The sequence below is a fragment of the Schistocerca cancellata genome, chromosome 3, assembly GCF_023864275.1.
Source record: "Schistocerca cancellata isolate TAMUIC-IGC-003103 chromosome 3, iqSchCanc2.1, whole genome shotgun sequence".
Lineage (NCBI taxonomy): Eukaryota > Metazoa > Arthropoda > Insecta > Orthoptera > Acrididae > Schistocerca > Schistocerca cancellata.
In genome coordinates this window covers 544,535,306-544,779,098 of record NC_064628.1, presented here as the reverse complement: position 1 = coordinate 544,779,098, position 243,793 = coordinate 544,535,306, and the positions used below count along the sequence as shown (strand labels likewise).

At 42.7% G+C, this 243,793-nt stretch overlaps 1 protein-coding gene across 1 annotated transcript; it reads left to right on the top strand.

The window, feature by feature from the left end:
- The first annotated feature begins 4,610 nt into the window (after positions 1 to 4,610).
- LOC126175379 (uncharacterized) lies at positions 4,611 to 199,613 on the top strand. The gene is made up of 8 exons (XM_049922150.1): positions 4,611 to 4,997; positions 75,899 to 75,966; positions 94,540 to 94,763; positions 133,808 to 133,890; positions 154,497 to 154,631; positions 164,121 to 164,273; positions 187,442 to 187,647; positions 196,018 to 199,613. The coding sequence occupies exons 1-8, from the start codon at positions 4,829 to 4,831 to the stop codon at positions 197,650 to 197,652; spliced, it is 2,673 nt and encodes an 890-aa protein (XP_049778107.1). The 5' UTR covers positions 4,611 to 4,828; the 3' UTR covers positions 197,653 to 199,613.
- Positions 199,614 to 243,793: the final 44,180 nt, after the last annotated feature.

The following is a 243,793-nucleotide window of genomic DNA, read 5'->3' as shown; positions in this document are numbered from 1 at the left end:
CCGTGCTGTTCTAGGCGCTTGAGTCTGGAACCGCGTGACCACTACGGTCGCAGGTTCGAATCCTGTCCCGGGCATGGGTGTGTGTGATGTCCTTAGGTTAGTTAGGTTTAAGTAGTTCTAAGTTCTAGGCGACTGATGACCTCATATGTTAAGTCCCATAGTGCTCAGAGCCAGTGGCACCACAATGCATCTCCGATTCCTCATCGATTACACTACTGATTTGTCGACAAATGCACTTGCGCCTTTACTTCTCAGTTACTGTGTGCTGTCGCCAAGTAGAACATGCGTAAACACCAGAACTACGGAGCAGAGCAAAAGTGTACCTATGAGTAATTATTTTCAGATCGCGCATAGCTAAGTGGGTAGAACGTGAGGTCGTCCTACCGAATATCCCGCCTGCGAACCCCACTTACGAATTTTTTTTAACTGTTTACACGTGAAACTCCTATATGGGGGAACATTTTCCTCACATGTAAAAGGACTTCTAGGAGTTTGTAACAATGTCCTTTTGGCAGTCCTCTTTCGCTTCGATAGTTTAAAGCAGTAAACCTATAGAGTATATTTGTGTAGACAGGCGTTATGTTCTGCCGGACATGTGCTACTTTCAACTGACGAAGCAAAAGCAGACTGCCAAAAGAATATTGTTACAAACTCCGAGAAGTCCTTTTACATGTGAGGAAAATGTTCTCGCATACAGCAGTTTCACGCGTAAACAGTTAAAAAAAATTGTCGTCAGTAATGTTGAAAGCGGGACCTTTGGTCCCACGACCACATTTTCTACCAACCCACCAATCACTAACAAATGCGCTTTTCGATCAGCTCCGTAGTTCTAGTGTTACTTTTCATTACCGTTTACGCATATTCTACAGGACGACAGCACACAGTACGAACTAAATCAGTGTTTTCGTTGATATTCTATCGAGATACAACGTTTGGTACCGATCTAAGTGCCTGACATCTGGAGGTTTGGGTTTCAGTAGCAACAGATATGTCAAGTAATGGTGATCAGTCTCTGTTGAAATGCTAAATTTAGTCGTTATCTTTACAGCCCTGATGCCACAAATATATTCCTTCTTCTTCCTTTCATCAAGTGTTAGAAATTTTCTATTACGTCCTCTTGTTTAGTTTCTCTGTTGTCTGTCGTTAGTTGCTGTTTGACCTCTCCACCTCTTTCTTGGTCTAGCTATTAATATTTTCCATATCGGTAGATAATTCATTACTATTTTAGGCAGTCTGTTTTTATTTTCTTGTGACATGATCTTTCAATTAATTTTTATACTCCCTGATCTGTTCATTTCTGCTTTTAAGTCTTATTGTTGTACTCCGTATCATATCCGATAGTCTACAGCCGGTTGCACATCGCAAAAGCCTCATTTCCGCAGCTTATGTTCTTCGTTCCTTTCCAGCTGTCCTTGTCTAAGTCTCACTGCCATAAAGTATAAATGGTATTACAACTGTTTTGTAGAACTTTATTATGTTTTCTTTCCTCAGTTTGTATTCACTGTTCTGTATATGTCCCATTAACATAACTGAATCTTCCAATTTTTTTCGGCATGTGATGGATGTGGTATCTCCCTAAGAAGCTGAAATCATTCACCCCATTTTACGGTCGTTTATTGCTATTTCTTGGCACCTGGTGTTGACATTTAAAAACTATGATTTTGTTTTTTTCGGTCAAGTTTGTTAAATTATAGGTTTCGCAGTAATTTATAATAAATAAAGGGCTTTTTGAAGGGTGTCATCGGTGTCAGCCATATAAAAATGGTCATTAACGAAGAGTGTTGTCATTGTATAATTTCGTTGACTGACGTTATCAATGTAAAATATATCATCAAGATAGTACTGGATGCCGGTCGTTTGTGATGTGACGAAACTTCCATAAGCTCACAGGAATTAATTGAACTGTGCGTAACTGATTAATTTATTTAACAAAAATGATACAAGACAGTAATATATTTAATTAGTGCCAAGGAGACTGTTTACCAAATGAATCAAGATTACAGATCAAATCAGTTTATTACAGATGGGGTTTAGAACACATGGACATGAATTTAACCAAGCAATATGACTGAAGTCCAAAAAACGCAGGTACACGGGTTAACTGATTAGTGAACAAGAGTACGTGCCGTGTAATTCTCTCCCCATTCGATCTTCATGACTTCTGTCCCTCAAAAAAGTCGTTGGAAGGTCGATGATACCTGCCAGCCTCTCCAGTCAGCTGGACACCGTGTTTCACCAAAAGGGTACCTTTAACCTGATGTGTCGGTGGAATGATTGCCTCAATGCTCACGGCGATTTTGTCTGTGTGGCTTACCGATTCTGCCCTGCATGGACTTCTCTATGAAATTGTACATGCCTTTCAATTATCTGTATGCTGGCAAATGTGAAGCCTCAACCCAGTTGGCTCCTCCAACAAGGTGTTAATACATTGAGGTGGCAAACGTCATGGGATAGGGATATGCACATAAGCAGATGGCGGTAGTATCGCGTACACGAGGTATAAAAGATCAGTGTATTCTGGTGATACATGTGAAAAGATATACGTCTTGATTATGGCCGCATGACGGGAATTAACAGGTTTTTAACGCGGTATGGTAGTTGGAGCTAGGCGCATGGAGCACTCAGTTTCGGAAATCATAGAGAATTCAATATTCCGAGATCCAAAGTGTCAAGAGTGTGCCGAGAATACCAGATTTCAGGCATTACCTCTCACCACTGACAACGCAGTGGCCGACGACCTTTACTTTACGACCGAGCGCAGTGGCAACTGCATTGAGTTTTTAGTACTAAGATGAGCAAGAGTGCGTGAAATAACCGCAGAAATCAATGTGGGACATACGACGAACGCGTCCGTTAGGACAGTGTAGGGAAATTTGGAGTTAATGGGCTATGGCAGCAGACGACCGACGCGAGTGCCTTTGCTAAGAGCTCGACATTGCCTGCAGCTCTCCTGGGCTCGTGACCGTATCGTTCGGACCCTAAGCGCCTGAAAATCCGTCGCCTGGTCAACTGAGGCCCGATTACAGTTGCTAACAGTAGGGTTAGAATGTGGAGCAGACCCCACGAAGCTATGGACCCAAGTTGTCAACAAGACGCTATGGAAGCTGGTAGTCACCATAATGATATAAGCAACATGGAATGAACTGGGTTCTCTGGTTGAATGAACAGATCATTGACTGGAAATGGTTAAGGGGCTCCGGAACGCCCTATACTTGCAATGTTAAAATAACGCTTATAAATTACATCTTTCCTCACAAAGTATTTGAGGTAGGAAGTTGAACTTTTAACAGATTATTTATTGGAATATGGGCTACAACATAACACAGGGATTTTACAAAATTTTGGTTCAGTTATTAAAGATGATTTTTTTTCAATTGTAATGAAAATTCACAAATTTTTTTTGCAATTTTTTATTTATATATTCAAAAATATACAGTTTTTTGAAAAAAGGCTGTGTTAAATTATGCAGAAGGTACTGTGTAACATTTACTGAAAGTTTGAAACAAATATGTTTGGAAGATCCTTAGAAAACATGTAATTAGTATGAGAAAATAAAAGTTTTGGGAATCGAGCGACAAAGATTGGATTAACTTTTTAGTGCATTCCAGGTCCATAGGATGGATTATCTTCATCCTCTGCAAACTCCTCCTCCAGCTTACTCTTGTTCCTCCTCCTGTTTACTCTTGCTTGTATTTCTAGACTCTTTACAGCCCTGTCTGCAGCCCGAAGGCGTTCCTTGTCTAAAGCAAGCATCGCTCGTACCATGTTAGAATGTTACTATTTACAGTAATAACACATACCTTTGGCTTTCCAACATTTCTCCTTTTCTTAAAAGCCTTCAGAGGATTTCTAATAACTTTACTTTTACTCATTATTATACTTCAACAAAACAGAGACTCAAGAAACAGAATTAATTACGAATATTTTCGAGATAACGACAGAGTAAATAAACATGAAACAATCGACATTCACACCAGCGATATATATTGAACCATCACAGGTTAGCCACAACACATACTTCATCTCACATCACTAAAATGTACCTGATGAACACGGACGTTAATAATAACACCATTTGACAGCAGTTTAACAGCGCCACAGTGGGTCACGCCCATGTAGAACACATTTCAAAAAAAATTTAAAAATAGTTGTAGTCTTCGGAATTGAATAAATTATATATCTATTAAAAGGTAATAGTCTGCAGATTCAGAAAACGCAAAAAAGTAAAAATTGAACTTTTCATGATTTTGAGCCTTTCCGGAGCCCCTTAATTTTGGCTACTTGGAGCCCATTTCCAACCTTTCATGATGTTCCTAAACTGCGGATAGGTGATACTTTCGTAGCTCGTAGCTCAGCGGCCCAGGCGGAAGGCGGCAGCTCGTGAATGGATCCGCATCTGGCGGGACGCGCACCTGTTGTGGTCAGCGTGCGTTGGGGGGAGGGCCGAGGCCCGGATCGCTGGCAGCCTCCGCGCCTCTTACGCGCGCCTTCTTGTTCTTCCTGCTGCCGCGCCCTGCACTGCCTATAAATACGTGCCGGCGGTGTATTTATACAGGCGGGCGCCCACCGCAGAGATTTGGGGATGTTCGCTGCAGCTGCCCGCCGGCCGCTCTTATTTCGGCGCCAGTGTGCCTGGGCGGGCAGTCGCCGGCCGGCCCAGTCATCGCACGTGGCCCACTGAGTACCTATCACACGGCTGCCCTGGCTACAAACTCCGGTCGCGACAGTTCCTCACCTGTTCGGCTCTCCCCACGTACCCGGCCACGTTATGAACTGAATCCAGCAGGCTTCGCGAGGCGTTGGTGGTGTGTTGGAACAGCCGGTCACAATGGAGCGGTTCTGCCTCGTAATTGTCACTTTGTGCCTGTTGGCGGCTCCAGACGCTTCGGCGTCTGTGCTGAAGGACTACCGCTCTCTCTCGAAGAATTTCACGTCGTTGCTGGACACGTTGTTGGACAAGAGCAAGTACGACAGAAGGATTCGCCCTGATTACGGAGGTACGTACTGCGTCACTTATTACAAGTCTATAAACGTCTTCTTTCTTCTTATTAGTTAAAGGCTAGCGAAGGAGCACTTTAGAGCAGCTAAGTCACCAACACATCATCATCTATTCATACGATTCCTTCCTTCCTTGGAATCGTTGTTCTCTATTACCTTGAAAATATCTTTGTTAATTTTGTGGCTATGTTTTTAATGCCTCTACTCCCACGCTTATTTATATTCATTTTATCCAAGCCCTTTCCAAAGCCTGTAACAGTCAACTTTCAGTTTCTCGAACTATTACATAGTTTTCTTTTCGCCTTCGTAGACTTTACTATGAACGTAACTTCGTCTGTGTGTTGAGTGATCATTGTGAAGGACATGTTCATAAATAACAGAACACCTCGAACGACTAGAGATAGGACGTTCGTATTCACAGTACGTGTACATTAGTATGTTCTGCTGAAATGATTAGCATTTGAACCATGTCGGCCACCGGGTTCAAGGTAGACATCGCTATCGCGGCGCAACACTACCTACCGGTAAACTGCGCTTGCGGCTCTTTTTGTCGCTGCAAACCGAAGGTAATGGATCAGTGTGACTTGAGCAGTCATGCAGGATGCCTCCCAGACGTATGCGCGAACTGTACCATCAAATCAGTGAGTCTGAAAGAGATCGCATTATTGGCATGAGAGAATGTGACGCAACCATCCGGTAAATTGCTGCACGTGTGAGAAGAAATCTTTCGACAGTGCAAAGGGTGTGTGCAGAATGGTTCACGAAAGGCGGTAGAACATGACGAGATGGGTCACGTCGCACCACTCACACCACCCGCAGACAAGACCGCTATATCATCCGAATGGCATTGCAGGAGAGATCTGCTTCCTCCTCGGCTGTGAAACAGTGCAACACATGGAACGCTACCAGGGGTGATAGTTCGTAGCCGTCTATTACGGCGTCTGTTACGTGCGCATCGTCCACCTCTCAACCTACCTCTGACGAATGTACAGAAACACGCTAGACGGTAATAGCGTATGGAACGACATCACTGGTGACATGAATGGCATCAGACAGTGTTTTCGGAGGAATCCAGGTTCCGTTTGTTCGAAAATAATGGGTGCATTTTAATTCGCCACAGACAGGGGGAGCAGTATCACAGCGACTGCATTTGCTCAAGACATACAGCGCCATCTAAAGGCCTTACGGCGCAGGTGCTAGTGTGTACAACCACAAATCACAGTTTGTTCATGTCCAGGACACTGCGGCTAATGTGGCCTACGTGAACGACATCCTGGGACCTCTAGCCTTACCCTTTTTGCACAACATCCCAGACGCCCTCTTTCAGCAAGACAATGGACGACCACATGTTGCTGCACGAGCACGTGCCTTCTCGGTGCCACAGGATATCAGCGTTTTGCTCTGGCCCGCCAGGTCACCAGACTTGTCACCAATCGAAAACCTGTGGGATATGGTGAAACGATGGACGCAGCGCTGCGAGCCAATGCCAACCACCACAGATGAACTTTGGAACGATGTGAATGCAGAGCGGATAGCTATACCACAGGACGCCATTCGCGCCTTATAAGCGTCGATGGCATCACGCGTGGAACTAGTTATCAGGGCCCATGATGGACCCTGTGCCTACTAGGCAACAGGACACTTGCTGAACTGAGGTGACTGAAATGTTAATCATTTCTGCAGAACATACTAATGTACATGTCCTGTGAGTATGGACATACTGTCTTTAGTCGTTCAAGGTGTTCTGTTTTTTTTTTCTGAACATGAGTGTATATTCATCGTGGAAAGTATTATAACTGTCTCTTTTTACTCTTGTTCCTTTTATATGCTTTTAATTTTCTTTAGAAAACTTTTTTCATTTCTCCTGTAACATTGTGGAATTTTGGAGTATATTGTGAGCAGCCCCCTAGTACCTTCCCCATGATCTTTCTTTCGCGTTGGCTAACATCTTCATTTCCCTTTATAGGTTCAAAAAATGTTTCTGAAATATCATCTATTCCAATCAAATTTATCTATTGTGTGTTGTTGTTATTGTTTGTATATTGTTAGTTTTATTTATCCATTCACAGACTGGGTTTTGTACGCATGTTTCTTCAATTTAAATAGAGTTTCTTCAAATGTCTGGGTGGGTCGTAATATTGTTATTTTTTCATCGTGGCCTCTTCTGCAAGTAATTCTCATCTGGATGTTGTACACTGCCTGGAAAAAAAAAGATTGAAGCACCCAGAAGTCACAGTTGGATGTCAATGTAACTTTGTAGATATCATCGGAGAGTATGTAACTGACTAGTAATTATCTATGACAGGTTAAACGGTCACTAGAGTGCAGTAGTGATCTTCATGTTTAGCGTAGTTACCGGCTCTGGTACGGTATATAAGGTGCGTAAACAGTATCAGATGAATGGTCACTGTGGAGGTCACTCATATGAGTCCGCATTATGGACACCTACCAGAGTTTGAAATGGCCTCACAGTGGATCTTGCACTATTAAGATTAAGAGGGCACTCGGAAGTGACAGTGCCCAATGTAGGACTGCATCGGAACATCAGGCAGCATAGTCGTCCAGCTTCCGGACGATCTCCTCTCACCATCTCAACGGAGCATCGTCGTATTGTGCATCAGCCACGACATAGCCCTTTCATACCTGCGTCTGGAATTTGAGAATATATACTGGACCTTCCTGAAACACTCTGCAACGACCTAGGGAATTACCATCCAATGCGCAGACTGCGTTAACACCACAAAAGAAACTGCTGGATGGGGAGTGGTGACGTGTTCAGAGAACGTCGACTGCTGATAACTGGAATCCTATTGTATCCATCGATGCATGTCTGTTCTGGATTACCGCTGATAACCATATTCTGCAGGTATGACGGCGATCTTGGGAGAGGTCCCATTCTTACGATGTTTCGGAAAAACTCAGCTGTTTCACTCCTGGCATCATGGTGTGGGAAGCTATCCGGTATGACTACAGTTCGCGACACGTCCTCATGTGTTATCTCTTATGTGACACAGTCGTGGTGCCATTTTTCCACAGGAAGATTGTCATCCACACGTAGCTTGTGTCCCCATGAACTGTCTGCATGATGTTGAGTACTTCAGTGGCCAGCTAGATCCTCAGGTCTGTGCCCATAGAATGTGTGTGCGACCAGCTCGAACGTTAGCTCCGTTCCAATGCCAGTACACCGGGTATCGAGGACCAGCTACAACAGCTGTGAGCCAGCTTAGGAGAGCCAGCCCACCCGAATCATTGCATGTATCCAGGCCAGTGGAGGTGCGACATTATAAAGATAAGTGGCTTATACTACCAAGTTGTTCGTAAATTTGATATGATTTTGAACCGGTGAAATAACACCTTATACCCTCTCAACTCGTGAAGTTTCATTTCGTTTCCTCATTCCTTTATGGGTACTTCAATTTTTTTTAATTTTTTTTATATTTTTTTCTCAGGCAGTGTATTTACCGCCCTGACGGAGGTCACTTGCAACTTTGGCAGGTACATTGGTCTGTGCAACAACGCGATGACGAAATTAATATTCAGAAAAAGTTTTAATAAGAATGACATGGCTTCGTAATCCGACATGTGCAATTATTTTTTTTTTGTTCTGTTGTTTGTCATATGAATCTATAATTCTTATCACTTTGTTTCCCTCGTTTAGACTGGAAGATTTATTAGAGATTCTTAAATTTATCCATTTTCTCATTTTTCCAGTTCCAGTCTTTAATTGTTATTACTCATAACGTCTGTATTTGCGAGCGAGATTTATCGTCCTGTCTTTCTGTGGTTTGTTTAATTACTACTTGGAAATGTTTTTGAACAATATTTAGTCTGTCAGCACTACTAGATTACTTGCAAATGCTAAAAAATCAATTGTAATGTAACATTTTCTCAAAATTATTTGTATTCTATTTTGATATTAGGTTAGGAAGGTAGCCTGATAGCGATAATAAGCCACTTCAAGATATACGTTTCACACTACTATTATTATCGAGACTTTTAGCACTTTCATACAATCTTAAAGAGACATAGTTGTTGCAAATACGCTTCTCGGGTTTGCCACCGGATCGTATTGTGTAAATCGTAATATTTCTTCGATGCAACTGCTCGACATCATCAGGTGGTGGTAGCTGCTGCTGTCACTGCTGCAAGGCGCGACTGATGATAATCGCGCGGCGGCGTCGGAATTTATCATGACGGGAGCAGGCAATACGCGTGCGCGAGAAGACGCTCATAGTTGGAGAAAGCGGCGCTCCTGGTGCCCCCTACTGGGAGCTGCAGAAAGGCCATCCACGTGTGCGCTTTGGGCAATAACTGTGCTGCCGGACGCTCCTGCGGATAAAGTTTGAACTAAATCTCAGCTACGCGTTGCGTCACTTGAGGAAACGGAAGTTCTTATTTTCCCTGTTTCTTACACAAGCGATGAAATTATATCCTGAACCGCACTATTTGAAACAGTGACAATGTTGCACACAACATCTTTTACTACCAAGCTAGAGTTATCAACAAACAGAAATATTTTAGATTGACGTGTAATACTAGAGGGCATATCATTTATATAAATAAAGAAAAGTAGTGTCCCCAGCAGTGATCCGAGGCACCCCCCATTGAACCATGCACCACTCAGACCCTACACCAAAGCCATTGTCAATACTGTGGAGAATGATCTTTTGCTGTCTGTTCCAAAAGTAACAGGTGAACCACTTATGAGCTACTCTCCATATGCCATAATGATCCAACTTCTGGAGCACTAATTTGGTTATGAACACAATCAAACGCCTTAGTTAAATCAAAAAAGATGCCTAGCGTTCGAAACCTTTCTATTAAATCCATTTTCAGTTGTCAAACCACTTCTAAAATCAAACTGCACATTTAACGGTTCCCATTCCCCAGTGCCCACCACCCTCTTCATCTTAACTAGTTCCTCTTTTGTGTTTTGTAACTGCACTTGAAGGACACAGATCTTACGCTCCTGCTACTCTATTAACTTATTTCTGCTACAACTTCGGCATTTTCATGAGAAGATCTCTCTAGAATGCGCACTGGTTTCCCCACTTTGAACAAATCTCACACCTTAACCCACTACTCACAAACCTACAATAAAGCCCACACTTCTCATTTATCGTATATTATCAACAATTACTGAAAAAGCTATACGCCTATTTTAACCAAGCTCAGTTACTACAGTAGAGCGATTTAAAGAACTAACAACACTGGTCTTGAATTTCGCTCTCTTCTAAGGAAGCAGCTACTTCTGTTAATACTACTAAACCAGACTAATACCAATACTAAAAACAAAACTTCATACAACTTCTTGTCGAAAACAAAAAATTCAAGCGTCCTTTAGAACACTCAATGAAACTAAACACAGAGAGCAAAAGTATTTACGGAAATATTTCACTAGAAACAGCAAAGAACACCGGCTGAAAACTACTGCACTAAATTTAATAAATGACGACAACCCACAATTAACGTTGAGAGGTGGCATGCCACTCTCTGACTTTAAGAACGCTGCCAGTCGGATTAATATTAATATTTTAGGTACTACATTTGGTATGTGTAGTTTATGACTTTTTTACATGAGGAAATTGTGGGCAGAATGATCGTATAAATTCATGTGTAGCCTGTGGAGAACTTACACCCAAGGGTCCATAGTGAAGGCGCCAGAGAACAGGGAGAGATATGGATTGCGAGCCATAAATGCTGAGTCCAGTCACCTAACTGTCCGAGTAATTCTGGGCAGCAGCGCTCTGTGGATCGTTCTTTCAGAGGGAGTTCAAGCCATGGCACTCCCCTCTTTCCACCTAGGGTCAGAACAGGAGGGCGTTGGTTCGCAAAACATTTTACCTGGGCCAGATGACAGTCTGCCGCGAAGGTGGCCATTTAGTGGGAAGTCGGTGGAGGAAGCCATTTAAGAGAGAATAATGTAATCTTTTGTGAAAATGTTGCGAAGGTCATAAAACTCCGAGCATTCTCATTTTAGAAGCTGGGACGATATGGACAGAACAGTTAGTGCACGTGTTTATTGGAGGCAAAACTGTAACTCCCCTGAGGCCAAGAAGTCGCCAGGTTCTTTTAACGAGCGGCAGAAACATGTATTTCACTGGAACGAGTGTCTGGGACGCTTAACAGCCTTCTTTCAGAAATTGGAAATGGTCGGTCTGGAAAGATTAAATCTCTCCATAAATGATGGACTGTGGTCCCATATAGGTAGACGTTTTTTGCCGAAATGTGGCCATGCTTACCATGAGAACGACGTCTCTCTAATCTAAAATCTTCTTTCTTCAGACTAAAGAGATTTTGAGTCGCTGATTGGCTCCTCTCAGGATATGCAAAGCAGAGGCTTGCTCTCCCAGTGTGGGAACCCCAGTGCTGTGCCTGGATTGGCTACGAGACCAGCAGAACAGTCAAGAGGGGAGATTCAATGTGCAGACTGTAATTCGGTTATTTTGTACAATGTGGAGGCGGTTTCGGTTTTTCCTAATTCGGCTTCCGTACCGAAGCTTGGTGGAAAGTGGTTGTGATTCTTTGGCTTCTTCGTCTTCTGGTCCTCCCCTGGTGGAGAGCTTCCAGTCTGTCCTTAGTGCGTGAGGCTTCTGGTCTGTTACTTGTGGTGGACTGAAAGCCAGTGGCAGTTTCCAACTGTACCCACAGTGGAACTGCACATCATCTCACACATATCGTATGTTTCGACGGTGTACTTATTCGTCCTGAGTGGGCCACCTGACGTTTACAATTCCAACACACACCGTCGTGCATGTGAGTCAATTTGGTTCGGCGAGGCCAGTGAACGGGTGCACATCACTCTCAGATCTGCTGGGATTTCAGGGCTCTGACAGGCAAGTTCCCCGCTTTCTAATAATCCGGACACCATTTCGCGTAGTTTCCAAATTTTCGTGTATGCGTCAGAACATTACAGCCGCCGCAGCGCGCCGCTCCTCTCTCACAGCGCGCCGTTTTCTGTTGCCGCCTGAATCGAGGTGAAAGGGAAAAGTATAGTTTCACCGGCGCACGGTTGTTAAGGATACAGGGTACTTAAAAGTGGTGGAAAAAATCGAAATTTTTTTATGAACTTATCAAATTCTATAGTCTTTTCTGATTACATTGATATATATATATATATATATATATATATATATATATATATTATAGTGTTTCAAATGAAAAATGACCTACATACACCAAATTTTAAAATTACGGTCATGTATGCCACCACGCCCCATTTATTTCTGTTACAGAAACCAGTATTATTTCGAAAAGAACTGTGAACTTTCAGTTTTCAGCGATTATACGTATGATACATTGTATATGTTAGTAACAGTGCAGGTTTCTACTGTCTGTAAATGATTATCTTTGCTAGTATTTACTTTTGTTTCGCTGGAGAAGTTTGTTCACGTGTTACTGAATGTTTGTTTCCCAAGTGCTACATATATTCGTGCAAGTACATAACCCTTAGTGTGCAATAAACACGAAGTATGCCACGCATCAAGAAAATCAATAAAAGGAAATTCCTTGGTAACCAGTTCACAAACAAAGCGAACCACACTGTTGATAGTAATCTATGTATCAGTTGCTCAGGGAAGAAACACCCACATGAGACGCCTCCTGGTGATTCAAATTTTTGTGTTGACAATGACGCTGTTTGTAGTGGTTTGTTGTTCTTGATGTGGACATCTCATTTTCTTTGATAAAGGAAGTGGCGAAATGTAAACAATGAGATGGTGTAGGCTGTCTGGAAACAACTGAACAGCAAACTAGCAGGAAGGGTTTAGCGTCAAAATTAGTTGTTCTGTGAAGATCCTGCACTAAATCTACCTCTAAAATGACTTAGAACATTGCGCATTATTCATATGATGTGAATTTGAAGTTAGTGTATGCATTGCGTGCAATAGGAAAAGGAAAAAAGGCTGCTCAAACATTTAGTCCTCCTCCCAGTAGATTTAGCAACGACATAAAAATACTTTTAGGTGTCTTGACGGCTGTGTCTAAAGCATCTGTGCAGTAGAAGAAACTGTAAATAATAGTGGAACCAGGGACATAGCTGTTGCGCTTGATGGGACATGGCAACGTCGAGGACATCGTTCCTTGCATGGTGTAAGTGCTACTTCTCTGGAGAATGGAAAAGCTGTTGATGCTCAGTGTTTATCTAAGTACTACCACACATGCCATGGTAACACTGAAGACATATTGAACATCAGTGTTCTAAGAATTATTATGGTTGTAATGGAGGTATGGAGTGTGAAGGAGTTCTAAAAATATTTCAGAGGTTGGTGCCCGTTTATAACGTTAGATATACGAAGTACTTAGGCGATGGGGACTCTAAATCTTTCAATAAAATTAATGAGTTCAATGTTTATGGTGATAGCTTGGTAACAAAACTGGACTGCTGTGGACATGCGCAAAAGAGGATGAGTGCTAAATTGGGGAAACTACGAAGAGAAATGAATGCAAAGTGGCTATCTGATGGAAAATCTTTATCTGGCCGAGGCAGATTGACAGAAACTGAAATAGAGCTTCTTCAGAGTTATTATGGACTGGCCATTAGACGAACTGCACCTCTGAATGATGTTACAGCAATGAGAAAAGCTGTAAGGGTCACCTATTTTTATAAGTTGTCCACAGATGACCACTCTGTTCACGGAATTTGTCCTAAAGGAGCAGATTCTTGGTGTAGCTACCAAAAAGCAAAAGAGAGTGGTCAAATACACCATCATAAGCATTCTCTTACTGAGCCTGTTATGAATGAAATAAAACCAATTTTTAGAGACCTGAGTCATCCTGTTTTGCTTAGTAAATGTTTTCATGGGGGCACTCAGAATACAAATGAAAGTTTCAACCATTGCATATAGGAAAGATTACCCAAGAATGTTTTTGTAGGACTAAATACATACAAGTTGGTATACTAGATGCAGTGATATGTTTCAATGATGGAGTGATAGGAAGGTTGGAAGTCCTGAGAAATTTTGGCATAAAAGGTGGCTCTAATATGGAAGATCAATTGCTTGCATGTGACAGACAACGGCTGCATGAAGCTGAAAGATTTGCTCTTCAAGTTACCAAAGAAGCAAATTTGAGGAAGCATTCTGGAAAAAAAGTTGCATCAATTTCTTCGTAATTTTTTTTTAATAAATCTAAGCAGGTTCAAAAATGTTCAAAATACTTCTAATTTGTTTAGAAAGTGTACTGCATTACCTGATATCAACAAAAAATTTGTAAAACATATACATTATAAACGGTGCTTGAAAGAAGTAGGTGTTGATTTTTACATAATATTGACCCGGAAAAGTACATAGTTTGTGGTTTACTTGGTCGTAGTTGATGTCATTTGAGTAGAATAACGCCTCACATTGGATTCATGTAAACAAATGCAGATTGCGCTGTAAAAGGGGTTAATTCAGGGAAGAAATTATATAGCTTCTACCCCAATGAATGTTTTGCCAATCAGTCACCATGGCTTTACTCATTTGTGTTTGTCATTTTTTGTAAGATTTATCAGCTCATTATAGTAATAAAAGGATGAATAAAAACTCGTCATTATTTTTGTAAAATTAAATACGTCACTGTTCTGATTCATATCCCCTCAACTATTCAGTGTTTGTATTTTATTGTACTGATACATGGGTTCACCAGCAATTCAAGTTTCAATCTTATTAAATTAGTTAACTTGATTATTAATTTGAGATCTGAAAGTGACCGCAGACATTGGCAGCAGAAGTGCCATGAGTAAATTACTAATTTCATGTATAAAAATTAAGGGTGTAGCTCACGGTTTGAAGGTTATTGAGAAGATAATACAACACTTGGACATACATTTATGATTAAAGCAAGCGACGGCTTGCAACGTTATAAAACTCAGTGAGCGAAATTTTCCGAAAGTTTATTCAACAGTACGAGACTACGTTGAAAAATACTACTAAATTTAATAACAAAACACTGTGCCCAAAGACGTTTGTCAGTACTTAGCTTTAGAACCATTTCCATGAACGATTGAAAACTACTAAATTTAATAACCGAATACAGAACACAAATGACTTGTCAGTACTTGAGACTCGCTACAACTGCAACTGCTTGCATGCCATTAAATGTAAACACACTGCTGAGATTTTGATGAACGACGTAAGCATACTCACGAAAACAGACCATTCGACTTAATAACACGACAAGAAAGAGAGATGAACGAAAACACACTGATAAATTCCTTTTACAGCAAAGATTATGACGAGTAATCGTTAAAATAAGTTTCTTAAAGCCAAAACTTAGTAAAATATTGGCTAGCGTCCAAGCATCTGCTTACCAGCTGAACGTAGATTCTAGATTTCCGTTTGCCGAGAAAATTGCCGACAGATGTAAAAAATGAAATCAAGGTTTTTATTTCAGCCTCATACATATAATTTACGAAATCATGATCCTTAATGTGTTGCCTTATTTATGGACCGTCAAATATTCCAGCTTTTAGATTTTTCGTAGTCAGCTGAGGCATATTTTGCTATGTATGCAAAGCGTGATGTAATCTTATCAAGAGCCTTTACAAAATGCTTCATAAGGCCCAGCTCTGAAGGACGAATGGTTTCCTCACGTTCAACTAAGGTGAAGAGCAAGTTATGAACACTTTGTTTCGCTGTATTTATTTAAAGTTGTGCAGACGTACGACAATTAACCTTCAATGATTGTCATTTATACAAGAGAGAAAAAGAGAAGCATGAAGTGTAGCATAATACACTCTGAAAACCTAAAGCGCTTCAAAGTGGAAACACATAGCGTACACCACTTTTGCAAACAACTTCATATTAACAGAATTACTACCCTACCGTCAAGTACGCAATAATAATAATTTGTAGACAACTAATGACAACGTACTACAGAAAAGATCCATTACATTAGCTATAACCACATAAGATACGCCACCCTTTTCACTTGAACAAATTAATTTTTGAGATTATAGTCCATGCCTAAAAATTCCAATAAAGATTTTACCTATTTGAGGTTTCGAATAAACCTGCGATTTCTAACTAAGGGGATCTTAATGACATTTACCCAGCGTCCATCAGTTTCTCATGTACTTTACTTTTCTTAATGATGTTTATGAATTTTATTCTGTCGTTTATTGTGTCTGGTGTAATACATATAAATAGGGGTAGGGAGTAAATGGACATTAAAAGCGGAAAGGAGGCGGTGAACAGAAAGAGGGGGCAGGAGAAGAGAGGGGGGGAGGAAAATACGGACACAGAAATGGGGAGGAGGTGATGGACAGAGGGAAGGAAAGATAGAGAGGGAGCAAGAGGTAATGAAGAGAGAGGCAGGAGAAGAAGATCCACAGAGAAGAAATGGATGAGGTGATGAACAGTGAGAGGGGGAAGAGAGGAGATAGAGGGGGAGGGGAAGAGAGGATGGACAGACAGAGAGGGAAGGATGAGGAGACGGACAAAGAAAGGGGGAGGAGGAGATGGGCAGTGGGTGGAGGAAGGAGGAGGACAGAGAGAGAGAGAGAGAGAGAGAGAGAGGGACGAAGAGACGAACAGAGACAACAGGGAGAAGGAGACTAGGATATACGACCAATCGCCATACATACTGGAAACGTGTGCTTTCTCTTTCGTGTCTTTCCTATTTAAACACACTGAGCCACAGCAACGCGTGGCAGGGAACAACTAGTTGTTCAGTTTAACACGACGGTCGGAAACTGTGCTGTACTAACAGTCTCGCAACTCAGTTGTAGAAAATCTTCTCTCATATTAAAAAAAAAAATTAAAAAAGATAACAGCATTAAAAGTTCATCAGCGTAGTCGTATTTCGTAAAAAAGAACGGCGGCACTGTCACACCTTCCAGAGCCGTCATGTGACATTACAGACAGCTGGCTCGACCGTAGTTTGAAATTGACAGCACGGCTGTGGGTCCGGCGAGACGCGTTGTTGTGGTGGACACCTGTCAGCTGGGATGTGGACAGGCGGGCCGAGCTATAGGGAGCGGCGGTCATCGGAGTTTTCCCGGCTAGAAAAAAGGAACGTGTGAAGTCCGGCGGCGCGGTCGCGGGACGAGCTAGACTGGAGGAGCCCTGTAACCTGAAGTAACATCACTAAACGAAATATGGAAAATGTGTAAAATCCCTTACAGGTTGCTAGGACAAAAACGAATAACAGCCTTGGAACCGAGGCAATAGTACTGTTATTTTAGAACGAAGTCTTTCGCGACGGCACTGTTGTATAAAACATTCTCGGACTTCCTGCCGCGTAATGCGAGGTAAAACCTCGAGCTTTCGACTATTACCACCATCGTCTTCATCAGTAGAAACTTACTATCAGAACTGGTGCTGTGGTGACCTTATTTAGCGCAAAGACGGCTTCTGATTGGTCGGTAATTACGTCGTGCTGTGACAGATGGTGTCAACGTCTGCGCTGGACTGTGATCTTTTGGCTGATCACGTCCATCCCGTAGTACAATGTTTGTTGTTCAGTGATGTTGCTGTGTTCCAAGACGAGAGGGCCCCTGTTCACTCCGCTCGCATCGCCCAGTACTGGCTTTAGGAGCACGAGGATAAGTTGTCGCATCTCCCCTGGACACGACAGTCACCAGGTCTTAACGATATTGAGCCTTTGTGATTTACTTTGGAGAGGGGAGCACTTGATCGCTATCCACCTCCATCATCGTTGACTAAATTTGCAACTATTTCTCAGGAAAAAAATAGTATGAGATTCCCTTGAAAACTATACAGGACCTGTACTTATCTTTTCCGAAACGGCTGGAACCCAGTTTCAAGGCCAACGTTTTCCTACAACGTTTAAAGCATGCTAATGTTATGTTTTCGGTGCTCTCATGCTATTGCCCAACTCCTGTACATTACAACTACAGACGATACGCCACGTTTATCTGCAGTGTCATCTTCCGCAGCAGCTGTTAAAATCAGTTGTTACTGGTTTTTTCTGTCTTGAGCTAGCTGCAATGGAATTAAAGAGAATTTTGTACTAGACGCGTTTCGCTTTTACTTATAAAGCATCTTCCGGGGTAATTCTGCAAATTGGATGCATGTGTTTGTACATTTTTCTTACTTTTAGAATGGAAACAGCGTTTTCTTTATAAAATTGGGTTGTAAGCTACTTACGGTGTTTCTTTACGTATTCTCCAAATTACTGCTTGTTCCCTCCTAGCTAGCAACGGCTGATATCGACAGACTTCGATTTACATATACAATTGGCAGTTTTTGCCATTTTGCAGAATTCCTTGCGCTGCATTTGGGCTATTTACACTTCACCTTCGTAAAATGAACTGAAGTTATGCGTGTTTTCTCACTCTGCACATTATTACCGTTTTTATGTCTGTACGTTTGTTTTCGTGCAGATTGTGAGCACGGACGCGTTTGTGTGTGTGTACGTGTGTCTAACAGGGAGATGGGGAGGGAAAGGAGACAGAGAGAGAGAGAGAGAGAGAGAGAGAGAGAGAGAATAGAAAGTGAGGGAGGTTAGACGGTGAAAATATGTGTGTGTGTGTGTGTGTGTGTGTGTGTGTGTGTGTGTGTGTGTGTGAGTGTGAGTGAGAGAGAGAGAGAGTTAGTGTAACTTTTTTAATGTAATTTTTTTAATTGTTTGGGTGGGGGGATGGAGTGAATGGTAATTATAGGACATAATCAGGGAGGAGATGGTAGTGGTAAATGGAGCCTTTGGTTATATGTGTATATTTAATGTTATATTAAGTGGCCAACCAGTTTAAAGGGTGTGTGTTTTTCCAGATTGCTCTGATCATTTACGACTTGTTTCTTTTCTGTTGTAGTGTTCTTGTAAGGTGAGGAGGTGTTTTTTGTTGTTGTTAATGCTTATCATTTCCATGTCTGTGCCTCTCAGTGGTAATTTTGTGTTGGTGTTGGTGTAAGTGTTCTCCAAAAATTGAGTGATTTGTCCTATACTTCCATGCTCTTACATGTTCTTTGTATCCAGTGTCAAATGTCCTCCTGGTTTGACCTATGTATCTTCCGTCACATATACTGCATCTCAGTTGGTATATTCCCGATTTCTGATATAGGTCAGTTTTTCCTATTGTTTTGCGAATTATTTTTGAATCGAATTGCTGGTTTGGTGGGATGTGTATTTTTGGTTGTATCTCATTGAGTACCAACTTTTGTTTTCTGTCCCTTTCTCAATTTGTGTTGTTCTAGTTCTCGTAATTTGTGTGTTTGTTTGCGTGCGATTCTGTTCTTGTGTTGGTGAGAGCTGGGTGTTTGTTCTTTTCATTTCTTGATTTTATTGTTCATCTAATTTTCCTTTATATCCATTGTTTGTGGCTATTTGTGTTATGGTATTCATTTCTTTTTCGCAATTTTCTATCTAATGGTACTGTGTTTAGTTGGTGGAGCGTGTATCTAAGCGCCGCCCGCTCTTGGGAACTATGATGTTGTGATGTCTCGTGTATAATTGTGTCTGTTGTTGTCTGTTTCCGGTACATGTCAAACGTGTGATCTTTGTTTTGAATATTTATGGTGATATCCAAGAAGTTTAACTACTGATTTGCTCTGTTGTAAAATGTACAGGGTGTTTCAAAAATGACCGGTATATTTGAAACGGCAATAAAAACTAAACGAGCAGCGATAGAAATACACCGTTTGTTGCAATATGCTTGGGACAACAGTACATTTTCAGGCGGACAAACTTTAGAAATTATAGTAGTTACAATTTTCAACAACAGATGGCGCTGCAAGTGATGTGAACGATATAGAAGACAACGCAGTCTGTGGGTGCGCCATTCTGTACGTCGTCTTTCTGCTGTAAGCGTGTGCTGTTCACAACGTGCAAGTGTGCTGTGGACAACATGGTTTATTCCTTAGAACAGAGGATTTTTCTGGTGTTGGAATTCCACCGCCTAGAACACAGTGTTGTTGCAACAAGACGAAGTTTTCAACGGAGGTTTAATGTAACCAAAGGACCGAAAAGCGATACAATAAAGGATCTGTTTGAAAAATTTCAACGGACTGGGAACGTGACGGATGAACGTGCTGGAAAGGTAGGGCGACCACGTACGGCAACCACAGAGGGCAACGCTCAGCTAGTGCAGCAGGTGATCCAACAGCGGCCTCGGGTTTCCGTTCGCCGTGTTGCAGCTGCGGTCCAAATGACGCCAACGTCCACGTATCGTCTCATGCGCCAGAGTTTACACCTCTATCCATACAAAATTCAAACGCGGCAACCCCTCAGCGCCGCTACCATTGCTGCACGAGAGACATTCGCTAACGATATAGTGCACAGGATTGATGACGGCGATATGCATGTGGGCAGCATTTGGTTTACTGACGAAGCTTATTTTTACCTGGACGGCTTCGTCAGTAAACAGAACTGGCGCATATGGGCAACCGAAAAGCCCCATGTTGCAGTCCCATCGTCCCTGCATCCTCAAAACGTACTGGTCTGGGCCGCCATTTCTTCCAAAGGAATCATTGGCCCATTTTTCAGATCCGAAACGATTACTGCATCACGCTATCTGGACATTCTTCGTGAATTTGTGGCGGTACAAACTGCCTTAGACGACACTGCGAACACCTCGTGGTTTATGCAAGATGGTGCCCGGCCACATCGCGGGGCCGACGTCTTTAATTTCCTGAATGAATATTTCGATGATCGTGTGATTGCTTTGGGCTATCCGAAACATACAGGAGGCGGCGTGGATTGGCCTCCCTATTCGCCAGACATGAACCCCTATGACTTCTTTCTGTGGGGACACTTGAAAGACCAGGTGTACCGCCAGAATCCAGAAACAATTGAACAGCCGAAGCAGTACATCTCATCTGCATGTGAAGCCATTCCGCCAGACACGTTGTCGAAGGTTTCGGGTAATTTCATTCAGAGACTACGCCATATTATTGCTACGCATGGTGGATATGTGGAAAATATCGTACTATAGAGTTTCCCAGACCGCAGCGCCATCTGTTGTTGACAATTGTAACTACTGTAATTTCGAAAGTTTGTCTGCCTGAAAATGTACTGTTGTCCCAAGCATATTGCAACAAACGGTGTATTTCTATCGCTGCTCGTTTAGTTTTTATTACCGTTTCAAATATACCGGTCATTTTTGAAACACCCTGTATATTGTTACGAACAGAATTCATGTCTGAGTAACTAATCAACTTTATTGCTTGGTTCATGTATCAACCAGGAGATGTCACCCACATATCTAATCCAGTATAGTATGTTGTACCTATCTGGCACTATTTTGCTAAATATAATCTGGTTAATAAATATGTTTGCTATCGTTTCTGACACTGTAGATCCCATTGGCAGTCCTGAACTTTGTAAACCGAATTCATTATCAAACTGGAAATAGTTTTGTTATTAGTCCTAGCAGCGTGACTTTTTCTTTGATGATGTGGAAGTGTACTATGCGTCTTAAGATTTTGTTCTATAACGTTTATCATTTTAGCTATTGGTATATTGGAATCCATATTCTCTATATCAAATGACAGGAGGTTGGCCGTGTCTGGAACCTGCATGTCTTTTGTGTAATGAATCAGTTGTGTGGTGTTTCTTATAGTTCTTTCCTCTTGTAATTTGTATCTCTCTGATAAGATTTTCAACATGTATCTTGCAACCAGGTAAGTGGGAGCGTTTTTATAATTCACAGTGGCTCTGACAGGAAGGTCTTTCTTGTGTAGTTCTGTTGACATCGGAGGGGAGGTGCACTGGGATTTGCTTGTAGCAGTTTTTTTCATTGTTTTCTACTGTATGTTAAATCTACTTCAGACTGTTTGTCAAATTCGTTTGGAATCTGTTAGTTGGATCTGATTTTAGTTTTGCAGTTTAATTCTTCGTGATGCACTCTTTTTTCTTATTGATGTATTGCTCTTTATCTATGAGAAACACTGTTTCCTTTATCTGCCGTTGTGATGATGGTGTTTTGTTCCTGTAGATTCTTGCTAAGTTTTGTCAGTGTTGTGGTTTCTGTATTGTTTTCGTTTCTTGTGTTTTCTCTCATCTGTGTTATTATATTTTTTTCATTTCATTACTGACTAGCTCTCTCGTCAGACCGATGTTTACATCACTTGTTTTGTTTCTGTTTTCCTGAGTGAGAATGCTTCCTGATTCAACTATGAACTTTTCTATGTATATTGCGTTTATTTGTGTGTTGACGCTGTGTTTCAGACGTTTTTTGAACAGTTCTGCTTCTTTTTTATGCAAAACCGTGTCAGTGAGGTTGACCAGTCTTGGATGGAAGTGATATTTTTTATTAGACTGGGTGTAATTCGTGACTGTGTTTGGCGTTTGATTAGCTTTTAAATTTCCAATCTTTCTTTTGTAAGCTTTTTCATTTTTTTTTCTCCCACTGCATATATACGATTTTCAAACTTGCTAATAAGTTAGGAGAAAACAGCGGCATTATTCAGAATCCTCGTAAGATTAAGATGTGCTTTATATAGCTCCCCAAGTAGGGTTCGCTTTTTGGCATAAAGAGACTTGATTTCGTTGTTTGGCGAAACTTTTTGAGGTATTTGTTCCGTTTTCTGTGCACTGGCAAAACTAGTCTCAACCTGTACATAAATATATTTAGGCATAATATTATTCAATCTGCAAATGTTATTAAACTTTATATGTTGGACAGTTTTATGCAGGTTGAGCCGTATCCTTCTAAACTTCACCCAGAAGCCACTTGGAAATGCCTGACAAGGCGTCCATAATACGTTTTTTTCGATAATCATCATCCGCAGCAGCTGTTAAAATGAGTTGTTATGGGTTTTTATGTCTTGAGCTTATTGCAATTTACTTAAATAGAAGTTTACAACAGACGCGTTTCGCCTTTATTTATAAAGCGTCTTCGGTTATTCTGCAAACTGGATATATATGTTTTCGCATTTTTGGTTGTTTTAGATTGAAAACAGCGTTTTGTTTAAAAAGTTGGAGTGTACGCTACTTACGGTGTTTCTTTACATAATCTCCAAACCACTGCTTCATCCCCTCTTGCTAGCAGCGGCTGATCTCGAAATACTTCGTTTCACATATACACTTGGCAATTTTTGCCATTCTGCGCTGCATTTGGGTTACTTACACTTCAGCTTCGTAAACTGAACTGAAGTTACGTGTGTTTTCTCACTTTGCACCGTATTACAGTGCTTATGTCTCATCATGTGTTGACGTGCAGATTGTGGGCGTTGCTAACCTGTGCAACAACTTTTTTTAAATTTGTGTGTGTGTGTGTGTGTGTGTGTGTAAGAGGGGGATGGAGAGGAAAAGGATAGAGAGAGAGATATTAGAAAGTGGGGGAGGTTAGAGGGTGAATGTGTGTGTGTGTGTGTGTGTGTGTGTGTGTGTGTGTGTGTGTGTGTGTGAGAGAGTTTATGTAATTCTTTTTTTGTATATAACTTTCGTGCGGTGAGTTGGATGGTGATAACACTCCCATCGAATTAGGGAAGGTAGGGGAAGGAACTCGGATGTGCCCTTTGAAAGGAACCACCTCGTCATTTGCCTGAAGTGATTTAGGGAAATCACAAAAAACCTCAATCAGGATTCCCGGACGCGGGTTTGAATCGTTGTCCTGCAGAATCCGAGCCCAGTGTGGTAACCACTGCACCACCACGCTCGGTGATCGTGATTACCAAGTGGTCAATCAGTTTAAGCGTGTATGGTTTGCCATGTTGGTCTGATCATTTATGAGCTGTTCATTTTCTGTTATGGCTTTTTAAATGTGCTAGTTTTGTTGTAAGATGAGATATTATTTGTTGTTGTTTATGCTTATGATTTGCATATCTCTATCTATAGTGGTAATGTTGTGTTGCTGTTAGTGTGTTCTGCAAAAGTTGAACGATTTTTTCTGTACTTCCATACTCTTACATATTCTTTGTATTGTACTGTATTGTAAGTTCAATGTTTTTCACAGTGTTTGTCAACTTCGTTTGGAATCTGTTTGCTGAACCTGATTTTGGTTTTGCCATTTTATTCTTTGTGATGAGCTCTTGTGCATTATTGATGTACCGCTTTTTCTCCATGAGAACCACTGAGATTCCCATAATATCTGGTTTTAACAGCTGCTGCGGAAGATCGCCATGCAAACGAAAGTATTAGGGACGTCTTTCAGTCATTTCCAAGTGGCCTCTACATGAGGTTTAGAAGGATACGTCTCAACCTGCGTAAAGTTGTCCAGCGTATAAAGTTTTGGTGTGTGTAGTTTGCTAAGTTGGTCTGATCATTTAAGAGTTGTTTCTTTTCTGTTATGGTTTTTTGAGTGTGGTAGTTTTCTTGTGAGACAAATGCAATGATGGTTCCTTTGAAAGTGCACGGCTTGCTTCCTTCCCTAATCTGATGGGAGTATAATCACCGTCCAGCCCACTGCGCAAAAATTATATTACACTAACTCACAAACACACACACACACACACACACACACACTCACACACACACATATTCACCCTCTAATCTTCCCCACCTTCTAATCTCTCTCTCTCTCTCTCTCTGTCTTTTCGCTCCCCATCCTCCTCTTGCACACACAAATACACAAGCACGCACGCACACACACACACAACACACACACACACACACACACAAATTAAAAAAAGTAGTTGCACAAGTTCGCAACGCTCACAACATGCACGAAACAAACGAACAGAGCAAACATTGTAATACTGTGAAAAATGAGAAAGCACATACCTTCAATTCAGTTTACGACGGTTAAGTGTAAATAACCCAAATGCAGTGCAAGAAATACTGCACAATGGCAAAAACTGCCAAATATGTATGTGAAACGAAGTCTTTCAACATCAGCCGCTGCTAGCAAGGCGGGAAAAAGCAGTGGTTTGGAGACTACGTAAAGAAACACCGTAAGTAACTTGCACTCCAATTTTTGCAATCTAAAACAACCAAAAATGTACAAACATATGTATCCAAGTTGCAGAGTGACCGAAGATACGTTATAAATAAAGGGGAAACGCGCCTGGTGTTAACTTCTATTTAATTAAATTGCAATAAGTTCAAGGCATAAAAACCCATAGTAACTGATTTTAACAGCTGCTGCGGAAGATGGCCATGTCAACAAACATATTATGGACGTCTTGTCAGTCATTTCCAAGCGTCCTCTACATGACGTTTAGAAGGATACATCTCAACGTGCATAAAGCTATCCATCATATGAAGTTTAACAACATTTGCAGAGCCAATAATATTTTGCCAAAATATATTAATTTATAGGTTAAAAACAGTTTTGATAACTGCACAGAAAACGAAACAAATAGCTCAAAAGATTTCTATGAACAACGAAATGAAGTCTCTTTATGCCAAGAAGTAAATCCTGCTTGGGGATCAATATAAGGCATATCTTAATCTCGAGAGAGAAAAACCAATAATAACAGACCGTATGGGATTATGCTTGTGGTTACTTCTTAAGCGAACGAGCTGAAGAATAAAGTGTTGATGTTAAAGACAAATATTACAGAAAAAATTTCATATTAATTGGAAATTTTGTACTGACTATTAGTTACGAAATTATCACAACTATCGAAAACTGCCCAAAGCCACGTTTTTTGCGTAGAAAAAGAATGGCGTAATCAGTTATATAACACTCCAAATGAAGAAAATAATACCTCTGTTTAATGTATCAAGTGACATTAGATGACAAACCAACTGCATCCATAATTCGTGCTTCTGAAAATTATACTGTGATCAGGTCTAGTGCGAAAATCCTCAAATAAATCAATAAAACTTATTTTATAATCGTCACTCGTTAAGTGTTGGTTTATTGGTGTAACTAACATATTAGTGTTTTCTTATTTCTCTGAAGCTTTTTGTGCAAACAAATGCAACTAGCTACTGTTATCACAAAAAGCTTTTTTAAAAACACCTAAAAGTAATACTATTACGGTGACATTAGGAAAGTTTCACGCAGTTTCTGACATTAACAGAGTGAAAATTGTGACAGATCAGGAAAGCTGTGATATACTGTACAGAGCACCTTGTTATACGCTTTTCCGGTGGGTAGATATCCCAGAGGTAGATTACTGGTAGGTCTTCAAGAAGCCCGTCTTTTAGTTTACTGGACATCATAATCCATAAATCCTGCGGAGAGCGAATTCTGGGTTGTGAAAAGAAATCAGACACATGAACTTAAAAAAAAAAAAAGATCAATTTTTGTTTCAGACACCGTGTGTATACAGCATTAAGGTCACTGTTGCCATAACTTACCACGTCGCGGTATGTAGGTAAACTTTCCGTGCGTAGCAAAAGACGGACGAAATTGCTCCTGTGCTGTGTTTTATGATCAACGGAATGCTGTGCGTTGTTGTCATTACACCTTGCGCATTGAAGCTCTTTATGAATGTTAGCAATTTCAAAACGGTTCAAATGGCTCTGAGCACTATGGGACTTAACATCTATGGTCATCAGTCCCCTAGAACTTAGAACTACTTAAACCTAACTAACCTAAGGACATCACACACATCCACGCCCGAGGCAGGATTCGAACCTGCGACCGTAGCAGTCGCGCGGCTCCGGACTGACCGCTAGACCACCGCGGCTGGCTTAGCAATTTCACCAGGAGTCCTGTGTCAACAAATGATTTTAAGTGATGGGCACAAATACTTAGATATGTGACATAACTGTGTACCGTGAAATGGGTTTAGTTTGAAGACAATAATAAGAAAAGAAACCGGCTCATGATGGAATAAATATGTTTTTGCAGAATATTGGGAAACTTAATATCGGTGCCGTACTCCCAGCTCGCAGGGAACTAGAACACGAAATGCAGATATAACGAAGCAGATACAACGAAGTTCGTGTACTCATGTATGTTCCGGCAACGAGTTATTATCACCGTATAATGTGATTCTCGCGCGTACTCCACAGTATCGACACCATACAGCCGCTCGTCATTTTGTTTGTAACGTGCTGCAGCGCGCCTTCTCGTTGTGAGACTTAGCAATAAAGCGACCGCGCTGCTTAGCGACGGTGCGTCCACAAAGGCTTGTGCTAAAAGCCAAGGAACAGCCCGGCGCCTGCGACCAAAGGGGAGACGCAAGTGGTTTTGCAGCGCGCGGTTACCTGAGTGCACGCACTTGGGAGGCGAGCGCGCGGGCGCGGGCGCGGGCACGCCGAGTGGTGGCGCTAAACGGCCGTGTAAACACGCCGCCACGCCCCGCAATTTGTGAGGTGCCGAAAACAATAGAAGCCGCGGCGGTCACGGAAACAGGCGGGCAGGCGCGTGTTGGCGGAGCGCCCGGCTCGCGACAGACGCCGCGTGTTTCAGGCTACTGACTGCCGCAGCTGGCGAGTCTGAAACCATCTACCGGACACACGGAACTTCATGTCGAGGACGCAGTCACAGCGGGGAAAGTGAGCAGCTGACATGACTTCCATCCAGACAGCTTTACCACATGCCAAGTTTTGTTTTGCGGATGTTACAAACACGGCAATAAATAACAAAATAAGTACAATTTCAGAGACCACCTTGAGAGATGACCGTTGTCTTTGGCAATGGCAACTCTCACTTATATTTCGCAGAATGTAACAATATTTAATGCAATTGATCATGTTCTTCTGAGAACACGAGTTTTATCGTAATAATATTATCGTAATAATATCATTTAATTTACTTAGCACAGACTTACTGTCGGTGTCTGCAAAACCAATACCAAGTTATAAAAGAATGACCAGAAGAATCGAACTGTTTTTATTGATTGAATAAGTTAAAACTGCCCACTGTTTCCTACATTTTCTTATCCTATTGAGTTCATAGCAGGAGAGAGAAGAAATGAATGTATGAAAATAATTGCAGGAAGGATGTTTGGGGAGAGAATAAGGATCGAAAGATATTTAGCGATTGTGGGTGTACGATGGGGAACAACTGGTCGATAGACAGCGATTATAGAAGCTCTGAATTTCAGCCTTTGGCTGTAGCGAGGTGTAGGAAGGTTGGATAGTCTGCAAAACTTACGTTTCAGTCTTTGGGAGAAAAAGCACGGGTTCTTTCTCATTGTGTAGAAGCGAGGTTTGACCGGGAACTTTAAACTGGGGAAATTCTGAGCTGATGATTGGTTGGGAGCCGTCCCCACCATGAGCGATCAGGCGGGCTGAACGGTAGCGTGGGTCTGAGTCGTGGACTGCTGCTGAAGACTTGGACGAGAGACGACGCTTTTCTTAAATGTGGGAAATGTGCTATATTTATGACTGATGGTTTCACATTTGGTGAACAAACTATTTTTTGGAGCTAGACGTAAAGTAATATTAATATTTTGAGGGAACGAAATTTACTTAGGTAGATAATGTGCAGTAGTAGGTGGTGTAAAATTGTTGCTTTTCTTTGGGATAGTAATTTAGAACTTTGGGATTTTATAACAATTTCGCGGTGAATAATTTAATCTAATTTGTTTGAGCAAGCAAGTTCATTAGGAAAAATTAAATATTTAAGTGCGTGTGGCAATTTATTTAGTTTAACACTTGGCACTCACCACGTGGGGCTGAACATGAATTTTATAACTAGTGGATGCACGAGTGCTAGGGAACTATACCATGCAAGGAGGAAGTGCGCTATTACATGATATATGCGTGTAAAATTAAGTACTGTTATAAATTTTCAATTTTCTTACATATCTGCAATCTTGAAAGATTTAGTAACGTGGATCCTTTGTTAAGGACACGTGGTATCTCGTGTGAAAGCGTGTGTCGAATTGTAGCAAACCAAGTGAAGGTTGTTGCGGATTGATATTTGTAATTGTAGACACTCTGGGAACATTGATTATCCTTGAATTAATGTTTTATATTCCATGATGTACGTTCCTTGGAGAGAAATAAATTAATGTTGTACTGGAATCACGGTGTTGTGTGTCCGTAATATTTTGGTGCCGAAACCCGGGAAGAAATTGCGATTTCCTGCGTGATTTCAACAATTAACGGCTTACTTCACGCTGTAGAAAACAAGAGACGACGTCGGACCGCATCACAAGCTAAGTCCATTCCAATATAACATGATCGCATGAACTGGTTGCTTCAAAACAATTTTTGCGGCTTAGTATTGCAAGCCTGAAACTTGCACTCAGAGTAGCTAGTTTTGTTAAAAGGTTTTCGTTCACTTAACGTTTGTGCATACGCTGCTTGTTAAACGTTTAAGCTATTCACAAGCGCACTCGGTAAAGAATCTTACAACGGTCGTCTTTAGTAAGACATAATGCAGGACGAATCAGAGATAACAGTTAGCAAACTTCAAAAGAAAGCGAACTAGGAAGAAGACTAATGCTACGCGGTTTTGTGCGGCTGTTGATGCTCTTACCACAGAAAGCCCGTTTGATGATTTTGAACATTACAGGGAACGTCTTCAAGAAACTCTAGAGAAGCTCATTTCATTAGACGACGCTATTCATAATTTTCTCTCTGAAGATGAACACAATGCAGACGTGCTGAGCTGTGAGGAATATATAGACAAAGTCAAACGCGCTATACAGAAGGCTACAAAAGCAATTGATTACAAGCTTTCAGCCACAACGTCGCAGACGAATATCACGTCACCACCAGTGCTCACACAACCAACTGTATTCCACTCTGTCAAGCTACCAGCAATTAAGCTTGAGTCATTTTGTGGAGATGTCGAAATGTGGTCCCGCTTTTGGGAACAATTTGAATCGACCATTGATAAAGACCCATCCCTTTTTACAGTCAACAAACATGTGTTCCTACGAGGGTATCTGTCAGGCGAACCGAAGTTGCTAGTAGATGGCTCTGAGCACTATGGGACTTAACATCTGTGGTCATCAGTCCCCTAGAACTTAGAACTACTTAAACCTAACTAACCTAAGGACATCACACACATCCATGCCCGAGGCAGGATTCGAACCTGCGACCGTAGCAGTCGCGCGATTCCGGACTGAGCGCCTTAACCGCGAGACCACCGCGGCCGGCGAAGTTGCTAGTAGATGGAATACCTATAACGGCTTACACGTATGAAGAAACTAAGAAAATTTTATTGAATAGATACGGAGATAGCAATCGCATTATACAGGCGCACCTCGATTATTTGGATGCGCTAAAGCCTGTACAGTCAGTGACACCTGAAACGCTGAACAGTACATTCCTGGAATGTAACCGTCGTATTCAAGCACTGCGTGCCTTAGGAGAAGACGTCGTGGCATACGGTAAAATTCTCACTCCGAAAATTCTTTGTACATTTCGCGCTGAAATGTGCCAGAAATGGGTCATTCATGCTAGAAGAACCTAAGTAGTGGAAGGAGATGTACTGAAACTACTTAACGTTTTGGAAGAAGAAGTTCGTGGTGCTCTCACTGCACAAAAGATCCGTACAGAATATCAGTCATCTCGTAGCTTCACGAACACTGCAGCAGCTCTTCACATAAATTCAAAGCAAGCGAAAAATCCGCGTAAGCCTAAACGAGAAGTACCGGTACAACCATATTGCGTATTTTGCGAAGCTCGCATTGGGCCCAAGACTGCGACATAGTAACTGACAGCCAACAACGTATCGATAAATTAAAGCAAGATAATCACTGTTTTATATGTCTAAACCGAGGACATAATGCTAGAAACTGCAGTAAGAAGGGTAAGGTCTCGCGTTCTAAGTGCAAGAAAAGCATCACAAAGCTATCTGTACTTACATTACTGCCTCTTCTTCATCTTCTCAGCAAATTAGCTCTAAATCTGTAGGAAGAATCGACGTAAGTTTAGCAGGTTTTACTTATCTTCAGACAGCTCGAGTTTGGGTCAGTGGACCCGCAGGATTAAGTAAACTTACTCGCTGCGTTCTGGATAGCGCTAGTCAGTTTGTAAGTAGGCTGTTTATGTTTTCTTGTTGGCAACGTTACGTAGCGCTCTATATGAAAATCACTGGCTGTGCTGTGTGCAGTCTGTGGCTAGTTTGCATTGTTGTCTGCCATTGTAGTGTTGGGCAGCGGCAGCTGGATGTGAACAGCGCGTAGCGTTGCGCAGTTGGAGGTGAGCCGCCAGCAGTGGTGGATGTGGGGAGAGAGATGGCGGAGTTTTGTAATTTGTCATGAACTGCTATATATATTATGACTATTAAGGTAAATACATTGTTTGTTCTCTATTAATATCTTTCATTTGCTAACTATCCCTATCAGTAGTTAGTGCCTTCCGTAGTTTGAATGTTTTATTTAGCTGGCAGTAGTGGCGCTCGCTGTATTGCAGTAGTTCCAGTAACGAAGATTTTTGTGAGGTAAGTGATTTGTGAAAGGTATAGGTTAAAGTTAGTCAGGACCATTGTTTTGTAGGGATTATTGAAAGTCAGATTGCGTTGCGCTAAATAATATTGTGTGTCAGGTTAAGCACAGTCGTGTATAAATTGTTCTAAGGGGACGTTTCATATGTCGACCCTTAGCCTAGGATACCTCACTGGAATCTTCTGATTTTTTCTTGTAGTTTGTATAATTAGCGTAGATTTTGTTTATTGCTAGCGCGTAATTGTAGAGAGAATCTCCTTTGTAGTTGCAGTCTTTCATTGTTGTACAGTAAAACAGTTGTGGCATGCAGGTAGATTTGCACCAAGTATTTCGCAGCTACGCTTGCAATTAACTAGATATTATTTTCAGTGCTATGTTAATGTGTTCTCCTATTTTTGCTATTCAAATTGTGTTTTTCTGTGTTGTCGTGTGAAATATTGTGGCAATAATGGCGTGTGAAAAACGTAACACTCGGCTCCAAAGTAAACTGAGAAATAATAGTGACGACGAACGTAGCTTATCAGCACCACTGGATAGTGAATTAACAGACATTCGAAGTAGTAATTTGGTAATTGTGCATAGGGAAATGGAGCGGGCGGCAAATAATGGTGTAGACAGTCAAACAGGTAGTGAACAGGGAAGCATTATCGATCGATCGGTCGGCAACAGCTCGCCTCAGGAATCCGAAATGACAGAACACAATATTGCAAATACTGTAGACTTGGGTTTTGGGTCCTCACCGTTTTCTCAAATAAGTCAAGACACATTTTCTGCTTGTCAAAATGTGAATGTTGCTGGTGCAAATGCACTGCCGAAAAGCGTAGAGGAACAGATTCCAGACATTAATGCATTGTTATTACAATTAATGCAACAAATGGGACAAAATCTTCAAAAGTTAGACACAATGGAACAAAATCAGAGACAAACACAGCAAAAGCTTCAAAAGTTAGACACAATGGAACAAAATCTTCAAAAGTTAGACACAATGGAACAAAATCAGAGACAAACACAGCAAAAGCTTCAAAAGTTAGACACAATGGAACAAAATCTTCAAAAGTTAGACACCACACTTGAACAAACACGTGAAGATTTAACCACTGAGTTACATAACATCGAATCGAAATGTCAAAAGGTCTGTAATGACGTAAAAACACAAATTTGTGAGCATTTCCAACCTATTTTTTCGCGTCATGAAAATGCATTACAGAATCACGAAGCAGCCATAAAAGATCTGCAAACTATTGTTCATGAAAATCATGAGACCTTGCAAGCTAAAATTGACTCAGTTACATCTACCGATTCGGTTACGCAACTTGCAAAAACTCAGGAAAATTTCAAGGACACAGTAGTTACCCTGAAAATTGGTTCAGAAAGACACATGCAGGAAATAAGTACACTATCGGAGAAAGTAGCCGAACTTTCGGATCAGGTCACTAACTTATCTACAAAGGTAGATGATGATCTGAATGACACAAGACCCATAGCCTTCACTGACACAGAAGAGTATGAACAAATAAGAAAATTGATACAAAATCAAAATCAAATCAATACACAACACCAAAGAGAAATCCGGGAAGTACAAGATCAGCTGACACAGGTAATACAAGAATTATGTATTTCAGAGGACACACGCGCTCCAATACGGGAAGAGGGACATAGAAATACGGAACAGCCAAAAAATAATAACACAGGGCATTTCGGAAGTTATGAAAGAAATTGGCAATGTGCACCGAATTTTGAGATCGAGCCGCCGACACGACGTAACAATGACCGACATGCTACTCGCCGACACGATGATTTTGACTATAAGCTGTTCATTACTACACGTAAATTCAAAACGTTTAAGAATTCTGCCAACGACATTCATCCACAAGCGTGGCTCCATCAATTCTCTCATTGTTTCCCTCCCAACTGGTCATTGGAGCACAGGTTAGAATTTATGTGTGGCTACTTGGAGAATGATCCAGCTGTAAGAATGCGATCGGTCATTCACGATAGTCACAGTGAAGGAGAATTTTACCATGCCTTCCTCTCAGCATATTGGTCTCAAGCCACACAAGACCGAGTAAAACATGGCATCATAATGATGAAACATTTCGAACAATCTGAATTTTCCAGTCTTGTGAAATATTTTGAAGACATGTTGCACAAGAATCAGTACCTGTCAAACCCATACAGCCCCTCAGAACTCATCCGCATTTGCTTAATCAAATTACCTGAACATTTACGGCATATTATTTTAGCAGGACATTGCAAAGACGACATTGTAGCTTTTCAGGGACTCTTACAAGAATTAGAAATTGACACAGACAGTCGCGGGATGCGAAAACGGGAAAACAATCACTACACGGCACATCCATCACAATTCCGTGACGACAGAAATAATAACTGGACACGACAAGGCTATTCTCACAACACAAATCGTGACCAAAACAGACATCACCCGTATGACAACCGTTGGCAGAGTAGTAATAATTACAGGGAAAGATCACCTCTCCGCGGTAATGACTATACAGAGACAATCAGAGAAACAGACAATATGGGAACCAAAACAATTATTATCAAGGGAGACAGAATAACTTTAGACGCAACGGTCCAGCGCGCAGTTACGACTCAGGGAGAAATTCTCCACCAAGTGACCGACAAGAAAGAAACTATGGAATCTACCGACATGACGACAGACGATATGATCGTAACGACAGACCTGAACTGCATCAGAACTGGCGGGACTCTCGTCACGGTGAATTTGTAGAAGTTAGGTCTCCAAATCCCAATAACGACGCGCGCCAACAAAGAGACAATAGGCAATGACTCACACCGCTGGCAGCCACAAGACGTACTTATGAAAATGACGACACAGCTGCCGTAGTTAGTAATTATGTAAAAATGGAAGACATTAGGGAGATCTTACTCCAGGAACACGACGTAAAACATAACAACATTGCATATCCTGTGATTCACATTATTGTAAATGACGTAAAATTTACGGCAGTACTTGCCTCTGGCAGTCCCATTTCAGTAATTAGTGAAACAGCTTTTAGCAAATGCAACAAATCGAACGATTGCCCCACACTTCCGTTACGTAAGATTAAATTACAAGGTGCAATCTTTGGAAAAAGTGTAGATGTACGCCAACAAACCAATTTAGAATTCTTTTGCCAAAGCCACAGCTTCTCTATGAACTTTCTTATTGTTCCATTATTGTCGACGGAAATTATACTGGGAGTAGACTTTTTGAATGAATACAAAGCAATCTTAAGCTTTCACGATGCTGAAATAAGTTTAGAGAAAGAAGGTAAGTCAATAGCTTTGAAATTTGAAGACTGGCTCTCAAACCATGATGAGGAAATTAATCGGCTTTACGTTCTGTTAGACAACAGTTCGGAATTTTCTACGGAACTAGACACTAACAATCACTCTGCAAGTACTGACAGGGATGATATCGATGGCATATTTGAAATTAATGAGTTAATTCAGAATAAAATTCAAACAATTGAGAATTGTAATGACACTGATAGGCAGGACCATTTTGAGATTTTACAAGCACATTCCACAGTTTTTACTCACAAAACAGGAACAATAAAGGGATGTCAATACCAATTTCGTGTTCGTGAGCATACTAAATTTTGTGTTAGACCATACGTAATTCCAGCACATTATAGGGCCGTGTTAGAACAGAAATACAATCTATGCTTGACGAGGGCATTATTGAGCCTGCAGTAAGCTCATACAACAATCCGTTACATGTTGTTGAGAAGAAAAATGGATCGATCAGGCTTGTCTTAGATTCGAGACAAATCAATACTATCATTATTCCTGAAACAGACAGGCCGCAGACGATGGAAGAACTTCTTCAAAATTTTAATGGTGTAAAAGTGTTGTCTTCCATTGATCTCAGATACAGCTTTTATCAGATCGAACTTCATCCAGAATGTAGAAAATACACAGCTTTCCTTTGCTTCGGCGTTTGTTATCAGTTTCGGAAACTTCCTTTTGGTTTTAACATTTCTTCAGCAGCATTCATTCGGGGGCTAAATTCCATATTACCTGAGTTCTTAAAACGTCACATCACCTTATATGTGGACGATATTCTAATAGCAGAAGCTTCATGGGAACAACATAACCGCATCCTCAACAGTTTGTTATGTATTTTTGCAGAATCTGGAATTACAGTTAACTTGGAAAAGTCTGAATTCGGTAGGTCAAAGGTGAGGTTTTTGGGACATATTATTTCTTCTGAAGGCATTCAGCCGGATCCTGAAAAGTTAGAAGCAATCAGAGCCATTCCAGTTCCATCCACAAAAAGACAAGTCCGCAGTTTTCTAGGTCTCGTAAATTTTTACCGTCGTTTTCTGAATATGCAAATTCTAGTTACACCAAAACTTTGTTCTCTCACTGGAAAAAATACTATTTGGAACTGGGAGGAACAAGCACAGTTGGAATTCAATTCTTTGAAAGAAGCGTTACTTCACGCGCCAATACTAGCTCATCCAGATCTGTCACAAGATTTCTGCCTTAGCACGGATTCTTCTAAAGTCGGTCTTGGTGCCCACTTATTTCAAGAAGCCATAGAAAATGACACTACTGTTCAGAAAACCATTGCTTTTGCTAGCCGAGTGCTAACAAAATCTGAAAAAAATTATTCCGTTACTGAATTAGAAGCGTTAGCGATCGTTTGGGCATTTAACAAATTCCGTTTCTTTCTTTCTGGTAAGCACGTAAAAGTATACAGTGATCATCGTGCATTACAATTTCTTATGTCTTCAAAATTAAATCATGACAGGTTAAAACGTTGGGCATTGTTTATGCAAGAATTCCGCTTCCCAATAGTCTACATTCCCGGCAAGGAGAACATTGTTGCGGACGCGCTGTCACACGCACCGGCTGGGCTTGAGAAAAGTAACACAGAAGGGAACCTTGAGAAAAATTTCAGTATTCTTTACATTCAGAAAGTCGCCTTTGAAAACTTCATCACCACATCTTTAAAGGACATTGCTCATGAACAAGATAAAGATCCGATTTGGAAAGACATCAAAAGTAAATGGCATGAAAAGACACACACTCAGATTCGGCATTATTACCTGGTTAGAAACAACATACTGTTCAAACGCTGCACTGTTGATGACAAGCTATGGGTACTTTGCATTCCAGACGATTTTGTTAATAAGCTCATTTGGTACATTCATTTCAGCTTCGCACATTTTGGTCCACGAAAATGTTATCATATTCTTCGAACGACTTGTTATTTTAATAATATGGAAAAGAGAATTCGAAGAGTCTTGTCTATTTGTAAACTTTGTCAAAAGGCGAAACCATCTACTATCTCACATCGTGCTCCGTTGTTTCCTATTATTCCTTCTAAATTAAAAGAATTTGCTGCTGTTGATCTCTTGGGACCCCTTGTCAGAACATCGAATGGATTTTCGTACGTTCTAGTCGCTGTTGAACTTACTTCAAAATTTGTTTCTTTCACTCCGTTACGTAAAGCCACTGGACGGTCTGTATCCAACGCCTTTGTTAAAAATTTCTTACGTGAAGTTGGCCACATTGCTAAAGTCATTTCAGATAACGGACCGCAATTCAGATCTGCTGTTTGGTCACACATGCTTCGGAATCATAAAATCAAACCTGTTTTTATTTCATTGTATTCACCACATTGTAACCCCTCCGAACGGATTATGAAAGAAATCAATAAGCTTTGCAGACTTTATTGTCACAGAAAGCATCAGCATTGGGACAGATATTTACACTTATTTCAAAACGTGCTGAATGAAATGCCTCATGACTCCACTGCTTTACCACCTACTCTTGTACTGAAGAATGAAGAACCACCAAACAGAATCAGAGAGCTTGTACCTTTCCCGAATACACGTAAACTTCGACACAAAGACATAATTGATTTGGCTCTTAAAAATATAAAATCTGCAGCAGACAAAAGGAGAAAACTACACGGTAAAGCAAATGCAAAGAAATTATGTATTGGTCAGAAAGTTCTCATTAAAGCTCATTCATTGTCACATAAGAAGAAACACTTGAGTCACAAATTCTTTCTAGTTTACAATGGACCTTACAGAATCCGACGTATACCACATGATAATTGCGTTGAAGTTGAAACTCTGTGTACTAGGAAGAGTAAAGGTTTACACCACATTTCACATGTAAAACCATTTATTGACAGATAATCTGCTTTTTAACTTAGTCTTTGCAATTTTCACTTCACGCTACTTGTACAATTTGTCACACTGAGAAACTGTTAACATGCAACAATGTTTTGAAGTCCAATATCCACTCAAGAACCAAGAGAACTTATTTAAACAGAAATTACGACTGCATTGTTATTGCGAACAGACGACACAGTGTTAGTGTGTGTGTGTACATTCTTGCTTGTTAGTTGCACGATTACGTAACGACTATAAGGCTCACATACTTAGAACATATCTGGTACTGCTAATGAGATTTTAATGCAACATTTTGGTTTACTTGAAAAGACATTCTTTATTTGAAGTACTTTCTGTGAGATTAAAGATGACTTAGTATTTGGTTTCTTTGACAGCTACACGATTATACCACGATGCTACTAATGAGTGACACAATTTATATTATTGCTTTTGCGGTGTTTCTGTTTCATATCTGCACAGTTTTTCTGAATTCTTCTGGAAAGTAAAACATATTTAATAGTAACTTTTGTGGTATAGCTACAATGAGACAGCCTTTTCCGTAGCACAACAATACGTTACAGCACAGTAATTTCTTCATCACAACAATAAGCGTAATAACTAAGAAATCTATACCCAAAGCATTTCACTTTTGTTTATCATGAGGTAAGTACATTGACTTCTGCAGAAGTTAGCTTTCGGAGGACAATAACTACGAGACTTCCACAGAGATGATCTTACAGCAAGACGCACATTTAGCGCTACAGGACACGTATTTGAGTGATTAATTTTGTACTTAAAACATTTATTTTTAAAGATTTTTGAATTACAAAGAAAGTTTTCCGTGATACATTTCATTCCATTGCTGTAATCTGTAACACCTAAGTATAATTACAATAATCCTCAGGGGGGTACACGCCTACTTTGTGTACCATGTGTTTGGCAAGCACAAGGAGCCCTAGCTAATATGGTATTTGCTTATACAACTTTACACATCGGTACCATATTTCTCTAACACAAATTACACAGCTATCTGATCGTTTAACTGAGAGATAAACATGTTTTTTACTACGTCAGTGACACATGTTTACGTAATTACACCGTTGGGTAACTTCACACTTACGAAATTGTATTTTGTCTGTACTGTGTGAACTCTTCATATTTTTTCGGAACCATTGTGATACTATGAGAGCTTTGAATGATGTATTTGGTATGGGATCATGATTTTCAAAGTACGTTTGAGGTAGATGACACTATTGACATGAGCAGAGAATTTTCTTTAGGTTTTGAAATTATTGCAGAAAGCTACGACGATTTTGAGATTTGACTGAGGTGTTATGATGTTATTTTTACGACGACGATGTGTATTATGCTGTTGAGGTATGTTTATGTCAATAAGATGATGCTACCATATATGAGGAATGTGATTACGTGTTTATATGTATATGAATAATGAACAGAAGTTAGGGACTCTTGACTTGTGAAAAAGGATGTTGGAAACCAAGAATCGTACTTTAAGAGTTATGAAGTGTGTGTAAATGCGTGAATGTATCACAATTAAGGCGAAAATTTTTTGGACAATGTTATATTCATAGGATTTTGTTTCTACACATTTGCAACGCAAATTCTTGACCTGTGAAATATTTTTATATGAGACTGTCACTGTAGCGGAAACTGCTGTCGTAAATATTTCCGTAAGAAAGTTAAGTGACCACCTGCACATAATGCGTCGTGGGCACCCAGGTGTGTCAGACGCTTGGAGAACAAGCCATTAGTGTGAGTGCCTCGTCAGAAGCACAGGTAGAAAAAAAAGAAAGGGGAGGCCATTGTCCGCGCTACTGACATTTCCTTGTTGAAAGCATACTGTGAAGCTCGTAATTTATGATATTTACTGAAATGCCTAATGAAACGATGAGAAACATTTCACAGCTATTGTCTTGCTAGTTGAGAAAAATGCCATATGGCTTGCTTTATGTATTTATTTACACATTTTGTTTAATATCAAGTTTCTAGCTGCACTGCAGCATTGGTTAAAATAAAATTTAATATATGTACTAATATAGTTATTTTATGCCTACAGATCCACTCAATAAGAAATTTATGATCTACTTCCAAGAAAACGAGGGCACATAAATAGACATTTCCCTTCACAGGAATTGCATAAATAATTTCTTTACGATTTGGTAACTTATCTGCTAGTGTAAGTTCTCGTGATGCATCACTCTAGTGTTAAGATGTGACATAGGTATTAGACATGGCCATTTTAGTGTAATATTTTTTCTGCTTGAGCTTTGTCATGTTTAGATATAAGTTGCTGCTGCTGTTTGCCAGGCATAGTGCTACTGAATTTTAAATTGTGTTACTCTGTTAAGCTATTTTTACTACTGACTTATTTTTCTTGTTGCTGCATATTGGCTCATATTAGTTGTAATGTTGCATTGCTTGGTAATTTAGATTTACTGTCGCTTGCTTTGCAATTTTCCATTTTTTTTGCATTGCTGTTTGTGTTAATTTGTTATATGCTGCTGCATTGCCTCGTCCCTTAGTTTAGCATCTGAGCTCAGTAGATTTAAGTTAGCTTAAGAGGGGTAGACTATATAAGAAACTAACTATGATGACTTGGAAGAAATGTATTGAGAAGCTATATGAAAATGGTTTGGGCAAAAAAAAAAAAAAAGGATACTTTACAGTGGAGAAAAACTATTTTTGACAGAGGATGTGAACAGAATACAGAAAGCAGGCTTAGATAGGACTTTTTGGGAATAATGATGAACGAAGGGAGATCTCCATGCAAAATACTGCAGTAAAACAAACCCTGTCCTTTCCTTTTGTGTCATCCCTCTATATGTTTGTGTACCCTTGTGTATTTGTGTTTTTCCTGTCTTTATGTGTTTAGCTGATGAGAGCTATGTTGTAGAATTTTTCTATGTTATTTACTTTGTAAAAATGTTGAGACATTATTTATTCTGTTTTGTTTTAATGCTCATGTGTGAAGTTGATGTTTCGCAAGTTATTCTGATCTTTTATGTATGTACTTATGTCATAATTCCTGTAACACTGATGTATATGTTAGTTCAATTCTTTTGTAAAGCCCATATTACCACAAATGTTATCTGTATTATTATGTTTTTAATGGTGTATTTTGTATCTTTGTAATTGTATTCTTATGTTATAATATTGTAATTGACACCAGTTCATCTAATTAAGTAACTTGTAAGTTCCATTTCACTGCACACGTTTCTGTTGGTCATAGTATATGGACAATATGTGAGAAGTAGGGACTGTTAGTGTTTGCACGTGTGTTAATAATTCAGCAAGGGACTGGATAACAGCATTGCTGGTTCTACGGACATTTCAAACAAATTTTTTTGTGAGTGGACAAGTGGTGGTTTATGGACTTGCTATATTCTCCGCAAGACTCTTCGATGGTGAATGTGCACCTGCACAGTCGCAACAGATGGCTGCTGGCCGTCTCCACAAGGACTACAGTGGGTCTGCATCTTTGATGGCCCACCAATACCATTAGTTCTACAAGGACTACAGTGGGTCTACACCTTTGCTGACTCACCAATACCATTATTTCTACAAGGACTACAGTGGGTCTACACCTTTGCTGACTCACCAATACCATTATTTCTACAAGGACTGCAGTGGGTCTGCACCTCTGGTGGCCCACCAATACCATACTCTCTACCTGGACTATAGTGGGTCTACTCTGTGATGACCTACCTACCAATCTTCTTCAAAACGTCGAATGACTCTGCTGTGGGTTTGCTCTGTCGTGGCCCATTACCTGTCTGCATGTCAAGAGTCAGCACAGTCTTTCCGTTGGAAGGACAACACTACTTCTTCACGACTGCATGGAAATCCACTACTTCCGTGTGCATTGTCTTTTACTGCTCAGACTTTGATAAAAGAAATGGCAGTTTTACTGTGATGAATGATCAGGCCTGTCTTTATGGACCGTGAGAAAATTTTAGCTTTTGACCAACATTGTATAAATAAGTGTGTGCATTTGATATCTTTGTTATTGTAATTATGAAAAATTTTTTCAAATCATTATTGGCCACTGCCCAAAAATATTTTGTAAAATTTTTGTGGGGAGCATGGGGGCTATGTAAGTAGGCTGTTTATGTTTTCTTATTGGCAACGTTACGTAGCGCTCTATATGAAAATCACTGGCTGTGCTGTGTGCAGTCTGTGGCTAGTTTGCATTGTTGTCTGCCATTGTAGTGTTGGGCAGTGGCAGCTGGATGTGAACAGCGCGTAGCGTTGCGCAGTTGGAGGTGAGCCGCCAGCAGTGGTGGATGTGGGGAGAGAGATGGCGGAGTTTTGTAATTTGTCATGAACTGCTATATATATTATGACTATTAAGGTAAATACATTGTTTGTTCTCTATTAATATCTTTCATTTGCTAACTATCCCTATCAGTAGTTAGTGCCTTCCGTTGTTTGAATCTTTTATTTAGCTGGCAGTAGTGGCGCTCGCTGTATTGCAGTAGTTCCAGTAACGAAGATTTTTGTGAGGTAAGTGATTTGTGAAAGGTATAGGTTAAAGTTAGTCAGGGCCATTGTTTTGTAGGGATTATTGAAAGTCAGATTGCGTTGCGCTAAAAATATTGTGTGTCACTTTAGTGAATGTTTGAGTACGTTCAGTTTTGCTCAGCTGTTTGAAAAGAAAATAGTGTAAGAGGTTTATCAGCACAGTCGTGTATAATTGCTCTAAGGGGACGTTTCAAGTTCAGCTTCATTTCCAAGTTCCTGATTGATGAGCTAGGTTTAAGAACTATAGAACATCGTGATCTATCTGTCAACGCCTTTGAAATGCCATCCGCAGCTTCAACGCATCGCAGAGTCGTAGAATTCACACTACAGGGTACATGGACTAATTCCAATACGTCTATGATTGCGTTTGAAAGCACATACTCATTTTCCGCGCACCCAAAAGGGCCTTCCGATTTAAGAAAACTTTTCTCAGGTAGCGTTTGACAGATCCCACCATCCGTTCCCAGACTGACGCCCGCACATTTCCTTGTAGGTGATCGACTCACAACACTACCTACTGGTCCAGAAACACCAATTAGAAAGGACTTGTCCAAGAAATTTCAACGGCTAGTGAAGATGGAACAGATGGAAGAAAGAATATCTGATCCTGCTCAAAACCTTCCATGAAACTCATCAACCAAGGCCAGGTTCAGGAAGACTCCAGCTGGGTGATGTCGTTCTTCTACAAGAAGATGTTCGTCCACGACACATGTGGAGGAAGGCGCGGATAGAAGATCTTCATGAAGGAAGAGATGGGAAAATACGAACTGTAACCGTAAGAACTTCAGAAGGATCCATAATCTCACGTCCAATTCAACTGGTCATTCCTCTAGAAGTTGACCAGGGTGGGGAGAGTGTTGCGGGTTGATATTTGTAATTATAGACACTCTGGAAATATTGATTGTCCTTGAATTAATGTTTTATATTCCATGATGTACGTTCCTAAGAGAGCAATAAATTAATGTTGTATTGGAATCACGGTGTTGTGTGTCCGTAATAAAGGTAATGCTTGCTTATTCATGTTTATTGGAATGTAGAGTCGCGTGGAGACATTTTCTGAATAATTAAAATTGCATAGCGGGGAAGGAGATTATTAAACTGATAACGTACCCATGAATTTGGGCTGCAACAAAGTAAGCATTTCATCTGGAGTGTGTGTATTTTGTATGTATAATTTTGGAAGGGTTTTCATATTTCACTGGGTGAATTTGTGTCGGGATTAGGCAGCAGTACAATAGTGGCTATTAAAGTGAATGATCAAGTAGGCGCGGAAGTTATAAGTAATAATTTTGGTTTTCGGTAGAATAATTTTGACTAGAGATAGTTACGGTATGGTGAATATCGGAACTGCTAACGGCTCGATCCTTACGTTTCTCCTGTGCATATGTTGGTGCAGTAATTGTGGGTGTATGTTGATTAATGGATACAGTTGTGGAATATCCTTTTCTTCCGATCCAAAAGTGGGAACTTGGGATAGTAAAAGATAGCAATCCGTAGGAGGCCATAGTTTTAGGAAAAAGTCAGATGCGTTAACGATAAATAAAGATACAAAGTCAGATGCGTTAAATTTTACATTGTCAGTAGGAAAGTCAGATCCGCGTAAATTACATTGTGGAATCTGATGCAAATTTCAAGCTGTGTAAAGATCAGCCACCTTAATATTTGTTTAAAGAAGTTAGTTTTTTTGTTCTTATAATAATCTGAAATGCTTAATGAATAAATCAATTTGTTCTAAAAAAATTCAAATTTGAGTCGGAACATCCTTTCTATAAGAATAGAAAAACTTTTCATTATTTTGTTTTATTATTAGTAAAAAAGAAATTTTTATTTAGTAATTTTACTAAATGTATGAATGTCAATCATTGGACCAAGCAGAATTGACATAGCTTTCAAGATAGGGCATTAATGCAAAGGTCCTGCAAATAAATCCGTTGCGCATAGTGGAAAACTGAAGCAGTAGTGGGTACCTCGCAAGCTGATGACATTTTCAGTCACATTAATAAATTTTCCTAGGCAATTCTTCACAACTAAAATTAGAAACGACGCAGTATTTATGGTATCCTAAAATGTTGCCACAAACTTAGAGGGACAAATCGAGGATAAGAACCTGCGTCCTGAATGGTCATCCAACGACGCTACAGAACCTCGAAATTATGGGCGCCGGCGCCTGCCACTAGACCACCCATTCGGCATCTAACTTGGCTTTCTATGCTGACGTACCGTGGCCGGAACGTCTCGCAGTGTTGTTTGTCATTCAGTGATCACCACGGTCGCCAGTGGAGAAAAATGGTTCAAATGGCTCTGAGCACTATGGGACTTGACTTCTGAGGTCATCAGTCCCCTAGAACTTAGAACTACTTAAACCTAACTAAGGACATCACACACATCCATGCCCGAGGCACGATTCGAACTTGCGAACGTAGCGGTCACGCGGTTGCAGACTGTAGCGCCTCGAACCGCTCGGCCACTCCGGCCGGCGCCAGTGGAGAAGATGGAGCTAGTTACTGCATAGAAAGGTCCCATCTAAAAAGAAAGTGACGCTCTGTTGCCTCAGTGTAATGGCTTCAGACACAGGTTTCCATCCGCAATTTAATTTTCTCCTGGAACCTTCTAAAACCTTCAGTGTTCTTCAGTATACAGGCGAAAAAAAGACTGCAGATGGAAACCTGTGTCCAAAAACGTCATTCACCAAGGCAACAGAACATCGCATTCACAGAAGACCAGGCTTGTCTAGGCAGCAGCTAGCACCATCTTCTCCACTGAGGATCGTAGCAATCATTCGGGATCACCGAATAACAAACGACATTGCGAGACGTATGTCCTATTGTCTGTCAGCATACAAAGTCACACTTGTTGTAGAAGGGGTAGGCTGGTGGCAGGTGCCGGCGCCTGTAAATTCGAGGCTCTGCAGCGTTGTTGGATGACGTTTTCTGACACGAGTTTCCATCCTCAATTTGCTCCTCAAGACACCCTCCACTACGCCTGGAAGTTTGCTGCAAATATTTCTTTAACTTCTTGTACGCAGTTCAGAAATTTTAAGAGATTTTCTCTAGTATGTAATTAACATTTAACAATGCAACAAACGGCACTGATTACGTATTTTTTTATATGTTCAGATGTGCTAACAAAACTAATAGGGTTCCATTTAAAAAAACGTAGGTTTGTGTTAAAAAACATACCTCCGTGCATTTTTTTATGGTTTGTATTAACCAATTACACTAGCCGCTCTCCTCACGTTCGGTCTGTGGAATCGATTCGTCAGTATTTGATGTGGTTTACGAAATATATCCAGCGGTAATATTAGGTGACTCACCCTGTATATATATATATATATATATATATATATATATATATAGCCATGGCTGTCAGACAGGTCATATCAGTATCATGTAAACATTGATGTAAATCCTCAAGAACTTCTCGATATTTTTGGTAACTACGTTTCCCTTTCTATGTTACATATATATTTATGTATTATATATATTAAAAGACATATAGCCTGTGTCCGTCCGAATGTTTACTAAAGTGCCCTGTAGAAATTTGGAGTAAATCAGTGAAGAACTTTTCGAGATTTTTGCTAACAACTTTTCTCCTTTATATAGTATATACGTATCTGTAAACCGCATATGTTAAAAGATGTGTTACCTACGTTCTTCAGAACGTTTATTGAAGTGTCATGTCACAATTTTAAAGTACAGCGCTCATCAACGTTTCGATATTTTTGATAACAACGTTAAACAACGACTGCACTGGAGTGTAGAATTTGGAATTGATAATAAATACAGGGATTATATGCACCAGTTATAGGAATGTAAGAAGAATACATTAAATTTTATTTTTAAAACGAATCTGTTCTGGACCACAGCTAGTAAAGTTTAGTTACTTTTGACAAAATACAACTGCCAAGCAATTGATATCTTTCCGTCACTGTGATTAAAATAGGAAAACAGTTATATGCCCCTCCGTGAATGAAAATATCCAAGGCGTTTTCCTGGGTTTTGGTTACTCTGATACAAACAGATATGGTTGTCTGGATGGGATGAAGAAATTGGTGGGCTGTAAGAAAAGTTGTGTAATATATCCAGCAATTTGAACGTAACATGGCACCTCTTGTTCCCTTAAGAATGGGGTGTGGATGTGAATGTTTTGACATGTAAAAAGAACTAAATTAGCATGCAGTGCATAGTTTTTCCAGGCGCTGAGCCTTTTAATGACAATCCAAATGTCATTTAACCCTTAAGGGCCGCGGGGGGGGGGGGGGGGCGGAGGCGGGAGATGGTAAGAAGAGGTGACTCATACTGAAACTCCGGGATGCTAGGAGCAGTTTCAACCAAACGTGATGGGCAATTTGAAAAGTTCACGGAATCACCATCAGATATCACGCTAGCGCAAACAAATTCCTGCATAATAACAGGTCATCCTTTATGAACAACCATGTGACGCGTCAGTGCTCCGGATGAAAACCAGTGGTGCGGACGTCTCTTTGTTGTTGTTCCCGTGTAGTGTGATTTGTGAAGATGGGAAAAATCGAATTTCGAACAGTAGTTAAGTGCTCCATAAAGCAAGATATGAAAAGCAAATTATATTACGCTGCTTTTTCAGAACATACCGGGGGACTCTGCTCCTTTACATTCAACTGCTACGAAGTGGACAAACGAGTTTAAATTTGGTCATGACGGCTTAGATGATTGTCCACGTATTGGTCAGCCAAGATGTCACTACCTCAAAAATTATCGTAAAAGTGGATAAAATAGTGATGGACGATCGCCGACTGAAAGTGATAGAAATTGTGAAGCCGAAGAGATGTTATCTGATGGGCCATATCACATTTTAACGTTGGAAGTGTGTATGACAAAATTATCTGCTATAGTCGAGGCGGCGTAAGAAGATCCCTGACAGTTCGCAGCTCTGTTGCCAGTTTCAATTGCGAACCACTAACGGCTGCAGGCTAAAACAGTAGTCTTCTACAGACATGAGACAATCGCGTTACGTTATTGGTTGGGGTAGGCCCGCGAAGCTGCCGCGCCCAGCCCACTGCAATGTCAGGATCAACTTACGTCGACTCAGCTACAGACGGGTGTCGCGACTGTGAACGCTGGTTCAGAAATGCGTCACACTGGAAATGTCCGAACAATGTTTCACCGATTTAGTGCAACCAACAAGTTTGTGACCACAGATGAAACTTGTTTCCTCTGCTACACGTCAGAGATAAAACAACACTCAAAGCAATGGAAACACAGTGATCTACCATCACCAAAGAAAAGCAAAGGCCGGAATGTCCATGGTGTCAGTCTTATGAAAGCGAAACGGATTCTGCAGACAGCTTATATTCTCACTGATCAAACAATTACAGGAAAATACTACGACCCACCTGGAACAACTACAGCAGAAGATAAACGAAAAAGACCAGGTTTGGCAAGAAAGAAAATCATCTTTCATCAACACGATGTGCGCCTACACACAAGTGTCTTTGTCATGGCTTGATGTGGCTCCGGCAGACTTCCGTCTCTTCCACCAGCTCAAAATGTTCTTCGGCACAGGAAGGTTCGCTTTAAATGGAGAACTGAAAGCCGAAGTTGATGGATATTTTTGCAGGCCTGCAGGTATCTAATTTTAGCGACGGAATCAAGGCACTGGAACCTCGATTGCCCAAGTGCATTAGTGTACAGGGAGACTACACTGAAAAATTTCTGTTCTATTCCGAGAGCTTTTCAAACTACCCCTATACTCTAAAACTCCCAGTATTAATATCGATTCCATTGTTTTCGGTTTCGAATGACTAATCGATGACAGCTCTCATGACAGTTGTTGGGGGTAGCGTCGAGGATGGGTGTGATGGGAAGTGACATCAAAATAGTCAAAAACAAGGAGTATTAATGTCGAATCCATCGACAGTTTGTTCGACTCATTGGTAACAACCTTGATGACGATTAATCCAAAGGAGAAGGCGTGGGGCTGAAATGGGCGCTCTCACGCCAGGGAGTAGTGCAGAGCAGGGCGTGTCCCAGCCGCTAATCACGCGGCGCTCGACGGGTCACTTGGGCAGAGTCCCACCTCTGCTGTCTGTAAATTACTAGCCGCTGACTAGCATCGTTTGTGTCTGCCAGAAACTGCTGGTCTCATCCTTCCTAAGGTGGATCTCTACTACGACGATCCATGCATGAATAAGGTACTGTTTGTAGGGTTACTTTACTGTGGACTTGATGTCGAATGGATTAATTTCATCAGGAACGTGTTTGCTGTGACTGACCTCTGTATAGTAACAGCTGCACACTACCCTTTGCATATTCCTTTTTCTGGGGAGGGGGGAGGAGGGGGCGGGGTGGGGGTCTTGTGGTTGGTTTGGTGCAGCCCACCATGAATTCCGTCCTGTGCCAATTTCTTCATCTCAGAATAGCACTTTTATCCAAAATCGTCAGTTATTTGTGGGATGTATTCCAATCACTTACCCTCGAGCGCCATGGACGTTATTCTTTAATGTCTTAAGTCGTACAGTCATCTTGTCCTTTCTCCTTGTGAATGTTTCCCACATGTTGTTCTACTCGCCGATTCTGCGAACAAGCTTATCATTTCTTGTAAGTCCAGCTTATTTTCAGCATACTGCTGTAACACGACACCTCAGATACTTCGATTATCTTCTATTCCGCTTTTCCCACAGTTCATGACACACTTTCATACAGAGCTGTGCACCAAATGTAAATCTCACAAATAAATTCCTCAAATTAACGCCAGTGTTCGATGCAAGTAGACTTCTTTTGGACATTGTTTGCCTGTATTTGTTTTGTACACCATGCATTATTTTGCTCCCAGGGTAGAAGAATTCATTCAGCTTATCTACTTCGTGGTCCCCAATTTTGATGTTAAGTTTACCGCTAAATTCGTTTGTACTTCTCATTACATCGCCTTTCTTCAGCTTGCTTTCTCTCCATGGTGTGTACTCATTAGACTATTCATTCCATTTAATAGGTTCTACAATCCTGTCTTACTTTCACCGAGGATAGAAATGTCGTCAGCGATTTCCGTCATTTCTTGGTCCTTGTATAGACTGAAGAGTGAGGGGGCTTGGGGTGTGTGTGTGTGTGGGAGGAGTGGGGGCAACAGATTACATCCCTGTTAAAGTAGGGATAGCAGCTGTCGGTAAGTGTGGCGTTTATATGAACTGAAGAGCCGAAGATACTGGTACGCCTGCCTAATATCGTGTATGGCCACAGTGAGCACGCAGAAGTGCGGCAACACGAAGTAGCATGGACTCGACTACTGTCTGAAGTAGTGCTGGAGGGAACTGACACTATGAATCCTGCAGGACCCTCCATGAATCCGTAAGAATACGAGGCGGTGGAGATCTCCTCTGAACAACACGTTGTAAAGCATCCGAGATATGCTCAATAATGTTCATGTCTGGGGAGTCTGGTGGGCAGCGGAAAAGTTTAAACTTTGAAGAGTGTTTCTGGAGCCAGTCTGTAGCAGTTCAGGATGTGTGGAGTGTCGCATTGTCCTGCTGTAATTGCCCAAGTCCGTCGGAATAAACAATGGACATGAATGGATGCAGGTGATTAGGTAGGATGCTTACGCATGTGTTACCTGTCAGAGTCGTACCTACACGTATCAGGAATCCCATATTACTCCAACTGCACACGCCTGCCAGCCGCTGTGGCCGAGCGGTTCTAGGCTCTTCAGTCCGCAACCGCGCTGTTGCTACGGTCGCAGGTTCGAATCCTGCCTCGAGCATGGATGTGTGTGATGTCCTTAGGTTAGTTAGGTTTAAGTAGTTCTATGTCTGGCGGACTGATGACTTCAGATGTTAAGTGCCATTGTGCTTAGAGCCATTTGACCCATTTTGCACACGCCCCACACCATTAGAGAGCCTCCACCATCTTGAACAGTCCCCTACTGACAAGCAGGGTCCACGAATTTATGAGGTTGTCTCCATACTCGTACACGTCCATCCGCTCGGTACAGTTTGAAACGAGACTCGTCCCACCAGGCAAGACGTTTACATTCATCAAGAGTCCAATATCGGTGTAGACGGGCCCAGGCGAGGCGTAAAGCTCTGTGTCGTGCAGTCATTAAGAGAACACAAGTGACCTTCGCCTCCGAAAGCCCATATCTTTGAATGGTTTGCACGCTGGTATGGGAAAACCCCCACTTCATCGCTACCTCGGAGATATTGTGTCCTATCGCTCGTGGGCCGACTATAACTCCACGTTCAAATTCACTTAACTCTTGATAATCTGCCGTTGTAGCAGCAGTAGCCGAACTGCGCCAGACACTTGTTGTCTTATGTAGGCGTCGCCGTCCGCAAAGTCGTATTCTATCTGTTTACATATCTCTGTATTTGAATATGCACGCCTGCACCAGTGTCTTTTGCGCCTCAACGTATATTTTAACCAAACTTGGTACACACGTCGCTTGCTGGCTTGAAAACACAGGAGGTAAAACATACCTAACGCCCCTATTCGTCTGGGTAGGGACTGCTAACGTTAGTGTAAGACAAAGGCCTTCAGAGTGGTTGACTAATTGATCCTAGTTTCGATGGTGCTTACTAGTGCGATTGAAGGAATGGGGGGGGGGGGGGGGGTAATATAAAAAATATGTAAACCTAGTAATAGGCTAGTATTTCAGAAATGGCTCAGAATATCAAAATAAGTTTGGTACAAAGTGTGCCAGTTGGCACGTCTTTGCTTATCAAACAGGGTGTAGCGGTCGATAGACTGCGTGTCACGCATCGCTGGGAGGACTGCGACGGCAGCTGGGACATCTTTTACACGGGGGACCGCTGAACGATAACAAGCAAGTGCGGGCTTTATGTGGAGCAGGACGTAACGGAACGTGTGTATTGATATGAAAATGTGCAGTGATTGCTATGGTTAAGTCCGTGCAGATTTTGAGTCACTGCTTCCAGAGAGGTACGAGGCCTGTATAGCATGGACATGATGGTATGCTGATTTTGATGGAGCGTGGAGGGTGGGCGCAGCTACCTGTTCTGTAGTACGCATGGGCAAAGCCAGGGGAGTGTTATGTGGTAGGCCTTTTGAGTAACCCCGTATGGAAGGGAATTTGCTACTCTAAACTCACGTCACTGTGTTTTGCCACAAACTCGTGGACGGTATAGTTGATTATTATTACCTTATGGCCTCCTTAGCATTACAGAATTCACATAACAGAACAGACGTTACTGGTGATTGCATATCGGACTAGTGCGTATACTGTGTTCGGAGTACAAAGTCCACAGTTCGGTGATGAAGGGACTGTCTTATGGTATATTTTTCATATCAAATCATTTTCATCTAACTATGGAGTGTTAACTATGTTGTTTTACCTCACGTGGATTTTTCTGTATCTCGCTGGACGGCAGGAGCTGTATCGCATAGTATGGCTGTTTCAGATGAACGTTAGGTATGGGAACGACCAGTTATCCGTGTGGACAGTAAACAAGTAACGGCGATTAGACGGGTTAAAATGTACCACGCTGTTGATAAAAGATGCAGCTGGATAAGCCACTTCGCTGATGTTGGCAAGTTACGTAAATGTTCGTTTTTTATCTCTGTACCCTAAATAAAAGTGCTTTTAAATTTATTAATGAATGAAAGAGATTGTAGTTTTGGATTTTAGTGATGCTATTGTTGGTTTCATATTTTAATAATGCTGCTACTGACATTAAGCGAAAACTTCCAAATAAGAGTGAAGGAGGACATAGAACGACTCGAAGTACATGAAAGATTCACACTAAAAACTGTGTTTGAGTAATTCTGGGGTGCGCTCGTTTTGGAACCATATATGTCCTGTTAGTATTACGACGTTGTTATTCCTACTGTGAAATGTGGGACAACTTATAGTTCTGGATTTGGTTGTTATGTTACGCGTGTGCTGTTGCTTTCGACTTCATTGGAATTGAAGCATCATGAACTATAATGTCTTTCTGTAACGGCTTGTTCCTGTTCCAAAACCTAATTGTATTATGTTTTCTGTGAAGGTTTTGTTGTGAGAGGTTTAGTAACATACTAGGAAAATGTAATATTAATGTTTTAAGAAATGTCATTCTGTATTCATTTCCCAAGTTTAATCTGAGCAGACGAGGTTCCACGGCACAAAAGGCATATTATGTCAACACATATATAGCCAGCTATTTTGCTGTACACCTAATACTCTTCAAGCTTTTTTTTATACCGAAGAGGGAATATTACTGTTAGCTTAGCATCTTACAACGGGTGGTACGAGGATGCAACTGGGAAACGTCTAAGGTTCATAATGTGTACCTAGCCTTCATCTCAAATGATGTGAAGAAACTACAGATAACAGTAGCAGTAGTAACAATAACAGTAGTAGTGTTTTCATTCCTCCGTGAGCCAACTTGACTCGCAATCGGGAGGACGACGGTTCAAACCCAGGTCCGGCTATCCTGACATAGGTTTCCCGTGATTTCCCTAAATTGCTTAAGGCAAATTCCAGGGTGGTGCATCTGAAAGGGCAGGGCCGGTTTGACTCCCCATCCTTCCCTAATCCGATGGGACCGATGAACTCGCTGTGCCTGCGGGAGTGGCCAAGCGGTTCTAGGCGCTACAGTCTGGAACCGCTTGACGGCTACGGTCGGAGGCTCGAATCCTGCCTCGGGCATGGATGTGTGTGATGTCCTTAGGTTAGTTAGGTTCAAGTAGTTCTAAGTTCTAGGGGACTGATGACCTCAGAAGTCAAGTCCCATGGTGCTCAGAGCCATTTGAACCATTTGAACCTCGCTGTTTGGTCCCCTCCACCAAACCAACCAAGCAACCAAGTGTACTCGACATGTCATGGTTTACAGTTTTAGGAAACTAAACTACTAAAAACTTAACTCCATCCCGACAGCTCTTAACTTCAGTGATCTGATGGGAACCGGTGTTACCAGTGCTGCTGCCACAGTTTCAGGAAAAAACCCATAATTCCTATATGCCGGCATTTACATGCTTACAGGTTTAGTTTGACAAAGGGTTGCATAGGTAATTCGTTGGCGGTATCAATCTGGTATACGGCTGGTTTAAATTAGAAAAATGACCAGTCGCTGGCAGAGATATTCTACGCGAAAAAAAAGCAAACTTAAGATTTAAGGAAACACGTTAAAATTTTCAGAGAGCATACGAAAAAAAAACATATTACAGAAAAAGTTCTCAACTTCTGAAATTAAGTCTCATACAGAATTGAGTGTGCCACAAGGAAAACTTTCATCTTGGATTTGAAGACTTGAATTTATCAATTTGTTTTTCAGTACAGCTGAACGCTTACGGAAAGTGAAACCTCTGAATTATGTGCGGACTTTCTGTAGATTACTTAAGGAAGTGTTACACACCTGCAAATCAATTTTCCGTCTAGTGTTCTCCGAATAGTTATAGCAGTTTCCTCTGTATGAGCCAGTATCGTCGACAAGAAATCACACGGAGTGTACATAAAGGAATGCCACAGTTAGCATTCTGGGACACTTGAACAACAACCTAAACAATGTTCGCGAACTGAAACCGCACATATGCAACACCTCGTCGTTGCACCTAGAGTTTATGCTGATGTATGAAGAGAGAAGCTCATAGAAAATATTTATGTTTCTGAGAATCCCCTGGGCTTGTAAATAGCTTTTCGCGAAATATGAACTTAGATGGAATTGGGTGAACTTAATGAGACATTAGCATTTAGCATTTCCCAGGCGTAAGTACGCCTTTCAAGCACACACTTGGATCAAGGTTGATAACAGATGTTACTAATTAACACTGACGCATAAGCGTCGAGATAGAAATTAACAGAGTCAGGAGCTGTGGAAATTTTAAAAACAGCAGATGCTTGGCAGGTCGTGGCTCCTCTGAGGAAACTTCGTTGATTTGTTCCCACTAACTTGGTTTCCAGTCCACGGCCTAAATCGACGAATGCTTTTTGCCCTCCCTTCGATTTCCCAGTTAAATTTGACGTCTTCGTCGGTTCAGACAACCACTAATTTGTTTCCTTTCGCGCTTTACCTTTTTTCCGACGACTGCGACGGCGCGATTGATCGTCGGGCAGCTGGCGACGGCCCAGCAATTAAATGAGTTGCGGACTTGTTAGGCGCGTGCCCTGCCCGCCGCTCGAGGACACTCCTCTTCATTCCGCTGTTAATTATGGAACTCCTTTCCGGCTGCTTTTATTCCTCTCTCTGCTGGCCCGTCCTCCTCTTCACCCTCGCGACCCGGCTGTCTCACCAACTCTGAATTATTCGCCCTAGCGTTGTCAAGCTGACGCGTACGATTAAAATTTCGTTAACTTCCAAGTTGTGCTGCGAACTGGTTCAATATTTCGAAGCTATGGACAGAAAGGTTACGATTCCACTTTTTTCTGAAAGATATTTTATAGCAAGTCAGTTATCAAAGGTGGCATTTAACAGGTGTCACTCATTTATTTAAATCGTCACACAAGCGTCAAAACTTTAGATGTCGAAATAAGTGACTGCCATAGGAAAACAACTGAGATAGCTTAACAGAGGAAACGCGAGTGGACCTATACGATTCTGCGCAAAATGTGCGAAAGGACTTGCACTTATTCTACCAGCTGATTACTGGCTTTGTCTATGTGTGGTCTGTGGTCGGTGTACTTGTCGAGATGCCTTGACAAGAATATTTTGCACAACAAAAATATATAGTTTAAGCGACACATCGCAATAAAATCTCGTCTTAACGTCTTCCTCCTTCGTTCCGTCCTAAAATCGTGCTTCACCAGTTTGTTTGTCTAGTTGGTTAAGTTATATGTATGTTTTGTTACCTCCTGTATTTTTATTAGATTTTATTAGATTAGATTATTTAGTATTTGATTATGGGAAATGCATTTATAGAGAGCCTTGGCACAATAGTTCCAGCTGGTAAATATTGTAGCCTTATAGAAAGCTGGGGAATACAGCAAGGTCCGATTCTACCCAACTGTGTTGAGCCGTAATGTGATGTTTTGCGCAAAGAGCGTAGTTTACACGAGCTACTAGGACAACCATCGAGATGGCGACCACAAGATTGACCATTACGGAACAAGAAACACGAAATACACTCCTGGAAATTGAAATAAGAACACCGTGAATTCATTGTCCCAGGAAGGGGAAACTTTATTGACACATTCCTGGGTTCAGATACATCACATGATCACACTGACAGAACCACAGGCACATAGACACAGGCAACAGAGCATGCACAATGTCGGCACTAGTACAGTGTATATCCACCTTTCGCAGCAATGCAGGCTGCTACTCTCCCATGGAGACGATCGTAGAGATGCTGGATGTAGTCCTGTGGAACGGCTTGCCATGCCATTTCCACCTGGCGCCTCAGTTGGACCAGCGTTCGTGCTGGACGTGCAGACCGCGTGAGACGACGCTTCATCCAGTCCCAAACATGCTCAATGGGGGACAGATCCGGAGATCTTGCTGGCCAGGGTAGTTGACTTACACCTTCTAGAGCACGTTGGGTGGCACGGGATACATGCGGACGTGCATTGTCCTGTTGGAACAGCAAGTTCCCTTGCCAGTCTAGGAATGGTAGAACGATGGGTTCGATGACGGTTTGGATGTACCGTGCACTATTCAGTGTCCCCTCGACGATCACCAGTGGTGTACGGCCAGTGTAGGAGATCGCTCCCCACACCATGATGCCGGGTGTTGGCCCTGTGTGCCTCGGTCGTATGCAGTCCTTATTGTGGCGCTCACCTGCACGGCGCCAAACACGCATACGACCATCATTGGCACCAAGGCAGAAGCGAATCTCATCGCTGAAGACGACACGTCTCCATTCGTCCCTCCATTCACGCCTGTCGCGACACCACTGGAGGCGGGCTGCACGATGTTGGGGCGTGAGCGGAAGATGGCCTAACGGTGTGCGGGACCGTAGCCCAGCTTCATGGAGACGGTTGCGAATGGTCCTCGCCGATACCCCAGGAGCAACAGTGTCCCTAATTTGCTGGGAAGTGGCGGTGCGGTCCCCTACGGCACTGCGTAGGATCCTACGGTCTTGGCGTGCATCCGTGCGTCGCTGCGGTCCGGTCCCAGGTCGACGGGCACGTGCACCTTCCGCCGACCACTGGCGACAACATCGATGTACTGTGGAGACCTCACGCCCCACGTGTTGAGCAATTCGGCGGTACGTCCACCCGGCCTCCCACATGCCCACTATACGCCCTCGCTCAAAGTCCGTCAACTGCACATACGGTTCACGTCCACGCTGTCGCGGCATGCTACCAGTGTTAAAGACTGCGATGGAGCTCCGTATGCCACGGCAAACTGGCTGACACTGACGGCGGCGGTGCACAAATGCTGCGCAGCTAGCGCCATTCGACGGCCAACACCGCGGTTCCTGGTGTGTCCGCTGTGCCGTGCGTGTGATCATTGCTTGTACAGCCCTCTCGCAGTGTCCGGAGCAAGTATGGTGGGTCTGACACACCGGTGTCAATGTGTTCTTTTTTCCATTTCCAGGAGTGTATTTCAGTCAGCTAATAAACGGGACAACAGTGGGGCTTAGGGCGTTTTGCGGGAAAAACTAAAAAATAGGTAATAAAGTTAAAATCACTCCAAAACAACCAAAAAATCAAAAACTCACGCACACGAATTCCTGTAGCATAAACCGAAGGAAAAATACAGAAAACACAAACCTGGACTCGAATAATTGGGTTGACCTGTCACCTGATACGAGACATGCTCCACCACCGCCACGACCCAAAAAAACAACATAATGAAGAAATTGCACACACGAATCCCTCTAAAATAAACCGAACAAAAAAGAAACACACACAGTGTTGGGATCGAATATTCGCTTGACCTATACAACTCTAAGACCGGGACACCAGACATACCCCACAAAAATAATACACACAATTTCTCCTGAATAAAGGAAACGAAAATACAGGGTGATTCAAAAAGAATACCACAACTTTAAAAATGTGTATTTAATGAAAGAAACATAATATAACCTTCTGTTATACATCATTACAAAGAGTATTTAAAAAGGTTTTTTTTTCACTCAAAAACAAGTTCAGAGATGTTCAATATGGCCCCCTCCAGACACTCGAGCAATATCAACCCGATACTCCAACTCGTTCCACACTCTCTGTAGCATATCAGGCGTAACAGTTTGGATAGCTGCTGTTATTTCTCGTTTCAAATCATCAATGGTGGCTGGGAGAGGTGGCCGAAACACCATATCCTTAACATACCCCCATAAGAAAAAATCGCAGGGGGTAAGACCAGGGCTTCTTGGAGGCCAGTGATGAAGTGCTCTGTCACAGGCTGCCTGGCGGCCGATCCATCGCCTCGGGTAGTTGACGTTCAGACGGACAGATAAGTGCCAATGTGGTGGCGCTCCATCCTGCTGAAATATGAATTGTTGTGCTTCTTGTTCGAGCTGAGGGAACAGCCAATTCTCTAACATCTCCAGATACTGTAGTCCAGTTACAGTAGCACCTTCGAAGAAAAAGGGACCAAAAACTTTATTGGCTGAAATGGCACAGAAAACATTCACTTTAGGCGAGTCACGTTCATACTGACAAGGGAATGGTCAGACTTGTCATGTCGAAACCTGTGTTGCTTTTTTTACCACTGTGAGTTAACATTGCAAGAAGTCTGTATGCAGAATTTTAGCTGCTGACATGACCTGGAAGTCTGTAAACAATTTTATGAAGTAATACATTATTGTCGCATGGTTTCCGCGGTTATAACTGCCTCTTGTACAACTCTGACCTCTCGCTACGTTATACCAGCGCCATCTATGGACAAGGTGGCGTTAGCTACGTGCCGCTCTCTTGCCACAGCAGTGAGAGAGCTGATTCCCCCAGTGAAAGCGATCGTATGATAATTAAACATTCGTTGACAAATATGGCTGATATGTTATCTACAACATTCATTCCAAATAGCTATGAAATAGACACAAATAAATATACGGTTTAGAACATGTCCAAATTTTATTTCTTGTAATCACCGCAAAAATGCGAAATATGGATACAATGTTCAAAACATAGTTTTTTTTTGCACCAAGAACATACAAGCGAAGACGACATATGGCAGCCCTGCGAATCACAGACGTTGTTAGATGTCCGTAGACAAAACTGGGCTCGTGTTAGGAATGAATCGGGCCTAGTATCAGTATATTTCGAGGAGTGCCACGCATATTTAATCAAATTCTGAAACCGTGGGGAGGAAAATTGTTAATGTACTACTGATTGCAGCTTGAGAATATTGTCACGGTGATAGACAGGAAATTGCAGTGATCTGTACACAATAATTTTCTCTGTTGGGTTTCTGTAAAAGGCCTTCCACTGACGGAAAAATTCTCTGTCTAAAGGTTGAATTATGTTCGTCGTGCCGAGTAGAATCTGAAATACCTCTACTTCTTTGTCAGGGTGGGCTCGAAATACAGCTTTTAATGATTCAGACCTTTTATGACCACGAATCTAGAAGGAGAAGAGATTTGTTCCCGCAGAACGGAAGAAAAGCATGACGCATGAGAAGTGTAACGTTTTAATTTCCCATTTTTCAAGACTTCGATGCGTCTACCACAAGATTGTTTGCGTAGAATATTGTTCTTTTGACACGTGGTCCAAAACGTCCAGTTGGTTCTTGAAGACACACATATAGTTTAGACAGCAATGAACCATCCAGACTAATTATGGGCATTGTAGTGTATGAATGGGTGAGTGCAGTCGTGGACTGCGCAATCGCCTCAATATGTTTTTCCCCTTTGAATGACAGTGTTCTTCTCGCACGCATTTCTTTTTGAAAACCTGACTGATCTGCATTGTACACGTACGATTCACTAAAACTAGCGATCTTATTTTTTGCATTCGTAAGAAAAGCTTCTATCATTTCGATTTGTGTTACTTCATTTTCCGACCTGTTTCTCGATACAAATTTTGTTATTTTTCTTGCCACAATTTTATGTGATCTTTTGAAGCGACTAATCCAACTTTAAGAAGCTGCAAATTCTTTAGCGCCTATCGTGTTGGCAATCTCTAACGCCCAATCACGCAAAGTTGTATCGCTGACACTAAATGACTGTTGTCTGGCATCGGTAAATAGCTCAAAAAGTCGCGCATCTATCTCTGTAGCAATTTCCAGTCGACTCTTACGTCGTCCAGCGACTTCCTTTTCCCATCTATACAATTCACGTTCAGAACGGACAAAGCGATACTTATTTTGAACAGTACTGACACGTAGGCGTTTCTTACTACTTTTGTTCAACCAATACGTCACCGCTTTTTCTTTGTCTGATAAGGTAATTGTAGTTGCTGGTGTTACTTTCGGAGATAATTGATGATGGTACGTGGCACTATCACTCGAAGAGTCTTCATGAGCGCAATATTCGTCGGTGTCTTTGCCTTCTGTAGATTCACAGTCTGCAATATCGAGTGTTTCAGTTGTTTCTAACCACATGTCTGCGCCATTTACATGCCCGTCTAGAAGTTTAACAACCATGTAGCACAACACATAGTCTTCCGCGTGTTTTCTGTTGATTGCTTCATTTGGTGTCTATGGTATATCTCCATGGCAAGCAACAAAACATTTACAGGGTTCGCCATCACCTGTGAGGGGAGATTGAATGTTCACCGTAAAGTGGCTTGCGGAGTATAGATGAACATGTACAGAACATCTTTCACATCTCTAACCAGTTTCCGGACGGTATGTTTCGAATTACCTACCAGAAATTAAAAGGACGTGCATGCCACAGAAACGAATATTCGTTTCCCCTTTCCACCAAAACCGTGCAGCGATATTCCTCTTTAGCGAACGCCGCGATAAGACGGCCGCACTTCCCGACCATGCGCACAACGCTCGCGACTCGCCATTTCCAGGGGTGGCCAGCCGTCACTGCAAGCGCCAAGCAGAAAAAACAGCCATGTTCGTGATTTTTTTTAGGTGACTTCCAGTTCATGTCAGCAGCTACAATTTTGCACACGGACCTTTTGCACAGTTAAATAACAGTGCTAAAAAAGCAATACATGTTTCGGCATGACAAGTCTGACCATTCCCTTGTGAGTTGTGTCCCGCGGATTCTCAGTGCCCCAACTGTCGTCGATTCACTTCTGCCGTACTCAATAACACAGAAAGCTTTCTGTTGAGCGGTCGCCATCTTAGCATCAACTGACGCTGACGCCTAGTCAACAGCGTCTCAAGCGAACAAATGTACAACTAAATGAAACTTTATAGCTCCCTTGATTCGCCGACAGATAGTGCTTAGCTCTGCCTTTTGTCGTTGCAGAGTTTTAAATTCCTAAAGTTTTGGTATTCTTTTTTAATCACCCTGTATATTAAAAAAAAAACACAAGTGTAATCGCAGTGAATGCTTCACCTACATGACTAAAAGGAAGACAGGAATACCAGACACGCCCTCACAAAACGATTTGATCGAAAAATAACACAGGCAGACTATTCCAGAATACCGAAAGGGAATATAAAAATCTGATTGGAATCGTACTAAAAATGGTAAGTAAGAGTTCTAAACTCGAAAACAAATAAATAACCAATAAATACCAAAGATCTGATCTCATTCAGCTGAACCATTACTGCGCCGGCCGCGGTGGTCTAGCGGTTCTGGCGCTGCAGTCCGGAACCGCGGGACTGCTACGGTCGCAGGTTCGAATCCTGCCTCGGGCATGGGTGTTTGTGATGTCCTTAGGTTAGTTAGGTTTAAGTAGTTCTAAGTTCTAGGGGACTTATGACCTAAGATGTTGAGTCCCATCGTGCTCAGAACCATTTGAACCATTTGAACCATTACTACAAACTACGTCACAAAAACAAACATCCACCACAAGAGTCAGCCACCTCTAACAACAGCACTACTCATATAAGAACAACCCATTTCATACACGCAGCGTCTCCACGACAACACATTCGAACGAGACAGCCAAGTATATGTGAAACAAAAATTAGAAATAACATCACTACTCGTTTCACTCAAGATCATTTGATCTATCACTCACCATCAGCAAACGCACTATGTTACAAACACTGAAAAATTATTATAAAAACAATATTATAATTGTAATTACGAAACATCTGACTTGTAACATTTTAAGCTGTGCTCTTAAATTTGTGCCTAGCCTTACCCTCGGAAATCGTGCCAAATCCAGGAAGAAATAGACAAATATTTGAGAGAAAAAATAAAAATATAATCGCTGTTATTTTTGTATCGACATTTTAATCAGTGCTCTCAGGCTCCACACTTGTACATCACAACATATCTTCGATAAATAACGTTGTTTACAAACAACATACATTACACCACTTACTAAGACAATCACAAAGAACGTTCAATAAAAGGCCGTTTACTTTCTTCGCAACATAAACTCATGACGTCACGCAGGACGCAACGGGTTAAAACACACGGGTGGAAGTGGACCGTGCGCTTGACCCAAAAGCTGTTATTATAAATAACCTCAACAAGGCCTTATTATTTGTAACAAAAAGTTATAACGCTTAATCAGTGTCAATGAATATATTTGAATATATTATTCTAGATTACGACGTGATACATTATCCTCTTCTCTCTGGCTCTTCCTAAGATAAATATTACTGAAAAAATTGCAAAAACGTCAGGTGATGACAGTACTGTGTATGAACCACCAGCAACAAATCATCAGAGTGAAACGTCAGCACCCTTTATGTATATTCGATGTGGGGACACCATTGTAACATTTGAAAAACGTCACATAACAATTTAAACGCGGAAGCTCCATTTCGCCTTGCAATAAATGTAGACCTGAAAATCAGACTCACTTACATTCTTACAACATATATTTTCTGCAGTTACAAGGTAGGTCAGATTAGTGTTGCTGCATGGCCTCACTCAGTTTAGCAAAAAAATTGGTTCAAATGGCTCTGAGCACTATGGGACTTAACATCTTAGGTCATCAGTCCCCTAGAACTCAGAACTATTTAAACCTAACTAACCTAAGGACATCACACACATCCATGCCCGAGGGAGACTGAAGCGCCTAGAACCGCTCGGCCACACTGGCCGGCTCAGTTTAGCATGTTATTTTTTTAGCCACATGTGCTTAGATTTGGAAATAGCATTGAGGCACTTACTTCAAGAGTTTGCAATCATTTTTAGGCATGCGTTTAACGGTCTCGCGTCCGTCGGCCGTCGTAATTTAATATATTATTATTGTTATTATTATTATTTGATTGTTGCCGACTTACGTGGTGGGCCTTAATAAAAATGATATTCCATTTAATTTTGATTTTACAATTAAATGCTTTCCTGAAGTTCTCCTTTTTAACAATATTAATCTCAAATTATTTGTTACGTTAATGAATGTTAGACTTGTGGCATCTTAAAACATGAGCATACAAGCTGAACAATGTAATAAACTTTTCATATTAATTTCCTCGGCTAGTCAATTCACTTTAAAGCAAAAGATCTTTAGTTATTAATTAAAATTGCGGCCCACACACGCGCGAGAGTATTTTCTGCAACGTCGGGCGGCTGTGGAGAAAAATTAATATTATATTAATAGCGGGCGAGTTTTCCGCTTCCGCAAATTTTTCATAAGTTAATATCGCCACGTAATGGCGTCGTTGGCTGCATCAGCCGCTGCGATTGTTGAGCTGTAAATTACTTGAATGCAGGTTAATTCAAGGAAAGCGGACATGAAATCGGGATCACCTCTTACAAATTAAAAGTGCACAATAATATTAAATCATTATATTATATGCTTAACTCATACAAATATGCTTACATTTGCCAGCACTCGAAAGATGTCCATCGATACACAATAAAGACAAGAGAAGAAGTGAAGATGACTAAAAAATTAACAAAGGAGCGTATCTTGTCGTCTCTTTAGATCACTTTGTTATATTTCTTTGCATTGCATTTCTTTGCATTTCTCGACAGAGAAATTATTGTTTTACGGCTACATGAAAAAAAAAATATTATTCAATTTATGAATGTCTCTTCTTTATAAATATTGTTTTTAAGTCTTTTCGTAATATGGCACTGGGGACGCTATAACGGATATGTGTATGTGTCGAAAATAACGCCTGATGTTAACATCCCATTTTTTCTATTGCTGCTTATTTTATCAAACATTTGGACATGGGAAAACGTTGTGACACTTGAAAAGCGTAACAGAACAATTAAGATGTGGAAAATAATTAATCTGACGAACCGATGTGCCTTATGCCATATATGGTGCAACAAGCGAACTATAAACTCTACCATCTCTTGGCGGTGACAAGTAACAAAATCTTACAACTGACAATTTATTTCGCATTTTGAAGTTATGCAAAAACTCATCTTTGGCAACTACGTATTTCTACATCATTAATTATATTGCATAAGTGCAATTTGTTAGCTGTTTATGGAGAGATTTCATACACGTTCTCATATTTTATGTTGAATGCTCTACAGTTGCCAGTGGAATTTACAGACGTTGTAAGATGGGCATGTCATTTTGATTTTTGTAAGTTATCGATATGCGCGTCAGACAGAGAGAGAGAGCATGTTATGTTACTGTTAAATAATCTTTGGTCTTGCTGTGGAACAGGCTTTGCCTCTGTGCAGCCTGATACGTTTTTAGTTGAAGTGTGGTAGATGATGGACGTATTCAGTAATGCAGTGTTGACATGTGATTGTATCTGTTACATAAAGAAAGATTTATTGTAAAGGACAGCGAGGATGAATATGGTGAATGTATTGGAAGCCGCAAAAAATATAAATTTTTAACAGTGTAGTTACTGTAGAAGAGAAGAAGTTTGAGGTAAGACTGCAGCACAGTTCAAATTAGGCTTTATTTAAGCAAGGATCAGCATACAAGTTTAAGATGGATAACTGTTTGTGGGTACGTAGTTTTGATAATACATAGACTTTTTATAGAGTGGGAGGTAAAGTTGGACTAAATTTCATAACGAAATACATGTGGTGGGGAGGTTACAATGTGAAATGGAAAGTTTACTCATGAGACAGTAAAGTATTGATGCAAGCATCTTTTTGCTGTGAAGAATGAAAAAGTAATTGGAAATATTCTTTACAACATATTGCCATTTTACATAATTCATGAGGAAGTTACATCTGTCCATTAAGTGTGTGTGTGTGCTTGTAATCAGATGTCTTTTAGATATGGAAATATGAATATACCGCAAGTCACACACTTTACATAATTTTTGGGATGTATGCTTTTAAGTGTCGCCCAAATAATTCAGATTATTCAGGCTTAGGGGCTACATTGCGATTGGTTGTATCAGTTCAAGGGGCTTATCGTTATTATTGTTTTAGTGAACATGGCAGTAGCACATGAGAACTAGTAAACAAATTATGTAAACCAAAGAAAACAGAGAAACCTAAACAACTGGGATGTTCTACAGTACACGTATTACTTTACTTAGTTAGCTGTTGTTTGTTTTGTAAGGCCGTCGTCAGACCATAACTGACTGTTGTCATAAAAGATTAAATGTTGAACAATATCTAAAATGATATTAAACATGAAGAGCCAGGTGGAAAGACGGGTAAATGGGATTTTTGATACTGCAGTTGTAATGGTATTGAAATTTTAAAGCTAAATAACTAATAAATGTCATGGAAATATACCAGTGAACGATAAATCTTAGCACTGAAAAATATTCTGTGTGTATGTGTGTGTGTGTGTGTGTGACAGAGAAAGAGAGAGAGAGAGAGAGAGGATGAGGCCGAACAGTATGAGAAACAGAAATCGTACTACATATAAATATGCCACTATGTAGTACTTAAAGCAGTTACAAATTTATATTTATAAGTATAAAGAATTGCACTTAACAAAGAAAGTACATCTGATAGAATAACCCAGTATCACTAGTAGCAATAGAAATTAAATTGTCAATCAAGTTAAGATACAAAAGTAAGAGTGCTGAAGGATAACTTTAACTAATAAATATGGAATGTTATGTAGAAACAACATAAGAGATATTAAGTCAGTATTGTTACACAGTTAGAAATAAAAACATGAGGTAAACTGTAAATCAGTTATATGGCTAATTACAGTTTACTGCAGCGGATAAGTGTATATGATACACAGCTAAATATATAATAATTTGGTACACATTGACAATCATAATAAAACAGTCTAGTACAAAGCAAAATGAATAAATGAAATGGAATGGAATGTGGGAAGAGCTCGATGCATAGTGCTTAGATACAACCACGGTGAGGACATCCTCAATACATTTTTATTTCCAACTATGTAACAATATTAACAGTAATACGTCTTATTGTGTTTCTACATAATATTCAATATTTATTAGTTAAAGCTATCCTTCAAGATTCTTATTTTTGTATCTTAACTTGATTGTCAATTTGATTTCTATTGTTATTAGTGATATTGGGTTACTCTACCATATGTACTTTATTTGTTGAGTGCAATTCTTTATGCTTATAACAGCTTATATACAACAGTTGCAAATACTCCATACATACATGGTGAGGAGATCGTCAAGACGCAGAATACACTCCTGGAAATTGAAATAAGAACACCGTGAATTCATTGTCCCAGGAAGGGGAAACTTTATTGACACATTCCTGGGGTCAGATACATCACATGATCACACTGACAGAACCACAGGCACATAGACACAGGCAACAGAGCATGCACAATGTCGGCACTAGTACAGTGTATATCCACCTTTCGCAGCAATGCAGGCTGCTATTCTCCCATGGAGACGATCGTAGAGATGCTGGATGTAGTCCTGTGGAACGGCTTGCCATGCCATTTCCACCTGGCGCCTCAGTTGGACCAGCGTTCGTGCTGGACATGCAGACCGCGTGAGACGACGCTTCATCCAGTCCCAAACATGCTCAATGGGGGACAGATCCGGAGATCTTGCTGGCCAGGGTAGTTGACTTACACCTTCTAGAGCACGTTGGGTGGCACGGGATACATGCGGACGTGCATTGTCCTGTTGGAACAGCAAGTTCCCTTGCCGGTCTAGGAATGGTAGAACGATGGGTTCGATGACGGTTTGGATGTACCGTGCACTATTCAGTGTCCCCTCGACGATCACCAGTGGTGTACGGCCAGTGTAGGAGATCGCTCCCCACACCATGATGCCGGGTGTTGGCCCTGTGTGCCTCGGTCGTATGCAGTCCTGATTGTGGCGCTCACCTGCACGGCGCCAAACACGCATACGACCATCATTGGCACCAAGGCAGAAGCGACTCTCATCGTTGAAGACGACACGTCTCCATTCGTCCCTCCATTCACGCCTGTCGCGACACCACTGGAGGCGGGCTGCACGATGTTGGGGCGTGAGCGGAAGACGGCCTAACGGTGTGCGGGACCGTAGCCCAGCTTCATGGAGACGGTTGCGAATGGTCCTCGCCGATACCCCAGGAGCAACAGTGTCCCTAATTTGCTGGGAAGTGGCGGTGCGGTCCCCTACGGCACTGCGTAGGATCCTACGGTCTTGGCGTGCATCCGTGCGTCGCTGCGGTCCGGTCCCAGGTCGACGGTCACGTGCACCTTCCGCCGACCACTGGCGACAACATCGATGTACTGTGGAGACCTCACGCCCCACGTGTTGAGCAATTCGGCGGTACGTCCACCCGGCATCCCGCATGCCCACTATACGCCCTCGCTCAAAGTCCGTCAACTGCACATACGGTTCACGTCCACGCTGTCGCGGCATGCTACCAGTGTTAAAGACTGCGATGGAGCTCCGTATGCCACGGCAAACTGGCTGACACTGACGGCGGCGGTGCACAAATGCTGCGCAGCTAGCACCATTCGACGGCCAACACCGCGGTTCCTGGTGTGTCCGCTGTGCCGTGCGTGTGATCATTGCTTGTACAGCCCTCTCGCAGTGTCCGGAGCAAGTATGGTGGGTCTGACACACCGGTGTCAATGTGTTCTTTTTTCCATTTCCAGGAGTGTATGTCTCAAAACAAGGGTACATAACATATATTTACAAAGGAAACGAGATTTACTAATGTGCCTTCTGCAGATACCAACAAAAATGGTCCTGATGGTCGTGGAATAATTCAGAACACTTTAAACTTTTTTTTCATTTAGAAAGTACAGTCGACTCTCGATAAACGGACACTCGATAATTTGAAACTTTCTATAATTTGAAATTTTTCCCTTTACCTTGAAAAACTCGATAAATTAAAAAAAATGTGTTTTGATCCCCCGGTAATCCGAAGTTGTAGTGGTGAGGGTACTTCGCCAACACTCTGTGAGCTGAAGTCACTCTCTATTATTTGAAGTCCTCTACTTCTGTGATTCTGACTGAAGTCCCCCTGCTTCTGTGATTCCCAGTACAGGCTCAGACTACCTGTAGTTTGTTCCTCGACCTCATGCCCATTCAGTTTGCAGTTTGTTTTCGTACTGTGTTGCAGTCAATCCGTGTTACTTGAAACTGAGAAACGCCATGAGTTTTAGATGACAACAGTATCTTTCAGTTAATAAATAAAAGCTTGTTATTGAAACTGTGAAGAGTGGAATGTCGAAACTAGACGTCGCGAAACAGTTCGCTATTTTACCATCTACGTTGGTGACAATTGCAAAAACTAAAGTCCGTGTCACCGAAACTGTCTCAGAAACAGGAAGAAAAAGGTCACGTCATGGCGAAATTCCCCATCTGCAGGAGTTGTTGCTCTAGTGGATAAATCAGTGTAAAGGACAAAACATTCCCTTGGTTGATTTCGTGCTGAAGGGATGAGCGAAGTCTTTTGCTCAGTCTCTCGGGATTGAAGCATTTGTGGCAAGTGAGCGGTGGCTCTCAATTTTAAAAAGAGCCACTTCTTCACGTTAAAAAAGTATGCGAAGAAAGTACGAGCATGGACAGTTCCCTTTGTATTGATTATACTGATGAATTAAAACAGCTTTCGAATGGCTACGGACCGCGCAACATATTCAACATAGATAAAACCAGGATTTTTTTCCTATAAATGTCTGGTTCTTAGCACGCTAACATTGGAGGACGACTGAACAAGGACAGAGTAACTATCCTTCTAGCCTGTAACATGGACAGATCTAAGAAGTTGAAACCACTCATGGAAATTTGTAACACAACGCTGTTTCAATGGATTAAATCGCTTCCCACAACTTACCGCTCAAATAAGATGGATGACGACTGAGTTGTTTAACGAATGCCCGGCCTCAATTAATAGAGATATGAAATACAAGAAACACAAAATTTTACGGTTTTTGACAGTTGCACTGTACATAACAAGCCGCCACCACCACTCGATCACGAAAAATGGATTTTTTCTCTCACCCAGGACGAGATCAAGATTGTAATCATTGAACCAGGGAATTATACGAAATTTTAAAACACTCTACCGCAGAGGAATTGTTTCACTAGTGCTGGATAGCACTGAAAAAGGTGAGGAAACGAATATAACAGTTTTGAATGCTGCAACCATGACTGATAAGGCCTGGAAATATGCCAGCACTACCCCTCATTACAACTGCTTCAGAAATGGGGGGTTTATAATGAAAAAGGAAAACGCGGAACAGCCATCGGTCATGAGAATAAATGAACTCAATCCCACCGGTCTGAAGCGGGGAAGTTCTACCCTGCTGTGGTGAGTTAACCGTTGGCGATTTCGTTCATGTTGACGATGCCTTCGGTGCCCATGGTCTTCGAACCGATGCTGAACTGCTGGCCTGTTAGGATGAGGAAGAGGAAGATAACGAAGAACAACCGCTAAATCCAGTCACATTGAACGAAGCAAGGTCCTGGCTTCATACCCTACACTCATATACCCCAGAACAGAAGTGATTATTTCTTCTCAACTCTCATCACTATCGAAAATTCGCTAGACGTCTGGACAATGTCAGATGGATGTCATTTTCTCAAAAGAAAATCACCGACCACTTTTCAATATGACGTGTAACATTTTCATTAGTAACGTGTTGACCAGGGCCCAAAAGTGCGAAGAGATGAATGGTGGTCACTTTCAACATTTGCTGTAGGCAGGTTAGTACTGTATTTCCTTGCCCTGGATCTTTGCTCTTTGGGCCACTTTTACTTGCCCTACCCTGCGTATGTAATATGTATGTAATTCGAACTATCGGTAAATTGAACTTTTTCTCTGTCTCCTAAAATTTCAAATTATTGAGAGTCGACTGTAATAACAAACATGTAACAAAACATGTAAATGAACAATTCACTGACGAGCATACGATAATATTTAGCCTGTTGTAGTCACGCATCATAAAAAGGAAAACTCAGTTAACAGCACTTATTTATACTGATCACATTATTGTGCTGAAAATTTACGGAAGTCAGAGTTAAAGCAATACATTTCTTGCTGCCGCTGATAATGTATAGAAATCAGGCAGTTCTACCAAAAAATTCTTCAGTGGAGTCGAAATAAATGGCTTCCAAAAAACCTTTTTGGCTCTTGTTAAACTGAAACGTAAAACAGTTTTTATGACTGCTGGCGAGTTATTAAAAATGTGTGTTCCTGAATAATGGACGCTATTCTGTAGCAAAGTAATTGATTTTAAATTCTTGTGCAAATTGTACTCATTTCTGTTATTGATTTTGTGAAATGAACTATTGCTTTGTAAAAGAGACATTATATGCTAAACTTCATTAACGAGGAAATATGTTGGCAAGCATTAGTTAATGTTCCCAGTTCGATGAACAGCCATCTCCACAAAGTTCTTGAGTTCGACCCACAAACAATTCATATAGCACTTTCTGGACAATAAAAACTTTTGTTGGCCTCGTGATGAGTTACCCTTAAACTTTATCCCGTATGATAAAATGGAATGAATGTAAACGAAGTATTTTTATTTTTATATCACCTTCCTGGCAACAGCTCATTTCAAATGAAGATTTGTTTAGCCACTTCACCAGTTCCGTGATATGCTCCCCCAAGCTGAATTTACTATCGTGTAGTAATCCGTAGCATTTAACACTGCCGCTGCTGGTCATATTTTAGGCACATAGTAGGGGAACACGTCCTACAAGTTCTGAATTGCATATAGTGTGTTTTCTTCAAAATTTAATGACTTAAAGTTGCCTACAACCACTTTTTAATAATCGTGGAAAAATTTCGAAAACTATACTTGATTTGCTATATATTGCAATATTGTGTCATTTTCAAACGAAAAAAAAACTTGGCGTCTAGTGTTGTTGCAGATGAAAGGTTATTTATATACACAAGAAGAGGTAAGGACACTAAGATTTTACCTTTTGAGACAACACATGTGATTATTTCCCAGCTAGATGTTGTTTGATAGCTTTTCTATTGACACACTTTTGTTTCCTGCTACTTCGAAATACTATAATTTGCTTAACAAGATGTTGTGATTTACACTTTCAAGTGTCTTTGACAGATTATTAAATATACCATTAGCCTGTAATTTATTGAGTGTTGAATTAAGAACTTGCTCGCTCTATGTCTAAATAGCTTTCTGAACACTGGAACCCTTTAGAAATCCGAGACATTACTTTGACAATATATTATTCGTAGCCCAACGGTTAAGCTGCTGGTTATATATTACCTTTTCTAAAATTTTCGAAACTGCTGACAAAAGTATAATTGGACTGAAATTTAACGCTATTTCGTTCTCTCCTTTCTTATACAAAGGCTTAACTTCAGAATATCTGGACCATTTGGGAAATACTTCATTGATGAATGACTGGTTACACAGGAGTATTAGAATGGTACTTAACTCAGAACAACATTATTAACTAAACTTTGTTTCTATTTTATCATAACCATAGGATTTATTCATTTTAACATTTTATGATGGTGTAGTGAAGATCATATTCATATTACTCAAGTTATTAGTAGCAGGTATTCTACAGCAGCATACACTGGACATGAAAACCCCATCTTTTCAGTAACAATTATGAAATGCCTACGAAAAAATTTTGAACTCTGCATACATCAGTTACCAATGTGTAATGTACTTTTTATATTATCTGCTCCTCTTCACTTCTGGCTCTACCATTCCCCTTGACTATGTCCCATAGTGTCATTATTTTGTCACCTGATGTGACTATATTTTTCTCATAATGCAATTTTTCGATGCCTATGTTGCTTTCGTCACTGTTTTGCAGTACATCTTGTAATGGGCCATAGTATTAACATCAGAAGACTGGCACTTAGTTTTATTTTTTATTTATTTTTTTATAAAATACATTTATTCCTTGAGTAATCTGCGGCTTCCTTCTAGACTTCGCTCTAATCTGCACTAGTTTTGTGGGGAAAAACCTTCCAAATAAGATAAGGACTTTATTAATAAAAGCGTTGTTCTTTTCAGTGAAGCTGTTAGCTCTCTATTATCACTCCAATTTATGTCTTTGAGCAGCTACCTTAAATAATCAATTCCTGGCTTACTGACTACCCCATTTAACTCAAATTTAATAGATTTTGTATTCTGATCACTGTTGACATTTAACAAAAAGAACTGCATGATCCGAGACTATATTGACTATTGTTCCTGTAATGTAATTTTGTTCATTAGACTTTTCTCAAAATATATTATCAGTGGCTATTTTTTGAACAATTCACTATCCTATTTGGGATATTTATGGTAAGAATTAAATTGAATGATAATGTTACTAACTGCAATAAATTCATACTAGAATAGATTTTAAGGAAATTTACATCGGAGTAAGCAGAAACCACAATTTATTTTCCTTTTACTCTTAAATAGATCAATAGTGCTTCTAAGTGATTTACGAATAGATTAAAATTACCTGAAAGTACCTGATGTTCACTATTATAAAGGTTTTATTATGACATTCTGTCACATATGCTTCCACAGCTGCTCTAAGCAAATTTGATGGATATCTTTGTTCCTAAGTTTATGGCAATTAGTGTTGAATATGTAACTCCTCCTTTTCCCATTTCTGTTCTACAGAAATAAGATGCTGAATTGTGCCCAGTTAAGATTTAACACATCTGTGCCAGTCGTCACTTATGTTCAGAGAGGTAGATTATGTCAAATGTGTCTGTTGAGTGTAATTCACGAATGCAGAAGCCACAAGCTAGAATCATGTTGTCGAATTTCTTTATGAAACTGAAAGTTTTGTCAATCCTAGTCTCTGTTAAAACTTTGTTTCTTCCTGTCGTCTCTATTTTAGAATATGTGCTACTCTGACAGCGGTATTTTATCACTCATGACAGTGCCTCTTCCACGCTCCCCCCTCCCCCCGCTCACTCTCGCCCAAGTTTTCTGCCAACAGCTAACCTTCCTTTTCCTGTTGAAGTGAAGGGCATGTCTAGTATAATTCCATCTACTGACGCAAGAGTTAAAATGAAATCAATCACGACGTCTCAGAACAGATACAAAGTCAACATTGGTATGTCTTGATGTCGATGCAGTCTTTACCAGGTCACACTCTATTTTGTACCCAGGATCTGTCAATACTACTGCCTGGTCACACACTATAACCATCGAGTCTTCTTTCACGAAATCCTTACATGGTTATGCTAAATCATCTGTCACCTGATACACGCCAGCATCGTATTTAAAAAGAAAATAGTAACCTGGTGCTCTGAAGCTACTTCAGATGCAAAAGCTGGTCTGTACCTCTAGCTTCCTTCTGTTACCTGTCACACTTTCCCCGTCTCTCTACCTATCTTCCTCCTTAACACGTCCAAATCTTTCCTAATCATATCTGCATACACTACAAAAATCACTGAAGAGTCTCATTGACTTCTCCAGTTCCCAAACCACTACACTCACCTCAGTGGAAGAAACTGCAGCAACCATCACACAATAGTCCAGAACTAACAATTCAATAGCACGTCGGGCACTTTCGACTCATGGTTGAATAATAATTTAGTGAGAATAGGTCCAGTAAATTATCGATAAACAAGAAAACACATTTACAAAACTTTAACCTATGTGCAACTGTATGTAAACAAACTACGTGTGCAAAGCTGCTGATCCAAATAATTTAAAATTTATACTGCTTTCTGCAAATATAAATGAAATAATGAAGAGATACGAGCTACTTAAATTGCGGGATAGAAAATAAAAATTAAAGGAGCTTCTCTACATTTTCTGTTCCTAAAGGTAAACAAAAATACAACAACCCGACTTTACGATGTTTCCGCTTTTTTTTTTTTTGGAGTATTGTGTATAGAGAATGAGATATTTAATACTATGCTTTAAACAGATACTACTACACGTATTAACACAGTAGCCTGTAACATGTAATAAAATAGCGAACGTTAAATAAGGGCAATTTGATAATTTAATACTAGATTAATACTGTCTGCCTGATGTTTTTTAATGGTCTCCTGGGCTTCCAACGGATTCAGTTATTGCCTTTTGTTTTCCAAATGGAAGTAGCTGTGAAATACTTAAAGAAATCTTTAGACGCATATATAATTTTGTTACAGTAGTCAGAAACTGTGGCATATGCGATCCAAATTGATGAAATTGTCTAGGGATTATCTTAGTTTTTTCATATTTTTTGCAATCATTTCTCTTGTCACATTGTCGTTGTAACTTCTCACATTCTACGTATGGCTAATTGCTGTTGGATGAATAGCTTTAGCTTATGTAAGCTACAATATGTCATTTCCCTGGTGCCAATAGCCTACACCATAGAACTAAGGTTTTTATTTTTTTAACTAGTACCTTGTGAGCAGTTCGTCTCTTCTGGTAATTTTCTCTTCACCATGCACGGACAATCTTGAACTTACTTGTACATCGTCAGAGAGATCTCGTAGGTTCCTTAGTCGCCGCATAAGTGGTGATAATCAGTGACACAAGTGAGGCCCTCCCTCTAATAAAATTACTGTTATTATGCACATAAGAGCTAAAGAAATTGCTGTAAGCATGCGTACTCGAACACAGAGATATGTGAACAGGCAGAATACTGCGGCGCGGTCGGCAACGCCTATATAAGACAACAGGTGTCTGGCGCAGTTGTTAGATCGGTTACTGCTGCTACAATGGCGGGTTATCACGATTTAAGTGCGTTTGAACGTGGGGCTGTAGTCGGAACACGAGCGACGGAACTCAGCATCTCCGAGGTAGCGATGAAGTGGGAATTTTCCCGTACGACTATTTCACGAGTGTAAAGTGAATATCAGGAATTCGGTAAAACATCAAATCTCCGACATCTCTGCGGCCGGAAAAAGATCCTGTAAGAACGGGACCAACAACGACTGAAGAGAATCGTTCAACGTGACGGAAGTGCAACCCTTCCGCAAATTGCTGCAGATTTCAATGTCGGGCCATCAACAAGTGTGAGCGTGCGAACCATTCAACGAAACATCATCGATATGGGCTTTCGAAGCATCCTGTCTGATCACCTGCGACGATTCATGTCTATTGTGCATTCCGATGGACTTTGGGAATTCCAGCGGGACAAAACGGCACCCAAAAGTCCAGAATTTCTGCAGAGCAGCTCCGGAAACACTCTCCTGAGTTAAAACACTTTCGCTGGCCACCAAACTCCCCAGACATTCTTGAGCATATCTGGGATGTCTTGCAGCGTCCTGTTCAGGAGAGATCTCCAGCCCCTCGCATTCCTACGGATCTATGGTGTCAATTCCCTCCAGCACAACTTCAGACATGAGTAGAGTCCATGCCACGTCCTGTTGCGGCACGTCTGCGTGCTCGCGTGGCCCCTGCAAGATATTAGGCAGGCGTACCAGTTTCTTTTGCTCTTCAGTGTAATGTTGTTCTTATTATGAAACAACTTGTAAATTACAAAGAAATGTTTGCATAACACCACTAATTATTGTTTCTACGGCTTTCAGAAGCGACGAACGAGGTGACGCAGTGGTTAGCACATTGGATTCACATTATGGAGGGCGACGTTTCGAAACGCCGTCCGGCCATACAGATTTAGGTCTTCCGTGACTTCCCTTAATCCGCCCACGCAACTTCCGGAATGGTTCCTTTGAGAGGACAATGCCTATTTCCTTCACCATCCTTCTTTGTGCTCCGTCTCTGATGACCTCGTTGTCGATGGGACGTTAAACTCTGTCTTCTTTCCTTCCAGAAGTGTAAGATCAAAATAGAAACCTCTGTTTTTGATCAAAAACGATATGTTTTTTTAGAACAGAAAATCGTATTCTGTAATTGAACTTGCGACCCTTTTTACACCAAGTCACTCCTCCACTCCCTTTCCTTTCAGGGTGTATTCAACGGCAGAAACATTTTTGGACCATAGTGAAATCCAGAATGTTTTGCATGATATTCATGTAATATAACCTCTTTCAGATATCTCCGATGTAATCTGCAAAATGGTGTTGTTGCATTTTATTCTCGCCTATACTGCACAGGACTCACCCTCTGGATGTAGCTTCCACCGAACCAATTGTTGTATTCAAGCCATCACTTACTCTTCCACCGAACCAATTGTTGTATTCAGGCCGTCACTTACGGGATTGAACCCAGTAATTGTACGGGTTACCATTCCTCTCTTGTGTGCCTCGTTCTAGTGAAACACTTTACTATTAAACTACAAATTAATGATAGTGATTTCGGGCGTGGAGCCGGATGTTTTCCAGCACAGAATTATACATTACTGCGTTATCATTCGCAACTGTACAAATGTGGTAGCGGTGCATAACATCACACAGTTTACTTTGTGTTTACAAAATCAAGATCAGTTAGGCATAAATTTCTTGGTTGTGCTGTTTGGAACAAAGCAACTTTAGGGCTGTTTCATCGCACCACGTAGCTCTCGCTCTTCGTCGGTGTTCTTAAAACTTACGAGAACGTCACGTAAAAGCAATAATCGTTGACCTCTTTTTAAAATCACTTCACGACGACAGTGCTCTCGATTACTTGTTTCCTCAGTTAGTAGTATCATTCCAGCGGTGAATGTCCCTGAATAGTCTTTCGGCAGCTACTGCAACATTTTTATTAGTTTTGTTACTAGTCTGCGTAAAAACATAATATAGGTGCAGTTACAACACCCTGTGGCATCATAAAATCCGAACACAGCCCGTTACTTTCGCTATGTGCGCGCCTCTCGCTACATCGTAAATTTAATTTTCGCTTATTCTTTGTTGTGCAGCGAAAAGAGACCACCGAGAATGTAGTTTATTTGGATGTGACTCAATGCATAATTTTAAGCAAGTATACGTAAGCGGGAACTCCTTTGTTGGTGTTAGTTTTTAAAACTGTTTATTATCTTTCTTTCAGGCGCTCCTCTGATCGTCACTGTGAATATGGTCATAAAAAGCATGGGAGAAGTGTCTGAGGCAGGAGAGGTAAGAATCGTTCCAACTCTTTGTAACTGACTGTTAGTTTGGGCGACCATTATTTTTTCTCTTGAAGTTTCACATAAATTTATGCAGTAGATAAATGACAGCATATTCTTTAAAAATTCTTTCTTTTCAACGCAGCTATCTCTCCATGCCATATACTGCCTCATCAATGTCTTACTAATATGCAGAATCACTAAACTGGGTGTGTACATCTACATCTCTATTCCGCAAGCTACCTTGTGTGTCACGTACAGTGGTACGACCCTTCTGGTCGTGAGAGGCGTAATGAATTTACGCTAAATGAAATGTCATGCGTCACGTCGTTTCGCAATCGAAACTGCTACTATACAGAGCATCACACTTCACAGTAATCCGAAGAGTTTACATGTATGTTGTGTGATGTTCTTAGGTTAGTTAGGTTTAAGTAGTTCTAAGTTCTAGGGGACTGATGACCATAGATGTTAAGTCCCGTAGTGCTCAGAGCCATTTGAACCATTTTTTTGAAGTTTACATGTATGTTAGCAGATTCTCTTATCTCTCTTGCGATTGAATAACGGGCACAAGAAACCTTGTCTCCTTTTTTCGTTAATGAAGTTCAAAATTACGCAATACAATTTTGCTTGTAAATAGCGCAGTTGATTCTGTTAATTCCTGACTCGCAAGGTGCAATAATCTCTGAGACGCAAAATAGGCATTTTGGATTGAATGAAAATTGCTATTTCATCTTAATGCTCACTAAGATCTCTTTCGGAATTATTAATTAGCGTGCTTTTGACTGACAGAAGATTTACTACTTCTCTCCTTTCATTTTTTATTTATTTATTCGTGTGGATCAAATACAGTTTAAAAATACAGGTATGATATAAAATCGTCATAACTTCTGAAAGGTTTGCATTGGGACATTCAAACTGCACGGTTGGCCACGGGGTATGATGGGAATTAGTATGCACTGTATGGTTTGGTTTAGCGACGAAGGCCACTCTCGTTCGGATGGGCTCGTCAATAATCAACACTGGGGCATTTGGGGGACTGAGAATCTGCATTTAGCGATCGAGAAGTCTCTTCATCTTCAACGGGTGTCCAGTCACGGAATAATCGGTGCGATATTCCTTGATGGCATGGTACCTACCGAACGGTACATGAAGGTTTTGGAAGATTATTTCATCCCCATTATCCAAAGTGACCCTGATTTCGACAAGATGTGGTTCGTGCAAAACGTAGCTCGATCCAATCGAAGCAGGAGAGTGTTTGATGTCCTGGAGGAGCGCTTTGGGGACCGAATTCTGGTTCTGGGGTACCCAGATGCCACTAGCATGGGCCTTGATTGGTCGCCATATTCTCCGGATCTGAATACAAGAGACTCCTATTTGTAGGGCTATATTAAAGAAAAGGTGTACAGCAATAACCCTAAAATCATTGCTGAGGTAATCGACAGCATCTATATTGCGACGCTTCAGCGGATCATGTAGAATTTCGCTATTCGTCTGCACAACACCATCGCCAATGATGGCAGGCATATCGAACATTTCATAACCTAAACCCGAATATCTGTAGTGACGTTTACATATTGAATAAAGTGTGTGCACGCCGTAGTTTGTAACTAATTTACGTTTTTTTCATATAGTTCAATAATTGTCACCCTGTATATAACATTAGTATATTTATATAACAAAAATACAGAAAGACAAAACTACATATAAAATTAACTAGATGTGAGTATCTGATCCATGTAAGAGCTGTATCATTAACTTTCATGAGGTCGGTGCAACTCCCCTAACAGGAATGCTAGGGGCATTCATCTAACGTGCTTGATTATCTGGTTCGGAGCCCCATGGTTACAAACGTGAGAGTCTGTAGCACTCCATTTGTAAGGAGAGTCTGCGCATTGTCCATGCTCAGGGCGAGCTCTGTTCAGTTTGACCCATAGTCTCCTGTCAAGTTCTGAGCCAGCAGTATCACAATTATACTTTCGGAATCACTCATGTTCTTCAGAATTTTCAAGAAGTTGACAGTTCCGATCCCATAGGTCTCTCACCCCGATATTACTAACATCTAGCTGTTCTTCTTGCCGTAATACTGGATTTCTTGAACGGAGCGTACTTCGTCGTAGACTTGGTATGTGTTCATCTACGGGTAACTCCAGATTCTCCTGTAGCTCGCAATATTCCCTAAGCAAAGCCTGTTTTTACGGGTTGCGAGTGGATAGATGTTGCTCAGCTAGGGAAACCAATAATACTACACATGCTCCAAGGGTAATGCTGCATGAGCTAGAACGAATCGGCAGCCAGACCAGATACTGGATTTCCTGGCTACAAACATGCACACAAATCAAAATCAAAAAGGCTTAATAATGGACCTTTTCAGGACCAAGTAATTAAAAGACTTGGCCTTTTTGGCCGAGCGGTTCTAGACGCTTCAGTCTGGAACCACGCGACCGCTACAGTCGCAGATTCAAATGCTTCCTCGGTCATGGATATGTGTGATGCCCTTAGATTAGTTAGGTTTAAGTAGTTCTAAGTTCTAGGAGACTGATGACCTCAGATGTTAAGTCCCATAGTGCTAAGAGCCATTTTCAAACGAGCTATTGCGAATACCAATCTTTCCTTTAAGAAAATATCAAATAATTTGTCGTAATTTCAGTTTGTCTTAGTATTTCAATATCAAAGATACAGCTGTAACAATATTTTGCTGCTGCGCTATAGCTTTAACTTCAATGAGTTAAGGTTTATCATTAATTAAATATTACTCCTTCAGGAAAAAGATATTCAAATATAAGTCCATTTATAAGCACTGAATAAAACTGAAGACTTCAGAAATATTTATTTTGTGTCAGTAATACAAGTAAGTGCCACGTAAATGAATCGTTGCGTTAACCAACACAAGAGTATAACCAAGCGTAACTAAAAATGTACGTGAGTGGTCTCAAGAAAAACTGATACATTTCTTTCACAGAATAATATACATTGAAACCTTTTTATTATAGAATTAAACGACGGCGTCTTGAGATAATTAGTAGCATCTTATCCCGTTGTATGACTGTCGGCTCGGCCACAAGCTGTTCCGGGATGTTCTCGTCAGCGAAATACTGCCAGAAGAGCCCTCCGCTGCCGTCAAGGTTCCGTGTAGTACACGAAACAAACATAAAACATACATATTACGAAGCGTTTGCACAATATACTTAATTCAATAAAATAGTTAATCCATTACTAAATAAAATAGAACAAAATACTGTACCATGTACTGCGGGACTGGAAATTCTTAGATAATCAGCTCAAGCTGGATTACCACATACGGAGTGTACTTCTGGTACCTTCCTCCCGTTTCCTGTTCCATTTAGAAATGGCGCGAGAGAAGAAAATGTCGGGAAAAGCTCCGGTAAGAAATATGATTTCTCTCATTTTCTCATCTTGATGATTTCGCGGGCCGTCGTCCTACTCTTCTGGGTGCCCACGCTCTCGAAATTTCAGCCTCTCTTGCAGCATCTGCCACTGCAGTTAAAAGAGCATTTCTGCAACGCTCTCGCGCCGACTAAACGATCCCTTAACGAAACCCGTCGCTCTTGGCGGTTCTCCGTCTCTTCTGTTGGTAAGAGTCTCAGAATGAACAGAAATATTCAAGATTCGGTCGAACGAGTGTTTTGAAAGCCGCTGCTTTCGTGAATGAATTATATTTCCTTAACTTTCCCCAAATGAATCTCCCAGTGACAACTATTTTTCAAAAAACTTGTTTTTAACACTGTCTGAAGAGACACATTGGTAACGATCTCGCAGCGGTACTAAGTTTACTCGCAGCTGCATAATTTTTCTGACATTAGCTGAATTAGGATTGAAGATATTACCTACTGGTGACACGTGAAAATTTGTGCCAGACCGGAACTCCCATTCTGATTTCCCACACGTCCCGAGCAATCGCCTTAGCTACTTCGTCTATCCGAGCACGCATCCAGGATCGACCCAAACTTCCAAGTTCATTGTATCTACGATCCCATCACATATCACACGTACTTGAATTCCCGCTATGGGGACGTTTTCAGCGTTAGTATTACGACCGATACTTTGCCGGTCGAGCGTTGTAATATTTATTTTTAACGATGTCTGAAGTGACAGACATTGGTGACGGTCTTGCAGCTGTACAAATTCTCGTGTCACCTATAGGTAATACCTTCATACCTAATGCAGCTAATGTCAGAAACGTTTCGCAGCTGCGTATATATTTCATAAATTTAGTACGGCTGCAAGATCGTCACCAATTCCTGTGTCCTCAGACATTGTTTTATGATCATACACCACTGTCTTTCCTGGCTTCAGGCGCCGAGCGCGACGTTCTCTGCGTGCGCCCTTGCATTTTTTGCGTCCACCCATCATCCCGAAAACACCTGCAGTGAGTCTGGCGGGCCGAGTGGGCTCGTTTCCTACTCCAGGGGGCGCTCTTACTCTCAGAGCGGACGTCTTCCGCACTGAAAGAGCCACCACTCGGTCGCAGCAGTCAGCTCTAGATTGCAGCGTTTCTTGCTTTATTCAAACTTCCAGATGACTGCAGACATTTTCCTTTCCTTCAGAAATTGCGATAAAATGACGACCCAAATATTCTTCGGGTGATTCTCAAACGTGCCGTGTTCGAGAAGTACGGTCTTCACAAGTACTGAACTGTAACAGTAATAAAACTAGTTTATGAGATGTCCAAGTGGCTGTCATTTTGTGAGTGACATAACACGCCCGTACGAGTACACAGGGTATGCGGAAGCAGCCTGAAAAGCATGTAAGGGCGTTGCAGGGAACGTAGTGTTGAGAAACAAGTGTTGAAAAAAAATTTCGATACGTTGCGCCGTTTCCGATTTAGTTAGCATTGAAGTTGGCCAATCACGTCGTTGTGTGCGCAAATTCAGGCGGCCTGTGAGAGACAGTGTCGCCAGACCTTCTCCGTTTGGTTTCCTTAAACCGACCAAATGTAGATTTTGTGTGCCTAGCTTCAATTTATCACTTCTGAGGCACATTGTAACTGGTTCAAGTGGCCCTAAGGGCTATGGGACTTAACATCTGAGGTCATCAGTTCCCTAGACTTGGAACGACTTAAACCTAATTGAACTGAAGCGCCTAGAACCACTTGGCCACAGCGACCAGCTTGTAACTGGTAGGACAAGTGGTAAATCAAGGACCTACAGACGTCTGTGCATTACCGCATTTTAGCGCTTGCAAGAGCTCCAATTTGTGAGCACAACGACCTGATGTCTAATATAGATGCAATTTAAATCGGGAACGGCCCAATGCATAGAATTTTTTTCTTAGCCGTTACTCCTCAGCACAATCTACATTGAAACAACCTTACAACCTATTCAGGATGTTTCTAACCATCCTGTGTATACACTGCAGGAAAAAAATCGCAGCACCAGGAAGGAGATGCGCGACATAAGTTCGCAGACGTGTTCCTGCATCTGATGGACGATGTCTATTCAAATTTCACGCCACCAAGAAGATGCAAGTCGGGTTTGCTTTAAACACACGCTGCAATGATTGTGAGCGTTAGCTATATTTGAGACTGGACGTGGTGAAGCCAAGAATACCTTTAAGGCGACAAAGAAGCCATTATAAACACCTCACTGAGTTTGAGTGATGTCGTGGTAATAGGACTACAAGAAGCTAGACGTTCCTTCAGCAATACTACAGAAAGACTTGGCAGTAATGTAGCCAGTGTACATGATTGCTGGCAGAGGTGGCCACGAGAACGTACGGTCGCAAGAATACCGGACACCGGCCGGCCATGTGGCACTACCGTGAGGACAGACCATCGTGATAGGCTTATAGATCTGGAGCATCGTGGTGCATCTTCAGCAGCAATTTGAGCAGCAATTGGCACCACATGACGCTACGAACTGTTACAAATCTGCTACTTCATTGACAGCTCCGATCCAGACGCCCTGTAGCGTGCGTTCCTCTGACCCAAAACCCCGCCATTTGTGGCTTCGGTGTTATCAAGTGAGAGCTCATTGGAAGGTAGGGTGGATGTCTATTGGGTTTTCTGATGAAAGCTGGTTCTTCCTCGGTGCCAGTGATGCCTGTGCCTTGGTTAGAAGGAGGCCAGATGAAGGCCCGCAGCCACACTGTCTGCATGCTGCGCACACTGGACCTACCCTTGAGTTATGGCCTGAGGTGCGATTTCGTATGAGAGCAGGAACACTCTCGCGGTTAGACCTGAGTTTCTCCTGGCGTATACAACTTTCAAATAACTTCCGGGAATTCAGCCAGGTAACACTTTCAGCGACCGCCGATATTTCGGCGGGAGAACACCCCGCCATTTTCAAGGCAAACTGCAACGGACAGGCGGGGTACATGCAAATTTAAATCCTCGGTTCTCGGACTGAAGCAGGAAAGATAACACATACACTGAACACTAGTGCCACCAAAGATGACCAAAGTCAGAGCTATCGATAGTGAGACTATGAATTCGCAGGTCCCTCTGTTTTTGACAAGTAAGAGAGCCGGATTCCAAACAGATTTTAAACAGAAACCTCCATCCCTGAGGTTGCTCGCTAATTTAATCTCAGCTGCCTCCCTAATAACACTGTACCAATAGCTGGACGTGCATGCCAATATCTCGGAGTTATTATATAACATGGGGTGACCAGTATCCAAGCAATGTTCGGCAACAGCAGATCTATTTGGCTGCTGTAATCGTGTGTGCCGTTGACGACGCAACCTTATCCGTGCTAGGGAAGGGTTTAAATTTAGCACCCACTCCGAAGAGTTTGCCGGTAGTTGATTTTATTAGTTCAATTGAACAGGCAGTTTGCAAACTACCTCCTGACGCTGCAGAGGAGGTTAGGAGGGAGGCATGCCGTGTTTTGACTAGGGCTCGTCCACCCAAGAGTAATTTAACAGCAGCAGAGAGGGCTGCTTTACGCTCTCTCAAAGTTGATCCTAATATTGTTATTTTACCTGCGGACAAGGGCAATGCCACCGTTGTTTTAAATAAACACGATTATGTACAAAAGATGCAACGTTTACTATCTAATTCAGCGTATCGCAGAATCGTTGCTGACCCCATAAAAAGTGTTGAGAGAAAGACCAACAGCCTCCTGAAGAAAAGTGGTTTGTCGCAGGACACTATCAAGAGTCTTAACACCTATAGTGCTGTTCCCCCTAGGTTATATGGCCTTCCGAAGGTTCACAAGGAAGGGGTTCCTTTCCGTCCTATAGTGAGTAACATCGGTGCTCCGAGATATCGTGTAGCCAAGCATCTTGCTTCTCTGTTGAGTCTACAAGTAGGTAGGCGTGAACATCATATCAGGAACTCAGCTGATTTTTTACGTCGTTTGGAGGGACTGAGGTTGAATGACTCTGGTGCTGAATTAACTAATCTCTTTCGGCATGTGTTGACATCCACATACATTTTATTTAATGACCAGTATTACGAGCAGACAGATGGAGTTGCGATGGGTAGTCCGTTGTCTCTTGTGATCGCAAATTTGTTTATGGAAGACTTCGAGGTACGTGCATTGGAGTCGGAGCCTTTGAAACCCGCCTGCTTCTTTAGATACGTTGACGATACCTTCGTTGTTTGGCCTCATGGTAGGGAGAATTGGAATGTGTTTCTAGAACATCTGAACTCGATCCACCCGAACATTCGTTTTACGATGGAGGTGGAAGAGGATGGTTGCCTTCCCTTTCTTGACGTGTTGGTTAGGAGGAAGGATGATGGATCATTGGGACATGCCGTCTACAGGAAACGTACTCACACCGACTTGTACTTACAGGCTAATAGTTGTCACCATCCGTCTAAGCGTGAAGGGGTACTTCGTACCTTGGTACACAGGGTACATGTCGTTTCTGACGCTGAGACTTTACCAGCTCAGCTGTCCCATCTTGAAGTTACATTTCGTCAAAATGGTTATAGTGATAGACAGATTGAATGTGCGTTGCGCTATCGACCAACTGTACATCGGGTGATTGATGATAATTCTGAGTCAACACCTAAGTCTACTGCCTTTTTGCCTTACGTAGGAAACACATCCAACAAGATCGGTCGTAATTTACAGAAATACTATGTGAAATGTGTTTTCCGACCTCCATCTAAAATTAGAGCACTTTTGAGTTCCGTTAAGGATGATCTTGGACTGCGTGAGGCGGGTGTATATCGTATTCCTTGTAGCTGCGGCATGGTATATATTGGTCAAACTATCAGGACCGTGGAGGACCGATGTACTGAGCATAAACGGCACACACGATTACAGCAGCCAAATAGATCTGTTATTGCCGAACATTGCTTAGATACTCGTCACCCCATGTTATATAATAACACTGAGATATTGGCATGCACGTCCAGCTATTGGGACAGTGTTATTAGGGAGGCAGTTGAGATTAAATTAGCGAGCAACCTCGTTAACAGGGATGGAGGTTTCCGTTTAAAATCTGTTTGGAATACGGCTCTCTCCCTTGTCAAAAAACAGAGGGACAGAGTCAATGCTACCTCACCTGCGAATTCACAGTCTCACTATCGATAACTCTGACTTTGGTCATCTTTGGTGGCACTAGTGTTCAGTGTGTGTGTTATCTTTCCTGCTTCAGTCAGAGAACCGAGGATTTAAATTTGCATGTACGCCGCCTGTCCGTTGCAGTTTGCCTTGAAAATGGCGGGGTGTTCTCCCGCCGAAATATCGGCGGTCGCTGAAAGTGTTACCTGGCTGAATTCCCGGAAGTTATTTGAAACTCTCGCGGTTATCCCACGTACCCTAACTGCAAATTTATATGTCAGTCTGGTGATTCGACCTGTTGTGCTGCCATTCATGAAGAGTGCTCCAGGGGGTGTTTTCCAATAGGATAACGCTCGCCCACATACCGCTGTCGTAACCCAACATCCTCTACAGAGTGTCGACGTATTGCCTTGCCTGCTCGATCACCAGCTCTGTCTCCAATCTAGCATGTATGGGACATCATCGGACGACAACTCTAGCGTCATCCACAAAAGGCATTAACCGTCTCTTTATCGACCGACCAAGTGCAGCAAGCATGGAAATCCAATCCACAAAATCACATCCGGCACCTGTACAACAATATGCATGCGCATTTGCATGCTTGCATTCAGCATTCTGCCGGTTACACCAGTTATTAATGTACCAGCATTTGACGCTTTCAATGGCTTATTTCGCGGTTACATTAACCTGTAACCTAGCCATGTTAATCACTTAAAAATGTCACGTAGACAAATGTATTCCCGAAATTTCGTTACTCTACATCAATTATTTTTTCATGTTGCGATTTTTTTCGTCAATGTACTATGTAACCACAAGGCTCCGGATGTTCATAGGAGCCCGTCCTGAAGTTACTAGCCATGTAACTAACATTGTGTAGGACCACCTGTTACTGTGCTTAATCATCGAAGAGGGTTTAGGCTAAAGTTGCTGTGCAGTGAAGGATAATGCTGTTTTCATTTTTCATTAACGCTGTGGTACACATGTACACTGCACAGAACGTTTGTTTATGGTCGCTTCTTCGGCGTTTTCAGTCATTACTGAGACTGCAAATGCACGCAGGGCACAACGCCAGTAGGGAGTGTCCACTGGAGTGCAATGCGTGCATTTTCAGCCTCAGAACTGATTAAAAACGCCAAAGAAGGGACATCCACAGCTGTCGATTACAGTCCACATGTGCACCACAGGGTTAAATACAGTGAATAGTTCCTGTTGGATAAACAGATGAGACACTCTGCCAATTCGCATGTTCGCTCCAATGGTTTTGTTTGAGATGAGGTCGGAGTTATTCCAGTCGGTTTCTAGAATTCTTGAATCTGGAGACTACCATCACTTTCGGAAAAATAGGATCTTGGTTCAAATGGCTATATGCACTGTGGGACTTAACATCTGAGGTCATCAATCCCCTAGACTTAGAACTACTTAAACCTAACTAACCTAAGGACATCACACACATCCATGCCCGAGGCAGGATTCGAACCTGCGACCGTAGCAGCAGCGCGGTTCCGGACTGAAACGCCTAGTACCGCTCGGACACAGCGGCCGACCAATAGGACATTCACCATCTCGAAGACTGCACGGGTTGGTAAGTGGGGGAACTATTCCAGCTCATACAACCAAGATGTTAACAAGAATAATGTACCGAGGAGTGGAAACAAAAACTGATTGTTTGTTAGATAACGACCAGTTTGGCTTTAAGAAAGGTAAGAAGGTCAGAGTGGTAATTCTGCCGTACTAGTTAATAATTGAAGCAAGACTTAAGAAAAATCAAGACAGGTTTATAGGATTGTGGCCCTAGAAAATGTAAAATGGTGTAAAATGTTCGAAATTTTGAGAAAAATTGGTGTAAGCTGTAGTGAAAGACAAAATTCATGGTGGAAGGATGTCGGGATAATATTCGTTAAAGACATGGCTATCCTAATTGCAGGACATACTGAATGGAACGAACCATCTACTGGGTAGAAAATATGGACTGAGAACAAACTGAATGCAGACGAAACTTATGAGGGATGGAGGAAATGAGATTAGCGAGAAACCTTCAATAAAATTGGGGACCAGGGAACAGACGAAATTAAGGAATTTTTCTACTTAACTCATGAGGGACGAAGTAAGGACGTAAAAAGCAGACCAGCACACGCGAATACGGCATTCATGAGGAAAATAACCCTCCTTGTACGAAATATAGGACCAGAAATTTATGAGAATATATGAACATTACATTATATGAAAGTGACTCGCAGACTGTGGGGAAATCGGAAAATAAGAAAATCGAAGCGTTTGAGACGTGGAAATTGGAAATCAGGTGTGCCAATAAAATAATAAGTGAGGTTGGCCACAGGGTCGTCGAGGAAGGAAATAAGTGGGAAGCACTCACAAAAAAAATGAAAAAAGAAAAAGAAAGGGACTGGATGATAGAACATGTGTTAAGACATCACGGAATAACTTCAATGTTCTGCGTTAGCACCATTAAAACGCACATTTCCTCTGTTGTCCATAAGCTAGTGATGCTGTCTGTAGATAAATAAACAAAAACTTCAGTATGAACAAGTTATAAGGAAAAAAGAAATGTGCTGTGTCCAGTCAGTAAGGACATCGGATTTTAAAAGTTCCATTACAAATAATGCGATATAAATTTACTGTATTATTCAACATAAGAGAGAAATTATTTCATCACTCGCATTTCATAGTAAAACGCTAAGGTCATTCTTATTTGAACACTGTTCCTATTCAGTACCATGATCATCAGGACATTTTAAATACAAGACTTAGAACAAGGAAGTGCAAAAAATCTTACAGCAAGTAGTGCAAGCTGTCACGCAGATTAATCCAATCGAATAACTCCAGTCCTCAGAGAGAGCGCTCTTTACATAACATTGAATGTTATAGAATATACTTCTATTAAACTAATAAGACAGTATTATAGCTTTCTGGAAAACGCGGAGGTGAAGTAAAAAGAATTTAGACCTAGTAAGACATGAACCAGCAACGTATCACCCACTGCGTCTTTCCTCCCTGCATCTAAACCGAGCATGAATGACACACCACCTACTCTGAATCTTACCGTCTCCTGAAAGCTTTAATCGTAGATTGTTATTAACTAACATTTAATTATAACAAATTGTACCAAGAACAATGCGTTTTTGACGGATACAAACAGTGCCGTAGCCTTTCGTAACACGAAGGCTGCAATAGTTCTTCGACCACCAACAAAACATTACTCGTCATTTTATTACAACGAATCGTACAATTAACGACGGGTTTTGGAGAGATCCTCAGTTTGATGGTGCTTAGAAAAGGCATATACACACGTACAGGGTGTCCCACATAAAATTGGTACGCCTAACGCCCGAGATTGAAGTAACAATGACCTAACCAAAAAAGTGCAAATAACAGTAACGTTAAAACATGTAGTTATCCGTTTATAAGATATGTTGGAAGTGGTGGCCTTGCGCATCCATGCCACTTCACAAACAATTCGAGTAGAGGATTAACCGGTGCCTGAGGTGTACCGTTTTGATGTGGGTTGCTCTGTATGAAGCCCAACAAGTACGGGCCTCGACTGTAAGCCAATAAGGCGTTTCCCAACTCTGTACTGTAGAGAGATGGCGCCATGTGCCGTAGGCGGTGTTCAAAATGGTTCAAATGGCTCTGAGCACTATGCGACTCAACTGCTGTGGTCATAAGTCCCCTAGAACTTAGAACTACTTAAACCTAACTAACCTAAGGACATCACACACATCCATGCCCGAGACAGGATTCGAACCTGCGACCGTAGCGGTCGTGCGGTTCCAGACTGTAGCGCCTTTAACCGCTCGGCCACTCCGGCCGGCGTAGGCGGTGTTCTTTCATCTCAATGGTCTACATTAAAACGCACGTTCAGAATATCTGACATACTGCACTTTCGGAAGAACCCCCCGACGTGCTTTTTCCACGCTATGACGTCAGAAACTAGGCACGCTGAACGCTGACGCTCGAATGCACGGTCCGCGTGCTGACGGCTGAAGCCCCACACGCGTGAGTCCCGCACGACTGTGCGAGCCGCGCAAGCGGCTGTGCCAGTGGGCTGCGTTCACAGTGACGCCGGCAGCGGTCGTCAGACACCGTCGTCAGAGGTCGCTCGGTAACATCGGCCGATAAGCCCGGTCCGCACGCAACGATCTGTCTGCGCAGACATCGGCGCAGATGTCTGTACATGCAAAAGATCGCTGCAAATGTGGTGTGTTCACACGACACAAACCTCAATCTACTACTCGCCCGCCATCTGCCGGTGTAGAAAAGAAATATCAGTGGCAAGCGACTTGATCTATTCCTACACCAGATCTTCTAGATTTCTGTACTTTGGATAACTCTTTTCGGTAAACAGTTCGCAAGGATTTTCTTTTATTACTGCTTCTCTGTTTGCCGAGGCGTCAACTGCACGCAATTTTTTCAATTAGAGCATTGTGTGCTGCTGTCTTTTTGTCTCGGTCACCGGTCACTATATTCTTTACTTTTAATCTTCCACAAACATGGGTGGTTTCTACATATTTCAATGAATTCACTTACAAACTCTCGAGAACACTGACGAGTATCAGCCATTTTAATGCCCTGTGCGCACAAATACAAACACTAGACTGAGCAAATAGCTGTTTCGCGCCAGATTTGTGGCGATCTCCTGTCCACACGCTCCAACTTGTCTGCGCAGATGTGGTTTGAACCCACAGATTTGAGAGGTTTCGCTCAAACCTCCAACTCCAACTTCCAGGTTTGCACACACCTCAGTTGGTGCAAATCTTCTGTCCACACGCAACGATGTGTCTGCGCAGATGTGATGTGCGCAGACATTTGCGCAGACAGATCGTTGCGTGTGGACGGGCCTATAGCGTGGTCATAGTGCGTCCGATCTCCTTCGTCAGTTATTGGCGGGGTCAAGGAGGTTACGTTAGGTTAGAATCTATTCTATATATGAAGTAGGTTAGATTGAAACCTTTTAGGATGCGGTGGATACCACGATGCCTCTGTGCTTCGATACGAGTGCTCTATAGCGGCTTCTGCTATTAAAGAGACGCCGAATGCTTGTGAATGAGCTTTCATGTCGCGTAAATAACGTGCCCAGTACTATACACGCTGTCCTCACTTATCGGATTAACCAGACAAATTTTACAAATATATGAGATGACAGGAGAAACATTCTGCTAAATACTCGAGATAATTTGGTGACCTTGAAGAGCAGGTTATGAGCACTTTGTTTCGCTGTATTTATTTAAAGTTGTGCAGACGTACGTCAATTAACCTTCAATGATTGTCATTTAGTACACGAGTGAAAGATAAGCATGAAGTGTTGCATAAGATACTCCGAAAACCTAAAGCACTTAAAAGTGGAAACACATCGTACACCACTTTTGCAAACATCTTCATATTAACAGAATCACTACCCTACCGGCAAGTACGCAGTAATAATAATTTGTAGACAACTAATCACAACGTACCATAAAAAAGATCCATTACAGTAGCTATAAGCACATAAGATACGCCACCATTTTCACTTGAACAAATTAATTTTTGAGGTTATAATCTATGCCTAAAATTTCCAATAAAGATTTTATCTATTTGAGGTTTCGAATAAACCTGTGATTTTGAACTACATTCCGATTATGATATTTTCGTCCACAAATGTGTAATGTGCTGCGAATACATAGAAAGAAAAGCCGGCCGCGGTGTCCGAGCGCTTCTAGGCGCTTCAGTCCGGAACCGCGCGACTGTTACGGTCGCAGGTTCGAATCCTGCCTTGGGCATGGATGTGTGTGATGTCCTTAGGTTGGTTAGGTTTAAATAGTTCTAAGTTCTAGGGGACTGATGACCTAAGATGTTAAGTCCCATAGTGCTCAGAGCCATAGAAAGAAAGATTCTTTATCAAACGGCTCTGAGCACCATGGGACTTGACTTCTGAGGTCATCAGTCGCCTAGAACGTAGAACTACTTAAACCTAACTAACCTAAGGACATCACACACATCCATGCCCGAGGCAGGATTCGAACCTGCGACCGTAGCAGTCACGCGGTTCCGGACTGAAGTGCCTAGAACCGCTCGGGCACATCGGCCGGCAAGAATCCTAAGGATATGCAATCCGAAAACAAAGGAAGTAGGTTACAGTACACTTGTCGCCCATTGCTTGAACATTGCTCACCAGTGTGGGATCCGTACCAGATAGGGTTGACAGAAGAAATAGAGAAGCTCCAACGGAGAGCAGCACCCTTCGTTACAGGATCATTTAGTAATCGCGAAAGCGTTAAGAAGATGATAGATAAACTCCAGTGGAAGAATCTGCAGGAGAGACGCTCAGTAGCTCGGTACGGGCTTTTGTTGAAGTTTCGAGGACATACTTTCACCGAGGACTCAAGCAGTATATTGCTCCCTCCTACGTATATCTCGCGAAGAGACCATGAAAATAAAATCAGAGAGATTAAAGCCCACACAGAGGCATACCGACAATCTTTCTTTCCACGAACAATACAAGACTGGAATAGAAGGGAGAACCGATAGAGGTACTCAAAGTACCCTCCACCAGGTGGCTTGCAGAGTATGGATGTGGATGTAGATTTAGAAACTCACTCTTTCTTGAAGTAAACTTATCAGTTTTTCACGCTCCATATTTCGTGTGCTAGAACGTCGGTCGATTTGACCGAAGAAAACAAACTGGTTTGAACTTCACTGATTGTCGTCCGAAGTCTGTACGTGTGTGTGTGTGTGTGTGTGTGTGTGTGTGTGTGTGTGTGTGTGAAATCTTATGGGACTTAACTGCTAAGGTCATCAGGCCCTAAGCTTACACACTACTTAACCTAAATTATCCTAAGGACAAACATACACACCCATGCCCGAGGGAGGACTCGAACCTCCGCTGGGACCAGCCGCACAGTCCATGACTGCAGCGCCTTTGACCGCTCGACTAATCCCGCGCGGCGAAGTCTGTACGTTCGGGGATAAGATCGGCTATAGTGTGACCGCGCACGTAGTGGTGAATTGATTTGAAAAGATCGGTCGTCACCGACCGACGTCGGTCGTCGGCGGAATCCACCGATATCAGAGCCACTGTCACCGTAGCCTTAGGCGCGATAGTGTCGGTCAACCAAGGCAACTTCTGCCAAGCTGCGTGAAGTTTATTCTCCCTGTCTCTCGCACATCGCAACAGAGGGAACATCCCGCTACCTGGCACGCGTCTGCAGTACTCCTTTGACCGTGACCGGCAAGTAGGCTCCAGCAGCTGCGGAGAGGGCTCAGCCGACAGACGAGTCCCGTGCCGTGCAGGCGAGGGCAGGCTTTGAGCGATGTTTACGGGGCGCTCGTCTGCTGTAAACACGGCCGCTAATCGCCGCCAGCTGTGCGCTGTGGCGACGCGCGTCGCGGCGCGCCAGCCGGCCCGCTGCCAGCAGGGCTCAGGGCTCGCTTCTCTTGTTTCTGTTGGCACTCAGCGGGCCCAGAGGCGCCGCGCGACTCGCATTGTTGTTGCTCGGTGTAGCTGACACCTGCGGCTCGGCCCGCCAGCGATGTCCGACTAGCGCCACCCGGGAAGAAACGACCAATTGGGCTTTAATAAATTATAAGAAATTCGATGGCGATCAGTTTGGTTCAAATGGCTCTGAGCACTATGGGACTCAACTGCTGTGGTCATAAGTCCCCTAGAACTTAAAACTACTTAAACCTAACTAACCTAAGGACATCACACACATCCATGCCCAAGGCAGGATTCGAATCTGCGACCGTAGCGGTCGTGCGGTTCCAGACTGTAGCGCCTTTAACCGCTCGGCCACTCCGGCCGGCGGCGATCAGTTTGTCTTCAGGAAGGGTAAAGGCACCAGAGACACAGTTCTGACGTTGAAGCTGATAAGGGAAGAAAGACAAAAGAAAAATCGAGACATGTTCGTAGGATTTTTCCACCCGGAAAAAGCGTTCGACAGTGTGAAATCGTGCAAGCTGTTCGAAATTCTGATAAAAATAGGGGCAAGCTATAGGGAAAGACGGGTAATATACAATATGTACAAGAACCAAGAAGGAACCGTAAGAGTGGAAGACCAAGGACGAAGTGCTTGGATTAAAAAGGGTGTAAGACAGGAATGTAGTCTTTCGCCCCTAATGTTCAATCTGCACATCGAAGAAGCAGTGACGGAAATAAAAGGAAGCTTCAAAAGTGGGATAAAATTCAAAGCCAAATGATATCAATGATAGATTCACTGATGACAATACTATCCTATGTGAAACTGAAGAAGAATTGTAGCATTTGTTGCATGCAATGAACAGTCTAATGAGTACAGAATGAGGAGTGAGAGTAGATCGAAGAAAAACGAAAGTAATGAGAAGTAGCAGAAATGAGAACAGCGAGAAACTTAACACCATGACTGGTGATCACTAAGTAGATGAAGTTAAGGAATTCTGCGATTTAGGTAGAAATGGATACAGCGAGAAACTTAACATCAGGATCGGTGATCACAAACTAGATGGAGTAAGGAATTCTGCGACCTACGCAGCAAATTAACCCATGACGGACGGAGACGGAGAAAAGAGGACATAAAAAGCAGACTAGCACTGGAATAAAGGGCATTCCTGGCCAGGCGAAGTCTATCAAACATAGGCCTTAATTTGAAGAAGAAATTTCAGAAAATTCATGTTTGGAGCGTACCACTGTGTGCTAATGAAAGACGGACTGTGGGAAAACCGGAAAAGAAGAGAATCGAAGAGTCTGAATTGCGGTGCTACAGAAGAATGTTGAAAATTAGGTGGACCGCTAAGGTAAGGAATGACGAGGTTCTCCGGAGAATCAATGAGGAAAGGAATATGTGGAAAATACTGACAAGGAGAAGTAAAAGGATGGTAGGACTTCTATTAAGACATAAGTGAATAATTTCTATGGTACTAAAAGTAGCTATAGAGGCTAAAATCTATGGAGGAAGACAGAGGCTGGAATACACCCAGCAAATAATTGAGGACGTAGGTTGGAATTGCTGCTCCGAGATGAAGAGGTCGGCACAAGAGAGGCCGCATCAAACCAGGCAGAAAATAATTATTAAAGAGAGAGAGAGAAATACGTTCTTACTAAGAAAAAACACATCGCTAAACTGAATCATGCCTCTTTAGTTAAATACCTACATTATTTAAACATACCTCATTTCTCTCCACAAGACTTCAGAGTACAGGGTGGTTATGATTAAACTTCAGCTACATGAGAGTGTTCGCATGGAACTTTGTGGAAATATTTGTAAGGACACACGGAGGAGAAAAAAACGAATGAACTATTGAGAGGAACACACTTTAATTTCCATATGAGGGGGTTCAATTCTGCTGATCTTGGTGGGTATGTAGTTTGGAACGATAGGCCTATGACTCGGTCTTCTCCCCCTATGTTACAGAATAACCGAGTGACCTCACGACAAGTGTGAGGTGGATCTCCATTGTGCATCAAAACATCTGAGCCCAGAACACCTTTCTTCTTCAGAGCACGAATCACAGACTGGAAGCAGATAGTAGTAACGTGTGCCACTCACGCTGTATGTCCTTTCTCCTTGGGGTCCTAGTTCTCCAAACAAAACTGGACCAATCATGAACTGAGCCGAGGAGCCACATCACAAAGCAACACGTTCACTGTGAAGGGAACCACCACGGAAATTCCTTGGCGCTGACTATCCCGAAATGCGACAGTTGTGAGTGTAACCTCCCGCAGTGAACGTAAAGTGTGCTTCATCACTCCACAAAATATTCCAAGACAACATGTTATCAACTTCAGCTGTTCCAAGGAACGTCAGAGCAATGTCTACTCGAATGTCTGCGTCGCGTGGCAAAAGTTGGTGTTTAATGTGAAGTTTGTAGGGATATCATTTTACAGTTGTTCACATCATGTTCGATCTGTGAACCATAGTATGTTCAGCTGTCGTTACACTTCGTGTACTGACTGAAGATCGCACATTGTGTCCAGCATTCTGAGCAATAGCAACAGTAACTTATTTAACAATTTGTGGTGTAATTTTCCGTCGGCCTTGTCAGTGTTTGCAGAGAAGAGTTCTAGAACAGAGCTCGTGTAATATTGTCTCGATGATAGCTTCCACAGTGGCGGCGGCAGCTGAGAGATGGACGTGATGTTGCAGCACTACACGATGGACTGCTACTTCCGCCAGGTGTGGCGCGACCGCCGGCTCACGTTCACTCTACCCGGCCTGGAGGAGTTCTCGCTGCCCTGGCTGTTCCTGGACCGCGTCTGGAAGCCCGACACCTTCTTCATGAACGGCAAGCGCTCGCACCTGCACCGAATCACCGTCCCCAACAAGTTCTTGCGCCTGCGCGAGGACGGCGTCCTCACCTATTCTATGAGGTTCGTACAGCACAGGGCTTCAAATAGTATTTGCAGAGCATTTTGATGACATACACTGGAGGCATATAGTATTAAAGTAACATCTACGCTACTGGCAATTAACATTTCCACACCATACAACAAACGTCAAATAACCCTGCTTGGACATGTAAGTGGTTAACATTGCGGAGGCACTGTGCAAAACAGGTAGCAGTAATGGCCTCTACATTCTGTATGTAAAGAAATATTACGTAGCGGATTCCTCATTCAGAAACAGCAGGTGAATGTTGGTTGTTTCAGAGAAAATAGTTCTATATGTCAAAGAAAGATCACCTGCAAGTGTTGGAATTTGTCGCTAGCAGTTCAACAGAAGCTTCTCGAGACCGCTGCTTACCATTCCGCGATTTTTTAGTTCGGGCTTATCGGGACTCCATGGCTGTCATACGAATATACACAAATAAAAAAAAGGAGTTCTGCATCACTCCGGTTCCCAGAACTCCTGAAGATAGACGTTGACTGTGGATATTGTATTACAGACACAGTCCCTTTGACTGTTCAGAGATGTCACTAAACCAGCCCAAAGATGTAAACAACCGTGCATGAACTGCGCCTATTAGACGGAGGGGGTCCAACAGCCGATCAGTTCCAGTCATTCCTCCACGAAGGAGGTACACGGCTCGTGTTGCCTGTACTTCAGTCGTGCCTAGATGATCAATATCGCGGTTCCATCGCGTCCGCATTGTTACTTTGTGCCAGGAAGGGCTCTCAACAAGGGAAGTGTCCAGGCGTCTCACAGTGAACCAAAGTGATGTTGTTCAGACATGGAGGAGATATAGAGAGGTAGGAACTGTCGATGACGCCTCGCTCAAGCCGCCCAAGGGCTACTACTACAGTGGATGACCGCTACCTACAGATTATGGCTCGGAGAAAACCTGGCAGCAGCAACGCCACCATCTTGAATAATGCTTTTCGTGCACCCACAGGACGTCGTGTTAAGATTCAAACTGTGCGCAACAGGCTGCGTGATGCGCAGCTTCACTCTCGACGTCCATGGCGAGATCCATTTTTGCAACCACGACACTATGCAACGCGGTACAGATGGGCCCAACAACATGCCGAATGGACCACTCAGGATTGGCGTCACGTTCTCTTCACCGATGAGTGTCGCATATGCCAGACAATCGTCGGAGACGTGTTTGGAGGCAACCCGGTCAGTCTCAACGCCTTGGACACACTGTCCAGCGAGTGCAACAAGGTGGAAGTTCCCTGCTGTTTTGGGGTGGCATTATGTGGGGCCGACGTGCGCCGCTGGTGGCCATGGAAGGTGCCGTAACGGCAGTGCGATACGTGAATGCCATCCTCCGACCGAAAGTGCAACCATATCAGCAGCATATTGGCGAGGCATTCGTCTTCATGGGCCCCATGGTGCCCATCTTGTGAATCACTTCCTTCAGGACAACGACATCGCTCGACAAGAGTGGTCAGCATGTTCTCCAGACATGAATCCTATCGAACATGCATGGGATGGATTTAAAAAGGGCTGTTTATGGACGACGTGACCCACCTAGCACACTGAGGGGTCTACGTTAAACAGCCGTTGAGGAGTGGAGCAGTCTGGACCAATAGTGCCTTGATGAACTTGTGGATAGTATGCCACGACGAATACAGGCATGCATCAATGCAAGAGGACGTGCTACTGGGTATTAGAGGTACCGGTGTGTACAGCAATCTGGACCACCACCTCTGAAGGTGGTACAACATACAATGTGTGGTTTTCATGAACAATAAAAATGGCTGAAATGATGTTTATGTTGATCGCTTTTCCAATTTTCTGTACAGGTTCCGGAACTCTCGGAACTGAGGTGATGCAAAACTTTTGTTAATGTGTGTAGTATCGATGGGTTCAGGAGGTCCGTGTTCAACGCCCTCAAAGACTACAGCGGCCTCTGACAACTAGCCCTCGAGCCCGCCTGTCTGACCGCCAGTACAAGGTCGAGCAGCCACGTAACGTATCATGTCTTGGGTTGATAAATGTGCTTATTTGCAACAGGACAAGTATCCAGTCAAATAGTACTAATATAGCCGAAGCAATGCTGTTGTCAACACGACGAACATGTTGCATCTCCGGTTTTTTTTTTTATTATTGGCTTTCGGAATGTGCCCATACAGCTATCTCAACCCAGTAAGTGCTATATTGCAATTGGTTTTGACAATTTATGGTACATTTATTTTAAATCGTACTCTGGTGCTATGTAACATATAATTAACAGAATACTGATTCGATATAAAACAAAATTTACACTCAGAGTACACGAAAACGAGTATGTCAGACGAAAATGGAACACAGGATACACAGTGGTACTACACTACAAAAATCCTACTAGTAATACAATAAGAAATTATAAGTCACCATTGGTACATATCTGGGATATTCCCAATTCAGTACGCATGAATGACTTTATATCTAAATTAACAAAAAATGGTTTTTATATATCCTATGACAATTGTTTCAGAAGCTACGGAAGGAATTGAATATTTGTGCAGGACTGTAAGTACCATCTAGACAGAACAGGAGAACGATTTAAAGAACCAGACTTCTACAGACTCACAGGTATTCAGAGACACACACATGGTAGGCACGTAGTGACATACATTTAGAGGCTAAATATTCCATATTCTGCAGAGTAGCACGTGCAGATATGGTCTGTTAATTGAGGTTTGATCTTCCCCTGGCATTCGAAGTACAAGTAGCATTAGATTAGCAGCGCCACGAACTACACTCCTGGAAATTGAAATAAGAACACCGTGAATTCATTGTCCCAGGAAGGGGAAACTTTATTGACACATTCCTGGGGTCAGATACATCACATGATCACACTGACAGAACCACAGGCACATAGACACAGGCAACAGAGCATGCACAATGTCGGCACTAGTACAGTGTATATCCACCTTTCGCAGCAATGCAGGCTGCTATTCTCCCATGGAGACGATCGTAGAGATGCTGGATGTAGTCCTGTGGAACGGCTTGCCATGCCATTTCCACCTGGCGCCTCAGTTGGACCAGCGTTCGTGCTGGACGTGCAGACCGCGTGAGACGACGCTTCATCCAGTCCCAAACATGCTCAATGGGGGACAGATCCGGAGATCTTGCTGGCCAGGGTAGTTGACTTACACCTTCTAGAGCACGTTGGGTGGCACGGGATACATGGGGACGTGCATTGTCCTGTTGGAACAGCAAGTTCCCTTGCCGGTCTAGGAATGGTAGAACGATGGGTTCGATGACGGTTTGGATGTACCGTGCACTATTCAGTGTCCCCTCGACGATCACCAGTGGTGTACGCCCAGTGTAGGAGATCGCTCCCCACACCATGATGCCGGGTGTTGGCCCTGTGTGCCTCGGTCGTATGCAGTCCTGATTGTGGCGCTCACCTGCACGGCGCCAAACACGCATACGACCATCATTGGCACCAAGGCAGAAGCGACTCTCATCGCTGAAGACGACACGTCTCCATTCGTCCCTCCATTAACGCCTGTCGCGACACCACTGGAGGCGGGCTGCACGATGTTGGGGCGTGAGCGGAAGACGGCCGAACGGTGTGCGGGACCGTAGCCCAGCTTCATGGAGACGGTTGCGAATGGTCCTCGCCGATACCCCAGGAGCAACAGTGTCCCTAATTTGCTGGGAAGTGGCGGTGCGGTCCCCTACGGCACTGCGTAGGATCCTACAGTCTTGGCGTGCATCCGTGCGTCGCTGCGGTCCGGTCCCAGGTCGACGGGCACGTGCACCTTCCGCCGACCACTGGCGACAACATCGATGTACTGTGGAGACCTCACGCCCCACGAGTTGAGCAATTCGGCGGTACGTCCACCCGGCCTCCCGCATGCCCACTATACGCCCTCGCTCAAAGTCCGTCAACTGCACATACGGTTCACGTCCACGCTGTCGCGGCATGCTACAAGTGTTAAAGACTGCGATGGAGCTCCGTATGCCACGGCAAACTGGCTGACACTGACGGCGGCGGTGCACAAATGCTGAGCAGCTAGCGCCATTCGACGGCCAACACCGCGGCTCCTGGTGTGTCCGCTGTGCCGTGCGTGTGATCATTGCTTGTACAGCCCTCTCGCAGTGTCCGGAGCAAGTATGGTGGGTCTGACACAACGGTGTCAATGTGTTCTTTTTTCCATTTCCAGGAGTGTATATCTTGATTTTGGTAGTTTCGGCAAACTCATACAATAGCTTGTACGTTGTTATATCGTTGGAAGCTAACAAGGTTTGGAGGCTACTTGGGAACTGAGGACCAAGAGATCGAAGATTACTTGCAAGAATGTTTATGTGATATGAGTTCCGTGGACCTTACACAGATACAGTATATTGTTCGGATCTTCTTCCTCGCCGCAAACACATAGAGAGATGGTGCTTAGGTTGAGCCGATAGAGGTGTTTGTTGGACTTCAAGTGATTAAATTTCAGCCGTTCTATAATTGTCGTGAAGCTCCTTGGTGTTTGTGCCTTATTATACAAAGATACTCTTGAAATTGTGGGATGAACTAGTGCCTTTGAGTTAAGATGTCCGTGATCATTCCTCTACCCGGTCCGAGGACAACCGCTTTCTGATCATGGGTGTCATATCGGTGAGAGTGAGTTTATCGTACTTAATAAATCCGTGCGGAGGTACTTGTTTTGATAGGACACCTGCTTGTCCATTGTCAGGTATCTCAGAGGGGCTTTTCATCCATACCATCGTGTAAATTCTGTGGAACATAGAGGACCCCACCAAAGAGTGATCACCCAGGGCCAATTATACCAACCAAAACTCTGCCTTCGTCTTGCTCCAATGGGTCCCAACCCCTATCCACCACATTTCACAGACTCAAAGAGCGATGCTGAGAATTACCACGTTTAACAATATTTCAAGTATAGTTATGACAATAGGGAATGATATATCATATCAGCAGGCTGCTAATAGGCCAATTCCGCTGTTACAAGCAGATACGATCCGGATGTCAATCCAAAATACGTTGACATCTCTCTTACACTCCAAAACGGCCTATAAAATCTTCCAATGGAACGCAGGATACCTCAAGGCAAACAAAGAGAGCCTTCGATATTTTCTGCACGGAAATAAAGTAGACGTTTGTGTCATCACCGAAAAATGGTCGAAACCGTACAAAATATTCGCACTCCTGGGATAATCTGTTATTAGACAAGATAAGAGATGGTGGCTGCGGCGGTGAAGCGTTGTTGGTAAAAGTAGGTACCCACTTTTCCCGTTGTCAATAATGGCCCTAGCATGACCCATTGCAAAGGTGCGTATCCGGCTGTGGATCAAGGATTTCCATCTGAATTTGATCTCAGCCTACAAAGCACCTAACGAAAGACTTTCCAAACAACAGTTAATAACAATCATTGCTTCTCTCGTCCTCCCCCAGTAGCTGAGTGGTCAGCGCAACAGACTGTCAATCTTAAGAACCCGGGTTCGATTCCCGGCTGGGTGGGAGATTTTCTCCGCTCAGGGACTGGGTGTTGTGTTGTCCTAATCATCGTCATTTCATCCCCATCGACGCGCAAGTCGCCGAAGTGGCGTCAAATCGAAAGACTTGCACCAGGCGAGCGGTCCACCCAACGGGAGGCCCTAGCCACAAGCCATTATTATATTGCTTTCCTCGAAAATCCCTTCTGCTACAGGTGGCTTTAACGACCACCAAACATTGTGAGGTTACAGAAGTGCCAACGCAATGTGAAAAATACTATAGCATGCACTAGATTCGGGAAACATTATAGTACTAAATTATAGCTCACCCACACGAATAGTTCGATCAAATGAAGCCGAGACGGCAGTGGACTTGAGTATGCGAGGTGCATTCAAGTTCTAAGGCCTCCGATTTTTTTTCTAATTAACTACTCACCCGTAATCGATGAAACTGGCGTTACTTCTCGACGTAATCGCCCTGCAGACGTACACATTTTTCACAACGCTGACGCCATGATTCGATGGCAGCGGCGAAGGATTCTTTAGGAGCCTGTTTTGACCACTGGAAAATCGCTGAGGCAATAGCAGCACGGCTGGTGAATGTGCGGCCACTGAGAGTGTCTTTCATTGTTGGAAAAAGCCAAAAGTCACTAGGAGCCAGGTCAGGTGAGTAGGGAGCATGAGGAAGCACTTCAAAGTTGTTATCGCGAAGAAACTGTTGCGTAACGTTAGCTCGATGTGCGGGTGCGTTGTCTTGGTGAAACAGCACACGCGCAGCCCTTCCCGGACGTTTTTGTTGCAGTGCAGGAAGGAATTTGTTCTTCAAAACATTTTCGTAGGATGCACCTGTTACCGTAGTGCCCTTTGGAACGCAATGGGTAAGGATTACGCCCTCGCTGTCCCAGAACATGGACACCATCATTTTTTCAGCACTGGCGGTTACCCGAAATTTTTTTGGTGGCGGTGAATCTGCGTGCTTCCATTGAGCTGACTGGCGCTTTGTTTCTGGATTGAAAAATGGCATCCACGTCTCATCCATTGTCACAACCGACGAAAAGAAAGTCCCATTCATGCTGTCGTTGCGCGTCATCATTGCTTGGCAACATGCCACACGGGCAGCCATGTGGTCGTCCGTCAGCATTCGTGGCACCCACCTGGATGACACTTTTCGCATTTTCAGGTCGTCATGCAGGATTGTGTGCACAGAACCCACAGAAATGCCAACTCTGGAGGCGATCTGCTCAACAGTCATTCGGCGATCCCCCCAAAAAATTCTCTCCACTTTCTCGATCATGTCGTCAGACTGGCTTGTGCGAGCCCGAAGTTGTTTCGGTTTGTTGTCACACGATGTTCTGCCTTCATTAAACTGTCGCACCCACGAACGCACTTTCGACACATCCATAACTCCATCTCCACATGTCTCCTTCAACTGTCAATGAATTTCAATTGGTTTCACACCACGCAAATTCAGAAAACGAATGATTGCACGCTGTTCAAGTGAGGAAAACGTTGCCATTTTAAGTATTTAAAACAGCTCTCATTCTCGCCGCTGGCGGTAAAATTCCATTTGCCGTACGGTGCTGCCATCTCTGGGACGTATTGACAATGAACGCGGCCTCATTTTTAAAACAATGCGCATGTTTCTATCTCTTTCCAGTCCGGAGAAAAAAAATCAGAGGCCTTAGAACTTGAATGCACCTCGTAGTATCCCCTGCGCTGTCTACCGGAACAACTGGGAAAGTGAAAGTGATATTGGATACTTTAAGTTCGGATCACTTACCAATTCAGATCATAATAAACGTACAGACTAGGGAGACTGTGAAACACGCACTCAACCGGAAAGTGAACCCAAACAAAGCCAACTGGAGTCTTTACGAAACACCACTATAAGACACACTGGAATCGAATACCGATACTGGGAATTCCGAAAGAGATTCTGAGGTCTTGGTGTCGCTTATCAATGAAGCAACGGAAGTCTCAATACCTCAAAAAGGACATAAGTGGACCAATCACCGTCCATCACACTGTTGGTGGGTATCAGGATGTGACGCAGTCCTCAAGGGACGAAGGGAGGCATTAAGAAAGTACAAAAATCTTTTTAATGATACATACTTCGTTGTCGTTCAGAAAGTACAAGTTGCAGGCGAGAAAATATTGAAACACAAAAAAAGAAAATCGTGGCATAATTTCTGCACTGCAGTCTGTAAATAAACTCCATTAACCAGGATCTGGAATGTAATACAGAACATTTCTAACTATATATGATTATTTCTTGTGGGGGTTTATAAAAGGCTCTGTTTATGTGCCTCCGTTACCAGCAACAATGAATGAACTGAGACATCGCATAACAGCAGCTGTGGAAACTGTGACTCATGGGATAGCGATATGAACATGTACAGCGCTTACACAAGGCTATGTACGCATTGGCGGAGCTGTCACTTGTACTAAGGTGATTCATTCATGAAAGTGGCGAGTTTGGACTGAGCAAAGGTTGGGAATTTGTACGGACGCTGATAACTGCGTAGTTGAGCGCCCCACAAACCAAACATCATCATCATCAAATTACGATGTTCTTCAGAGATGCATGCATGTCATTTATTTCGTTCTCTGCTTCAGTTCTCACTCTTTTAACGTTCCAGATACCAGGCCACAATGTCCTTTACCTGAGTAGTAACTGTCACAAGTTTTTCTTATTTGCGTTTCGAGGCTTCGCTTCGCAGTGTGGAGCTAAGAACTTGTGGCAAATAAAGGGATGCTGATCCTTTGATCCAGCTCCCAACCTGGAACGACAGAATTTGTCATGTTTACTCTCGTAGACTTCTCCGGACTGCACCATGCCTTAATATCCTCCACTTTTCCTTCCTCTGAAGATGGAATATCAGTTCTGGAGGGATGGAGAGCCTTGTTAATTACACTGAGGCGACAAGTCATGGGATAGCGATATGAACATGTACAGCGCTTACACAAGGCTATGTACGCATTGGCGGAGCTGTCACTTGTACTCAGGTGATTCATGTGAAAAGGTTTCAGATGTGATTATGGCAGGACGGCGGCAGTTAACAGACTTTGAACGTGGAATAGTAGTTGGAGCTAGACACATCGGACACTCCATTTGCGAAATCGTCGGGGAACTCAATATTCCGAGATTCACAATGTTAAGAGAGTGCCGAGAATACCAGATATCACAACGGACGGCACAGGGGCCGACGGCCTTCACTTAACGACCGAGAGCAGCGGTGTTTGCGTAGAGTCGTCAGTGCTGACAGACAAGTAACACTGCGTGAAACAACCGCGGAAATCTATGAGGGAACGTTCGATGGACGTATCCGTTAGGACAGTGCCGCGAAATTTGGCACCGACGCGAGTGACTTTGCTAACAGCACGACATCGCCTCCAACGCTTCCTGGGCTCGTGACCATATCGGTTGGACCCTAGACGACTGGGAAACCGTGGCCTTGTCAGATGAGTTCCGACTTAAGTGAGAGCTGTTGGTAGGGTTCGAGTCTGACGCAGGCCGTAGACCATGGACCCAGCTCGTAAAAAAGACACTGTACAAGCTAGTGTTGGCTCCGTAATGGTGTGGGCTGTGTTTACATGGAACAGACTGGGTCCTCTGGTCAAAATTAATCAATCATTGATTGGAAATGCTTACGGTCGGCTACTTGAAGACCTCTTACAGCCAGTCATGGACTTCATGTTCCCAAACAACGATGACATTTTTATGGACGACAATGCGCCACGTCGCCGGGCCTCAGTTCTTTGCGATTAGTTTGAAGAACATTCTGGACAATTCGAGCGAATTATGTGGCCATCCAGGTCGTCCGACATGAATCCCACGGAACATTTGTAGGGCATAATCGAGAGGTCATTACGTACACAAAATCCTGACCCGCCAACACTTTCGCAGTTATGGACGGTTATAGAGGCAGCATGGCTCATTGTTTCTCCAGGGTACTTCCAGCGACTTCTGAGTCCATGCCACGTTGAGCTGCTACACTACGCCTGGCAAAACGAGGTCCGACACCATACTGGGAGGTGTCACGCGACTTCTGTCACCTGAGTTTGTAACTATGAACAATTGTTTTAATTAATTTTAATAAACTTTCGTCGCAGCACGAGGTGAAAATAATAATGCGATAGTAACGTCAAAATGGAAACCAGAATTAAGTCAAACGAAACTAAATGTCTGGTTGTGAACTGCGACACTAGGTCCGAACCATACTTCAGTAATGACATAGTGATGAGGAAAGTATAGAAGTTTAAGCACTTGTAATCTTATATTGATATAAACTGCACCGTGAAGTACGGAAATAAAATAGATAATACAACAAACGTGAAGATTATTAGAGCATCTGCATTAGTTTTTGTGGGATGATAACGTTTAATATAAAAATAACAAAAGATCCTGTTGGCTGATGGCTGAATCTGTCCTCTGTTATGGATAGAACTATGAATTTTGAACGCTGATCTCGTAAGAATGCTGTGGAAATTGATTACTTACGAAGGAAGGATAATTAGAGATTAGCGTCCTTTCGACAACGCGGACATTAGAGACGAAGTTCCAGCTCGGATTACGAAAGGATGGTAAATGAAATTGACCGTTTCAGACGAACCACCGCAGCATTTTCCTTGAGCGATGTGAGGAAATTATGGAAAACGTAAATCTGGACGGCCGGACGGTAATTTGAACCGCCGTCCTCTCGAATGCGAGTCCAGTGCACTAACAATTGCGTCACCTTGCCCGCTGCTTGCGAAGCAGCACGGGAATATCAAGAATCGAGTGAAAAGCAAACTAGCGATTTTAAACAAAAATTGTGAGATGGTTAAGCTAGTATGGTCTCTTATTGTGTATGCGAGATCAACGTTAGCGATGAAGACATTTAAATGGAGGCCAGATGTAACATGAAATCGAGAATGATTTACGCCATTCTTAGAAGGATAGGATCACAACGAAGTTTCGCACCGCACCCGACTTTTCCGTCTCATTGCTTTTATGCAACCCACCACTGGTGACAACATGTCCAGCACTTTCACATCTAACATCTATTGAACTTAGCTCTGGTTTGTCAAGCTGTTTGCACTTTCCCCGTTCATGCAAGTCTTGGTCCGACCGTATCACCGTGTAACTGCACCAAGGGAGATACGACGTGCTGAGATGCCAGACTCGCATTCGAGATGTCTGTTATTCAAACCCCTGAGCAGCAATCTAAATTTAGTTTTCGTGCGTTTTTACTTAGTCACATGTAGCAAATACCGGTATAGTTTCATAGAAATACAAATGTTCAATTACCTTTCCCTTGTCCGATTTTCATCTTTGTCTTTAATGACCTCGTCGTCGACGGAACGTTAAAACCCAGTATTCAGTCTTTGCTGCCTTCGTGCAACTGCCACTCGAGAACAGGATTTAGCTCACGCACTTTCCAGGAGCAACACGAAAGGCTGAGAGGTTTTCTGTAATCGGTCGGCATTTACACAGTTGCAGGGTCGTGCGCTAGCCTTATTCTACTTTCATTGAAACAATGACTACTGCTTTAGCCACATCACTATGACACCCAGTATTAGAAAATTCATTTCCACATACCGCTGCGTTTCCTCAATTACGATCGCTTCTCAGTAACTCAGTATCATCTTCTGTAATCATCAGAAGCGAAACCTTGTTACTCTTTTTTTCTCCAGAACAGATATCTTCTACACACACAGAATGTGTAACGTCACAGATATTACCTTACACCCTACGAATACCTCCAGCAAGGTTATAGAAAGTGCTGCTGCTTCCTTTGCGAACGGCACACCCATATTACTGCTTCCTTTCTAAGTGGAATGCCCAGGCTATATCAGCATTGTGGAACAAAGCAGTGGTCTTCGAGAGAACGCTTGTTGCCAAGCGTAAACACTTTTCATATCAACTGTTGACGCTGCCAACTAAAATATTCCTCACGTCGACAGATATTCTTAGAGGTAACTAAAAAAATTAAAAACACGCTCAGTCAGAACGTGTGATACTATAATACAAGTGTGCTACCCAATTGTTTTCCCCTTTTTGTTTAGTTTAAGTGTGATGTACTTGTTTTACTCTGTAATTCCATAGGTACTAAGTGTTAATGAGAAATAAGATATATACCGCAGCCTGTGTAAATTATTTTGTATTATGATGTATTTACTCTGGGTTAACGCCGTTAGGGAAAGTTAGGAAAAACAATATCGTTGACTGAAAGTGAAAACAGGTGTAGGAGCGCTGTCTCTGGACGCTAGTGTGACGCCAGCGCACAGCGCGCAAGAGACTGACTTGGCTGTGAGACGTGAGAGAGAACGCAAGCAAGTGGCCTCCACCGTCGGGCCTAAGAGAGGCGCGATTGTTACCAGCGACTAACCAAGAGCTGGATCAGTGTGGGCAGATGTAAAAGGCTCCAGTAACATCGAGGTCTTGCCCAATAATTGGTCGTTGTGAATCAAGGTGTGCACGCAATGTTACATGGAGCAATGGGAGCATTGTAGATGACGGCTTAACAGCTGGAACGAGCAGTAAGGCTGTTTTAGTTTACGTTAGAAATTTTGTGACGCATCACCTAGTGACGCTCTGAGTGAACTTCGTTGCACTAACAAGTGTTGTAGGTAAAAACTGCAGGCACCTGATCTTGTCATTATACTCAGTCGTTGTCACCTACTTATGGTCGCATTCTCTTCCAGTTATGGAATAACCGAGTGTCGTTGTTTAAAGAACTAAAAGAAAAATATTAAAATCATTGCCAGTTTTATTTGCTTGCAAAAATGATAATTGAAAGTAATTAATAATGAAGTCTCAATATGTTATCAGTGTTTTTCAATAATTTTAGAGGCAAAGTGGTTCTTGGTAACTGAGTAAAGTAAAGTAAAGTAACTAAAACAAAGGTAACCCTGGCAAGCTCAAATTAAAGAAGAGAATAAATTAAGTTTACATGTTTCATATCTGTGTGCATTGTAATAACGCTGGCGTGTGCTAGCTTGATTCGTATTTCGGCGTTGTCAATCTGTAGAAAGTCAAGAGTTGCTTATTTGATCCAACAGAATTTCCATAGTAATTACAATCTGTTCGAAGTATGTAGCTTGCCATGTCCATGAATCTAGTGCACGTAAGTAAACGTTACTCTGAGATTAGGCAAATTACTGCCGTAACAAAAGAGCTACCTGCAGTCAGTCATTTACTTTTAAATAACGAGTTTAAATATCTTTTTCCAAATTAACATAGTTGAGTATTAACAATATCACATCATCGCTTTCTTTACCCATTATTATTTCGTAACGTATTGTCAGAAATGTGTATTAACTTCCTGATGCCATATGTGCATCCAAACTGTTAGATATTCATTGCTGTCCGCATTATTGATCAGTTATTGGACAGACAGTGCCCTAATGGACTGGCAAACGCGCTAATATATTACTGTATCTTTTCAACTAATTTTTTTCTAGACTCTTTTACTCATTGGTATCCCTTTTCGTTTCGTATCTTACGTTAGTGATGGCGCTGTTTTAAGTATTAAACAAAAACTATGGAACTATAAAGTGCGGGAATAGAACAGCTTGTTCTTTAGAACGACTTGTTATACACTTTGCCGGCCGGTGTGGCCGTGCGGGTCTAGGCGCTTCAGTCTGGAACCGCGTGACCGCTACGGTCGCAGGTTCGAATCCTGCCTCGGGCATGGATGTGTGCCATGTCCTTAGGTTAGTTAGGTTTAAGTAGTTCTAAGTTCTAGAGGACTGATGACCAAAGATGTTAAGTCCCATTGTGCTCAGAGCCATTTTGTTATACACTTTTCTCCACTAACCGGTCAAATTTTCTTCGAAGACGATAGTGTCATCCGAAATCAAGTTCATAAGGCATACGCGATCACGGTCATATCATCACATTAACCGATCAATAAGGGGGAAGGTTACAAACGCACAGGCATTGACACACCTTTTCCATAATTTCCTTGACTTGATGAGAAAAAAGTCAAAGAGGCCATATTTTATGGTCCTGACATATAAAATTTCATCAAATACGAAAGAAACCCTTTTTGGTGATGTGGAAGGAGAGGGGGAGTGAAAAGAAGCTTGGGCTTCTTTCCTGTAAGTATCGGAAAACTGGTTTGCCAATAACAAAAATGGTTCAAATGGCTCTGAGCACTACGCGACTTAACATCTGAGGTCATCAATCCCCTAGAACTTAGAACTACTTAAATCTAACTAACCAAAGGACATCACACACATCCATGCCCGAGGCAGGATTCGAACCTGTGACCGTAGCGGTCTCGCGGTTCCAGACTGAAGCGCCTAGAACCGCTCGACCACTCCGGCCGGCTTGCCAATAACAACCCCAAGTGCAAAATGAGTCTATAATGCCGAAGGCTTATAAATAACGAAATGTAAAAGTTTCTAACAATAACTTTCCTCCAGACACAGTTACACTCTTACCCGGAAAATATTGATGAAATAAGTGAATAACTTGGAGAAAGTTTTCATCAGCAGTTTCTAAGCCCCCAGAAGCGTTACGAAGAAATCTGGTATCAATCTTTTGTTATAGATTTTTCATGGTCGATCGTGTGAGGGACAGTTCATTCGAAATAAACTCCTCTCTTAGGATAAAAGTATTCTTTGCAACAAAAAAGAAAGTAATTAGAATAATGTGTGAGGTACACACATGTACATCTTGCAGATATCTCTTAAAGCAACTGGGAATACACAGGGATCCAGAAAAATGTAGACACTCTTCCATAGTCAATGTTAATGGAACAAAACGACATACCATTACAGTTCTCGCACAGAGGGAAGATTAATTTGTGTGTTCACAGTGACCTCCATTAGCAGCCAAACAACATCGATGTCGCTGAACGGTTGACCGAACTGCGGCTGTCAGTGTTGCCGGTGTGATAGCCGCACAGAACGCCTCCATGTTTTCTCGTATCTCGATCAATGTAGCTCGATCAGTGCACCTGTTGATACATTTCATTTTTCAAGGTTCCCCCATACGTAAAAGTCAAGATGTGCAAGGCCTGGAGACCGTGGTGTATAGTAAACAGCTCCTCTTCGACCTATCCATCATCGAGGTAGATTTTCGTTCAAGTAGGCTCTGACGTTTCTGGGGTTGTGAGGCGGAGCGCCATCTTGTTGTAGTAGAAATCCTTTGTTTCAAAATACCTCACGGATGGCAGGTACAATCGCTGTTTGCAGCATTTGAAGATACATCGCACCTGCTACGGTACCTTCAACGAATAATGGGCCACTCAAACTGCGCCATGACGAACCACGCCACACATTAACATCCGGTAGATTAACATGTTTATCCATGTGAATCTTAGGATTTTGAGGAGCCCAAAACACGTATTTGTGTTGGCTTACAGTACGGCTTAGTTTAAACTGCACCTCGTCACACCTTATAACCATCCATGCAAACCGTTGATCATAATGAAGCATGCCTTCAGACCACTCCCAACATTCCATCGATCGACCCGGGTCTTCCTCGCACATAGCGTGCAGCGATCCTGGAATGCACAGTTTCCACTTTGCAGCCTTCAGAATTGGTCGTATGTTTGATAGGGTAACCCCGTTTTCATGTGCAACCTGCTTCACAGATTTTTGAGGTGACCTAGTAAAATGTTGCAACTAAGCATCGCTGGAAACTAGACTTGCTGATGTCTTTGGTCGGCAAGATCTTTCCTTATACACATCCTGAATAGTATCGTCGGCTTCAAATTTATCTCGAATACGATAAATTGTTGTACATGTTGGTGGCTGAGTTCCGTCCAAGCATCACATCGGAGCACAGCTTTTCGTTTGTGAGTTATACGAGTTTCTAATTAGATGTGACATTTACTGAGTGCATTTTAGTTTAAATTCTTAAAATTCTTGCATGTTTGTTATCTTGTAGCAACACTTCCGCGCATTAATAACTCTCTAATGTAAAATTCAGCGATCTTAACTATGCATAAGGACTGTGACTGCCGTGTTCAGATGTGATCATAGTTGGTGATCCTTCACTCACAGGTGCAGGTGGTTATGGCTTTGATCACACGGCTTAAGGCTGTTGCCAATGGGCATTATTATAGGGGGGGGGGGGGATGGGGATTCAGGCAACGTCCAGAATGATCCTCGTATCCCCCGATCGGTCCACTACTGTGACCACCCCAGCTACTGTCCACACTATGGATGACCCGTGGTTAAGTCTGTAGTTGTTTCGAGATGTGAAAGGCAGCGAAAGACCTACCGAGGGGCCGATCTAAAGGCCTCTTTGGTTCGTCTGACAAACATGTTTCAGGCGCTGTCTGTGGATCCTGAATCAGACGCAGTCGATTGTCCTGTTTCAGAGGAAGAGGCGTGGCCCACAAGATCTGTTCTCTGCAAATAAAACGCAGTCTTTGGTTCGTTTTTTCCACAGCATTTTCTGTGTGTTCTCTCCAATTAAAGTTGTTCGTAATTGTAATTCGTAGGTATTTATTTGAATTTATGGCCTTTATATTTGATTTATTTATATTGCCACCGAAGTTTAACAGATTCCTTTTAGCACTCACGTGGATGAGCTCATACTTTTAATTATCTATGATCGATTGCTAATATTTGCACCTTACAGATATCGTTTTGCAGTTTCTTATGATCTTCTGACGACTTTACTAGACGATCTGTAAGTAACCTAAGACGGCTGCTCAGGTTGTCTCCTAAATCGTTTATGTAGATAAGGAACAGCAGAGGGCCAATAACACTACCTTGGGGACCGCCTTTTAGAATGAAACTAATAAAAACTACTGGTAGCGTAAAAGCCAGTGACTGTACTGTAGTTCAGTAGCACAAATAATGAAAGTATTTACCATAAACTACTGAAACTGACCTATAGTTGAGAAAAAAAAAAAACTGTCTTGTGAAGCCCAACAGAAAGCATAAAAACTGATGACTACACAGTTGTAATTCATGCTAACCTTTTGCATGAAAACTCAAGGTAATACGATTATGTAAAAGAAAAACTTCAAACAAGGTGTCTAGTAAAATCTGACTCGACAGAGCATTAACCTTTAATTACACGGCAATGCATGAAACACAATCAATGCTCATTGTTACAGAGTACAGCCAAGTGGCTTCTTGAACAGGCTCAAATTAGCTCGCGAAACCTGTGTCCAACTTCAACGGCCAGCATGCTGCAGATTGTAACTGGTGTCAGATCGTTGCACATAGCGCCGGGTACAACTTGGACGACCGAACTTGATTCGCTCCAGTAGACCACAATGGTATCTCGTAAGTCATCAAATGATGTGGGAGTCACGCATCTATTCTGCAGTCAGAAGAAACCATTGGGAGAAGATGATCGCCACATCTGACAGACTTAGTGCAACTCCAATCAAAGTCACTACACAACTTGTAGACGTACGATGCCATTACGGCACCACTGAACACACGTCGACCCACAGAATACCAGTGCCCAAGACTCAAAGAGAACCCTCCCGCCGCTAACATGAAATAGTAACATCTTCGTAGCGCCAGCGCTACGCTCGCCTAGTGAACGCTGCGACACCTGCTGGCCGGCGATAGCATGCATAAACGCTCACAATCGATCGAAAGCACAAGCGAAGGTACCAAAACTGGCTCAGTAGTATAGGCGGAAATTGAGAGATTTGTACCAAGTTAATCAATAAAATTTGGAACTGATCCTCCATTGTACACAAAACAGTTCAGAACACTGTAGATCAAGCAAGGAAAAACAGCATGGCAAATAGAAAAGAACTCAAAATCTCTAAGATTGGCAATGCTTTACTGAAGCTCGAAACTTAGCGCAGACTTCAATACAAAACACATTCGAGGGTTGGATCCCCTTACTTCTTCATCGAGGACTAGCACTGCCTGGGCTACTCTCAGGGTGTATCTTCGACGAGGAAGAGCCCCACCATTTCCTTGCCGTGTCGTCTGCTCGCCGTCACTTCTCCTCGCCGCCGCCGCCGCCGCCGCCGCCGCCGCCGCCGCTCGGTCGCCGCCTGCCGGTGCTCGCCGCCGCCGCCGCCGCCGCCGTTCGGTCGCTGCCTGCTGCCGCCGCCCGTCGCCGCCTGCCGCCGCCGCCGCCGCTCGGTCGCCTCCTGCCGGTGCTCGCCGCCTCCGCCCTTCTCGCGCGCCGCCACCATGTCCCAACCCACCACCACTATCATTTTCACCTCTCCCTCCGCTGCTCCAACCACCATCACATGGAGCTCATCCTCCACCCCCCTTCCCGTCCTTCCTTCTCTCCCTGTTTACCCCACCCCTGCGCCACTTTCGGCTGTAACCACCCCCACCTCCCCCTCCCCTATCACTGTCGCCCCATCGACAGCTACTGACTTTCCGCCGCTCCCTGCACCGCCTCCGACAGGCTCCAAGCGAGCACGGATTTCGGCTCGCCGTTCCACAGTCTCTGTTACACACACGCCCCCTCCCTCTGCGTCATCCGATGCTCAGGGTGGTACTGCCCCCCGCCATCTCCCCTTGCAACCCGTCCCCCAGCCTCCTCTACACCCGATTGTGACCACGAAACCTTCAAAGCGCGCGAATGTTGACCCTTCCCCCGAAATCTCCTCCAAGAAAACCTCCGATCCCCGTGACCCATCCACCCCCATGGACGCGATCCCGACCCCCGCTCCCGCCACGCCTGCCGCCACACCTTTGTCCTCTCCAATCCTGACCCTCAATTCCTTGATGCCCGCTCCCTCACCCTCGCCATCCGGAAATACTACCCCAATGCCCCCATCTCCCTTCTGAGGTCCTCATTAAATCCCCCAATGCTTCCTTCCACACTGATCTCCTCTCCCGCATCCCCTGTATGCAATTTGGCCGACGTGCAACCCTCACCCCCTACCACAACCCGTCCTCTCCCCATCAGCCTCAACCTCTTTGACATCCGCCGACCTTCACTGCTGTGATCACGAAGCTTAGCCCCGTGATCACGGAGTCCGAGGTGTTGGCGGAACTCAACTCCCGGCCCGATATTGAAATCCGCTTGGCCCGTCGCATCTTCAATGATGCCGGACCGACTTTTCTCATGTGGATCTGCACCAAATCCTCCTCCTCCATTAACCACCTCTTCACCTAGGGAGCCCTCATCTACAATCGCCATCATAAGGTGGACCCCTCCCGTTCCCCAGTCCAATCCTACTGCTGCCAACGCTGTCTCACATACAACAACCACGTTACCTCTGCCTGCAAGAACCCCCCTACTTGTCCCCACTGCAAAGCTTCACACTTCCTCAAGAATTGCCCTAACCTCACCTCTCCCCCCTCCTGCAACACTTGTAATGAACCACATCCTACCTACTCCTCGAAGTGTAAAGCAAAACCTCCTCCGGTCACCCCTGAGCTCACTGTCCCTGTCCGTCCTGTTGTTGACACCATCCACCCCAACTATTCGCTCCACCCTCCACCTACTGCAGAGGACATCATCCATTTCATCACCATTGTGCTCCAAAACATCCACCCCTTCCAGCGCTCCCACATCCTTTCCCAAATCGCCCTCGCTGCCCGTTCCATCTTCCATCTTACCACCTATGCCACATACTCCCACAACCAGGCCCACTTCACCTTCACCCCCCTCACCACCCTCGTCTAACTCTCCCCTCCCATGGTACAACAACCCTACTGTATCCTGTACCACAACATTCGCTCCCTGCCTACCCACAAACTCCTCTTCCTCCATACCCTCCGTCAGCACCGCGTGGATGCCTTCGTCCTCAATAAAACCTTCCTTCAACCCCATATCTCCATCTCCATGGCTCCTTACACCCTTCACCGCACCGATAACCCGTACCCTCTGGCGCGTGGCGGAGTTGCTATAGGCCACCTCAAGCACCTCCCTGTCCAGCCCCAACCTCTCCTTAACAATCCTGCCAAGCATCTCACCCTCAGCCTCTTCTTCTCCACCCTTACCATCACCTGTGCCACCATTTATCTCCGCCCTCGCACCCCCATCCTGTACGATTTCCTGGCCCACATTGATCGCACCTTCTCCACCTACGTGATTGCCGCCGACCTCAATATCCACAGCGACCTGCCGACCTCCAGCGGTGGCATCAGTTTCTCACCACCCTCCAGGGAGACCTGGTTCTCTTGCCTCAGCACACCTGACCTGAATCCAACACCACTCCCAATGTGGTCCTTGCCTCTCCCAACCTCCTTGGGCGCATCACCGCAGATGTCCTTGACCTCATTGGCAGTGACCATGCTCCTGTTCTCCTCACTATCTCTAATGGTCGCCATCCCCGCAACGCTCCTCACCCCGCCGTCCCTCCTAAACTTGTCCATGATTACTCCCGTGCCAACTGGGATGCCTACCGGGACTCCATTCACACCCAGGTTGACGGCCACGACCTTACCCTCCAATCTCCTGATGACATCTCTCGCACTGCTGCCTTCCAGCACCAGACCTTGTCTGACGCCGTCGCCACCCATATCCCCACCAAAGCCATCCACCCTCACTGCCCGGCCCTGCCTCCACAGGCCGTCCTTCTCCTTCGAAAGTCCCGCCGCCTCTACCGCTCTTTCCTCCGCACTCGTGACCGGGATACACTTACCCGCCACCGGCAATTACAACAACACATCCACAACTTGCTTACTGTGAAGAAACCCCATGCCTGGCGCCAGACATGTACACAACTCAACGCCATGCTCCCCATAAACTCTTCCGCTTTCCACCGCCTTACTGGGAACCGCCCCACCCCCCAGTACCCTCTCCTCCTTAATGACCGTCCCTTTCCTAACAACCTCAGTAAGGCCAACCACTTTGCCTCTCACCTCTCCGATGTTTTCTCCATCCCAGATGATCCCCACTTTGATTATTCACTCTTCCCTGACGTCATGGACTGTACGAATACGTTCCTCCCCTTGCTCCTAGCTTCCAGTACTTGGGCCACACGCCACCATCTGCCCTTAACACTCCCATCACTACACAGGACATCACCCTCACACTCCGCACTAAACGCAACACTGCTCCTGGCCACGACTGCATTACCTACCGCCACCTCAAACACTGCCCTCCCTCCTTCCTTTCAGTCCTTGCCACCCTCTACAATGTCATCCTTGCCACTGGCTTCTATCCTGACCCGCGGAAAATCTCCCGTATCCTGATGTTCTCCAAACCCAACAAGCCTCCATCTGATGCCTCTTCCTATCGTCCTATCTGTCTCACATCGGTGTTCAGCAAGCTCTTGGAATCCATCCTTTCCCGGCGCATCCATCACCACCTCTGCCAAAACCACCTCCTCCCCAACACCCAATGTGGCTTTCGACCTTCCTTCTCTGCTGATGACCGACTCCTCCACCTCACTCATCTCCTCTCCCTCCAGCTTAAGTCCCATCGCTCCGCCATTTTTGTCTCCCTTGACCTCTCAAAGGCCTACGACCGTGTCTGGCATCCCAGTCTCCTGTTTAAGCTCCAAACCTACGCCCTTCCTATCAACTACATCTGTCTGATGGCCTCCTTCCTCTCTCACCGCCCCTCCTATGTTGCCATCCATAATGCCAATTCCCACACCTTCTACCCCTCTGCAGGTGTGCCCCAGGGCTCTGTCCTCTCCCCTCTCCTCTACCTCCTGTACACGGCAGATATGCCCCAACCCCCCCCCCCTCCAGTACACCTCTTGCAATATGGTGATGACACCGCATTCCTCGCCCTCCCTCCTACCCTCCAATGGTCCCAATGCCTTTTCCAGAATCACCTTGACCTTTTTGCTGTATGGTGTAACCAGTGGCTCCTGAAAATCGATCCTTCCAAGACCCAGGCAATCATCGTAGGTCGTAACACTCGCTCCTTCCGGCTCCTGGATTTCTCCCTTACTGTCTGCGCCCGTCCTGTCCGCCTCACCCCCACCCTCACCTACCTTGGCCTCACCATTGACCGTCACCTCACCTGGATCCCTCATTCCGCTCCATCCAATCCAAAGCCCTCAACCACCTCCGACTCCTCAAACTCCACTCTGGCCGGACATGGGGGTTGAACCCCTCTACCATCCTCCACACCTACAAATCCTTAATCCGTCCCATCCTCTGTTATGCCAGTCCTGCCTGGATATCTGCCCCCCCCCCAAATTCTATAAGTCCCTCCAGATCCTTGAGCGTCATGCACTCCGCCTCGCCTTTCATATACGCCTCCCGTCCCCCATGCGGATCCTCTATGATCTCATTCCTTTCCCCCATCTGCTCCTATTCCTCAAACATATCTGCATCCTCTACACCTCCCGCCGCCTTGATCCCTCTCACCCCCTGGTTGCTCCTCTCCTTTCCCATCCCCGACCCCTGCCACGTCTTCACTATTGTGTCCCCCCTACCCTCCATCTCTACACCCTTCATCTCCTTTCCCAAGGTGGCTTCCATCAACTCCCCCTCCCAGATGAGGCCCTCTCTCCCTCCATTTATCCTTCCTATCAACTCTGATCCTCACTCCCCCTCCTTTCCTCTGTCCTTTTCCCGGGCTCCCTCTTCCCCCCTTCCCTCCTCTTTTTTCCCCACCCCCCACTCTCTGCCCCCTTCTCTCCTCTCTCCCCCGAGTGCTTTTGCATTTCCCTCCTCTGCCTCTTCCCATTCCCTCTCGCGTCTGCCCTGCCCCTCCCCCCCCTTTATGAGTCCTCTCCCTCCTTGGTTCCCCCCCCTTTTTCGTTTTTTCCTCTCCTCCCTCCTTGTTTTTCCCCCTCTCCCAGGCCCCCCCCCCATCTGCCTTTGGCTCGGGAGTGCCATATTTGTGCCGCCATTTTCGTGCAGTGTTTTACAGTGTGTGTTTTTCCAGTGAGTGTTCCATGTTGTGTCTTTTGGGAAGTGTAGCGAACAGCTATTATACTGTCGCTGGGTGTGATTTTTTTATCTCTTGCGAACAGAAACCAGACTGTCACCATGTTTTTTAATTGTGTGTCTACTATGTTACTTGTCTGATTCCTGTGTATTCTATCAACTTTGCCAACCCCTTTTGCTTTCTGTTTTATGTTTCCGCATTTTTACGCCATTTTACACTTTAAGTCACCATTTTATCGCCTGTTTTTCCTTGTTTCTTTCTTCTTCCTTTTTTTAAAAATAGTCTGTAGGCTGTAGAGCAGCGTACTAAGCTGCTGCCAGCCCGCCCCCTCTGGGGAGAATTGAAAATCAATAAATAAAAAAAAATCAATACAAAATGCTTTTAACAGTTTCTACAAAGAAACTCAAAGTGTGGCAGAAAATCCAAAGTAATTCTAGTCATATGTAAAGTACGTCAGTGGCAAGATACAATCATTGCCTCCTCTGCGCGATGCCGAAGTTAACGTTGTCACGAACGTAGAGTTACAAAGCAGTTTTCCAAAATTCCTTTACAAAAGAAGACGAAATAAATATTCCATAATTCTAATCAAGAACAGCTGTGAACGTGAGTAACTTAGAAGCAGATATCTTCCGTGTAGTGAAGCAACTAAAAACACTTAACAAAGACGAGTCTCCTGGTCCAAATTGTACACTAATTAGGTTCCTTTCAGAGTAGGCTGGTACAGTAGCTCCGTACTTCTCAATCGTATACAACCACTCGCTCGACGAAAGATCCGTATTTACAGACTGGAACGGTGGATAGGTCACTCCAGTACTTAAGAAAGGAAGTAGGAATAATCAGATGAATACAGACCCAAATGATTTACGCCGATTTGTAGCAATATTTTGAACAGATATTGTGTTGGAAAAATATAAACTAACCCGATGAAAATGGTCTATTGACAAACTGCAGATTCAAAAAATATCGTTCTTGTGAAACACAATCAGCTCTTTATTCGAACGAAGTAATGAGTGCTATCGACAGGGAATCTCAAATTGATTCCGTATTTCTAGTTTTCCAGAACATTTTTTACACCGTTCCTCGCAAGAGACTACTAATCAAATTGCATGCCTAAGGAGTATCGTCTGTTGTGCTAATGGATTCATGATTCCCCTCAGAAGGGTCACAGTTCGTAGTAATCGCCGGAAAGTCATCCAGTAAAAGAGAAGAGACGTCTGGCGGTCCGCAAGGAAGTGTTATAGGCCCTGTGCTGTTCGTAATCTATATAAAACATTTAGGAGAAAATCTCTTAAATTTTATGCAGATGATGCTTTCGTTTACCGTCTAGTAAAATCATCCATCTGTTACAAAATGACGTCTACAACAATTATATGGTGCGAAAAGTGGCAATTGAGTATAAGTAGGGAAAAGTATGATGTCACTCAAGTGAGTGGTAAAAGGAATATGTTAAATTTTGTTTAAGTAAAATTACACAAATCTAAAGGCTGTCAATTCAACTAAATACCTAGGTATTACTATTACGAGCAACTTAAACTAGAAGCATCACATAGATAATGTAAGGGGGAAGGCGGACCAAAGACTTCATTTTATTCGCAGAACACCGAGAACATGTAACAGGACTACTAAAGAGACTGCTTACAGCCGCCTGTTTTCAGTGCGGAACCGCGCTGCTGCTACGGTCGCAAGTTCGAATGCTGCCTCTGGCATGGACGTGTGTGGTGTCCTTACGTCAATTAGGTTTAAGTAGTTCTAACACTAGGGAACTGATGACCTCAGATGTTAAGTCCCATAGTGCTCAGAGCCATTTGAACCATTTGAACACCCGCCTGTAGTCCTCTGCTGGAGCACTGCTGTGCAGTGTGGGATCCTCCCCAGGTTGAGATGACGGAAGACATCGTAGAAATTCAGAGAAGAGCAGCTCGTTCTGTACTATCGTGAAATAGGGGAGAGAGTGCCATGAATATGAATCGCGATTTGGGGTGACAATCATTGAGACAGTCATTTTTCGTTACGACGAGATCTTTTCACGAAATTTCAGTCATCAACTTTCTTCTCCAAATGCGGAAATATTTTATTGACACCAACCTAATAAGGGGCAAATGTTCGTCGTAATAAGTAACAGAAATCAGAGTTCGTAAGGGAAGTTTTAAGTGTTCATTTTTGGATGTTGGAGAGCGGAACGGTTGATACGTAGTCTGAAAGTGGTTCGAAGAACCCTCTGCCAGGCACGTAAGTGTGAATTTCGAAGCAGTCAGGTAGATATTGAGCCACTGTCCTCAATGAATCTAACTTAGGCACAGAAAGATGTGAAACAAGCAACTATAAAACTGTATATCCAAGGAAATAAAATGTCTGACAGATAGCAGGAGAGTTTTCGAATGGCAGTTAAATATATTTCTCCTGAACATCTGCTTCTACACAACTGAGGATTTATTGAATACAAATAATTAGCCACTCATACAGCAAAAAATGTAAATGGTCTCAATGTTGCCGCATAAAAGACAATTAATTCATTCTTCAAAGCTAATTTATTTCTCTGTTGTCATAATGGAATGCAGATGTTTGCTTCTTGCGCCTAGTTCGCCAAGCGATAACGGAGGAATAATGAGACAAAAGCCTTCTGGAGCAGATCACGGCGAGAGGCCAATCTGCGACGTGGCCTCGTATTTCCTGCCATAGACGGGTCGAGGGCAGTGTACCATTCTCCTCCTTTCCTTTGGCAATCTGTAGCTGGCACGTCCCAGCCGATCAATCTCGCAGGTCGCCGGGTGGAGCTGACAACTCAACCAATTCTGAGAACCACTCCAGGCTGAAGACTGCGAAAGAAACGGAAATATTCTTCTACAATCAGCACGATGCTCTCATACGCTAGATACACCAATTACATGTAGTGTGGAGAGTTACTGAAAAGTTCCTGTTAAAGTTTAGCGTACGGAAAATGCGATGTTGCGGTGTTTTCGCAACCACATCTCTGTGGTGAAACGAAATGGCACTAGAACGTATACTTCTCAAGTGTTTGCGTGAGGCTATCCGTCTTCTGCACGAGGCAGTTATTCAGGCCAAAAGCAGCTCGGTTCGAAGCATGTCGAACATATGTTAACCTCTAGAACGTAGTTAGTCACTGGTCTGCTTAGTACGATGAAACAGAAGTGTTGGGATGGGAAGTTTTATCAAAATTTGGCTGATAGAATCTACGAAAATAGCTGACCGTGTAAATCAATTTAGGAGCCCTACAATTTATTTTTGTGTGAATACACTGACAGATAAGAACACTGAAGTACCCAGAAGATTACAGTTGCAGTATTCTGTGAGAGGGAGAACGGCTGGCAGAATCCATTAGTGTTGTTCATGTTTAGTGTTGTTACTAGACCTGATAAGGTATACAAGCTGCGTGAACATAATCAAATGTTATCGCTGTGAAGGACATAGAGATGCCGTGTATTGGTGGGAGACAGTGTTATCACACTTGACAGAGTGTGAAATGAGTCTCTTTCTGGGTATCCATTTCGCCGGCTGATCGAATAGTGCAATATCCAGCTTTGTGGGCACTCGGATGTGACAGTGGCCCAATGTTGGGCTGCATGGGAACGTAGTGGCAGGTATAATCTTCGTTGAGGTTCTGGTCGACCACACCTGACCACCACACGGGAGGATCCACGCATCGTGCAGCAAGCACACTATACGCCTTTCACATATGCGCACTAGCCGTAACCAGATTATAGAATTACTGTCACATATGTAGGTTGCATTTGGAGTGATGCCGCGTCTGGGAAGCATAGACTGCTGGTGAATGGTGTCGCATTTTATTCAGCGATGTTTCGCGATTCTGCACTACCACGGGTGACCATCGTCAACCTGAAGGAAGGTCGCGTTCTTCCACTGTTTTGTAGAAGCATGGCCGTTTATTCACTGCGTCAAGGTGTGGGAAGCCGTCGAGATAACGTCAGGTCATCGGTACTAGAATTACGCAACAACAACATGTCAAGGTATCCTGTGGTCTTGCGACAGTACCGTGGTTCCTTTTTCAACAGGACAATGCTCGTCCAAGCACGGCATTCATCTCTATAAACTGTCTGCGTGTTGTTTACTCCCATAGATACCAAGATTCCCATATACGGCCCCGATAGAACACATGTGGGACCAGCTCAGATATCAGCTCCATCACAGAGCCTGTATTCAGAATATGCACGACATTTTGCATGAGTTGTGGGCCAGCTTGCCTCTGAAGAGGGCACACATTTCCCAACCGAATAAGTACCTGCCACAGAGCGGGTACAACGTCATACTGTTAAATGGGCTCACACTGACAAGTTGACTCGATTTTGTAATCACCGAAATAACACCACATGTACACCCAACCCGTTAAGTTTGATGTCGTTTCTTTCTCCTCTTTTGGGAGTTTCACTTTCTGTGCCACACAGTGCAGTTCATCACAAAGTCAAAATTAATTTTGTACCTATTTCCCTCACTTTTCTCTAGTAGTAAGTAACATGTTTTTGAATGGCAGTAGTTTGCTGCAGTGGCTGTCGCCTCTTGGAATAGAACACTCTTTTATTTTGTCTTTTTCACTACCTCTCAGTTTCGACGATGTAGCCATTTTCAAGTGTCTGAAATACATGCCAGATGTAATATCGTTAAAATACAAATATAAAATAACTGTTAGATGTTTAATGAGTAGATTAAAAATTGCAATAAAAGAAAACCTGTATGGAGTAAATAAGTCAGACGGACATATTTGTGTTCCATTCAAAACTTACGTTGATCATACACTGTCATAACGCAGTTTCGACGTCTGGTAAGGAATAAATCCAAGTGCAATTAAATAGTGTTTGGCACAGAGTAGGGGACATCATCATAGGATAGAATATTTTACTACATTGATTGGCTTTAAAATAAGCAAAATGACATAAAGTGTTTTTAAATAGTTGTGAAGTAACATGCCACTTCGAAGTATGACAGCACACAATGCTTGGTACAGAGACGCCTTGTGGCCACCTGGTCAGGCAACATTGAGCAGCAAGATACGTAATTAAGTGATTTTTGTTAGTACTTTACTGAATGGTAGGAAGAGAAAGAAGTATTAGCATTTATTTTTCCTTTGAGCACAGTTCATAGGGAGGTGATATCCAATTTTCTCTTAGAATCGATGTAACTACTGTTACAGTAGTTTCGTAGGTGAACAAAGATCACGTAAATATGTGCAACAAATAGTGCATGTCTTACCGCTTAATCTATGACCAACCTAAGTTTTGAATGAAACCCGTGTTTTTCCTTTTGACAGGTTGTACCACGTAAGTTCTTTTTTATTTTATTTTGATTTTTATGCTCTTGACTAAGCAACTAATTGTTGTATCTGAAGGTTGTTACAGAATCAATGTAAAATCCTTGTTACGTTCTTTATGAATGGGAATTATTCTTTATATACTGTAGTGTGAGGTTGTACTACGTTAGAAGACGAAATCCTTTAACAAAGTGGAGGACTAATGACACACGCACCATGAAACAAAATATCTTCGGCCACATTGATGTATGGTTCAAATGGCTCTAAGCACTATGGGACTTAACATCTGAGGTCATCAGTCCCCTAGAACTTAGAACTACTTAAACCTAACTAACCTAATGACATCACACACATCCATGCCCGAGGCAGGATTCGAACCTACGACCGTAGCAGCAGCGCGGTTCCGGACTGAAGCGCCTAGAACCTCTTGGTCACAGGGCCGGCACATTGATGTATAATTGCTGGACAGACTGACAACTATTTTTTATCACTTTGTATTAACACTTGTGCTGACAGGCATCTTCTTTTCTCAATATCGTTATTTTATTTCATTTATGTCTTAGAATAAAAACAGACGCTGTAAATGCATTCTATACACCGCGTGTCCTTCCTAAGAGTTGTCAGGTGTATTTTCTCTAATGTTTCAGCAGATGTCTGCAATTTCGTTTGTGCAGTATGTAGCTGGAGTCAGCCGAAACAGTTATTGTCCATCACGACTCTAACGAGACCTAGTTTCGTCGGAAGGCGTCCGTGTGTTTCTCTTTAAAAAAAAAAATGCGATTTTTAAATCGGAATTTTACGTGCATAGTCGATAGCATGGTCCCATATTAGTCTAGTGCGGTATTTTTTATCGATATGTATTAACAGAGACAGCAAAACACGACAACTAAACAGCACTCTGGCAGCGACTGAGTAGCGCTGCTGTATGGGTGCAGAAATTGGCATGGGCCAGAACAGGTGCTGTTGGTTTATCATGTTCTACAATCCATGTTAATACCAGTCGATATAACTAATATTGCACTAAACTAATTCTGGAGCACTCTACCGAATGCGCACGTGAAATTCTGATTTAAAAATAATTTTGTTTGTAACGAGAAACAAATCTGCACTTTCCGTCGAACTGAGCGTCGCACGAAAAAGGTAATGAACAATATTGTTTGGGCTGACTCGAGTTACACATTGCGAAAACGAAACTATACAGATCTGCCGAAACACCAGAGAAAATGCAAGTGGTTCAAATGGCTCTGAGCAGTATGGGACTTAACTTCTGAGGTCATCGGTCCCTAGAACTTAGAACTACTTAAACCTAACTAACCTAAGGACATCACACACATCCATAGCCGAGGCAGGATTCGAACCTGTGACCGTAGCGGTCGCACGGTTCCACACTGTAGCGCCTAGAACCGCTCGGCCACTCCGGCCGGCGAGCAAATGCACCTGACGTCTCTTAGAAGAGACATCATATGCGTGTGTGTGTGTGTGTGTGTGTGTGTGTGTGTGTGTGTGTGTGTGTGTTCATACACTAAACTGGATGTATGTATTTGTGTCTCTTTTTAAGTTCACCATCTCCTCCTAAACCACTGGATCGATTTCAGAAAATGTGGTAGACTTACTAGTCGCTGCTGGGAATGAGCACTATCGGAGCTGCTCCCATAGACTGGAAAGGGTTTTCAACCACTGCAATCTAGGTTGCCTTGCTCAACAGGTGTCTGTACAGAAACATGCAGGTACTATCGGCATGCATTGCAGGGGCTATAGGTGCGGATGGTCATGCCTGAGCAGAGAGGAGGGAGGAGGAGATGGATAATGAGCAGTGGAAGGATGAGATGGAGAGAGAAAGGGGAGATGAGAACAGAGGTGGGAGTAGGAGATGGGCTTAGATGCAGATAGTGGGGAGGAAGCAATGGACAGATAGAGGTGGACAGAGAGAAAGAGAGGAGGGTAGAGAGAGACAGAGAGCGGGCAGGAGAAGATGGATGGAGAGAAAAGGAGGAAAGAGGAGGTGGACTGAGAAAAGGGGAGTGTGAGTTGGCTTGTGAGTCTGGCATGGAGGAGGTAGGCAGGTAGAGTGCAGAGGAGGTGATAGACGGGGAGAAGGGGAGGAGAAGATGGACAAAGACAGGGAGGAGGAGGGGGAGGAGGAGATGGACAGAGATAAAGAGATAGGGAAAGGAGAAGGTAGACAGAGACTGTGGGAGGAGGAGATGGATGGAGAGAGGGGAAAGAGGAGATGGATATAAAGAGTGAGGATGAGTTTATCATAGAGTGGAAGTATAATATGGGCAGAGAGAGGGGAGACAGCCACAGAGAAGAGAGAGGGAGACGGTGGAGTGGGAGATGGACAGAGAGAGGGAGGAAGAGTAGGAGGAGGAGGAGGAGGAGATGGACAGACATGTGCTACACATATTAAATGAATCTTGGATGCATGTAACGTAGCGATAAGACACGCAAATAGTTGATGCAGTGCAGGAAAGATTTCACAGTTGGAACGCTTCAGACAGCTTTCAACTGTGGAACGCTATCGACTGCAAAATCAGTTTGCATTCTCTCGATACGGCACTGAAAACACGTAATTTCATTTATAATTACAAACTGGAATAGATTAACAATCCACATATCCTGCACAGAGAGACGAGGGTCAGAGGTGCATAGAGAGAGAGAGAGAGAGAGAGAGAGAGAGAGAGAGGAAAGGAGGAGATGTGTGATTTATATCTGCCGAACATGGACGCCATTGAAGCTCTGGGCAAAGGCTAGTTGATCGGCAATTGTGGTCGATTAAGAGGTTTCTTAGAAGTTGGTAGCTAATGCTTGTGCAGTGAAGCTCATCGCGGAGGTATTTGGTTTGAATGTTGCTGATGTAATAAATTTTCATCCAATATTTGACCGCTAAAAGGAGGAGAGATGGTGGCGTACCAACATCCTTATGGCGCTAGAATGTCACACATGGCGTGTGGCGCTATTAGTGGCCCGCCACATGTAGATGTGAAGCTCTTCTGAAGCATTTATGATTTTCGACGTTTCACACCCTCCATTTATCTAAAACAGTAAAAGGAGACCATTGTGGTGTACAAGGACGTTTCATAGTCTTTCACGTGACGCTGCTGAATAGGTGACAGTTGTAGATTGGAGAAAGCTAATAGTAGACTAAACACACAACCACTTGTCCAGGGCGGCAAGACAAGAATCCTCCCATCTTCTACAATGTTCATTACATTAATATGAGACTTAAAATGCCCTTAAAGACAGGTTACATGTTTGAATGAACATCTATGCGTTTTTTGACGAATACTGGTTGCCAGTTGATTAGCAACATGTTTCCTGCAGTGGATGACGCTACCTACGGATTATGGCTTGGAGGAACTCTGACAGCAACGCCACCATGTTCAATACTGCTATTCGTGCAGCCACAGGACGTCGTGTTACGACTCAAGCTGTTTGCAATAGGCTGCATGATGCGCAACTTAACCCGCTCTGGCTGAACGCCATAGACCCACTGTCGAGCGAGTGAAGCAAGGTGGTGGTTCACAGCTGTTTTGGGGTAGCATTGCGTGGGGTCGACATACGCCGCTGGTGGTCATGGAAGGCGCCGTAACGTCTGTACGATACGTGAATGCCATCCTCCGACCGATAGTGCAACCATATCTTCATGGACGACAATTCGCGCCACCATCGTGCACATCTTGTGAATGACGTCTTTCAGGATAACGACACCGCTAGACTAGAGTGTCCAGCATGTTCCCCAGACATGAACCCTATCGAACTTGCCTGGGATAGATTGAAAAGGGCTGTTTATGGACTACGTGACCCATCAACCACTCTGAGGGATCTACGCCGAATCGCCGTAGAGGAGTGGGACAATCTAGACCAACAGTGCCTTGCTGAACTTTTGGATAGTATGCCACGACGAATACAGGCATACATCACTGCCAGAGGACGTGTTACTAGGTATTAGAGGTACAGGAATCTCACTGTATGGTGGTACAACACGCAATATGTGGTTTTCATGAGCAATAAAAAGGACGGAAATTATGTTATGTTGATCTCTATTCTAGTTTTCTGTACAGGTTCCGGAACTCTCGAACCGAGGTGATGCAAGACTTTTTTTGATGTTTGTAGTTGCTCGAGGGCCTGACCATATTGTGAACTATGGTGAGGTCATTTGATAACAGCCAATAATTTTATGCTTTATATCTGCATTCTGCTTTTTTCCTCGATTTTTATGTCATAGATTCAGTGTAGCGTGTGAGCCAAAGATATTAATTTGTATTTTTCACTTAAGGCACGTTCATGTGAATTGCGGTGAATGTGCATCAAATGAATTGTCTACTCGCCACATTACTTAAGGGTGTGGGTGACTTCTAGTGTGATCAAGGAGATTTCCTTAGTGCCTTGATCTTTTATGTCACGCTTGTTAGTTTTTTTAAGGTGCCTTATATTTTATTATCTATTACACTGCCAGAAAAAGGAATTAGAGCACCCTTTTAGAGGTTTCAAATTCACTCAAGATTAATTTTTGCAACAGTGCATATAGAGTACATGAAGTGATTACGTGTACAGATAAAAAACACAAGCAGTTTTGAAGTACCAGGTATTGACCCATGCTGAAACACCAAGTACATGGTGAAACCTTCGCAGGCGGCCATACAGGCACGGACTCTGGGTTGGGTTGATTTGGCGAGGAGACAAAACTGCTAGGCCATCGGTCTCATCGGATTAGGGAAGAATGGGGCAGGAAGTTGGCCGTGCCCTTTCGAAGGATCCATCCCAGCATTTGCCTGAAGCGATTTAAGGAAATCGCAGAAAAGATGGCGAATACTGTCCTGGGAGACGTTATGCCACACCAGCTTGACCCGTTCACGTAGTTTTGTTAAGAGTTGTTGGTTGACGAGTTGCTTGACTCACTTCTCCCCCCCCCCCCCCCCCCTCAATCATATACCACGTGTGCTCGATTGAGGAGAAGTACGGAGATCGTGTTGGTCAAGGAGTTGCTGCACGCCTTGTGGAGCACATTAAGTTTCATGGATAGTGTGTTGGCGATTGTTATCCTCTTGGAACAACATACCACCTTCCTGTTGGCGAAAGAACAGGACTAACAACATTCTGCACGTACCGAGCGCCGGTTAGCGTCTCCTCCAGAAACACCAAATGCGAACGATGGTTGTAGCTTATCGCACCCCAGACCATAAAGCCTAGTGTGGGGCCAGTGTGTCTTCGACGAATGCACGCTTCGAGACAGCGCTCACCAGGTCCACGCCGTACGCGCAAACGACCGTAACTTGCGTGTAGGTAGGATGTACTTTCATAGCTGAAGACTACGGCGCGCCGTTCCACCTTCCAAGTGATCCTCTGACGGCTCCAGTCGAGCCACGCACGCCGATGCTGTGGCGTGAGTGGGAGACGGTCTAGAGGCGTGCGTGCCCGTAATCCCACTAGTAATAGCCGGCTCGCAACAGTTCGTGGGGACACGTCTGGGCTCACGTCGCTCTTATCTGTGCGGTGGTAGCTGTATGATCTGTCACTGCTGCCCTTACAATACGACGATACTGGCAAGCGTATGTGCTGCCTGGACATCCAGACCTTCGTCTAAGGGTGTGAGAATGTGCAAGTGACCGATGATGCCAGCGTCGTTGCACAACTGACGCAGCACTTGCAACTTATATGGCATTTCACCAAACGGACCATCTCTCCACACGCGAAGCCACAATTTCGCCCCTTTCAGACTCCACCAGTTGGCTGTAGGAACACGAGTGCGTCTCCGTAGCTTGCTTCACACGTTTTCCCCACACTGAGCCATCTTGTTATGAGCATTCCGTATTAAAGACACAGATGGCGCTCTGGTAGCTATGTCTCTGTACCATCTGTTGCCGGACAACGTTAAAATCATTATCAGTACATCTACTATCACACAGGAGGAGTAAGCCATGATCGGATCAAAATCGACGCCGTCTTTCCTCGAGTACTAATTTTTTTGCGGTAGTGTATTTAGTGCCTTGCATTTCAGTGAAAGCACTGTAAATTTGAAGTTGTCAGCCTCTGTTCATTTTGGCATTTTATTTAAATACTATTTAACCCTTAACGCTCGCCTAGTCGACTTTATATTGTGGCCTACTCAAGATTGTGCATTGCCCTATATTTAAACTGAGTTGTGTTTTATTCTGTCCACATGTGTGTATTGCAGAACAGATTAGCCATTATTTAATGGATTATTTAAGAGGAACTTCAATGTACGCCTTAACGGGTCTGGTTTCATTCACCAAACTGTTATGCAACACGACTGTCAAAATTTACCTATTTTCGTAAGGTAACTAGCCAGATGATTACATGAAGCCCATGTCATTACCATGTGCTACTTTTTTTAACCAGCCGCCTGTGTTATAATTATTTGCCGCACCTCTATTTACCTTGTTGCCTGCTGGATCTGGCCCACTCTGTCTGTATTTGATCTGCTGCTGCCGTTGTTTGCTTCCCTGTCGCCCCAAGGCTAGACTTTCATCTCACTTGAATTTTTTCACTTCTAAGGTTCTGAGTAATTTTATGTAAATGCTTTACATTAAATGTTTAAGTAAATCTAAGAAAATCCGGCCAGAGGCGACCTGTAATATAAGTTCAGCATACTGTTTGCTTGGCACTGTGCTGCAAATCTCACTATACGATTACTTGTGCACTTTTTGGGCTTTAGACGAATTTCAGTCAACCTTAAAGACGCTTAACAATTCGTAAAGCTTATTTGCATGGTCACCGCCCGTTAATTCAGTTAACCTATAGATGTTCTTTCCTGTTTGAGTAATATTGTACTAGAGTTCAGTGCATGTAAAATTTGTGGTCTCCTTAAAACTCTATGTCACTTCTCTATTAAAGCTGTCAGTTACGATCATATGACAGACCATCGTCAGACATAAACAACGATACTAATTACAGATTATATATTAAAATATGGTTATTTGTATCTAGATTAATCCCATACATTAAATGCATCAAAACTACGGAATACAGGTAGATACCAGATTTGTACACTACTGTTTGTGAAAATTGCAACATGAGAATGAATAGTTTCAATCACTCCAAAATTAGAGGTTGTTAAGATCATTGGAACAGTAATAAGTAATTATCATTGAAAAGAGACGGCGTGCACGAAGGCACAATAGTGCGATCTTTTGTGCGACCGGACGGGCCAGTGTTACACCACGCTCATTCGGTGTGCAGCCGTCAAACGAAATGGAAACGCGCAAGCAGTTGTCGGTATGTCTCGTAGGCGTCAAAGGGCGCAAAATCAATATGTGAGTGAGGTCTAAGGGGCAGAAAGATTGGTCTCCGGTATCGGGTTTTTCGTAGAGTGACACAGCGGCTCGAACATGGCACGCTGTTAAGACAATGCCTGTGTGTCGAGACAGTGGGATAGAGGGGTCGAATGCATCGACGAGTGGGTACGGAACCACACAACGTATGACCACCATATTCTCTACTCAGCCGTTTCAGAAAAGATTCTTTAGCAGTTTGGTTTGACGTACGAGCAGTGCATTGATGTATGTAAACGTATCTGTGTCGACGGTCCGTTGCTGTCTGCTGAGGGCTGGACTGGGGGCACACATCACTCTGCGCCGGTTTCCGTTCTCCAGGTACCACCACTGCCGAACTGTAATGGTCACATCAGCGCCGACACTGGCGTGTTGAGTGGCAAAATGTAGTGTTTTCGAGTGAGTCCAACTTGAGCTTGTCCTACGGCAAAGGACGCGTACGTGTTAGACGCTATAGTGGTGTATGCAATCAGGGACATTTCACTGTTGAGCAGCATAGTGCACGAACAGGCTGTAACAGGCGTGTTCACCCGTTCACCGGTGTCGTACTGCGAGCTGGCTGTCGCTCATGCGTCCGCAGTCAGCAACCAGCCGGCTCACGGCCAGGAATAATTTTGAAGGTGAGGGAGGGGGGGGGGGGGAGGGAAGGTAGAATGGTAACACGGCAGCCCGAAACGAGAAACTGTTGTCAACGAAACTGTTCTATCGTCGCATATCGCTTCGCGATGGCTAATTAATGGCTTTCGTGGTAAATTTATTTCCTAAGATTTTTGCGTTGAGGAAATATGTCACTGAAATCCAACTTAAATTTCTTTTGATTGATAAGCCGGAGAGCACGGGGTAGGTAAGTACGAAAGCTGATAATTCTTAAGAACCGCGCAGCCTTATGACGCACATCGTTTTCGAACGCAGTTTAAATTGATATCAAAACGTACGATGGGCATTCTTTAAGTAATGCAACACATTTTTTCCTCGGGCAATTTCGAATGAAAAAAGGCGGAATATGTTGTGAGACATCGCGGAGTATCCTCGCTTCAGCCCCTATTAGTAGCCTTCAAAATGCGGTCTGTAAGGGAGGTGCATTCCAAGCAGAGACCTGTCAATGAGTTTCTTTTGACGGAAAACCAGAGCATCACACATATTCATGGCGCTTGCAGAATGTCTCCGGATATCTGTTAGTGAACAAAAGCACAGTGGGTCGTTGGGCGACGCGTTTGTCATCATCGCAACAAAGTCACACAAACCTGTCCGGCAACCCGCGTGCCGATCGGCCGCTCACAGCTGTGACTCCTACAATGCTGGAACGTGCGGACAGTCTCATTCGAAGTGATCGACAATCAACCACCTCGCTGCACAACTGGACGTCTCTGTTGGCAGTGGTGACAGACTCGTCCACCAGCTCGAACGTGCGTGCCCGCTGACTTCCTCGCTGCCTAACAGATCATAAAGAGCAACGAAAAAACATCTGTGTGGAACTGCTTGCGGATTACGAGGATGATAGTACTATTTTTGTCGAACATCGTCACAGGCGATGAAACGTGGGTTCATCACTACTAAGGAGAAACGAAACGGAAATCCAGTAGGCGCGCCGCACCATCTCTCCGAAGAAAAAGTTCAGAGCCGCACCCTCGGACGGTGAAGACATGACGGCAGTCTTTTGGAAGTGTGAAGGGCTTATTCTCTTTGATGTATGGTGTAATGGTCATCTCTGAAGTTTATTGTGTTATTTTCAGGAAATTGGTGTTCGTCGCCACAAAAATGCAAAACAACTTCTCCTTCTCCATGACAACGCTATGCCTCAAACAAGTCTGACAAGAGCTCACAACTTCATTGGACTGTTCTTCGCTATCCACCCTACAGCCCGGGTCTCGCACCTTCCGACTTCCGTCTATTTGCCCCAATGAAGGATGCACTTCGCGGGAAGCAGTACGTGGATGATGGGAAGGTTACCGATGCAGCAAGACGTTGACTCCGATGTCGACGAGTACAGTGGTACCATGCGTGCAGGCAGGTCTTCGCAGTGAGGTCGCATAAGACCGTCTCACTGAATGGAGATTGTGTTGAAAAGTAGAGTTTCAAAAAAATGTTCAAATGTGTATGAAATCTTATGGGACCTAACTGCTAAGGTCATCAGTCCCTAAGCTTACACACTACTTAACCTAAATTATCCTAAGGACAAACACACACACCCATGCCCAAGGCAGGACTCGAACCTCCACCGGGAAAGCGGCACAGTCCATGACTGCAGCGCCCAAGACCGCTTGGCTAATCCCGCGCGGCAAGTACAGTTTTCTAGCCAGAAGAGAGGAGAGTAATATGGTGTACTGGAATCCCAACCTGCTTTCAGAAAAAAAGGTGTTGCATTACTTATTGAATGGCCCTCGTATTTTGTGACTATTTTATTCACAAATTAACATAAAAGTGGATATAAATGAATCTATTACTTTTTGTTTCCACTAAAGTGTCAATGTCTGGTACTACTTGAAGATAAGCTTTAAAATTGAAGTCTGTGAGTGAGTGTCTGTGGTTGAGTTTTGTCCTCTGTAGGTCTAAGAACTATAACTGTAGCTGGCCATCCTTTATTGACGTCTTGTAGGTTGATATTGGTGTATTGACCTTCTCTTTGAAGTTCATAACTCAGTCATAATGCCGCTTTTCATTGATTTAAAAAGAGCTAGTCTTCACTTTAAGCAATGCGCCATTAAGTATAAAGCTTACATCTGAGATAACGGTGAACTTAAGCGAAGGTCATTCGTCTGAAGACATCGCACAGTTTGCACTTACCTTGCGCCACTTAGTGACGTCTGACCATCCCATTATTATCACGAGCTCTGGCTGCCCAAACGGCGAGCGAGCGTGGGCGCTCGTGATCAGTCCTGTAATACAACGCGGAATCGGGCCTCCTACGAATGAGGGGAATATGAACAGCAATGGCTGTATCACCTAAGTCCGAGGCACTGCCGTTTCTGCAAGCGGCCTTACAGGTGGATGCCACATATCAGCATAACAACGCCCGCCAGATGTTGGGAGGAATGAGCAAGACTTCTTCGGAGAATGACGGGTGCTTTGCTGGCCCACACGATCTTCTGATATGTCACCTATCGGACGTATATGGAATATGGGCGGTCGGCAACTACTCGTAGTTCGATATGGTTCTGCAACGCCTGTCGACGCTTTGTAGACACTCCTACAAAAAAAAATTGGCACTATGTTCCCTAGCATCAAATCCAGGTCCTCTTTTATTCTATGCCGCAACGTGTGGAGGACTGCACATGTGGTGGCGTACTGTAGTCTCACTGTCAAAGAGCATGTACGATTATGTAATTCTAATCATTTGTGTATACTCATGTCCCTAACTTAGCGAATAAATTTAATTGGAAACATATGTCTCGATCTCGGTGTTCCAGTTTTCGAAAACAGTTGTGCACGTTAGGCTTTAAACTCAGGGTGAAGTACAAGGCTTAAGCTGTTGTTTAGTGATAAATCTGGCAGTTTTAATAAAGAAGTGACATACATAATTGAGCCGAAACATGGTTTCCAAAAATTACTTAAAAGCTGTAAATTATAGTTTCCTTCAAATAATCCCTAACGACTTCTGTAGATCTGATATAATTAAATTATCCTTGAGACATTTGATTCCAGTCTTAATCTCTAATATCGATAGAATCTGAAATTAAAATTTGTGCCAGAGCTGGGATGTGAACCCAGGTCTCCTTGCTTCAAAGCCAGGGGTGCTTTCCATTACACCACTGCCCACTGCAGTGGTATGGGTAACAGACCTGCACGGACTACGCTAGTCCAACGGCTTCCCTAGCACAAACTTCAATTCATGTCTTACTTTTATTTTCCCCTTCATAGATCGTGACTATTGCCTAGCCTTTCTGGTATTGGAATAGCACCCCAGTGTTGGATGTATTGGGGAAATCCTGCCTGTATCTCAGGTGTAGGTGATTTATAGATCTGATAAAACTAAATTTTCCTTGAGACATTTGAGTCTCATCTTTATCTCCGATAATGATAGAAGCTGAAGAAATTAGTTACAATTTGTGCCACTGCCGTGATTTAAACCTGGGTGTCGTTTCTCACCAAGGCGGGTGTGCTAGCTACTACACTATCATCGCACTGTAGGTAACACGGCTGAATGGACTGCCCTAGTCCAGTGCCCTCCAAACTGATTTCATATTGTTAGCTGTTGAACATGCTATTCGGTTGCCTCCATTCTTTGTCCGCTTGTCATGTAAGAGGGACGACGTGGTATTTCTTTTCTTATTCCAGATTAACAATCAAAGCAAGCTGCCCGATGCACTTCAGAAAATTCCCACTGGACGCGCAGAAGTGCCCTTTGCTCATAGGAAGCTGTAAGTACTTGCTCCACATCATAATCAATTGACAATTAAACTGGTAAAGGCATAGGATGTACATTTGTCTTGGATAAGTGTGTTTTGCATGAGATTAACATTAATTGCCTGTTGCTTATGACGAGAGAAATTGGATATATGTGATCAAAAGACGTTCTATTTTCGTTAAAAACCGCTGAGAATTATAGTTGTTGGGTTTTTTGGTTTTGTTACTTGTTTCAGTCTATTATCAGAAACTGTACATTGGTTACAGAATTTACAGTAGGCCTAGTCGGCAAAAACAAGTTCAGAAAATTCATACATATACACACAGTTAACAAGCTGTGAAGTATCCTTCGGTTAAAAATTCAGTCTAGTATTCATGTATAGCCTCGTTATGTGTATGCTGATGTTGCGAGCGCCCACAACAATAAGGTGACAACTAGGAACTGCTTGTTCTTGTTTCTGAAATGAGACTGAAGGGTGAATGGTAACTGCAAGAGACAAACAAAAAGCACATGTTACTTATAAATTGTGGTTACTATACAGAAGAAGTGTAACAGGCACTGTATTTATGAAGCGCAACAAATACGAAGGCTTTATGTGATAGTATACGTTGTTTTAATATCTTACCCCACGAAAGAAATAACTAACGTGCCATTATGGATATTAAAGAAAAAGAAATGTAAATGGCTGAGGATTTCGCCATACGAACCCAAAACGAGAATATTTAATGTATGTTTATCGGTGCTTTCACAGAAGTAACAGACGGTAGTCCACAATGCCTGCCGAAGCCACGCGGCAGATAAAAACTAATTTCGCTGCCAATGCTCTGTCATTGAGTTATCACCCATTTCTCTGACAGCAAGGAGTAAAGAGCGATCAACTTTTACGTGTAGTTAGAAAATTCCTGAGTTCATGAACAACTTGTCGCCAGTTGCCTGTTTCAGTACTGATCAATGTTGTAATAACTGCTTGTATATTTTCGAAATTGTAAGCGTACTTACGCTGCAATACAGTATTGCTATTGGTCGAAAGCCTTTGTAAACCACAAATTTTTTATGTCAGCTAAAGTAAAATTCGAGGAGGCGACGAATGGAGAAATTGCAGTACAGATTGCATTCTCATTAAGATAAAAATGCTTTATTCGCCTTTAATGGTTTAATATCTCTGTTGCAGAAACATGTTTCGTCTAACTACGTTAGCCACCATCATAGACTATAGCAGAAATTATTATAAGAATTATTTCGTGCGACAGGTTCGTAACATATGTAGTGATTATTAGCAGCATTCTTACACGTTGTTTGAAACTTTGAATTAACTCGTACTTTACAGGTGGAATCGTCTAAAACATGTATCGCGAATACTGCCGGAATGGAAAGTACTATTGATGTGCGGTTTTTATAGAATGGATTGGTAATCATGGGCTCGTATTATTAGCCAATCAACAGGTTGTAATAATACGTAGAAAGTGCATTTTTTGTGCAGACATACACTTTGTAAGGTGTCAGGCAAATCCAACACCTTCCATGAAAACCCTGACATGATAAGCAAATCCGGCAGTATGTCACATAGCTCCGAATAAATCCTGACTTTAAATTAACCAAAGTAATACGATGAACGAGTGAGCAAATGGAATACCACAGACTAACACAAGAACGCCTAAATGCATGTCATACCTCCCCACCGTGAAACAGACGCAGTTCCGAGGGAAGAAACGAGAACAGAAGCCAAGAGCAGAACCGTGTTAAGCTAGAAGGCCCTACGATAAGGGACGGACACCCACGTCGCCAGCCAACCACCAGGACCACCCCCCAGCCCATGTTAAAAGATAGAGCCCTCCAGAAGAACAGTATAAATCTTACGATAACACTAAAAGGGCCACACCAGCTGCAAGTTTTAGCGTGAGACTTTTTCGCGTCTCTGTTACGTTGCAAACGTTAAAAACATTGCCACACCACGAAAAGTAACCGCCAGGACCACCCACCAGCCCATGTTAAAAGATAGAGCTTTCCAGAAGAACAGTATAGATCTTACGATAACACTAAAAGGGCCACACCAGCTGCAAGTTTTAGCGTGAGACTTTTTCGCGTCTCTGTTACGTTGCAAACGTTAAAAGCATTGCCCCACCACGAAAAGTATAACGTTTCTCATTGGATAGACAGAATTTTTGTAGGCGGAGCTTAAGGTTAACATAGATGAAAACACAGCCAGATAGTTTTTTTTAAACCAACTTCGGTAAATTGTAGTAAGGAGAAGTTAGGAGAGAGTTGCTTCCGAGACGGCGAGATGCGTGGAGCTGTGCCGCCCGCTGCCCCCTGACGAACACCGGCAAGGTAATGAACGCACGCGATACCGCATTTTTGAGCGCATAAGGCTTCACTCAGAACTGCAGAAGTCTCATCTGTTACATCCCCTTTTTACGTAATACTAGTGTCGATCGTCAATTAAATCCCATGGTATTCACATTTGCTACGTGAAGTTAAAATCTTAAACGCGATGATTTTTCTGTTATATAATTATTGAGAAGCCACATCAACCACTGTAATTTACGACAAGTTAGATAAGTAATTAAAGATAATTGAGGATCACTGTAGACCATTTTGATAGTTTTCTCTTTTGTGAAACTTAATTTAAACCTAGATTATAGATGTTATATGGCATAGGTCATCCTTCGATCCATTGTAGAACTTGGAAACCCACTCAGGGGATATTCGTTCACATTTTTGTTGAACGCAGTTGGTTTTTGTCATCCTGTATTAAAATATTTCCTTTTATCAATAGTGCAATTTATAAACAATGTTTTGTGAGTAGAATAAAATTTCCAATGGTAAACTTAACTACTTTTTCGACGTTATTTTACCAGCTAACTAAAAATAGGAAAGCCTTGAGCCCCTTCCACTAAATTTAGTTAGTATTAAGATTCTTTTACAGGGAGTGCAGTGGAGCTGCCGCTGAAATCATTAAGTATTTGGTTATATCATCGCTAGTCTCACTGACCTCTTCGGAACTCTACATGTCATGTGTGGTCTGGCGTCTCCTTACCAGCAACAGGTCCCAGGTTCAAACCAGTCAATTCCCTGAAAAACACGCTCAGAGCGTCGTTGCGCGAAAGTAATAGGGAGACACGACTTAGAACAAACAGACACCACGCAGAATGTTAGAACTTCTTACATGAAACAATACCTATGGACATTGACAAAGCAAAAGTAGGGTAAATTAAAATGTCACTGGCGTTTGGTGCAGGATTCTAGTTCGATTCGTTTATGAGATATTGTATTTTGAAAAGTTCTGACACCGACACTCGTACAATACCTATGATAGCACTCACTGGAGAACAACACAAGTGCATACTCGAGGTATGTTAATTCTGTTCAAAGCGACCACCGGCAGCGGCAATATACGTGTTGTCTGGTATGGAACGACTGCTGCACATGTGCTAGCATTTCGGCCGAGATGTTCGAGCAGGCTGCAGAAATACGTTGTTGTGTATCAGCGGGTATAGTTGGTATGTTTTTGTAGTCAGCTGTTTCCATCTTTCCCTCAGAAGAAAAGTCTACAGGCGTCAAATCCGGGGAACGGGCCAGCAAGGTACAGGTCCTCTGCGTCCAATCCAACGATTTGGAAACAATTTGTGAAGACGTGCTTTAGTACTTCGTGCACTATAGGCTGGACATCCATCAAGTTGTTACCACAGGTTCCTCCTTGTCTGGAGAGGAACGTCTTCTAGCATCCGTGAAAGATGGTCAGTTAGGAGGCTCCGATACTTGTGTGTGTTCAGGGTTCCGTCAAATAAAAACGGGGAGCTGATGGTTCATTATTCCACACTACACGTTTACATCCATGGACGCTGGTGTTCCTCCTGACGAAGCCAACGGAGATTGTCAACATATCAATAGCGCATGTTTCGGCGGTTTACATTACCACTTTCACGTATCTAGTTGAAGAATTTGACAAATAATTGCCGAGATGGTAGAGGTTTATTGGGATATCTTGCCCTATACACTGTACAAGAGCAAACTGCATTCTTCCTACAATCTCCATACACCACGAGCTCGTCGGTTTTTTCTGCATTGGTAAATTCCACCGTCCAATCACAACCTGCGGCTTGGACTGTCACCCACCAACTAACTAGCAAGTGGCAGTGCACTCAAGGAAAGCAGAAGCATACTGTAAGCAAACATAACAGCATCGTACCTAGTAACCACGTAGGGTGAATGGCACAAAAAAAAGAGTCGGTGTTGAAACTTTTCCAAATACTATATCTCGTAAACCAGTCGCACTAGAATCCTGCAACAAACACCACTGGCATTTTGATGTGCCCTACTTTATGTTTATGAATGCCAGTAGGCATTTTTACATGTAAAAAGTCTGTTTTTGCACAAAAAATAGACTTTCTAGTTATTATTACTGTTCGTTTATTGGATAAAAATACCACCCCTCACTATCAGTCCATTCTGTGAAAACCACACATCAATAGCAGTTTCCATTTCCGCAATGTTTGCAGTCCAAGTTTTAGGGATCCTCAGTTCCAACCAAGTGATACTAGCATTACAAAATAAGACTGTAACGCCTTGACTGTGCCTGACCTTCATGCAGCAACCAAAAGCTTGTTACCATCGATTAGTGTGAAGAGAAGTGGAATGTCGCGACCTGTTCAGGGACAGATTACCGGAATATACGAAAGCCTGACCTCTCCATGCCACGTTCTCAATCACCGACGGCTTACCTCTCTGGTGGATCCCTCACAGATGAAAAACCGAAAAAAAAGCTTGCTACGCTGCTGGACATTAAAACTGCAACACCATGCTGGCTGCAAGCACGAAAGTTAAGTAATCATGAAGTGTAATACATGCTTCGATACGCAAGTGATTGCTATTCCAGTGCAACCATATAATGTAGGTAGACGCAACGTCCAGTACATTTGTTATCTAGTATCTACATCTGTATCTCCCCAAGTCATGGAGGGTACATTTGCAACCTCTATTCCCCCCCCCCCCTTCCTACTCCCGTCTTTCCCTTTCCGTTCGCGAATGGGGAATGCAAAAAGTGATTGTCGGTAGACTTCAGTTCTTTTTCTGTATAGACACCTGTGTCTTCTTCTGTTACGTCATTAGACAATTGTTCTCCCTCAAAGAGGCCTTCATTCGCTCTCTCCTCTGCATTTAACAGTGAAATTCACATCGCACTCTTAATATTACCACACTTACTTTCAATTTCACCAAAGATTGTTTTGACTTTCTATATTCAGAGTCGGTCCTTCCGACAATAATTTTCTTCTGTTTATTCGTGTTAGATTTAAACTCACTGATTTTCTCTATGTGAAGTATGTGGAAGAGAGCGATATGTTGACCATCTCTTCTCGAAACGCACTCTCTCGAATTTCAACAGGGAACCTCTCCATAACGCGTAACACACCCACATAAAAGGAAACATTACGCAGCAGGTTTCTTATGCTGAAATTTCATTTACGTGTTTGTTCGCGGGGAAATCGTGTCACGTGTCAAGTAAGAAGAAAAAACGTCTGCCACCACGTGCTAGAATTTCACAGAGGCAGGGTTGTGTTCTTTAGAGACTGCAGTGTTTCGCTCCACTGCGTTATTGCTCGTGTTGGACGGCATCCCATGCCTGTCATGTGAATATGGAATCGATGGTTTTAGGAGGGCTATACTCAACGTCGTGTAGTATTTTCGCTACCCCACGCGTCTGTCGCCCGAGAAGACAGGAATATTGACCTTTCCACCGCGCAGTATCGAATATTTGCGTCATGTACTTTGAGTTAGGAAATGGGCTTGTTTCCATCAAGATAAGTACTGAAACTGCTTGCAAGGATTTGGGTGAGCGGGTGGTATTAGGCTACCGAGAAAATTTTAATTGAAACCAAATTTAACAAGTCTTTATTTCAAATTTTAGTTTTAAAGAACTGTACAAAATCAAAATATACAAATCTTCAATCGTTTACACTATAGAACCAGCTGGACAACGCTGTCTTGAAAACTTGAACAGTAACATAACGCGAAAGACGTTAATTTGAGTTTTTGCGTAGAACTAGTAGTTCCGAAGCCAGTTGAGTGTTCGTCTTGGCTTATGGATACAACTGTTAAATAAAAGAAATAAAACAGAGAAAATCTACTCTGTAAAAGGATCAAAAACGTAATTTTTTAAGGCAAGCGTATATGAAGCAAACGAATCCTGACACTAAACTTATCGGCAAGAAACAGAGTAATTATCCAAACAGAAAAGTGATTTAATTTGATGTTAACTGCTATAATGTGGATGTGACCGAAGACCAGAACAATAGATTAAAACAGTATAGAATTAAAACTATTCTGGCACAGAAACCGACATGATAAAGACATTTACAATGAAATTAGTAAAAATTAAATGGTATCTGAACACACAGAACAGTTTCATAGAGCACAATGAGTAGCGTAAAAGCCAGTGACTGTACAATTGTTCAACAGCAAAAATATTAAAAGCATATACCAAAAAATAGTAAAACGAACTGATACGTCAGGACAGAAAACCGTTCTATAAAACACAGCACATAGCATAAAAGCTCATGAGTAAACACTGGAAATTCCTGCTAACCATTTGCAAGAAAACTCAAGACAATATGGTGACTTATAAGAAAAGCGCTAACTTTTGAATACACTTTTATACGCCAAATGCGTTGAACACTTGCATATTGATCAGTATGCTGTGGCAGCTCAAGATAGCAAAACGAAAGCCAAGGTTTTAAATTTCACGTTCAAGAAACCGTTCACACAGGAGAATCGTACAAACATACCGTCATTTCAGAATCGGACAGACTCCCGTATGGTCGACATAGTAATAAGCATACCTAGCGCTGAGAAACAACTGAAAGATCTGAAAGTAAATAAATCACGTCCGGAGGGAATCCCAATTCGATTTTACGAAGAGTATTCTACAGCATTGGTCTCTAACCTAACCTGCATTTATCGTGAATGTCTCACCCAGCACGAAGTCCCAAGTGACTGGAAAAAGGCGCAGGTGACTCCAGTATATAAGAAGAGTAAAAGAACGGACCCACAAAAATCACAAACCAATATCCCTAACTTCGATTTGCTGCAGAATCCTTGAACATATTCTCAGTTCCTATATAATAAACTTTCTTGAGACTGAGAAGCTAGCCGGCCGCTGTGGCCGAGCGTTTCTAGGCGCTTCAGTCCGGAACCGCCCTGCTGCTGCTGTCGCAGGTTCGAATCCTGCCTCGGTGGATGTGTGTGATGTCCTTAGGTTAGTTAGTTTTAAGTAGTTCTAAGTCTAGGGGACTGATGAAAAAAAATGGTTCAAATGGCTCTGAGCACTATGGGACTCAACTGCTGAGGTCATTAGTCCGGACTGATGACCTCAGATGCTAAGTCCCATAGTGTTTGGAGCCATTTGAACCATTTGAGAAGCTTATTTCCTCGAATCAGCATGGCTTTAGACAGCATCGCTCGTGCAAAACTCAGCTTGCCCTTTTGTCACATGACATATTGAGAACTATGGATGGAGGGCAATAGCAGATTCCATATTTCTAGATTTCCGGAAAGCATTTGACTCGGTGCCCCATTGCAGGCTTTTAACCAAGGTGCGAACAGGTGGAACAAGTTCACAGATACCTGAGTGCTCGAAGACTTCTTAAATAATAGAACCCAGTATGTTGTCCTCGACGGTGAAAGTTCATTAGAGACAATGTATAGTCAGGAGTTCCCCAGAGAAGTGTGATAGGACAGCTGTTGTTCTCTACATACATAAATGATTTGGCGGACAGAGTGGGCACCAATCGGAGGTTGTTTGCTGATGATGCCGTGGTGTGCAGGTAAGGAGTTGAAGTTGATTAACTGTAAGAAGTTACAAGGAGACTTAGACAAAATTTCTAGTTGGTGTGATGAATGGCAGCTAGCCCTAAATATAGAAAAATGTAAGTTAATGCGGATGAGTAGGGAGATCAAACCTGTGATGTTCGGATACAGTATTACTAGTGTCCTTCTTAACACAGTTAAGTCGTTTAAATATCTGGGCGGAAAGCTGCAAAACATTGTGAGGTGGAACGAGCATGTGAGAACTGTGGTAGGCAAGGCGAATGGTCGAGTCGGTTTACTGGGAAAATCTTAGGAAAGAGTGACTCACCTGTAACGGTGACCACATATAGAACGCTGGTGCGACCTATTATTGAGTAATGCTCCAGTGTTTGGGGTCCGTACCAGGCCGGATCGAAGGAAAACATCGAAGCAATTCAGAGGCAGGCTGCTAGATTCGTTACCGGTAAGTTCGAACAATACGTGTTACGGAGATGCTTCGGGAACTCAGATAGGAATTCCTGGAGGGTAGCCGACGTTCTTTCAGAGAAACACTATTGAGAAAATTTGGACAACCGGCGTTTGAAGCTGACTGCTGAACAATTCTAGTGCGGCCAACATACGTTGCGCCTAAGGACCACAAAGGTACGAGAAATTAGTGGAAGAGGAAAGGAAATGACAAGTATTGGTACAGGATAGTGTATGGTAAATTCTCGCCCTTATTAATACAGCCGAGCGACTTCTCGATGAGGCCCAGATCAGCTCGCAAAACCTGTGGTCAACGTCAATGGCCGAAATTCTGCAGTCTGTAAATGCCGTCTAATCGCTAAATACAGCGCCGGGTACGTCTTGGGCCGACCGGAACTTGATTCGCTCCAGTAGACCACAGTGATGATGAGAGAGACACGGATTTATACTACAGTTAGAAACGATTAACCTTCTGAAGATCGTAGTCAGCAAACATGATCCACACATCTGACAGTCTTCCGGTAACTCCAACCAACGCAACTTGTACACGTAAGATATCACTACGGCACTGCTGAACACACATTGACCCACTGAATTGCTGTCTGAAGTCACTGGAGCGTAGACATGTGAGTCACTCCCGGCCGAAACTCAAAGAGAGCTCTCCCGTCACTGATACGAAATGCAACATCTTCGTATGACCACCGCCACGCCTCCTAGCTGACGCTTGGTCGGCGATAACGTGCAGAGATGTTCAAAGGCGATGAGTACCCTCGAGACGGCACAAAATTGGCTCAGATATCCACACGAGCAGTGCGACAATACCTGAAGCAGCAAAGACCGTCAGCACCGCGACCTTTGTTGCGATTTCCTTAGACGCGGTGACAGTGTGCGGCCAGCGACAATGGTGACGACAATGAATAATCACAGCTGTGCGTGCAGCATCGTAATAGAAGTATCCATATGCGGTGGTTCCGAAAAGCAGTAAAATTGCTGTAAGGGGCAGTCAAGTGAAAACAAGATTGTAATGAAACTTATTTTGTGTGGTGTCAGTTTTTTTCGGACACGTATAAATAAATATATTTGCCCAGCTCTCGAATAATCATATCTTCAGAATACTCTTTATTCGACCTCTTGCGGGAGTCAGGTGAGGTTGCGAGCAATAAGGGCAATGGACAAGGAACACTATGCATACGGGAATTTGGGTGAGACGGGAAGCTTGCTAGGATAGCTGAAATGGTCAAGTCTACCTGTGGCGAATAGTGGGAAATTGGTTTTCGAGTCCCGGTCTTATACAAATTTTCACTTGTGAGAACTGGATTTACGACGGCTATTCGGAAAGTTAAGAAGGATCGGTCGCGAAATGGAAACCACACTAAAATTCGGATGAAGCTTTGCGCAGAAGCGTTGGACGATGCCCGTAGATAGCGTCACGTCGCTCTTCTCAGTTCTAAGCGTACGATGAGCGCCTAAAAATGCCTAGAACATAGTGTCTCCCGTCAAGTACGAGTGCCTGCCGAGAGATTTCGTCTGATTTAATGCAACCCCACATAACGCAGCTGTCATACGATTACTTCTTCATTACAGTTCTAGGCCTTGCACTGATGGGGTACTGAGGAAGCTCCTGCAGCGTTTTCGATGAGAAGTGTTTGACCATCCACCATACGGCCCGGACTTGGCTCCATGTGATTTTTCTCTCTGCTCACATGACAGGCTATGAATGCAGCATTTAGGCACAGATAACGAGTTGCAGTCCAGCGTAAAAAATTGTCGGGAAGCACAGGAGGCTGCTTTCTACACTCCTGGAAATTGAAATAAGAACACCGTGAATTCATTGTCCCAGGAAGGGGAAACTTTATTGACACATTCCTGGGGTCAGATACATCACATGATCACACTGACAGAACCACAGGCACATAGACACAGGCAACAGAGCATGCACAATGTCGGCACTAGTACAGTGTATATCCACCTTTCGCAGCAATGCAGGCTGCTATTCTCCCATGGAGACGATCGTAGAGATGCTGGATGTAGTCCTGTGGAACGGCTTGCCATGCCATTTCCACCTGGCGCCTCAGTTGGACCAGCGTTCGTGCTGGACGTGCAGACCGCGTGAGACGACGCTTCATCCAGTCCCAAACATGCTCAATGGGGGACAGATCCGGAGATCTTGCTGGCCAGGGTAGTTGACTTACACCTTCTAGAGCACGTTGGGTGGCACGGGATACATGCGGACGTGCATTGTCCTGTTGGAACAGCAAGTTCCCTTGCCGGTCTAGGAATGGTAGAACGATGGGTTCGATGACGGTTTGGATGTACCGTGCACTATTCAGTGTCCCCTCGACGATCACCAGTGGTGTACGGCCAGTGTAGGAGATCGCTCCCCACACCATGATGCCGGGTGTTGGCCCTGTGTGCCTCGGTCGTATGCAGTCCTGATTGTGGCGCTCACCTGCACGGCGCCAAACACGCATACGACCATCATTGGCACCAAGGCAGAAGCGACTTTCATCGCTGAAGACGACACGTCTCCATTCGTCCCTCCATTCACGCCTGTCGCGACACCACTGGAGGCGGGCTGCACGATGTTGGGGCGTGAGCGGAAGACGGCCTAACGGTGTGCGGGACCGTAGCCCAGCTTCATGGAGACGGTTGCGAATGGTCCTCGCCGATACCCCAGGAGCAACAGTGTCCCTAATTTGCTGGGAAGTGGCGGTGCGGTCCCCTACGGCACTGCGTACGATCCTACGGTCTTGGCGTGCATCCGTGCGTCGCTGCGGTCCGGTCCCAGGTCGACGGGCACGTGCACCTTCCGCCGACCACTGGCGACAACATCGATGTACTGTGGAGACCTCACGCCCCACGTGTTGAGCAATTCGGCGGTACGTCCACCCGGCCTCCCGCATGCCCACTATACGCCCTCGCTCAAAGTCCGTCAACTGCACATACGGTTCACGTCCACGCTGTCGCGGCATGCTACCAGTGTTAAAGACTGCGATGGAGCTCCGTATGCCACGGCAAACTGGCTGACACTGACGGCGGCGGTGCACAAATGGTGCGCAGCTAGCGCCATTCGACGGCCAACACCGCGGTTCCTGGTGTGTCCGCTGTGCCGTGCGTGTGATCATTGCTTGTACAGCCCTCTCGCAGTGTCCGGAGCAAGTATGGTGGGTCTGACACAACGGTGTCAATGTGTTCTTTTTTCCATTTCCAGGAGTGTATAACGAAGGTACTGGAAAGTTGGCACAACGCAACGATACATCCCTTAGTCGCAGCGGCAACTATTGTCACAGAGTGATGTACTTGACCACCTCTCACGTGGACTCCTCGGCTACCAAATGAATTCTCTGGATATTTGGTGGCATGGGCCGCCTTGGCTTACACGCCCTCCTGAATGGTGGCCAAATAACGATACTCCAACGATGGTACGACTTCCTCCCGAAGAAAAGAGGAAGAAAACCCAGAGCCAAGTTTTGTCGATATCTACGCCAACCAGCCTTTTGAACTTACTTAAATTCAGCTCCTACTGGAAGCTCATTCGTATCACAGCATGGACTCTCCGTTTCCTACACAACATTCGTCAGAAGAATAAATCTTCAGGAGAACTTACAGCCACCGAATTATCAGCTGCCAAAATGTATTGGATTCGAGTGGGCCAGAGAGATTCCTTCCCCAACGAATTACATGCACTTCAGAATAACTTACCACTGCCAAGAGAGTCAAAAATCGCACGATACAATCCTTTCCTAGAAGATGGACTGATACGTCTAGGAGGTCGACTGCAGTGCACTAGCCTAAATAGGGAACAAAAACATCCTGTACTCCTTGACGGTTCCCACCACTTCACACAATTGGTTATTCGAGAGACACACATCCGCCTTCATCACTTTGGTGTTCGTTCTGTACTATCCGAACTGCGAACCGAATTTTGGATCCTTAGAGCTCGTCAGGCCATCAAAAGAATCCTATACTCATGTCTCGCATGCAAGATCTTGAAGAATCCACGAGGGCAACAGATCGAAGCACCGCTGCCACCTGAACGAGTTTCACCTGCCAAACCATTTGCTGTAACCGGAATAGACTTTGCTGGCCCACTATTCATCAAAGTGGGGAAGGAAACGCACAAGTCATATATCACTCTTTTCACATGTGCTACCACACGAGCTGTCCATCTCGAACTCTGTACAGACTTGTCAACGGACAAGTTTCTTATGGCACTTCAGCGATTCGCCGGAAGACGCGGACTACCCCACACGATATATACAGATAACGCGAAAACATTCCACGCCACGAATATGGAACTAGCCCAACTTTGGAAGGCATTAACCACCACAAAATCTTATCAGTTCCTCGCCCACCACGGTATTACTTGGAAATTCATTGTCTCCCGTGCGGCTTGGTGGGGAGGATGGTGGGAAAGAATGGTGGGCACTATAAAGCGTTGTCTACGGAAGGTATTGGGACTCGCAAAGCTCACTGAGGAACAACTGAATACCACCTTGATCAGTATTGAAGCCGCGGTGAACTCCAGGCCCATCACACCAGGAGATGATTGTGATGCACTCACACCATCCCATTTTCTGACGGGAGAAAAACTTACGACTATTCCGACGGGACCAGAGCCTTCAGCGAGCACAAATTTAACAAAGGAATTCCGACTGAGACAGCAACTCTGTGACAGTTTTTGGAACCGTTGGGTTAAAGAATACCTATTGGAGCTCCGGAACTACCATGAAGTTAAACGCCCATCGGGACGAGTCATCCCCTTTCGCCCTGGCGACATCGTGCTGATCCAAGAGGACCTTCGTCCGCGACATATGTGGAAGAAGGCCAGGATAGAAAAGGTACTACCAGGAAGAGACGGCAGGGTAAGGACGATAATACTCCGGACACCAGAAGGTCACATCATTAGTCGTCCTGTGCAGCTGGCCGTACCTTTGGAGGTCGACCAGGGTGGGGAGGATGTCACAGAGTGATGTACTTCTCGCAAGTGAGAGACTGTTTGTTTACTCTTTGGACAATGTATCTTTGACTTGTTGTATTGTATGCTCTGTGACTATGGAATAAAGTGTTGTTGGACTGCTAATCGCTGCTCTATTGTGATTCACGACAACTATGTAGTGGATCAGCTGGAAGGTGTAGCTAACTGTTGCAAAAAAAAGGACAGTTTCGATCTTCAGTGTGGTTTCCATTTCGCGACCGATCTTCCCTTACTTTCCGAATAGCCCTCGGATTTCAGTGCCCGACTCCAGCTGAGGTCGGAATATTTTTTCAGTCTTGGGGCGAGATTTTCAGTCTGCAGCGGAGTGTGCGCATGATATGAAACTTCCTGGAAATTAGATGAGGTCCTGTTGGAAGTAAAGCTGTGAGTAGGGATCGTGAATCGTGTTTGGTAGCCCACTCGATACAGCACTTCACAGCGAAAGACAAAGGTCCCGAGTTTGAGTCTCGATCTGCTACGATGTTTCAGTAAGTAAACTGTATATTATTTCCAAAGTAATCGCCGCTGCTAGGCAAGACGGCCATTGCCTTCATGGAAGAATGTTTGCGGCTGCCTACGGCACCAGGGCTGTACCCAGGCATCCACCTCTCCGTTCAAAGGAAATCGACGGCCACGAATGTCTTTCTTTAGGTCACCGAAAATATGGAAATCTCATCAGGACTGTGTGGAGGATGTGTAAAGGCTTCCCACCGAAATTTCTGCAGCGTACTCGAAACAACCTTGGCAAAATGTGGGCCCGTTGTTTCAGGTATTCTGCACAAGTTTCTCTGGGAATCTGTTACACGTCCTCCCGAAATCTTCGCATGCGATTTCATTGATTTTAGAGATCTAAAGAACGCCATTCGTGGCCGTCGATTTGCTTCGCACGAGGAGGTGCACGCCTGGGTACAATGATGGTTCCGTACATAACCACGAAGTTTTTTTCATGAAGGCATTGACCATCTTGTCTCATAGTTGTATAAGCATAGTAAAAGTTATGGGCATTACTAATGAAGTATTAAACAGTTTACTCAATTTTTCTCCATCTGTCTTGTTTTCATTAGACTGCCTCTTATAGGATGCTTTCATCTTCCTCAAACAGGTCCAGGATCTGGCATGAAGGTACGTGATGTTATTGGGTGCACAATACTATCACCTCTGGCAATATGGGCAGCTGCCGCTATTTTTTTTTTTTTTTTGACGTATTAAGACTGTTGTCTGTGACAACTTCCAACAGGATAACGCAAGACTTCATGTTTCCGCTGCTATCCTGAGCTATCTCGACACAGACGTGTCCAACTTTGGTTCCCTGGCTAGCACGACCTCCAGATCTGCTACCCAATGAAAACAACTAGTCGTGGGTTGCCACCACTCGCCAGCCACTGCGACTGATGGTCTCGAGCATCGAGGTGACGGAACTAAATGACGTATCTGTGTCATCCAAGCTTTGTTCGCCTCCTCGATGCCCAGCTAGTTTAGTGCGATTGTTGGCACTAAATTTCACACCGTACATACCGTCAAATCACCCACAAATTTAGAAGTTTGTTCTTCGTACTATGTTGTATACGCATAACTGCAATCCTTCCTGGCGCTGTAATTTTAGCGGCCAGCAGCGAATACGGGGCGAGTGTTGTACCTGCATTCGCGCACCTCGGCGCTACCGCTGTGCTGCCGCTGCTGCCGCGTGGCAGCCCGGCAGAGCGGAATCCGCGATAATCCGCGCCAGATCTGCAGCGCGTCAAGCGGCCGCCATTAGCGTCGCGGGCCTAATTGCGGGCCTCGGAGGCGGCGACGCGACGGCGGCGGCGAAGGTGGAGGCGGAGGCGGAGGCGGAGGCGGAGGCTGCTGCGGCGCCGTATCGCAGCCCGCACGGCAGCCCAAATCTAGTTAGCCGCCCGCCAGTGCACAAAGTGGGACGGCGCGGAGAGAGGATATAGCCGCACCCCTGTTCCAGAACACGCGCCTCCGGAATCTGGCTGCTTACAGACAACAGTTAATACTGCACACGCCGGGGATCTGTGTCAGCGACTTGATAAAGGCTGCAGTCTGCATAGACTGTGCTTCGCGGGTAAACGAAACGAATCATCGTTGAAGTAGGGGAAGTCACTCAGTTGTTTTAATTATTATTTATAAAGTAGGAAGTTGAAAGTCGTGTTATACAGGACTGTCACAACTAACAGCGAAATATTTATTTATCTTATTTGCCACTATTTGAAATATGGCAGATATGATACTGCGTGAAGAGTTTGGCAGAGCACTGAAAGACCTAAGTCGAAACAAGGCCCTGGGAGTAGACAACATTCCATTAGAACTACTGATAGCCTTGGGAGAGCCAGTCCTGACAATACTCTACCATCTGGTGAGAAAGATGTATGAGACAGGCGAAATTCCCTCAGACTTCAAGAAGAATATAATAATTCCAATCCGAAAGAAAGCAGGTGTTGACAGATGTGAAAATTACCGAACTATCAGTTTAATAAGTCACAGCTGCAAAATAATAACGCGAATTCTTTACATACTAATGGAAAAACTGGTAGAAGCCGACCTCGGGGAAGATCAGTTTGGATTCCGTAGGAATACTGGAACACGTGAGGTAATACTGACCCTACGACTTATCTTAAAAGAAAGATTAAGGAAAGGCAAACCTACGTTTCTAGCATTTGTAGACTTAGAGAAAGCTTTTGACAATGTTGACTGGAATACACTCTTTCAAATTCTGAAGGTGGCAGGGTTAAAACACAGGGAGCGAAAGGCTGTTTACAATTTGTGCAGTAATCAGATGGCAGTTATAAGAGTAGAGGGGTATGAAAGCGAAGCAGTGGTTGGGAAGGGAGTGAGACAGGGTTGTAGCCTCTCCCCGATATTATTCAATCTGTATATTGAGCAAGCAGTAAAGGAAAAAAAAGAAAAGTGCGGAGTAGGTATTAAAATCCATGGAGAAGAAATAAAAACTTTGAGGTTCGCCGATGACATGGTAATTATGTCAGAGACAGCAAAGGACTTGGAAGAGCAGTTGAACGGAATGGACGGTGTCTTGAGAGCAGGGTATAAGATGAACATCAACAAAAGCAAAACGAGGATAATGGAATGTAGTCGAATTAAGTCGGGTGATGCTGAGGGAATTAGATTAGGAAATGAGAAACTTAAAGTAGTAAAGGAGTTTTGTTATTTGGGGAGCAAGATAACTGATGATGGTCGAAGTAGAGAGGATATAAAATGTAGACTGGCAATGGCAAGGAAAGCGTTTCTGAAGAAGAGAAATTTGTTAACATCGAGTATTGATTTAAGTGCCAGGAAGTCGTTCCTGGAAGTATTTGTATGGAGAGCCATGTATGAAAGTGAAACATGGACGATAAATAGTTTAGACAAGAAGAGAATAGAAGCTTTGGAAATGTGGTGCTACAGAAGAATGCTGAAGATTAGATGGGTAGCTCACATAACTAATAATGAGGTATTGAATGGAATTGGTATTGTAAATCAATGGGAGAAACAGAGACAGTGGGGAGAGATATATATAGACAAAGGCAGTGAGAGGGCAAATGCTGAGTATGAAGGCTTGACTACAGTGAGAGACTGTGTAAAAGAGTTTAGAAAATTCTGTATTAAGAGAGCGGGAATATATTCGCAAGGCGAAATTTTTGGTGAAGGAGGGAGAATGAGTATTGAGGCAGCTAGTTCTCCGCTTTTCTGTAAGAGTCTTTCAAAAAGGAAGATATTTACATTTTTTTGTGCTCCGATAGGAGCATTTTCTGCTGATTAAGTTTTGTGTTAAATTGGGCAAAAGTGCGACAGACACTTTCGATACAAACTGTTTATAGTAATAGTATGCAGGTTTCGTAATGCTAAAGAGAGAGACTCAGAAAGAGAGAGAGAGAGAGAGAGAGAGAGAGAGAGAGAGAGAGAGCCCTGCAGATGATCCATGCCCAAGAGCATCTTCGACAGTTCGAAAAAGTGGCCTGAATTCATCTAAACGATCGTTGTTCGTCTACCAGGTTAATTGAGGAGCTCAGTTGAATTCCTAAAGCAACTGTGCATTGCAATCTAACTGGAAATTTGGGCAAACAGAAGATCTGTTCCACTCACTTACTAATGATCAAAAACATTGCAGAGTCCGTCTCCGTAGCGTAGCGGTAGCGTTTCCGCTAATCACTGAGGGGGCCCGGGTTCGATTCCCGGCAGGGGACTGGGTGTTGTGTGTCCTTAATCATCATTTTCATCATCATTGACCTGCAAGTCGCCGACGTGGAGTCAACTAAAAAGGGCTTGCAATATGGCGGCGGAACTCCCGCGCAGGCCTCCCGGCCAACAATGCCATACGCTCATTTCCATTTTTTTCCATTGCAGAGTGGAACGCTGCAGAGAAATGGAAAAACTGACCGGTAGGGACTCAGAGGTCATTTCTTGCATCGTAACTGGTGCTGAAACATGTTCAGTACAAGCCAATTACAAAGTGCCAAAGCTCGGAATGGAAAATTCCAGAATCTCTGAGACTGAAAAAAACTGCAAAAAGAACGTGACAGGACACTGCTAACTTTTTTTGTTTGATACAAAAGGAATTATCCATATAGAATTCACCCTGAAGGTCAAGTGGTGAATGCAGATTACTAATTGGGTGTTTTATATCGTTTATGGGAGATGATTGTTCAAATTCTGCTGAATATCGGAATCAATAAAAATGCTGTCCGTTGTACGACAATGCACCGGCGCACAAAAGTGAAATGGCAAGCGATTTCTTGGTTCAAACGTGTATAGTGGTGCTTGAACACCCTTCCTATTTGCCTTATTTGTATCTGTGCGACTACTGGTTATTTCAAAAACTGGAAATGGCAGTGAAAGAAATGCGTTTCGACAGGACTTCAAATATTCGGAAGGCTACGACCACGGTACTGCAGGCAATTTCAAAGACTGGGTATCAGTATTCTTTCGAAAAATTTTTCCAACGCTTCTAGTCGTATATTGATTCACAAGGAGCTTATTGTGAAGAAAATGTCATGTATACTAAAAATAAACAACGTCTTGCATTTTATTTCACATTTCATATGGGATAGATAGTGTATATACATGGTCGAGTCCCATTAATGTAACTACCGCATGTGTTCAACGTAAACCGTGCAATAACCACTCACAGACGGTAGATGGAAGCACTAGCAGTAGATGGTCTGTCTAGGGGACGCGGAAAATATTGAGTCGTTGTCGTAATGTGTAAACGGAGAGATTTATATGACGTCATGATAATTGGCTTTGGGGGAAAGGGTGGAACCGTTTCCGAAATTGCTAAATTTGTAAACTGTTCGTGTGCCGCCGTGGTTAAAGCATACCATGCATGGCGCTATCCAAAATCGATGCAACAGTGGTGCACAATGGGTCATAGATGACAGGGGCGAACCACAGTTGCGGTGATGAGATTCGATCCAATCCACCTATGCATAAATTTTTCATCCTGAAGCTGATAGTCATTCAAGGAGCAGTGAGGTGGTGCTGATCAGATACGGCGTCACGTTGCAGGTGTTCAGTTTCTCTGCCAGGAGAAAGGGAAAAGTGGTAGAAGCCGACTTCAGGGAAGATCAGTTTCGATTCTTTTTTCAGCGAGAATAGCGTCAAAAGTCATGTTTACCTGTAAACGTTACAAGAGCCTCCTCATCCTCTACGCCCCTCCCTCCCCCGTCCGTCACACACTTCCCTCTTCCCTCCAGTACTGAATTGGCGATCCCTCGATGTCTCAGAATGTGTCCTAGTAACCAGTCCCTTCTTCTAGTCAGGTTGTGACACAAATTTCTTATTCTGTTCAGTACTTCCTCGTTTGTTACGTGAACTACCCATCTAATCTTCAGCATCCTTCTGCAGCACCATATTTCGAAAGCTTCTATTCTCTTCTTGTCTAAACGGTTTGCTGTCCTTGTTTCACTTCCGTGCATGGCTACACACCATATAAATATTTTCAGAAAAGACTTCCTGATACTTAAATCTATACTCGATCTTAACAAATTTCTCTTCTTCAGAAATGCTTTTCTTGCTATTACCAATCTACATTCTATATATCCTCTCTACTTCGGCCATCATCAGTTCTTTTGCTGTCCAAATAGCAAGACTCATCTACTACTTCAAGTGTCTCGTATTCTAATCTGATTCCCTCAGTATCATCTGATTTAATTCTACCATATTCCATTATCCTTATTTTGCTTTTGTTGATGTCCATCTTGTATCCTCCTTTCAAGATACTGTCCATTCCGTCAACCGTTCGTCCAAGTCCTTTGCTGTCTCTGACAGAACTACAATGTCATCGGCAAATAAAGTTTTTATTTATTCTCCCTGAGCTTTAATTCCTACTATAACTTTTGCTTTGGCTTCCTTTACTGCTTGTTCAATGTAAGGATTGAATAACAACGGATATATGCTACAACACTGTCTCACTCACTTCTCAACTACTGCTTCCCTTTCATGCCCCTCGACTACGTCTGGTTTCTGTACAAGGTGTCAATAGCCTTTTACTCCCTATATTTTACCCCTGCTACCCTCGGGATTTCAAAGAGAGTATTCCAGTCAACATTTCTCGTAGGTTTGCCCTTCCTTAACCTATCGTCTAAGAGAAATCGTAGGGTCATTATTGCCAAGCGTGTTCGTACATTTCTCCGGAATCCAAACTGATCTTCCCTGAAGTCGGCTTCTACCACTTTTCCCTTTCTCCTGGCAGAGAAACTGAACACCTGCAACGTGACGCCGTATCTGATCAGCACCACCTCACTGCTCCTTGAATGACTACCAGCTTCAGGATGAAAAATTTATGGACAGGTGGATTGGACGTGGTGATGAGATTCGATAGCCTCCTCAGTCTATTAACCTCACACCATCAGACTGCTTCCTGTGGGGTGCCATCCCTATACTTGGGGGGGGGGGGGCGCTGGTGGCCGAGCGGTTCTGGCGCTACAGTCTGGAACCGCGCGACCGCTACGGTCGCAGGTTCGAATCCTGCCTCGGGCATGGATGTGTGTGCTGTCCTTAGGTTAGTTAGGTTTAAGTAATTCTAAGTTCTAGGGGACTTATGACCTCAGCAGTTGAGTCCCATAGTGCTCAGAGCCATTTGAGCCATTCCTATACTTGGGACGCACACATTGACGTTTATAAATATGGAAATAAAGCATTCTGGAGAGCCATATTTTATAATCTAATATAGATTTAACGTTGTTAAAGTAACATCGTAGCTGTAATTTATAGGCACACTCACGCACTAGAATATTTAAGTGTTTGAGATATAAACGGACTGCTGTGTGACGGGATTACAACGCCGACATTGTGAGCTGCGTGCCAGTTTTAACTGGATCGTGAGCTGCCGCAGAGGTTACCTCCAGAGTGGTGGGTGGTGCTGGCTGCTGCAGACGGCTACGGCGAGAGCGACATGGTGTACCGCTGGCCGGACACGGCGCGCGTCGTCACCGGCGACGTGGAGCTGGCCCAGTACGACCTCACCAACATCTCCACACAGCACGGGCTGCGCGTCATGCTGGGACAAGGTGAGCGCCCCCGTCTGCCCTGGCGCACTTGAGTACTTGTAAGCACTATTTTTGTCCTTTGAGTAATTACCACAGTCGTACAAAATTTTTGAAATGACAACTTTTCCGGCTTCTACTGTATGTTGAACATTGTTTACTAGCGAACCAGGCAATGCAATGCAATTGCTAAGTATGTATGTTAATTGGATATACATCCTAAACTCCTTCCCACTCCTCTCTGTCTTTCTCTTCTTCCCCCCTCACTTTGACCATCCCTTCCTTCTCCTTCCCCAGTCTCTCTCTGCAACACTTGCTTCCCCTTATCTCTGCCCAACTCCTGCTTCCCCTCGCTCTCCTTTTCCTACTCCCCTTCTCTCTGTCCATCTCCTCCTCTCCCTCTCTCCTCGTCCTTCCCCCTCTCTAAGTCCATTTCCTTCCCTCACCCTCTCTCTGTCCTTCTCCTTTTCTACCCTGTCTTTGACATTGAGCCTTATTTTTCGATATTGCATCAAAATCCTTATTGGGAATTGAAATTGTATAAAATGAGTGGGTAAATCGATTGGGATCATTGGTATATGGGGTATGAGAGAGACCTCTCCAGCTGCTGGATGTGTCAGGGCAGTAGCTTTTTTCACAGCAATTCGTATAGTTTTGATCTACGAATGGGTAGGGTTACAAACTTTCGGGCGGTTCAGATTACGTAGTAGTAGTCTAATCAATGAATGAAATGTATGATGAGATAAAAGAAATTATTCAGGTAGTGAAGGGAGACGAAAATTTAATAGTCATGGGTAACGGGAATTCGAGAGTAGGAAAAGGGTGAGAAACATAGTAGGTGAATATGGATTGGGGCTAAGAAATGAAAGAGGAAGTAGGTGAATATGGATTGGGGCTAAGAAATGAAAGAGGAAGCCGCCTGGTAGAAGTTTGCGCAGATCATAGCTAACACTTGGTTCAAGAATCATGAAAGAAGGTTGTATACATGGAAGAACCCTGGAGATACTAGAAGATATCAGATAGATTATATAATGGTAAGACAGAGATTTAGGAACCAGGTTTTAAATTGTAAGACATTTCCAGGGGCATATGTGGACTCTGACCACAATCTATTGGTTATGAACTGTAGATTAAAATTGAAGAAATTGCAAAAAGGTGGGAATTTAAGAAGATGGGATTTGGATAAACTGAAAGAACCAGAGGCTGTACACGGTTTCAGGGAGAGCATAAGGGAACAATTGACAGGAATGGGGGAAAGAAATACAGTAGAAGAAGAATGGGTTGCTTTGAGGGATGAAATAGTGAAGGCAGCAGAGGATCAAATAGGTAAAAAGACGAGGGCTAGTAGAAATCCTTGGGTAACAGAAGAAATATTGAATTTAATTGATGAAAGGAGAAAATATAAAAATGCAGTAAATGAAGCAGGCAAAAAGGAATACAAACGTCTCAAAAATGAGATCGACAGAAAGTGCAAAATGGCTAATCGGGGATGGCTAGAGTACAAGTGTAAGGATGTAGAGGCTTATCTCACTAGGGGAAAGATAGATACTGCCTACAGGAAAATAAAGAGATCTTTGGAGAAAAGAGAGCCACTTGTATGAATATCAATAGCTCAGATGGAAACCCAGTTCTAAGCAAAGAAGGTAAAACAGAAAGGTGGAAGGAGTATATAGAGGGTCTATACAAGGGCGATGTACTTGAAAACAATATTATGGAAATGGAAGAGAATGAAGATGAAATGGGAGATATAATACTTCGTGAAGAGATTGACAGGGCACTGTAAGATCTGAGTCGAAACAAGACCCCCGGAGTAGACAACATTCCATTAGAACTAATGACAGCCTTGTGAGAGCCAGTCCAGACAAAACTCTACCATCTGGTGAGCAAGATGTATAAGACAGGCGAAATTCCCTCAGACTTCAAGAAAAATACACTCCTGGAAATTGAAATAAGAACACGGTGAATTCATTGTCCCAGGAAGGGGAAACTTTATTGACACATTCCTGGGGTCAGATACATCACATGATCACACTGACAGAACCACAGGCACATAGACACAGGCAACAGAGCATGCACAATGTCGGCACTAGTACAGTGTATATCCACCTTTCGCAGCAATGCAGGCTGCTATTCTCCCATGGAGACGATCGTAGAGATGCTGGATGTAGTCCTGTGGAACGGCTTGCCATGCCATTTCCACCTGGCGCCTCAGTTGGACCAGCGTTCGTGCTGGACGTGCAGACCGCGTGAGACGACGCTTCATCCAGTCCCAAACATGCTCAATGGGGGACAGATCCGGAGATCTTGCTGGCCAGGGTAGTTGACTTACACCTTCTAGAGCACGTTGGGTGGCACGGGATACATGCGGACGTGCATTGTCCTGTTGGAACAGCAAGTTCCCTTGCCGGTCTAGGAATGGTAGAACGATGGGTTCGATGACGGTTTGGATGTACCGTGCACTATTCAGTGTCCCCTCGACGATCACCAGTGGTGTACGGCCAGTGTAGGAGATCGTTCCCCACACCATGATGCCGGGTGTTGGCCCTGTGTGCCTCGGTCGTATGCAGTCCTGATTGTGGCGCTCACCTGCACGGCGCCAAACACGCATACGACCATCATTGGCACCAAGGCAGAAGCGACTCTCATCGCTGAAGACGACACGTCTCCATTCGTCCCTCCATTAACGCCTGTCGCGACACCACTGGAGGCGGGCTGCACGATGTTGGGGCGTGAGCGGAAGACGGCCTAACGGTGTGCGGGACCGTAGCCCAGCTTCATGGAGACGGTTGCGAATGGTCCTCGCCGATACCCCAGGAGCAACAGTGTTCCTAATTTGCTGGGAAGTGGCGGTGCGGTCCCCTACGGCACTGCGTAGGATCCTATGGTCTTGGCGTGCATCCGTGCGTCGCTGCGGTCCGGTCCCAGGTCGACGGGCACGTGCACCTTCCGCCGACCACTGGCGACAACATCGATGTACTTTTGAGACCTCACGCCCCACGTGTTGAGCAATTCGGCGGTACGTCCACCCGGCCTCCCGCATGCACACTATACGCCCTCGCTCAAAGTCCGTCAACTGCACATACGGTTCACGTCCACGCTGTCGCGGCATGCTACCAGTGTTAAAAGACTGCGATGGAGCTCCGTATGCCACGGCAAACTGGCTGACACTGACGGCGGCGGTGCACAAATGCTGCGCAGCTAGCGCCATTCGACGGCCAACACCGCGGTTCCTGGTGTGTCCGCTGTGCCGTGCGTGTGATCATTGCTTGTACAGCCCTCTCGCAGTGTCCGGAGCAAGTATGGTGGGTCTGACACACCGGTGTCAATGTGTTCTTTTTTTCCATTTCCAGGAGTGTATAATAATTCCAATCCGAAAGAAAGCAGGTTTGACAGATGTGAAAATTACCGAACTATCAGTGTAATAAGTCACAGCTGCAAAATACAAACGCGAATTATTTACAGACCAATGGAAAAACTGATAGAAGCCGACCTCGGGGAAGATCAGTTTGGATTCCGTAGAAATGTTGGAACACGTGAGGCAATACTGACCGTACGACTTATCTTAGAAGAAAGATTAAGGAAAGGCACTACGTTTCTAGCATTTGTAGACTTAGAGAAAGCTTTTGACAATGTTGACTGGAATACTCTCTTTCAAATTCTGAAGGTGGCAGGGGTAAAATATAGGGAGCGAAAGGCTATTTACAATTTGTATAGAAACCAAATGGCAGTTATAAGAGTCGAGGGGCATGAAAGGGAAGCAGTGGTTGGGAAGGGAGTGAGACAGGGTTGTAGCCTCTCCCCGATATGATTCAGTCTGTATATTGAGCAAGCAGTAAAGGAAACAAAAGAAAAGTTCGGAGTAGATATTAAAATCCATGGAGAAGAAATAAAAACTTTGAGGTTCGCCGATGACATTGTAATTCTGACAGAGACAGCAAAGAACTAGGAAGAGCAGTTGAACGGAATGGACAGTGTCTTGAAAGCAGGGTATAGGATGAACATCAACAAAAGCAAAACGAGGATAATGGAATGTAGTCGAATTAAGTCGGGTGATGCTGAAGAAATTAGATTAGGAAATGAGACACTTACAGAAGTAAAGGAGTTTTGTTATTTGGGGAGCAAAATTGCTGATGGTGGTCGAAGTAGAGAGGATATAAAATGTAGACTGGCAATGGCAAGGAAAGCATTTCTGAAGAAGAGAAATTTGTTAACATGGAGTATTGATTTAAGTGCCAGGAAGTCGTTCCTGGAAGTATTTGTATGGAGAGCCATGTATGGAAGTGAAACGAGGACGATAAATAGTTTAGACAAGAAGAGAATAGAAGCTTTCGAAACGTGGTGCAACAGAAGAATGCTGAAGTTTATATGGGTAGATCACATAACTAATGAGGAGGTATTGAATAGAATTGGGGAGAAGAGGAGCTTGTGGCACAACTTGACTAGAAGAAGGGACCGGTTGGTAGGACATGTTCTGAGACATCGAGGGATCACCAATTTAGTATTGGATGGCAGCGTAGAGGGTAAAAATCGAAGAGGGAGACCAAGAGATGAATACACTAAGCAAATTCAGAAGGATGTAGGCTGCAGTAGGTACTGGGAGATGAAGAAGCTTGCACAGGATAGAGTAGCATGGAGAGTTGCATCAAACCAGTCTTAGGACTGAAGACCACAACAACAACAACAACAACAACAGTCTAATCAAAAGCCGATGAACCATAAATACAACTTTACTGTTCCCTGTAAAACTGACTACGAGTAAGAAAACAAAAGAGCACATTGTTGAGTATACGACCGCAGTTGAAACAGAGTGCGATAAAGAAAACGAAATCGCACATTTTCATAGCGCAGCAATTTTCTTTTCACGCAGCCGATTTTAACAGAAAACTCACTCATTTTCGTTTAAAATATCTGTAGTGTTTGTCCAACTGAATATTCATTACTGTATTGCGTAGAAATTTGAAATGAATTATAGTTAATAATAACTAATTACAGTTAGTAATAACTAACAATATTGTCCCATAATATACTGCATATTTATTTCAGTGTTATAATTTAAAAAACACACATATAGCCTATTTTCCTCCGAATGTTCATGAGAGTGTGATGTAGAAATCGGAAGTAAATTGGTCAAGTGCAGGGTGTAGTTATAATTAAACTTACACTGATTGAGTCAGTGTAGAGGGAAACTATTTACCATATGGGTACACAACTTGACAGGAATGATGTTCAGACTCTGCGCTGCAGGATTTGCTTTGCTAGTTGTGTTTGTGGCATAACTTGCCGTTAGGTGCCGGTACTGGTACGGTGACGGAGTGGTGAAACACGGGCATCAGTGCGCATTACAGTTGCATACAGTCAACATGGATTTGGACAAGGTGAGCAAGGCTACACTCGTAAAGCTGTTTTATCAGAACAGCAACAGTGCTGCTGCTCTTCGCGAGAATCGACACATTAAAGAAATACAAAGAGACCCTCTTTATGCACCGGGGTTGAAGGACATGATATGGAAGTTCGAATTAATTCGCGATTTGGGAATCGCTCCTGAGAGAGGCCGACGGCCAGTTTGCCACAAATTGTTGAAGAAGTTATTGGTTCCATGGCTGAGAATGATGGACGTAAAGTGCGCTGTTCAGGCTATATCACGACAGCTGAATATTCCACGGTCTACCGTTCGAAAAGTGCTGCGCACAGTTGTGAAATGTTATCTCTAATCTGGTTGCAGAGTGACGTGAATGCAAGTTGTGGTCACATTGAGGAACATTTATAACCTAAAGCGTAAACCTGGTATGCAATTAACAAATGTTACCATGTCATGTCTGAATTAAAATGTGGTCAGTCTGGTGATTCGACGTGTTGTGCTGTCATTCGCGAACAGCATTCCAGTGGGTGTTTTCCAACAGGATAACGCTCGCCCACATATTACTGTTGTAATCCTACGGGCTCTACAGATTGACGACATATTGCCCAGGCCTGCCCGATCACCAGACCTTGTCTAGAATCGAGAACATATGGGGCATCATCGGAAGACAACTCCAGCGTAACCCACAACCGGCATTAACCGTCCTTCTACTGACCGACCAAGTACAATACGCATGGTACTCCACCCAACATATTAACATCCGGCTCCTGTGCAACACAATGCATGCTCGTTTGCTTGCTTGCATTCAAGATTCTGGCGGTTATATCGGCTATTAATGCATAAGCATTTCCTATTTGCAGTGCCTTATCTCGTGCTTACAAAAATCTGTCACCTTGCAATGTCGATCGCTTACAAATGTTACCTAGACAAATGTATTCCAGAAATTTCATGACTCTACGTTAATTATTTTTTTGATGTTGCTATTTTATTCCGTCAGAGTATAACAAGATAGAATATATCAGGGATAGTCAATTTGTCTAGTGGTTAAAATACACTGCTATAGTAGTTAAAACTAACTGCGAGAAAGAAAATTAAACAACACAATTTCACAGCACTGCACGTCAGAGTAATTTCTTTCTCCAAGTTGGTTTTAACAGGAAACTTGTATTTTGTTGTTTCAAAACATATGTAGCATATGCCTGTTTGAATGTTTATTAGAGTATTGTGTAAAACTCTGAAGTCAGTTGGTCAAGAACTTTTTGTGGTTTATCCTAACAACATATCCCAATTATACATAGATATTTGCATACGATATACATAAAAATATAACCTTTGTCTTTTCATATGATTGCTAGAGTACCGGGTAAAAATTATAAGTAAACTGGCCTAGAATATTTCGAGATTTTTGCCAACAACGTTTGTACTTTATATCTATTAATAGCTTGGCAAGCGCTACTTTGCTCATGTAGACTGTATCGTCAGCACACACTTTTATTGTTTTTCTGTAATCGCGTTTTTGTGTTGCTCATAAATTGCAACATCTTATAAACTTTTGACGCTGATTAAGACCATAGAAGCATTGGCATTTACGACTGTACTTCCGACCAAAACTCGATTCTGGTAGCTGGAGACAGAGGTCTTCATTAATACTGCCTTCTGACTTCTTGTGGTGATAGAAACTTTCATCCTCTAACACATTTTTCTTTAGGAGTGAAACACCAATTTTCATAGATTTAGCTTTAGAAATATTGTAATATAACAAAATATTTTCATAAAATTTTTCATCCTTTATTGCACCTCTTTATGGATTGAATTTCTATAAACACTGAAATAATTTCCTTTTTCTTACAATAGAGGTCAAATACCAGTTGTCGTAGATGTAGGAGTTAAATGCTTCATTAGTATTTTAGTAATAATTTATTAAAAATCTTTCAGGCAATATTTTTCCCCCTTAGTGGTCGAAGTTTCAAATGTAACTATCGCCCATTTATTTCTCCCCAGCAGGGGTTGAATTTCCAAAATGCGTTTCTTTATTTCTAACTGAGAAACCAAATATCAATTTTGCAGTCCTAGCTTTAAAACTGTCTAAATAACGACATATTTTCAGAAAAACTTGCCTTCCCTATTTAATCCCCTAGGGGTGGATTTTCGAAAAATTCCTTCTTGAACACTGCCTAGGAAATATGTAGTTATTGGAATATTGTGTAAAAATTAGAAGTAAACCAATGGAGAACTTTTCGAGATATTTGCTAACATTGCCTCTTTATGCATTATATACCTATTTATATATCATATACACACATCAGAAAAGGTTTGCATCACCCCAGTTCCCAGAATTCCATTCCTACAGACAGACGTTCACTGTGGACATTGTATCACAGATACAGTCCATTTAACTGTTCAGAGATGTCACTAAACCCACCCAAAGATGTAAACATCCATGCATGAACAGCACCTATTAGACGGAGGGGGTCCGACAGCCGATCAGTTTCAGTCATTCCACAAGCAAGGAGGTACACGGCTCTATTTGTCTGTAGTTCAACCACGCCCAGAGGGTCAGTACCGCGGTTCGATCGCGTTAGCATTGTTACTTTGTGCCAGGAAGGGCTCTCAACAAGGGAAGTGCCCAGGCGTCTCGCAGAGAACCAAAGCGATGTTGTTCAGACATGGAGGAGATATAGAGAGGTAGGAACTGTCGATGACATGCCTCGCTCAAGCCGCCCAAGGGCTACTACTACAGTGGATGACCGCTACCTACGGATTATGGCTCGGAGAAAACCTGGCAGCAGCAACGCCACCATCTTGAATAATGCTTTTCGTGCAGCCACAGGACGCTGTGTTACGACTCAAACTGTGCGCAGTAGGATGCATGATGCGCAACTTCACTCCCGGCGTCCATGGCGAGGTCCATCATTGCAACCACGACACCATGCAGCGCGGTACAGATGGGTCCAACAACATGCCGAATGGACGGCTCAGGATTGGCATCACGTTCTCTTCACCGATGAGTGTCGCATATGCCTTCAACCAGACAATCGTCGGAGACGTGTTTGGAGGCAACCCGGTCAGGCTGAGGGCCTTAGACACACTGTCCAGCTAGTGCAGCAAGTTGGAGGTTTCCCGCTGTTTTGGGGTGACATTATGTTGTGCCGACGTACACCGTTGGTGGTCATGGAATGCGCCGTAACGGCAGTACGACACGTGAATGCCATCCTCCGACTGACAGTGCAACCATATTGGCAGCATATTGGCGAGGCATTCGTCTTCATGGACGACAATACGCGCCCCCATCGTGCACATCTTGTGAATCACTTCCTTCAGGATAACGACAACGCTCGACTAAAGTGGCCATCATGTTCTCCAGACATGAACCCTATCGAACATGCATGGGATAAATTGAAAAGGGGTGTTTATGGACGACGGGACCCACCAACCACTCTGAGGAATCTACGCCGAATCGCCGTTGAGAAGTGGGACAATCTGGAATAACAGGGCCTTGATGAACTTGTGGATAGTATGCCATAACGAATATAGGTTTGCATCAATGCAACAGGGCGTGCTACTGGTTATTGGAGGTACCGGTGTGTACAGGATTCTTGACCAGCACCTCTGAAGGTCTCGCTGTGTGGTGGTACAACATGCATTGTGTGGTTTTTATGAGCAATAAAAAGGGCGGAAATGATGTTTATGTTGATCTCTATTCCAATTTTCTGTACAGGTTCCGGAACTCTCGGAACCGAAGTGATACAAAACTTATTTTGATGTGTGTAGTTTCTCTCAACGTTCCTTATCAGATCGCCTGGTTCGCTAGGGTCGCCTACAGGCCTTAATCGTCTGTGCTGTGAAGTGTGTTGGCTATAGTTAGACCTTGCTGTTTGTGACACAGATTCAGCTATAAGTTAATGTATCGAAGTCCTCTTTTATTCTGTTATGGTAAACAATTTTGCTTCTTGCTTAGATTATTAAAAAAAACTGCTTTGTATCGTACACTTCATTAAATCTTAGTATCGAATAATTCATTCATTATAAAGCCGATTGAGTTACGTCTCAGGCTGTTACTGAACTGACAGGCCAGAGAAAACAGGTGTAGTGCGGAGACTCTTCACGTGCCTCCGCTTTTATGCAGGTCACTAAGTAGTGGATGCGTGTTTCAGTGAGACACTCGATGATAAAGGCGGTGTTCCACATGAAGAGGCACACGGGCTACTTCATCCTGCAGGTGTACGTCCCCTGCGGCCTCATCGTCTCCTGCTCCTGGGTCAGCTTCTGGATAGACCCGTCCGCCGTCCCAGCACGCATACAGCTAGGTAAGTGCTGCCTGCCGTCAGAAAAGTAGTCTCACCACTGCCGTACGTCCGACTTGTCGTCTGAGTAGTCGCCATTTTCCAAGGACGTCTGTCACGTAGACTGAACGTAATAAGTAATTAAAGCCTCCAGGAGCAGCCAATGTGCAAGGTGTTTCACGAATGATCGTGGTATTGCGCAGGAACCAGTACCGGAAAGAAAGGTTTCGATCACTACATACGCTCCGGCTCATTCCTCAGACTCCACCCGGTGGCGCACCGGTTTTAGACAGCCTTGCAGAGAAGTCTGCGAAAATATTTGCGTCAATTACAACTTCACACTGTTGTTCCAGCAGCATCTACTCACACAACTGTGCACAAACTCAGGCTGCGACCTTGAAATTTTTCTTGCGTCTCGTTCTGGGTTGTTCTGTGGCAACACGTACCCGCAGCCAGAATGTATGCACTCTTAGCAATGACCTCCCCCACACCCCTAAAATTTTCGCTATGAATTGCTCCTCAGGTTTACTCAGAGAGGCTTGCTAAAGTATCCAGATTAATCCTCAGTCTTGCTGCGTTATTACACCACTCCAAATTTCTTAAAAGACATCATAATCGCATTTGACTTGTTGTAAGGCGGGTGTCAGGTTGAGATTCATTGGGAGAGTCCTTAGAAAATGTAGTCCATCGACAAAGGAGGTGGCTTACAAAACACTCGTTCGATCTATATTTGAGTATTGCTCATCAGTGTGGGATCCGTACCAGGTGGGGTTGACAGAGGAGATAGAGAAGATCCAAAGAAGAGCTGCGCGTTTCGTCACAGAGTTATTTAGTAAGCGTGATAGCGTTACGGATATGTTTAGCAAACTAAAGTGGCAGACTCTGCAAGAGAGGCTCTCTGCAACGCGGTGTAGCTTGTTGTCCGGGTTTCGGGAGGGTGCGTTTCTGGATGAAGTATCGAATATATTGCTTCCCCCTACTTATACCTCTCGAGGAGATCACGAATGTAAAATTAGAGAGATTCGAGCGCGCACGGAGGCTTTCCGGCAGTCGTTCTTCCCGCGAACCATATGCGACTGGAACAGGAAAGGGAGGTAATGACAGTGGCACGTAAAGTGCCCTCCGCCACACACCGTTGGGTGGCTTGTGGAGTATAAATGTAGATGTAGATGTAGATGTAGACTGAATAAAATATTAATTGTCATAAGGCCATAAGGCCGAAATTGCAATAGTAACAATAAATATTTTATACAGTCATTGGCGACTATGATGTCTTTTAAGAAATATTATATGACTGTGAATAATGTTGATCAACGTAAGTTAGATTGGCGGGACTGGGTAGAAATTACCAATACTGTAATATCAGTAATAAATGCCTTTTAGCAATCACAGACGTCAGCAGGAATGTTTGCAAGATGGGCCAAGATTCAAAACTTGCCAGTTTTGTTGTAATGATTGAGTAAGTGTGAAAATGTGTCGTGCCTCCAAATGTAAACTAGTCAAGAATTACACAGTATTTATTATGTCCCAAAGGATTGACAGTTAATTACTAAGTCTTTTTTAGGTGGATTACTTTCATACCTAAATGGCAAGCTATTTGAGCCGCATATTCAAAGTAAATTTTTTACGTCATTAATACGAATATGACAGCTAGCCCTTTGATTCAACGACACGAAAAATCGACCTTATATAAAGAAAGCCAGAGTATACAACAAGCTGCGAAATAAAGCTAGAATATACTCGCAAAAATAAGTTACTCTTTTTCCATAATGTTATGATGACGCTGAAAATTTAGACTGACTAAGAAAATCTTGTTGGATATCAGCAAAATTGCCAGATACTCCTAGAAGTGGAGGAACACAGAATAAACTTCAAAAAAGGCTTATGCAACTTTGATGTCATCTATAACACTTTGTTTGCTTATAAAACTTCTCGTCTGTTCAAGGTAATCGATTTACTGTATTACTTTAATGACTATTTTTAGAGTCGACTGGCATAACTGAAGTTTAACAAAACGTGTTTTGAATGTAACAGTTACTTGGGATGTTAGGTAAAGTGCGACCGAGAGTCAATATACGAATCGATTAACTTAGAAGACTTCACAAAACCATCCTCAAATTGGCCAGCAGAATGAACTGAGGTAATTCTTGTATGTCGATTTCGTCACGCTACTGCGCTTTTAGCCCAACAGGAATGCAGAATTCGTAGTTCTGTAACTCCATATGGCGCTATGTAGCACCCGCAGATTTTGGGAGGTCATAGTCCTGGACATCACATTTTTTTCTTCCTTGTAATTTTCCACTTCTTTTTTCTAGAGCACAAAATGGTATTTTCTTTTTTTTCAATTGATGTGTTTGGAATTAAGCAAAACTGTACTGTTCTAGATTATAACATTTCTCTGTTCTTCCGAATGTATAATAGCTCTGTCACGTAAAAGTGAAAGTATGGTCTGAAAGTCACCATGAATTTTCTTTTTCCACATGTAAATCGTAAACGTTTGCTGTAATTCCATTGCGCATTAAGGGAAGTAGGTGTCCTTACGCAAATTAAAGACGGACGACTGGGACTTATACGGCTACCATTTAGTAGAAATCGTCGGCGGAATCCGCACGCCAGGAAGTGAGACCGGTTACTTCCTGGACCTCGTTAAGGTTATTTCGGTACGCTTTTCTAAAGGGTCGTGTCCATCTTGACTGTAGATCAGCGTTGAAACTGCTGCCACACTAACAAATCAGCCGTATAGTGACTGCCAAAGCTGCACTATACCTCATCGCGGTTGGTAACGTTAAATCTGCACTTTAGTTGAGTCGCCTACACTGATTGTTATAAATCCTAGAGAATTCTGTAATGAATAAATAGCCACTATCCAGATTCCAGGAGGGGGCAAGTGCCCCCTCTTGCCTTCCCCCTCCCTCACTCCACCCTCCTGCGGGTGCCAATGGTAGCAATTCTACTTTCAAAATAATCTCAGATCCAACGACTAGTGTGGAAAATGAACAATAACTACAACATCCTTGTCTGATCTCTAGCAACTCGAGTAGATGATCTACATAAATAAAGCATTATAGATTAAAGTAAGGATGGATAAAGACAAACAAATGCAGCTCACATTAAGCTTCCAAGTAATCAAGTTTATTGTCTTCTATTAGACGTCGCTCAAGTCCGTGTAGGTTTTATCAAATTCCATCTCCGACGGGTCAATGTGTAAGCGTACTGTTAACCTACTTTACGCAATATCTGATCATTTAAACAGCTCGCCAGTGGTTGTAATTTGATTTGAGCCATTGTCGCCAGAGCTGGTTATTGTCGCCAACAAGGACACGAGCAAATCAGCGTTGTGTTGAAAACGTGAGTGAGATGTCGGGAGGTGAGTTACTGATATAAATTGTGTCGCGCTCTGGTAGAACATTAGTGAACATACAACTGCATCACTCACGTCTTATTTTGCAGTGCACCAATTACAGGTACAGATAATGTGGTCAAGTATTATAATAAAAGCAGTATGACAAGGGATTAAAAATGGCTCGACATTTTGATAGAAGGCTTCGGCCCACCGTGTACCTGCTTGTCCACTAAATCACGACATTCTTCCAGAGCACTGGAAAATGGCTAAGCCGAACTCCATGCCCACGGACAGAAACATACTTTAAATTTCAGTATGCTTCCATTCCAATCGAATAACTTTACCGATCACCCTCACTCACTCACACCTTACTTCATAATCGCCACAATTTCACCCCTCAGTGACCATGATCCTCCATCACCAACGGCTGGTAAACGGCTCTCGGTCTCAAAGCAATACCTCCACCCTAGAGGGCACAAAATTTGTCGCCTACCGTCTGCAGGGCACTGTTCTTGGCCAACGCCTGCTCACGCTAGTAAAATTCTGGATGGTGCTGATTTACGTCAAGACTTTTCAAAATTTTCTTTCCAAGAGATGCTGGCAAACAAATGCCATCGGCGAATGTTACAAGCCCTTAAGCCAGCACAAAAGACCCCAATCGCAACCCGATCCATCCTACCCAGTGTAACGGTGTGAGCCAAAGGCAAGAGGGGTCATTGCCGTGAGAAAGGTACTTGCCGAAATATGCCCAGCGTCATCTTAGGCACTGAAGTCGGAATGTCTTTCAGTGACCATTGAGTTACGAAATCGAGGGATGTTTTGGCATGGATACATGACATTCCCGGCAGCTACATCACAAGAAATCCACCGTGACACCTATAAATACCGGCCATCTGACCAGGCTGCTCATCGAATCGATGTGTCATCGAACTGGTGTCCGCTGTAGTATGGTCTTCCACAGTGACTCGATCGCATTAAGTCAGTGGACGTTCAGTAGCGCCAGATGCCGGCAGTCAGACACAGTTTCAGTGTTTGTAGCCCAGAAACGCCTGTGGCCTCACAATAGGCCAGCCACCAGCCAGCCTCGCCTGCTGCCCCGTGCCAAGTCATTCCACAGCTGTGCTAGCTAGGCTAGCATCGCTGCCAACTATGCATACATCGCAAGGTCTCCTCGTTGCTGCGCTGAGCTAGACATAGGAAGAGCTGAGTCATCACTACACATCGTGCACCAACGTCCATGACGCCATCCACCCGTTTGATGTGGGCACAAGTCACCACTATACAATGGTCGAAAGTAAGTAAAGATTTCTGCTATCAACGAGCCGTATTTGACTCAACTCAACACGCCAACTTGCACCTTAGAACAACCGCACCCATTACACCAGGCTGCCAGGCTGGCTGCCAGTAGCTACGTCTTATAACAGTTAGAGTTGCACTCTACCAAAACTGTGATTCAACAGTTTTGCTACGCTACGTAAATGACCTACTAACTGGTAGAATTATCGGTAGTACTCGTAGCTTTGGTAGGGAAAGGAACATAAATGGGTGTGTAAGACAGAAACTAGGAGCTAACGACTTCTTTTGGTGTGTGTTTTTTTGTTTGTTTTTTTATTTATTTTTAATTTTTTTGTTTGGTTGGCTGTTTTGCACGTAATTAGAACCGCAAATAATTCAGCGTTAGTTCATTGCATATTTGATATCGTTACAGAATATAAATTACATTTTATAAGTAGAATAAAAATTAATTCATCATGTAATTTCTGCGCTGTTATGCAAACCAGAGCAATTACTTTTGATGCAAGTACAGTTTAGCGCACAGACAAAAATGCACATATATAATTATTTTTGTTATTTCATACTCAATATACAGGGTTATTACAAATGATTGAAGCGATTTCACAGCTCTACAATAACTTTATTATTTGAGATATTTTCACAATGCTTTGCACACACATGCAAAAACTCAAAAAGTTTTTTTAGGCATTCACAAATGTTCGATATGTGCCCCTTTAGTGATTCGGCAGACATCAAGCCGATAATCAAGTTCCTCCCTCACTCGGCGCAGCATGTCCACATCAATGAGTTCGAAAGCATCGTCGATGCCAGCTCGCAGTTCTGGCACGTTTCTTGGTAGAGAAGGTTTAAACACTGAATCTTTCACATAACCCCACAGAAAGAAATCGCATGGGGTTCAGTCGGGAGAGTGTGGAGGCCATGACATGAATTGCTGATCATGATCTTCACCACGACCGATCCATCGGTTTTACAATCTCCTGTTTAAGAAATGCCGAACATCATGATGGAAGTGCGGTGGAGCACCATCCTGTTGAAAGATGAAGTCGGCGCTGTCGGTCTCCAGTTGTGGCATGAGCCAATTTTCCACCATGTCCAGATACACGTGTCCTGTAACGTTTTTTTTTTTTTTTTTTTTTTTTTTTTTTTTTTTTTTTTTTTTTTTTTTTTTTTTTCGCACCGAGCGAGGTGGCGCAGTGGTTAGCACACTGGACTCGCGTTCGGGAGGACGACGGTTCAATCCCGTCTCCGGCCATCCTGATTTAGGTTTTCTGTGATTTCCCTAAATCGCTTCAGGCAAATGCCGGGATGGTTCCTTTGAAAGGGCACGGCCGATTTCCTTCCCCATCCTTCCCTAATCCGAGCTTGCGCTCCGTCTCTAATGACCTCGTTGTCGACGGGACGTTAAACACGAATATCCTCCTCCTCCTCCTCCTTTTTTTCGCAGAAGAAAAAGGGGCCGTAAACTTTAAACCGTGATATTGTACAAAACACGTTAACTTTTAGTGAACTGCGAATTTGATGCACGAATGCGTGAGGATTTTCTACCGCCCAGTTTCGCACATTGTGTCTGTTCACTTCACCATTAAGAAAAAAATGTTGCTTCATCACTGAAAACAAGTTTCGCACTGAACGCATCCTCTTCCATGAGCTGTTGCAACCGCGCCGAAAATTCAAAGCGTTTGACTTTGTCATCGGGTGTCATGGCTTGTAGGAATTGTAAACGGTAAGGCTTCTGCTTTAGCCTTTTCCGTAAGATTTTCCAAACCGTCGGCTGTGGTACGTTTAGCTCCCTGCTTGCTTTATTCGTCGACTTCCGCGGGCTACTCGTGAAACTTACCCGCACACGTTCAACCGTTTCTTCGCTCACTGCAGGCCGACCCGTTGATTTCCCCTTACAGACGCATCCAGAAGCTTTAAACTGCACATACCATCGCTGAATGAAATTAGCAGTTGGTGGATCTTTGTTGAACTTCGTCCTGAAGTGTCATTGCACTGTTATGACTGACTGATGTAAGTGCATTTCAAGCACGACATACGTTTTCTCGGCTCCTGTCGCCATTTTGTCTCACTGCGCTCTCGAGCGCTCTGGCGGCAGAAACCTGAAGTGCGGCTTCAGCCGAACAAAACTTTATGAGTTTTTCTACGTGTCTGTAGTGTGTCGTGACCATATGTCAATGAATGGAGCTACAGTGAATTTATGAAATCGCTTCAATCATTTGTAATAGCCCTGTAATGTTCTTCATCATGCTCAAAGGCTAGAGTTTCCTATTATTATTGATAAATGCAAAAGTTGTTTATGAATAACGGAAACATGTTTTATAAAAGTTCGACGAAATATTAAAGTAATGTTTGATGTTTTTTTTGTTTTGCAGTTTCTTTTTATTTTACATATTGTTGAGGACATTGCGTTCTACAGTGATAAATATGCATTGTTTTCTTTGTTTTTACTACAATATCCCTCTATTTGACGTTACAAATCAACAATTTTCAAGTAAAATCTCAATTTTGCTGTAAATACTGTTTATTCTTAAGTAACCGACAGAAGGATAACTGTGTAGAACAAAAATGTTATGTAGGTTACCCAGCCCTTTATATATCTTCACTCAGTTTCTAGACAGTTCACAGCTTCCGGTTTTTAGGAGAATCTAGTGAGACACTGGTCGAATATACAAAGAACGCGATCGTTGTGAGGTACCACGTGATAAGTGTGCAACACACGTAATGTACAGCTAAAGCGGATACTGTAGCATACGGTAGCTTTACATCTCTCACAACGTTACAATGTAGCTGCAGCCCATGGACTGACCAATTCAGATATTGTTGCTCGACATCGGTACAACTGGCGATTACACCCTGTGCGTGATGCAGATGTTGCTACTGAAATAAGTTTTTTCTGATGAAAGATGGGTGCTTTCATCGGCAAACGTGAACGCGCAGAACAGTCGATGTTGGAGTACTCAGTTTTATCAGCAGTTACGTCAAGAACCTCTGTATGATTTTAAAACAAGAGATTTGTGATCGATTATTATTTATGAGTTATTGGACCAATCTTTCTCCACCAAAGTATCATTTTAATAGGCATATGAAAAATATATAGCAACCTTTTTACAAAGAACTAACAACTAAAGGAAACATCTACTGTTGTTTAATGCACGACAGTGCAAGAGCACACACTATTAAGAAGCCACTTTTTGTCATAGACACACTGGTGGTGGTGCTCTTGTACTTCAGTTACTTGCTTTCAGTTTCAGTTTAAGTTTGAGTTTGTGCACATTTCGGTGAGAGTAAACGGTACTGAAGAGCAGTTGAAGTGTTAAATGGGGCAATGGTGTTCTTTGACGTCTTTCCAAGGCCTCTACTTTCTCGACCAGTCTTTTCTCCACTAAAACCGACATGTAAACTGATTTCTGACGTCTGATGAACGGTCTGGAGCGTATGCAGAGATCGCCGCCTGCCTCCCTGATATTCGTTCCCTCGCAACGCCCAACACAGCATTATGTCGTACCCGAAACGCTGTGTTCTACAGGTAACTATTTGCTTGTTTCCTCTGCTTTGTGTTGTGTTTCTATATTCCGTTCCGCAGTTCATTAAATATTGGCACAGTCTAATGGTAGAAAAAAAAATACTAAGCCTGGCACTAAAAGCTCCATCTTTTTTTCCCAAAAGCACACTTAGTATTCCATGCAGTTCCTCTTTATATCACTGCATTTTTTCCCAAGCAGTGACTTCCATACTAGAAGTATGATTTCGAAATGTTTGTGAAATACCACTCTATGGTTGCTGTAACCTCAAAATGTGTTTCAGCCACCAATTCCTTTAGATGTGTCGATTTAATGGAAGTTACAGGGGACCAAATCTGATGAATACGGTATAGGTTTGAACATTTCGTTCTTAAAATCCTCTTTCTGGCACGGTTAAAACAACTTTGTGGCCAAGTGGGACGTCGTAGTGAAGCAACCGAGCATTCTCGTCGCCTAGTCGTTTTTAGTTGGTTCAGTAGATATTTTTCAGCAATACCGGGGTACTGTTTTCCCCTTTACAAATTACACTACTGGCCATTAAAATAGCTATACCACGAAGATGACGTGATACAGACGCGAAATTTAATCGACAGGAAGAAGACGCTGTGATATGCAAATGATTAGCTTTTCAGAGCATTCACACAAGGTTGGCGCCAGTGGCGACACCTGCAACGTGCCGACATGAGGAAAGTTTCTAACCGATTTCTCAGACACAAACAGCAGTTGACCGGCATTGCCTTGTGAAACGTTGTTGTGATGCCTCGTGTAAGGAGGAGAAATGCATACCATCACGTTTCCGACTTTGATAAAGGTCGGATTGTAGCCTATCGCGAATGCGGTTTATCGTATCGCGACGTTGCTGCTCGCGTTGGTCGAGATCCAATGACTGTTAGCAGAATATGGAATCGGAGAGTTAATGAGGGTAATACGGAACGCCGTGCTGGATCCCACCGGTTTCGTATTACTAGCAGTCGAGATGACAAGCATCTTATCCGCATGGCTGTAACGGATCGTGCAGCCTCGTCTAGATTCCTGAGTCAACAGATGGGAACGTTTGCAAGACAACAACCACCTGCACGAACAGTTCGACGACGTTTGCAGCAGCATGGACTACCAGCTCGGAAACCATGGCTGCGGTTACCCTTGACGCTGCATCACAGACAGGAGCGCCTGCGATGGTGTACTCAACGACGAGCCTGAGTGCACGAATGGCGAAAACGTCATTTTTTCGGATGAATCCAGCTTCTGTTTACAGCATCATGATGGTCGCATCCGTGATTGGCGACATCGCGGTGAACGCACATTGGAAGCGTCTATTCGTCATCACCATACTGGCGTTTCACCCGGCGTGATGGTATGGGGTACCATTGGTTACACGTCTCGGTCACCTCTTGTTCGCATTGACGGCACTTTGAACAGTGGACGTTACATTTCAGATGTGTTGCGACCCGTGGCTCTACCTTTCATTCGATCCCTGCGAAACCTTACATTTCAGCAGGATAATGCACGGCCGCATGTTGCAGATCCTGTACGGGCCTTTCTCGATACAGAAAATGTTCGACTGCTGCCCTGGCCAGCACATTTGAAACGTCCCCTTTGAATAATTGTACACGACTGTGCTTAAACTGACACACAATATTTTTTAGCGCAACGCAATCTGACTTTCAATAATCCCTACAAAAGAATAGCCCTGACTAACATTAACCTATACCTTTCACAAATCACTTACCTCACAAAAATCTTCGTTACTCGAACTACTGCAATACGGCGAGCGCCACTACTGCCAGCTAAATAAAAGATTCAAACTACTGAAGGCACTAACTACTGATAGGCATGGTTAGCAAATGAACGATTTTAATAGAGAACAAACAATGTATTTACCTTAATAGTCATAATATATATAGCAGTTCATGACATCCATTCTGTATTCAAAAATCCGCCATCTCATTTCCCACATCCACCACTGCTGGCGGCTCACCTCCAACTGCGCAACGATACACACTGTTCACACCCAGCTGCCGCTGTCCAACACTACAATTGCAGACAACAATGCAAACCAGCCACAGACTGCACACAGCACAGCCAGTGATTTTCATACAGAGCGCTACGTAACGTTGCCAATACAAAAACATAAACAGCCTACTTACATAGCCCCCATGCTCCCCACAAAAAATTTTACAAATTGTTTTGGGCAGTGGCCAATAATGATTTGATAAAATTTTTCTTAATTACAATAACAAAGATATCAAATGCACACACTTATTAATACAATGTTGGTCAAAAGCTAAAATTTTCTCACAGTCCATAAAGATAGTCCTGATCATTCATCACAGTAAAACTGCCGTTTCTTTTCTCAAAGTCTGAGTAGTAAAAGACAATGCACACGGAAGTAGTGGATTTCCATGCAGTCTTGAAGAAGTAGTGTTGCCCTTCCAACGAAAAGACAGTGCTGACTCTTGACATGCAGACAGGTAATGGGTCACAACAGAGCAAACCCTCCGCAGAGTCAGTCGAAGTTTTGAAGAATATTGGTAGGTAGGTCATCACAGAGTAGACCCACTGTAGTCCTGGTAGAGATTACGGTATTGGTGGGCCACCAGAGGTGCAGACCCACTGCAGTCGTTGTAGAGATAATGGTATTGGTGGGTCATTATAGATGCAGACCCACTGTAGTCCTTGTAGAGATGGCCATCAGCCATCTGTTGTGACTGTGCAGGTGCACAATCACCACTGAAGAGTTTTGCGGATAATATAGCAAGTCCATAACCACCACTTGTGCACTCACAAAGTTTTTGGAATTGTCCTTAGAACCAGCAATGCTGTTATCCAGTCCCTTGCTGAATTATTAACACATGTGCAAACACTAACAGTCCCTACTTCTCACATATTGTCCGTATACTATGACCAACACAAACGTGTGCAGTGAAATGAATGCTCACAAGTTACTTAATTTGATGAACTGGTGTCAATTACATTTGAAATTTATGACATGAGAATACAATTACAAAGGTACAGAAAACATCATTAAACACCATAATAACACACATAACATTTGTAGTAATACAGGCTTTACAAAAGAATCGAAATAACATATACATCAGTGTTACAGGAATTATGACATAAGTACATACATAAAAGATCAGAATAACTTTCGAAACATCAACTTCACACATGAGCAACAAAACAGAACAGAATACATAATGTCTAAACATCTTTACAAAGAAAATAACATATTATCAGAAAAATTCTACAACATAACTCTTATTAGCTAAACACATAAAGACAGGAAAAACACAAATATACAAGAGTACACAAACACATGGGGGGATAGCACAATGGAAAGGATAGGGTTCGTTTTCAGTGTAACATTTGGTACTGCAGTCCAACCCAAAACTTCATTCCATATATCGTCCCTCTTATTTCAACATTTGCTCCAGCCAAAAAAAAAAAAAAACCTATCCAAGCAAGCTTTCTGTATTCTGTTCACATCCTCTTTCAAAAATAGTTTTTCTCCACTGTGCACAACTTTTTCTCCACTGTGCACAACTTTTTTTTTTGGCCAAACTATTTTCTTATAGCTTCTTAATGCATTTCTTCCAATTCATCATAGTTAGTTTCTTATATAGTCTACCCCCTCTTAAGCTAACTTAAATCTACTGAGCTCAGCCGGCCGCGGTGGTCTAGCGGTTCTAGGCGCTCAGTCCGGAACCGCAGGACTGCTACGGTCGCAGGTTCGAATCCTGCCCCGGGCATGGATGTGTGTGATGTCCTTAGGTTAGTTAGGTTTAATTAGTTCTAAGTTCTAGGCGACTGATGACCTCAGAAGTTAAGTCGCATAGTGCTCAGAGCCATTTACTGAGCTCAGATATATATACCAAGGGACGAGGCAATGCAGCAGCACATAACAAATTAATACAAACAGCAAGGACAAAAAAAATGCAAATTGGCAAAGTAAGCAACAATAGTACAACTAATATAAGGCAATGGGCAGCAAACAAGAAAAATAAATCAGTAGTAAACTGGCTTAGCAGAGTAACACAAAGTCAAATTCAGTAACACTATGCCTGGCAAACAGCAGCAGCAAATGCAATAACTTATATCTAAACATGACATAGCTCAAGCAGAAAAAATATTACATTAAAGACAATAATGCAGACAAGGGAAATGTATATTCACATCTTAATGACTATGTAATTAAAGTGGTGCACCACAAGAAGTTATTCTACCAAAAAAATTACCAAGTAGTTGAAAAGAAAATTCCGTATGCAATTCCTGTGAAGGGAAAGGTCTTTTTATGCTCCTTCGTTTTTTTGAATAGATCATAAAATTATTTACTGGATCTGTAGGCATAAAATATTTATATTAGTACATCTACAAAATTTTATTTTAACCATTGGTGCAATGCAGCAAGGAACTAGATATTAAACAAAATAGGCAAAGCAAGGTGTGAAACAACATTCACTAGCCATATGGCATTTCATAATGCAGTATCCAATCTTTCAACTAGCAAGACAATAGACATGAAATGTTTCTCATCATTTCATTTCAGTAAATATCATAAATTAAGAACTCTGCAGTGTAATCATGTTTTCAAGTTTGAGGGTGTCGTATTTATGATGCTTTCTGCAAAGGAATGTCAATAGCGAGGATAATGGCCTCCCTTTTTTTTCCCCCTGTGCCTCTGAAAAGGCAAACACTAATGGCTTGTTCTCCAGGCGTCTGACACAGCTGGGTGCCCACAACGCATTCCATGCAGGTGGTCACTTAACTTTCTTACAGAAATATTTACGACAGCAGTTTCTGCTACAGTGACAGTCTCATATAAAAATATTTCACAGGTCAAGAATTTGCATTGCAAATGCGTAGAAACAAAATCCTATGAATATGACATTGTCCAAAAAATTTTCGTCGGTATTGTAATACATTCACGCATTTACATACATTTCATAAGTCTTAAAGTACGATTCTTGGTTTCCAACATCCTTTTCATAAATCAGAGTCCCTAACCACTACTCCTTATTCCTTACCTTACTACACATATACATATTTGTCGACACTTCTTCAATATTTCATCTTAATATATATGTAGCATAATCAAATTCCTCATATAACATCGGCTTAGTGATCATAAACATACCTCAACAGCATAATACACATAGTCATCGTAATAATAACATCATAACACCTCAGTCAACTCTCAAAATCGTCGTAGCTTCCTCCAATAATTTCAAAACCTAAAAAAATTCTCTGCTCATGTCAAAAGTGTCATCTGCCTCAAATGTACTTTAAAAATCGTGATCCCATACCAAATATATCATTCAAAGCTCTCATAATATCACAATGGGTCCAAAAAAATATGAACAGTTCACAAAGTACAGACAAAATACAATTTCGTAAGTGTGAAGTTATCCAACGGTGTAATTACGTAAACATCTGTCACTGCTGTAGTAAAAAAGTTTGTCTCTCTCAGTTAAATGATCAGATAGCTGTGTAATTTGTGTTAGAGAAATATGGTACCGATGTGTAAAGTTGTATAAGCAAATACCATATTAGCTAGGGCTCCTTGTGCTTGCCAAACACATGGTACACAAAGTAAGTGTGTACCCTCCTGAGGATTAATGTAATTATACCCTCAGGTGTTACAGATTACAGCAATGGAATGAAATGTATCACGGAAAACCTTTGTATCATTGTACTGCAAATATCTTTAAAAATAAATGTTTTAAGTACAAAATTAATCACTCAAATACGTGTACTGTAGCGCTAAACTGTGGGTCTTGTTGTAAGATAATCTCTGTGGAAGTGTCGTATTTATCGTCCTCCGAAAGCTAAGTTCTGCAAAAGTCATTGTACTTACCTCATGATAAACAAAAGTGAAATGCTTTGCGTATGGATATCTTAGTTATTACGCTTATTGCCGTGGTGATGAAAGTACTGTGCTGTAACGTATTGTTGTGCTACGGAAAAGGCAGTCTCATTGTAGCTATACCACAAAAGTTACTACTAAAACATGTTTTACTTTACAGAAGAATTCAGAAAAACTGTGCAGATATAAAACAGATACACCGCAAAAGCAACATTGTAAATTGTCACTCATTAGCAGCATCGTGATAAAATCGTGTAGCTGTCACATAAACTAACCACTGTTTCATCTGGCATTTCACAGAAAGCACCTCAAATCCAGAATCCACTCTCACGCAAACCAAAATGTTGCATGAAAATCTCTTTAGCAGTGCCAGTATATGTTCCAAGCATGTGAGCCTCATAGTCGTATGCAATCGTGCAACTAACAAGCAAGAATGTACAAACAACAACATTGCGTCGTCCATTCACTATAACAACGCATTCGTAATTTCTGTTTAAATAAGTTCTCTTGGTTCTTGACTGGATATTTAACTTCAAACACTGTTGCATGTTAACAGATACTAAGTCTGACAAAGCATACTGGTAATGTAAAGTGAAAAATTTTATAGCAAAGACTAAATTAAAAAACAGTTTATCTCTCAATAAACGGTTTTACATGTGAAATGTGGTGTAAACCTTTGCTCTTCTCAGTACGCAGAGTTTCAACTTGAATGCAATTATCATGCGGTATTCGTCCGTAAAGAATACTGGAATTTTTCTCAAGGTTAGCGTCTATGTTATTTTTCTCTGAGCCAGCGGGCGGCACGTGGCTGCCTGCGGTGTGAGTCATTGTCTGTTTCTTTGTTGGCGCGCGTCGTTACTGGGATTAGGAGACCTAACTTCTTCAAATTCACGTTGTCGAAAGTGCCCTGCTCTGTTTGAATCCCGCCAGTTCTGATGCAATTCAGGTCTGTCGTTACGATTATCTCGTCTGTCGTCATGTCGGTAGATTTCATAATTTCTTTCTTGTCGGTCATGTGGTGGAGAATTTCTTCCTGAATCATAACTGCACGCTGGACTGTTGTGTCTGAAGTTATTCTGTCTCCCTTGATAATAATTGTTTTGGTTCCCATATTGTCTGTTTCTAAGGTAACCTCTGTCATATTCATTACTATGGAAATGCGATCTTTCTCTGTAACTATTATTACTCTGCCAGTGGTTGTCATATGGGTGGTGTCTGTTTTAGTCACGATTTGCGTTGTAAGAATAGACTTGTGTCCAGTTATTGTTTCTGTCGTCACGGAATTGTGACAGATGTGACCTGTAGTGATTGTTTTCCTGTTTTCGCATCCCGCGACTGTCTGTGTCAATTTCTAATTCTTGTAAGAGTCCTTGAAAAGCTTCAATGTCGTATTTGCAACGCCCTGCTAAAATAATATATCGTAAATGCTCAGGCAGTTTGATTAAGCAAATGCGGATGAGTTCTGAGGGGCTGTATGGGTTTGACAGGTACTTATTCTTGTGCAACATGTCTTCAAAATATTTCACAAGACTGGAAAATTCAGATTGTTCGAAATGTTTCATCATTATGATGCCATGTTTTACTCGGTCTTGTGTGGCTTGAGACCAATATGCAGAGAGGAAGGCATGATAAAATTCTCCTTCACTGTGACAATCGTGAATGACCGATCGCATTCTTACAGCTGGTTCATTCTCTAAATAGCCACACATAAATTCTAATCTGTGCTCTAATGACCAGTTGGGAGGAAAACAATGAGAGAAGATTGACCCACGCTTGTGGATGAATGTCGTTGCCATAATTCTTAAACGTTTTGAATTTACGTGTAGTAATGAACAGCTTATAGTCAAAATCATCATGTCGGCGAGTCGCATGTCGGTCATTGTTACGTCGTGTCGGAGGTTCCATCTCAAAATTCGGTGCACATTGCCAATTTCTTTCATAACTTCCGAAATGCCCTGTGTTATTTTTTTGTGGCTGTTCCGTATTTCTATGTCCCTCTTCCCGTATTGGGGCGCGAGTGTCCTCTGAAATACGTAATTCTTGTATTACCTGTGTCAGCTGATCTTGTACTTCCCGGATTTCTCTTTTGTATTGCGTATTAATTTGATTCTGATTTTGTTTGAATTCATACTCTTCTGTATCAGTGATGGCTACAGGTCTTGTTTCATTCAGATCATCATCTACCTTTGTAGATAAATTAGTGACCTGATCCGAAAGTTCAGCTACTTTCTCCGATAGTGAACACATTTCCTCAGTGTGTTTTTCTGAACCAAGTTTCAGAGTGCCCATTTGTGTTGAAATCGAATCTACTGTGTCCTTTAAGTTTTCCTGAGTTTTTGCAAGTTGCGTAACTGAATCGGTAGATGCAACTGAGTCAATTTTAGCCAACAAGGTCTCATGATTTTCATGAACAATGGTTTGCAGTTCTTTTATGGCTGCTTCGTGATTCTGTAATGCATTTTCATGCCGCGAAAAAATAGGTTGAAAATGCTCACAAATTTGTGTTTTTACATCATTACAGACTTTTTGACATTTCGATTCAATGTTATGTAACTCAGTAGTTAAATCTTCACGTGTTTGTTCAAGTGTGGTGTCTAACTTCCGAAGATTTTGTTCCATTGTGTCTAACTTTTGAAGCTTTTGCTGTGTTTGTCTCTGATTTTGTTCCATTGTGTCTAACTTTTGAAGATTTTGTTCCATTGTGTCTAACTGTTTCTGTGTTTGTCTCTGGTGTTGTTCCATTGTGTCTAACTGTTTCTGTGTTTGTCTCTGGTGTTGTTCCATTGTGTCTAACTTTTGAAGCTTTTGTCCCATTTGTTGCATTAATTGTAATAACAATGCACTGGTGTCTGAAACATGTTCCTCAGTGCTTTTCGGCAGTGAATTTGCACCGGCAACATTCACATTTTGACAAGCGGAAAATGTGTCATGACTCATTTGAGAAAACGGTGAGAACCCAAAACCTGAGTCTACAGTATTTGCAATATTGTGTTCTGTCATTCCCGATTCCTGAGGCGAGCTGTTGCCGACCGATCGGTCGATAATGCTTCCCTGTTCACTACCTGTTTCACTGTCTACTCCATTATTTGCAGCCCACTCCATTTCCCTATGTACAATTATCAAATTACTACTTTGAACATTAGTTAATTCATTACACAGTGGCGCTAACACACTGCTTTCGTCTTCACTGTCATTTCTCAGTTTACTTTGGAGCCTAGTATTACGTTTTTCACACGCCATTATTGCCACAATATTTCACACGATAACACAGAAAAGCACAATTTGAAGAGCAAAATTAAGAGAACACATTAACATATCACTGAAAATAATATCTAGTTAATTGCAAGCGCAGCTGCGAAATACTTGGTGCAAATCTACATGCATGCCACAACTGTTTTACTGTACAAGAATGGAAAACTACAACTACAAAGGAAATTCTCTCTACAATTACACGCTAGCAATAAACAAAGGCTGCACTAATTGCACAAACTACAAGAAGAAATCAGAAGATTCCAGTGAGGTATCCTGGCAGGGTCGCCATATGAAACGTCCCCTTTGAATAATTGTACATGACTGTGCTTAAACTGACACACAATATTTTTTAGCGCAACGCAATCTGACTTTCAATAATCGCTACAAAAGAATGGCCCTGACTAACATTAACCTATACCTTTCACAAATCACTTACCTCACAAAAATCTTCGTTACTCGAATTACTGCAATACGGCGAGAGCCACTACTGCCAGCTAAATAAAAGATTCAAACTACTGAAGGCACTCACTACTGATAGGCATGGTTAGCAAATGAAAGATTTTAATAGAGAACAAACAATGTATTTACCTTAATAGTCATAATATATATAGCAGTTCATGACATCCATTCTGTACTCAAAAATCCGCCATCTCATTTCCCACATCCACCACTGCTGGCGGCTCACCTCCAACTGCGCAACGCTACGCACTGTTCACATCTAGCTGCCGCTGCCCAACACTACAATGGCAGACAACAATGCAAACTAGCCACAGACTGCACACAGCACAGCCAGTGATTTTCATACAGAGCGCTACGTAACGTTGCCAATAGGAAACATAAACAGCCTACTTACACATTCTCCAGACCTCTCACCAATTGAAAATGTCTGGTCAATGGTGGCAGAGTAACTGGCTCGTCACAATAAGCCAGTCACTACTCTTGATGAACTGTGGTATCGAGTTCAAGCTGCATGGGCAGCTGTACCTGTACACGACATCCAAGCTCTGTTTGTCTCAATGCCCAGGCGTAGCAAGACCGTTATTACGGCCAAAGGTGGTTGTTCTGGGTACTGATTTCTCAGGATCTATGCACCCAAATTGCGTGAAAATATAATCACATGTCAGTTCTAGTATAATATATTTGTCCAATGAATACCCATTTATCATCTGCATTTCTTCTTGGTGTAGCAATTTTAGTGGCCAGTAGTGTAAAACATTGGTCATACCTTCACCGGCAATTGAAACAGACGTCCGCCTTTTTTTGTGCAGTGCCGTCGGCTTCTAGGCCTTCGTCGCTATTTCATTACTGTCGTGAACGGGTGGACTCATGTCTAATCCACAGTAACAAATAGGTGTAAAAATCTGCACCGAACAGCGTAGAGAATTAGATGTCGCATTTGCATGTGGCCACCATTTAACAAAAGCATCATTGATGTCGCACGAAACTTTCTTATAGTTAATTTCTAACGCTAAATGTACCGTATTTTTTCTTCTGATATTCCTGTGGCGTAAGCTGCTTCGTATGACTTTAATAGCTGGTCGTCCAATTCAGTATGGTACAGTTTCTCAATTATTTCATCTGCGTTTGCAGGTTGGGACGCTCTTCACGCGGATCATTTTAAAGTATGGCACTTTTAAATTTAGTCATATACTTCTTAAGTGTTCAAAATAGGAAGCAGACTCCTTATAAACTCTCACTACCATACAATGAATTTGTGTTGGTGATAAACCGTAAAGAAATTATGAGGCAAGGTGTTCCAATTCATCCTTTTCAACGAAACACACGCAACATGACTACTTATTGAAGCTGCAAATAAAAAAGTAATTCACAAATGAAGTTGACAGTACTTTTACAATAGCATTAAAATGGTACCAACTACAGAAACAATATTAAGTTGTTATCAACCCGGATTCTATGTGGAAATAATATTTCGTAATCCATGATAAATTAGAAACGGAATTAATCAATAATGTAACATAAGTCACTAGCTGAATATCTAATGTACTGATTCTTCATCCCACTTTGTATATAGGCGTGTTTCAGTGCCCTTCATTACATCAGTTTGGTGGTTGATTTTTCTCGCACATGCTATGTACGATGTTTAATTTGACAGTTAATTGTTTCCTACTCATCTCACTATCATATACTTTTAGACATGTCGCTATGTTTTATTGATGCTGTAGCAAAGATATGTTGTGGCTGTTAAGCTTAACTGTTATACATCTGTTTTAACAAACTTGTTTTACTTCTGGTGTACAATCTTTATACATTGGTTTTTAACTTACTTGCGTTATGTACGTAGTTTTTGCTAATCCTTTATTTATTTTGACATTGGCTTACCAATGGACTGAGCATATTTCACTTTTGAAGATGACGGTATAAACTGTCGAAACCTCTAAAGTGAACCCAATAAACGTTTTATCTTTGTGGGTCTATTAAATGGATCGGTAAAATATCACTGGTTGCAAATGTCAGAGCATCACATTTTTAGAGGAGATTGTGCAGAAAGAAACAAAGCTGTATGAGGGGAAACATTCAGTCTGAGGAAATACTGAAACATCATAATTTTAGCATGCTGCATCCGTGCAAACTACCGTTTGTTAAAAAATACTCAGAGATTATTCTTCGACAGAGCTATATTTCGGTCAATCTACTACGTTAGCCACATTTATTGCGTCAGATTATTATACTGTTGCGTCAAATCATTCAAACACTTCTTTGCATCGATGAATGAAAGTTCTCAAGCGCAGTTGATATAACCTGCATCTCTGAATATCATGTGACCGCTGATATAGTTGAACGGTCTGATTTATGTACACCAGAAATGGAGAAAAGAGAAGTCGCCACATTAGTCAGGAATTGTCAACATTTAACAACGTAGAAAATGATAAACTTTGCTTAGGTCAACATCTGGAGGCATGTGTGACAGAAGTAGAATTTCAAAAAAAATCCTACATGGTAGTAAGTTTATACTGAGCACCCCTGACAGCTTTAATCTGTTCATAAACCTCCTTGAAGCTCTAATGGCCTATTTATCACCAAGAAACAAAAGAAACAGAGGTTACTCGTAGTTTTAATACTGATTCCGTAAATACTCTACCAGTAAGGATTTACTGCAGTCAGTAATATTATCATTTAACTTAATACCTACTGTACACCTTCGAACTAGGGTAGCTAATTGTTCCGAAACAGCAACTAATGAAGAGAATTATATTGCAGAAGCAATATTCAGTTGTCTTTCAGACCATCACATGCTTTTTCTTATCATAAATATCAATACTGATCATGAAAGAAAATCTATTAAATAAGAAGTAAGAAGAGTAGTCAATGAGCAAAAAATTGAATATTTTTGTAAATTACTGAAATAGGTGCATCGGGATGATGTATTCAGTCCTCATGACATTAGTGGAAAGAACAACACCTTATTTGAAAAACATTTTCTCCAAAGAGTAATTAAGATTAGATCAAAGTCTACAACAATGTCATGTGTTACGCATGGAATCAATTTATTTTGTAGGACAACAGGGGACTGTATCTGCCATTTAGAATCATCTCTTATGTTGATGTTCTACCTCAATACAATGTATACTGCAAAACGTTCAAGAAATAATGAGTATCTGGAAGGAAAAAATAAGTACATCAAGCAGCAAAATAAATTCCTTGTGGGATATAGTAAAGTATAACACTGGGAAAGCCAGTAAAGTAAATGATACAATGATAACATATGCGTGCCGTGTTGCAATTTTTTATCATCATCTTGTTTCTGTTCTCGGTCTCAGTAAGTGGTTTCATGAAATATCTGAGACGAGGCACCACAAGTAACGTTTTAGCATGAATGATACTCTCACTACAACAGAAAAAGTCAAGTCCGTCGTGAAACCATCGAAAACAATAGAAAATAGTGGTAATGATATAATGTCAACAATGTTAAATAAAAATATTCCTCTGAGTTTAGGAAAGTATTATGTTATTTGTGTAACAAGTCATTCATCGCTGGAACGTTTCCCAATTACCTAAAGCATGCTGATATTAAGCCTGTGCAGAAGAAAGGGAACAACTTTTGACAGCACTCTGAAAAATTTCAGAACATGTAATGTATAAGCGGCTTCCCAGCATTGGACTAAAAATAATACATTGTCAGCGTCACAGTACGGATTTTAATTTCTACATACTCTGAATAAAATTAGACACTAAATTACAGGCTACGGATGTGTTCTGTTATCTGCCAAAGGTATCTGACTGTGTGAATCACAATATCGTTTTAAATAAATTAGAATACTATGGTGTAGCAGTAAATGCTAGCAAATCGTTCAAATAGTATCTCTGACAGGAAACAAAGGGGTGTCAATAAGAAGACATTCTGTATTAAGCTATCGGCCATCTTCCAGCTGGGAAAAAAATTATAAATGGTGCCCTGCAACGTCTTTCTTAGGGCTCTTGCTTCTACGTATGTGTGTTAGTGAATTTCCAACAGTTAACATTATTAGTTGATAAGATTGTTTCGTTTAAATATGAATATCAAATGAAATATAGCTTTAGAAAATAGCCATTACTTTGCCTCTGAACTCAAGAAAGCACACTATATGTCGCTGAGACTTGGTAAGACGTTTGCACCGAGCATGTACGTAAAATATCGTGACAAGCGAATGGAAGAAGTTGACAGCGTTAAATTTTGCTATTATAACTTGATAGCAAGTTCTGTTGGAAGGAACATACCACTGGCCTTCCGAAACACCCAAATAATCTCCATTTGGAATACGAATATTGTCAGACATGGCGAAATAAAAATGAAATTTACATATTTGATACATGTTTAGTATTAACATTTAAATAAAAGTATGTTTCAGATTTATTTATTTGTACCATATCCTTGAAGGCCATTTCACTTCCTATAGTAGAAGGAATATCAGCTTCTTTTTTTAAAAAAAAATGTTTTTTTAACATGCTCTACGTTCTTTCTTGTGGATCTCCTCACTATGGTGCTATGAAACGAAGACGGTGTGTATCTATAGAGCTAATAGAAACATTATACTGAATGTTTATAAATTAGTTATATAAAGGTAACCTTTAATTGTGAAAATGGCAAATAACTTACAGAAATGTTTGGTACAACACTTGTGATTAAGTTATTGCTACAGTCATAGTCGAGTCGTATAACGGTGCAGAGCGTGTTCATGATTTCACGAATCCAAATCCGCTACTACAGTTCAGGACTAAATACCACGCGCCACCAGAGACAAACTGTTATTAATTAGTACAAATATATCATCAAAACTGGCTGTGTGTCACATAGGATGCCAGGTCAATGTCGGCCAGCAGTCTCTGACGCAGCAATTGAACGAGTTCGGCAGTCTTACACTTGTAATCAGGTAAATCAACGACTTGCCAGCTTAGAACTGAATGTGCCTAGTATTACAATTACAGCGGGATACGGGCACAGAATTTGGTCTTCAGCAAGATGGCACGTCACCACATTATCATCGTGAAGTTATCGCGTATTTCCGTAGGAATGTGCCGACTTGGATTGGACGTGGTGGAAGAATATCCTGGCCACCGCATCACATGATTTAAATCTCAATGGACTTGTGTGCATGTGGTTACGTTAAAGACAGAGGTTTCGTTCCTTTGCTTCCTGGAAATGTCGAGGAGTAGCGACAACGGATAACACAAGCAGTTGCTACCATCACCAAGATTTTCTTCATAGGATTTGGCACGAAACTGATTACAGGTGAGACATTTCTCATATCACATTTGTAAATATAACAATTAAAGGTTACTTTTGTGTAACTAATTTATAAACACCCCTTACATTGTTATGAGCAGTCTGTAATTCAAGCCTGGAGGTCACAAACAATGGTCGTCCTGTTTTACGAGAAGCATGCGCAGACTGCTGCTGTCACGTTATGTCCTGCAGGCGTGACGTCAGTGCTGTCGCTGACGACGATGGGCATGGGAGCGCGCGCCCAGATGCCGCCCGTGTCGTACGCGACGGCGCTGGACTGGTACATCATCCTCTGCTTTCTCACCGTCTTCTCCGTGGTCTGCGAGTTTGCGCTGATACACTACCGCGAGAGGGTCGCCACCAGCATCAGGAAGGCGCTGCAGGAGCGTGCCGATAAGGTGACTACCTTCCTCCCACTTGGCTAGATAAAAAAGGGTCAATAACGCTTAAAATCAGCACACCAGCCCGACCAAACCTTTGATAACCCCCATATTACATCACGCTAATACAGTGTAACAGCGACTGCAGTCTTGATAATGATCTCAGTTCGGCGACGACGAGAGTCGACAATTTGCTTCAGGTATGATATACACAGTTGAAGCCACTCATCAATGATTAGATCTCGAAGAGCAGTGGTTCTCAACATTACTTACACCATTACCCCCGAGTGGAATCAGATATTAACTAGTACCCTTCGCCCCCCCCCCCCTCCCCCACACACACACTACCACCACCATCAAAACTACCGCATAACTAAGCTTTAAAATGGCAAAGAATTTTATTTTGATTACCTATACTTTTAAAATGAAGAAAGATAAGTGATATTCAGTTTTTGAAGGTTTTTTTAAAAAAATCATAAATTAATGAGTCAATGAAACAATTGGTACTACTTATTTCTAACAACCTTTATTCAAAGAACGATGAAGCAATTCTTAGTCCATAGCGAACGCTACCCACAGCTCCTCAGAAAAGAAATTTATCTGCAGTAGTTGCAAAACATGCTTCTTTTCATCAATTCCCTCTCCAGTGACACTTGATTCACTCACAGCGTGCATTCACGTTTAAAATCAACACAGAAAAAATGTGAGCACTATGCTAACTGTTTGTAAATCACTTGGTTACTGGAAGCCTTCTGAACTGGCAGAAATTCGAAGATCTTAGACTGTCAGTGCTTTGCGTCACTGTTAATAATAATAATAATAATAATAATGTGTAGGCGCTGTGGCAATGCAGTAGTAGTCTTCATACAGGGTAGTCAGAAACAGTCTGAAAACCTTGTAAGGTTGTTATAGGATAGGTTGTGTTCAGAAATAATTTTTTTCTTGAAAGTTCAATACGTTGCGTCGTTTTCGAGTTATTTAGGACTGAAATTAGCCAGTCAGGTCGCTGAGCGCGCAAATTCAAGCTGCGTGCCAGATACAATTAGTGCCAGTTTTCGTAGCTCACGAGACTGCTCAGCCTTTGGCTCCATATCCAGTTTACGTATACTCTCTTGTTCAGTTTTAGGAAGCCAAGCGGAGAACACGTTTGGCGACATTATCTCTGGCAGGCCGCTTGAATTTGCGTGCGCAGCGGGCTCATGGCAAAATTCAGTGCTAAATAACTCGGAAAAGGCGTAGCGTATCGAATTTTTTTTCTTAAGCTTTACTTATCAGCACAACCTGACCTGCAAAACCCTTAAAAACTTTTCAGACCGTATGTGACCACTGAATAGTTACTGTTGCGTTGTGCTGTCAATTAGTTCGTTTAGCTGTTGCGAAGTGAATAATGAAGCAATTTGTCATCCATTGCGGTAACTACGTACAACAAGCTGAATGCATTTTATGAGATATTTAAACATGTGTGATGTATACGTCCCAATATTGGTGTCATAGATGCATGTTACAAAATTTAAAGAGTGTGTCTGGTGGGTGAACTATGTGAGGAAGATGTTTATAAAATCACAATCTGTTATCTCTTCCACGCTGTATCACGCATAATTCTAGTACTTGAAAACAAAGTAATTACTGGTAATTTACATAATCAGTGTTATAATTTTACGAAATAGTGATAATAGTATTGCTCTGATGCTGTCCCGTCGATTCTTGGTACACTAATTTTTACATTATAAATGAAAGACACACAACATTGGTTATTTGTTACACAAACCGGTTTTCGGCTGTTACGGATTCACCAGCTACAAAGATAAGTATGTGCTGAAGTAAAATTTTGTTGACTGAAAGGTTTTAAACTAGTGCATCTACAGACTATCTCCATTTCCAGAGATGAAAAGTCCTAAATCTAAGATTATCATTTTCATCTCTGGAAATGGAGATACTCTCTAGATGCACTAGTTTAAAATCTTTGAACCAACAAAATTTTCCTGTACCACTTTCTTATCATTGTATCTGATGATGGCATAAAAACCCAAAACCGGTTCGTGTAACAAACAATAAATATTGTAGAATATTACACCGGTGTTGGGGTATGATTAATTTATAATAATAAGCCGCGCAGGATTAGCCGGAGGAAAGTTACTACCCTCAGGCAAAAAATAACGCAGTGATTTGGTTAATGGGCAAATATACAAGTTATGTTTTTAACAATATTGGGAGCGATGAACATATTGAATACAAGATGTATATGGAAAATGAATTCGAGAAAATACTCAAATATCAGAATCACAATAAGAAATATGGTAACATGCTCCGAATTGTCTTCAACCGAATGGGTATAGGTTCGGAACTGGATTCCTAGTAGAGAGGGAATGGATTGGGTCACGTTCCCGACCCTAACCTCACCTGCAAGTCACACATGAAAAATAAATCAGCAGTACAGCAGATACAAGAATATGGCGAGAAACATCTGGTGTCTGATATAAAGGAAGAACTTGAACTCCCTATAGATGCGTTTAGAAGACTGGAACTGACAAAAATAACAAGGCAGTGAAACATTTTGCGATGTCGCTGTTCCGGACTTCTCTTCTGTCCATGTAATTTACCCTGGAAGGAACATACATCAAGGATTTACTGAATGATTAATTTGGGTCTGGGAAATGATGATGAGGAACCAGCTGCAGAAGAAGAAAATGTGCATGCTGAACTGCCACCAGTTGAAGGTGACAGTGAAGGTGCTAAATTGTGCTACTGCTAAAGACTCATTTTTTCAATGCTGAAATTTATGACTGCAATTATCTGTCACCTTATTTATGTCAGTTCATTGTAGCCATTTTTGTTACTGTTTTTGGTGAATAAAAAAAAATTTAAAAAATTAAAAAAAAAGCGGTCTAGGGCGCTGCAGTCATGGACTGTGCGGCTGGTCCCGGCGGAGGTTCGAGTCCTCCCTCGGGCATGGGTGTGCGTGTTTGTCCTTAGGATAATTTACGTTAAGTAGTGTGTAAGCTTAGGGACTGATGACCTTAGCAGTTAAGTCCCATAAGATTTCACACACATTTCAACATTTTTTTATAATAATAATAGTAATGATCTTTTAAAAATAGTTTACTTTCATGACCGAACGACAGTCGAACACTTTTGTTTTTACGACTTAGAAAATTTCATTTTACCCTTCAGGGGGTAACTGCAACCAGGTTGGAAACCACTGCCGTAGAAATGCTACATTGCGAACATGTCGCTAGCTATGTTTCACCTGATGTTACAAATAGTCTGGAACATTTTCATGGGATTAAGATCGGCTAATTTAGCAAGCCAGTGGAGGTGCGACAGTGTGCCTGACTGTTCGTCAGACCGGGAACCTACTTCAGCGCACGGTTGTTGTTATCTTGGAAGACGGCAGTGTCTACAGCATACCCAGCATGAAGATGTAGAAGCAAGGGCAGCACTTGGTCACCATGTATGTTGAAGTAAACATTCTGGCTCACGTCGACGGTACCTGAGTGAACAGTCATATGTAATGGTGCGAAAACACCACTACCGTATCACAAAGTCATGTTCGACCGTAACTACACTTTCCACACACACGTGGGTTAAACACCACAGTGAACCGTCGGTACAGTCGATGCCTTGCATCATTTTGGGAGAGGCAAAGTGGCGACTGGTCCGACCACACAAACACCTACAGTCAGCGACTATCAGAAGTCCTACTTCTGGCTAGTTAGGCCCACTGAAGGCTTGCAGCTTTACGTGTCAGTGTGATTACGTGACTCGAAATGTCCACTGCATGCAGTCCCTTTGCAGTGTTCTCCCGCGAACTGCTTGAGCTGTATCTGAGTTTACTAACAGCAGAGACTGCTGTAGGGTTTGAAATCGAATGCCACTGACTAGGATTGACGCTCATCATCGGTATCTAGTGGTTCTTTTTTAAATTTTTTTACTGGCGCTTAAGTCTATAGGCATACGGCCATTTACATACAATTTTTAATCTTTAGCTTGTTTACACAAGTTGGCTACTACATTTATGTGTAAGTAAATGGAGAGATGTAAGTAGTTAGAACGAAGCACCATAATTAGACAGGGTATTGGGTCAGGCCATTTAAAAGAAAGGAATAAAAATGAAAGAAAAGAAGGAAGAGGAAAAAGATAATACCGTAATTTAGAGTACCCATCTCATTTAGAGTACTGGTAAAAATACTGCCAGTCTACACTGTGTGACAAATTATAGTGATGCATCCAGAAGGAGGTGAGGAAACGAAATGAAACTTCACGGGTTGGGAGAGTATGTGATGTCATTTCAGTGATTACAAAATTGAGTCAAATGCACAATGAACTTGGCGGCATTGGCCCTCTTATCAGTATGGCGTTGCACGCCCTCTGGCCTGGATGGATGCACTGATTCGGCTGAGGAGGGTTTCACAAGGCTGTTGTATCCTGCCTTGAGGCGAGATCTCCCACAGTTGTTGTAAATAGTCCTTGATATCCTGGATATTGGCACTGGGGCGGAGTTTACGTCCAGCACATGATCTATCAGGAACAGTTCTGGGGATCTCGGGAGTATCTTAATACCACGCAGAGAGTTCACAGAGGCACGTGTCTTGTGTGGACGAGCGTTGTCCTTTTGAAAGATTGAACTACGATACTGTCTCACGAGTGGTAACATGTTGTGATAACGCAGGATGTCTATAAAATACAGTGATGTCGTCAGAGCTCCGCCAACTACTACCAGCCACTATCCGAAATCACAAGCGATGGCTCCCCACACCACGATACCAGATATAACATCGCCGTGCTTCTCCAAAACGTTGTAAGAATGGGACCTCTCCCTATTCTACTCGCCAGCGATGATCGTTCGCTGTACTGCAGGACTACTATCAATCGCCGAGCACAATGCGACTTTATTCATCAGTAGTCCATTCTTCCCGGTCATTGCACCACTACTGACGCAGTAGTCTGTGTTGTGGTGTTAACGGTAGCCTACGTAATGGATGGTAATTCCCTGGTCTGGGTGCATCTCATCTCCGACTACTGCTGCTGGATGACACAGAATGTTTGAGTGTGTCCGTTACTTGTTCTCGGATGGCAGGCGCCGCTGTGTTGGGTTACGATATGCTTGGTGCACAATAAGGCAATTCCCACTTGTGGTGATTCGACGTGGTCGACCGGAATCCTGACTACGAGTATGCGTATCCTGACGGTCCATCACCGAGCCCTGTCACAGCCGAATGCCTCACGAATTTGCATATTGCACGATTCGACTAGCCGGCCACATGGAGACCGACAATGAAGCCACATTCAACGTCTGTCAGGCGCTGATAAAGGTGTCTCATATTTGTGCATACCTTCATTAGTGATCACTCAACATCTGACTGTTGGTCCCCTTGGAAGATATTTCTTTATCGAGCATAATGGAGGTTCGTTCACTTCATCGAGAAGTGCTTTACTCGGTGTAGGCATTTGGGTTCAGTTCTAATTCAGATACCTTTATATTGGCCCTTGTTTAGTTTTAAGGGGTTATAGTCTTTTTACGACCGCTGTTGTTACACCGAGTTACATGACTGCGGCTAGTACTCCATTCCTTGTAGACACGTTGGATGGTGCGCACCGGTACAGCAACAAGTCCGGCAAATTCATTCATGATTTGGTCATGGAAACATCCAAACGCGATAGCTCCTTTTAGCTTACTGCACGTTTCGTACATATTTTCTTTTTGTAATAGTAATGAAATATTTAGCTAGCCGTAAATAGACAAAAATTTGGAAACATCGGGCGAAATGCGTGCTTCAACACAAATGCAGACGCTAGGCAAGCCTGTAGATTACAGTGTTGTATTTGATCACGAGCGGCACCTGTGCAGTGTGCTCAAAACGTTGCAAGTGTTAGCAGTGGCCAAAACAGTGTTCTGTGTAAGTGCATTTTGTCGGAGCTAAGTGAATTCGAACGTGTCCAAATCGTTGGTGCTCGTATGTTGGGTGCTTCTGCAACCAAGATACCCCACGTGTTTGGTGAGTAAAGAGGCACCGCACCAAAGATTTACACCACTTACAGGGAAAACAGAGAAACATCACCCGCTAAGTTACGAAGCGGACAAAAATGTGCATTGAGTGGTCGTGGTGGACGATCATTGAGAAAGATTGTGACTAAAAATAAGACGTCAGCTGCAATAGTCACTACAGAACTGAATTTCGCACTCACAATCCCTGTCAGTACCAAAACAACACGGTAAGCAGTGGAAGAGTGTCACTTAGTCGGAAGGGTCTTGTTTCATGCTGTTACTAACTTCTGGCTGAGCTTACTTCTCAAGAGTGAAACACGGCGGGGATTCGGAGATGATTTGAGCAGTCATATCGTAGAATCCCATCGGCCCCATTATTACTCTACAAGGTCGGATTACTATGAAGGATTATGTGAAGATTATGGCTGATCAGGTTCATCCCGTGGTATAAAGTTCGTTCCCAGCGATGATTCCATCTTCCAAGACGACAGGGCCCCTGTTCACAAGGCTCACATCGCCCAGGACTGGTGTTGTGAGCCTGAGGATAAAATGTCGCATCTCCCCTGCACACCGCAGGCACCAGCTCTCAATATTATTGAGCCTTCGTGTTCTCCTTTGGAGAGAAAGATTCTTCATGGCTATCCACCACCATCACTGTTACTTGGATGTAACACTATTTTTCAGGGTAAATGGTATGAGGTTCCCTTGAAAACTAAGCAGGACCTATATTTATCAATTCCGAGGCGACTGGATGCTGTATTGAATACCAGCGGTGTTCCCACATGGTATTATGCATGCTAAAGCATTGTGTTTTTGGTGTTTCAGAATTTTCGAATACCCCCTATGTGCTGTTCAAACAACTAATGGAAATGCAGCCGACTGAAGTCTTGGATAATCGCCGATATTTACATATGTACGTCGCACATAATTTGTTTCAACGTTTTTTACACCGGAAGAATTTCAGGTTACAGTAAAGTAAAGAGAAAAAGTTTTGAGACTGGATTATTATAAAAGACGGCAGTTTTAATGGTTGCGGTGTTCTATATAGTGTCCCTCCTGTTGAGTGTAATGCACAGAACGTTTAGACAACTGTGTGAAACACCCAGTAAAGTCCTTCTTTGGGATGTTGTTCATCTCGCGCAACACATTGGCTTGAACGTCTTTTATGACGTTAGTGCATTGAACCTTCATGTGAATTTCTGCACTTCATCGTTTTGTGGTAAGTTAGTAATGATAACATCAAGTCTCGTCACACGTGACGATTTTGTTCGAAAAAATATTTTTGCATTTCAATCAAGTCTTGGCTGGCCTCCAGGATCGTTGTTTTTTTTCAGCAGTCAAGATGTGCTGGACAGACTTTGCACACACTTTTCTCGTCTTCAAAACATTGTAGAGAATAGCTTGAACACATGGTCTGGATCGTTATTTTTTTTCTTTAGTTGCTTAAAATTTGTGGGTCTATGTTCCGTCTAAGACATTAATTGAAGGCAGTTTGTTTGTTGCCGAACGCGCTTATCTTCTTTTATTTTTGAAGCATCTTCAGTGGCCTGCAATACATGTTTCTCTTTATAGATATACATGTTGATCAGAAAATGGAAAGTGCAAGTGATACATGCGGCCAACTGGACCATGGAAACTAACGAATACATGTCCAGGACCACAAGCATGAGTTAATAACACTGGAAATCGTAAGTAACACCGAACCATAATTTCACATCACAAAATTTATGCTACAAAAGTTGATTCTAACTTTTAAAAAAATAAGAGCAAAACACGACAAAATGTAACATAGCAACATATTGCAACTACCACACAATACGTTTATCATTTGTATTAAAAGAAACGTATTGAAGACCACTGAAACTGATTCACAAATAAAAGAAGCAAAACGCGTATCGCAATAAACAAACTGCCTTCAATTAGTTACATAGACGGAACATACCTTCACGAACTTGATTTAGAGATGTTGCTCCAATGCGATTTATGACACAACAACGTTGACCCACTACAACGGCATGTCCGCCAGTTAACACTGCTTGCACGCAACTGACTGATCGAATGCACGTCCAGATTTAGGTTTTCCGTTATTTCCCTAAATCGCTTCAGACAAATTCCGTTATGGTTCCTTTGAAAGGGCACGGCCGATTATATTCCACATCCTTCCCTAATCCGAGCTTGCGCTCCATCTCTAATGACCTCATTGTTGACGGGACTTTAAACGTTACTCTCCTCCTCCTCTCCCTCGAATGCACATCTCTTGTTTGCTGTTGTTAGTTCAAGCTGCCACTGTGAACACTATGTTGATGTCGCTTATATTTCAAGAATAAATTGTCTTGGAACTTTTTTGACGGACAGTGTATGTTATTTAACCACTAAGACGTGCTTTCCTGTTACCCCTGCAGGAGGAAGACAAACTTCTCGACAAGATCGCGCCAACAGTCTCGGCCGCACCGCAGATCCAGGTGGAGACGCCGGAAGGGACCGAGCCGCCTCAAGTGCTGGTGAAGGGGAAGCCGGCGCAAGTACCAGATGTGGATTTCAGAGTAGCTAACGCAGAATCGAAGCCGAGACTGGGTGCTGAGTCGGTACTGGATGAACTGCCCGAGGTACCCTTGGCAGCCCCTGCCGAAGACACGGCGCTGGTGACACACATCACAGAGCAGGTGCAACTCTGGCGACCTGCGGGGCAGAATTCACGGCCTCCTGGTGACATTGTTGAGGGCAAGCTGTGCATACAGGTGGCACCCACCTCCAAGAAGGATGCAGACGCCCTCGGCAGTGCTCAAGTACCGACTACGCAGGATGAAGCAATTTTTAAAGACGCCACGACGTCCCTTAGTACAACACCTTCAGAGCGGAGAAATTTTGATAGCAAGGATTTCCTCGAGAAGAAACACCACTACGACACCGTAGATGAGCCTCTAGATGCTCGGCCAGCGACGTCAGGACGTCCGTACACTGCAGTGCGGAAGCTCGGCTGTACGACAGCACCGTACAGGAGCGTCGCTGGTACCGCTGAGAGACCAAAGCCACCAAGTGGTGCCTCCACAGGGACTGAAGAAGAGGTTCCGTCATACTCGCCAAAGGCTCTTCCCTTCGGGCCAAATGTCAAGACAGAAAGGGCAGCATCCGAACGTCCTACGGAAAATGCAAAAAGCAAGCCGACAATGTTACCCATCTGGAAACCAACTTACTTGGAGTCTAAAGCTGAGAAACAGCCTACAGCAGCGAGCTCCGCTGCTGACATTGGTAAAGCAACACCTGCACCTACAGCAGCTTCAAAGCCTCCTCCTTGGGAATCTGAGAAACCTCAGATAGCCTCTAGCATAATTGCAGATACAATGAAAACTGCGTCGCCTGTCACAAAGCCTTTATTGGAACCAAAGATTAAAACACGTGTCCCAGCTGCAGTACTTCCGACGGATTCCTCAAAGATTGCAGATAGGGTAAACGCTGGCGATGAAGTGCTTCAGCAGGAAGTTGGAGGATCCGTCTCTAGTCCAGCAGGTTCGATGGCCAAATCCTACAACGAGAAGTTGACCCAGAGTGTCCGGGAGGCCATCGCGGGAGGACGAGAGGAGGACGCGGACGTGGAGGCTGGCCTGGTGGAGGAGGAGTCTCCAGTTAGCGACGGGCTGCGGTACCGACGGCGGCGCGAGGTGCTGCTGACGGGGGAAGACGACGACGAGTTGGAGTGGCAGGACGAGCTGGAGGCCCTGGGCTGGGGGCAGGCCGGGTGGCTGGGCGAGGTGGGCGGCCGCCTCTGTGACCTCTGCGAGCGGCTCGTCGACGCCGTCGTCTGCGGCGCGAAGCGCTGCCGCCTGCTGCCCAACGAGCAGGACGTGGCGCGCGAGATGCGACAGGGCAAGGAGAAGTTCTCGCGCATCGACACCGCCGCCCGCACAATCTGCCCTTTCTCCTTCCTCTTCCTGGTCTTCCTCTACTACACCCTCTATACCTACTACATCACGGACGAATTCCCCGTTAAGACGCATCGCATCTCTGCAAGCATCCCGAGCAGCAGAGCACGAGCATAACGGCTGTTACATCTTCGAGCTACCGACCGAGCAGTAGATTTCACTTTAGCGCACAATATTGCGACGACTGACATAGTCATCTAGGAGCAACAAGCAGTGCTATTACGTGTGTTCTCAGCATGGGCCCCAATAAGACTTCGAGACTATAACCCTGTTCGTTCTAGTCCACTTGACAGTCATGGTATTAAATTGTGATTGTACCTAAGGATAAGACTTTATCTGTACTATAGCCAAGCATAAAGATCGAGAGCAAAAGTCGAGCATAAGCAACAAGTAATGTACTTTTAGTAAATTTAGGTATCTAATTACCAGTCGGCCGTTCCGAAAGCGAACGTATGATAATTTCAAGTATAGAAAATGGAGAAAAGGATAACAATCGATCGCGAAATCCGTTACTCTGTTACAACAGATCTAGGTTTCAACTATTACGTGGTCCTATTCAGTGAGGAAAATTACAAAACACGAGAATTAGGAACAAATCTTAACTGCAATCATAAGCACCACACAGTAACACAGCATACATTGAAAGGTGACACATAGTAAACCGTATTGGTTAATGTAGAATATACAGGAGTCCAACATGAACTGAAGCCGTTTTTCACAAGATTTGACAGGAAGAAAATGTGACGTCAGACATGTAAGGTGCTCTCCATTGAAATTCTGTGAAAAATTAAATAATAGTGAAGTTATCGAATTTATGTATTGAACAATAAAAATCACAAGTAAAATATAACGACAGCCTCACTTAGTCCCAGTCTGTTTGAACATAGTTTTTTTCTTATAGCCCAGATACATTCCTTTATTTTACTTATTTGTTAATTTTTGTATGCGCCACTAGGTAGCTTCATATCTTTCGACATTGCAAGGCTGTTTTGTTTCACATGTTTATTCTTTAAGTTCAGAACTGGCGCTAATGTATTTTTACGATCTGTATGATTTTAATTTATGCCCAGGGAGGCTACAGTTTATTTTATTGTACTATTTTTATTCCTTTATATTTTAATTATTACGGTACATTATTTTAATAGTGTATTTTTCGCTATTGGATGGTAATTTAAGTGGATCTTCTTCCATTAGTTTGTAATCCAAAAATACTTTACGTACTCTCCTGTGCTTACTGCTACTGAGCCTGCTATACATATGGCTCCACACACGTGATTTGGTTTCTGTGGTTTAACTATTAATTGTGGATTTTGATGCTCAGAAAATTTTTAGAATTAAAAAATGTAACTTCACTATTATTTTATTATTCTCAACTGCCTCAAAGGAGGCCACCTCACTTCTCTAACATCACACATTTTTCCTGTTCAACTACGTGAGCAACGGCTTGAGTTCATGTTAGACTCCCGTATGTTCCCCAACATCCAATATTGTTTACTGCGTTACACTTTGGACTTTGTTATATTGCATGTAACTGTGTAGTGCTTATGTTTGCACTTACGATTCGTTGTTAATTAACTTATATTTGTCCCTGCTTCTCCTCTTTTGTAATTTTTAACACCGAATACCTATATCTGCTGCAATAATGCAACGGATTTCGCAATCGATTGCTGTCCTTTTGTCCATTGTCTCTATTCAACGATCGCTACGCAGTCTAATCTTAAGTGTTCTGTAGTTAACATATTGCGATTTGCTATAACCGTAGCTAACTCTGTCATGTGTGGTTTACACTGACAAACAATGCAACTGAGCTGCTAGCAAGAAAGTTCACAGTAACAAAATATTCCATCATCAATTCGGAAAAAAGTGCATAATTTTGTATTTTTAATGTTCTTATTAAACTGAACATCCAAATCAATTCAATGCCATCCTAACTTACTTTATTTATCAGGTTCCGTAGACCATGCGAACCAAAGCTGATTGATAATGGATAAGGTAGTGCATAGGTAACAGAACGTCTATCAGAAAATTTATGAAGAGAAGAATTAAATAATTAATAGAACACTAAGAAGTGTTAGAGAATATTCACACAAATAAAACATTACAAACAGAAATTCTCAACTACTGAGAGGAACTCTTATATTGAATAGAGGAGTGTGTCACAAGGAAACATTTCGACTTGGGTTTGGACACTTAGTGTTTATCACTGAGGTTTTCTTTCTTTTTCAGTTCTGCTGGAAGTTTTCTGAAAATTAAACGCGTACTGCACACCATTCTGTACAGTGCTTAAAGAAACATTGTGCATATTGATTTCCCATCTAGTGTCCACTCAAGAAATACTGCTTGCAATTAGCCCACACAGCTCTTTAATGTCAAACACACTGGCAGTAACTACATCCGATCACTAATGATAATACCAAGCAGCGATTAAGACCAAACAAAGCCTATACATTACTGTTTAAATCCAGACCAGAAAGCCAAGAAAAACTTACATTTACTTATATATAATATACTATTGCAGTATATTGTCACCCAGAGTCTTATCTGCTACGTACAAAGCAAGCGAAGAAGCCTCATCAACTATACAACCCAGTCCCTTTAACTGTGAATCAAGTTTCCAGTCGTGGATTCGTATTGCTTAGGAAATCACGAGTTCAATTGTAGCAGGCGTGGAGCTACAAATCAATTTGCGTAATTTATTTTACTTTAGCGCGCGTTTCCAGTTATCAGCAGTTGCCTGTTCTCGGATGCCACAAACGTCTATGCCACCAGTCTTCCTCCGATAGACCCCTCCTTTCCATGGCTTTGGTAATATTTCTCCCCCACTTTGCCCTCGGCCTCCCTCGGCTCCTTTTCCCTGGCGGAGACCAGTTGGTCAGACACTGCGGTCATCGTTGTTCTTCCATCCGTCGGACGCGTCCATACCATCTCAGGGCTTGATTATCAGTCCCATCTGTAAGTGGTTCCACCGCATCCAACTGCGTTCCTACATATTCATTCGCCCGCATCTCGTGGTCGTGCGGTAGCGTTCTCGCTTCCCACGCCCGGGTTCCCGGGTTCGATTCCCGGCGGGGTCAGGGATTTTCTCTGCCTCGTGATGGCTGGGTGTTGTGTGCTGTCCTTAGGTTAGTTAGGTTTAAGTAGTTCTAAGTTCTAGGGGACTTATGACCACAGCAGTTGAGTCCCATAGTGCTCAGAGCCATTTGAACCATACTCATTCCTCCGTATATCCACACGGGTCGCTCTCATGCTCCGCCGTAATCCGTACACTTCCACAGCCTCAATTTTCCCGCTTTGCTTCTCGTTCAGTATCCAACAACCTGAGCCATATGTCAGAATGCTTTCAACCACATCAAGTAGCACGATTTTCTTTATTCGTTTCGGTATGCGCAGACTTCAAAAGATACCATTTAATGTTCTAATAGGCACAGTCTCTCGACCTATCATGTGGGATATGTCCCACGTCACACTGCCCAGTCATATCGATTGGTGACCCCAGATCCTTGAACATTTCTATATTTCTTACCCGGCCAACCTCAAAATTCCAATAACATTCTGTCTTAATCATATTAACTGTTAGTCCCCATTGTATATAAGTATCCATTAACTTTGTCACTTGATACATGGTATCCAGAGCCATAAATACTTGATCGTTGTCAAACAATAATGAATGTAAACTCTGATGCTGTACTGTCTCCCGCAAATTTTTGCACTGTCTGTTCCAGTAATGAGGAACAACTAATTACAGCTTAAATAAGGTTTCTGACATAGAACATCCGTGTCTTAATCCTTTACGTATCTCAAAACCTTCAGATATATGACAATCCTGCGATACAACAACTTGTGCAACCTTTTCCAGTCTGTTCTTTACAATACTACTGAACAATCTGTTCCCCGAAGCCATTACAATTATTCCCCTGTAATTAGTCGGGTCTATTCTGCTCCATTTCTTATAGGGTCTGTATTGTAGTAATGTATGATAGCCTCCATTCTTGTTGTACTTCATCTCCTTGAACCGTTTATTAAAAATATTTATTAGTCTGCTACTATTTATTTATTTATTTATTTAGCGTATGGCTATACATGCAACATTAATACATCAAGTGTTAAATATTAAAATCTTATAACAATCATGAATATAATTTATGTTTATATTGGTCAGTTAAAAGGTTATATCGACGTTTGAGATCCATTCTAGCGCCGATGGGGATGCCTCCAGGAAGTCGGACCAGTTCCCTGCATATGCTCGCAAGGGGCATTCACCATGGATGTGTTGGATCGTCTGTCTAGGGGCACCGCAGTCGCATTCTGGTGACATCGCTCTTCCCCATTTGCTACTGTTACTGCTACTGCTTTTGGTCCTCCGTACTTCAGTAATTCCATTACTACACCTACAGGGCCGGCTGTCTTTCCATTTTTTGATTTTTGAAGTCCCTGATAAACTTTATTATCAGTCATCTCTTCCACAGGATAAATTCTCACTTCATTCTGCTCTGCTCGAAAGTCGTCGCCATCCGGTGTGAGAAGATTTTTAAAATGTGTCTTCCACTCAGAAATGGCAATCGTTCTAGGCCCTCTTCTAATTTTAGCAGGAGCTCCCACTTGACGTATAAATCTCCAAGTCCCTGATACCCTGTTGTATTCAACTTAATGTTCTGCGTCGGCACATCTCTTCTCCGTGACTCCTCTTTAGCTCGGATAACTTTCTTTTTACGACTCTCTTAATTGTGTTGTAGTGGTCTCTAACTTCCTGCCATTTAGAACTTAACCGTTCCCGGTAAACAGCCTTCTTTTCTTCAGTCGTTTCGCTTGAGGCCTGAGTCATTCACTCAGCTCCCCTCCCTCCCCCTCCTTCATTCCTCAGCAGATCCCGATAAACACCATTTTAAATCCCCATATAGCGATGTTGTGGTTCCCTCCTTATACAGCCTGAGTTTCTGGTCATACTTTAAAATCAGGTTTCCCAGTCAATTGTATCCACAGATAGCTCGCCTGAGTAGAGGACTATCGAATGGTGGGAGCAGAACAGTTTTCTTGTTCACCAACCAATTATTTCAGAAAATTCATAAGATGGGAAAAATCTGTAGGAGTTCGAGGCCGTTACTTTCAGATTAAAGCTGCAGCCATGCCGACGTGTAAGGACACTAGTTTCGCTGGCGTTTGGAGAACTGTCACCACCAGTGTCAACAACCTGAGCACCAGGAAGCCGAGCTGCCCTTCCGCCCGAGACCAGATAAGAGCCGTTTGAGCCGCCACCCACAGTCGAATAGTCTGTAGGGCAGTTTTCCTGTCAGAGGAGGTTCACTCCTGTTCTATATTCGAGGATAAAAAGTTACGGAGAAATATTCTCCCGACCTCATCCTCGTGAAGTGTTTGATCGGCTTCACTATGTTATTAGTAGTAGTGTGGCAGGTGTCACCATTTTGTTATACACGTGCTCACTTACAATGCTTTGTAAGCAGCGATGCATAGAATCAATTAGTTTTAATCAATATGTGTTGCAGTAGAACACTCATAGCAACTTCGGCCGCAAGAAGCAAATACTCTATTCGCACAGCGAGCAACAATCATTACGTTTCCACCAACGTCCAGGCGGTTAGATAGTAACATTTTCCATGGATAATTTTGCACGATAGATCGTGATGATATGCAACGAGTCATTATACATTCAAATCGCAAACTAATTTGAACATTTCTTTTTTTTGTACAAAAAGAAAGAAAAAGATATACAGATGTGAGTTAGTAATTCCTACCCACCAGCTTTCACTCATTACAATAATAGAAATTCTTCTAAAGAATAGAAAGAGTTGTCAAGGAGACATTTTCTTGGGTTGTTATAAAATTTTACTTTTCTGTCTGTCAGACAAGTTATATCACTGGGTAAGTGACCAAAATTTTTTGTTGCAGCATTGTGCACCCTTTTTTATGCTAAAGACAACTTTAGTACGAAGCAATCAATGTCTTCTCGCATTGTAATTCTGTACCTCATCGTTCATCTTGAACTGTAGTGGATTATTTACAACAAACTTCACGAGGGAATAAATATACTGTGAAGCAGCAGTCAGAAAGCCAGACTCCTTAAGCAGATGTCTACAAGATCGTGGGTGAACACCACATATTATTCTCGTAGCACATTTTGTTGTACAATGAATACTTTCTTTCTTAAAGATGAGGTACCCCCGAACGTTATTCCATATGACATCACTGAGTGAAAGTAAGCAAAATGTATCAGCTGTTACTTTATTCTGTAGCTGGCTGTCCTGTCTCTCGCTTCACAAATTCCTTATTTGCTTTAAGTCTTTTGTAAGAAATACTGCTTTCTGACATTATGTGCATGTTCTTTGTTTTTTTAATAACCTTACTTAGTAATTTTGGCAATTTTTTGTAGTGTGCAACTGCAGGATCCATAGTTGTTATTGCCAAAGGTACATTTCCCTTTTCCTTTCACAAGGTACTTTAATCCCTCTAGTGATACATGGTTTTTTACCTGGCTGTTTAGTGTCCTTTCATACTAGCTTATGCAGAAAGCTATTTTCAAACAATGATATAAATTTATAATGGAATCGATTAAATTTTCATGTTAGCATTTGGTTCATAATAAATGACATCTTCTGTAAACTATTGTTAAAAACATTTATCCTGGAGTCATTCATTATTCTACCTCATTTCCACTGAGGAGTATGCATACTGTAAGCCACTATGGTTGTTGTTGTTGTTGTGGTCTTCAGTCCTGAGACTGGTTTGATGCAGCTCTCCATGCTACTCTATCCTGTGTAAGCTTCTTCATCTCCCAGTACCTACTGCAACCTACATCCTTCTGAATCTGCTTAGTGTATTCATCTCTTGGTCTCCCCCTACGATTTTTACCCTCCACACTGCCCTCCAATACTAAATTGGTGATCCCTTGATGCCTCAGAACATGTCCTACCAACCGATCCCTTCTTCTGGTCAAGTTGTGCCACAAACTTCTCTTCTCCCCAATCCTATTCAATACTTCCTCATTAGTTATGTGATCTACCCATCTAATCTTCAGCATTCTTCTATAGCACCACATTTCGAAGCCTTCTATTCTCTTCTTGTCCAAACTATTTACCGTCCATGTTTCACTTCCATACATGGCTACACTCCATACAAATACTTTCAGAAACGACTTCCTGACACTTAAATCTATACTCGATGTTAACAAATTTCTCTTCTTCAGAAACGCTTTCCTTGCCATTGCCAATCTATATTTTATATCCTCTCTACTTCGACCATCATCAGTTATTTTGCTCCCCAAATAGCAGAACTCCTTTACTACTTTAAGTGTCTCATTTCCTAATCTAATACCCTCAACAACACCCGACTTAATTCGACTACATTCCATTATCCTCGTTTTGCTTTTGTTGATGTTCATCTTATATCCTCCCTTCAAGACACCATCCATTCCGTTCAACTGCTCTTCCAAGTCCTTTGCTGTCTCTGACAGAATTACAATGTCATCAGCGAACCTCAAAGTTTTTATTTCTTCTCCATGGATTTTAATACCTACTTCAAATTTTTCTTTTGTTTCCTTTACAGCTTGCTCAATATACAGATTGAATAACATCGGGGAGAGGCTACAACCCTGTCTTACTCCCTTCCCAACCACTGCTTCCCTTTCATGTCCCTCGACTCTTATAACTGTCATCTGGTTTCTGTACAAATTGTAAATAGCCTTTCGCTCCCTGTATTTTACCCCTGCCACCTTTAGAATTTGAAAGAGAGTATTCCAGTCAACATTGTCAAAAGCTTTCTCTAAGTCCACAAATGCTAGAAACGTAGGTTTGCCTTTCCTTAATCTTTCTTCTAAGATAAGTCGTAAGGTCAGTATTGCCTCACGTGTTCCAGTATTTCTACGGAATCCAAACTGATCTTCCCCGAGGTTGGCTTCTACTAGTTTTTCCATTCGTCTGTAAAGAATTCGTGTTAGTATTTTGCAGCTGTGGCTTATTAAACTGATTGTTCGGTAATTTTCACATCTGTCAACACCTGCTTTCTTTGGGATTGGAATTATTATATTCTTCTTGAAGTCTGAGGGTATTTCGCCTGTTTCATACATCTTGCTCACCAGATGGTAGAGTTTTGTCAGGACTGGCTCTCCCAAGGCCGTCAGTAGTTCCAATGGAATGTTGTCTGCCGCTATGGTATTTATTCTAATTATCTGTGCATCATGATCAGAGAGAGCATTTGTTAGTGGACAAACAGTTTTTTCTTACTTTGAGCTTTATCAAAGAAAACATTTCGATTAGGCTGCACGTCTTTATCCACCTGTGTTGGAAAGTTAATTACTGAGACTAAACTCTAGGATCCAAGTAAGGTTTCCAGATCATTTTTCCTATCAGAATCCTTTAGAAAATTTACACTGAAACAGCAAAGACTTGCTGCTATAGGACAGATGCTGCTGTCTGACAGATAGCACAGTAAGGAATCCAGATTTCTCATAAATAGTTCAAAATTTCCCAGTGGGGATCTGTATACAGCTACAATTAAAAGTGAACTATTTTTCAGCATTAATCCGCAAGCACGCGCTTCTATGTGCTGATCACTACAAAATATACTTGCCTCAATGTTTCTGAACTTCTGCTCTATCTTAACCTATGTAACAACAATTCCTTTTACTATGTTATTTCTGAATGAGTAAGCTTCAATAGCGTAATCTTTTATGTGCAACTTGTCTAACCCTGTAGTTATGTGGTGCTCAGACAGGCACAGGCTCTTTTCAGGGCTCTCTGCATTTTCCAAACAGGCAAGAAACTCTGCTGCCTTACTACTCTTACTACTCAATCCCTTAATATTTTGGTGAAATAGCTAACCTTACTTTTCTGAGCCTTATTAAGCATTCTGTGGGGCTCTTCTGTTATTTTCACTTCTTTCAAACCAGGGTGGCTGAATCCTGATTCTAACCTTAAAAAGGTGCCCCTCTGACACCTTGCTATGAGTGATGGTGTTCCCCTGTATATTATATGCGAGGAGCTCAGCCAGCCTATCTTTTCCTCTGCTATTCAGGTGTAGGTCATGTCTTGTATATCCCCACCTCCCAAATGTAGCAACAGGCACTGCTCTCATATGAGATTTCACTCCAGTCGGCAGCAGCCTGCTCAACTCAGAGTGTTCACAGCAGTATTGACCCAGAGCTGCTTATGGCACTGCAGGACATCCACAAAACTCAGATATGTGTGTGTAGTTGCTACTCCTATTTCATCCAGGCCACCTCTAATGCAGTAATTATCGTACTTAGCCTGGCTGTTCCCTACTCCACCAACTATAAGAACCTGATCCTCCTTGCTAAAACCTTTGCAGCAATTACCTATACTGTCTGTCACCTGGTTAAGGCAAGCCTTGGATTCACGGTACTTGTGACCTGGTACCCTGCCCCTAATTTGTTCTGTACCATCTGGCCCACACCCCTACCATGACTATTGTCTAGCAGCATGACTCTTTTCTTCCTGCTCTGTTTCGCTACCGACCTACATTGAATTTCTTTGGTTGAAGTCTGCTGTACCCTGCTGTGACCTACAGCTAGAAGGGGCTCTTTCCCTCCTACTTCAGGTAACAGGTCAAAATTTATTGGGTACTATTAGCTCAACTCTAGATGAAGTTGAGCTGTTCTCCTTTCGACCATTGCTTGTTACTTTCACCCAATTCCAAAGATATTTTTCCCCCTTCAGCCTAACTAGTTCATCTACGTCTACATCTACATCTACATATACATGGATACTCTGCAAATAACATTAAGGGCCTCGCAGAGGGTTCATCGAACCACCTTCACAATTCTCTGTTATTCCAATCTCGTACAGCGCGGAAAGAACGAACACCTATATCTTTCCGTGCCAGCTCTGATTTCCCTTATTTTATCATGGCCATCGTTTCTCCTTATGTAGTTCGGAGTCAACAAAATATTTTCGCGTTCGGAGGAGAAAGCTGGTGATTGGAATTTTGTGCGAAGATTCCTTCGCAATGGAAAACGCTTTTGTTTTAGTGATGTCCATCCCAAATCCTGTATCAGTGACACACTCTCCCCTATTTCGCGATGATACGAAGCGTGTTGCCCTTCTGTGAACGTTTTCGATGTACTCCGTCAGTCCTGTCTGGTAAGGATCCCACACTGCACAGTAGTATTCTAAAAGAGGACGGGCAAGTGTAGTGTAGGCAGTTTCCTTAGTAGATCTGTTACATTTTCTAAATGTCCTGCCAATACAACGCAATCTTTGGTTAGCTTTCCTTGCAACCTTTTCTATGTGTTCCTTCCAATTTACGTTGTTCGCAATTGTAATTCCTAGGTATTTAGTTGAATTTACGGCCTTTAGATTAGACTGATTTATCGTGTGACAGAAGTTTAACGGATTCCTTTCAGCACTCATGTGGATGATCTCACTCTTTTATTATTTAGGCCAATTTTTGCACCATACAGATAATTTATTTAAATCGTTTTGCAATTTGTTTTGATCTTCTAATGACTTTACTAGTCGATAAACGACAGCGCTATCTGCAAGCAATCTAAGACGGCTGTTCAGATTGTCTCCCAAATCGTTTATATAGATAAGGAATAGTAAAGGGCCTGTAACACTACCTTGGAGAACGCCAGAAATCACTTTTGTTTTACTCGATGACTTTCCATCAGTTACTACGAACTGAGACCTCTGTAACAGGAAATCACAAATCCAGTCACATAACTGAGACGATCTTCCATAAGCACGCAATTTCACTACAAGCCTCTTGTGTGGTACATTGTCAAAAAGCCTTCAGGAAATCAAAAAATACGGAATCAATTTGAAATGCCTTGTCAATAGCCCTCAACGCTTTCTTATGCCTACATGTTAGCGCTTCAGGTGTATGATATAACGTAAAAAGTTATTTATTTCCGCTTACAACAAAAACTCACTCAACTGCAGTATCCGTGGAATTATCTTAATCACAAGAGACTGTAACTTTATTGTATGCTAACAGAACGTAAACAACCGACAAGTGCGAAAGATCTCAAATCAAACAAATTAAGATTTATGCTATTTTCCAGAAATACGAACTTAACAATGAATGGACACCCTCAAATCAAATTGTTTAAATAAAAACAGAACAATTAAGAGGGATTCTGTAAGTTAATTGTGCCAAAGCGTATACAAATATACTATTACAACCTACCACACGATCTTTTCCCGGCAAGGTTGGTCATGCTACCTCTGTCTGTTTTCCTATTGCGTGGTCCCTCATGATTAATTGCTTCCTTTCGTGGTTCTCGATACCCAAAATTTATCCCAGTTTTTCCTATTATCTCTCTTTCTAGCGACTGGACTAGTTGCCGATGTTTCTTGCTCTATTTTATTTTTTTCTTGTATTTTTATGTCGTGCTACAGCTAGTCGGCAGCTGGCCACATAACCCAGAATTGTCAGTTGGCTAAACTACATTCTTTGTGACAAGATTAACTCATATTTATGAGTTTTATTTTGAATTTACTTGATTTAATTTCAGAAAAGCATCTCCACTTTTCCTCCTGACCCCTTTATCATTTAAGTCTTTTGTTCAGGCAATACAGTCCGCTGTTGTAGGTGATGAAGTCTGATGTCGCCACAGTCTAGGGAACAAGAGGTTAAGAGGTGAGATTGTTTCTGTCAGCTGATAAGGAAACAACTACAGGCAGTATATCTCATTTACGCCCCATAAACCAAACATCAGGACCTTCAGTATGACAGAATCAATTTGGTAGTGATGCACTTCTTCAATCAGCAAATGAATAAAAGTACATAAAATAATTATCAGTATTAGCAAATCAATGAAAGTGCACAATAAGCGTTCTCGCTTCCCGCGCCCGGTTTCCCGGGTTCGATTCCCGGCGTGGTCAGGGATTTTCTCTGCCTCTTGATGACTGGGTGTTGTGTGATGTCCTTAGGTTAGTTAGGGTTAAGTAGCTCTAAGTTCTAGGGGACTGATGACCATAGATGTTAAGTCCCATAGTACTCAGAGCCATTTTTTTTGAAAGTGTACAAAAACAACTATCACTATCATTAAAATTACACAAATAGTTTCAGTTCGTCAACAGTATCACACTGGTACATTCTCAGCTCGAGCAAGGACCAGTCAAGGAGCATCGTACATTTAGTATGACTCAGAGTAAGAACTGATTCGCACAAGTCGAGTTAATTAGCGTAAGGACACAATTTACGATTCAGTGGACCTGTCCTTTCACAGAACTAAAGGAAGACTCAGTACTGATGACTCGATGATGTGCTGCTGGCGGTATTAAGGTTTCTCCGACGTTGATATTTATGTGTTACATTTTCCATTCGCTCATCCACAAATATAGTTGGTAATGAAGTAGAAGTTTTATAGTAGCAACCTTCTTACAGCTACTGCACATCTGTGGAGCTACTATACTGAGCCATTTCATTTCACTCCCATCATAAAATCATTGGCGCACATGACAGCATACTAGCAAGGGAAACTCCCCACTGCACACCCTGCAAATTTAGTGGTAAGATGGCCCAGTGGATAGCCCATCAAAAACTGAACACAGATCAAGCCTGAAAACAGGAATAAGGTGTACTGAAATGGGAAAAAAGAAGTAAAATACACTATCGGCTATTAAAATTGCTACACCATGAAGATGACGTACTACAGTCGCGAAATTTAACCGACAGGAAGAAGATGCTGTGATATGCAAATGATTAGCTTTTCAGAGCATTCACACAAGGTTGGCGCCGGTGGCGACGCTTACAACGTGCTGACGTGAGGGAAGTTTCCAATCGATTTCTCAAACACAAACAGCAGTTGACCGGCGTTGCCTGGTGAAATGTCGTTGTGATGCCTCGTGTAAGGAGGTGAAATACGTACCATCACGTTTACTACTTTGATAAAGGTCGGATTGAAGCCTATCGCGATTGCGGTTTATCGTATCACGACATTGTTGCTCGCGTTGGTCGAGATCCAATGACTGTTAGCATAATATGGAATCTGTGGGTTCACGAGGGTAATACGGAACGCCGTGCTGGATCCCAACGGCCTCGTATCACTAGCAGTCGAGACGACAGGCATCTTATCCGCATGGCTGTAATGGATCACGCAGCCACGTCTCGATCCCTGAGTCAACAGATGGGGACGTTTGCAAGACAACAACCATCTGCACGAACAGTTAGACGACGTTTGCAGCAGCATGGACTATCAGCTCGGAGACCACGGCTGCGGTTACTCTTGACGCTGCATCACAGACAGGAGCGCCTGCGATGGTGTACTCAACGACGAACCAGGGTGCACGAATGGCAAAACGTTATTTTTTCGGATAAATCCAGCTTCTGTTTACAGCATCGTGATGGTCGCATCTATGTTTGGTGACATCGCGCTGAACGCACATTGGAAGCGTGTATTCTCCATCGCCATACTGGCGTATCACCCGGCGTGATGGTATGGGGTGCCATTGGTTATACGTCTCGGTCACCTCTTGTTCACATTGACGGCACTTTGAACAGTGGACGTTACATTTCAGATGTGGTACGACCCGTGGCTCTACCCTTCATTCGACCCCTGTGAAACCCTACATTTCAGCAGGATAATGCACGACCGCATGTTGCAGATCCTGTAAGGGCCTTTCTGGCTACAGAAGATGTTCGACTGCTGCCCTGGCCAGCACATTCTCCAGATCTCTCACCAATTGAAAACGTCTGGTCAATGGTGGCAGAGTAACTGGCTCGTCACAATACGCCAGTCACTACTCTTGATGAACTGTGGTATCGAGTTCAAGCTGCATGGGCAGTTGTAACTGTACACGCCATCCAAGCTCTGGTTTGACACAATGCTCAGGCGTATCAAGGCCGTTAATACGGCCAGAGGTGGTTGTTCTGGGTACTGATTTCTCAGTATCCATGCACCCAAATTGCTTGAAAATGTAATCAGATGTCAGTTCTAGTATAAATATTTGTCCAATGAATACCCGTTCATCATCTGTATTTCTTCTTGGTGTAGCAATTTTAATGCAATGGCCAGTAGTGTAGAAAGAGTGAGCAGACGACTCTCAAGATGTGCAATATCGAGGGAGTTTCAATAGCCACGGCATTGTAGATAAGTGGTCACTGTTTTGAAACGCGAAGTGGAAAATTCGTGTTCATATCTCCCAAGTGCCTCTTTTTCTTTTCTTTTTGTTTCGAAAAATTATGAGCTATCCGTCCTATCATTGACGTGTTTGTTTGCTGTATTCAGATTTGAGTCTGTGTCGTGGTGTAACGTCCGTTTGCAACGGCGTACTGCAAGGAAGGGGCATTCAGACGTACGCACCTTCTATTTGTTCTGCGCAAGTACAACATGTTATGACTCTTGCGTTCCGGTTTCGATGTTTTGTCTCTTGAATTCCTTTGCCGTAACATATTTCACACTCGTTTCTTTGTTATTTTCATTTCTGTGAGAGATCTAAGCGACATCTTGCCTGCTCTCACTATCATCACATTTATTTGCGACTGTAATATATTTTTGCCCCATGACTCATATTCTATAATCAGTGTGTACTATGACGGTTGCCAAGACTACAGAAGGAGAACAGTTACGTCAGTGACCGGACGGACAGTTCATAATTTTAAAAAAAAAAAAAAATGGGACACGAGGCAGATTTGTACACGGATCTCCCACTTTGCAGTACAGCACCGTGACGACACAACCACGACCTTGGTTATTGGAATTCGCTCGATGTTGCCGGTCTTAAGCTTGGACCGGTCACTGTTTCTATTTTCCTCCTGTGTTTAGTTTTTGACGGGCTATCCATTGGGCCATTTTATCAGGTCGTAGAGGATCCGCACGGGGGATTGGAGGCGTATACGGAAGGCGAGGCGGAGTCCATGGCGCTCGAGGGTCTGGAGGGACTTATAGAATATGGGAGGGGGGGGGCAGATATCCAGGCGGGACTGGCATAACAGAGGATGGGACGGATTAAGGATTTGTAGGTGTGGAGGGTGGTGGAGGGGTTCAACTTCCATGTCCAGGCAGAGCGGGTTCTGGACTGGGTATAGCGGAGAAGAGGGATCAAGGTGAGGTGACGGTCAATGGTGAGGCCAAGTAGGTGAGGGTAGGGGAGAGGTGGACAGGACGGGCGCAGATGGTAAGGGAGAAATCAAGGAGCCGGAAGGAGCGAGTGGTACGATCTACGATGATTTCCTGGATCTTGGAAGGATTGATTTTCAGGAGCCACTGGTTACACCCTGCGGCGAAAAGGTCATGATGATTCTGGAGAAGGCGGTGGGACCATTGGAGGGTAGGAGCGAGGGCAAGGAATGTGGTGTCATTGACATACTGCAGGAGGTGTACTTGAGGGGGGAGGGGTGTTGGGGCATATCTGCTGTGTACAGGAGGCAGAGGAAAGAGGAGAGGACAGAGCCCTGGGGCACACCCGCGGAGGGGTAGAAGGTGCGGGAATCGGTGTTATGGATGGTAACATAGTAGGGGCGGGGGGGACGAGGCAATCAGACGGACATAGCTGATAGGAAGGGCGTAGGCCAGGAGTTTAAACAGGAGACCGGGATACCAAACACAGTCGTAGGCCTTTTCGAGGTCGAGGGAGACAAAAATGGCGGAGCGACAGGAGCTAAGCTGGAGGGAGAGGAGATGAGTTAGGCATACGAGTTGGTCATCGGCAGAGAAGGAAGGTCTAAAGCCACATTGGGTGTTGCGGAGGAGGTGGTGTCGGTGGAGACACTCCCTCGCACTAGCTCCCTTTATATACGCTAGTTCCCCAGCTCCTGTCATGGGGTCGATAGTATTCACAGTAACAGCACTCCATTCAGTGATTACGATTCTGTAGTGAATCTATGTCCTGGATGCTCCAGCACAGCCTATGAACTAACCGAAGATATACTCAAGATGATGGCCTTCACCGGATGAACATCATGTCGCTTGCCACCCGCCAGCTACTGACTTCCGACATCACCACATCGCAGAATGCTGCCAATACCGGACTTCGACGCGGTAGCCTGCAACAGGGGCTCTAGGAGACCACGTTCGTGTTCAACACTCAGGCGCCTTCGAGTGATGACACCTACCAAGGGTAAGGAGAAGATCAACCGACCACACGACTACCGACACCAGGTACACCGCGGATGGGTCATCAAGGGTCGTCGTCCAGTTCGGAGTGGGATCGAGGACACTCTGCAGCCGGCGCGAGAACGGCTTCGCGCTGGGCAGCCGCCGCGCAGCCAGGGACGCTGACATCGCCTCCTCGACATGCAAACGCTGAGCTGTCTCGACGTACGTCATCTAGAGTCCACTACGCAGCTGAATTAGCAACAGACGAGGCTGCTGCAGTAGAAGAAGGCTTGTAAACATTCTGAACAAATAATCGAAGCCTAATAATATTTTACTGCCGTCGATGATGCTTCACAGGTTCCCAGCAGGTGTCCTGACTTCACGCTTCACACAGAGATCTCTGTTGCTACATTACGGACAGGGGACATCGGCTGGTTAAGTAATTTTCAATGTCAATGAAATTCACCAGCAGACATGTAACTTTAGATGTTATTTTATTTTATTTTTATTTTGGAGTTGTTATCAAGGCTTCGAATGTAACACTAGTGTAACGACTGAATTCAAGACATCCAGGGATTTATGGCTCTATATCACATTTTCGTTTATTCGGAGAGATGCATGTCGGGTCGGAAGACGGTATAGTGAAATGCTGAAACTGGTAGCCTTCAAAATAAAATAAAATAGCATCTTAAGTTACACGGCTGTTGGTGAATTTCATTGGCATTGACATCTTTTTAGGGGGGTGAGGTTAACTGAGCACGCCTTCAAAATAAAATAAAATAACATCTTCAATTACACAGATGTTGGTGAATTTAATTGATATTGACATTCATACAGAGGTGGCTCCGCTTGGCCTTTTGTACTTCTATTAACACTTCACTATCTGTCGATGTAGTTATATATAACGCACATATATCATCGATACCCGATACCCAAGTCCCAGGGAGATATCGTTGTAATGATAACAATTATTTCTTATAAATTAACCACCTAAAACGGTCCGCAGCGGCAGAGGTCACGTCCGCTTCAAATTTCTTTTGCAGAATCGAACACTGAAATCGTTCTACTAACCAATTCAGTTTTTCGCTGTACAAGTAACCTTTACTGACTTTACACAGTTTAAGCACATTGCAGACAGCGTCGGAGCATCTCTTTGACGCCGTTGTAGTAAAAGAAGAAAGAGACGTATGTAACTTGGCTCTGAGCACTATGGGACTTAACTTCTGAGGTCATCACTCCCCTAGAACTTAGAACTACCTAAACCTAACTAACCTAAGGACATCACACACATCCATGCCCGAGGCAGGATTCGAACGTGCGACCGTAGCGGTCGCGTGATTCCAGACTGTAGCGCCTAGAACCGCTCGGCCACTCCGGCCAGCCGTATGTAACTGTTGGTAAGGAAACGACGAGGGTTGTTCCGGTGTTTAATAGAAAAGGGTTTTATCGAAACAAAAAGTACCCTCAGTGGAATCAATAGAATTTATGGAAATCGTAACCTTCCTACGCGCACATCCCCTTTTCTACTATGCTGTGTGTATGGGTTGGGTTGCGTTGTTTATGGGAGGAGACGGAACAGCGAGGTCATCGGTCTCGTCGGGTTAGGTAAGGATGTGGAAGGAAGTCAGCCTCTCGAAAGAACCATCCCGGCATTTGCCTGAAGCGATGTAGGGGAATCACGAAAAACCTAAATCAGGATGGCCGGACGCGGGATTGAACCGTCGTCCTCCCGAATGCGAGTCCAGTTGCTAACCACTGCGCCACCTCGCTCGGTGCGATATGTATGGTTTATGTTTTAAAGTTTACCTGCTGAGTGCTGGAGACGGTAATGGGCGTTCGTATTGTATGGTATCATTGTCTCGTATGACGGCAGAGCAAGTAGAGGGTACCTGCACATAGCTTGCGGATGGGCGTCCCCGACAAACGGATCACCACCAGCGTTGTCAGATGTCCCCACCACAAAATAAACTTGGGAGAGTTTTGCAGTTTAACATATCAAGAGCACAGGGGAAGAACGTCCTGCGTCCTCTTTCTTCAAAAAATGAGTTATGTATGGTATGAGATGTAGGATTCCATGTTTAATACTGTTAATCGACCAGTGTGACAATATGAATAGTCCACGTTCTATAACCCTTTTAGATTAGACATCCAGGGAAAGAACGTTCCAATGTTCCTCGCTACAGGGAATAAACGTGCTTTTTCCGCTATTGTGTATTAAGTTTTAGATTCTTTCTGGATTGGCAAAAACTGTTAAAAGCAAGAAACAGAGACTTGTTTTTACTATGCATTGTTGGTACAAGTGAAAGCCGTTGCTTTAGCTTCAGACATTCTGTTAAGTAATGCAGGTATTATAAGTGATTTATTTCAGTTCTAGTAAGTTATTTATATTGAATGATGAGTACTTCATGTGAAAACGAAAGACAGACAACTTCAGATTATAACAGTGTTAGGAAAAGGCAAGTATAATGGCGAATGAATACACTCATGAAGAAATTACGCGTTCAGTCTCACGAACTAGGAGAAGAGTGTAATAGTAAGTTCAGTTGGTTCGAGGAAGCAACTGCTGAACAAAGATATAATATTACAAGAAAATTTAATGATACGGAAGAGCGGAATGAACAGTCACTGCATTAGACAGGCGTCATTACACTACTTCCAGTTCACAGAAGGCGATGAGGCAAGAATGAAGATGACTCATAGCCTCGAGAGTGTAATTTCAACTACAGAGTGAGAGCGAAACTTTACCACATTGTACATGAAGTTTCGATTTGCAGAAAAGCCTTCATGGCAGTGCACTGAATAACAAGGCGACGATTAATGATAGTCAGAAATTTATGAATTTGGGCGAGTCTTCTCGTGATGGAAGGGGTAAGTATGGACATAGTCCACGGAAAATTAACAAAGAAGTAGGAAAGGCATTTTATGATCACGCCGATTCATTTAAGGGTAGATCATGTCATTACAGCAATGACAAGACCAAGAAGGTGTACCTTCCAGATGAAGTTTCGGTGAAAAAATTCATGAAACGTTCCAGAAAAAATACTAGAATTTTTAAGTTTCATATGAAACGCATAGAACAGTATTCTACACCAAATTCAATATAGCTTTTGGGTATCAAAGGAGTAAAACATTGTCAACCTGCTTGGATGAAAGTGCTGAATGCAAGATTATCTGAAAATTTAGATGATGACATTCAGGAACAAGTCCTGAAGTAAATTAATACGGTCACCATCGACCACAAGATCCACAAAGTTAAAGCTGGAACATTTTACTTCAGAAAGGGAAATGCTCGTTTAAGAAGACGAAAGTCAAACGAAACAGAGGCAATCTGCACGGATTACTAAAAAAACATAGGTATTACAAAAAAAAGGTAAGTATTATTGGTGTCTATCACAAAAGGCAGTTGTCTGTTTACTCTTTCACTATTCAACAGCTTTCCAAAGTGGCCAATAAAGTTTATTGTCTTTTTAAATCACTTTGTGAATGAAATATTGGACAAGAAACTCAAACATCTTTGTTTTTGTGATTTTTGCTTAGGCTAGAACAGGAATTACACTGTTCTAAGATTTTCTTACTCGCAATTATCTTCTGAGTGAACTGAAAGTTTTGGAAACGGAAAGTAAGTTTCCCTCTTAGAGGACACTTATGGAGTGTGATAACACATGGGTCTGGTTAACGCACAGGCAATAGCAGAAGTTTCAATGGACTGTTTGCGGAACATGATTCAAGAGCGATGTAAACTTAAGCCTTTTAATGTAGTGATGGTCAATCAAGGAATGATACAAAAGTAGTAGTCACTTCTGGAGAATAAATATTTGAGGAAACATCGATTCCTAACAAGGTCCATCAGAGAGGTACGCACCACAGAAAAACATTTTCGCCTCATTCAACATCGAGAAACTTGTAGTGGAGCTTGGATTTCATTGGCTGTGAGAGCTTAACAGCAACATTAAGAGCAGCAGTCTGGAAAATACCCGTTTCGTGCTCACAAAGGTAAAATATAAAAAATATAGTACTTTAGAATCATTTTATGTAATGTTAATAATAATAATAATAATAATAATAATAATAATAATAATAATAATAATAATAATTTGTCTTTACCGGTGATTAGACAATTCTAAAGAAAAGTGTGAGGATTTCCAGGTTTTGAAGGAGTATTGTGGTCTAGAAGCTGAAGTGTTTTACACCTACATTTTCACTAGACTGAGAAGTGCGTGTTAGGGTGAAGTGATATTAAATTTTGTTCTTATTACCATTTTATCACAAGAAGTTGAAACAGCAAAGAGAAACTGTTTAACTAGAAATATCGTTATTATTTTAAACAGAGATTTTTATTACAGAATACTCTGACATACAATGTTTAACAAAAGCTAGTTTTACTTGCTATATCTTCTATTCCACTATATACAAGTAGCAAATCTTTCCTTTGTAATTCGTGACATTAATTTAAATACTATGTCAATAAAACTACAATTGAAGGTATCAATTTGTATTAAATTTAACGAGTAAAACATGTCCTTGCAAATGACTATTATTCACTAATTTTAGCCATTAGTACCCACGAAATTCGGTTTAAAATATTTCAGAATTGCTCTCCTAAACGATTTGGTAATGTGGACAAAGCGCACTTTTTCCCGTGTTCTTCCTATGACATACAGGCAGTAACTAGTGATGAGGAACTTTACGTCACCACTTATTCTTCCCTTGCGTCCAAATGCTAGTACTGAAAATTTCTTCCAACTACAGTATTCGAACAGGCTACCTGCAAGTCTAGCACCAACGATTTGCGTCCGTTATAGGCCTCGGTTGCGGATGGACTGCCCTCGCAGGGTAGGATGATTATTCACGATTCGCTCGCGCCACGTAAAACTCGGCCACTGCTCTTCTGCCAGTGCACCGCATGTGACTGGAATGCAATTTTTTGTGCAACTTGGTGTAATTTAACTGCGCGACACACAGAGCTGCAACACCCCAAATATGCGTTCGTAATTTCACTGGCATGCGTGGCTGAGGCCTGCCTATCAGTGTCATCGACGGCTGCGGTGAGGCCTGCACAGCAGGCGTACTCTCGTCACCCATGTCGAAAGTTCGGCAGCTACAGTATCTCGTGCTGAAAATGATGTACGAGTGTAGTCACAAACTTCCAGTTATCACCTAGAAGAAATAAAGTTACGTAATTAAGTTTTTGTTTTTCATTTAGATGTCTGCAGTCCTGGTACACATTGGAATTTCGGTGCCGTATGTAACAAACCAGGTGGATTTCATCCGGCTCTTACGTTTTTATTCACTCCAAAATTTATATTTTTTTGCAAATATCGTCGAACCATTGACCTTGCCGTTGGTGGAGAGCCTTGCGTGCCTCAGTGATACAGATAACCGTACCGTAGGTGCAACCACAACGGAGGAGTATCTGTTGAGAGGCCAGACAAACGTTTGGTTCCTGAAGAGGGGCAGCAGCCTATTCAGTAGTTACAGGGGCAACACTTTGGATGATTGTCTGATCTGGCCTTGTAACATTAACCAAAAAGACCTTGCTGTGCTGGTACTGCGAACGGCTGGAAGCAAGTGGAAACTACTGCCGTAATTTTCCCCGAGGGCATGCAGCATTATTGTATGGTTACATGATGATGGCGTCCTCTTGGGTAAAATATTTCGGAGATAAAATATTCTCCCTTCGGATCTCTGGGCGGGGTCTGCTCAGGAGGCCGTCGTTATCAGGAGAAACAAAACTGGCGTTCTACGGATCGGAGCGTAGGATGTCAGATCCATAAAATCGGGCAGATAGGTTAGAAAATTTAATAAGGGAAATGGATAGGTTAAAGTTAGATATAGTGGGAATTATTGAAGTTCGGTGGCAGGAGGAACAAGACTTCTGGTCAAGGTAAATACGGGGCTATAAATAAAAAATCAAATAAGGGTAATGCAGGAGTAGGTTAGTAGATGCGCGGGTCAGCTACTATGAACAGCACAGTGAAAGCATTATTGTAGCCAAGATAGACACAAAGCCCACACCTAGCACAGTAGCACAAGTTTATGTGCCAACTAGCTCCGCAGATGACGAAGATATTGAAGAAATGTATGATGAGATGAAAGAAGTTATTCAGATAGTGAAGGGAGATGAAAATTTAATATTCATGGGGCACTGGAATTCGATAGTAGGAAGAGGAGGAGAAGGAAAAGTAGTAAGAGAATATGGAATGGGGGTAAGGAATGAAAGAGGAAGCCGCCTGGTAGAATTATGCACAGAGCATAACTTAATCATAGCTAATACTTGGTTTAACCCTAGGATGCATGGTGCCGAAAACACACATGAATACCTATGCAGGGCCTCCAAGGCCCTGCCCTAATTTAAAATTTTCCTCTTTTCATATAATCATTCTTTGGAGTTAAATTTATTCCTGTCGAATTTATTGTCATATTGAAAGATTCCTAAGATACAGTTACAGGATCTGGTGTACCTGATTAACGTTTTATTAATTTAAAAAAAACCTCTAAGAGTGAATTTTTATTAGTTACATCCATTTACATACAACATATACAAATAATTTTATTAATTCACTTATAAGTTGCAGTTTACATTTTATAACATTTATTACAACCAATTTCTTCAATTAAAACATACTTATTATTCACAATATTATGTATATAAGCAATATTTTGACAAAAAGTTATAATTCATTGTTCACATAAAATTGCATATTTCTTAGTTTTCAACATGTGACAAACAAGAAGCACAAAGAACGTCACTATGTCCCTTACAAATGTTGGTTTTACACTTAATGCATGTCATAGCACTTTTCCTGTGTTTATTATATGGACAATAATTGCATTTTCTTCTTTTTCCTGAAACAGGTAGTTGGTTCAGCAATATGACATCTCTTAGAACACCACATCTTTGCATGGCATCAACGATTTTCTTTGGAAGATTAGGGATATGAATACGAAGTTCCATTAGTGCTCTTACCATTTCCTCTGTTAAGTCTCTTAGGAACCAACGCCTTTTATCACTTCTTCCACTATGGTATGTCAGATGTTGGGAGGAAAATAAAATTTCACTGTTCTTTGCTGCGACGTCCATCATATTCATCCATAATGCAAATGGCCATCTTCTTGTTTGTCTCTTGAAAGTGTAATAACGAATTTTATGGTCCATTTGAGCTACTCCACCCTTCGTAGAGTTAGAGAACTTTATTATATCTGGTTTCTTTTTTGCATGAGTTTCATCAATGTTTCTGTCGTGATGCATTGTGCTAATGGGAACTACAGACTTTTTCTTTTTGGGAACATTACATACCATTGTAATGTTACCTCTAAATGTAAACAAAGAGGAATGAATCGCTCTTGAGGCAGATGGTTTCATCTCATTAGGAATTTCTGGTTTATTTTGTTTGATTGTTCCCATCACTGTAATTTGGTTCTGAAGCACCTCTTCTGCCAGCTGCACACTAGTAAAGAAGTTGTAAACAGTAATAGTTTTTGATGATCCTTCAATGCTTTTAGCAAGATCTTTCACCACATTCAATCCAAGATTTTTCTGAATAGGTTCATGGGGCTTCCTTCCCGTGTAAACAATTCCGTCTAAAGCATATCCAGATGTAGCATCACATAACCAAAATATTTTTATGCCCTACTTGGCTGGTTTCGAGGGCATGTGCTGGGTGACGCTGGATCTTACATGGAATGGGACTAGCTGTTCATCAACTGTTAGCGAATCATTGGGAATCATTCTATTTCTACACTTGTCAAGAAATAGTTTCCATACATAACGAACAGCTGCAAGTTTGTCATCTGCAGATCGAGCTTCACAGGTATGCCTGCCATCAAATCTAATCATTCTCTTTATATCCTCGAATCTATTTACTGTCATGGTGGCCTTATACGTAGGATTTGCCTTTTCATCCAAGAATAATTCTCTAAAAGGGACATCCCAATTCATCTCAACACCAGGAAGCAGTAAAAGACCAAGAAAACTCTCCATTTCAGCAATCGAAACATTTTTCCACGTTTTACCACGCAAATAAGCCACTCTTTTGCCTTCAATATTTGTGCAGTTGATGATTTCCTCTAGTATTTCCTTGGAGATGAAATAGTCCCAGGCATCCTTAGGTTTACAGGTTTTCAAACCACAGGCTGGATCAAGTGCCTTCTTTACGATATCTTGGACAGGCGCACGAAAAGTTGCAGGAGGATCTAATTTCCAAATCGTTCCATTTAGACTAATGTATGGTGGTCTTCTATACCTTTTTGTGGTGGTTCTTCATTTTCAGACTCTGATGAAGTAATATTATCGGAAGGACTCATCTGCCTCAGTATTCACATCTGCAGGTTCATTGGCTAATTCTTCACTACTTGCATCTTCAAAAATATTTCCTTCCTCGCAAGAATCATCTTCTTCAAACTACTGAACCACAACACTTTCAAAATTAGCTGCATTTGCACGTACTGACTCTCTTGCTTTGCGTGTCGAAGCCATAGCAAAAGGCGTCTCTCTCGAACAGCAGCTTGTGCAGCACTAAACGAGTCATACTCGTAACAATATGGGCCTTGCAGCAACAAACAAACTACAGTAACAATGAGGCTGACAAGAGCAGCACAGGATAACAATACTATGCAATAATAAAACATTTGATAGCAAAAAGATCAATAATACACCGACATCGCCAATATGTGAAAGTAGTGTGTATTATTTTTTTAGTTATACTATTACTACTACAGCTACTGCTGCTGTTGGCACTCCTGTTGCTGGAAATACCACTACAGTTATTGTTGAATTAATAACTGCTCCCAAACAAATGTTGAAGACAATATAGGCTAAAGAACATTTATAAATGCGTGAGGGCTTCTGAAGGCCTGCTTATGCATTCACGGTGTATAGATAAACGTATTGAATTATACAAAAAACTTAAAAAGGTATTTCGTTCACACTTGATAGGAGGAATGTCACAGTGTTAGTGAAGGAGTACTGGAAAGCAGTTTGAAATCAAACAAAAAACTACACAATTTTTTTAAAAATGAAGACATACAAGGGCCTCCGAGGCCCTGTACACGCATCCTATGGTTAAGAATCATGAAAGAAGGTTGTATACGTGGAAGATTTCAGATAGATTATGTAATGGTAACACAGAGATTTAGAAACCAGATTTTAAATTGTAAGACATTTCCAGGGCAGATGTGAACCCGACTACAATCTATTGGTTATGAACTGTAGATTAAAACTGAAGAAACTGCAAAAAGGTGGGAATTTAAGGATATGGGACCTAGATATACTGAAAGAAGGAGGTTGCGAGTTTCAGAGAGAGCATTAGCGAACGATTGACAAGAACAGGGGAAAGAAATATAGTAGACGAAGAATGGGTAGCTCTGAGTAATGAAATAGTGAAGGCAGCAGAGGACCAAGTAGGTAAAAAGACGAGGGCTAGTCGAAATCCTTGGGTAACAGAAGAGATATTGAATTTAATTGATGAAAGGAGAAAATATAAAAATGCAGAAAATGAGGCAGACAAAGAGGAATACAAACGTCTCAAAAATGAGATCTACAGGAAATGCAAATTGAAAAAGCAGGGATGGCTAGAGGACAAAATTAAGGATATAGAGGCACATTTCACTAGGGAGGAAAATTAAAGAGACCGTTGAAGAAAAGAGAACCACTAGTATGAATATCAAGAGCTGAGATGAAAAACCAGTTCTAAGCAAAGGAGGGAAAGTAGAAAGATGGAAGGAGTATATAGAGGGCCTATACAAGGACGATGTACTTGAGGGCAATGTTATGGAAATGAAAGAGGACGTAGGTGAAGATGAAATGGGAGATATGATACTGCGAGAGGAATTTGACAGAGCACTGAAAGACCTAAATAGAAACAAGGCCCTTGGAGTACACAGCATTGTGCTACAACTACTGATAGGCAAGGGAGAGCCAGCCCTGACAAAACTCCATCTGGTGAGCAAGATGTATGAGACTGGCATAATACCCTCAGACTTAAAGAAGGATAAAATAATTCCTATACCAAAGAAAGCAGGTGTTGAAAGGGGTGTCAAAATTACAAAACTATCGGTTTAATAAGTCACGGCAGCAAAATACTGACACGAATTCTTCACAGACGATTGGAAAAACTGATAGACGTCGACCTTGGGGAAGATCAATTTGGATTCCGTAGAAATGTTGGAACACGTGAGGCAATACTGGCACTATGACGTATCTTGGAAGATAGATTAAGGAATGGCAAACCTACATTTCTAGCATTTGTCGACTTAGAGAAAGCTTTTGACAATGCTGACGAGAACACTCTCCTTCAAATTATGGCAGCAGTCAAATACAGGGAGCGAAAGGCTATTTACAATTTGTACAGAAACCAGATTGTAGTGTGGTTCATGGTGTGGGTTCCTGTAGTCATGTCCTAGTTCATGAACCACGGGCAATGTATGAGTGGCCAAGTAAGTGGTCCCGACAGTCGGGATACCAGCTACTTTGGAATAAGGCTGGGCATCTCGGACATATTCTGAGTCGTGGTCACCTTTGTGCTCATACGGCAAAGACTACCAAATCCACCGGTTAGTCCCTCAACCGTTAGGGGTAAAACCCCATGGGACTCGGGGCAAGTAAGGCTAGCAACCTGCTTCCCTGGTACTTTAAATATGATGCTGGCAACAATCAGAGCAAAATGCCTCGGACCTTTGGAGGTGACGGAGTCCCACCTCTAACTGACAAACCAGGGACTCCTAAGATATGACTTGGCAAACAAATGGTAATGAGATGGGGAGCTATTAATATCAATGGGGGCTACTCTGGGAAGAAGGTAGAGCTGGCAGAGGATGCAAGTAAAATGGGGCTGGATGTTTTAGCTGTAGTGACATTCGGGTAAGGGGTGAGAAAGAAGAGGAAGTGGGAGATTACAAGATCTACCTGTCAGGAGTCAAAGGAGGAATAGCACAACGGGGTGTAGGCCTTTACATCTGGAAAGAAATGGAACCCAGCGTAGTTGCAATAAGATATGTAAACGAACGACTGATGTGGAGAGATTTGACAGTGTCTAGCAAGAAAATTGGGATTATGTCAGTATATTCGCATTGTGAAGGGACAGATCAAGATAAGATGGATAGTTTTTATGAGGCACTCAGTGATGTAGTTGTTAGAGTAAAGGACAAGGACAGTGTTCAGCTCATGGGTGATTTTAACGCCAGGATTGGAAATCGAACAGAAGGGTATGAAAAGGTTATGGGTAAATTTGGAGAGGATATGGAGGCCAACAGGAACGGGAAACAACTCTTGGATTTCTGTGCCAGTATGGGCTTAGTAATCACTAACTCCTTTTTTAAACATAAGAACATTCACCGGTATACATGGGAAGGCAGGAGAACCAGATCTGTCATTGATTATATAATAACAGATCAGGAATTCAGGAAGGCTGTGAGGGATACATGTATTCAGGGGATTCTTTGATGACACTGATCATTATTTAATCTGCAGTGAAATTGGGATTGTGAGGCCGAAAGTACAGGAGGTCAGGTCCATATGTAGGAGGATAAGAGTGGAGAAATTTCGGGATAAGGAAATCAGGCACTAGTACATAACAGCGATCTCAGAAAGGTACCAGTTAGTTGAATGTAGTCAATTACAGTCATTGGAAAAGGAATGGACAAGGTACAGGGACACAGTACTAGAAGTGGCTAAAGAATGTCTTGGAACAGTAGTGTGTAAAAGTAGGTTGAAGCAAACAGCTTGGTGGAATGATACAGTCAAGGCAGCCTGTAAAAGGAAAAAGAAGGCGTATCAAAAATGGCTACATACCAGCACCCAGGTAGACAGAGAAAGTTATGTTGAAGAAAGAAAGAAAGCCAAACAGATAATTGCAGCATCCAAGAAGAAATCGTGGGAAGACTTTGGAAACAGGTTGGAGACTATGGGTCAAGCTGCTGGAAAACCATTCTGGAGTGTAATTAGCAGTCTTCGAAAGGGAGGTAAGAAGGAAATGACAAGTATTTTGGACAGGTCAGGAAAACTGCTGGTGAATCCTGAGGATGCCTTGGGCAGATGGAGGGAATATTTTGAAGAGTTGCTCAATGTAGGTGAAAATACGATCAGCAATGGTTCAGATTTCGAGGTAGAATGGGATAGGAATGATGATGGGAATAGGATCGTACTTGAGGAAGTGGAAAAAATGGTCAATAGATTGCAGTGCAATAAAGCAGCTGGGGTGGATGAAATTAAGTCGGAACTCATCAAATACAGTGGAATGTGAGGTCTTAAATGGCTACACAGGATAATTGAAATGGCCTGGGAGTCGGGACAGGTTCCAACAGACTGGACAAAAGCAGTAATCACACCAATCTTTAAACATGGAAACAGAAAAGATTGTAACAACTACAGAGGTATCTCTTTAATCAGCGTTGTGGGTAAAATCTTCTCAGGAATTGTTGAAAGGAAAGTGCGAGTATTAGTTGAGGACAAATTAGATGAAAATCAGTGTGGGGTCAGGCCTCTTAGAGGTTGTCAGGACCAGATCTTTAGCTTACGGCAAGTAATTGAGAAGTGTTATGAGTGGAACAGGTATCTATGCTTTATAGATCTAGAAAAGGCATGTGACCGGGTTCCTAGGAGGAAGTTATTGTCTGTTCTACGAGATTATGGAATAGGAGGCAAACTTTTGCAAGCAATTAAAGGTCTTTACATGGATAGTCAGGCAGCAGTTAGAGTTCACGGCAAATTGAGTTCATGGTTCAGAGTAGTTTCAGGGGTAAGACAAGGCTGCAACCTGTCTCCACTGTTGTCATATTATTTATGGATCATATGTTGAAAACAATAGACTGGCTGGGTGAGATTAAGATATGTGAACACAAAATAAGCAGTCTTGCATATGCGGATGACTCAGCTGTGATGGCAGATTCGATGGAAAGTTTGCAAAGTAATATTTCAGAGCTAGATCAGAAATGTAAGAACTATGGTATGAAGATTAGCATCTCCAAAACAAAAGTAATGTCAGTGGGAAAGAAATATAAACGGATTGAGTGCCAAATAGGAGGAACAAAGTTAGAACTGGTGGACGGTTTCAAGTACTTAGGATGCATATTCTCACAGGATGGCAACATAGTGAAAGAATTGGAAGCAAGGTGTAGCAAAGCTAATGAAGTGAGCGCTCAGCTACGATCTACTCTCTTCTGCAAGAAGGAAGTCAGTACCAAGACTAAGTTACCTGTGCACCGTTCAATCTTTCGACCAACTTTGTTGTATGGGAGCGAAAGCTGGGTGGATTCAGGTTACCTTACCAACAAGGTTGAGGTTACGGATATGAATGTAGCTAGGATGATTGCAGGTACTAGTAGATGGGAACAATGGCAGGAGGGTGTCCACAATGAGGAAATCAAAGAAAAACTGGGAATGAACTCTATAGATGTAGCAGTCAGGGCAAACACGCTTAGATGGTGGGGTCATGTTACACGCATAGGAGAAGCAAGGTTGCCCAAGAGACTCATGGGTTCAGCAGTAGAGGGTAGGAGGAATCAGGGCAGACCAAGGAGAAGGTACCTGGATTCGGTTAAGAATGATTTTGAAGTAATAGGTTTAACATCAGAAGAGGCACCAATGTTAGCACTGAATAGGGGATCATGGAGGAATTTTATAAGGAGGCTTTTCTCCAGACTGAACGCTGAAAGTCATAATCAGTCTTAAATGATGATGATGATGATGATGATCACCAGATGGTAGTTATAAGTGTTGAGGGGCATGAAATTGAAGCAGTAGTTGGGAAGGGAGTGAGACAGGGTTCTAGCCTATCATCGATGTTACTCAATCAGTGTACTGAATAAGCAGTAAAGGAAACAAAATACAAATTCGGAGTAGGAATTACAATCCATGCAGAAGAAATTAAAAATTTCAGTTTTGCCGGTGATGTAATTCTGTCAGAGACAGCAAAGGACCTGGAAGAGCAGGTGAACGGAATGGACAGTGTCTTCAAAGAAGGATATAAGATCATCAACAAAGTCAAAATGAGGATAATGGAATGATTCGAATTAAATCAGGTGATACTGAGGGAATTAGATTAGGAAGTGAGACACTTAAAGTAGTAGATGTGTTTTGCTATTTTAGGAGAAAAATAACTGATGATGGTCGAAGTAGAGAGGATATGAAATGTAGATTGGCTATGGCAAGAAAAGCTTTTCTGAAGAAGAGAAATTTTTTACATCGAGTATAGATTTAAGTGTCAGGAAGTCTTTTGTAAAAGTAATTGGTTGGAGTGTAGCCATGTATGGATGTGAAACATGGACGATAAATAGGTTAGACAAGACTCACGGTCCGTCCTCACAGCTTTATTTCCTCCAGTACCTCGTATCCTACTTTCCAAACTTCACTTGCCCGCGAAAGGCAAAGGTCCCGAGTTCGAGTCTCGGTCCGGCACACAGTTTTAATCTGCCAGGAAGTTTCATATCAGCGCACACTCCGCTGCAGAGTGAAAATCTCATTCTGGAAACATCCCCCAGGCTGTGGCTAAGCCATGTCTCCGCAATATCCTTTCTTCCAGGAGTGCTAGTTCTGCAAGGTTCGCAGGAGAGCTTCTGTGAAGTTAGGAAAGTAGGAGACGAGGTACTGGAGGAAGTAAAGCTGTGAGGACGGGGCGTGAGCCGTGTTTGTGTAGCGCAGATGGTAGAGCACTTGCCCGCGAAAGGCAAAGACTTAGAGTCTCGGTCTGACACACAGGTTTAATCTGCCAGGAAATTTCGTGTTAATGATTTATTCGCCACACGCAAATCACTGTGAATTTCCCCGTTTATGTTAGGTTACTGCACTCGGACACTCATATTATAGGACGTCAAATGAATGTAGTATGTGGCTAAACATTTATCTGAGCGTAAATTGTAGTAAATGAGACTCAGTCTAGCCATCGTATGTTATTTAATATCAAAGTGCAAATAAAGTGTTTGGACTGCAAATCTGATGCGTACCGCGTCATATAAAACGGTCTATTTTAGACAACCTATTTTCAGCCAGATTCGACGGAGGCACAGCTCCCAGAGGCAAATTAACATAGGTAAATAAGCACTCTGGTACAGGTCCAAAACGAAATATCGCAAGTCACTGCTAACTGGATATATCCCGCTAAACCGAATTTTAGTGGTTGGGAGTGGAGGGCTGGGATTTTATTAACAGCTGAGGGTAAGTTGAAAATAATTTTTTTAATTATTCATTCGCGATAGTATTCTCGGAGGCTACAGCGGGGATTCCGTCGCGATTGTGAGATCACCAGCTTCGGACGTGAGGTCAGGCCCTACCGACCCCCCAGTAATGGCCACCGACGCCTTCCTGTAACAGATCAGCATAAGAATTACGGCCCACTTACAATGTTAACACCCCTCATATACGAAACACACACAATATTTGAAATGAGTCTCGTAAAATGATTTTGTGTAAAAAAAAATTACGTTTAAAATTTCATAAATGCATCATCATCATCGTCATCATCATTTAAGACTGATTATGACTTTCAGCGTTCAGTCTGGAGCAAAGCCACCTTATAAAATTCCTCCATGATCCCCTATCCAGTGCTAACATTGGGCCTCTTCTGATGTTAAACCTATTACTTCAAAATCATTCTTAACCGAATCCAGGTACCTTCTCCTTGATCTGCCCCAATTCCTCCTACCCTCTACTGCTGAACCCATGAGTCTCTTGGGTAACCTTGCTTCTCCCATGCGTGTAACAAGGCCCCACCATCTAAGCCTGTTTGCCCTGACTGCTACATCTATAGAGTTCATTCCCAGTTTTTCTTTGATTTCCTCATTCTGGACACCCTCCTGCCATTGTTCCCATCTACTAGTACCTGCAATCATCCTAGCTACTTTCATATCCGTAACCTCAACCTTGTTGATAAGGTAACCTGAGTCCACCCAGCTTTCGCCCCCATACAACAAAGTTGGTCGAAAGATTGAACGGTGCACAGATAACTTAGTCTTGGTACTGACTTCCTTCTTGCAGAAGAGAGTAGATTGTAGCTGAGCGCTCACTGCATTAGCTTTGCTACACCTCGCTTCCAGTTCTTTCACTATGTTGCCATCCTGTGAGAATATGCATCCTAAGTACTTGAAACCGTCCACCTGTTCTAACTTTGTTCCTCCTATTTGGCACTCAATCCGTTTATATTTCTTTCCCACTGACATTACTTTCGTTTTGGAGATGCTAATCTTCATACCATAGTTCTTACATTTCTGATCTAGCTCTGAAATATTACTTTTCAAACTTTCAATCGAATCTGCCATCACAACTAAGTAATCTGCATATGCAAGACTGCTTATTTTGTGTTCACATATCTTAATCTCACCCAGCCAGTCTATTGTTTTCAACATATGATCCATGAATAATATGAACAACAGTGGAGACAGGTTGCAGCCTTGTCTTACCCCTGAAACTACTCTGAACCTTGAACTCAATTTACCGTCAACTCCAACTGCTGCCTGACTATTCATGTAAAGACCTTTAATTGCTTGCAAAAGTTTGCCTCCTATTCCATAATCTAGTAGAACAGACAATAACTTCCTCCTAGGAACCCGGTCATACGCCTTTTCTAGATCTATAAAGCATAGATACAATTCCCTGTTCCACTCATAATACTTCTCCATTATTTGCCGTAAGCTAAAGATCTGGTCCTGACAACCTCTAAGAGGCCTAAACCCACACTGATTTTCATCCAATTGGTCTTCAACTAATACTCGCACTTTCCTTTCAACAATACCTGAGAAGATTTTACCCACAACGCTGAGTAAAGAGATACCTCTGTAGTTGTTACAATCTTTTCTGTTTCCATGTTAAAAGATTGGTGTGATTACTGCTTTTGTCCAGTCTGATGGAACCTGTCCCAACTCCCAGGCCATTTCAATTATCCTGTGTAGCCATTTAAGACCTGACATTCCACTGTATTTGATGAGTTCTGACTTAATTTCATCCAACCCAGCCGCTTTATTGCACTGCAATCTATTGACCATTTTTTCCACTTCCTCAAATGTGATCCTATTTCCATCATCATTCCTATCCCATTCTACCTCGAAATATGAAACATTACTGATCACATTTCCACCTACATTGAGCAACTCTTCAAAATATTCCCTCCATCTGCCCAAGGCATCCATAGGATTCACCAGCAGTTTTCCTGACCTGTCCAAAATACTTGTCATTTCCGTCTTACCTCCCTTTCGAAGACTGCTAATTACACTCCAGAATGGTTTTCCAGCAGCTTGACCCATAGTCTCCAACCTGTTTCCAAAGTCTTCCCACGATTTCTTCTTGGATGCAGCAATTATCTGTTTGGCTTTCTTTCTTTCTTCAACATAACTTTCTCTGTCTACCTGGGTTCTGGTATGTAGCCATTTTTGATACGCCTTCTTTTTCCTTTTACAGGCTGCCTTGACTGTATCATTCCACCAAGCTGTTTGCTTCATCCTACTTTTACACACTACTGTTCCAAGACATTCTTTAGCCACTTCTAGTACTGTGTCCCTGTACCTTGTCCATTCCTTTTCCAATGACTGTAATTGACTACATTCAACTAACTGGTACCTTTCTGAGATCGCTGTTATGTACTTGTGCCTGATTTCCTTATCCTGAAGTTTCTCCACTCTTATCCTCCTACATATGGACCTGACCTCCTGCACTTTCGGCCTTACAATCCCAATTTCGCTGCAGATTAAATAATGATCAGCGTTATCAAAGAATCCCCTGAATACACGTGTGTCCCTCACAGCCTTCCTGAATTCCTGATCTGTTATTATATAGTCAATGACAGATCTGGTTCCCCTGCCTTCCCAAGTATACCGGTGAATGTTCTTATGTTTAAAAAAGGAGTTAGTGATTACTAAGCCCATACTGGCACAGAAATCCAAGAGTTGTTTCCCGTTCCTGTTGGCCTCCATATCCTCTCCAAATTTACCCATAACCTTTTCATACCCTTCTGTTCTATTTCCAATCCTGGCGTTAAAATCACCCATGAGCAGTATTAATAAAACTATATAACCGTCAAAACCTCGAAAATCACAGACTCATTTAAGACAAAAATTTTCAACCTGACTTAAGTTTAACGATTAATAACAATACTTCGTTTTTGTTTTAATAGGTTTCCACCTTAAAGTACTTCAACGCAAGTGGATTCCAATTTCACCCAATTTATTCTCGTCCACAAGCACTATCCCACAATAACGTTTTTGACCACATGTAGCAGCTAATGAATCACTGGTCACCATTCACCACAGGATAACACCATACATAGCTACTAATGTCCAATGCACCACCTTAATGGTACAGCGTTACGCGCTATTCTCCATACATGCGAAAGCATCAGCCCAAACTAGTTATTTCTCGCGCAACAGAAATCGAAAAGCTTAGCACGCCTTAACATAGATATATTCTGAAGTAGGTCAGGTTAACAGCGTTAGATTTGCAGAGATACCGCTTATGATAGATAACTAATAAGTATACTAACCTAAGGGAGCGTGGTGCATAACATCTAACTTAGAATTAGCGGGCGGACCATTTGGGTGCAGAAAAACATCTTACACTCGGTCTTTTAATTTAATTAGGCACAACATAGGCAACCAATATCAAAAGGCCGTTCTTTATAACAAATCACAAAACCAGTTCGTTGCTCACACTGAATGTGTCAAGCTGTAAATACTCTTCCTGGGTAGTGAACACGTAAAGATGCCTAGAAAATATTGTCTCCCGCCAAGTATGAGGTCCTGGTGGGAGATTTCGCCTGATGTCATGCAGCCCACACAACATGACTGTCATGCTTTTCGTTCTTCATGACAATTCTCGGCCGCACTCTGCAGGGGAAATGAAGATGCTTATGCAGGGTTTTCGATGGGAAGTGTTTGATCATTCACAACACAGCCTGTAATTGGCTCTCCCTGAGTTTTCTCTCTGCTCGGAAGAATCGTTGGCTATAAAGACAACATTTTGGCAAAGACAACAGGCTGTAGACTAGCGTAGAGAATTGGCGGAAAGCATAGCTACAGGGTGTTTCAAAAATGACCGGTATATTTGAAACGGCAATAAAAACTAAACGAGCAGCGATAGAAATACACCGTTTGTTGCAATATGCTTGGGACAACAGTACATTTTCAGGCAGACAAACTTTCGAAATTACAGTAGTTACAATTTTCAACAACAGATGGCGCTGCGGTCAGGGAAACTCTATAGTACGATATTTTCCACATATCCACCATGCGTATCAATAATATGGCGTAGTCTCTGAATGAAATTACCCGAAACCTTTGACAACGTGGCTGGCGGAATGGCTTCACATGCAGAGGAGATGTACTGCTTCAGCTGTTCAATTGTTTCTGGATTCTGGCGGTACACCTGGTCTTTCAAGTGTCCCCACAGAAAGAAGTCACAGGGGTTCATGTCTGGCGAATAGGGAGGCCAATCCACGCCGCCTCCTGTATGTTTCGGATAGCCCAAAGCAATCACACGATCATCGAAATATTCATTCAGGAAATTAAAGACGTCGGCCATGCGATGTGGCCGGGCACCATCTTGCATAAACCACGAGATGTTCGCAGTGTCGTCTAAGGCAGTTTGTACCGCCACAAATTCACGAAGAATGTCCAGATAGCGTGATGCAGTAATCGTTTCGGATCTGAAAAATGGGCCAATGATTCCTTTGGAAGAAATGGCGGTCCAGACCAGTACTTTTTGAGGATGCAGGGACGATGGGACTGCAACATGGGGCTTTTCGGTTCCCCATATGTGTCAGTTCTGTTTATTGACGAAGCCGTCCAGGTAAAAATAAGCTTTGTCAGTAAACCAAATGCTGCCCACATGCATATCGCCGTCATCAATCCTGTGCACTATATCGTTAGCGAATGTCTCTGGTGCAGCAATGGTAGCGGCGCTGAGGGGTTGCCGCGTTTGAATTTTGTATGGATAGAGGTGTAAACTCTGGCGCATGAGACGATACGTGGACGTTGGCGTCATTTGGACCGCAGCTGCAACACGGCGAACGGAAACCCGAGGCCGCTGTTGGATCACCTGCTGCACTAGCTGCGCATTGCCCTCTGTGGTTGCCGTACGCGGTCGCCCTACCTTTCCAGCACGTTCATCCGTCACGTTCCCAGTCCGTTGCAATTTTTCAAACAGATCCTTTATTTATCGCTTTTCGGTCCTTTGGTTACATTAAACTTGAAAACTTCGTCTTGTTGCAACAACATTGTGTTCTAGGCGGTGGAATGCCAACACCAGAAAAATCCTCTGTTCTAAGGAATAAACCATGTTGTCTACAGCACACTTGCACGTTGTGAACAGCACACGCTTACAGCAGAAAGACGACGTACAGAATGGCGCACCCACAGACCGCGTTGTCTTCTATATCTTTCACATCACTTGCAGCGCCATCTGTTGTTGAAAATTGTAACTACTGTAATTTCGAAAGTTTGTCCGCCTGAAAATGTACTGTTGTCCCAAGCATATTGCAACAAACGGTGTATTTCTATCGCTGCTCGTTTAGTTTTTATTGACGTTTCAAATATACCGGTCATTTTTGAAACACCCTGTACCAATGGGAGTTGCCAAAAGTGATGGGCTGTACATCACGGTGTGGTTTACAACCCAAATTGCTAGAGCTTACGTTAGTAGAGGATTCAAACCACATATGGCTTCCTACTGTGTATATGTTGTAGAAATATCATGAAGGTAAAATAAGAGATGTTCGAGCTCATACGCAGACTTACGAACAAACCCTCTTCTCGCGAACGATTCACGACTGAAACACGAAAGGGGTGGAATGACCGTGGAATACAAAGTACATTCCGCCACGTATCGTACACCACCATCCGCTAAAATCTTTGTGAAAAAATTAGGCCTACGACTTGGAAGAGGAAATGCATTAAGCGGGGGCTAGATGGTTGTCACTCCAGCGGCCGCAGATAGGGAAATAAGAGGAAAAGGGTGCTAGCTAAGTTGTGAGTGGCGGGGGAGAATGGACGGGCGCGAGCTACCTGCCGGTCTGCAGCGCTGCCACTCTGCCCGCCTGTCGCCCGCCTGTCGCCCCCTTCCGGCGCGTGAGGCGCTCGCATGGCGTCGATACGCCGCCGCAGCCGCCGTCGCCGTGTCCACATCCGGCCGACGTCGCCCTCCACCGCCGGTCACCAGGGGCCGCCATTTTCTCCCGTCCCTCCCTCAAGCTCTGGTGCGCACGCAATCCCCGTACACTGCTCTTTCTTTCGAGCTCATTTCATTACACACTGAAGTGCCAAAGAAACTGGTATGGGCATGCGTATTCAAATACAGAGATATGTTAAGAGGCAGAATACGGCGCTGCGGTTGGCAACGCCTATATAAGACAACAAGCGTCCGGCGCAGTTGTTAGATCGGTTACTGCTGCTACAATGGCAGGTTATCACGATTTAAGAGAGTCTGAACGAGGTGTTACAGTCGGCGCAAGAGCGATGGGACTAAGCATCTCCGAGGCAGCGCTGAAGTGGGGATTTTCCCGTACGATCCTTTCACGAGTTCACCGTGAATATTAGGAATTCGGTAAAACACTAAATTCCCGACATTGCTGCGGCCGGAAAAAGATCCTGCAAGAACGGGACCAACGACGACTGAAGAGAATCGTTAAGCGTGACAGAAGTGCAACCCTTCCGCATACTGCTGCAGGCCAGCAACAAGTGTCAGCGTGCGAACCATTCAACGAAACATAGTCGTTATCGGCTTTCGGAACCGAAGGCCCACTCGTGTTGAAACGTCCCCTTAGAACAATTTATACAAGACTGTGCTTAAACTGACATACAATATTTTTAGCGCAACGCAATCTGACTTTCAAAAATCCCTACAAAAGAATGGCCCTGACTAACAATAACCTATACCTTTCACAAATCACTTACCTCACCAAAAATCTTCGTTACTCAAGCTACAGCAATACAGCGAGCGCCACTACTGCCAGCTAAATAACAGATTCAGACTACGGAAGGCACTAACTACTAGTAGGCATAGTTAGCAAATGAAAGATTTTGATCGAGAACAAACAATGTATTTACCTTAATAGTGTTGAAAAATCATAATATACATAGCAGTTCATGACATTCAGTCTTACGAATTTCAAAACTCCGCCATTTCTATCCACACATCCACCACTGCTGGCGGCTCACCTCCAACTGCGCAACGCTACGCGCTGTTCACATCCAGCTGCCGCTGCCCAACACTACAATGGCAGACAACAATGCAAACTAGCCACAGACTGCACACAGCACAGCCAGTGATTTTCATACAGAGCGCTACGTAACGTTGCCAATAAGAAAACATAAACAGCCTACTTACAGTGTACCCTTGATGACTGCGTGACACAAAACTTTACGCCTCGCCTGCGCCCATCAACACCGACAGTGGTTACTTTCACTGCCACTCATTCGTTTTTATTGGTAGCTGGTAAGAATACCTGGTGGTTGGCGATCCCTCTTTTGATGTATATGTCCACTCCTCCACCTTGGGTTGGCCTGTCTTTATGGTAGCTAACGTAGTTGGGAACCGTCGCTTTTATTCCCGCTTTTAGGTGGGTTTCCCCCATAATGCATATGTCGATGGAGAACTCCTTCATGAGTTCTCTGAACTCGACCTTTGATTAACAATTCCATCTGAATTGAAGACGCACACTGTCAGGTCTTGGATATTTGGTCGTCTATCCATAATGGGGTTTTGAACGTATTGAGGAAGTCGCAGAGGGGAGCGACTGCTGAACTGCTGTCTGAAGGGCAACGAGGATCTGAGTGTTCTGCTTCTGGGCCTCCGTTAATTCCTTCATCATTGCCATGATGAGGTTCATCGTATGGACCATAACGCCTAACAATTGATCCAAGGGGGTGGACTGAATGTGCGGTTCCCTAGAACTTCCTCTGTTTTAGTGCACCTGGTCGTTGTTGTGTTTTTCCCACTGTTGTTCTTGTGTGTGTGTCTGGTGTTGTGGTGACTAGGTTTGTGTCGATTTCTCGACATTTACGTGGCTTTTTGGTGGAGAAACCACTTCGGCATATGTTGCCCTTGGGTTGTCAGGCCTTGGTTTTACCCAAGTTTTGTCTGTGTGTGTTGTCCTGTTTTGTCTCTCTGTGTGGTTAGATGGTGTGGTGGTGATTTGTTTTCGTATGTGGGAGGAGGGGGGGGGGGGCGGCGGCCTTCGCATCCTTTACCTTCTGTGTGCGTATTTTGTGGGCCACATGCCCTTGGTACCCTGCCGTATGGTTTCTCCCACACAGCACGCACCTTATCTGCGGGTCCATGTGTTTTATTGTGTTTAAGTCCTGGTGTCATGGGGTTCTGCGCATTTTCTAGTCTGTCTTCTCTCTCTCATCTTTTACTTCCCCTGCTTGGGGAAGTGTATGGAGGAGTTTATAGCCTGTTGGCTTTTACTCCACAACATGTGTTGTGTGTGTTTGTGCTTATCTTTGATTGTTTTGGCTGTCTACGTATTGTGGTGAAGTTCTGGCTGTGTCTTGTACTTGCCTGAGGTCAGCGAGATGATGGAATGTTTAATGATTAAGGATTGGTATTAGAACTAGGAGATTTTGGGATTTTTCTCTTCAACTTAGTCGTCGAAGATCGTCATAGGGCGTTTGTGCTTATCATGGGACTTGTCATAGTGACGTTAGGAGTGGATGAGGTTATTTCCAGATCTGGAAGAGCTCTCATAGAAAGCCCTTTCCAGATCTTGAAATCTTTCTTTGAGGAGGAGGATTTCGGCAGTGGCATGCAGGTCATCGGTGGGGAATCCCATGGGTAGAAGCAGTGCCCTCCAGAGGGCGCAGTTCAGGAGCCTCTGGAGTTTGTCACTGTGTATCCCCAGATAGGCACGAATACTCTATTACTGAGCGTACAAGTGCCTGATAAACATTGTAAGAGGTCCGAGATGATGTAATTTCGATGTATTGCTCATGCGCTGTCTGCGATATGCAAGGCATAAGAGAATCGCTGACCAGAGAGCAGTGTTGACTGAGTACGAACTGTGTAGCTGTAGCAGTAAGTTGTTGCTAGTCTGCGCTAGTCTGGAGTCTGCTCTGGTCTGGTATGGTGTATCGTGTTGGCTGGCCGGTCGTGGTGCAGCGATGCCGGAGCCTGAGTATTATTGTATAAGGTAAAAAGCAGCCTCGCGCATATCTAGTAATGTTATCTGAACTCCCATGTAAATGTTTTAAAAAATGTCCTAATAATAATCTTTGTCATATAAAGTAATTTCTTAATAAGAATTTATTTCAATTTCTCCAATCCATGACCATTCCGATTGTTGCAAAACAAAAATCAGTTGCTTCCTTTCATAAATGACCAATCTATCGGGCAGCATTGCACAGAGCTGTGCCGGAAAAATTTATTGTAAGAGCAGATATATTCGACAATTTTATTAAGGTAAAAATTCTTCCTTTTTTATTCAGAATGATCTTATAGGGCCATGACGCAGCAGTGCTGTCGTCCAAAATTTACCAGGTTACTGAATTTATTTTTTATTACGAGGCTTAGGAATTTTCCTGTTTCGAGCTCACATAAAATGAGAAAAGAATTTTGTGGATACATTAAATGGGAAACAAATTTTGTGTTGAGGTTAAATGTGAATGAATTTCTGTAGGGAGGTTATAAATGGGAACCAATTTTGTTCTGAGGTTACACTAAAATTAGAATCATATTCTCATTATTAATATTTAAGAAATTTTGTGGGGAGATTACACTTGGCGAGAATCGGCCAGGGTCGTATTTCTTTGTGAATGTCTGAGAAGTAGTCATATATCTGCTCTTATTTACTTAAATGTAGTTTGCATCTGGCGCAACGCATTTACTAATTTGTCACTTTTTCTTTCACAGATCATCGGCAATTTATTGCTCTTTGTCGTAATTGTTTGTTCTATTTCGCTTTGTCTTTGTTTCATTTTGTGCTTAATTTTGATTTGTGAAAAATGCCGCGAAAAACTCTTAACAGTATATCGCGATGTGCAATGAGTGAAATAGCCGACTCAAATAATTTGACCGATAATAATTGCGACACACAGTGTAATAGTGATGATCGTCTGATTACAGATAATCCGTGCCTGCCGATCACTAGTATTGAATTAAATACCAATGATGGGCAAACAAATGCAATTATGTCCAGAGTAAATGTAACAATTGATGACGTGATGATGATGTTTGGTTTGTGGGGCGCTCAACTGCGTGGTTATCAGCGCCCGTACAATTTCCCAACCTTTGCTCAGTCCAATTTCGCCACTTTCCTGGATGATGATGAAATGATGAAGACAACACAAACACCCAGTCATCTCGATGCAGGTGAAAATCCCTGACCCCGCCGGGAATCGAACCCGCGACCCCGTGCTCAGGAAGCGAGAACGCTACCGCGAGACCACGAGCGGCGGACAATTGATGACGTGGCACGTTCCGTTATAATGAACGCTGCCAAGCTTGACACACCCGATTTGCAAAATTTACGTAACGAACAGACGAGATACTGGCAGAAGTAAAGCTGTGAGTACCGGCCGTGAGTCGTGCTTCGGTAGCTCAGATGGTAGAGCGCTTGCCCGCGAAAGGCAAAGGTCCCGAGTTCGAGTCTCGGTCGGGCACACAGTTTTAATCTGCCAGGAAGTTTCGAACAGATAATTGTTTCTGACGAAGGTGAACAGTGTACTCAAAATGTGTCAGATTTATTTGATTCCGGTGTAGTGACTAATAGCGCACATCCAATTAGCAAACATTTCCGCGAGTCAGACAATGACCAAAGGGTTTCACAAAACGTGAGAAATACAGATACACCACACACAGTACAGAGAATAGAGTCGGTAATTTTGACTTGGATCAAGTTGTAGCATTATTGCTACAATTCAATGAAAAACAAGACAACAATTATAAACGAATTAATGAAAATTTCAAACAACAACTTAATGAAAATTTCAAACAGTTGAATGAAAAACAGGACAACCTAAATGAACAGAACAAAGAACTTAGTGAACAGATTACAGCCGTTGCCGTGCAATGTCATGATACTAAAGAACAATTACGTGAGGAAATTAAGGCTTGTGCTAGGAGCAGTGGTGAAGAAATTAGATCTGTGGCTCAGGAATTAAGGAATACACAAGCAGCTACAACGAAATTACTTAGAGATGAAATTAGTGCAGTCGCTAAACAATGTTCTGAAAACGCAACACAGTTACGCGACGAGTTTAAATTAATGTCAGCAGAACTTTCACGCACACTGGATGCGAAAGTAGACGCGAAATTTGACCAACAGAACAGCCAAATTGACGAACGTTTTAATCAGCACCTACAAAACAGTGAAACGCGTTACCGTAAATTTATACAGGAACAGAATAAAGTAAAGCAACAAGTCATGGAAACAATTACTCCACAGAGACAGGAAGATAAGCTTAAATTGTTTACGAAAGCAAAAACATACGTAGGCAACAATATTGCTACAGTATCAGACGAAATTAATACTATCAAACAGTTGAACACCGTGATTCTTGAGTTTCTCCCGGCGTATTTGATACTCAAAATATCCACGGGTGTGCTGCCGGTCTATAGTGTCCAACGGGCACAATATTTCGGCGATCATACATGTCGCCATCATCAGGTGAACTGACGGACTGAGCTGCTGTGAACGTGCCGGCACGGAGATCCGTACGTTATGGCTGCTCCGCGGACGGCGGAGGGAGCGCGCCGCGGGTGGAGGGTATTTAAATCGGCCGCCGCCGCGACCGAACCCAGTTCCCTCTGAGCAGCCGTAGCGTACGGATCTCCGTGCCGACACGTTCACTGGAGCTCAGTCCGTCAGTTCACCTGATGATGGCGACATGTATGATCGCCGAAATATTGTGCCCGTTGGACACTATAGACCGGCAGCACACCCGTGGATATTTTGATTAGTTGAACACCGAATTACATGATGAAATCTCTGATCTTAAAACAAAAACAGACACACACACAGTAGACTTTCAGACAGTGACCGACAGACTTGAACAATTAGAACTAATACAGGATCCCGATGCCATCAAAGCAGACGTTAAGAAATTAAACAAAACCACACGTAAAATACAAGAACAAATTAATGCTTGCGATACCAAAAACGATGATCAGGTAAAAGTACTGACTGAAAAATATGATGAATTGGCCAGTCGTATTGATGTTATCGAAAGTAATAATGACACCAAATCTGACGATACGTCACCAGTTTCGCTTAATCAAACACCCGAATTCCAAAATTTACAGCAAACAATCAGTGAGATAGGTTCGTCCAATAATACATTACGTAGAAAATTGTCAACTTTACAGCAAGAAGTGACAGAGATGAAAAATGTTTCAGCCTCTAACACGGCACAGTATACGCCACATTCCGAACATTTCTCACACTCACACAGCCAGTGTAACTTAGGTAATATACTGAGTGTACGTGACTTAGATTCCGAACAGTCATAGATAAACAGATTATCATGCAATCGTGAACCAGTTCACACATTCAAAGACGATAACGTTGATTATAAGCAATTTCTATCCGTTAGAAAATTTAAAGTATTTAAAAATGACAGAACACAAATACACCCTTTCGACTGGGTACGACAATTTGCTTTTGTATTTTTATCAGCTTGGCCTGTAATGCAGAAACTAGCATTGGACTGGATACAACAATTTGCTTTTGAATTTTCACAGGCATTGCCTGTAACGCAGAAACTAAAATTTATTTGTAGCGCGTGATTGACCTCAGGGGATTCATTACACTTCGATGAATATGTGCCGTAGCGTGCACAGGGCCCCGAGCCGTAGTAGTGCTATTTCATCTTTAGTTTTCTGCACTACTGCCTTCTCTTTTACTATCCTTTATATCTATCAAAACTGCTCTTCAACTATCGATCTATCTAGGATTAAAGATGAGTAAAGAAAACCTGATACGACAAGTTTTACCGAAAGTGACAGTTTTCTTTAGACACTCCCGAAATGACAACTACCGGCGTAATTTTAATAACAGACAAAATTTTAACTATCAGTATCGTCAAAATTATCAGCAACAGGAACCACATTTTGGTAACAATAGAGTTTTTTCCCAACAACAGCAACAAAACCAGCCGGTTAGCATACCTAACCAACAATGTAATGTGCAAGGTAAACCAAGCTTTAATGTTTCGCCGCCTACACGTATAGCGTCGGCCACACCAAATAGTAACGCACAGCAACAAGGAAATCAGTACGTACAGAAAACACACCATTTCAACTCATATCGCAATGTACCGTATAGAAATGACTATCATGACAGACGTAAAAGTAATGAGCACAATTTTCAGCGTACGTTTAATAACAGTCGGTCTTACCAGCAGCAGAATCATCCGCAACAACAAATTATCATGAATGAACCAGACAGTAGATATCATCCCGAACGTAATACGTCAGGATAACAGAACAGTACAAATAGTCGAAATGCCACAGCATCCTCCCGCAAATAATAGCACGTCAGATAGAATTTGACTAGATACAGTACAGGTTGCATCTTCCAGCAACGCAAGCAATACTTTTGACACGCAGAATCTTGTTCACGAAAATGTTATTACTTTTGACGACATCCGAGACACTCTTTTGCAGGAAAGACCAGTTATTCAAAAAACCATTTCACACCCTGTCATTGAAGTAAAGATTGGATCATCCAAATTTTCAGCAGTAATCGATTCTGGATCACCTATGTCAGTTATAAATGAGGAAACTTTCATCAAAAAGAATACCTATCCTACGTTACCATTAGGCAAAACTAAAGTAAAAGGAGCAGTATCTGGTAAAGGAGTAGATGTAAAATTACAGACACATTTATCATTTTGTATTGCAGGTAATACGTTTCACTCAAATTTTTGGGTTGTTCCCTTATTGACAACAGACGTTATTTTAGGTATGAATTTTCTGGTACAATACGACGCAATTATTGACTTTCAAAATTCCTATTTAATGTTAAAGGATGAAAATGTACAACTGGCATTAGAATTTCAGCACTCTTTATCTGTCGAAGAACAAACAATTAATCGTACAGAGGTCATTTGTGCTTCACGCAACATAGACTGTCATTCCACATTGTTGACAGATACGTACGTACACAACTATAATACTCCAGACGAAGCCGACTATGACGTTATACAGATGATTTCTGATAAAGTTAAACAGAGCAATGCAAACACAGACGACGAACACACGCAACTACGCAAATTCTTTTACAGTAAGCTCCAGTTTTTGACAACATCCCTGGTACTATGTCCGGTTTTATGTATGAATTTCAAGTTAAACAGCACGACACATTTAAAGCCAAACATTATCCCATTCCGTATATTCACAGAGAACAAGTTAAGAAAGAATGGCAAGCTATGCTTGACCAAGGTATTATTGAACCGGCAGTTAGTCCGTACATAAACCCACTCCATATTGTTAAGAAAAAAGATGGTTCACTTCGTCTCGTACTTGATTCGCGTCACATCAATGACGTTATTATTAATGAAACAGATCGCCCACAGACACTAGAAGAACTTCTACAGAAATTTCATGGTACTGCTATTTATTCCACATTAGATTTGAAATCTGGATTTTGGCAAATTCAGCTCCATCCGAACTGCAGTTTTGGTGACTGTTATCAATTTTGTAAATTACCGTTCGGTTTAACTATTTCTTCAGCAGCATTTATTCGCGGTTTGAATACTATACTTCCGACAGAATTAAAAGACAGAATCACAACGTATGTAGACGACATTCTTATTGCAGAAGCTAACTGGTATGAACACAATCTGATTCTTGAACAACTGTTACGAACTTTTCGTGCACAAGGACTCACAGTTAATCTCAGTAAATCGCACTTTGGCAAAACTTCTATAAAATTTCTTGGACATGTAATTTCAGCAGAAGGCATTGCGCCTGACCCGGAAAAACTTCAAACTTTACGTGACATTCTGTTCCTACGACGAAGAAACAACTACGCAGCTTTTTGGGTTTAATTAACTTTTTTCGTAAATTTATTCATTACTCTGCTTTAGACACCCCTAGATTATGTCAATTGACGGGTAAAAACACTATTTGGTCCTGGGATAGTCAAACACAGTTTGAATTTGTCAATCTGAAACAAGCTTTGTTGAATGCACCGCTTTTATCACATCCAGATCTTACTAGAAAATTTTCCATTGCCACCGACAGTTCTAACACTGCTTTAGGCGCACACATTTTTCAAGAAATTGAAGAAGATGGTTGTACAGTAATTAGAAACATTGCCTTTGCGAGTCGCA

Coding starts and splice junctions, on each gene's coding strand:
- LOC126175379 (XM_049922150.1), top strand. CDS start 4,829: ATGGAGCGGTTCTGCCTCGTAATTGTCACTTTGTGCCTGTTGGCGGCT. Junction 4,998..75,898: donor GATTCGCCCTGATTACGGAG/GTACGTACTGCG, acceptor TCTTTCTTTCAG/GCGCTCCTCTGATCGTCACT. Junction 94,764..133,807: donor GTCCTCACCTATTCTATGAG/GTTCGTACAGCA, acceptor TTCTTATTCCAG/ATTAACAATCAAAGCAAGCT.